General features: G+C 44.4%; 1 protein-coding gene across 1 annotated transcript; it reads right to left on the minus strand.

The window, feature by feature from the left end:
* Positions 1-110538: 110538 nt before the first annotated feature.
* Positions 110539-238315, minus strand: ncf1 (neutrophil cytosolic factor 1). The gene is made up of 12 exons (XM_059972903.1): positions 238030-238315; positions 230774-230854; positions 209223-209298; positions 202856-203021; positions 164101-164159; positions 148605-148727; positions 142080-142187; positions 135748-135865; positions 123388-123495; positions 121568-121752; positions 111243-111391; positions 110539-110836 (listed from the first exon to the last, which is right to left on the minus strand). Exons 1-11 carry the CDS (start codon positions 238099-238101, stop codon positions 111276-111278), a joined length of 1212 nt encoding a protein of 403 aa, XP_059828886.1. The 5' UTR covers positions 238102-238315; the 3' UTR covers positions 110539-110836; positions 111243-111275.
* Between the last annotated feature and the right edge of the window lie 37526 nt (positions 238316-275841).

Below are 275841 nucleotides of genomic sequence, written 5' to 3' on the forward strand. Positions count from 1 at the left end.
TCTTACTTCAGTCATTGGTAAGTTGATGGAGAAGATCCTGAGAGGATTTATGAACATTAGGAGAGGCATAATATGATTAGGAATAGTCAGTATGGCTTTGTGAAAGACAGGTTATGCCTTACGAGCCAGGTTGAATTTTTTAAAGATGTGACTAAACACATTAAAGGATGGATAGAGCAGTAGATATAGTGTGAAGAGCTGTCAGAGGTTACAGTGGGACACTAATAGAATGCAAAACTAGGCTGAGAAGTGGCAGATGGAGTCCAACCCCAGATAAGTGTCAAGTGGTTTGTTTTGGTAGGTCAAATATGATGGCAGAATATAGTATTAATGGCAGCGTGGAGGATCAGAGGGATCTTGGGGTCTGAGTCCATAGGATCCTCAAAGCTGTTGTACAGGTTGACTCTGTGGTTAAGAGGGCATATGGTGTATTGGGCTTCATCAACTGTGGGATTGAGTTTAAGAGCTGAGAGATAATATTGCAGCTATATAGGACCCTGGTCAGACCCCACTTGGAATATTGTGTTCAGTTCTGGTTGCCTCACTGTAGGAAGGATGTGGGAACTATAGAAAGGGTGTAGAGGAGGTTTACAAGGATGTTGCCTGGATTGAGGAGCATGCCTTGTGAGAATAGGTTGAGTGAACTTTTCTTCTTGGAGCAACAGAGGATAAGGGGTAACCTGATCGAGGTGTATAAGATGATGAGAGACATTGATTGTGTGGATAGTCAGAGGCTTTTTCCCAGGGCTGAAATGGCTATCATGAGAGGGCACAGTTTTAAGGTGCTTGGAAGTAGGTTTAAAGGAGATGTCAGGAGTAACTTTTTTGCGCAGAGAGTGGTGATTGTGTGGAATCACAGGTTCGATATTGTCATTTTAAAAAAAATGGACTAGGTATATGGACAGGAAAGGAATGGACGGTTATGGGCTAAGTGCAGGTTGGTGGGACTAGGTGAGAGTAAGCATTCAACGTGGACTAGAAGGGCTGAGATGGCCTGTTTCTGTGCTGCAATTGTTATATGGAATGGGCTGTTGGCAATAGTGGTGGAGTTGGATGAAATAGGGTCCTTTAAGAGACTCCTCGATAGGTACATGAAGTTTAGAAAAATAGAGGGCTATGGGTAACCCTAGGTAATTTCTAAAGTAAGTACATGTTTGGCACAGCGTTGTGGGCTGAAGGGCCAGTATTGTGCTGTAGTTTTTCTATGTTTTTAAGATGTTTCCTATGTTGGGGGAGTCTAAGACCAGAGGACACATTCTCAGAATTAATAGGTATCCCTTTAGAACAGAGGTGAGGAGGAATTTCTTTAGCCTGGGAGTGGTAATATGTGGAATACTTTGCCACAGGTGACTGGAGGCCAAATCACTGGGTATATTTAAGGCAGAGGTTGATAGGTTCTTGATTAGTCAGGGCATGAAGGGATGCAGGAAGAAGGCAGGAGATTGGGGCTGAGAGGGAAAATGGGTCAGCCATGATTAAATGGCAGAGTAGACTTGTTGGGCCAAATAGCTTAAACCTGCTCCTGTATCTTTTGGTCTTGTGGTTTAAAGTATAGTTGAGAGTAAAGAAGGTGACCAAATAGTACACACCTAACCCTAATGACTAGCTGAGTAAGTGGACTAAGGAATGGCAAATGGAGGTTAATTTGGATAATTGTGTGGTGTTACCTAACCCTAATGACTAGCTGAGTAAGTGGACTAAGGAATGGCAAATGGAGGTTAATTTGGATAATTGTGTGGTGTTACCTAACCCTAATGACTAGCTGAGTAAGTGGACTAAGGAATGGCAAATGGAGGTTAATTTGGATAATTGTGTGGTGTTACCTAACCCTAATGACTAGCTGAGTAAGTGGACTAAGGAATGGCAAATGGAGGTTAATTTGGATAATTGTGTGGTGTTACCTAACCCTAATGACTAGCTGAGTAAGTGGACTAAGGAATGGCAAATGGAGGTTAATTTGGATAATTGTGTGGTGTTACCTAACCCTAATGACTAGCTGAGTAAGTGGACTAAGGAATGGCAAATGGAGGTTAATTTGGATAATTGTGTGGTGTTACCTTTTGGGAATTCATTTCCAGGTCGGACTTTGCTAGGTAGGGCCCTGGGGAGAGTTGTAGAACAGAGGGACCTTGGGGTATAAGTACGCTCTGAAAATGGTGACTCAGGTGGATGGGGTTGTGACAAAGGCTTTTAGCCCGCTAACCTTCGCAAGTTGAGGCATTGAGTATAAAAACTGAGATTGTGTTGCAGTTCTACAGGATGCTGGTGAGGCCATACCATTTGGTTACTCCACTGGTTACTCAGATGTTTTTTGAACTGGAAGAAGTGCAGAAAAGATTTGCAAGGATTTTACCAGAAATTAAGGGACTGAGTTGTAGGGAGGGTTGAAAATGCTAGGACTTTATTCCTTATGGTATCAGAAACGGAGGGGTGATGTTAGAGAGCTGTATTAAATCACAAGTGGTTTTATAGAGGGTGAATCAGCAGTCTTTTTCCTGGTCTTGGGGTTCAAGAACTACAAGATGTATGATGAGAGGGGAAAGATTTAAGAAGGACTCGAGAAACAACTGTTTGTGGGATGTGCTACCAGATGAAGCCAGTAAAGTTAAAATGCTAACTGTTAAAAAGCAATACACACAAAATGCTGTAGGTACTCGGCAGGCCAGGCAGAATCTATGGAAAAGAGTAAACAATCAATGTTTTGGGCCAAGACTCTTTCCTCTGGCATTTTGTGTGTATTACTTTGATTTTCAGCACCTGTAGATTCTCTCAACTGTTTAAAAAGCAGTTGGACAGGTGCAAAAATAGAAGAGGTATAAAAAGCTATGAGCCAAACAGTGACATTATGATCAATGTGGGCTGAAGGGATAGTTTCTGAATTGTATAACTCTGACTTTGTAACAATGTTCCTGTTTGCCTGGGCTCTTGTACTCATTTAAATCTGCAAGTTGGCTCTTTGAGCTTACACAAGAGGGCTCCCAAATAATAGTCCAGAACTGAACAAAGCAGAAACTGGAGATTCGGTGATATCTCCAAACTTACTTCAATCTTTTTGACGATAGTTCCTTTTATCATTGGCGATATTGTCCCGTACATTCCTTCTGTTTGTTTGAGTAATTTCCTGCACACAGCAAGGTCAATCTTATTTTGAGGACAAGGAGCTTGGTGTTTTCTATTTCCTGTCATTTGACATCTACAAGTTTACAGAAATGTTTTGTCTCCATTTCCTTTGCAACTGTGAAGATTGAGTACAGCCATTCACTTCACTAACGCTGTGTTCACCAGGATTTTGGATCACTTTCTACTCTGCCTGCAATTTATCTCAGCACAGACCCAAATTATTTCATAATATCCTTGATTTCAGTGGTTATACTGTGAGTAACTTTTTTTTTGCAGGGTCTGGGGTAGATAATTGTTTATTTCAAAGATAATTATTTCAACTGAAAAAATGTTGTTGTGCTTTCAGTCTTTGAGAAAGGGGCTGCCTTTCAGTAGCAAAGACATTAAGAATGTTTGCTGGTCTGATGACTGAGATCAGTGCTTTCACTGGAGTATGTGGCACTCAGCACGGAACTCCTGCTGCAGCAAGACAAAGCTTATTCTAGGAAAGAACTGGCATTGTTAAGAAATGCAACAACTTTCAGGAAATTGGTCTTGTAATGTGTGAAATGGCTTTATTAAGATGCCAGGTTGAAGAAAGGATCATTTCCTTTAGGCACTGGGGGGATTAGAGATTTTTTTTATATATAGACTCAATGAAACAGAAAGATTTTGCCTGCACTGGTACGTAAACCAGTCATTCTGAGACTGGCAGCCTGATGTGAAGGTTCTATGAAATGCATCTGGAAGTATGATTTATCCTCTGATTTATAGGTAGGGAATAAAGTAGGAAGAATTTCACTGGAATCCATCTTTTGGTAAGATATTCCAGTCGTACATCCAGCCTCATTACTTCCATTTGTGAGTGGCAGACCAAAGTCCAAGTATAACCTCAATAGATAATCATGACTGATTTAGGATGGAGATGTATGTTTGTCACAGCATAGGCAACATTCAGGGCCAGCTTCTTGAGTCAGTGGCACATCCACTACTTGCACAGGCAGCTTGTTCCATGTTCACCACAAAGACGTTCCTCCTCAGGTTCCCCTTAAATAGTTCACGATTCACTCTTGACCTATGGCCTCTCTTCCTAATGTCACTCAATTTCAGTGGGGGGGAAGAAACCTTGTATTTACCCTGTTTGTACCCCTCATATCTGTTTAAATCGCCCCTCAGTCACTCGCACTCCAGAAATAAACCTATTCAACCTTTCCTAAACTCAGGTAATCAAGTTCTTGCAAAATCTTTGTAAATTTTCCATATACTCTTCCAATCTTATTGATGTCTTGTAGATGGGTGATCTGAACTGTATATAGTACTCCAAATTTGATCACCCCAACATATTATACAACCTCAACATAATGTTCTAATTCCTGTACTCAATACTGTGATTTTTGAAAGCTAATGTAACAAACTGTCTTTACAATTGTATCTACATGTGATTTCTTTCAAGGAAATATCTGTTCTCCAATATGTCTCTGTTCTATCACACATCTCAGTGTCCTTTCATTCACTCTGTAATTCTTACCTGGTTTATCCTCCCAGTGTACAACACCTCACGCTTGTCAGCAATAAATTCAATCTACCATTTTCCAGTCCATTTTTCCAGCTGGCCAAGCTACTGTTGCAAGCTTCCCTCGTGGTCCCAATCTTGATGGCATGCATAAATTTTCAGTTCCAGTTCTTTGGGCAATGGTGTACTTGGTGAGTGGGAGGCCTTCAAAAATGAAATTTGAGTATACAAAGCTTGCATATGCTTGTCAAGGAAAAAACGATAAAGATAACAAGTGCAGGGAGACTTGGTTTTCAAGAGATAGAGGCCCTAGTTAAGAGAAAGAAGGTGCATGACAAGTAGGAACAAATGAGGTTCTTATAAGAAATAGGAGCAGAATTAGGCCATTTGGCCCATTGAGTCTGCTCCACCATTTCATCATGGCTGATCCAATTTTCCTCTTAGCCCCAGGAATATAAAAAATGCAACAAATACTTAAGAAATAAATCAAGGGACTCATAATAGTTTCCATATTTTAAAAGAATATAAACTAGAGAGAGCTATTGTAATTCTTAAATGGTGTGCATATGACTTGGATTTTATGCTGAATAAACTGGATGCTTGGTTTAAGAACTGGACAGCTAAAGGAATAACAACAGTTCTATGCAACATAATGAAAGAAGGAACACTATTCAGTTTTGAAATGCTTAAAGAGTAACACCTATTAGAAAAACAAGATTTTTATTGGTATTTACATTATGTTAATAGGAAGGCTAAAAATGTAACCAAGGCAAGTACATGTTTGATAGAACTGTTTAGAAAATTACATAATTCAGATAATGGTGGTAGAATCATTTCAAACATGTATAAGGGTCTATCAAATCTTAAACCACACTTGACTTCATACATTAAAACAAAATGGGAGAAGGAAGGAGGGTTAATTATATCTGAGGAAGAATGGACAATAATATGGAGGTATCAATGGAAGTGTATCAGTTCACAGAAATGGAGGGAGTTTGGATGGAAAAACTTGATAAGATATTTTATTACACCCTCTCAGGAAATTCCACTTTGATAGTAACCTCCCTGTTTGCTGGAAAAATTGTGGAAATCAAAATCCAAACCACTACCATATTTTCTGGGATTGCTCCATTATCAAAGAGTGGCCTACAAGACATTTTTAAATGTGAAATACCCTTAGAGCGTAAGACCATATATTTTGGGTATATACCTCAAGAATGGTTGAAGAGAGATAAATATTTAATGAATATATTGTTGGTGGCTGGTAAAAAGACTCTTACTAGGTAATGGTTATCACAGGAGAGCCCAGCTTTAAACGTGTGGATGGAAATTGCGATGGACATTTACAAAATGGAGAAAATAACAGCATCTGTTAATCATAAGCTGGAACAATTTGATTCATACTGTGAAAAATGGTTTAAACTACATAACACATAGGCTGGATTTTATTCTCACAAATTAATGAATCTGTTGTAAAAAAAAATCACTCCCTACTTGTACATGGTTTTCTCCTTTCACTTGTTCTTTCTTTCCTCCCTCACTTTTCTAAGTGTATACCTCAGATAAATACTTTGTGGAGATGTGTGGCAAACATGAATATATGATATATGCATACAGTATCTGAAATACATCTTAGTGGAAATGTTTGTATGATGCTGAATTTCAATAAAAAATAAATTACAAAAAAATGAAGGAAATCAGGAAGGCTAAAAACAGGCATAAAGTTGCCCCAGCACAAGGAAAATCCTAAGGGATTGTACGGATCTGTTAAGAGCAAAAGGATTGCGAGGGACAAAATTGTTCCTCTGGTAAACCAGAATGGTAAACCTTGTGTGCAGTCAAAACAGATGGGGAGAGATCTTAAATTAATTACTTGCATCTGTGTTTACTCAGAAGATGAAAAGAGCAGCAAAGTGGCATCAACTTCATGGACTCTGTACAGATTGCGGAGGAAATCATGGTGAAATCAGATCTAATTTATGGGCCCTTCAAACAACACACACAAAATGCTGGTGGAACACAGCAGGCCGGGCAGCATCTATAGGGAGAAGCACTGTTGACGTTTCAGGCCGAGACCCTTCGTCAGGACTAACTGAAAGAAAAGATAGTAAGAGATAGAAATCAGATAGTAAATCTCCGGTGCCTGACACGGTGTACCCAAAAACACTACAGGAGGCAAGTACAGAAATTGTGAGGGCCCTAGCAGAGATATCTAAATTATCCTTGGTGACAAGGGAGGTACCAAGAGAAAGCCAATATTGTTCTACTGTTTAAAAAAGGCTCTAAATATAAATCAGGAAATTATAGGCTGTGAGTCTGACATCAATTGCAGGAAAGTTATTGGAAGGTATTCTAGGGACTAGATATCTAAGTATTTGGATAGACATGGACTGATTAACAATTAACACATGGATTTGTGTGTATAAGGTCACATCTAACCAATTTTACAGAATTTTTCAAAGTTACCAAGAAAGTGATGAGGACAAAGCAGTGGATGTTGCCTACATGGACTTTACCAAATCCGACATGGGAGGCTTGTCAAGAAGATTCAGTTGCTTGACATTCAGGATGAGGTAGTAAATTGGATTAGACATAGGCTTTGTGGAAGAAGTTGCCTCTTTGGAAACCTGTGACTAGTGGTGTGCTGCAGAGATAGGTGTTGGGTCTTTCAAGCAACACACACAAAATGCAGGTGGAACGAAACAGGCCAGGCAGCATCAAAAGGAAGAAGCACTGTCGATGTTTTGGGCCGAGGCCCTTCATCAGGACTAACTAAAAGAAAAGATAAGTGATTTGAAAGTAGGAGGGGAGGGGGAATTCTGAAACGATAGGAGAAGACCAGAGGGGGTGAGGTGAAGCTAAGAGCTGGAAAGGTGATTGGCAAAAGGGATACAGAGCTGGAGAAGGGAAAGGATCATGGGATGGGAGGCCTTGGGAGAAAGAAAGGGGAAGGGGAGCACCAGAGGGAGATGGAGAACAGGCAGAGTGTTGGGCAGATGAGAGAACAAAAAAGGTAGTGGGGCAAAAATAAATAAATCAGGGATGGGGTAAGAAGAGGAGGGGCAATAATGGAAGTTAGAGAGGTCAATGTTCGTGCCATCAGGTTGGAGTATACCCAGATGAAATATAAAGTGTTGTTCCTCCAACCTGAATGTGGCTTCATCTTGACAGCAGAGGAGGCCATGGATAGGCATATCAGAATGGGAATGGGATGTGTAATTTAAACGTGTGGCCACTGGGAGATCGTGCTTTTTCTGGCGGACCGAGCGTAGGTGTTCAGCGAAACGATCTCCCAGTCTGCGTTGGGTCTCACCAATATATAAAAGGCCACACCAGAAGCACCGGACACAGTATACCACACCAGCCGACTCACAGGTAAAGTGTCGCCTCACCTGGAAGGACTGTCTTGGGTCCTGAATGGTAGTGAGGGAGGAAGTGTAAGGGCAGGTGTAGCACTTGTTCCTCTCTCCCATGTCTGGAGTGATCAAACACCTTTCTCATCTCCTTAGAAAAAAAACTATTACAAAAGGGGATCCTGCCTTCCAGACGGCTGTTCCCCATTCTCTCACCCGACTAGACAGTTGGGTGATGACATGGGCTATCTCAGAGATTATAAGGCTAGCAGGAAGGAGCTTAAGAATGAAATTAGGAGAACCAGAAGGGGCCATGAGAAGGCCTTGGCAGACAGGATTAAGGAAAACCCCAAGGCATTCTACAAGTATGTGAAGAGCAAGTAGATAAGATGTGAGAGAATAGAACCAATCAAGTGTGATAATGGAATGTATGTATGGAACTGGAAGAAATAGCAGAGGTACTTAATGAATACTTTGCTTCAATATTCACTGCGGAGAAGGACCTTGGTGATCGTAGGGATGATGTGCAGCAGACTGAAAAGCTTGAGCATGTAGATATTAAGGAAAAGGATGTGCTGGAGCTCTTGGAAAACAACAAGTTGGATAAGTCACTGGGAAGGTGTTCCGTCACCCTGCAGGAGCCAGCTGAGTCTTGGGCCATCTAATGAAGATTCGATGGTGCGGACAGTCAGCAGCTGGTGAGTTTCAAACCTTGGCTCAAGAGAATGGCTGGAACAGGGAGGCCTTGACCACTCTACACCTCCATGGACTCCAAGACAAAGTGAAGGATGCCCCCACCTTGGGAGAGCAAGTTGAGTACCTAGAGGTTCTGATTGACCAATTCAATCACTTCTATTTGTCTGGCAGAGTGTAAGTGGAACTACATCAAGAGGTCGAAGAGGGCTAGCCAGAGCCCTGTCTATAGTTCCAACCCCCAATCTTGGGCTATAATCAGCCCATCTCCTGTTAAGGATTCTGTCAAGCCCGTGCAAATCAGCCACTTGAGAATCTTTATCGATGAGAGGTTCTGGTGTCAGAGTAGAGGTTGCTTCTATTACTGTGGGGAAATGGGTCATCTACAGGCTGGATGTCCAAAGCTGCAGCTGTTGGGAGAAGTGTTTGGACTGTCCGATGTCGGGAGGACTGTGACAGTGGCAGCCACTATCCCCAACCTTACAGACTTTAGTGTCACACTGAGGTCATGGGTTAAGAGTGAAAGGTGAGAAGAGGAAGATGAGGGGAAACTTCACTCAGAGGGTGGTGAGAGCGTGGAATGAGCTGCCAGCACAAGTGATGCATGCGAGCTCGATTTCAATGCTTAAGAGAAGTTTGGATAGGTATGTGGATTGTAGGGTTGTGGAGGGCTATGGTCCTAGTGCAGGTCAAAGGGCTTGTTTCTGTCTGTAATTCTCTTTGATTCTATGTCTCTATGACATCATTGAGGCAGGGAAAGGAGGAGGAATGATGCATCTGTGCCTGGTTGAATGTAGACTATCAACCATTTTAGCAAGCTCCCAATTGCCCTTTTAGTGAGAGCAATCTAAACTTTATTTGCTGCATAAAGAGTTCTTTAAATATAAAACAAGATGGGAATTTCCCAGGAGGGACAACATGTGGTCCATTAGCTCCAATGCTGTAGCATCCCTGAGACTGGGCGTGGTGAGCAACTGTTTGGCGCGCTCCAGCTCTATAGTCCACCAGTCTGTGAAAGGTGAGTTTACACAGGGCGGTATTTTTCATGTTCAGGCGGGTGTTCCAGCAATCTCACCACTGATACACCTGTGGAGTTGCTGAGTGACACTACCACATAGTAAAATCTGGTGTTGTTGGCAGAGATTTCTCGCAGCACACACTAGGTCTTGGCTTGAACAAATCAAGATATAGCATTTGCTCCAGAACTCTGGTAGTTTCAAAGTGACTGAGTTGGCTGGCATATTCAAAATATATTTTGCATAATGCACTTGAATTTTGCCTTCCTCCAATATAAGACTCTCCCGCAAGGACTCATGCCTAACTTATCTATAGCTATCCCAAAAGTTAAGGAGTTGTAGTCACTGTTCCCTAAATGGTCACCCACTGAAAAGTCAGTCACCTAACCAGGTTCATTATCCAAAACCAAGTCCAGTATGGCCCCTCCTCTCATTGAACCATCTACATATTGACTTAATAAACCCTCCTGGATGTACTTAAATTCTGCCCTATCTAAACTCTTGCCATTATATATGCCCCAGCTTATATTGGGGAATTTGAAACTCCCCCATGACAACAGCACTATTATTTTTACACATTTCCCTAATCTGTTTACATATCTGTTCCTCAATGTCCCAGTGGTTAGGAGTAACATCTATTGCAGTGCATCATTGCCCAAATCGGTAACCCATGTGCATGTTGTGACACCATGAATAGAAACACACTGGGGGACCTGTGAAGAGAAAAGTGGAGAAACCAGCAGCTCTGTGGGACATGGGCTCTAGCCCTTGTCCTCACTCATCTCTTCAGTGAAAGCTGTTTCCTTTATCACTTACCCTTTAATCAAATCCTCTTCAAAGAGGTGATTCTCAATATCGATGGCACTCAAAACCAAGTTTTCACTGTAGCTCCATGGGATAATGATAAATCAATTGACATAGAACTCACGCCATGAGGGTGGTATGGTAGTGTAGTGGTTAGCATAATGCTTTGCAGCACCAGTAATCATGATTCTGGTTCAATTCTCACCACTGCCTGCAAGGAGTTTCTCCCTGTGATCACGTCAGTTTCCTCTGGGTGCCTGGGTTTCCTCCCACATTCCAAAGATATACGGGTTATGGTTAGTAAGTTACGGGCACTCTATGTTTGCGCTGGTAGCTGGGAGACATTTGTGAACTGCCCCCACAAAACGACATATTTTATTATGTTTCAATGTAATGTGACAAATAAATCAAATCTGATCTCATCTTTACATGAAGCAATATTCAGCCTATTTCAGTCTGAATTATGGAGCCCAAGTCTAGCAGCTGGAAACGGATTTAGGTGGTTCTCTGTTAAGCTGAGCCCTCACTGAATATTCTTTGGCCTGCAAGCATCAATTACAAACCCCATCCTTCCTATTAGATATGCCCCTCACCACCTTCTAGATCTTCCTAAATTCCATGCATTACTCTTGAAACCAATCCACAAACTCCCTGCTATTCTCTGCCTACTTGATAATAAAAATAGCCAGCAGCAAAAATGCCTTTACTACACACAGTCCAAAGCACTCAAAATGTTTGTTGTGGAAGTCTTTAAAGAGAACACGATCACTTTGCCTCATCACATCTATTTATCACATGACACTGAGAAATTTACTCTTGCCTTGAAATTATACCTCTCTTCAATTTATGCATGCCTTCAATTCCCTTGAAATCCTTTGTCACTGGATGATTATTTAGTGGGAACATTAATGCTATGGCCCAATCCTTCGTCTGGTCAACTTCATTGCCAGTTTTGCCCTGTGAATGATGAGTCCAGTGGAATGAATTTCCACTCATTTCACAATTCCCAGCTCTGTAAGACAAGTGTGATTGACTCCGAGGACTCTCAGAAGGGAACTAGACTTTACAATGGTCAGCCACAGAAGGAAGCCCATTTAATCTGCTTAGCGGTCTTCTAAATAATTTATGACTTCCACTTTCTGCTCATTCTCTGTAGCTTTACAACTTCTTCTTCACCATGTATTTGTCCAGTTATCTCTTGAGGCCACAGTGGAACCTATTCCCATAACATAACTTCAGGCAGTACTTTCCACTTTCTAAACACATCCCATGTGAAATCAGGTTTTCTCAGGTTACTCTTTGAAACTAATCAGGTGATTCAAAGTTCAAAGTAAAATATATTATCAGAGTATATCCATGTCATCACATACAATCCTGAGATTCTTTTCAGCAGGCATACTTAGCTATTAAATGGAGTCACTTAGCTGTCACCGTTAAATGGAGACCCAATTATTCCATGTGTTTCAACTTTGTCAATGACATCTTACCAGAAACTTCTGAATCTTATTAACTGAATTCACTTCATCATTATTTTTCAACTTAATCAAAAAATTCTGTTACATTAGTTAAATGTAATTTGCCTTCAACAGATATGTGCTGGCTTGTTTTATTTAATCAATTTCCCTCAATCTGACTCTTAATTTGACCTGGATTTGCTGGGTTTATTGTTAAATCTATTGTTTTTGAATTACTTCTATGACCTCTGGTCCTATGCCACTGCCCCAACCTGAATAAACTCTTCCAAGAAAAGGACAAGAGGCTGAACTAATGTGCAGCTGAAACTATTTCCCAAAACAACTATGCCTCTGTAGCTGAGAGAGAGAGGAAGGAGGACCCAGGAAAGCCAGAGTTGTCATTGCATTGGAACAGTTTGGAAAGCCCCATGTCACAACTCTAAAACAGTTCCTCTTTCTGGAACACCCACAAGAATACTATTCTAGGTAAGGCTGAGCAAGATTTTATCCACAGTCAATTTTTTAAAATGTTGATGTTTGAAATCTGAAACTAAACCTATCCTTGTTGGCTATCAGTTTAATTCCCTATTTCATTACCACTTTCAAACACAAATTTTTCCATTAAAGTCTGAGGGAGACGTGGGACAGCAGGCCCTCTTTTGTGAGCTCAGCAGTGGCGCGCATACCCATTAAATCCGCTCACAGGAACATGGGAAGATCATAGCAAGAGTAGGGTACTCAGCCCCTTAAATCCATCCACGGCTGATACATAAACTACTCTGCTGTGTCGATCCACAATCTTCCTCCCTTGGAGCAGAGAGTTCCTGAGGTCACTGTCCACTGAGATGACATTTCTACCCACCAGTAACACAAAATACTGAAAGAATTTGGCAGATTAGGGAACATTTATAGAGTGAAATAACATAAAACACTGAAAGAACTTAGCAGATTAGGGAACATTTATGGAGTGAAATAACACAAAACACTGAAATAATTTAGCAGATTAGAGAACATTTATGGAGTGAAATAATACAAAATACTGAAAGAATTTAGCAGATTGGGGAACATTTATAGAGTGAAATAAACAGCTGAAGTTTTGGGCTGAGAGCCTTTGTCAGGACTGTGTGTTGCTCCAGATTTCCACCATCTGTCTTTGTACCCACATATATTTTGTAACTTTACTCCCTTGTTGATGACTCTCCCTTACGTTCTCAGCAATTATTAAGTTTTTGTTTAGGACTTCTTTGTAAAATCCTTGCCTTTCCTACACCTGAACAAGATATACTGAAGGACTAATCATCTCCTCAGAGATTACTCCTTTGATTTTAGTTGGAGTCATTGAGTAATACAGCATGGATGTAGGCACTTTGTCCAACCGGAATGTGCCAGCCTCAGTGCCAAGTCAGCTAATCCCAATTCCTTCTTCCAGCCATATCCACTATAAGCTCCGCCCCTGTATTAAGGGAAGTTGGGAAGAAAGGGTCAGATGGAAAATGGGTTCTCAGGAGAAAATGACTGGTGGAGTATGGAGATGAAAATGAGAATGGAAGCTTTTGAAGAGACGTCATGGGAGCCTGTGGAGAGAAATCTGGCATATGCCTGTCAACTCTTCCCCTCTGCCATCTGATTTCTAAATGGACACTCACCCATGAACGTTACCTGACTAATCTGTTATTTATTTGTTTTTTGCTCTACTTATTTTAGCTTAACTGTTTATATACATACTGTATATATATAATTACTGTAATTTAGTTTTTTCCTATATTTACATGTACTGCTGCTGCTATGTTAACAAATGTCAAAACATATGCCAGTGATAATAAACCTGATTCTGATTCCAAGTCTTAACAATTTTTATCTATGCACTATATTCTGTCTGGGTGCAGAATGGTTTGCTAAGGCGGCTGCCCTGAATTATGAAAGGAAGCTTGCCACTAATATCAAAGAAGATACTAAAACCTTTTTAAGTATATAAAGTTGAGGGTAGATATAGATTCTGACATTTAAGAAGGGTGGAAGACATCAGAAAGGAAATTATAGACCTGTTAATCTGACATCAGTGGTTGGGAAGTTATTAGAATCGATTGTCAGGGATGAGATTACAGAGTACCTGGAAGCACATGACAAGATAGGCCAAAGCCAACATAGTTTCCTGAAAGGAAAATCCTGCTTGACCAACCTACTTCAATTTTTTAAGGAAATTACAAATGGGGTAGACAAAGGAGATGTAGTTTACTTGGATTTCCAGAAGGCCTTTGTGTAGCTGCCGCCGTGAGAGCCCATGGAATTACAGGGAAGATACTAGCACGATTGGAGCATTGGCTATTCAACAGAAAACACAGAGTGAGAATAAATGGATCCTATTCTGGCTGGTGGTCAGTGTTGGGACTGCTGCTCTTTACAATGTATGTCAATGACTGGTATTAATGAATTTGTGGCTAAATTTGCCGATGATACAAAGATTGGTGGAGCAGCGGGTAGTGTTGAGGAAGCGGAGAGCCTGCAGAGAGACTTAGATAGTTTAGGGGAATGGGCAAAGAAAGTGGCAAATGAAGTACAATGTTAGAAAGTATACGGTCATGCGCTTTGGTGGAAGAAATAAACAGGCAATCTATTATTTAGATGGGGAGAGAATTCAAAATGCAGAGATGCAAAAGGACTTAGGAGTCTTTGTGCAGGATACCCTAAAGGTTAAACTCTAGGTTGAGTCAGTGGTGCAGAAGGCGAATGCAATGTTGGCATTCATTTCTAGAGGTATAGAATATGAGAGCAGGGATGTGAGGTTGAGGCTCAAAAAGGCACTCGCAAGACTACACGGAGTATGTGAGCAGTTTGGGGCTCCTTATTTTAGAAAGAATATACTGACGTTGGAGCGGGTTCAGAGAAGATTCACAAGAATGATTCCAGGAATGAAAGGGTTACTATATGAGGAACGTCTGGCAGCTCTTGGGCTGTATTCCTTGGAGTTCAGGAGAATGAGGGAGGATTTGAAACATTCCAAATGTTAAAAGGCCTGAACAGATTAAATATGGCAAAGTTATTTCCCATGGTAGGGCAAGTATTAGGGTTGAAGGACATCTATTTAGAACAAAGATGCAGAGAAATTGCTTTGGTCAGAGGGTGGTAAATCTGTGGAATTTGTTGCCACGAGCAGCTGTGGAGACCAAGCCATTGGGTGCATTTAAGGCAGAGATAGATAGGTTCTCGATTAGCTAGGGCATCAAAGGGTATGGGGAGAAAGCAGGGGAGTGGGGATGACTGGAAGAATTGGATCAGCCCATGATTGAATGGTGGAGCAGACTCAATGGGTTGGATGGCCTACTTCTGCTCTCTATCTTACGGTCTTATGTGACTGCAATGAACTGTAGAGAGTTGGGTGCATGGCATGGCAGTATAGTATTAGCACCACGCTTTAAAGTACCAGCACCCTATGTTCAATTCCCACTGCTACCTGTATGGAGCTTGTACATTCTCCCCGTGACCATGTGAGTTTCCTCCAGGTTATCCAGTTTCCTCCCACAATCCAAAGACGTACTGGTTGGTAGGTTAATTGGTCATTGGAAATTGTCCCATGATTAGTCTAGGGTTTAATCAGAGGTTGTTGAACAGTGTGGCTCGAAGGTTTTGAAGGCCTAACTCTGTGCTCTATCTCAATTTTAAAAAAGAGTTGTGGATACAGTCCAGCCCACCACATCATGAAAACTAACTTGTTTTCACAGGCTGTCTATATTTTTTACTGCCTCAGTAAAGCAGCTAGCATAATCAAGGAACCCTGATATTCTTTCTTCTCCCCTCCTCCATTGGACCGAGGATACAAAAGCCTGAAAACACATCCCACCAGGCCAAAGACTGGCTTCAGTCCCGTTATTATCAGACTCCTGAATAAACCTCTTGAATAATGAGATTGACTCTTAACCTTACAACTTAGCTCATGTTAACCAAACACTTTGTTGTTTACCTGCGCTGAAGTTTTTCTATAGCTTTTACTCTTTATTTGGCGTTGTTATTGTTTCACCTCTAGATGGATGCACTGTATAATGACTTGATCTGTATAAACCATATGCAAGAAAACCTTTTCACTCTATCTTGGTACACATGACAATAATAAACCATGCTGATGCACTGGGAAAGAGGACTGGGTCTGATACCTGTGGGTAGAGCTGGGATGATAGAGGAAGACATTGACATCAGGTGTTTCAAAAGATGACACAGAGCTCAGTAATGGGCAGCTCCTACAATATTTTGGTTACCCTGCTATGGGAAAGGTGCCATTAGGCACTAAAGAGTGCAGAGAAGGTTTACGCAGTTCTGCCAGAACTCAAGGAACTGAATTATGGAGTGATGTTGAGCACATTGGGACTTCATTCATTGGAGTGCAGAATGATCATTAGGAGTGTATAAAATCATGAAAGGCATAGAGAAGCAGTCTTTTTCCCAAGATTGGGGAACCAAAAACTAGAGAGGATAGTGTTAAGGTGAGAGGGTAACGATAGGAAACTGAGCGACAATGTTTTCACCCTGAGGTGATCGGAATATTGAATGAGTTCCCAGAGGAAATAGTTGAGTTAGGTACATTAACAACATTTAAAAGGTACTTGGACAGGGACATGGATAGATTAGGTTTAGAAGGATATGGGCCAAACAGAGGTTTATAAGACTAGAATATAAAATTCTGTTATGGTTTTAAAGCATTGGTCATCCCACACTAGGAATACTGTGAGTAGTTTTTTCCCCTAAATATGCTGTCCCTGGTGAGAGTCCTGGGGAGCTTCATAAACACAATCCTGGGTCTTTAGCCTGGTGGTATGTGCTTTCAGGCTTTTGTCTCACCTGTCCAATGGGGAAGCGGAGAAGAAAGAATTTCTTGGCTATGCTGGCTGTTTTACTTAATGAGGGAGAAGTTTACAAGAAACATTTGATGTTTCTGGCCTGTACTTGATGACATTGATATGGATGAGGGGGATTTCATTGAAACCCGCCAAACATGGAAAGGCCTTGATAGAGTGATGTATAGAGGTTGTTCCCCTCAGCAGCAGAGTCTAGGATCCAGGGAGGAAGTCACCCAACTGGAACCCAGTCTGGCATCAGTACAATCAGAGGTTCCCATTGCATCATACGGTAATTTGAGATATGGGTGTAGTCATCCTCTGTATGGTTCTGAGGCCCATCAACCCACAGTACTCCCATCAATCAAACTCCAGCCAAACATTTAATGGAACATTATTTGCTTGGGGACCTTAAGTGAGGTACCATTGTCCCTCCGGTAGAGAGGAATATGAAGGGATTTAAATGAGGTGTTTAAAATAATTAAAGAAATCCCTGTGCAAGATTCTCTAAATGTAAATTTGCAGGTTTAGCCGATGGTGGAGGAGGGAAATGCAATATTTTAAAATTGATATACAACACAGAGTAGACCCTTCTGGCCCTTTGCGTTGTGCTGTCAAGCAATCTCCAGTCATGATCCGAGCCTAACCACGGGACAATTGACAATGACCAATTAACCTACCAAGCGGTACATCTGTGGACTGTGGGAGGAAACTGGAGGAAACCCACATGGTCACAGGGAGAACATTCAAATTCCTAACAGATGGCAGTTGGAACTGAACTCCACTCACTTGTACTGTAAAGCCATTGATGGATTCTAGTTTAGTCAGGCCATGAAGGGATATAGGGAGAAGATTGGGCTGAGAGGGAAAATGGATCAGCCTTGATAAAATAGTGGAGCAGACTCGATGGGTCAAACGGCATAGTTCTGTTCCGATATCTTACGGTAAGATGTAAGGTTGGAAGAGAGTGTGGGCACAAAGAGCATTACATCAGTACTGAGTTACTGAGAGGTGATATTGCAGAAGGTGGTGGAAATTTTGAACTCTGTCCTGGTAAATAAAGACTATCGAGTCTCTAAAGAGCTTAAATTATATCAAATTTCAAAACTAAGCTGAGTGCTATTTGGTGTTGAAGGGCAACAGAGCCGAGGTTTATGAATGGGATTACAGTAATTGGTTTATTCTGCTTTTCTATGTTGCATGTCTATAAAGTAACTGTAGCTACTTCTATAGTAGAAAATGGAGTTGAAACACACATCTATTTCAAGCTGTGTCATCTGACAGCCAGTAAGACCTTGTGCTCTTTCAGCAACTCGCAGAAAAATGACTCCATGGGCTGTTTGACCTGTAAAATATAACGTGACTACTCAGCTTCAGGCCTTCATGAGGTCAAGGCACAAATATGCTACTTCCTCATCTAAAAATAAGCTTAGATACCACCAAGGTTAACAAAAGTTCTCATGTCTCTTATTTCCTTACAACACAAAGTCACAGTTTACACAGCATGGAAAACAGGCCCTTCCGCTCAACTCATCCATACTGACCAAATGTTATTCTGAAGCTAGTGTACTGAGTTTGGCTCATATCCCTCTGAACCTTTCCTATCTATGAACCCATCTAAATTCTTTTAAATTTTGTAATTGTACCCAAAATTGTTATTTTGGTAGTGCATAACACATTCCCTTCAACCTCTGCGTGTAAAATTACTCCTTAGATCCTTTTAAAATCATTCACCTCACTTTAAACCTATGCCCTATAGTTTTGGAATACCCTGGGCACCAGTTCTATCCCCCTGAAGTTTCTATAAATGTCTATAATGTTACCCCCTGCCTCCAAAGCGCCAGAGAGAAAAGCCCTAACCTATCCTAATAAGTCCTAGTCTCTCCTTTTAACTCAAGGCCAATAGTCCTGGTAACATCTTCAGTTTAATGGCACAATGATCAAAACTGCAAAAGTGTCCTTACCAATGTCTTGTACGACTGTAATATGACAGTTTAACTCCTATACTCAGTGCCTGATCAATGCAACACCAGCATACCAAATGTCTTCTTCACAACCTTCTCTATCTATGTTGCTACTTTCAATGAAAGATGTACGCATGTCACAGGGTCTCTGTTCTATAATGCTCCCCAGAGCCCTTGTATTTTTATAATGTACATAGAAGAGAATTCAGTAAAATTGAGTCTCTTGTGGCATTCAGAACAATTACATCAATCATGTGCCTCACTTTTTCCCTCCAATTCCTCAAACTACCCCTACACCCCTACCCCATCTCCGACTTTTCAACCACTTTCCTAAGCTAAGGGATAGCTTGTTAACCTCTGGCACATCTTTTGGAAGTGCAAGAAAATTGGAACACTTGGGGAAAAACATGCAAACTCCACACAGATAGCAAGATTGAACCAAGATTTATGGAGCTGTGAAGTAGAGGCTCACTAACTGTGCCACTGTGCTAGAGTCATACAGATGGATGAAAGCTCTTTGGCCCACCAAGTCCAGATTCCTTTTGAGCTGCTTCTTAAATGATACTATTGTACATGCCTCAACCACTTCTTCTGGAAGATCTTTCCATGTACTTATCACCCTCTGCATGAAAGAGTTGCCCCTTATATATAATTATATACAGGCCTCCCAACAGAAGCTGGGAGGTGGACCACAGATAACAACAGGAAATAAAAAAGGTGTGTCAAAAGGGGCAATGTTATAATAGTTATGGGAGGTTTCAACGTGCAGATCGATTGGAGAAAATCAGGTTGGTAATGGATCTCAAGAGAGTGAATTCATTGAATGCCTACAAGATGGCGTTTTAGAGCAGTTTGTCATTCAGCTTACTAGGGGATCAGCTATACTGAATTGGGTGTTAAGTAATGAACCGGAGGCAATTAGAGAGGTTATGTAAAAGAATGCTTAGGAGCCAGTGATCACAATATGACTGATTACAACTTGAAATTTGACAGGGAGAAAGTAAAATCTGATATAGCAGTATTTCAGTGGAGTAAGGGAAATTATAGTGGTATAGGAAAATACTTGGCTAAAGTAAATTGGAGGGAGCTGCTGGCAGTGTCACAGTCCTGTCGGTTGACTCCTTGTTTCTGTTGATTTCCTTTCCCCTGAGTTCCACTGGGCTCCTTGATCCGGGCACCTGATCCTCATTTGAACTGGCAGCATAAAAACTCTGACTTTCATCTGCTCGCTGCTGGTTTGTCACCTCAGCAGTGCAGCGACGCTCGTTCCGAGCTGCAGTTCCTGCGTCGAATCGAGAGCCTGTCATCCACTGTTCCTGCGTCGAGTTGAGAGCCTGTCATCCACTGTTCCTGCGTCGAGTTGAGAGCCTGTCATCCACTGTTCCTGCGTTGAGTCGAGAGCCTGTCATCCACTGTTCCTGGGTCAAGTCAAGAGCCTGACGACCACTGTTCCTGGGTCGAGACAAGAGCCTGTCATCCACTGTTCCTGGGTCGATTCGAGAGCCTGACGACCACTGTCCCTGGGTCGAGTTGAGAGCCTGTCATCCACTGTCCCTGGGTCGAGTCAAGAGCCTGTCGTCCACTGTCCCTGGGTCGAGTTGAGAGCCTGTCATCCACTGTTCCTGCGTTGAGTCGAGAGTCTGTCATCCACTGTTCCTGCGTTGAGTCGAGAGCCTGTCATCCACTGTTCCTGCATTGAGTCGAGAGCCTGTCATCCACTGTTCCTGCATTGAGTCGAGAGCCTGTCGTCCACTGTCCCTGGGTCGAGTCGAGAGCCTGTCATCCACTGTTCCTGCGTTGAGTCGAGAGCCTGTCATCCACTGTTCCTGCATTGAGTCGAGAGCCTGTCATCCACTGTTCCTGGGTCGAGTCGAGAGCCTGTCGTCCACTGTCCCTGGGTCGAGTCGAGAGCCTGTCATCCACTGTTCCTGGGTCGAGTCGAGAGCCTGTCATCCACTGTTCCTGGGTCCAGTCGAGAGTATTTCGTTCGTAGTTCCTGGGTTGAGTCAAGAGCCTGACGACCACTGTTCCTGTGTTGAGACGAGAACCTACTGCTTTATGTGCTATTCAGAGCTGCGATGCGTATTGTCTGCCATTGTTTGTTTCTGTCGTCTTGTGTCCGGCTGAGTAATTGCAGGCTGTTCGCCACTGCTCCGAGCCGCGATACAAATTGTCAGTCGTTGTTTGTTTTTGTCCTCTCATTTCCAGCTGAGTAGGTCCGGCCATTTTGCCGCTACTCTGAGTTGGGAATTCTGTCTCTTCATGTCTAGCTGGGGATTGCTGGCCGAGCCATTTGCCGCTCACCTGAGCAAGGTAGGAGTCACCTGTCTTTGTTTGATGTGATCGTCTCCATGTTCCAGTTCCAGGCCCCGAGTCTGAGTCTGATTCGAGTTCATGTCCATCTCCGTGCCTGTGTCCTGCACTTGGGTCTGCTCCCTACACTCCATTGTAACAGGCAAGGATGACAGCAGAGCAGCAAAGGTGTGAATTTCTAGGAAATTGAGGAAGGTGCAGGATTGATGTATTCCAAATATGAAGAAATTGTAGCGGTGTGCTACAAGCAGTGCTAAAATAACGACACGGAGTTGGTAAACTGCAGTCAAAGATAACTTTTTTCGAACTACACTGCCTTGCTTTTAAGCCTCCCTCAACCCGCCCCCGTGGGCGCAGATGCTCCAAAAGACACGTACTCACAAACCCCCGTAGGCTATCTCCCTTAGCCGGAATGCTGGCTAATTATGAGCCGGTTCAGATGTGCCAGGAAATGGGTCGCCACAAAATACTCAAATGACAACATAGTACAACCGTGGCTAACAAGGGAAGTCAAAGCTAATGTAAAAGCAAAAGAGAGGGCATACAGCAATACAAAAATTAGTGGTAAGACAGAGGATTGAGATACTTTTAAAAACCTACAGTGGAGCAACTAAAAGAATCAAAGTGATAGAAAAAAGCTTTTTCAGGTATTTAAAAAGTAAAAGAGAGATGAGAGTGAATATAGGACAAGGAAATAATAACAGGGCCCAAAAAGATGGTAGATGAACTAAATGAGTATTTTGCATTAGTCTTCACTGTGGAAAACACTTGCAATGTGCCAGATATTGGAGAGATTGAGACAAGAGAAGTGAATGGTTAATATTATAAGGGAGAAGGTGCTCAAAAAACTGAAAGACATAAGGGTACATAAGTCACCCAGACCAGATGAAGAGCACCCTAAGGTTCTGAAAGAGGTACCAGTAGAGATTGTAGAGGTATTAATGATGATCTTTCAAACATCATTGGACTCTGTCATGGTGCCAGAGGACTGAAAAATTGCAAATGTCACTGCACTTTCTCAGAAAGGAGTAGGCTGCAGCAAGGAAATTATAGCCTGACCTCAGTGGTTGGGAAGATGTTGGAGTCAAAGGATGAGGTTACGGTGTTCTTGGTGACACAGGACAAGATAAGACAAAGTAAGCATAGTTTCCTCGAGGAAAATCTTGCCTGACAAAGCATTGGAATTCTTTGAGGAGATTATAAGCAGGATAGATAAAGAGGATGCAGTGGATGTTGTATATTTGGACTTCCATAAGGCCTTTGACAAGGTGCCACACAGGAGGCTGTTCACCAGGTTCAGAGCCTATGGTACTGCAGGAATGTTACTGGCGCAGTTAGACCATTGGCTGATCGGCAGGAGGCAGAGAGAGGGCATAAAAGGATCCTCTTTGGGTTGGCTCCCAGCAACTAGTGATGTTCCACAGGGGTTGTGTTGGGACTGCTTCTTTTTTATGCTGTGTATCAATTATGGGAAATGATGAGATGATGGGACAGATGGTTTTGTTGCCAAGTTTGCAGATGATACTAAGAATGGTGGAGGGGCAGGTAGTGTTGAGGAAACAGATAAGCTGCAGAAAGACTTACAGATTAGGAAGATTAGGCAAGGAAGTGGCAAATGAAATACAATGTTGGAAAATGTATGGTCATGTACTTTGGCATTAGAAATAAATGTGCAGGCTGTTTTCTAAATGGGGAGAAAATCCACAAATCTGAAAAGGATTTGGGAGTCCTTGGGCAGAATACTCTAAAGGTTATCTTGCAGGTTGAGTCGGTGGTGAGGAAGGCAAATGCAATGTTGGCATTCATTTCAAGAAGTCTAGAATGCAAGAGCAGGGATGTGATGCTGAGGCTTTATAAGGTACCGGTGGGACCTCACCTTGAGTATTGGAACAGTTTTTGGGCTCCTCATCAAAGAAAAGATGTACTGGCATTGGAGAGGGTTCAGAGGAGGTTCACAAAGATGATTCTGAGAATGAAAGGGTTATCATACAAGGAATGTTTGATGGCTCTGGGTCTGTACTCGCGGGAATTTAGAAAGATGAGGGGGGAATCTCATTGAATGTTGGAAGGCCTAGACAGAGTAGATTTGGAAAGGATGTTTCCAATGATGGGGGAGTCTAGAACAAGAGGACACAGTCTCAGGGGAATCCATTTAAAACAGAGATGCAGAGAAATTTCTTTAGCCAGAGGGTGGTGAATTTGTGGAAGTTGTTACCATAGGCAGCTGTGGAGGTCAGGTTGTTGGGCGTATTTAAAGCAGAGATTGATAGGTTCTTGATTGGACACAGCATCAAAGGTTACGGGGCGAAGGCCAGGGAGTGGGGCTGAGGAGGGGGATAAAAGATCAGCCATGATTGAATGGCGGAGCGGACTCGATGGGCTGAATAGTCTAATTTTTCTCCCATGTCTTATGGTCTTAAATCTTACCCTTCTCTCCCCTTGTACTTGACTCCCTTGTTCTTGGGAACAGATTATTACAATCCACCTTATTTAATCCCCTCATGATTTTATAACTTCTACAAGATCACTCCTTATTCTCCATCAATCTAAGGAATAAAAACCTAATCTCACCACGCTTTCCTTATAACTCAGGCCCTCTAGTCCTGACAAGTCTTTCCTGCACTCTCTCTAGCTTGACAATGTCTTTCCTATAATAGAGCGACCGAAACTTGTTAACAGTATTCCATGTTCAGCCTCACCAACTGCAACATAATGTCCCGACTCCTGTAATTGGTGCCTTGACTGATGAAGGCTAGCATACGGAACACCTTTTTTTTTATCAGCCTGTGAATTTGCTTTCAATGAGCCATGTACGTTCTCCTCAGTCCCTCTATTCTATACTTCCTTGTGCCCTACCAGTTGGAGTGTAAGTCCTATGTTAGTTTATGTTTTCAAAATGTATCCCCTCAAATTTATCTGTACAATCATCTTTTGTGGAAGTTTGTAAAGTTCTAACTTCCCCAGAACTGGTGCAATTATACACAGTATCCTCACATCAGCCATTGTTTTGGTACAAATTTTCTCTCACAATATATGAGAACTATAGTGAAATGTAGGATCATTGGCTGCAGTCAACCATCATTGTAGGTCTTATAGGTGTCCAGAACAAAGAAATAGGCAGGAAAAGTAATTGTAGACGTCACAAAGGAAACTGGCCTTTTCCAAAATCAGGAGAAAGAGAGTAAAAAAGGAAAAGTGTGCAGAAGTGCTAAGTGTTGGCATCAAAGGCCTACGGAAGGTCTGAGTGAGAATATAGAAGGAGCAGCTTTGGATAAATCTGATCTTTAGCCGGCTGTGCAGGCATGGTAAATGTCAGCATCGGAGGCCTACGGAAGGTCTGAGTGAGAATATAGAAGGAGCAGCTTTGGATAAATCTGATCTTTAGCCGGCTGTGCAGGCATGGTAAATGTCAGCATCGGAGGCCTAAGCTCAGCAGCAAATAAAAGGAAGTTGGGTACAAGTGGACCACCCATTGTTGGAATGGGAAGGCTTTAGCTCAACAGGCTTCAACAAGAACAGTCAGAGGCATATATAAAAAGAGGTAAACTTTTTTTCTATTGAGTGTAATGTTTTGCTTTTTAGTACAGTATAGTCAGAATGCAATGCTCCACCTATCAGATGTAGAAATTCTTGATACCTGACAATTTCCCTGGAAAATAGCAAATGTCACTCCACTTCAAGAAGGAAGAGAGGTAGAAGAAAGGAAACTATAGGCCAGTTAGACTGACCTCAGTGGTTGGGAAGATGTTGGAGTAGATTACTGGATTATGCTAGAGGAGACCTTGCTTTGTGGATCCAGAACTGGCTTGCCCACAGAAGGAAAAGAGTGGTTGTAGATGGTTCATTTTCTCCATGGAGGTCAGTGACCAGTGGTGTTCCACTGGGATCTGCTCTGGGACCCCTCCTCTTTGTGACTTTTATAAACGACCTGGATGAAGAAGTAGAAAGGTGGGTTAGTAAATTTGCAGGTGATACAAAGGTTTTGGGGTGCTGTAGATAGTCTGGAGGGTTGTCAGAGGTTACAGCAGGACATTGAAAGGATGCAGAACTTGGCTGATAAGTGTGAAGTGGTTCATTATGGTAGATCAAATTTAAAGGCAGAATATAGTATCAAATTTAAGAAACTTGGCAGAGGGGAGGATCAGAGAGATCTTGGGGTCAGTGTCCACAGGACACTAAAAGCTGCTGTGCAGATTGACAGAGTTGTTTAAGGCGTATGGTGTCTCGGCATTCATCAACCGTAGGACTGAGCTCAAGAACTGTTACAGCTAGAAAGACCTTGGCCAGACCTCATTTGGAATACTGTGTTCATTTCTGGTCACCACACAACAGGAAGGATGTGGATACTATAGAGAGAGTGCAGAGGAGATTTACAAGGATGTTACATAGAAACATAGAAAACCTACAGTGCAATACAGGCCTTTCGGCCCACAACGCTGTGTCGAACATGTCCTTACCTGAGAAATTTCCCAGGGTTACCCATAGCCCTCTATTCTTCTGAGTATACACCTGTCCAGGAGTCTCTTGAAAGACCCTATTGTATCTGCCTCCACCGGCAGCCAATTCCATGCACTCACCACTCTGAGTGTAAAAAAACTTACCCCTGATATCTCCTCTGTACCTACTTCTAAACACTTTAAAACTGCGCTGTCTCATGCTAGCCATTTCAGCCCAGGGAAAAAGCCTCTCACTATCCACATGATCAATGCCTCTTCGTCATCTTATACACCTCTATCAGGTCACCTCTCATCCTCCATCACTCCAAGGAAAAAAGGCCGAGTTCACTCAATCTATTCTCATAAGGCATGCTCCCCAATCCAGGCAACATCCTTGTAAATCTCCTCTGCACCCTTTCTATGATTTCTACATCCTTCCTGTAGTGAGGTGACCAGAAATGAGCACAGTACTCCAGGTGGGGTCTGACCAGGGTCCTATATAGCTGCAACATCACCTCTCGACTCCTAAACTCAATCCCACGATTGATGAAGGCCAATACACCATATGCTTTCTTAACCACATTGTCAACCTGTGCAACAGCCTTGAATGTCCTATGGACTCAGACCCCAAGGTCCCTCTGATCCTCCACACTGCCAAGTGTCTAACCATTAATACTATATTCTGTCATCATATTTGACCTACCAAAATAACAACACTTATCTGGGTTGAACTCCATCTGTCATTTCTCAGCCTAGTTTTGCATCCTATCAATGTCCTGCTGTAACCACTGACAGCCCTCTACACTATCCACAACACCCCCAACCTTTGTGTCATCAGCAAATTTACTAACCCAACCCTCCGTTTCTTCATTCAGGTCACTTATAAAAATCACGACGAGTAGGGGTCCCAGAACAGATTCCTGAGGCGCAACACTGGTCACCGAACTCCATGCAGAATATGACCTGTTTACAACCACTCTTTGCCTTCCATGAGCAAGCCAGTTCTGGATCCACAAAGCAATGTCCCCTTGGATCCCATTCCTCCTTACTTTCTCAATAAGCCTTGCATGGGGTACCTTGTCAAATGCCTTGCTGAAATCCATATACACTACATCTACTACTCTACCTTTATCTATGTGTTTAGTCACATCCTCAAAAAGTTCAATCAGCTCATAAGGCATGACCTGTCTTTCACAAACCCATGCTGACTATTCCTAATCTATTATGCCACTCCAAATGTTCATAAATTCTGCCTCTCAGGATCTTCTCCATCAACTTACCAACACTGCATTAAGACTCACTGGTCTATAATGTCTCTACTCCCTTTCTTGAATAATTGAACAACATCCGCAACCCTCCAATTCTCCGGAACCTCTCCTGTCCCATAAATGATGCAAAGATCAACACCAAAGGCTCAGCAATCCCTTCCCCCACCTACCACAGTAGCCTGGGGTACATCTCATCTGGTCCTACGTTGCTTGGATTGGAGAGCGTGTCTTATGAGAATAGGTTGAATGAATTTGGCCTTTTCTCCCTGAAATGACGGACAATGACAGATGACCTCTTAGTTATAAATATGAATGTGAATGTGAGAGGCATTAATCATGTGGATAGCCAGAGGCTTTTTCCCAGGGCTGAAATGGCTAACAGAAGGGGGGATAGTTTTAAGGTGCTTGGAAATAGGTACTGAGGGAATGTCAAAGGTAGGTTTTTCACACAGAGAGTGGTCGGTGCATGGAATACACTTTCGGTGATGTTGGTGGAGGTCTCAGGGTACTTGGAGACACATGATAAAATAGTCCATAGTCAGTGTCCATAATCTTCCTCAAGGGAAGATCTTACCTGATGAATCTGTTGGAATCCTTTGAAGAACAAGCAGGATTGACACAGGAGAATTGGTTGATGGTGTGTACTTGGATTTCAGAATGCATTTGACAAGGTGCCACACATGAGGAAGCTTAATAAGCTACAAGCCCATGGTATTACAAGAAAGATTCCAGCAGGGCTAAAGTAGAGGCTGATTTGCAGGAGGCAAAGAGTGGGAATAAAGGAGCCAATTCTGGTTGGCTGCTGGTAATTAGAGGTGTTCAACAAGGCCTGTGTTGGGACTAATTCGTTTTACATTATACATCAATGATTTGGATGGTGGAGTTGATGGTTTTGTTGTAAAGTTTGCAGACAACATGATAATAGGTGGAGTATAGAGGCTACAAAAGGACTTTGGAGAATGGGCAAAGAAATGGCAGATGGAATACAGTTTCAGGAAGTGTATGGTCAAGTACTTTGGTAAAAGAAATGAAAGGGTTGACTATTTTCTAAATGGAGAGAAAATACAAAAATCCAAGGAGCAAAGAAACTTGGGAGTCCTTGTGCAGGATTCCCTAAAGGTTTACTTGCAGGCTAAGTCTGTGGTGATGAAGGCAAATGCAATATTAGCATTCATTTCAAGTGGACTGAAATATAAAAGCAAGGATGTGATGTTTATAAAGCACTTGTAAGGCCTCACTTCAAGTATTGTGAGCAGTTTTGTGTCCCTTATCTTAGAAAGAATGTGAAAAAGATTCACAAAAATGATACCAGGCTTGTCATATGAAGACCATTTGATGGCTCTGGGCCTGTATTCACTGGAATTCAGAAGAATGAGCAGTGATCTCATTGAAACCTATCAAATGGTGAAACGCTTTGTTCGAGTGGATGTGGACGGGATGTTTCCTATGTTGGGAGAGTCTAAAAAATTGCTGGAGAAAATTCTTAGGGATAGGATATATCAGCATAGAACCATAGAACATTACAGCACAGAAACAGGCCTTTTGGCCCTTCTTGGCTATGCCAAACCATTTTTCTGCCTAGTCCCACTGACCTGCACCTGGACCATATTACTTCATACACCTCTCATCCATGTACCTGTCCAAGTTTTTCTTAAATGTTAAAAGTGAGCCCACATTTACCACTTCATCTGGCCGCTCGTTCCACACTCCCACCACTCTCTGCGTGAAGAACCCCCCCCCCCCCAATGTTCCCTTTAAACTTTTCCCCCTTCACCCTTAACCCATGTCCTCTGGTTTTTTTCTCCCCTAACCTCATGGAAAAAGCCAGCTTGCATTCACTCTATCGATACCAATCATAATTTTATATAACTATATCAAATTTCCCCTCATTCTTCTATGCTCCAGGGAATAAAGTCCTAACCTATTCAACCTTTCTCTGTAACTCAGTTTCTCAAGTCCCAGCAACGTCCTTGTAAACCTTCTCTGCACTCTTTCAACCTTATTATTATCCTTCCTGTAAGTCGGTGACTAAAACTGCATACAATACTCCAAATTTGGCCTCACCAATGCCTTATACAACCTCACCTTAACATTCCAACTCTTATACTCAATACTTGGATTTATAAAGGCCAATGTACCAAAAGCTCTCTTTACTACCCTATCTACCTGTGCCGCCACTTTCAGGGAATTGTGTATCTGTACTCCCAGATCCCTCTGTTCTACTGCATTCCTCAGTGCCCTACCATTTACCTTGTATGTTCTACCTTGGAAAGCGTACATTTTCCTGTGGAAAATGGCCAGTGATTGAGTGGGCCAGTGAAGGAGTGGAGATTTGAGGCTTTGACTCGAGAGGCTTTGACAAGAAGAGGCAGAGGACGAGTTTGTTCCCAGTTAGTCTTTACAATGCCTCCTGAGACGGTGATGTGCCTCTCCTGTGAGATGTGGCAGTCTTGGGGGACTCCCCTCTCCCGCAGAGTCACATCTGCCAGAAGTCCTTGCAGCTGAGCGATCTGGAAGACTGTGCGAGGAACCTGGAGCAGCAGCTGGATGACCTTCGACTCATAAGGGAGAATGAGGCAGTCATAGATGAGAGCTACAGGGAGGTAGTCACACCTAGGCTGCCAGAAGCAGGTCGTTGGGTGACAGTCCGAGGGGAGAAAGCGAAGGACAGTAGACAGGTAGTGCAGAGCACCCCTGTAGCCATTCCCCTGAATAAGTTTACCATCTTGGATATTGGTCCGAGGATGACCGGCCAGGTGTGAGCCACGGTGGCAGGGCCTCTGGCACTGAGTCTGTGGTGCAGAAGGATGGGACAGAGAAGAGGAGAGCTGTAGTCATTGGAGACTCTATAGATGGGGAGCAGACAGGAGATTTTGTGGACATGAGAAGGAAACCCGCATGGTTTGTTACCTCCCGGGTGCCAGGGTCCGAGATGTCTCTGACCGGGTGCATGTCATACTGTTATGAGAAGGAAAGCAACCAGAAGTTGCAATACATGTTGGGACCAACGACATAGGCAGGAAGAGGGATGAGGTCCTGAAGTGTGAGTTTCGGGAACTAGGCAGAAGACTGAAGAACAGGACCTCAAGGGTGGCATTCTCAGGATTGCTGCCAGTACTACGTGATAGTGATGGTAAGAATTGGAGGAGATGGTAGTTGACTGCGTGGCTGAGGAGTTGGTGCAGGGAGCAGGGTTTTAGATTTTTGGACCATTGGGATCTCTTCTGGGGAAGGTGGGACCTGTACAGATTGGATGGGTTGCACCTGAACTCGAGGGGGAGCAATATCCTTGCAGGTAGGTTTGCTAGCATGGTTCAGGAGGGTTTAGACTAATTTGCAAGGGGGATGGGACCCGGAGCGATAGAGCAGTGAAAGAAGTGCATGGAGTAAAGCCAGATCTAACATATAGAGAGGCTTTGAGGAAAGAGAAGCAGAATAAAGGGTGTAAAGGTAATAAGGTAGAAGGGCTAAAGTGTGAGTACTTCAATGCAAGAAGCATCAGGAACAAAGGTGATGAACTGAGAGCTTGGATACGTACATGGAATTATGATGTGGTGGCCATTACGGAGACTTGGCTGGCACCAGGGCTGGAATGGATTCTCAATATTCCTGGATTTCAGTGCTTTAAAAGGGATAGAGGGGGGGAAGGGGAGGAGGGATGGCATTACTGGTCAGGGATACTATTACAGCTGCAGAAAGGGTGGATAATGTAGCAGGATCCTCTTTTGAGTCAGTATGGGTAGAAGCTTTGAAAACCTTCCTCAGTGGCCACTACACCTCCAATCTTTGTATCATCAGCAAATTTGCTGATCCAATTTAACACATTATCATCCAGATCATTAATATAGATGACAAATAACAATAGACCCAGCACTGACCCCTGTGGCACACCACTAGTCACAGGCCTCCACTCAGAGAAGCAATCCTCCACTACCACTCTCTGGCTTCTCCCATTGAGCCAATGTCTAATCCAATTTACTACCTCTCCATGGACACCTAGCAACTGAATCTTCCTAACTAGCCTCCCATGTGGGACCTTGTCAAAGGCCTTACTGAAGTCCATGTAGACAACATCCACTGCCTTCCCTTCATCCACTTTTCTTGTAGCCTCCTTGAAAAACTCTAATAGATTTGTTAAACATGACCTACCATGCACAAAGCCGTGTTGACTCTCCTTAATAAGTCCCTGTCTATCTAAATACTTGTAGATCCTATCTCTTAGTACTCCTTCCAATAATTTACCTGTTACCGATGTCTAACTTACCAGCCTATAATTTCCTGGATTACTTTTAGAGCCTTTTTTTAAACAACGGAACAACATGAGCTATCCTCCAACCCTCCGGCACCTCACCTGTAGATACCAACATTTTAAATATATCTGCCAGGGCCCCTGCAATTTCAACACTAGTCTCCTTCAAAGTCTGAGGGAATACCCTGTCAGGTCCTGGGGATTTATCTATTCTGATTTGCCTCAAGATAGCAAGCACCTCCTCCTCTTCAATCTGTATAGGTTCCATGACCTCACTATTTGTTTGCCTTATTTCCATTGACTCCATACCAGTTTCCTTAGTAAATACGGATGTAAAAAACCCATTTAATATCTCTCCCATTTCTTTTGGTTCCATACATAGCCGACCACTCTGATCTTCAAGAGGACTAATTTTATCCCTTATTATCCTTTTGCTCTTAATATACCTGTAGCAGCTCTTTGGATTATCCTTCACCTTGACTGCATCATGTCTCCTTGTAGCCCTCCTGATTTCTTTCTTAAGTTTTTTTTGCACTTTTTATACTCCTCAAGTTCCTTATTTGCTCCTTGTTTCCTATACATGTCATACATGTCTCTTCTTCTTTATCAGAGTTCCAATATCCCTCAAGAACCAAGGTTCCTTATCCTTACTCACTTTGCCTTTAATCCTGACAGGAACATACAAACTCTGCACTCTCAAAATTTCTCCTTTGAAGGCCTCCCACTTACCAATCACATCCTTGCCAGAGAACAACCTGTCCCAATCCACACTTTTTAGATCCTTTCTCATTTCTTCAAATTTGGCCTTTTTCCCATTTAGAACCTCAACCCAAGGACCAGATCTATCATTGCCTATGATCAAGTTGAAACTAATGATGTTGTGATCACTGGAACCAAAGTGTTCCCCTACACACACTTCCGTCACCCGTCCTAACTCGTTTCCTAATAGGAGATCTGATATTGCATTCTCTCTAGTCGGTAGCTCTATATATTAATTTAGAAAACTTTCCTAGACATATTTTACAAACTCTAACCCGTCTAGACCTTTAACAGTATGGGAGTCCCAATCAATATGTGGAAAATTAAAATCCCCTACTATCACAACTTTATGTTTCCTGCAGTTGTCTGTTATCTCTCTGCAGATTTGCTCCTTTAATTCTCGCTGACTATTGAGTTGTCTATAATACAACCCCATTAATGTGGTCATACCTTTCCTGTTTCTCAGCTCCACCCATATGGGCTTAGTAGACAAGCCCTCTAATCTGTCCTGCCTGAGCACTGCTGTAACATTCTCCCTGACCAGCAATGCCACCACCCCCCCACCCTTCATTCCTCTGCCTCAATCACGTCTGAAACATCGGAACCCTGGAACACTGAGCTGCCAGTCCTGCCCTTCCTGTAGCCAAGTTTCACTAATGGCTACAATGTCATAATTCCACGTGTCAATCCACACCCTCAGCTCATCAGCCTTCCCCACAATACACCTCACATTGAAATAGTCACACCTCAGAAGATTATTACCACCACACACAAACCTTCTATTTGTGACTTTGCATGAAACTTTAACATTATTTATTTTCACCCCTGCTCCACTATCTACTCTGTCACTCTGGTTCCCATCCCTCTGTAAATCTAGTTTAAACCCTCCTCCCCAATACCACTAACAAACCTCCCTGCAAGGATATTGGTCCCCCTGTAGTTCAGGTGTAATCCCTCTCTTGTACAGGTCCCACCAGCCCCAGAAGAGGTCCCAATGATCCTGAAATCTGAAACCCTGCCCCCTACACCAGTTCCTCAGCCACGTGTTCATCCTCCAGAGCATCCTACTCTTACCCTCACTGACACGTGGCACAGGCAGCAATCCTGAGATTACCACCCTCGAGGTCCTGCTTTTTAACTTCCTACCAAGCTCTCTATACTCACTCTTCAGGACCTCCTCACTCTTCCTTCCTACGTCATTGATACCGATGTGTACCATGACATCTGGCTGATCACCCTCCCACTTCAGAATGCTGTGTACGTGATCAGAGACATCCCTGACCCTGGCACCCAGGAGGAAACAAACCATCCGGGAGTCTCTGTCACGACCACAGAACCTCCTGTCTGTACCCCTGACTATGGAATCCCCTATCACTACCGCTCTCCTCTTCTTCCCCCCTCCCTTCTGCACTGCAGAACCAGACTCAGTGCCGGAGATCTGGCTTCCTCAGCTTGTCCCAGGTAAGTCATCTCCCCCCCAACAGTATCCAAATCGGTATTCTTGTTGTTGAGGGGAATGGCCACAGGGAGCCCTGCTCTGCCTGCCCTTTCCCCTTCCCTCGCCTGACGGTAACCCAATTACCTGTGCACTGGCGTAACTGCCTCCCTGTAGCTACTATCTATAAACTCCTCATTCTCCTGAATGATCTGGATGTCATCCAGCTCCTTCTCCAGTTCCCTAGAGCGGTTTGTTAGGAGCTGCAGCTGGATGCACTTCTTGCAGGTGTCGTTGTCAGGGACACCGGAGGTCTCACTGATTCCCACATCCTGCAAGAGGAGCATCCCAACATCCTGCCTGGCATTCTCTCTACTCTTAACGAACAGAAACAGAACTTACCGGAACCTCCCCTCACCTTTGCTTGTTCACGCTGAAGCCTGTTGAGCCAAAGCCGTCCCACTCTGACTCAGTCCACTCCGACGATGGCCGCTGTATATGGCGGTCTTTTTTTAAACCTTTGGCGCACTACGTCATGTGCCTGCGCATTCTAGCCTCTTTTCCCCGATCAGTTAAAAAAAATGGCTTTTCTCTGAGATGCCTTTACTTCTTCACTCTGCCTCTTGCTTTGATGTAAAAGCATTTGGAAATCAATGGTGAACTTAGGGAAAGCCAGCATGACTTTGTGTGGGGCAAGTTGTGTATTACCAACTTGACTGAGTGACAAGATGAGAGTGGGATTGATGAAGGGAGAGCAGCGGGTGTTGTTTAAATAGATTTTAGTAAGACTTTTGACAGATTTCCTGGTGGTGGCTGATGGAGTAGCAGAAATCTCCTGTTGCTCCAACTCTAATTATCTTACTATTTCCAACCTGTCTTGAAACTTCCTTTTTAAGTGTGATATTTTTTCATTATGGCTACATCAAGGAGTGGCAGAAGTACTAAAAAGGATGCTTCTTTGCCCTGATTCTATTATGGATTTGCTGCAAGTCATACACAAGAAGCCTCTGAGAAGTTTCAACAATTCTGCTCTGAATTTAAACAAGTAGATGGTAAATTGAATTCTATTCAGCAAACTCTTAATGAACACGATAAATGTGTAAAAATAATGAAGCAACATTGTCGTCTCTGGAATCAGAAGTGGGTGAACTGCAAAAGCTTTGTGAAAAGCAATCGAAGTCCAACGAAAAGACAGAAGATTATCAACACAGAAAATAGAAGTAGAAGGAACAACCTACGGGTTCTGGGTCTCAAAGAATTAATTGAAGTTAATCATCCTCTGGAATTCTTTGCAAACTTTCTGCAAGAATTATTTCTGGAAATTTTGGCGTCCTTGCCCATGATTGACGAGTGCATAGGTCTCCTGTCTTTAGACCTCCTGATAGAGATAGACCAAGATCGGTAATAATTTGTTTTCATGAATTTAAAACAAAGGAACTGTTAATACACAAATCTCATCGAAGAGGCATGATTGATTGTCGTGGCAGCAAGATTTGAATTGTTTAAGATTACTCGCCTGAGGTTATGCAGGAACATGCTAAGTTCAAAGAAGTTATGTCCGGGTTTTTTAACAAGTGTTTTAAACCCTCCCTTCACTATCCAGCTTGTCGCAGAATCACACATAAAAACAGTTCTTTCGAATGGTTTTGTTTGGCTGCTGAAGCACAAAGGTTTTTAAAATCTGAAGGCTAGCTGTTTAGTTTGTTTTCACATAAAGACACAAGATTAAATGAGAAACTTTTAATTCGCAAATCCCATCAAAGGGGCATGATTCGTTATAGGGTGGAATATTAGATTCTCAAAGACTATTCACTTGAGATTATACAGGAATGTGCTAAGTTTAAACAAGCTTTGTTGGAATTTTTTAATAAGGGTTTTAACATGTTCCTTGGCTACTCACTTTGACTGAGAATCTCATTAAAGATGGACCCTTTGAATGGTTTCGTTTGAATGCTGAAGCAAAGGATTTTTTTAAATTTGAAAGCTAACTGCTTAGCTTGTTTTTTCATGAAGATATAAGATTAAATGGTTAATGTCTTTCTGTATGAATAATGGTATATTTTACTTTTGCTAAACCTTTGTAACTGATTTCCTTTTGTATTTTTAATACTATATACGAGAATTGAATTTCTTGTCTGGAAATTGTTTAGTCTAGGTTGGAATATAAACAACCTTGAAACTAATTGGAGCAATCACCAGGTTTTTTGGGGGGTTGTCCGTAGTTGTAGATGCCGGCTTTCTATTGGTCAGTCTTCCTTCTTTGGGAGGTGGACGGGGAATGTTTTTTTTTCTCAGAAGCTGTTTTCGAATTTTTTTAGCCAACTTGTTGCTTGGTTACCATTTCTCAAGGTTTATGGATTGGTTTTAACTTACATTTTAATGCTTCCTTTAAATAAATTAAAAATGAACCAAACTATTAACTTACTCAGTTTTAATGTGAAAGGGTTAAATCACTCTGTTAAACGTAATAAGATTTTTGCTTATATTAAGAAATTTAAGGTCCCTATTTTTTAACAAGAAACTTACATATGAAAATGTGATAACCTACGTTTTTTTAGCCATTGGAATAGACTTTGTTTTCATTTGTCTTCGCAGGCCTAATCGAGAGTTTTGATTCTTATGGATAATACACTTTCCTTTGTCCAACATAAAGTAGTGTCTGATACTAATGGATGTTCCGTTATAGGTTCAGGAAAACTAGATAATAAATTAGTAGTATTTGCCAATGTGTATGCCCTAAATGTAGATGATCCAGGATTCTTTGAGCATTTTTTTAATGTTTTTACCAGATCTGAATCTTTATTCTTTGGTGATGGGAGGAGATTTTAATTGCTGGCTAGACCCAATTTTAGACCGATCATCTTTTAAACCAGCGTCTCTTAATAAATCAGCTTTGTTTATTCCATCTTTTTTATTGAAGTATGTTGATATTTGACATTTCTTACATCCTTTAGATAGGGGGTCCTGGAATATGTATGTTCATCATACATATTCCAGGATTCGTTGTGTTTTTATTGATAATCAAATGATTTAGAACCATAGAACACTACAACATAGAAACAGGCCTTTTGGCCCTTCGTGGCTGTGCTGAACCATTTTTCTGCCTAGTCCCACTGACCTGCACCTGAGCCATATCCCTCCAAACCCCTCTCATCCATATACCTGTCCAAGATTTTCTTAAATGTTAAAAGTGAGCCCACATTCACCACTTCATCTGGCAGCTCATTCCACACTTCCACCACTGTCTGTGGGACGAAGCCCCCCCCCCCTCCAATGTTCTCTTTAAACTTTTCCCCCTTCACCCTTAACCCATGACCTCTGGTCTTTTTCTCCCCTAGCCTCAGTGGGTACTGTGAGTGCTAAGAATAAAGCTAATAAAGAAAGAATTGAATTAGCCAATCAATTGAAATAATTAGATCAAAAATATGCTATAGCTCTAGATCCTGTTTTATATAAAAGATGTGTTGAAATTAAAAATAAATACGATCTTCTGTTAACATATCCAATTGAAACTTAACTTCTTAAAGATAAAACTCAATTTTACATTCACGGAGATAAATCAGGCAAAGTGTTGGCCAACCAATTAAAAACTTCTGTAGTTAAACGACAAATTAAAGAAATGTGCAAAACTAATGGTGTTAAGACAACTGATCACTCTGCAATAAATGATACCTTTACAGAATTCTATTCTAAACTTTATAGTTCTGATTTCCCTAAAGATAATACTGTAATGAATAATTTTCTAGATCAATTAAATATCCCTGCACTTTTTGCAGATAATTGTAAACAGATGGATCAACCCATTTCTTATGAGGAAATTGCCTAGGCTATACGTTCATTCCGTTCAGGGAAGGCTCTGGGTCCAGATGGATATTCTGGAGAATTTTATAAGGCTTTTTCTTCATTAATTATACCACAGTTACACTTAGCCTTTTTGGATTCTTTCAAATTGGGTAGCTTGCCTCAATCTTTCTATGAAGCTTCTATTCACTTATCCTAAAGAAGACCCAACTGAACACTCTTCATATAGGCCAATTTCATTACTCAACGTTGATACTAAAATCCTTTCTAAAGTTCTGGCTCGTAGGATTGAAAATATTCTACCTTCCATTATTTCTGATGATCAGACTGGATTTATTAAAAACAGACATTCCCGTTTTAATATATGTCATGTATTAAATGTTATTTATTCTCCCTCTAAGGAGATATCAGAATGTGTGATATCCTTAGATGCTGAGAAGGCCTTCGATTGGGTTGAATTGAATTATTTATTTAAGACCTTAGAAAATTTTAATTTTGGACCAGATTTTATTCAATGGATTAAGTTACTTTATCTATCTCCTTATGCTCGGGTTGTTATTAATTTTCAAAATTCCAAACCATTTAAACTTCATCGCGGAACTAGACAAGGCTGTCCTTTGCTCTTTGATCTAGCTTTAGAACCTCTTGCCATTGCTTTTTGAGAATCTAATGACATCTGTGGTATTTTAAGGAGAGGTATTTCTCACAAAATTTCGTTTTACGCTGATGATATATTGCTGTTTATCTCTAATGTTGAGACCTCGTTACCTTGCGTACTTCCTTTACTCTCCCATTTTAGCCAGTTTTCAGGATATAAATTGAACCTACATAAGAGTGAATTATTTCCTTTAAATAATTTGGTATCAATTAATATTAATCTCCCTTTTAAAGTTGTAGGAATCAATTTACTTATTTGTGTGTAACAGTCACTAAGAATTATAAAAACTTGTTTGAAGAAAATTTTCTTACTTTATTGAATCATGTAAAAAGGATATCATCAAATTAGTCACCTCTTTCAATTTCATTGATTGGACTAATTAATTCTATTAAATTGAATACTCTACCTAAATTTATATATCTTTTTCAGGCTTTACACATTTTTATTCCTAAATCCTATTTTGACTCTCTTGATTCTATTTTATCCTCTTACATATGGAAAAATAAATATCTTCATTTAAATAAAGTTCATCTTCAAAAATCTGAAAAGACTGGAGGTTTAGCCTTACCTAATTTTAGGTTATATTACTGGGCAGTTAATATATAATATCTTATGTTTTGGTTATATTATATTAATTGTGTAGATTGTCCAGTATGGGTTTCTTTAGAAGCTAACTCTTGTTAATAATTTTCCTATTATTTCTCTTCTTGGAACCTCACTTCCTTTATCTATAAGTAAACTAACTGATAATTTAATAGTTAAACATACTCTGAGGATCTCAATACAATTTAGAGAACACTTTGGTTTATTGAGATTTTCCAAGTCCCATTTATTCTATTTTTTTAAACCCTCCATGACTGATTTAGTTTTTAAAGAATGGGACAGATTGGGTATTAAATGTTTTTGGGATCTGTTTGTTGGAGGAAACCTTTTTTCATTTGAGCAATTATCAGCTAAATATAGCTTACTCAAAACTCACTTTTTTAGATATTTACAAATCAGAGACATTTTAAGATCTCAATTAAGTACATTTCCTATAAGCTCAGTTAAGAACTTCTAGATGTAATTTTTAGTTTGACACCTTTTAATAATGGTTCAATATCTAATATTTATGGTATGTTACTGCAGATGAGGAATGTTCCTTTAGACAAAATTAAGAATCTCTGGGAACAAGATTTATAGACATCAATATCTAGGAAACTTGGAATGAAATTTTTAAACTGGCTAATCGCTCTGTGCTCATCATTCCCTCGTACAATTTGAGGTGGTACATAGAGCTCATATGACTAAGGATAAGCTATCTTGCTTTTATTCAGATATATCTCCCTACTGTGTTCATTAATTTATATGTTTTGGACTTGTCTGAATCTTGAAAGGTATTGGAAGGAAGTTTTTCAAACTTTTTCCTTACTTTTTAAAGTCAATTTTAAGCCTAACCCTCTGACGGCCCTATTCGGTATTGTTGCAGGACAAGATATTAAGCTGAAGGCATCTGATTTACATATTTTGGCCTTTAGCTCTCTTATAGCTAGGAGGATGCTTTTGTTTAAATGGAAAGATGTTTTTCTTCCTACTCATGTTCAATGGTTATGAGACATTATGTCATGTTTAGATTTAAAGAAGATCCGTTGTTCAATTTCTGAATTTCGTCGAGACTTCCAAACATTGTGGGGACCTTTTCTGAATTATTTTCAAAACCTTCAATTAGTTTAAACTCAGATGTTGGCTATTATTAAGTTTTTATTATACGAGAAGGTAGTTTACCTTCTTTTCTCTTTCATGAACAGCTTCGGTCTTGGTATAGGGTTAGATTCTTTTTTTTTGTAATAAATTAGAATAGTTCAATATAACTCTTGATTAACTTAAATGAATACGGGGTAATGAGATTGTTATTATGAATAGATATAATGTAATCGGTAGGTTTTTTAAAATCTTTTTTGACCTTTTATATACACTTTCTTGTATTCTGTGTTCCTCAATGTAGAAACTAATAAAAATATTGGAAAAGAAAAAGACATTTGACAAAGTCCCTCATGGGAGGCTAATCCAGAAGTTTAGGATGCACAGTGTCTGCTGCAAATTAGCTGTTTGGAGTCAGAACTGGCTTGCACAAAGAAGGCAGAGGAATGGTCAAAGTGACTTTTTCGTGCTGGAGGACTTAGGATCACTAGCAAACTCAAGTGCAGGAATCACATAGGCTTCTGCAACTCAAGCAAAACTAAAGATTTATTACAGAAGTTAATCAGCAAAACTAACAGAATTCTGACAAACTTGAACCTTTCATGATACACAGAAGAATTCGGTTTGCGTTTCACCTGACAAGGAGGCACAATGATCGAGCAGAGGGGTTGGCATGCCCCCTTAAAATACTCCCTGGAGCATGTAGGAATACAATTCATTGAAAAAAATGTGCTAATTAAATTAACCCAAGCTGAGTTAAAGTCATAAATACAAACAGCGTGAAACTCATCATGATACCAAATGAGATATCTGTAAAACAAAGGGAAAAATCAGAGCTAGTCCAATGACAAACACAAGAACACAAAAGGTAAACAATCCAATGAATACTGCATACCCACAAAGTGACCCTGGGAAAATAGAGTCCACATACTAAATGACCAAAAAAATCTCTTATTTTTAAATGCCCCCTGCATGTAACAAGAGTTCTGTAATTAGTGATGTTCTGCAGGGATCTGTACTGTTTGTAATGTATATAAATGACCTAATGTAGGTCATATATATATAGAAAATATCTTTATATATATAGAAAATGTAGCTAATTGGGTCAGTAAGTTTGTGGATGACACAGAGACTGTTGGAGTTGTAGACAGAGCAGAAGACTGGCAAAGAATACAGCATGATATAGATCAGTTGCTGATATGGGCAGAGAAATGGCAGAAGAAAATTAACACAGATAACTGTGAGGTATCGCACCTTGGTAGGGTAACTCCAATGAGACAGTACACTGTTAAGGGCAAGACCCTTAAAGGTGAGCAGAAAGATATTGAGATCCAAGTTCTCAGTGCCTTGAAAGTGGCTACACAAGTTGATAGGGTGATTAAGAAGGCTTATAGAATAAGCTTTTATTAGTTGAGGCATTGAGCTTATGTTGCAACTTCATAAAACAGTGGTTATGCTACGTCTGGAGTATTGCATACAATTGAAAGGATGTTGAGACTTTGGAGAGAGTGAAAAAGAGATTTACCAGGAGGCTGCCTGGTTTAGAAGGCATACTGTATGCTATCATGAGAGGCTGGACAAACTTGGGTTGTTCTCTTTGGAACAGTGGAAGCTGAGGGGATATCTGATAGAGATTATGAGAGGGAGTACACTGTTAAGGACAAGACCCTTAATAGTGTTGCTGAGCAGACTGATCTTGGGGTCCAAGTTCATAGCACCTTGAAAATGGCTGCACAATTCAATAGGGGCAGGCCACAATAGATCATAAGATTATGAGAGGCATAGACAGGAAGTATCTTTTACCCAGTGTAGAAATGTCTATTATCAGAGGTCATGCATTGAATTTAAAAGAGGATGTGAGGGATACATTTTTTGCTCAGAGAATAGTGGGTGCCTGGAATGCGTGGTCTGGTATGGTGATTACATTAGAGGCTTTTAAGAGACATCTAGATGAGTACATGGAAATGAGAAAGATGGAGGGATATGGACATTGTGTCATGGACAAGGAGGAGCTACTTTTTGTTCTTTTATTTTCTTTTTAGCTGTTTTGGCACAACATTGTGGGCCGGAGTAGAAGTAGGCGTATCTTGGAGACCTCTTTCAGACCCATTTAACAATGAAGCTGAACCTTTGAGAGAGAATTCCTGCCCTTTGGTATAGCTGATTTTTGCCCTGGCCAGAAACAATTACAACTCTTGCTGAAAGTCACCCAACAAATGATCAGTTATCAAGGGAGAAAGTAGGTCCACCTAGAATCTCAGCAAGCTAGTGATGGAAGGTAGACAACTCTCATCAAAGAAATGCAGAAGATTTCCTTCATTGCAGTAACATCTCAGTTAGTCAGGACAGACCAGATGTAAGAAACGTGCTTCTTTTTCTTTTGTTACCTTTCCTTCAAATTAAATCTCCAAATTGGAGATTTGTAACAATTCTTCCTAAAGGTGCAGTTTGGGGTCAGACTTCTTAAGAACTGGGGAAAACTTCCGCCTGCCTACTGGAATAACTTGTCCAAACTATGATAAAGTAACTGCAGCAATGCAAAGCTCATTTTACAGGTGTGCCTGATTGGACTCATCTGACTTGTTTCCTTGCAGCTTCCACCATGGATTCACTTCGTCAGTATTTCTGGCTGTTGCTTGGGATTGCTATAGTCATTGCAGATTCTGCTATGGGCCTCACACTCTACCTGATGTTCAGAATAATATTTAAAGCAAGTAAGTTTGCTTTCTAAAATTATTTCAATGTAATTCATTCCTACATCCTAAACAATAAAGCCATAAGATATGGGACAACACACACAAAATGCTGCGTTCCACCAGTATTTTGTGTGTGTTGTTTGAATTTCCAGCATCTGCAGATTTCCTCATGTTTGCTCATAAGATATAGGAGTAGAGTTAGGCCAGATGGCCCATTGAGTCTGCACCACTATTTCATCATGGCTAATTTAATTCCCTCTCAGCCTCAATCTCCTTCATGCCTTCTCCAGTATACCTTCATGCCTTGATAAATCAAGAATCTATCAAGCTCTGCCTTAAATATACATGATGACTTGATTTCCACAGCTGCCTGTGGGAAATTCTGCAGATTCACTGCTCTCTGGCTGAAGAAAATGCTAGTCATCTCCATTCTAGATGGATGTCCCTCTATTCTGAAGCTACGTCCTCTGGTCATAGACTCCACCACCATAGGACACATCCTCTCCACATCCACTCTGCCAAGGCCTTTCAACATTTGGTAGATTTCAGTGAGATTCCCTCCCCTCCCCCACCATTCTTCTGAATTCCATTTTAGTTTAGGCCCAGAGCCATCGAACACTCCTTCCTTATATGATAAGCCTTTCAATCCTGGAATAACTGTTGTGAACCACCACTGAACCCTCCCCAATTGCAGCATGTTCCTTCTTAGATAAGGGGTACAAAACTGGAGACAATGCTCCAAGTAAGGCCTCACTAGTGCCTCATAAAGCCTCAACATTGCATCTTTTCTTTTATATTCTAGTCCTCTTGAAATGAGTACTAACATTGCATTTGCCTTCCTCACCATCAACTCAAACTGCCAATTAAACTCTAGGGTATCCTGTATGAGGACTTCCAAGTACCTTTGCACCTCAGATTTTTGAATTTCTTCTCCATTTAGAAAATATTCAACCATTTCATTCTTCTACCAAAGTGCACGACCATACACCTCCCGACACTGTATCCCACTTGTCACTCCTTTGCCCATTTTCCTAATCTAAGTCCTTCTGTAGCCTTTTTACTTGCTCAAAATGACCTGCACCTCGACCTCATATTGCCTGCAAACTTTGCTAGAAAAGAAATCAATCCATCATCCCAATTATTGGCATATAATGTAAAAATAAACGGTCCCAACACAGATCCCTGTGCAACACCACTAGTCACCACCAGCAACCCAGAAAAGGCTCCCTTTAATTCCATCTTTTCCCTCCTGCTAATTAGCCAATGATTTATCCACTCTAGTATCTTGCTTGTAGTACCATGGGCCCTTAGATTGTTAAGCAGCCTTATGTGTACCAAATTGTCAAAGAACTTCTGAAAATCCAGTACTCAACATCCACCAATTCTTCTTTAACTATGATGTTGATTTCTTCAAAGAATTCCAACAGATTTGACAGGCAAGAGTTTTCCTTAGGGAAACTAAATCTATTTTATTGTGTCACCAAGTATCCAAAACCACATCCTTAACAACTGAGTCCAACATCTTCCCAACCACTGAGGTTAGGCTAACTACCCTATGACTCTCTCCTTCTTGTAGAGTGGTGTGACATTTGCAATTTTCCAGTCCTCTGGAGCCTTACCATAATCTACTAATTCTTGAAAGATCATTATTAAAGGCTCTACAAACTCTTCGGCTACCTCTTTCAGAACTGGTCCAGGTAATTTATTTACCTTTAAACCTTCACTCCAGTAATGACAAAGACAGATGCAAAATATTTATTCAATTCATCCATCATTTCCTTATTCCCCCATTGCCATCTTTCCAGCATCATTTTCTAGCAGCGTGATAGCTATCTAATCTCGCCTCTATTTTACATTTTATATATATTGAAGAAACTTATGGTATCCTCTGTAAAACTATTGGCTAGTTTGACTTCTTGTTTCATCTTTTCCTTCTTTGACTTTTTTCAATTGCCTTCAGATTGTTTTTAAAAGCTTCCCCATCGTGTAACTTCCGGCTAATTTTTGCTGTATTATATGCCACTGTGTCTCCATGAGACCATAAGACTATAAGATATAGGAGCAGGAGTTGTCCATAAGATATGTCCATAAGCACAAGTCTGCTCTGTCATTCAATCATGGGCTGATCCAATTCTTCCAGTCATCCCCACTCCCCTGCTTTCACCCCATACCCTTTGATGCCCTGGCTAGTCAAGAACCTATATATCTCTGCCTTAAATTTTCCACACATAGACTGGGAAGCCCATACTGTAAGAGGGATGGATGGTTCGGTGTTTGTAAGATGTGTGCAGGATAGCAATTCATAGAGGTACTAACTGGAGAAGGGGCAGTGTCGGATCTTCTGTTAGGGAATGAGATAGGTCAGGTGACGGAGGTATGTGTTGGGGAGCACTTCGGGTACAGTGATCACAATGCCATTAGTTTCAATATAATTATGGAGAAGGATAGGACTGGACCCAGGGTTGAGATTTTTGATTGGAGAAAGGCTAACTTTGAGGAGATGCGAAAAGATTTAGAAGGAGTGAATTGGGACAATTTGTTTTATGGGAAAAATGTAATAGAGAAATGGAGGTCATTTAAAGGTGAAATTTTGAGGGTACAATGTTCATGTTACATTGAATGGAAAGGTTAAAAGTTTGAGAGAGCCATGGTTTTCAAGGGATATTGGAAACTTGGTTTGGAAAAAGAGAGATATCTACAATAAATATAGGCAGCATGGAGTAAGTGAGGTGCTCGAGGAATATAAAGAATGTAAAAAGAATCTTAAGAAAGAAATTAGAAAAGCTAAAAGAAGATATGAGGTTTCTTTGGCAAGTTAGGGGAAAATAAATCCAAAGGGTTTCTACAGTTATATTAAAAGCAAAAGGATAGTGAGGGATAAAATTGGTCCCTTAGAGAATCAGAGTGGACAGCTATGTGTGGAGCCAAAAGAGATGGGGGAGATTTTGAAAGATTTCTTTTCTTCGGTATTCACTAAGGAGAAGGATATTGAATTGTGTAAGGTAAGGGAAACAAGTAGGGAAGTTATGGAAGCTATGTTGATTAAAGAGGAGGAAGTGCTGGCACTTTTAAGGAATATAAAAGTGGATAAATCTCCAGATCCTGACATGATGTTCCCTAGGACCTTGAGAGAAGTTGGTGTAGAAATAGCAGGGGTTCTGACAGAAATATTTCAAATGTCATTAGAAACGGGGATGGCCAGAGGATTGGCATATTTCTCATGTTGTTCCATTGTTTAAAAAGGGTTCTAAGAGTAAACCTAGCAATTATCGGCCTGTCAGTTTGATGTCAGTGGTGGGTAAATTAATGGAAAGTATTCATAGAGATGATATATATAATTATCTGGATAGACAGGATCTGGTTAGGAACAGTCATCATGGATTTGTGCGTGGAAGGTCATGTTTGACAAATCTTACTGAATTTTTTGAAGAGATTACTAGGGAAGTTGACGAGGGTAAAGCAGTGGATGTTGTCTATATGGACTTCAGTAAGGCCTTTGACAAGGTTCCACATGGACGGTTAGTTAGGAAGGTTCAATCATTAGGTATTAATATTGAAGTAGTAAAATGGATTCAACAGTGGCTGGATGGGAGATGCCAGGGAGTAGTGGTGGGTAACTGTTTGTCAGGTTGGAGGCCGGTGACTAGTGGTGTGCCTCAGGGATCTGTACTGGGTTCAATGTTGTTTGTCATATACATTAATGATCTGGAAGATGGGGTGGTAAATTGGATTAGTAAGTATGCAGGTGATACTAAGATAGGTGGTGTTGTGGATAATGAGGTTGGTTTTCAAAGCTTGCAGAGAGATTTAGGCCAGTTAGAAGAGTGGGCTGAAAGTTGGCAGATGGAGTTTAATGCTGATAAGTGTGAGGTGCTACATTTTAGTAGGACTAATCAAAATAGGACATACATGGTAAATGGTAGGGCATTGAAGAATGTAGTAGAACAGATTGATCTAGGAATAATGGTGCATAGTTCCCTGAAGGTGGAATCTCATGTGGATAGGGTGGTTAATATGCTGGCCTTTATAAATCAGAGCATTGAATATAGGAGTTGGGAGTATTGTACAAGGCATTGGTAAGGTCAAATTTGGAGTATTGTGTACAGTTCTGGTCACTGAATTACAGGAAAGATTTCAACAGAATAGAGAGAGTACAGAGGAGATTTACTAGAACGTTACCTGGGTTTCAGCACCTAAGCTACAGAGAAAGGTTGAACAAGTTAGGTCTTTAGTCTTTGGAGCGTAGAAGTTTGAGGGGGGACTTGATAGAGTTATTTAAAATTATGGAGGGGGTAGATAAAGTTGACGTGGATAGGCTTTTTTTCATTGAGAGTAGGGGAGATTCAAACAAGATGACATGAGTTGAGAGTTAGGGGGAAGAAGTTTAGGGGTAACATGTGGGCAACTTCTTTACACAGAGAGTGGTAGCTGTGTGGAATGAGTTTCCAGTAGAAGTGGTAGAGGCAGGTTCGGTATTGTCATTTAAAGTAAAATTGGATAGGTATATGGACAGGAAAGGAATGGAATGGAGGGTTATGGGCTGAGTGCAGGTCAGTGGGACTAGGTGAGAGTAAGCATTCGGCACGGACTAGAAAGGCCGAGATGGCCTGTTTCCATGCTGTAATTGTTATATGGTTATGGTTACAAATGCATCCTACGATTTAGCCTCCACAGCCGTTCGTGGCAACAAGTTCCACAGTTCCTCACACGGTAACCCTTTCATTTCAGGGATCATTCTCGTGAATCTTCTCTGAACCCTCTCCAATGGTATATCCTTTCTAAAATAAGGAGACCAAAACTGCACACAATAAACACAAGTGCCTCATAGAGCCTCATAGTATACGAAATAAGGTGGATGATTTTGTTGCACTATTACAGATTGTCAGGAATGATGATGTGACCATCACTGAATCGTGGCTGAAGGATGGTTGTAGTTGGAAACTAGATGTTCAAGGTAACACACTGCATCGGATGGATAGGAAGGTAAGCAGAGGGGGTGGCATGGCTCTGCTAGTAAAGAATGGCATCAATTCAGCAGAATGAGGTGACATAGGATCAGAAGATGTTGAATCTTTTTGGGTTGAGTTCAGAAACTGCATGGGTAAAAGGATCCTGATGGCAGTTATAAATAGGCCTCCCATCAGCAGTGAGATGTGGATGACAGGAAATAGAAAAGGCTTGTCACAAGGGCAATGTTTTGATAGTCATGAAGAGTTCGAAATGCAGGTTGATTGGGAAAATTAGGCTGGAAATGGATCTCAAGAGAGTGAGTTTGTTGAATGCTTACAAAATGGCTTCTTAGAGCAGTTTGTCATTCCCTAGCTGATACTAGGGAATCAGCTATATTGGATTGGGTGTATTGTAATGTCCCAGAGCTGACTGGCGAGTTTATGGTAAAAGAACCATTGAGTGACAGTGATCACAATATGATCAAGTCGAAATTTGACAGGGAGAAAATGAAGTCTGATTTAACTGAGGGCTAAGGCACCGGTGACCCCTGTTTCCATCCAAGGGGTCAGTGTGGACATGGTGGAGGATTACAAATACCTGGGGATACAAATGGACAATAAACTGGATTGGTCAAAGAACACTGAGGCTGTCTACAAGAAGGGTCAGAGCCGTCTCTATTTCCTGAGGAGACTGAGGTCCTTTAACATCTGCCGGATGATGCTGAGAATGTTCTACGAGTCTGTGGTGGCCAGTGCTATCATGTTTGCTGTTGTGTGCTAGGGCAGCAGGCTGAGTGTAGCAGACACCAATAGAATCAACAAACTCATTCGTAAGGCCAGTGATGTTGTGGGGGTGAAACTGGACTCCCTGAAGGTGGTGTCTGAAAAGAGGATGCTGTCCAAGTTGCATGCCATCTTGGACAATGACTCCCATCCACTCCATAATGTACTGGTTAGGCACAGGAGTACATTCAGCCAGAGACTCATTCCACCGAGATGCAACGCTGAGCATCATAGGAGGTCATTCCTGCCTGTGGCCATCAAACTTTACAACTCCTCCCTCGGAGTGTCAGACACCCTGAGCCAATAGGCTGGTCCTGGACTTATTTCCAATTGGAATAATTTACCTATTATTATTTAATTATTTATGGTTTTATATTGCTATATTTCTACACTATTCTTGGTTGGTGCGACTGTAACAAAACCCAATTTCCCTCGGGATCAATAATGTATGTTTGTCTGTCTAACAGTATTTCAGTGTAAAGGAAATTACAGTGATATGACAGAGGGGTTGTCCAAAGTAAATTAGAAAGGGAAGCTGGCAGGGATGACAACTGAGCAGCAATGGTATTAGTTTCTGGGAAAATGAGGAAGTACAGGATAGATGTATTCCAAAAATGAAGAAATACTCAAATGGCAAAATAATACAATTATGTCAAAGCTGGGAAAAGCAAAAGAGAGGACATACAACAAGTAAAATTTTGCAGAAAGACAGAAGAATGGGAAGCTTTTAAAACCCTACAGAGAGCAACTAAAAGAAAAGATGAAGTATGAAAGCAAGCCATATCAAAATGGACAGTAAAAGCTTTTCACTGAATGTAAAAATATAAGAGAAATGAGAATGAATATAGAACTACTAGAAAATGAGGCTGGAGAAATAACAAAGAGTGGTAAGGAGGTGGCAGACAAACTAATTGAGTATTTTGTAAATACGAGGAATTCTGCAGATACTGGAAATTCAATCAAAATGCTGGTGGAACACAGCAGGCCAGGCAGCATCTATAGGGAGAAGCACTGTTGATGTTTTGGGCCGAGACCCTTCGTCAGGACTAACTGAAAGGAAAGGTAGTAAGAGATTTGAAAGTAGTGAGGGGAGGCAGAAATACGAAATGATAAGAGAAGACCTGAGGGGGTGGGCTGAAGCTGAGATCCGGAAAGGTGATTGGCAAAAGTGATACAGAGCTGGAGAAGGGAAAGGATCATGGGACGGGAGGCCTCGGGAGAAAGAAAGGGGGAGGGGGGAAGCACCAGAGGGAGATGGAGAACAGGCAGAGTGATGGGCAGAGAGAGAGATAAAAAAGAGGAGGGGGAAAATAAACTAAATATATCGGGGATGGGGTAAGAAGGGGAGGAGGGGCATTAATGGAAGTTAGAGAAGTCAATGTTCATGCCATCCGGTTGGAGGCTACCCAGCCGGTATATAAGGTGTTGTTCCTCCAACCTGAGTGTGGCTTCATCTTGACAGTAGAGGAGGCCATGGATAGACACATCAGAATGGAAATGGGATGTGGAATTAAAATGTGTGGCCACTGGGAGATCCTGCTTTCTCTGGCGGACCGAGCGTAGGTGTTCTGTGAAACGGTCTCCCAGTCTGCGTCTGGTCTCACCAATATATAAAAGGCCACACCAGGAGCACCGGACACAGTATACCACACCAGCCGACTCACAGGTGAAGTATCGCCTCACCTGGAAGGACTGTCTAGGGCCCTGAATGGTGGTGAGGTAGGAAGTGTAAGGGCAGGTGTAACACTTGTTCTGTTTACAAGGATAAGTGCCAGGAGGAAGATCGGTGGGACGGGATGGGGGGGGGGGGGGGAACGAGTGGACAAGGGAGTCACGTAGGGAGCGATCCCTGCGGATAGCAGAAAGAGGGGGGAGGGAAAGATGTGTTTGGTAGTGGGATCCCATTGGAGGTGACAGAAGTTACGGAGAATTATACGTTGGAACCGGAGGCTGGTGGGGTGGTATGTGAGGACAAGGGGAACACTTTTCTGAGTGGGGTGGCGGGCGGATGGGGTGAGGGCAGATGTGCCGGAAATGGGAGAGATGTGTTTGAGAGCAGAGTTGATGGTGGAAGAAGGGAAGCCCCTTTGTTTATTTTGCATCAGTCTTCACTGTGGACACACTAGCAGTGTGCCAGATGTTGAAGGGTGTGAGGAAAGATAAGTAAGTGAAGTTATTATTAATTTCAGCTCAAAAAGCAGAAAGACCTGAGGGTACATAAGTCAGGCAGAACAGATGAACTGCACACTAGGGTTCTGATAGAGGTGGTTGTAGAGATTGTGGAGGCATTTGTAATGACCTTTTCAAGAGTCATTTTTCAATTGTTAAGGATGAGGTTATGGAGTAGATTGGACAAGATAGGACAAAGTCAGCATGGTTCGCTTCGGGGAAAATCTTGCTTGATGAACTTGTAATTCTTTGAGGATTCCACATATGATAGATAAAGGGGATGCAGTGGATGTTGTATATTTGGACTTTCTGAAGGCCTTTGACAAGATACCACACATGAGGTTATTTACCAAGTTAAGAGCCCATGGTTACAGGAAAGTTACTAACATATTTAGAGCATTGGCTGATTGGTAGGAAGCAGTGAGTGGGAATAAAAGGATCCCTTTCTGGTTGGCTGCCAGTGACTAGTGGTGTTCCGCAGGGGTTGGTGTTGGGACCACTTCTTTTTATGCTGTTAACCAATGATTTAGATGATGGAATAGATGGCTTTGTTGCCAGGTTTGCAGATAATACAATGATTGGTGAAAGGGCAGGAAGTGTAGAGGAAACAGTTAGTCTGCAGAAACACCGTTTGAAAGGGCAAGAGAGAGGCAAATGAAATGCAATGTTGGAAATGCATGGTCATGCACTTTGGTAGTAGAAATAAATGTGCAGACTATTTTCTAAATGAGGTCAAAATCCAAAAATCTTAGATAGAAAAGGACTTGGGAGTCCTTGTGGTGAGGAAGGCATTTAATTCAATTCAAGAGGTCTAGAATACAAGAGTGAGAATGCGATGCTAAGGTTTTCCAAGGCAGTGGTGAGGCCTCACCTTCAGTATTGTGTACAATTTTGGGCTCCTCATCTAAGAAAAAATGTACTGGCATTAGAGAGTCTTCAGAGGAGATTCACAAGGATGATTCCAGGAATGAAAAGGTTACCATACAAGGAATGTTTAATAGCCCTGGGGCTGTACTCAGTGGAATTTGGAAGGATGAGGGGGGATCTCATTGAATCCTTTCAAACGTTGAAAGGCTTAGACAGAGTAGATGTGGAAAAGGTATTTCCCATGGTGGGGAATCTAAGATAAGAGGGCACAGCCTCAGGATAGAGGGGTGTCAATTTAAAACAGAGAGGCAGAGAAATTTCTTTAGCCAGATGGTGGTGAATTTGTGGAATGTATCACCACAGGCAGCTGTGGAGGCCAGGTCATTGGGTGTATTTAAAGCAAAACTGATAGGTTCTTGATTGGACATGGCATCAAAGGTTATGGGGAGAAGGCCAGGGAGCAGGGCTGAGGAGGGGAAAAAAGGATCAGCCACGATTCAATGGAGGAACAGACTGGTTGGGCCAAATGGCCTAATTCTTCTCCTAAGTCTCATTTAGTACATCTGCAATCTCCTTGTCCCTTGTTATTATTTCTCCAACCTCATTTTCTAGCGGTCCTATAGTCATTCTCATCTCTTTTATTTTTTACATATTTGAAAAAGTTTTTGCGATCCACTTTAATATGGTTTACTAGCTTGCTTTCATATTTTATCTTTTCTCTCCAAATAATTCTTTTAGTTGCTCTCTGTAAGCTTTGAAAAGTTTCCCAATCCTGTATCTTACCATTAATTTTTGCTTTGTTGTATGCCCTCTCTTTTGTTTTTACATTAGCTTTGACTTCCTTTGTCAGCCATCATTGTACTATTTTGCCATTTGAGTATTTCTTCACTTTTGGAATATATCTGTCCTGCATATTACTCATTCTTTCCAAAAATGCATGCTATTGCTGCTCTTTTGTCATCCCTGTCAGCAGCTCCCTAAAATTTACTTCAGCCAACTCCTTTCTCATACTACTGTAATTTCCTTTACTCCACTGAAATACTGTTACATCAAACTTTACTTTCTCCCTTTCAAATTTCAAGTTGATCTCAATCATACTGTGATCTCTGACTCCTGAGGGTTCTTTTGCCTTAAGCTCCCTAATCATCCCTGGTTTATTACCCAATCCAGTATAGCTGATCCCCCAGTAAACTCAATGACAAACTACTCCAAAAAGACATCTTGAAGGCATTCAACAAACTCACTCTCGAGATTCTCTTCCAACCTAATTTTCCAAATTATCCTGTATGTTAAAATCTCCCATCACTATCATAACATTGACCTTTTGGCACAACTTTTCTATGGCCTGTTGTAATTTGTGGTCCACATCCCAGCTACTGTTGCCATCAGGGTCCTTTTACCATTGTAGTTTCTTAACTCAATCCACAAGGATTCAACATCTTCCAATCCTATATCACATCTTTCTACTGATTTCATTCCACTTTTTACCAGCCACCCCCTCTGATACAAATGTAACCTTGGACAATCAGCTCCTAACTACAACCAACCTTTAGCCATGATTCATTGATGGCCACATGATACCTGGCAATGCAACAAGATCATCCACCTCATTTCTTACATTGGGATATAACACTTTGAGTACTGTATTTGCTACCCTTTTTGATTCTGCATCCCTAATGCACTGATACTCATCCTGCTGGTGAGGGGATAGAAACATAGAAACATAGAAAACCTACAGCACAATACAGGCCTTTTGGCCCACAAAGCTGTGACGAACATGTACTTTAGAAATTACCTAGGGTTACCCATCACCCTCTATTTTTCCAAGCTCCATGTACCTATCCAGACGTCTCTTAAAAGACCCTATTGTTTCCACCTCCACCACTGTTGCTGGCAGCCCATTCCATGCACTCATCACTCTCTGAGTTAAAACTTACCCATGACATCTCTGTACCTACCTCCAAGCACCTTAAAACTGTGCCCTTTCATGTTAGCCATTTTAGCCGTGGGGAAAAGCCTCTGACTATCCACATGATCAATGCTTCTCATTATCTTGTACACCTCTATCAGGTCACGTCTCATCCTCTGTTGCTCCAAGGATAAAAGGCCGAGTTCACTCAACCTATTCTCATAAGGCATGCTCCCCAATCCAGGCAACATCCTTGTAAATCTCCTCTGCACCCTTTCTATAGTTTCCACATCCTTCCTGTACTGAAGTGACTAGAACTGAGCACAGTACTCCAAGTGGGGTCTGATCAGGGTCCTATAAAACTGGAACAATGCCTCTCGACTCTTAAACTCAATCCCATGGTTGATGAAGGCCAATACACCGTATGCCTTCTTAACTACAGTTAACCTGCACAGCAGTTTTGAGTGTCCTATGGACTCAGACCCCAAGATCCCTCTGATCCTCCATACTGCCAACAACTTCACATCTATCTGGGTTGAACTTCATCTGCCATTTTTCAGCCCAGTTTTGCATCCTATTGGTGTCTCGCTGTAATCTCTGACAGCTCTCCATACTATCCACAACACCCCCAACCTTTGTGTCATCAGCAAATTTACTAACCCATCCCTCCACTTCCTCATCCAGGTCATTTATAAAAATCATGAAGAGTAGGGGTCCCAGAACAGATGCCTGAGACACAACACTGGTTACTGACCTCCATGCAGAACATGACCTGTCTACAACCACTCTTTGCCTTCTGTGGACAAGCCAATTCTGGATCCACAAAGCAATGTCCCCTTGGATCCCATGCCTCCTTACTTTCTCAATAAGCCTTGCATGGGGTACCTTGTCAACTGCCTTGTTGAAATCCATATACACTACATCTACTGCTCTACCTTTATCAATGTGTTTAGTCACATCCTCAAAAAATTCAGTCTCAATAGGCCTTTGACAAAGCCATGCTGTCTTTTCCTAATCATATTACGCCTCTCCAAATGGTCATGAGTCCTGCCTTTCATGATCTTTTCCATCAACTTAGCAACCACTGAAGTAAGACTCACTAGTCTATAATTTCCTGGGCTATCTCTACTCCCTATTCTTGAATAAAGAAACAACATCCATAACCCTCCAATCCTCCGGAACCTCTCCCATCCCCATTGATGATGCAAAGATCATTGCCAGAGGCTCAGCAATCTCCTCCCTTGCCTCCCACAGATGATAGTGTTGAATGCAGAGCGTTAGTCAGTGAAGATCATCCTGATGTATGAATCTACAGTTCTACAGTTGACTGAAGAGCCTATAAAGTAGCATCTGCTGTTGACCTGTTGTAACTAAAAGGAAATTAGAGCAGATCCAAGTCACTCCTCAGGCAGGAGTTACAGAGTCATAGAAAAATACAGCACAGAGACAGGCTCATTTTGCCCATCTAGTCTGTGCCCAACCAGTTAAGCTGCCCACACTCACTGAACTGCTACAGGATCATAGCCTCCATACCCCCACCATCCACATACTATCCAAACTTCTTTTAAGCATTGAAATTGAGGTTGCATACACTACTCGTGCTGTCAGCTAATTCCACATTCTCACAACCCCATTGAGTGAATATACTTCATTATCAACCTCTCAAAGCACTTCATCACAATGGATGTAAGTGCTACTGGATGATAGTCACTGAGGCATGTTGCCACATCCTTCTTGGGGACTGGTATAATTGAAGCCTGCTTGAAGAAGGTGGATATCTCAGACTGCTGAAGTGAGAGGTTAAAGATATCAATGAACACTACAGTAGTGAACACTATTTCTATTGGCAACACATTCTATACTTGCACCATCCTCTGAATAAAGAAGTTTCCCCTCAGATTCCCCTTAAACCTTTCATCTTTTACCCTTTAGTTCTAGTCTCACCCTCCCTGAGGAGGAGAATACTGCATGCTTTCACCCCATCTATACCCCTCATAATTTTGTATACGACTTTAAGGTCTGCCTCCATTCTCCTTCCAATGCTATGTTCTTGATAGCCAGTGGGATGAAAGAGACAGCAATAAGAATGATTTTGATTTTATTACAGATCAACATGATGGTGAGAACTACTGTGAAGGCCATATCACACTCAGGTAAATACAGTAATTGGGCTTTAATTTCATGCTAACTTTCTAACTTTCAGGTTTAGCAAGCAACGAGTTAGGAAGTATGCCTATTGTTTAAAGATGTATCAGAAAACCTCAGACCCTCTGCTAATGGAGTTTAGCAGCAGGCAAACAAGCCCTCCAGCCCTTGTGTCCATGCTGACCATCAAAACTCCATTCCATACTAATCTGATGTATTGGCATTTGGTACCTGACCTTAGAGATCTCTGTGCCGATGAGTGAGTTCCTGCCTCCACAAGGTGGAGGAGATCCCAACCACTTTCTGGCTGAAAGAGTCCTCTCCCTAAACCTTTACTTCAAATCAACATCCAACTTCCAGTGGAAAACTTGCTCTCTGTCCACCTGACCTATGCTCCTCGTTATCTGATATGTAGATTGTTCATCAGGATGCCTTTGGATATTGTGCACAGTTCTTGTTTCCACACTGTAGGATATGGTAGCATTATGAGAGCATGCAGAAGAGATGGAATAGAGGGTTGTAGTTATAAGGAGCGATTGGATAGGCTGGGGTAATTCTCACAAGAACAAAGAGGGCTCAGGCCATAATACCATAAGAAACAGGAGCAGAATTAAGTTGTTCAGCCCCTCAAATCTGCTCTGCCATTCTATCAGAGCTGATTTATTATCATTAGAGTCATAGAGCACAGAAAATGGTCCTATATCCCATCTAGTCCATGATGAACCATTTAAACTGCCCACTCCCATCAACCCGCACCAGGATCATAGCTTTCTATATCTCTACCATCCATTTACCTATACAAACTTCTCTTAAACGTTGAAATCAAGCTCACATGTATCACTTATGTTGCAACTCATTCCACAGTCTCACAACCCTCTGAGTGAAGATAGTTCTCCTCATGTTCCCCTTAAACTTTTCACCTTTCACCTTAAGCCATGATCTCTGGTTGTAGTCCCACACAACCTCAGTGGAAAAATCCTAGTTGTATTACCCTATCTATACCCCTCTATGAAATCTCCTCTTACTTTTCTAGGTTCCAAGGAATATAGTCCTAACTGTGAGGGGTATGTGAGCTTGATTTCAATGTTTAAGAGAAGTTATTCCCCATTCTTCTTTACAAAACTGCTCAAGGTGTGTTATATTGCATGGAAATCATGAGTGAACAGCCCTTTTCAAATCCAGCCACAAATTCTCAATTGGATTGAGGTGTGGACTCTGACTTGGCCATTAACTTTGTTGCTTTTAAGCCATTCCTGTGTAGCTTTGGCTTGATGCTTGAGGTCATTGTCATGCTGGAAAACAAATCTCCCAAGCTGCAGTTGTTTTGCAGACTGCATCAGGTTTTCCTCCAGGACTTCCCTGCATTTTGCTGCATTCATTTTACCCTCCACTGCTGGTAGTGGTGGTGGAAGTGGAAACACTAGGGTCTTTTAAGAGCCTCTTAGAAAGGTAGATGGAGCTTAGCAAAATAGAGGGCTTTGCGCTAGGGAAACCCTATACAGTTTCTAGAGTAGGTTACATGGTCGACACAACATCATGGGCTGAAGGGCCTGTAATCTGCTGTAGATTTATATGTTCTACGTTCTATGTTACCTCTACCTTCACAAACCTTCCAGGACCTGCTGCAGTGAATAATGCAGCTGCAAACATGCTTCAGGGTAGAGTTTTTGATGATGTGTAGTGTTTAGGCCAATGGCCTAAACATTACATTTCATGTACATATGATGTGTACATCTACATGTGTGATGTAGAGAACACATCAATGGCTCAGTTTTGGTTTCATCAGACCATAGAACCTTCTTCAAGCTGACTTCAGAGTCTCCCACATGCCTTCTTGCAAACTCTAGCTGAGCTTTCATGTGAGTTTTTTCAGCAGTGGCTTCTCTTTGCCACTCTCCTAAAAAGCTGTGACTGGGTGAAGCACCCAAGCAACAGTTTTTATATGCGCAGTCTCTCCCACCTCAGACACTGAAGCTTGTAATTCCTCTAGAGTTGTCACAGGTCTCACGGTGGCCTGCCTGACTAGTCTCTTTCTTGCACGGTCACACAGTTTTTGAGGACGGCCTGCTCTTGGCAGATTTACAGCTGTGCATATTCTTTCCACTTATTGATGATTGACTTAACTGTACTCCAAGGGATGTTCAATGGCTTGGAAATTTCCTTGTATCCACCTCCTGACCAGTGCTTTACAATAATCTATTTGCGGAGTCGCTGGGAGTGTTCTTTTGTCTTCAATGTGTAGTTTTTGCCAGGATACTGATTCGCCAGCAGTTGAACCTTCCAGATACAGGTATGTATTTACTACAATTGAAACACCTCGACTGTATACAGGTCTCCAAAAACAGATTTCCATTACGTAACTTCTAAAACCAACTGGCTGAACCAGTGATAATTTGTGTATCATATGAAAGGGGGTGAATTCTTATGCAATCAATCATTTTGTGCTTTATATTTGTAATTAATTTAGATCACTTTGTAGAGACCTGTTTTCACTTTGATAGGAAATAATCTTTTTCTGTTGATCAGTGTCAAAAAAGCCAAATTGAATCCACTGTGATTCAATGTTGTAAAACAAAAAACATGGAAACTTCCAAGGGGTGTGAATACCTTTAACAGGCACTGTATAAACAAAATAGCACTAAATAACGTGCATGAAGTAACAAGATAAAGAATCCTTAAAGTGAGATAATCAGTTATCGGAACAGCAGAATTAGAATGAGTGTAATTTTCCACTTTTGTTCAAGAGCCTGATGGTTGAGGGGTAGTAACTGTTCTTCAACCTGGTAATGCAAGATCTGAGGCTCTTGTACCTTCTACCTGATGGCAGCAGTGAGAAAAGAGTATGGCCAAAGTAGAGAAGATCTTTGATGATGGATGCTGCTTTCCTATAACTCTGTTTCATGTAGATGTGCTCGATGGTTGGGAGGGTTTGCCCATGATGTATTTAGCTGAATCCAATATCTTTTGTAGGATATTCAGCTCAGAGGCATTGGTGTTCCCATACCAGCTCACAACGCAGCCAGTCAGTCCACCCTCCCCCACATATCTAGAGAAGTTTACCAAGTTTTTTGGTCACCTGCCGTATTTCCGCAGATTCCTGAGGAAGTAGAGGTGATGTTGTGCTTTATTTGCAATTATATTTATATGCTGGGTCCAGGACAGGTCCTTTGAGATAGTAACACCCAGGAACTTGAAGTTACTGACCCTCTCCACCTCTGATCCTCCAAATATTACTGGATCATGGACTTCTGGTTTCCCTCTTCTGAAATCTACAATTAGTTCCTCAGTCTTATTGACATTGAGTGAGAGGTTGTTGTTAATATACCACTCAGCCAATTTTTCAATCTCCCTCTTTTATGCTGATTCATCATCGCTGTTGATACAGCCCACAACAGTGGTGTCATCAGCAGACTTGTACATGTTGTTGGAGCTGTACTTAGCCACACAGTCATAGGTGTAAAGCAAGTAGTGCAGGGGGCTGAGCACATATCCCTGTGCTGATGGAGATCGGAGGGGATGTTTTTGCCAATCCAAACTGACTGGGGTCTGCAGGTAAGGACATCCTGGATCCAGTTGAACAAAGGGGTATTGAGGCCAAGGTCTTGGAGTTTACTGATTAGTATTGAAGTGATTATGGTATTAAATGCTGTGTCCTAACCAACAAAGAGCATCCTGATGTATGTATCTTTGCTGTCCAGATGTTCCTGCTTGTGTAAAGGGCCGATGAGATGGCATCTGCTGTGAACCTGTCGCTTCAGTAGGTGAATAGAGCAGATCCAAGTTGCTACACAGACAGGAGCTGGTATGCTTCAACACCAGCCTCTTAAAACACTTCATCACTGTGGATGTTTGTGAAACTAGGTGATAGTCATTGAGACAGGTTAACACACTCTTCTGGGGCACCTGTATGATTGAACCCTGTTTGAAGCAGGGGGTCCCAGGGCGATAAAACACTCCTCATTTTACAAGCTTTTCAATCCTGGAAACTGAAATGTCTTGAGGTGGGTGTCACCTCGACCAGATATACTACATACCAGAGTCCTGAGAGAGGTTTCTGAAGAGATGACGGATGCATTGGTCATGATCTTTCAAGAATCACTTGATCCTGGCATGATCACAAAGGACTGGAGGATTGCAAATGTCACTCCAAACTTTAAGAACAGAGGAAGGCAAAAGAAAATCAGCATGGTTTCTGTAAAGGGAAATCTTGCCTGACAAACCTCTTAGAGTTCTTAGAGGGAAAAAAACAAGCAGGTGGACAAAAGAGAGGCAGTGGATCTCATTTACTTGGATTTTCAGAAGGCATTTGCTAAGGTGGCACACATGAGGCAGGAGGCAGGGAGTGGGAATAAAGGTTGGCTGTCAGTGAATAGTGGTGTTCCTCAGGGGTCAGTTTTGAATACGTTACTTTTCACATTGTTCATAAATGATTTGAATAATGGAGTTGATGGCTTTGTAGCAAAGTTTGCAGATGATACAAAGATAGGTGGAGGGGTAGTAGTGCTGAGAATGGGCAAAAAAGTGGCAGATGAAATGCAATTTTGGGAAATGTATGATTATGCATTTTGATTAAAGGAACAGTAGTGCAGACTATTACCTAAATGGGGAGAAGATTCAAACATCAGAGGTCCAGAGGGACTTCAGAGTCCTCATGCAAGGAGGTTAATTTACAGGTTGAATCTGTGGTAAACAATGCAATTGCAATGTGGGCATTTATTTCAAGGGGAATGGAATATAAAAGCAAGGAGATAATACTGAGGCTTTATAAATGAATAGTCAGACCGCAATTGGAGTATTGTTAACAGTTTTGGGACCCATATCTCAGAAAGGATGCATTGTCATTGGAGAGAATCCAGAGGAGGTTCATGAGGATGATTCCGGGAATGAAGAGAGTATGATTCCAGGAATGTGCATAGTATAAGAAATAAGGTGGATGATCTTGTTACACTATTACAGATTGCCAGGTTTGATGTTGTGGCTATCACTGAAGATGGTTGATAGGTAGGCAGAGGGGGTTGTGTGGCTCTAGTGGTAAAGAATAGCATCAAATCAGTAGAAGATGTAACAGAAGATTGGAAAATGTTGAATCCTTGTGGGTTGAGTTAAGAAACTGCAAGTGTAAAAGGACCCTGATCGCAATTATATACAGGGTTCCCAACAGTGGCTGGGAGGTGGACCACAAGTTACAACAGGAAATAGAAAAGGCATGTCAAAAGGGCTATGTTATGATAGTCATGGGAGATTTTAACAAGCAAGTTGATTGGGAAAATCAGTATGGTAATGGATCTCAAGAGAGTGAGTTTGTTGAATACCTAAGAGATGGTTTTTTAGAGCAGTTTGTTGTTGAGCCTACTAGGGGATCACCTGTACTGGATTGGGTGTTGTGTAATGAACCGGAGGTGATTAAGGAACTTAAATTTAAAGAGCCCTTAGGATCCAGTGATCACAATATGACTGAGTTCAACTTGAAATTTGATAGGGGGAAGTGAACTCTGACGTAGCAGTATTTCAGTGGAGTAAGGGAAATTACACTGGTAGCAGGGTCAAAGTAAACACAACCACAGCTGACAATCGAAGTCAAAGCTAATGTAAAAACAAAAGAAATGGCATACAACAAAGCAATAATTAGTAAGAAGATGGAGTATTGGGAAGCTTTTAAAAACCTACAGAGAATAACTAAAAGAATCATTTGAAGGGAATAAATGAAATATGAAAGCAAGCTAGCAAATAATATCAAAGTGGATAGTAAAAGCTTTTTCAAGTACGTTAAAAATAACAGAAATGAGAGTGGACATAGGACCGCTAGAAAATGGGGCAGGAAAAGTAATAATGGGGGACGAGGAGATGGCAAATGAACTAAATGAGTCTTGCAAAGGTCTTCACTGTGAAAGACACTAGCATTGCACCAGATGTTGTCGTGTTTTAAGGAAGAGAAGTGGGTGCAGTTACTGTTACAAGGTGCTCAAAAAGCTCAAAGACCTAAATGTACATCAGTCACCCACACCAAATGAACTGCACCCCAGGGTTCTGAAAGAGGTAGCGTTAGAAATTGTGGTGGCATTAGAAATGATCTTTCAAAAATCATTGGACTCTGGCATGTTGCCAGAGGAGTGGAAAATTGCAAGTGTCACTCCACTCTTGAAGAAAGGAGGAAAGCAGCAGAAAGGAAATTATACACCACTTGGCCTGACTGCACTGGTGGGGAAAATGTTACAGTCAATTGCTAAGGCTGAGGTGATGGAGTACTTGGTGACACAGGACAGGATAGGACCACATCAGCATGGTTTCCTTCAGGGAAAATCATGCCTGATGAAACTGTTGGAATTCTTTGAGGAGATTATAAGTAGGATAGTGACTAGTCGTGTTCTGCAGGTGTTGATTTTGGACCACTTCTTTTTATGGGGCTGTATATATGATGATGAAATAGATGGCTTTGTTGTCAAGTTTGCAGAACTTCTCACATCTAAACCTTTCAATATTCAGTAGGTTTCAATGAGATTCACCCATATTCTTCTAAATTTCAGTGACTACAGGCTCAAAGCTGCCAAACACTCCCCATATGTTATCCATAGGACCATAAGACATAGGAGCAGAATAAGCCATCTGGTCCATTGAGTCTGCTCCGCCATTCAATCATGGCTGATCCTTTTGTTTTCTCCTCCTCAACCCCAGATAACCTTTTCATTACTGGAATCATCCTTGTGAACTTCTGCTGAAACCTCTCCAATGCCAGCACATCTTTTCTAAGATGAGGGGCCCAAAACTGCTCACAATACTCAAGGTGAGGCCTCCCCAGTGCCTTATAAAGCATCAGCATCAAATTCTTGGTCTCGTATTCTAGACCTCTTGAAATAAATGCTAACATGGCATTTGCCTTCCTCACCACCAACTTGACCTGCAAGTTAACCTTCAGCGTGTTCTGCACAAGAACTCCCAAGTCCCTTTGCATCTCAGATTTTTGTATTTTCTCCCCATTTAGAAAATAGTCTGCACATTTATTTATACTACCAAAGTGTATGACCATACATTTTCCAACATTGTATTTCATTTGCCACTGTCTTGCCCTTTCACCTAATCTGTCTTTCTGCATTTTACCTGTTTCCTCAAAATTTCCTGCCCCTCCACCAATCTTCATATCATCTGAAAACCTGTCAAGAAAGCCATCTAAATCATTTATATACAGCATAAAAAGAAGTGGTCCCAACACCAACCCCTGCAGAACACCACTAGTCTTTGGCAGCCAACCAGAAAAGCATCATTTTATTCCTACTTGCTGCCTCCTATCAATCATCCAATGCTCTAACCATGTTAGTAACTTTCCTCTAATGCCAAGGGCTCTTAACTTGGTAAGTAGCCTCATGTGTGGCACCTTGTCAAAGACCTTCTGAAAGTCCAAATATACAACATACATTGCATCTGCTTTAGCTATCCTACATGTAATCTCCTCAAAGAATTCCAACAGGTTCGTCAGACAGGATTTTCCCTGAAGGAAACCATACTGACTTTGTACTATATTTCCTGTGTCACGAAGTACTCCATCACCTTATCCTTAACAGTTGGCTCTAACATCTTCCCAACCACTGAGGTCGGGCTAACAGGTCAATAATTTCCTTTCTGCCACCTTCCTCCTTTCTTAAAGAGTGGAGTGACATCTGCAATTTTCCAGTCCTCTGGCACCATGCCAGAGTCCAAAGATTTTTGAAAGATCATTTCTAATGCCACCATAATCTCTAGTGCTGCCTCTTTCAGAAGCCTAGCATGCTCTTCATCTGTTCTGGGTGACTTATGTATCTTCAGGTTTTTCAGCTAATTGGGCACCTTCTCTCCAGTAATAGTAACTGCATCCACTTCTCTTCCTTCACACAGTACAACATCGGGCATACTGCTAGTGTCTTCCACAGTGAAGACTGATGCAAAATAGTTAGTTAGTTCATCAGCCATCTCCTTGTACCCTGTTCTTATTTCTCCTGCCTCATTTTCTAGCAGTTCTATGTCCACTCTCATTTCTCTTTTATTTTTAACATACTTGAAAAAACTTTTTACGATCCACTTTGCAAGCTAGCTTGCAGTCATATTTCATTTTTTCTTTTCAAGTGATTTTTTTAGGTGCTCTCTGGAGGTTTTTAAAAATGTCCCAATCCTCTATCTTCCCACTTATTATTGCTTTGTTTTGTGGCCTTAATTTTACTTTTACAATAGCTTTGATTTCCCTTGTCAGCCACAGTTGTACTACTTTACCATTGAGTATTTCATCATTTCTGGAATACACATGTCCTACAGCTTCCTCATTCTTTCCATAAATACACACCATTGCTGCTCTGCTGACATCCCTGCCAGCATCTCCTTCCAATTTACATTGGCCAACTCCTTTCTCATACCAGTGTAATTTCCCTTACTCCACTGAAATACTGCTACATCAGACTTTACTTCCTCCCTATCAAATTTCAAGTTGAACTCAATCATACTGTGATCACTGGCTGCTGAGGGTTCTTTTAACTTAAGCTCCCTAAATGCCTCCGGTTCATTACATACACCCAATCCAGTATAGCTGATCCCCTAGTAGGCTCAACAACAAACTGCACTAAAAACACATTGATGAAGGTAGAGCCATAGATGTAGTGTATATGAATTTCAGCAAAGCATTTGATAAGTACCCATGCAAGGCTTATTGAGAAAGTAAGGAGGCATGGGATCCAAGAGGAGCATTGCTTTGTGGATCCAGAACTGGCTTGCCCACAGAAGGCAAAGAGTGGTTGTAGATGGGTCATATTCTTCATGGAGGTTGGTCACCAGTGATGTGCCTCAGGGATCTGTTCTGGGATCCCTACTCTCCGTATAAATGACCTGGATGAAGAAGTGGAGGGATGGGTTAGTAAATTTGCAGATGATACAAAGGCTGGGGGTGTAAGTCCTATCAATATGAGCAAACCCTGTCATTTCAGACAGCACCCTCACCATAAGTTTGTCACTGGCTGTGTATGGGAGGACTATCTCCGGGTCTCTCTGATCAGCAATGTGTTGCTGTTGTTTTACTTGGTCCTTAACATCCCCATGTAACCTTACTAAATAGGCAGTTGTAGTTTCTAACTGTACACTTGCAATTTCTGTTGCTTCTTTTCTCTGAATTTCCACATGCAACTTTCAGTGAGAGCAATTCTGACAAAATGTGCTGTTTCTTCCCGGGCGTGAAAGGCTTATGAATGATTGTAATCATGGTTGAGGTCTGGCTTGAGTCTCCAGGGTTCTCGACCTGATGTTACCGCAACAGGTGCTCTCCAAACAGATACATGTCTGTAAAACTTCTCACTGAAAAATCTCCTCTAATTCCCACAGAATGTAAAACATAAATGACGGATACAAGTTAAACAGTACACGTTTAAAACCGCAGAGTGCCTACTCCACAATCTGATACTTCTGTGCATCTATACTCAAGATGTCTGCTGTACTCCTTTGCCTGTAACTGTTACACTAAGGCACACACTCGCAAACATGTATCCTACATTACAGTTCTTGAATTGAACAATCACACGCCCACAAGCCTCTTGAACCTTCAATAACCACCCTTCGCAACCCGCCTTACCAAATTACCACAGTACGTTTAGTCTCTTACATTGACACACAAGCACACACTCAAACATAACCTTTATGTCTACAGTTCAGCTTCTTGTTGTGTTCATGACACCTAGCGATTCCATAACCACCGACCTGAACAGGTCCAAGTGTGAGTGCTAATTTTAAAAATACTCACCCACTTCAACTGCTGAGATTGCTGGCCCACATGATGGGTCGCAGGAAGATATCCCTCTCCTGACGTCAAATGTTGTTGTGTGAATCAAGTCACCAGTGGGAAATACTGGTAGGTATGAAGCAGTCACTTTATTTGACAAAATATCACAAATAAGCTGACAGCTTTTGGTGTCATGGGAGAGAGATGAGAGAAAGAGACCCTTTTGGAGGAAGAGGAAGGATGTGATTGTACTGGAGAAGGTGCAAAGGAGATTCATTGGGATATTGTCACACAGAATAGGCTAGGTTTGCTTTCTTAAGAGTGGTAATGGGTGGGCTGAAGGACTAGGTAGCTGGTATGGGTGTACAAAATTAAAAGAGTATAGTTCATTTGTAGAAATTTTAACCTTTGGAGTGGTGTGAGGTGTAAGAACAGGGATAACAGATTTGCAGAAGAACTCTTATTTACCTGAAATCTGGAACACTCTTCCTGAGGCGATGATAGAGGCAAGTACAATCAGAGCATACAAGAGGTATTTTGATAGGCACTTGCCACATCATGGCACTGAATGGCTGGATGCTTGGAAATGGGTTTACTAAAGATAGGAAGGCAATGTCTGGCATAGACATGATGAGTTCAGGGGATTATTTCCATGCTGTGCAGCTCTGTGAGGGTATATTGTCAAACACACTGCCCATTGTTAGCAAGTATATAGTTGATGTGGAAACTCTCATTTTTAATAATTTTAGAGACTTTAAAAATTCAACTGAAAGTGTGATTGGTTCAGGCGTTAAATGATGCTTGATCAGTTAACAGAAATCCCAAGAGTTCATATTGTGTTGGATTTGCCCATTTTTAAAATATCTTACTGTACATGAGCCCATGGGAACTAAGTGAATATTAGACATTGTAGCGAAAGATGGACTCTTCTTCTCAGTGGTCGTATAAATTATGATTTATTGTTTTCCAAATTTGATATATTTGAATGTATCTGGCAAACTAAACTATTTTTATTGTTATAAACTTTAGCTATTTTGTTATAACCACTCGCAATGGTATTATTTTGATTTAAATGGGTAATTTCCATAAGTTGATAGGCTTATCAACTGTGTGGATATTCCTCACATTTGCAAAAGAAGAGTCCAAATGATCTAACATAAATTAGAAATGGTGCTGTTAAGGGCAAGATCCTTAACAGTGTTGCTGAGCTTGGGATGCATGCTCATAGGTCCTTGAACTTGGCTACATGGGTCGGTAAGATGGTTATGAAGTCTCATAGAATGTTTCCATTTATTACTAGAGTAATTGAGTTGAAAAGTCATGAAGTTATGCTGTAACTTTATAAAACTCTGGTTAGGCCAAATCTGGAGAATTGCATACAGCTCTGGTCTCCCCACAATAGGAAAAATTTTGAGGCTTTAGAAAGGATATAGAAGAGGTTGACCAATGGAGCTGGATGACTCCGGACCTGCTGGAAGTGTACAATGTTATGTGTCTGACTGGCAGTTATCAGACCCCGTTACCGTCATTTACAAGCGGAAGGGGACAGGGATAGCATCAGGAATCAGAGACTCATCTTGTTGTTGAATTTAGTTTACAAGGTGCTGCTCAAGATCATCGTCAACAGGGTTAAGCCCATTGATTCCAGAGTACTGGAATTCATTTATTGTGGGATTGAGTTTAGGAGCAGAGAGGTAATGTTGCAGCTATATAAGAGCCTGGTCAGACCCCACTCGGAGTACTGTGCTCATTTCTGGTCACCTCACTACAGGAAGGATGTGGAAACCATAGAAAGGGTGCAGAGGAGATTTACAAGGATGTTGCCTGGATTGGGAAGCTTGCCTTATGAGGATAGGTTGAGTGAACCTGGCCTTTCCTCCTTGGAGCAGCGGAGGATGAGAGGTGATCTGAGAGAGGTGTATAAGTTGATGAGAGGCTTTAATCATGTGGATAGTCAGAGGCTTTTTCCCAGGGCTGGAATGGCTAGCACATGAGGACAGTTTTAAGAAATAACCGGGCAGACTATTTTTTAAATGGGGAGAGAATACAAAGTTCTGAGATGCAATGGGATTTGGGAGTCCTCGTGCAGGATACCCTTAAGGTTAACCTCCAGTGCAGTCTCACCAGAGATTTGTAGACTTGTAACATGACCTCTCTACTCTTGAACTCAATCCCCCTGTTAATGCCTAGCATCCCATAGGCCTTCTTAACTACCCTATCAACCTGTGCAGCAACCTTGTGTGATGTATGGATTTGAACCCCAAGGTCCCTTTGTTCTTCCACACTCTTAAGTAACCGACCATTAATTTTGTACTCTGTCTTCTGATTTGTCCTTCCAAAATGCATCACTTCACACTTATCTGGATTGAACTCCATCTGCCATTTTTCTGCCCAACTCTGCATCCTGTCTATGTCCTCTTGTAACCTTCAACCACCTACAGCTCCATCCACAACTCCTCCAACATTCATGTCATCTGCAAACTTACTCATTCATCCTCCTGCCTCTACATCCAGGTCATTTATAAAAATCACAAAGAGCAGGGGTCCCAGAACAGATCCCTACGGCACTCCACTAGTCACCAACCTCCAGGCAGAATATTTTCCTTCCACAACTACCCTCTGCTTTCTTCCTTTAAGCCAATTTTTAATCCAAACAGCCAAGGTTCCACTTATCCCATGCTTCATGACTTTCTGGATGAGTCTGTGATGAGGGACCTTGTCAAATGCTTTGCTAAAGTCCATGTAGACCACATCCACTGCCCTACCCTCATCAATTTCTTTTGTTACCTCTTCAAAAAACTCAATCAGGCTCGTGAGGCACGATCTTCCCTTCACAACGCCATGTTGACTATCCATGAGTAGACTGTACTTCTCCAAATGCTCATAGATCCTATCCTTAAGAATCCTTTCCAGTAGCTTTCAGACTAGTGATGTAAGACTCACCGGTCTATAGTTCCCAGGTTTCTCCCTATTACCTTTCTTAAACAAGGGAACTACATTTGCCATTCTCCAGTCCTCCAACACTTCCCCTGCAGCCAAAGAGGATTCAAAGATCATAGCTAATGTTCCAGCGATCTCTTCTCTCAATTCCCACAACAACCTGGGGTGTATCATATCTGGCTCTGGGGATTTATCAATCTTAATGTTTTTAAGAAGATCCAGCACTTCTTCCTTAATCTCCACATTGTCCAGCACTCAGGCCCATTCTATTTTGACGTCATCCTGATCAAGATCCTTTTCACTTGTGAATACTGAAGCAAAGTATTCATTTAGGACCTCCCCAACCTCCTCCGCCTCCAGGCACATGTTGCTCTCTTTATCCATTAGCGGTCCCACCTTCGTTCTCATCATCCTCCTATTGTTACATACGCATAGAATGCCTTGGGGTTCTTAATTCTACATGCCAAGGCCTTCTCATGCCCCCTTCGAGCTCTCCTAAGTCCTTTCTTTAGCTCCTTCCTGGCTACCCTATATTTCTCATAAGCCCCTCCTACTTCCTGCTTCCTATATAAAACATATGCCTCCTTTTTCCTCTTGACGAGTTGCCTCAAATGTTTCGTCAGCTACGGTTCCCTTTTCCTACCATTTTTTCCTTGTTTCAGTGGGACAAACCTATCCTGAACCCAGCTCAAGTGGTCCCTAAACTTCTCCCACAATTACTTCTGTGTTTTCCCCTTTGAACATCTGTTTCCAATTTACTCTCGCTAGTTTCTGCCTCATCCCTTCAAAGTTAACCCTTCCCCAGTTATGCACTTTACCATTTTGGCTGATTTTATCCCTTTCCATAGCTATGCTGAAGCTAAGGGAGTTGTGGTCACTCTCACCAAAATGCTCCCCCACCAAGAGGTCTGTCACCTGACCAGGTTCATTACCCAGAACTAGATCCAGCATAGCCTCTCCTCTCGTCGACCGGTCCACATACTGTGTCAGGAATCCTTCTCGAACACACCTGACAAATTCAGCCCCATCTATCCCCCTTGCACTCAGGAGGTGCCAATCAATATGAGGGAAGTTGAAATCACCATTAACTACTACCCTGTATTTCCTGCACCATTCTAAAATCTGCCTGCTTATCTGCTCCTCGGTGTCCCAAGGGCTATTTAGGTGCCTATAGACTACTCCCAGCACAGCGATTGATCCCTTCCTATTTCTGACTTCCACCCAGACTGACTCCGTGGACACTCCCTCTGCAGCGTCCTCCCTTTCTATAGCTGTGATACTATCTCTGACCAGCAATGACACTCCTTCCCCCCTTTTCTACCCCCATTCTATTCCTTTTAAAACACCTGAACCCCGGGACCTGCATCATCCAATCCTGCCCTTCCTCCAACCAAGTTTCAGTAACGGCCACAACATCATAGTTCCACATACTAATCCATGCTCTAAGTTCATCCTCCTTGTTTCTAATACTCCTAGCATTGAAATTGACACATTTCAGCCCCTTTAACTGGCTACAATTATGTTCTGTCCCCTGCCTGTCCTTCCTCATCAACTCAGAACTCTTAGCATCATGCCCTTGTCCTTCTACCTTAATCCCTGCACTCACATTCTGATTCCCACCCCCTTGCCAAACTAGTTTAAACCCTCCCCAACAGCTCTATCAAACCTGCCCACCAGGATGTTGGTCCCCCTGGGATTCAAGTGCAACCGGTCCTTTTTGTACAGGTCACACCCATTCCAAAAGAGGATCCAATGATCCAGAAATCTGAATCCCTGCCCCCACTCCAATCCCTCAGCCACGCATTTATCCTCCACCTCATTCTATTCCTATACTCACTGTCGCGTGGCACAGGCAGTAATCCCAAGATTACTACCTTTGAGGTCTTGCTTTTCAACTTCCTTCCTAACTCCCTGTAGTCTTCTTTCAGGACCTTTTCCCTTTTCCTACCTATGTCATTGGTACCAATATGTACCACGACCTCTGGCTGTTCTCCCTCCCACTTCAGGATATCTTGGACGTGATCAGAAACATCCCAGACCCTGGCACCTGGGAGGCAAACTACCATCTAAGTTTCTTTCCTGCGTCCACAGAATCACCTGTCTGAACCCCTGACTATACAGTCTCCTATCACTACTGCCTTCCTCTGCCTTTCTCTACCCTTCTGAGCCACAGGGCCAGACTCTGTGCCAGAGGTACGGCCACTGTCACATGCCCCAGGTAGGCTGTCCCCCCCAACGGTACTCAAACAGGAGTACTTATTGTCAAGGGGTACAGCCCACAGGGGTACTCTCTAGTACCTGACTCTTCCCCTTCCCTCTCCTGTCTGTGACCCATTTCTCTGTCCCCCGTGGCCCCGGGGTGACCACCTGTCTGTAACTCCATCACCTCCTCACTCTCCCTGACTAGACAAAGGTCATCAAGCTGCAGCTCCAGTTCCCTAACACGGTCCCTTAGGAGTTGCATCTTGATGCACCGGGTGCAGATGCGGCCGTCCGGGACGCCGGGAGACTCCAGGACCTCCCACATCTGACACCAACCACAGAAAACTGGCCTCACACACATATTACCTCCTTTAGCAATCAACAACTGCCTCACCTCGTCCCGTTACCGCCGAAGCCCGTGGAGCCAAAGCCCTCTCACTCCGCTGCCCGCTCCCGACGCTGCCTGCTGGATATGGCTGCCTTCTTTTTAAACTGTTCACGCTTAACTGGCTGACGTCACGCGCCTGCGCGGTCTGGCCTCTCTCTTCCCCCAAGAACTCAAAATGTCTTCCCGCTGGAAATCCGTAGGTGCTCTCCCGTTGCCTTCTTCTTCCAAATCAAAAACTTCTGCAGATTCTTGCCCTTTTTAAACCATTCACGCTCAACTGGCTAATGTCACGCGCCTGCACGGTCTGGCCTCTCTCTTCCACCGAGAAGTCAAAATGTCTTCCTGCTGGAAATCCAGCTTCTGTTCCTTTGTCTTATGGTCTTAAGGTGCTTGGAAGTAGCTACAGAGGAGATGTCAGGGGTAAGTTTTTTTACGCAGAGAGTGGTGAGTGCATGGAAAGAGCTGCCGGCGATGGTGGTGGAGGTGGATACAATAGGGTCTTTTAAGAGACTCCTGGACAGGTACATGGAGCTTAGAAAAATAGAGAGTTATGGGTAACCCTAGGTTATTTCTAAGGTAAGGACATGTTCGGCACAGCTTTGTGCTGTAGGTTTTCTACGTTTTTATGTTTCTAAAACTATCTCTTAGGCATTCAACAAACTCACTCTCACTTGATCCATTACCAACTTTAATCAACGTGCATGTTAAAATCTCATAACTGCTTCGATGTCCTTTTACCCTTGCAGTTTCTTAACTGGATTCAACATTTTCCGTCCTATGTCATATCTTTCTATTGATTTGATGCCAGTCTTTGCCAGTCGAGCCCCATCACCCCTTCTCCCTACCTTCCTATCTATCTGATACAACATGTTACCTTGGACGTTCATCTCCCAATTACAACCATCCTTCAGCCACGATTCAGTGATAGGTACAACATCATTCTGATCTCTCTTTTCCCTAACCTTCAGTAGGACTCTGACACCGACATTCACACCCCTGAATCGCCAAGAAAAGACCAATTTACCCAAATCTTCTCTTTGTCTTCTCACTCTGAAATGCAACACTATCTGTCGAGGGTTGGAAATTTGACTCCCTGAGTTCTAATTCTCACTGTGCCTTTTTGCCAAGGTAATCACTGTTTCCAATGTTATGAAGGGTCTTCGTCCAAAATGTCAACTGTTTAGCTTCCTCCATATGTGCTGCTTGATATGCTGAGTTGCTTCAGCATTTTCTGTGGGTTGCTAAAGTAATTACAAAATCCAGCTCACTAGTTGGCCAATGATCAACCTGGGGCTCCAGTTCAGTGAAACACCAAAACAACAACTGACAGAGCTTTTAAACTTACAATTTTTCTGAAATATTTCACATCTTGAATGGAAAATTCAGAGAAGTTTATATACAATCTTTTGATTAATCAGTCTAGACCAGGGGTCCCCCAACCTTTTTCATGCCATGGACCAATGCCATTAAGCGGGGAATCTGTGAACCCCTGGCTGGGATCACCTGATCAAGATAAATGGGAAATTATGCTGTAGTATGCTGCAGGGTCCTGCAGTTAAACAACATCCAGACCTGTCAAGCACTGCTCAAACAACAATGTCGATTTATGTGGCTCTTCCCAGGGTAATTGACAAAGCAGTTTCTCATTGGCTGCAAGGTTCCAATGGAGGAACCTCACCAGGGACTCACTCATTACAGGCCCGGTTACTATTCAGCTGAAAGGGCAGTTTGTTGTTACAACAAATCTCTGTTTTTTCTGTCACTGATCAGTAATTACTTGGATTAAGTCATGAAATACGTAATCCAGCCTCCTGGGTGGCCACATCTGCACCAGGTGCATCAAACTGCAGCTCCTTAGGGACCAGGTTAGGGTGATGGTGGTGGAGGCAGATTCGATAGGGTCTTTTAAGAGACTCCTGGATATGTACATGGAGCTTAGGAAAATAGAGGGCTATTGGTAACTCTATGTAATTTCTCAAGTACGTACATGTACAGCACAGCATCGTGGGTTGAAGGGCCTGTTTCTAAATACAAATGAAAAGGCTTCTCAGCTTCAGTACTTTGTCTGGGCCAATGAAATGTGGGCACATCTGTACCCAAGATGTGATGAGCAGCTGATCTGAAGAGTAATGGAGGATGAAAGGTTAGATCTGATTCTTTTAAACCTTCTAGGCACCATCCCACTCCTGGTTAGTTCCAGAATCATCAGTCAGATGGGTGAGATCCACACTTCATACACGCACTGTGACATGGGTATGAATCTGTGGCTGCTAATTTCCATTTTATTCTCCTTGTATTACAGTTGCTTCACAAGTGCGCCACTGAGCAGAACTTCTCAAGTCCACACAAGAAAGAACACATACCAGCTGGATAACGAGCATAATTATGGTACGTTCCTGGGTTTCTGTCATGGTGGTAAGGGCTGCAACCTCTGTGTTGGGATAGCGGCGTGGGTTCTCAGAACCAGTGATCAGAAAAGATGAGAAAGCTGTTGAGTGGATAATGAGGAAAGATGTGGAGGGAGCTGGCAGGTCTGGAGATAAATGCTCTCTCACCACGGTCAAGGTTAATGGGATCTTCCAATGCCACACAACAGCCAGTCAACCACTAAACACACATAGTCTCACAGCCACCTCAATCACCCAGTAACAGATTCACCAGTCAAGACAAGTAGTAACATTTGAGAATTAAGAGGATACAGATGCTGGAATATGGAGCAACAAAAAAGTTGCTGGAGGAATCAGTGGGCTGAGCATCTTCTTTTGGGGAAAGTATGTGTTGACATTTTGGGTTGAACCACTACATCCAGTGGGAGTGGAGAGGAGTAGAGGGTCTGGTGGGTGGTACGATAACAGAGGATGACGTGAAGGATAATGGGCAGGTGAGGAAGGGGAGAGATGGAGTTGGAAGACAGATGCAGATGGGTAAGAGATTGAAGCAGACAAGGAGCAAAACATGACCTTTTGGAGGAATTCAGTGGATCAAGCAACATCTGTGAAGGGAAATGAAGGCTTTGGTCAAGACCCTCCACCAGGACTAAAGGTCACGTGGAGGTGGAGTCAGAGGATTAAAATGGAAGACAGCTGCAAGAGGGAGATAAGCAGAAATGCAAAGGGAAACCTGATCAGTACAGAAGGTGGTAGTGAGAAGCATTAAGGGGAAGGTGAAAGGCAGGTGGAAGTAGACGGGGAATGAGGTACAGTGGATGAAACATCGGTTGATGGAATCAGGAGAGGGAAGAAAATGGATGGTGATGGGTAGGGTAGAGTGTGGTCTGGGAAAGGGACAACATTGGGAGGGCCATAGGAGCGTCGGTAAAGAGAGAGGGGAACATAGAGGCCCTTCCTCACCAGTGACAACAAAGTATCCAACCACCCATGTCACTCACTGACCCCTCCCTCTGCAAACAGAAGTGCAAAATATGTGCCTCAAACTGTGACAAGGCAGAAGGACACACAAATTAGAGAGGATGCCTGCAGCTGCTAGTGCACCACCCTGCTGGTACAGGAATGGCCAACTGCATAAACTGTGCTGGGCTGGAATACTCAGAGATGAAAATCATAAATGAGTCACCCAGACTGGAGCAGCCATTTGGACTCCCCAGCTGCTCCCCCGCACTCCTCAGATCCTTCAGGAAATTTGGTGACCAGTTCTCAGGAACGTGAGAGCACCTAGAGGGAGTATGTGCAAACTCCTCCCATACTGCTCCCAAGGATAGGATTGAGCCGGTACTGTTAGAGAGTAGCTCTTTCTTGTGTCTCCCCCTGGTGTGGGGGTGTGGCTGGCTCATCTTTCCACACAGTGATATCACTGGTCCAACTGCCTAAGGAATCTGTCTCTCCTGAGGTTCTCAGAGCCTCTGGGAAAATAAGCAGTCAGCAATTCCCAGGACTCTCTTGTGTGTCTTACCTTTACAGGGTGCATGTGGACTATTGCTTAATACGACCTAGCCATTGGAAGTAGCTCAAACTCAGAGCCTAATGCTACTGTGATGAATGTCCTACTTTGAACGGCCATTAACAACAAGAAGGCCCTAAGACAAAATTGTAACAATGTCAGTTCAAATCTCACTCCAGACACCAGTGAAAGAATGCTGCATGAATAAGATGTTAAATCAATGCACCATCAGTACTGTTTTTTGCAAAAATGTGAGGATCTCTCCATTATTACCCTTAAATCTCTGATCTTCATTCTGATACAGAGAATGCAGTGAGCAAGTCAGACACCCAAGACAATGCATCCCATGACTATGAGCAACCACCTGACTTTGAGCCAACTACCTCTGAGGATTACATCAACGTTGAGCCAGAAAATGAAGACAACTATGATGATGTGGTTGTTCCAGATTCGTTGAATGGAGATTATGAGAATGTTGAGTGTGTGCCAGCTTTCTAAAATAATCAGCCAATAAATCAACTGTATCCCTCACCATAGCTCTGTTGACCTTCCATCTCAATTGATATGGGCAATGGGTTCACCCAGTGCTTCTGGTTCTGTGCTGCTCACCTTAGGTCTTTGCCTTCCTGCTCTTGGGAAGGATTTGTTGGTAAACCACTGACAAATGGGCTTGTTCAGTAGGCTACCAACCTTTGCTCAGCAAGAGTGAATCCACCCTACCCTTATCTTGGGGAGAGGAAATCCAGCTTCTCCAATCTTCCAGCACAACCTTAGCCCCTCACTCCTTGGTCTAAACCAGTGAACTACTCACATATCTTTCTCATTGTTTGATATCATTGACAGTCAAATATAACAGCTGGGGCCCAAAATTGCTTTAATTCTCCCTGAAAAACATTCATCACCTTATTCAAAAGGAAACCAAATTACAATCTTTCTACTTTCATCTCATGAGCCATGGGAAACCTGTGCTGAACAGAGAACAGAGTGGACATTGGATTACTGACTTCACACTGGAAGAATTAAAACAATTAATTACCTGCTTTGCTCCTCTCATAGCCTCAACATTCCACAAAGCTGGTGGGAAGAATGACTTCAATATCTGAGCCATTGACCAGATGGTTTTCTACCTGGGAGATAGAACCAAAATGCTGAGGCGAAGCATTTACTCGAGAACAGACAAGTTGCAGAGTTGGGATGGGTGGCATCATCAGATCTTTCTATCTCTAAATTCATCATTTGAATCCCTCTTTGAGTTCCACAGTGCCCAATGGGTTGGAAGGGATGGGTTTCATACTCAGGGCTTTGTACTCTGGGCCCATCATACACAGACCATTGTGTTAGCTTGCATCTATACTAACCCTGAGTCCCAATGCCAGCACTCCATATTCTTCAATGTTGTGGGCTCCAGATTCTAAATGTCCCCCTGGCTGATAAAACAGCTCTACCTCAACTCCTTCCTAAGTCCCCTTACCCTAAACCTATCCCTCACCTTCACTCTGAGGAGAAGTTTCCTCCTGCTTGTGCTGCCTATGCTTCAGATAATTGTGCCAAGTCCCTCTCAGCTTCCTCCAAAGTCCCCTGGTACCTCACCTGTTACTAAAGATGATTTAAATATCTCTGCTAGGGCCTTAGCAATTTCTGCACTTGCCTCATAGGGTCCGAGGAAATATCTTGTCAGGCCCTGGGGATTTATCCCCTTTACTTGCCTCAGGGCAGCAAACGCCTCACTTCTGATGTTTTGCCTCACTTCTCTAGACTCCCTCTCTGTCTCCTGAGTAAATGCAGATACAAAAAATTCATTTAAGGCCTCCACCATCTCTTTTGGCTCCACACATGGATTACCATTTTGATCTTCCAGAGGACAAATTTATCATTTGAAATCTTTTTGCTCTTAACATACCTGTAGAATCCCTAAGGATCCTCCTTCACCTTGTCCACTAGGGCAGCTTCATGCCTATGCCTTCTTTTAGGCCTCCTGATTCCTTTCTTAATTAACTCTCTCTACTCAGAAGTGGAAGTAGCTCCTCCAAGTAACATCCTGGGGTGAGTTCAGTGCATCCCACATGAGAGTGAAAACAAGAACTGTGCAACTCAAGCTGCATTTCACGTTGCACAGAGTCCATCTATTCACCCAAAGCCCTACCATTCTTTGTGTTTGTCCTATCCTTATCAGTCCTCTCACCTCCCACTTTCAAGGATAAAGTTCTACCTGTATTGCTCCTAAATTATCAAAATCATATTCTGTTGCTAAGATTATCCTCTGCATATTTGTAATTTGAAAACATTAAAGTAATTCAAATAAAGATGCAGGAGTCCAAAAATGCATGTCTAACTTTGAGTTTACTTTTTGCAAGGCGTGCACATATCACGTGGTGGTGTGATGACATATGCAATTAAAATATTTTAATGTATAACTTATAATTAATTATTTAAATGAACAAGAATTCTTAATTAAGCTCTATATATATATACATACACAAGATAACTCAAATATTAGTGAAATATTAACTAAACAACACTCCTCCCTGCTTAGCTATAATCTCCAACACAATGTAAAATACATCTCAACGATATGTACAGTATGTTATATAATACAGCTACCACATACAGACATCCACAGCATAGTAAATATAAAAATGTGCCATTCAAGCTGAAAGATTTCATCACTGTGGAGGCTTTCTGATTCATGGAGGATAATGCTTTTCCTGATCAGCTTTTTGTCTCCTTCCTGAAGTTCATGCAATAATCTGAATACACACAGAGTAGATTCTGGTTCTTCATACCCACAAAGTCTGAATGCTTTCAACTTTCCTGAAGCTCCTTGAATTCTCTTCTAGCTTCAAACCAAGCCACTGCCTGATTAACATTCTCAGATATGTTACCTACAAAAACTGTTGTAGTCAGACCACTGCCTTCATCACTTTCGTGCTTCCTCTAAACAGCATTTTCCTTCCTTGGTCCAATAAGCATTCCAGCCAAAGGCACAGAGATTGGCCAGTTTGTCAGTGGTTCATGGAGTTCAGCACAGTTGTGAGATCATTCAGGAGCTAAGCCAATGATTGGATAGAAATACAGACAGAGCAAAGAGTAAATTGTACCACACAGGCACAAATCAAAAGGATGAAGAATGCAGGACTGAAGTTGTGGTATTTAAATGTGCGTAGCATTAAGAATAAGATGGATGAATGTGCGGTACAATTAGAGATTGGTTGGTATGATGTTGTGAGCATCACTAAGTCATGGCTGAAAGAGGACCATAGTTGGGAATTTAATATCAAAGGATATACTTTATATAAAAATGGACAGGCAGCAAGGCATAGGCAGTAGTGTGGCTCTGTTGGTAAGAGAAGGAATTACTTCTGTAGATAGAGGTGACATAGGATTACAGAATGTTGAATCTTTATAGGTGAGTTAAGGAACTGTAAGGTGGAAAAACTTTTTAGGGAATCACATATAGGCCAAGATTGTGGCCACAACGTGGGGTTGAGATTGCAAAGGGAGCTGGAAAAGGCATATGATGAGGGTAAAGACACAATGGAGGACTTCAATATGCAAGGGGATCGGGAAAATCAGGTCGGTGTCGAATCACAAGAGAGGGAGTTTGTTGAATGACTATGAGATGTTTTTTTTAGAGCAGCTGTGCTTGAGCCTACTTGGGGAAAGGCTGTCTTAGACTGGGTGTTGTGTAATAACCCAGATCTTATTAAGGAGCTTCATGTAAAGAAACCCCTAGAAGGCAGTGATCATACTATGATTGAATTCATACTGCAATTTGAGAGGGAGAAGCAGAACTCACATGTATCTGTATTAATAACGGGAATTACAGAGACATGAGAGAGGAGCTTGTCCAGGTGGATTGGAGGAGGATACTGTCGGGGATGACGGCAGAGCAGAGGTGGCTGAAGTTTCTGAGAATAGTTCACAAGGCGCAGGACAGATATGTCCCACAGAAGAAGACATTCTCAAGTATCAGGGGTGGGTAACTGTGACTGACCAAGGGAAGCTAATGATTGCATAAAAGCCAAGGAAAGGGCATATAAGGTAGAAAAAGTGAGTGGGAAGTTGGGTGATTGGGAAGCTTGTAAAATCCAACAAAAGGCAACTTGAAATCTATGAGAAGGGAAAAGATGAAATATGAGGGCAAACTAGCCAATAATATAAAGCAGGATACCAAAAGTTTTTCAGTTATATAAAGAGTGAAAAGGAGGTGAAAGTTGATATTGAACCACTAGAAAATGATGCTGGTGAGGTAGTGATGGGGGAGAAAGAAATGGCAGATGAATTTATTGGGTACTTTGCATCTGTCTTCACTGTGCCAGAGGTCTGTCATAGTCAGGGAGTAGGAGTGTGTGCCATTGCTATTATAAAGGAAAAAGTGGTAGGCAAACTGAAAGGTCATAAGGTTGACAAGTCACCTGGACCAGATAAGCTACATCCCAAAGTCCTGAGAGAGATTGCTAAAGAGATAAAAGATGCATTGGTCATGACCTTTCAAGAATCGCTTGACTCTACAATGGTCCCGGAGGACTGCAAGATTGCAAATGTCACGCCACTTTCAGGAGGCATTTGATGAGGTGCCATGCATGAGGCTGCTTAACAAGATAAAATCCCATGTTGTTACAGGAAACATACTGGCATAGATAGAGGAAAAGCTGACAAGCAGGAGGCAGTGAGTAGAAATAAATGAAGCTGGACACCAGTGGTGTTTCTCAGGGATCAGTACAGGGATTTCTATTTGTCACATAGTTTAACAATTATTGGATAGTGGAATTCACGGCTTTGTGGCAAGCTTTGCGGATGGTACAAAGATAGGTGGATGGGTAGGTGGTGCTGAGGAAGCAACACGGCTACAGCAGGACTTACACGCATTGGAAAATGAGCTAAAAAGTGGCAGATGGAATATAGTGTTGGGAAATGTACGATAATGTATTTTAAAAAAGGAACAATACTTAAGTCACTAGCTCCTCCGGAAAAATGCATATTAAGCCCTGTTAAACCATCAAATATAATATTTTTTGAAAAATATTTGAACTGAAAGGAGGGGCAAGAGTGGGGAAAAAGAATGGAAATTTAAAAAGCGAGCCTGCGTCCGAGAGGAGTGCAGCGAGCGGCTCTCCGACCCGACCCCGTGCGAGCGAGGCGGACGCCAGGCCTCGTTCAGTTGAGGCGGCGAATATGTTCGAAATCCTGAAAGAGATAATGGAGTTCCAGAAAGATATAAAGCAGCAGCTACATGATATTAAGTCAGAGCTCGCCAGTGTCAATCAAAAAATTGCGGTGGCAGAGACTCGAATTCAGAAGGTGGAAGATCACATTCAAAACGTGGAACGGATACTGAGTAAGACAATAAAAATAATACATCACCAAGAAAGTAAACTGCTTGACCTGGAGGGAAGATCACGGCGGAAAAATATCAGAAACTACAATGTTCCTGAAGGAACGGAGGGCTCGTCTATGACGGAGTTTGTCAGAAAGTTACTGCTGGATGCGCTGGATCTTTCCTTGGCTATGGAGCTGGAAGTCAAAAGAGCCCATCGTGTGCTTGTCCCAAAACCTACCCAGGATAGAAAGCCACGCTCAATAATAATAAAATTCTTTTGGTACAGCACCAAGGCGGAGATTCTACGAAGGGCCTGGGGTAAGAAGAGAGTGTTTTTAGATGATAAATTAATATATTTGACCAAGATTAACTCCCCCCACGGTCCTGCAGAAATGCAAAGTATACTCTGAAGTAAAGCGAGTACTAAAGCAAAAAAAGATTAGATTTCCAACTCCGTACCCTGCTAAACTGAGTGTTTTATGACAACGGGACGCGGTTGTACCAGACAGTGGAAGAGGCGACTACAGACATGAAGGCCAGAGGGTTGCCCGTCAGCGTGATCAAAACGAGGGAAGGCCTGGCTAAGGAATTATCCTGCTCCGCTTGGGAAATAGTGTGAGAATTGAGAAGACAAGAGATGGGAGGAGGCCGAGAGAAATATATCAGGAAGCGACCAGGAGTTTCCCAAAGACAGTCCTCACCCCCTTCAGAACAGCCATAAGGTTTGGCTAACTTTAAAAATGTTGAAAAGCTAAACGGAAGCAAAATTGACGGTGATATACCTATCTCAAGAAATACTTATTATAATGTGGATTTTATATTACTTAGTTGTTATTCTTTATTCGCTCACTTACTCCTTTTTTCCCACCAAAATGAGAATATATATATGTGTATATGTCAGTAATATATGTGTGTGTGTATATATATATAGTGTTCACAGGTGTAAAAGAACTCTGAACTAAACACCAAACATAAACCAGTCAATGAGGCGGTCCCAGTAAGATTAACCATTTACTGTTCACTCTTCCACATTAACGTATGGTGAAAACTGTTGATAAAACAATACAAAATATATACAGTATTTGTTTCCTTCTTGACATCACATTTACATCATAAATACTTGCAAAAGTAAAACTACAACAATTATATTACATTAAAGTACAACATACAGTCAGAATCTACCTACGCCATCGACTGGCTTTAAATACATCAACACAAACTATCCGCAACTCTTTAAATAACAAAAAACATAAACTTTATCAACTGTCATTGCTTTTAATAGAAACAGCGTTAACATTTTAAATTCAACACATCGATTATCTCATGAACTTACGGCGTTGCTTCACTAATGTTTCTAGTGCGTAAAAAGAAAACTTTTCTCACACTGATCCTGCACACATGAGCCCCCCCCCTTCCCGTTTCTCCACAAGAAGCAGCAAAACCGGGTGTGACATCATCACATGCCACGATATATCACAGACAACGAATGTACTTTAAACAATCTTAATTTTAACTAGAAAACGATAACAAATGAATTACTAAAGTGAAAATATAATAAACTAAACAAATGCCTTAAAGGCAACACAATATATATATATAGAGAGAGGAGGAGTACACAGGGATATCTTTTCTGTGTAATGGATTTGTTCACTGACTGTTATGAACACTGCAATGGGGGCCCTCAACTCACAAGTAGGAGGGGTTATCCCCCACAGCTAGACATTTCCTCTAGCTCAATGGAGGGTCATTTACTAGAGACCTCAGCCTTGGAATCACAAGTTCGTTGCCATTTGTGTTATTATTTGCGTCTCTTGGTTCTTATTTGTTCAGGGAGTAGATCGATTAAGTTTTATTCTAATTTCAATGATACATTGACAGATAAATATAGATGGCTAAGGACAAGGTAACATTCATTTCTTTTAATGTCAATGGGCTATTAAATCCAATCAAACATAAGAGAATTTTATCCAAACTGAAAAAAGATCAAGCCCATGTAGTATATTTACAGGAAACTCATTTAAGTGATAATGAGCATAAAAAACTAAAGAGAATGGGCTTCACTAATCTGTTTTTCACCTCATATAAATCAGGACATAGGAGAGGAGTTGCTATTCTTATCTCAAGTAAGCTGAATTTTGAAAAAGTATTCAAAATGGGAGATAAGGAGGGCAGATATATTCTGGTAAGGGGGAATATAGACGGAAATTCAGTTACTCTATTTAATATATATGCACCCCCAGGAAGCGATAATGGTTGCTTTCAGAAAATTACTAATATTATGATAACAGAAACAGAAGGTCTCCTGATATGTGGGGAAGACCTAAATTTACAATTACAACCAAACTTAGACTCTTCCAATAGAAAAACCTATGAAACAAAATCCTTATAAAGTTAATACACTTTTTGAGGATGTTGGTTTAATTGAGGGACCTTTTCCCTGACAGAAGGGATTACACTCATTATTCCACTCCCCATTCTGTATTTACAAAAATAGACTATTTCATAACATTTGGAAAAGACAAAGACAAAATAAATACCTGTGGAATTGGGACAATAGATGTAAGTGTCCATGCACCTATATATCCATCTGTTGATTTTGACCTACAACCAAAGAATACTATTTGGAAACTAAATTCAAGTCTACTCAATGATCTGTACTTTAAGGAACAAATTAAAAAAGAAATTGTTCTGTACTTAGAATTTAATGATAATGGAGAGGTTTCACCTCCCATTTTATGGGATACTCTGAAGGTGGTCTTAAGAGGGAAAATTATAGCAATATCATCATATAAGAAAAAATAAGGAATAAAACATTAAAGAAATTACAAAATAGGCTGAAGGAACTAGAGAAAAAACACAAATTGAATTTGGCACAGGATACATTAGGGGTAATTTAAAGAATTAGGAATGAAATAAATAGTTTGACTATGCAAGAAATCAGGAAAAACTTAATGTTTCTGAAACAGAGGCATTATGAAAGTGGATTGAAATCTATGAAAATACTGGCGTGGAAACTGAAAAAAAAGGATAGCAGAAAATACAATTCATAGAATTAGGGACCAAAGGTCGAAAATGTTAAAAAATGAGCTAAGTGAAATTCAAGAAGCTTTTAAAGTGTTTTACAAAACTCTATATTCCAAAGTTCCAGGGGGAAGCATAACCCAAATTGACACCTTCTTGAATTCTCTAGAGTTATCCATTTAAAGCGAAGAACAAAATAGAATGATGACAACTGACATAACTGAAGTTGAATTAAAAGCTGCAATTAGTAGGCTTAAATTAAGCAAGTCACCAGGATCAGATGACTATACAGCAGAGTGGTACCAAGAATTTAAAAATGAGTTAATTCCTGTTTTCCTCCCCACACTGAACTGGGCTCTAAAAAAGGCACAAATGCCACCCAATTGGAAGGAAGTGATAATCTCAGCTATACCGAAAGAAGACAAGGATAAAATGGAATGCGGGTCATTTAGACCAATATCCGTTCTTAATGTAGATTATAGATTATTTAGCTCCATCATGGCCAAATGATTAGAGGAGTTTCTACCCATACTGATACGTAACGATCAGACAGGTTTTATACAACAACGCCAGACACAAGACAATATACAAAGGACACTTCACATTATGGATAATATACAAAAAAATAAAATCAAAACAATAGTGATAAGCGTGGACGCTGAAAAAGCATTTGATTCAGTTAATTGGAATTTTCTTTACAGCGTTTTACATAGATTTGGTTTCCAAGACACAATTATTAAAACTTTACAGACATGATATGACAATCCTTCTGCTAGGATTAAAATCAATGGATATTTATCAAATAGTCTTACCCTAGAAAGGGGCACGAGACAGGGTTGTGCAGGGTCACCGCTACTCTTCACATTATATCTGGAACCATTAGCTCAATACATCAGACAAAATGAAGATATCGGGGGATTACTATTAAAGGGACAGAGCATAAATTGGCTTATGGTTATTATGGTAAATTGGTTATATGGATGGCATTTTGATCTATCTAGGGCAACCAACATACTCTTTACCTAAATTGATGCAATCCTTTGAACAATATGGTCAATTATCAGGATACAAGATCAACATAAATAAAACCCGATTACTTTCATATTACTATAGCCCACCAAGAGAAATTGAAAGTCGATACCCCTGGGCATGGCACACAGAGTCTTTCAAATATTTGGTCATCATTATGCCAAAAGATTTGGCAAAATTATCAGAATGCAATTATCAGCCTTTATATAAAAAATTAAGGAAGATGTGGCAAGATGGAGCCCGATTCCTTTTCTCAGTCTCAGTTCAAGGATTGAGTCTATTAAAATGAATGTACTGCCTAGACTCTTATATCTCTTTCAGACCCTACCAATAGAGATTAATCAAAATCAATTCAATGAATGGAACAAGATGCTATCAAGGTATATTTGGCAGGGTAAAAGGCCTAGATTTCATCTCAAAATTTTGCAATTAGCAAAGGAAAAGGGGGGATGGGGCCTACCTTCTCTTAGAGATTATTATTTTGCAGCACAGTTGAGAGCTGTGATATGTTGGTGCAACCCATCATATGACGCTCAATGGAAAATCATTGAGGAGCGGGTACTTCCCATCTCCTTATAAGCAATTTTGGCTGATAACAACCTGCAGAGGTACATAAATACTATTGATAACCCATGGGTGAAATTGACTCTTAAGATATGGAAAACTACTATAAAAGAATATAATCTGGAGGGAGATATTGCAATTCTTAAATGGTGTGCATATGACTCGGATTTTACACCAAATAAATTGGATGCTATATTTAAGGACTGGATAGCTAAAGGAATAACAGTTCTTTGCAACATAATGAAAGAAGGAACACTGTTCAGTTTTGAAATGCTTAAAGAGAAACACTTATTAGAAAAACAAGCTATTTAACGGTATTTACAAATGCGACAATATGTTAATAAGACACTTAAAAATGTAACCAAGGTAAGTACATACTGATAGAGCTCTTTAGAAAAGCGTATAATTCAGCTAATAATAGTAGAATCATTTCAAGCATGTATAAGAGGTTGTCAAATCTTAAAACACATTCAACTTCATACATTAAAACAAAATGGGAGAAGGAAGGAGGGATAATTATATCTGAGGAAGAATGGACAACAATATGGAGGCATCAATGGAAGTGTACCAGTTCACAGAAATGGGGGGAGTTTACATAGAAATATAGAAAATAGGTGCAGGAGTAAGGCATTTGGCCATTTGACCCTGCACCACCATTCAGTATGATCATGGCTGATCATCCAACTCAAAACCCTGTACCTGCTTTCTGTCCATACCTCCTGATCCCTTTAGCCACAAGGGCCATATCCAACTTCCTCTTAAATATAGCCAATGAACCAGTCTCAACTGTTTCCTGTGGCAGAGAATTCCACAGATTCACCACTCTCTGTGTGAAGAGGTTTTTCCTCATCTCGGTCCTAAAAGGCTTCCCCTTTATCCTTAAACTGTGACCCCTCATTCTGGACTTCCCCAACATCAGAAACAATCTTCCTCCATCTCACCTGTCCAATCCCTTTCGAATTTTACACGTTTCAATAAGATCCCCCCTCAATCTTCTAAATTCCAGTGAGCATAAGCTTGTCGATCCAGTCTTTCTTCATATGAATGTCCTGCCATCCCAGGAATCAATCTGGTGAACCTTCTCTGTACTCCCTCTATGGCAAGAATGTCTTTCCTCAGATTAGGGGACCAAAACTGCACACAATACTCTAGGTGCGGTCTCACCAAGGCCTTGTACAACTGCAGTAGAACCTCCCTGCTCCTGTACTCAAATCATTTTGCTATGAATGCCAACATACCATTTGCCTTTTTCACCGCCTGCTGTACCTGCATGCCCACCTTCAATGATTGGTGTACAATGACACCCAGGTCTCGTTGCATCTCCCCTTTTCCTAACCGGCCACTGTTCAGATAATAATCTGTTTTCCTGTTCTTGCAACCAAAGTGGATAACCTCACATTTACCCACATTAAATTGCATCTGCCATGAATTTGCCCACTCACCTAACCTATCCAAGTCACCCTGCATCCTCTTCACAGCCAACACCACCGCCCAGCTTCGTGTCATCCGCAAACTTGGAGATGCTGCATTTAATTCCCTCGTCTAACTCATTAATATATATTGTAAACAACTGGGGCCCCAGCACTGAGCCTTGCGGTACCCCACTAGTCACTGCCTGCCATTCTGAAAAGGTCCCATTTACTCCCACTCTTTGCTTCCTGTCTGCCAACCAATTCTCTATCCACATCAATACCATACCCCCAATACCGTGTGCTTTAAGTTTGCACTCTAATCTCCTATGTGGGACCTTGTCAAAAGCCTTTTGAAAATCTAAATATACCATATCCACTGGCTCTCCCCTATCCACTCTACTAGTTACATATTCAAAAAATTCTATAAGATTCATCAGACATGATTTTCCTTTCACAAATCCATGCTGACTTTGTCCGATGATTTCACCTCTTTCCAAATGTGCTGTTATCACATCTTTGATAACCGACTCCAGCATTTTCCCCACCACCGATGTCAGACTAACCAGTCTATAATTCCCCGGTTTCTCTCTCCCTCCTTTTTTAAAAAGTGGGGTTACATTAGCCACCCTCCAATCCTCAGGAACTAATCCAGAATCTAAGGAGTTTTGAAAAATTATCACTAATGCATCCACTATTTCTTGGGCTACTTCCTTAAGCACTCTGGGACGCAGATCATCTGGCTTTGGGGATTTATCTGCCTTTAATCCCTTCAATTTACCTAACACCACTTCCCTACTAACATGTATTTTCCTCAGTTCCTCCATCTCACTAGACACTCGGTCCCTTACTATTTCCAGAAGATTATTTATGTCCCCCTTAGTGAAGACAGAACCAAAGTAGTTATTCAATTGGTCTGCCATGTCTTTGTTCCCTATGATCAATTCACCTGTTTCTGACTGTAAAGGACCTACATTTGTCTTGATCAATCTTGTTCTTTTCACATATCTATTAAAACTTTTACAGTCAGTTTTTATGTTCCCTGCCAGCTTTCTCTCATAATCTTCTTTCGCTTTCCTAATTATGCCCTTTGTCCTCCTCTGCTGGTCTCTGAATTTCTCCCAGTCCTCAGGTGTGCCGCTTTTTTCTGCTAATTTATATGTTTCTTCTTTGGACTTGATACTATCCCTAATTTCCCTTGTCAGCCACGGATACACTACTTTCCCTGGTTTATTCTTTTGCCAAACTGGGATGAACAATTGTTGTAGTTCATCCATGCGATCGTTAAATGCTTGCCATTGCATATCCACCAGCAACCTTTTAAGTATCATTTGCCAGTCTATCTTAGCTAATTCACGTCTCATACCTTCAAAGTTACCGTTCTTTAAGTTCAGAACCTTTGTTTCTGAATTATCTATGTCACTCTCCATCTTAATGAAGAATTCCACCATATTATGGTCACTCTTACCCAAGGGGCCTCGCACGACAAGATTGCTAACTCTTCCTCATTGCTCAATACCCAATCTAGAATGGCCTGCTCTCTAGTTGGTTCCTCGACATGTTGGTTCAGAAAACCATCTCACATACATTCCAAGAAATCCTCTTCCTCAGCACCCTTACCAATTTGGTTCACCCAATCTATATGTAGATTGAAGTCACCCATTATAACTACTGTTCCTTTTTTGCACGCATTTCTAATTTCCTGTTTAATGCCATCCCCAACCTCACTACTACTGTTAGGTGGCCTGTACACAACTCCCACCAGCATTTTCTGCCCCTTAGTGTTATGCAGTTCTACCCATATCGATTCCACATCCTCCAGGCTAGACAATAGACAATAGGTGCAGAAGTAGACCATTCGGCCCCTCGAGTCTGCACCGCCATTCTGAGATCATGGCTGATCATTCACTATCAATACCCAGTCCCTGCCTTGTCCCCATATCCCTTGATTCCCCTATCCATCAGATATCTATCTAGTTCCTTCTTGAAAGCATCCAGAGAATTGGCCTCCACCGTCTTCCGAGGCAGTGCATTCCACACCTCCACAACTCTCTGGGAGAAGAAGTTTTTCCTCAACTCCGTTTTAAATAACTGACCTCTTATTCTCAATCCATGCCCTCTGGTACTGGACTTCTCCCAACATCTGGAACATATTTCCTGCCTCAATCCTATCAAATCCTTTAATTATCTTAAACGTTTCAATCAGATCCCCTCTCAATCTCCTCAATTCCAGTGTGTACAAGCCCAATCTCTCCAATCTCTCTGCGTAAGACAGCCCTGCCATCCCAGGAATCAACCTGGTGAATCTACGCTGCACTTCCTCAATTGCCAGAATGTCCTTCCTTAAACCTGGAGACCAAAACTGTACACAATATTCCAGGTGTGGTCTCACCAGGGCCCTGTACAAATGCAAAAGGATATCCTTGCTCTTGTACTCAATTCCCCTTGTAATAAAGGCCAACATTCCATTTGCCCTCTTCACTGCCTGTTGCACTTGCTCATTCACCTTCATTGACTGATGAACTTATGACCCTGGCCCATCCATACATCTGGGAGATTGCTTATGTCCTCCCTGGTGAAGACAGATCTAAAGTATGCATTAAATTCTGTTGCCATTTCCCTGTTTCCCATAACAATTTCCCCCAATTCATTCTTCAAGGGGCCAACATTGTTCTTAACTATCTTCTTTCTCTTCACATAGCTAAAAAAGCTTTTGCTATCCCCTTTTATATTCCTGGCTAGACTGAGCTCATACCTGATTTTTTCTCTCCGTATTGCTTTTTTAGTTAAGATCTGCTGTTCCTTAAAACTTTCCCAATCATCTGTATTCCCACTCATCTTAGCCCTGTTAATCTCCTCTCTAACCAGCAAAGCTACACCACCTCCTTTTCTTTCCTGTCTATCCCTCCTGAATATTGAATATCCCTGGATGTTGAGCTCCCATCCTTGGTCACCCTGGAGCCATGTCTCTGTGATCCCAACTATATCATATTCATTAATAACTATCTGCACATTCAATTCATCCACCTTGTTACGAATGCTCCTCGCATTGACACACAAAGCCTTCAGGCTTGTTTTTACAACACTCTTAGCCCTTATACAATTATGTTGAAAAGTGGCTCTTTTTGCTTTTTGCCCTGAATTTGCCTGCCTGCCACTTTTACTTTTCACCTTACTACTTTTTGCTTCTACCCTCATTTTACACCCCTCTGTCTCTCTGCACTTGTTCCCATTTGGATTTTTTGTTTGGATAGAAAAACTTGATAAGATATTTTATTACACCCTCTCAGAAATCCCATTATGATAGTAACCTCCCTGTTTGCTGGAGAAATTGTGGAAATCAAAATGCAAATCATTATCATATTTTTTGGGACTGCCCTGTTATCAAAAATCTATTGGAGTGGGATACACAATGCCCTACAAGACATCTTTAAATATGAAATACCCTTAGAGAGTAAGACCATATATTTTGGAAATATACCTCACGAATGGTTGAAAAGAGATAAGTATTTAATGAATATACTGTTGGTGGTTGGTAAAAAGACTCTTACTAGGAAATGGTTATCGCAGGAGAGCCCAACTTTAAATACATGGATGGAAATTACAATGGACATTTACAAAATGGAGAAGATAACAGCATCTGTTAATCATAAGCTGGAACAATTTGATTCATACTGAGAAAAATGGTTTAACTACATAATACCTCAAAGGCCTGATTTTATTCTCATGAATCAATGAATCTGTTGTAAAAAAAAAGATCACTCCCTACTTCTACATAGTTCTTTCCTTTTGCTTGTTTTTCTTTCCACTCTTTTCTATAAGTGTATACCTCAGATAAATACTTTGTGGAGATTTGTGATATATATGATTATATGTTTTGTCTTATGATATCTTATGGAAATGTTTGTTTGATGATGAACTTCAATTAAAAAAATTACAAAAAAAAGGAACAATAGTGCAGACTATTATCTAAATGGGGAAGGTTCAAACATCAGAGGTGCAGAGGGACTTAGGAGTCTTCGTGCAAGACTCCCAGCAGGTTAATTTACTGTTTGAGTCTGTGGTAAAAAAAAAGGCAAATGGAATGTTGGCGTTTATTTCAAGGGGAATAGAATACAAAAGCAAGGGGATAATGCAGAGGCTTTATAAGACACTAGACAAGCTGTATTGTCAGCAGTTCTGGGCTCCATATCTCAGAAAGGATGTGTTATCATTGGAAGGAGTCCAAAGGAGGTTCACAAGGATGATTCTGGGAATGAAAGGATTAACATATGAGGAGCATTTCGCAGCTTTAGGCCTGTACTCACTGGAATTTAGAAGAATGTGGGGGTACCTCATTGAAACCTACCAAATGTTGAAAGGACTAGATAGGGTTGATGTGGAGAGAATGTTTCCTATGCTAGGGGTATCCAGAACTAGAGGGCACAGCCTCAAAATTGAAAGGTGACTTTTTAGAACTGAGGTAAGGAGGAATTTTTTCACCAGAGAGTGGTGAATCTGTGGAATGCTCTGCCACAGGCTGTGGTGGAGGTCAAGTCCATGGGTATATTTAAGACAGAGTTTGATCGACTCCTGATCGGTCAGGATATGGTGAGAAGGCAGGTGTATGGAGTTGAATGGGATCCGCGATCAGCCATGATAGAATGGTGGAGCAGACTCGATGGGCTGAATGGCCTAATACTATTCCTATATGTTATGGTCTTCTGGACTTAATTTGCTTTCAATTGGATTCATTGTAGGAGATGTGGCATGCAAATGGTAAATGGATCAAGTTGTAGTTGTCTCAGCCAATCTCAGCCCCACAATGCTGGTCCTTCTCTTTTTACACATACCAGCTCAACGTGGCTTGCTGGTTGGTGTATTTCACTGTTATGTTCTTAGTTGGATATTTGCAGGCTTCCATTTGGTGTCTTTGAAATGTCATTCAAACTCATTTTGTGGAATGACTGAAACAGCCAAACTAGTGCCCAATTCCATGTTAATTAATTTGCCATTTACTTCTAGTCTAAGACATATTGCTTGTCCATTGTTAACTTTAACATTGTAGATCTCAAGTTTATGTAATCCTGTGTTACTCTCATCATCAGATTTTTCACAGCATACAGATAAGTTCTTTTTGAAACTGCAACCTGAATTTTTCAGTTCTCTGTGCATTCTATTTATTTTTGTCTGTCTGATGTGCTCTTTGTCTGTGTCCTACTTTGTTGCATTTTTGCAAGTTTCGCCTTTAAAACTGCATATGTTTGCTGCATGTGAGCCAGTGCCACAATGGTAACACAGTTTGTTTAGCCAGGCTGCAATTGTTTAACACTGCAATTTTATTCACATTCACTTTTGTTCCTGACTGCAACTTAATTGCACCTTTGAATGCGGTTTCCAAACAGCAATTTCCACTGCTCTTTTCAATGTAAGCCGTACTTCCGTTAGGAGGCATTTTGGAATGTTTTCTTGTAAAATCCCACAAACTAAATAAACTCTTAGTGTATCATTAAATCCATTAACAAGCTGACAATACTCAGAGTCTCTTCAATTCATTCTTTTCTTTTTCAATCTTTTTATTGAGTTTCATATAAATATAAAAAAATAACAAAATAATGAATAGGTTATGAATACAATAGACTTAAGATTACATTAATAATAGGATAATAATATCCTATTAAACATCAACAACAAAAAAGTACATTAATCAATCAAGTCTATATAATTATATATGAAAAAAAACAAAACTAATCATCAAAAGAAAAAGAAAAAAAAAATTTAAAATGTGTGAAAGAAAATATATATATGAAACAAGCACTAAACTAAAACTAACATGGGCAATAATAACAGTTTATAAGTATATGATAGTGTCAAAGAACTCCGGAACTCCATACCTGAACAAGAATAAACAAAGAGAAGGTCTGGGAAAGGCCAAGTTAATTCACATGAAAATGTCGGATGAACGGTCCCCAAGTTTCTTCAAATTTAATTGACGAGTCAAAAATTGTGCTCCTAATTTTTTCCAAACTCAGATAAGAAATAGTTTGAAAAAGCCACTGAGACGTGGTAGGAGGGTTTACTTCTTTCCAATTTTGTAATATAGACCTTCTGGCCATTAATGTTACAAAAGCAGTCATTCATCTGATTGAAGGAGAAAACTGATTACCATCCTCATTTGGTATACCAAAGATTGCAGTAATAAAGTTAGGTTGTAAATCAATGTTCCAAATTGAGGAAATGGTAACGAATATGTCCTTCCAATAATTATGTAAAGTAGGACATGACCAAAACATATGGGTCAGTGAAGCCACTTCTGAATGACATCTATCACATTGAGGGTTAATATGAGAATAAAATCGAGCAAGTTTATCTTTAGACATATAAGCTCTATGTACAATTTTAAATTGTATTAAAGCATGTTTAGCACATATAGAAGAAGAATTAACCATTTGTAAAATTTTTTCCCATTTATCTGTTGGTATATTGTAGCGAAGTTCTTTTTCCCATTGTTGTTTAATTCTATCAGACATTTCTGGTTGTATCTTCATAATCATGTTGTAAATAAAAGCAACTAATCCCTTCTGACAAGGATTTAAGGTAAAAATCAAATCTGAGAAATCCGTTGAAGTTGAGTTGGGAAAAGATGGTAAAACTTTATGTAAAAAATTTCTAATTTGTAAATATCTGAAGAAATTAGATTTAGGTAATTTAAATTTATTGGAAAGTTGGTCAAAAGACATCAAAGTACCTTCAAAAAAAAGGTCACGAAAACATTTTATACCTTTCCCTTTCCATATGCTAAAGGCTTGATCTGTCAAAGAAGGTTTAAAGAAAAAATTAAATAAAATAGGGCTATCAAGCACAAAGTTTTTCAAAGTAAAGAATTTCCGAAATTGAAACCAAATTCGTAATGTGTGTTTAATAACAGGATTAGATATCTGTTTATTAAATTTAACTAAATCAGCAGGAAGAGAAGAACCAAGAACAGAGAATAAAGAATATCCCTTTACTTCATTGCATTCCAAATTTACCCACTGCGGACACAATAATGAGTCCAAATCCAATTTCCAATACGTTAGATTACGAATATTATTCGCCCAATAATAAAATCTAAAATTAGGCAAAGCTAAACCACCATCTTTTTTAGATTTTTGTAATTGCCTTTTACTTAACCTAGGGTTTTTGTTTTGCCACACAAATGAGGAAATTTTTGAATCAATGTTGTCAAAAAAGGATTTAGGAATAAAAATTGGTAAGGCTTGAAATAAGTATAAAAATTTTGGTAAAATCATCATTTTAATAGCATTAATCCGACCAACTAATGATAAGAATAAGGGAGACCATCTTGTATTAAGATGTTGTATTTGAAGAAGCATAGGTAAAAAATTCAGTCTAAATAAATCTTTATATTTCTTGGTAATTTTTATACCTAAATAGGTAAAATTATCAGTAACAACTTTAAATGGAATCCTGTCATTCAATAAAGTTTGCGCATTTAAAGGGAATAATTCACTCTTATCTAAGTTTAATTTGTAACCAGAAAAACTACCAAATTGAGCCAACAAGGATAAAATAGTGGGAATAGATCTATCAAGATCAGAAATATATAACAGCAAATCATCAGCATAGAGTAATAATTTATATAATTTCTCATTACGAGTAATACCAAAAATATTAGGAGATTCACGAATAGCAATGGCTAAAGGTTCTAACGCAATATTAAATAATTAAGGACTTAAAGGACAACCTTGTCTCGTACCACGAGATAATTGAAAAAAGGAGGATCTATAATTATTTGTAAGAACAGAAGCAACAGGTTTATAGTATATTAGTTTAATCCATGATATAAAATTAGGACTAAAATTAAAATTTCTCAAAGCATTAAATAAATATGTCCATTCAACTCTATCAAAGGCTTTTTCAGCATCTAATGAGATAACACATTCTGGGACTGTGGGTGATGAAGTATGAATTATATTAATCAATTTTCTAACATTAAAAAAAGAATACCGATTCTTAATGAAACCAGTTTGATCTTCTGAAATAATCTGTGGTAATACCTTTTCTAATCTAGTGGCTAAAATTTTTGTAAGAATCTTAGAATCTACATTTAATAGTGATATAGGGCGATAAGATGTACATAGAGTAGGATCTTTATCTTTTTTAAGAATTAGAGAGATAGTAGCTTCATAAAAAGACTGAGGTAATCTCTTCTTAGCAAATGCATCGTTAAAGATTTCACATAACCAAGGGGAAAGCAAAGAAGAAAAAGTTTTGAAAAATTCTACAATATAACCATCAGGGCCAGGAGCTTTCCCTGAATTCATTGATGAGACAGCCTCACCTATTTCGGCCACAAAGATAGGAGCATCAAACAAGCTATGATCTTCACCAATCAGTTTAGGAATATTCAAATTGTTAAAAAAAATTATCCATCATGGACAGATCACCATCAAATTCTGATTGATATAAAGATTTATAAAAATCTTGAAAAGTATTATTGATTTCTTTATGATCAGTGGTTAAATTACCATCTTGTTTACGAATTTTAATAATTTGTCGCCTGGTCGAAATAGCTTTTAATTGATTAGCTAACAGTTTACCAGTTTGATCACTGTGAATATAGAATTGCGCTCTAGTCCTAATTAATTGATTTTCAATTGAAGAAGATAATAATAAACTATGTTCCATTTGAAGCTCAACTCTCTTCTTATAAAGTTCTATGGTAGGAGTCACGGAATAAATCTTATCAATTTCCTTAATTTTATCCACCAATAAAGCAATATCTAAATATCTTTGTTTCCTTTTACCAGCGGAATACGAAATAATTTGTCCACGGATAAAAGCCTTAAAAGAGTCCCAAAGTATTCCTCTGTCAATTTCTTCAGTATAGTTTGTTGAGAAAAACAAATCAATTTGCTGCTTTATATAGATGACAAATTCTGGGTCTTGAAGCAAAGTAGCATTAAGTCTCCAAGATCTAACATTATTGGAAAAGTCCGAAATCTTAATAGATAACTTCAAAGGTGCATGATCCGAAATAGTAATAGAATCATATTTACAATCAATAACATCCGTTAATAACGGATGATCAATAAGAAAGTAATCAATTCTAGAATAACTATGATATACATGTGAAAAAAATGAAAATTCTTTATCTTTAGGGTTCAAAAACCGCCATATTTCTGTAATTCCCGAATCAACCATAAAAGAATTAATAAGTAAGGCTGATCTATTCGGAAGAGTTCGAATAGGTTTAGATCTATCCATCAAAGGATTCAAACAACAATTAAAATCTCCACCCAATATCAACATATATTCATTCAGATTAGGAAGGGAAGTAAATAAACGTTTAAAAAATTCAGGGCAGTCAAAATTTGGGGCATAAATATTAACTAGAACCACTTTCCGATTGAAAAGTGAACCAGTTATCAACAAAAATCTGCCCTGCGGATCAGAAATAATTTCGTGATGTATAAACAAAATTGAGGGGTCTATAAAAATAGACACACCCCTAATTTTAAGCGGTACAATTCGAATGAAATTGTTGACCCTTCCAGAACCTAAAAAAACGTTGATTATCCTCCCTCCTAATATGGGTTTCCTGTGCAAAAATAATATTAGCATTCAATCTATGGAATACATTAAATATTTTTTTATGTTTAATCGGATGATTTAAACCATTAGTATTCCAAGAGATAAAATTAATAGATTTATCCATCATGCCAATATTAGTTGTGTGTATCATAAAAGGTTAAAAAGACACATAACCCATAATTTAGGAAAAAGGAAAATAGGTTCAGGAGCAACCGGAGAACATGACACCTCAACAATATTAATAATTTAAAGTTGGCCCATAAACTAAAAGCAGAAAAAAACGCAAAAGCGTGAAAAAAGATCCCCACCCCTCCCCCCACCCTTCGAAGAAAAGCCAAGCGGCAAGCGCATAATCTAACACTAACATTACCCCCATTTCAAGATGGCAACTCCATAAAAAGTTTTTTAAAGTAAAACTATGTAACACCCATATTTAAATATAGGGTTGCAAAAAGAAAATATATGTCAATCAGAATGAAAAAAACTAATATAATAAAACAAACAATCTTTAACAAAAAAAATAAACATCAAAATTTAAGTGTAATATACCTTTAAAAAAATTTCATATATAAATGCAAGAAAGATGACATTTCAAAAGCAAAGACTTATGGGAAGAAGAAACGACATTTTGAAAAAGCCATCTTACAAAATATAAATGTAGATTCAACAATCTATTAAAAAAGTTTAATAGTAAAAAAATACCAAAATAGGATCAAAAAAGATTCAATAAACACTACAATATATATATAAAAAAAACTAAAAAAAAATTCAAAACATTTGTCACATTTCTAAGTACAGGCAAACAAATAAATGTTTATAAAAAGCAGAGTCTTATGGGAAGAAGAAATGACATCTTGAAAAAAATAAATGATTATTACAAGATATAGATGTATATATCTGAAACAGAAAAAAGAGTTAAAAAATATTGTAAAAGTTAAAAAAGCATCCATAAGATAGTGATAATAATGAAAAATAAGAGCCAGACCCGTGGAACGGGATAGAAAGTTATAACCCAACTTCGTAGGTTACTTAAAATGAGATGGCACCCTCTCTCCGAGGAATCTTCAACATGCCACAAAGTTCAAGTTGCACTAGAAGATCTATATTCTTCAACAAATTTCTTCGCTTCTTCCGGTGTTTTGAAAAATTGCTGACTGTTGTCGTTTAACGTAATTCTAAGCTTCGCTGGATACATTAAAGCTTGTTTAAGGCCAATCGAATAAATCTCTGCCATCACTGGTTTAAAAGCGATTCTTGATTTCATTACATCAAAAGAATAATCTTCAACAATTCGAAATGAATTGGTGTTATAAGAAATCATACCTTTTTTACGAGCTAATCGAATTAAAAGCGCTTTCTCCCGAGGATAATGAAGGCGAACAATCACCGCTCGTGGTTTATCAGACAGAGCCGAAAATCTCGCAACTCTGTGAACACGATCGATAACAGGTTTAGCTTGCAAACCTTCAGCACTGAAAGTTTCCCATAGTAAATTAGAGAAAAATTCAGTTAAATCACCGGACGCAACTTTTTCGGGGAACCCGATGATACGCAAATTCTGTCTACGAGATCGATTTTCGAGATCAGTAATTTTAAACTTATACTGATCCATAGTTTTAGCATTTGACTCTACCTTCTTCTCCAACGCTTCCTTCAATTCATTCAATGAATTGAAATGATGAAATGATACCCCTTCTTTTAGATTCTGTTTATGAAACTTAAAGCATTCTGCATAGAAAAGTACAGCACAGAAACAGGTCCTTCAGCCTATTTACTTTATGCTGAAATCTTTCAAACTGCCTACTCCCATGAAGCTCACATGCACCATGTTCCACACTCTGATGACCCTCTGAGTAAAGAAATTTCTGCTCATGTTCCCCTTAAATTTTCAACCTTACACTCTTAACACATGAACTCCAGTTGTACTTGCACCCAATCTCGATTGCCCATGAAATCTGGTTGTAGTCGCACCCAACCTTGAACGCCCATGATGTTACATGAGCGTGGTGGTGGACAAACCCAAGTGCAGAACACGGGCGTGGAGGCAGAGTCAGCAGGCATTATTAACGTAGCGAGTGTGGAGTTGGTGTCCAGGAGCAATGCTAAACTTTGAACTGATAGTCCTAAGAACCATGAAACAAGGCTACTCACACCAGAGTCAACCAACGAACTGGCAGCTCCTTGTTGTGGTCACGAGGTTCTTATACTGCATGTGCTGATGGAAAGCAGTTGTTTGTAGTTAGTGGAACCTGGGAATGATTGGAAACTAAACGAGGTGATTGAGGCCCAATTCCTGAGGAAAATAACCAGGTGGGCAATTGCCAGAAGGGACCATGACAGTACCCCTCCCTCAATGGGAGCCTCCCGGCAATCCTCCAGGCCTGTCTGGATGGTCCCGATGAAAATCCTGGATGAGGGATGGGTCTAGGATGAAGGAGCAGGGGACCCAGGAATGCTCTTCTGGACCGTACCCTTCCCAGTCGACCAGGTATTGGAGACCCCTGCCACTACGGCGCACATTCAGCAGTCTTCAGATGGTGTATGTCGAATGGTCGTTGATGATTATGTTTTGCTGATCTGAGTAGGGCCGTGACTGTCTCCTCCCACACCTTAAGGCACCGATTGATATGGTCCTGAACCGATGATATCACAATCTCCTCTTCCTGCGTGGGGAACAGCGGGGGTTGGTACCCCAGGAAATACTCAAATGGAGACCTTCCAACGGCAGAGCTCACAAGGGAGTTGTGGGCGTACTCAACCCACAGGAGGTGGTCACTCCAGGTCGACGGGTTGTTCGCCGTTACACAACGTAGCGCCGCCTCCAGGTCTTGGTTGACCCGTTCCGTCTGCCCGTTCGACTGGGGGTGGAAGCCGGAAGACAGGCTGACCGGTGCACCGAAGGCTTGACAGAAGGCCTTTCATACCTGGTGAGACGAACTGAGGACCTCGATCGGAGACGATGTCCACAGGGATTCCATGGAGGCGGAAGACATGGCGAACAAGAAGATCTGCTGTTTCTTGACAGGAAGGGAGTTTAGGGAGGGCCACAAAGTGCACCGCCTTGGAGAACCGATCTAGCACGGTGAGTACAGTGGTGTTCCCATGTGAAGGGGGTAGGCCGGTGATGAACTCCAGGGTGATGTGTGACCAGGGATGACTGGGGACAAAGTAAACCCGCAGGTGGCCGATGAGAGGCTTTTCCCCGCCTCCATGGATGGCCACCAGAGGTGTTTTTTCAGGAGTGCTAGGGTCTGGTCACTCCCGGGGTGGCAGGCGAACCGAGACATATGCCGCCACTGAAGAACCTGGGACCTGACGGAAAAGGGCAGATACAGGCGATCGCCGGGGTTGGGGTCATCCCGTTGGGCTTCTTTTACTTTCGACTCGAACTCCCAAGTGAGGGTGGCGACCACGCAGGATGGTGGGAGGATGGTCCCTGGGCTGGAAGTGTCCTCCTTGGAGTCGTATTGGCAGGAGAGCGCGTCCGACTTCCCGTTCTTGACCCTGGATGGTAAGTGAGGGAAAACCTGAACCGTCTGAAAAATAATGCCCAACAGGCCTGGCGGGAGCTCAAACGTTTGGTGGTCTGAATATACTCCAGGTTTTTATGATCAGTCCATACCACAAAAGGTTGTTCTGCCCCCTCCAGACAGTGCCTCCATTCTTCCAATGCTAGTTTGACCGCCAGGAATTCCTGATTCCCCACGTTGTAATTCCGCTTGGCGGGGGACAGTCAGCGAGAATAGAAGGCACGGAGTGAAGTTTTTTGTCCAGACTTGATCGTTGGGACAAGACTGCTCCTGTCCTGGAGTCAGAGGTGTCCACCTCGACAATGAATTGACGGGTTGGGTACGGATGGACCAAGATGGGAGCAGTGGTGAACTGCCCCTTCAGGTCGGTGAATGATGAGTCAGCTTCAGAGTCTCAACAGAAGGGGGTAGTAGACGAGGTAAGCTGGGTAAGGGGGGCCGCCACTCGACTGTAGTCTCTGATAAATCAGCGGTAGAAATTTGCAAACCCCAGGAATCGTTGAAGTAGTTTGCGGGTCTTGGGCCTAGGCCATTCTTCCACTGCCCGGATCTTCTTCGGATCTGCTTTCCCCTGCCCATTCACAATGATATAACCCAGGACGCTAACCAAAAGAACATGGAACTCACATTTCTCCGCCTTCACAAATAATTGGTTTTCCCACAGTCTCTGGAGGACTTGACGGACATGGTGAACGTGTTCTTGGGGGTGGGTTTACCTCATATCATTGAGGTAAACGAATACTGACTGTTTAAGGAAGTCACTCAATATGTCATTAATGAGGGCTTGAAAAACGGCGGGAGCATTGGTGAGACAAAACGGCAAGACCAAATATTCTGAGAGGCCCAGAGGTGTATTAAAGGCCGTCTTCCATCTGTCCCCCTCCCTCACCCTGACTAAATGGTAGGCGTTGCAAAGGTCTAACTTTGAGGAAATGGTGGCTCCATGCAGGGGTTCAAAAGCCGAACTAATGAGGTGCAGAGGGTACTTATTCTTAACTGTTATACTGTTTAGGCCTCTGTAATCAATACAAGGATGAAGCGCCCCATCCTTTTCTACAAAGAAGAAACCGGTGCCTTCCAGGGAGGATGAAGGTCTGATAATGCCCGCTGCAAGGGACTCACAGATGTACTTCTCCATGGCCTCCCTCTCCGGTCGGGATAGGTTAAAAAGGCAATTGGTGGGTAGTGAGGCCCCAGGGAGAAGGTCGGTGGCACAATCATATGGGCGGTGCAGAGGCAGGGAAAGAGACCATTGTTTACTGAATACTGGTCCCAGGTTATTGTACTCTGTGGGAACTCGGGACAAATCAAGGGGTTCTGGGACAGGTGGGGTCACGGTAGCTTCCCTGGAAGTTGGGGCACAAGTTGGCATGGCAAGACTGGCTCCATTTGGCTATCCTCCCAGTAGACCATTTGATGTGGGGATTGTGTTAGGTCAGCCATGGGTACCCTAGAACTACCAGGGCTTGAGGTGAATGAACGAGACTGAACCGTACCTCCTCCCGACAGTTGCCGGATAGGATCAAGGTCAGGAGTGGCGTACCAAGCCAGCAGTTTTCCGTCCAGGGCCAGGGTCTCCAGGGGTGTAGTTAGTGGCTCACGAGGTATTCCAGCCTGGGAGGCCATGTCCTCGTCCAGCAGATTGTCCTCAGCACCGGAATCCACCAAAGCGGATCGGGACAGAGACTGTCATTGGTAATTCACGGGAGCTGGGATCTGCATCTGAGTCTGGGGGGCTGAAGGGAGTGTTGTCGGACTCACCAGAACCATAGAAGTGGGAACTCTGTGAAGAAAGGAAGGGGGAGAGAGGTTAGGGCTGACTGAAGAAGGTGAGGTGGACCGTGGGATGGCCCGAGGAACGGGGTAACCGGTCTTCTCTCTCAGACGATCTCGGAGTCGGTTGTCCAGCCTGGTAGCTAGAGAGATCACTGAATCCAGGAGGTTAGTGTCATCCCTAGCCGCCAACTCGTCCTTTACCTTGTCACAGAGGCCTTGCCGGAATACCTCCTGGGGTGCCTCATCATTCCAAACGAGCCGGCCGCTAGCATCCGGAACTCCACGGAGTATTCGGCAAAACTGCATGAGCCTTGACGGAGGGTGAGTAGACACTTAGCGGCATCTTTACCACGATCGGGATGGTTAAAAATCTTCCTTAGTTCTGAGATGAAGGTGGGGAAGGAAGAGCAGGTCTCTGGGTGATTATCCCAAATCGCGGTGTCCCAGGCTAAGGCATTTCCTCGCAACAACCCCATAATGTAAGCTATTCTCGATCTGTCCGTGACGTCCGTGTATGGCTGCTGCTCGAACACCAAGGAGCATTGCAGTAGAAAAGCCCAGCACTTCCCCAGATCTCCGGCGGAGGGTTCTGGTTCAGGTACGTGCGGCTCTCTTAGCGGACGTGTTGTTGACGGATCGGCCGTCGCCACTACAGGCTGTCCGGGCTGGTCAGACAGAGATTCCGGAGTCGACGGGGTAAGATGGGCAGATACGCGGTCACTGACCTTTCTTAGGTTCTCCATGATGTCCTGGAGCAGCTGATTGTGCGAGCCCAGTAGGGAGCCCTGGCTGGTGAGGGCTTGTTGCAGGGATTCGTATCCGCTGGGTTCATTATAGCCAGTTCGTTCATGTTACACGAGCGTGGTGGTGGACAAAACCAAGTGCAGAACACGGGCATGGAGGCAGAGTCGGAAGGCATTATTAACGTAGCGAGTGTGGAGTCAGTATCCAGGAGTGATGCTAGACCTAGAACTGGCAGTCCTAAGAACCATGAAACAAGGCTACTCACACCAGAGTCAACCAACGAACTGGCAGCTCCTTCTTGTAGTCATGGGGTTTGCTGATGGAAAGCAGGTGTTTGTAGTTAGTGGAACCTGGGAATGATTGGAAACTAAACGAGGTGATTGAGGCCCAATTACTGAGGAAAATAGCAGGGTGGGCAATTGCCAGAAGGGACCATGACACATGAACTCTGGTTGTAGTTGCACACAACCTCAGAAGCCCATGGACTCTGGTTGTAGTTGCACACAACCTCAATAGAACGTGGACTCTCGTTGTAGTCGCACCCAACTACAATAGCTCATGAACTCTGTTTGTAGTCGCACCCAACTACAATAGCTCATGAACTCTGTTTGTAGTCGCACCCAAACTTGATGGCACATGAACTCTGGTTTTAGTCACACAAACTTCAAAAGCCCATTGACTCTGTTTGTATTCACACCTAACCCCAATGGACCATAGACTTGAGTTGTAGCTGCACCCAACTTCAACAAATGATGAACTCAGCATGCAATTGCAACAAACCTCAACAGCCCAGGTTGCAGTCACACCTAACCCAATAGCCCATGAACACTGGTTGTGGTCGCACCTAACCCAATAGCCCATGAACACTGGTTGTAGTCACACCCAACTTCAATAGCCCATGGACACTGATTGTGGTCACACCCAACTTCAATAGCCCATGAACTCTGGGTATAGGGAGGTCATGGAACTTATACAAATTAAATGGGAGGAAGTACTTGCTGTCTTGAGGCAAATCAGAGCAGATAAATCCCCAGGACCTGACAGGATATTCCCTCGGACCTTGAAGGAGACTAGTGTTGAAATTGCAGGGGCCCTGGCTGAAATATTTAAAATGTCGATATATACAGGTCATGTGCTGGAGGATTGGAGGATAGCTCATGTAGTTCTGTTGTTTAGAAAAGGCTCAAAAAGTAAGCCAGGAAATTATAGGATGCTAAGTTTGACGTCAGTAGTAGGTAAATTATTGGAAGGAATACTAAGAGATTGGAACTACAAGTATTTGGATAGACAGGGACTTATTAGAAAAAGTCAGCATGGCTTTGTGCGTGGTAGGTCATGTTTAACCAATCTATTAGAGTTTTTTGAGGAAGTTACCAGGAAAGTGGATGAAGGGAAGGCAGTGGATGTTGTCTACATGGACTTCAGTAAGGCCTTTGACAAGGTCCCTCATGGGAGGTTAGTTAGGAATATTCAGTCGCTAGGTATACATGGAGAGGTAGTAAGTTGGATTAGACGTTGGCTCAATGGAAGAAGCCAGAGAGTGGTAGTGGAGGATTGCTACTCTGAGTGGAGGCCTGTGACTAGTGATGTGCCACAGGGGTCAGTGCTGGGTCCATTGTTATTTGTCATCTATATCAATGATCTGGGTGATAATGTGGCAACTTGGATCAGCATATTTACTGATGATACAAAGATTGGAGGTGTAGTGGACAGTGAGGAAGGTTTTCAAAGCTTGCAGAGGGATTTGGGCCAGTTGGAGGAATGGGCTGAAAAATGGCAGATGGAGTTTAATGCGGACAAGTGTAAGGTATTGTACGTTGGAAGGTCAAACCAAGGTAGAACATACAAGGTAAATGGTAGGACACTGAGGAGTTCAATAGAACAGAGGGATCTGGGAGTACAGATACACAATTCCCTAAAAGTGGTGTCACAAGTAGATAGGGTTGTAAAGAGATCTTTTGGTACACTGGCCTTTATAAATCAAAGTATTGAATATAAGAGTTGGAATATAATGGTGAGGTTGTATAAGACATTGATGAGACCTAATTTGGAGTATTGTGTGCAATTTTGGTTATCTAATTACAGGAAGGATATTAATAAGGTTGAAAGAGTGCAGAGAAGGTTTACAAGGACGTTGCCGGGACTTGAGAAACTGAATTACAGAGAGAGGTTGAATAGGTTAGGACTTTATTCACTGGAGCATAGGAGAATGAGGGGTGATTTGATAGAGGTGTATAAAATTATGATGGGTATGGATAGAGTGAATGCAAGCAGGCTTTTTCCACTGAGGCCAGGGGAGAAAAAAACCAGGGGTCGTGGGTTAAGGGGGAAGGGGGAAAAGTTTAAAGGGCACATGGGGGGGTCTTCTTCACGCAGAGTGTGGTGGGAGTGTGGAATGAGCTGCCAGATGAAGTGGTGAATGTGGGCTTACTTTTGACATTTAAGAAAAACTTGGACAGGTATATGGATGAGAGGGGTTTGCAGGGATATGACCAGGTGCAGGTCAGTGGGACTAGGCAGAAAAATGGTTCAGCACAGCCAAGAAGGGCCAAAAGGCCTGTTTCTGTGCTGTAGTGTTCTATGGTTCTATTGTCGCACCCAACTTCAATAGTCCAGGAACTCTGGCTGTAGTCTAACCCCAATAGACCATGGTTATAGTCACGACCAACTTCAATAGCCCATGGACACCAATTGTAATCGCATCAAATCCCAATAAACCATGGAGTCCCATTGTAATCGCATTCAACCCAATAGCCCATGGATTCTGGTTGTAGACATACCAAACTTCGATAGCCTATGAACACTGGTTGTAGTTGCACTCAACCGTGATGGCGCTTGAACTCTGGTTTTAATCACCCATAACTTCAATAAATGATGAACTCGGTTGTAGTCACACCCAACCTCAATAGCCCATGGACTCTGGTTGTTGTCACACCCAACCTCAATAGCCCATGGACTCTGGTTGTTGTCTCACCCAACCTCAATAGCCCATGGACTCTGGTTGTTGTCACACCCAACCTCAATAGCCCATGGACTCTGGTTGTTGTCTCACCCAACCTCAATAGCCCATGGACTCTGGTTGTAGTCACACCCAACCTCAATAGCCCATGGACTCTGGTTGTTGTCTCACCCAACCTCAATAGCCCATGGACTCTGGTTGTTGTCACACCCAACTTCAATAAATGATGAACTCTGGTTGTAGTCACACCCAACCTCAATAGCCCATGGACTCTGGTTGTTGTCTCACCCAACCTCAATAGCCCATGGACTCTGGTTGTTGTCACACCCAACCTCAATAGCCCATGGACTTTGGTTGTTGTCACACCCAACCTCAATAGCCCATGGACTCTGGTTGTTGTCACACCCAACTTCAATAAATGATGAACTCTGGTTGTAGTCACACCCAACCTCAATAGCCCGTGGACTCTGGTTGTAGTCACACCCAACCTTAATAGCCCATGGACTCTGGTTGTAGTCACACCCAACCTCAATAGCCCATGGACTCTGGTTGTTGTCTCACCCAACCTCAATAGCCCATGGACTCTGGTTGTAGTCACACCCAACCTCAATAGCCCATGGACTCTGGTTGTTGTCACACCCAACTTCAATAAATGATGAACTCTGGTTGTAGTCACACCCAACCTCAATAGCCCATGGACTCTGGTTGTTGTCTCACCCAACCTCAATAGCCCATGGACTCTGGTTGTTGTCACACCCAACCTCAATAGCCTATGGACTCTGGTTGTTGTCTCACCCAACCTCAATAGCCTATGGACTCTGGTTGTAGTCACACCCAACCTCAATAGCCCATGGACTCTGGTTGTTGTCTCACCCAACCTCAATAGCCCATGGACTCTGGTTGTTGTCACACCCAACCTCAATAGCCCATGGACTCTGGTTGTTGTCTCACCCAACCTCAATAGCCCATGGACTCTGGTTGTTGTCACACCCAATCTCAATAGCCTATGGACTCTGGTTGTTGTCTCACCCAACCTCAATAGCCCATGGACTCTGGTTGTTGTCACACCCAACTTCAATAAATGATGGACTCTGGTTGTTGTCTCACCCAACCTCAATAGCCCATGGACTCTGGTTGTTGTCACACCCAACCTCAATAGCCCATGGACTCTGGTTGTTGTCACACCCAACTTCAATAAATGATGAACTCTGGTTGTAGTCACACCCAACCTCAATAGCCCATGGACTCTGGTTGTTGTCACACCCAAACTCAATAGCCCATGGACTCTAGTTGTAGTCACACCCAACCTCAATAGCCCATGGACTCTGGTTGTTGTCACACCCAACTTCAATAAATGATGAACTCTGGTTGTAGTCACACCCAACCTCAATAGCCCATGGACTCTGGTTGTTGTCTCACCAAACCTCAATAGCCCATGGACTCTGGTTGTAGTCACACCAAACCTCAATAGCCCATGGACTCTGGTTGTTGTCTCACCAAACCTCAATAGCCCATGGACTCTGGAATAGTCGCAACCAACTTCAATTGATCATGAAACTGTTTACAGTCACACCCAACCTCTATAGACCACGAACTCTGGATTTAGTTGCATACAACTTCAAGAGCCCATGTTCTCTGGTTGTAGTCGCACCCAATTTCAATAGCCCATAGACTCTGGTTGTTGTCGCACACAAACTTGATGGCCCATGAACTCTGGTTTTAGTCACACATGACTTCAATAGCCCATTGACTCTGTTTGTAGTCACACCTAGGTTCAATAGCATATGAAATCTGGTTGCAGTAACATCCAACCTCAATAACCTATGGACTCTGGTTGCAGTCAAACCTAAAACCAATAGACGATGGACTCTGCTTCTAGTGACACCCAACTTCAATAGCCCATGGAATCTTGTTTGTAGTCACACCCAACCTTAATGCCCATGAACTCTGGTTTTAGACACACGGAACTTCAATTGCCCATGAACTCTGGTGGTAGTCACACACAATCTCAATTGCCCATGCAGTTTGGTTGTAGTCGCTCCCAAGTTAAATAGCCCATGATCACTGGTTGCAGTCGCACCCAACCTCAATAGACCATGGGCTCTGACTGTAGTCACACCCAACCCCAATAGACCACTGACTCTGGTTGTTGTCACACAAAACGTCAATAGCCCATGGACTCCGACTGCGGTCATACCCAACTTCAATAGCGCAAGGACTCTGGTTGTAGTCGCACCAGAGTTGATGGACCATGAACTCTGGTTGTGGATACACCCAACTTCAAAAGCCCATGGACTCTGGTTGTAGTCACACCTAACCCCAATAGCCTATGGACTCTGGTTGTTGTCTCACCCAACCTCAATAGCCCATGGACTCTGGTTGTAGTCACACCCAACCTCAATAGCCCATGGACTCTGGTTGTTGTCACACCCAACCTCAATAGCCCATGGACTCTGGTTGTTGTCTCACCCAACCTCAATAGCCCATGGACTCTGGTTGTTGTCACACACAACTTCAATAAATGATGAACTCTGGTTGTAGTCACACCCAACCTCAATAGCCCATGGACTCTGGTTGTTGTCTCACCCAACCCCAATAGCCTATGGACTCTGGTTGTTGTCTCACCCAACCTCAATAGCCCATGGACTCTGGTTGTAGTCACACCTAACCCCAATAGACCATGGATTCTGTTTTCTAGTCACACCCAACTTCCATAGCCCATGGGCACTGATTGTAGTCGCACACAAACTTGATGGCTCATGAACTCTGTTTGTAGTCACACCCAACTTCAGTAGCCCGTGCACATTGGTTGCTGTCACACCCAACTTCAATAGATCATGAAATCTGTTTGCAGTCACACTCAACCTTAATAGCCCATGAACTGTGGTTGTAGTCACACCCAACCCCAATAGTCCAAGGATCCTGGTTGTAGTCACACCCAACCCCAATAGTCCAAGGATCCTGGTTGTAGTCACACACAATTTCAATAGCCCATGGACTCTGGTTGTAGTCACACCCAACCTCAATAGCCCATGGACTCTGGTTGTTGTCACACCCAACTTCAATAAATGATGAACACTGGTTGTAGTCACACCCAACCCCAACAGTCCATGGACTCTGGTTGTAGTCGCACCCAAACTCAATAGCCCATGGACTGTGGTTGTATCACATCCAACCTCAATAACACATGCAGTTTGGTTGTAGTCACTCCCTAGTTCAATAGCCCATGATCTCTGGTTGCAATCACACCCAACATCGATAGCCAATGGGCACTGGTTGTAGTCACACCTAACCCCAATAGATCATGGACTCTGGTTGTTGTCACACCCAAATTCAATAGCCCATGGACTCTGGTTGTAGATGCTTCCAACCTGAATAGCCCACAGATTCTGGTTATAGTCACACCCAAGCTGAAAAACCCATGGACTTTTGTTGTAGTTGCACCCAACCTTGATGGCCAATGAACTCTGGTTTTAGTCACACATAACTTCAATAGCCAATGGACTCTGGTTTAAGTCACACCCAAGCTCAATGGCCCATGGATTTTGGTTGTAGTTGCCCTCTACCTCAATAGCCCAAGGACTCTGGTTGCAGTCACATCCAAATGCAATAGCCCTTGAAATCTGTTTGTAGTTGCACCCAACCTCAAAAACCCATGGACTCTGGTTGTAGTCACACCTAACCCCAATAGACCATGGATTCTGTATTCTAATCACACACAACTTCAATTGCCCATGGGCTCTGATTGTAGTCACACCCAACTTCCATAGCCCATGGGCTCTGATTGTAGTCGCACACAAACTTGATGGCTCATGAACTCTGTTTGTAGTCACACCCAACTTCAGTAGCCCATGCACACTGGTTGTAGTCGCACCGAAATTCAATAGATCATGAAATCTGTTTGCAGTCACACTCAACCTCAATAGCCCATGAACTGTGGTTGTAGTCACACCCAACCCCAATAGTCCAAGGATCCTGGTTGTAGTCACACCCAACCCCAATAATCCAAGGATCCTGGTTGTAGTCACACCCAGCCTCAATAGCCCATGGACTCTGGTTGTAGTCACACCCAACTCTAATAGCCCATGAACTCTGGATTTAGTCACACAGATCTTCAATTGCCCATGAACTGTGGTGGTAGTCACACCCAACTTCCATAGCCCATGAAATCTGGTTGCAGTTGCACCCAACCTCAATAGCCCATGAACTTTGGTTGTATCACATCCAACTTCAATAGCACTTACAGTTTGGTTTTAGTCACTCCTTATTTCAATAGCCCATGATCTCTGGTTGCAGCGCACCCAACATCGATAGTCAATGGGCACTGGTTGTAGTCACACCTAACCATAATAGCCCATGGACTTTGGTTGTAGTTGCACCCTAACTCACTATCCCAAGGACACTGGTTGTAGTCACAACCAAGTCCAATAGCCCATGAACTCTGTTTGCAGACGCACCCAATCTCAATAACCCATGGTGGTGGAGGCCAAGTCCATGGATGTATTTAAGGCAGAAGTTAATAGCTTCGTGATGCTTCAGAGCATCAAAGGATATGGTGAGAAGGCAGGTGTGTGGGGTTGAATGGGATCTGGGATCAGCTATGATGAGATGACAGAGCAGACTCAATGAGCTGACTGGCCAAATTCTGCTTCTATGTCTTATGGTCTATGTGGCAGGCAAGATTTCCCCTTTAGAAAACCATGCAGACTTTGGCATACTGTACTTCATCATATGTAACATGATGCAACATGATGACCCTGCTATAATACTCTTTGATTTGGCAAACATTACCTCATCCAGGTGGGACACCACTTACAGGCAGTTATGGACTTGCACATCAAGGTCTTTATATACTTCTGCTGCTAACATCCCTGTCAGAATGTGATTTACTGAAGTGCATTACCTCACACTCATTTGAAATTAATTCTACATCCAAGTGTTCTTTCCAGCCTCCCAGCTGTTCTGTGTCTCACTATATCACAAATTTATTCATCATCTGTGACTTTAATTTTCATATCATCTACAAGCTCACTACTCTGACCATCTACATTCTCAACCAAATCATTTAAATATATGACAAACAGTAGAGGCTCCAGCACTGCACTCCTGGTCACAGAGCCCGTCAGTTTGATGCCCCACTGCATTCTGCTTCCTATCACCATGCCAGTAACATCTTTCTCTGAGGGGTTCAGTGAGAGTCAAGATCAGAGCTTGTTCTGGTAATTCCTCTCAATTTTAGAGTCGACACAGCCAGCTTTTGGTAACAAATATTCATAAACAGCGTACAAAGTGCCTGCCTTTCTCTGCCTTGCCTGGGTTCCACCCAGGCCACACTTATCTTCTAGTCCCCGATATATGACACTGATCAGTAACTCCCACAAACCAGAGATCAGTTCTACCCACAAAAATCATTTTGTAATTATCAATGTAGCTATCTGTCATAACAGGATGATGCTTTGAAAGTAAATCTAGGCTAGGAGAGGGCACTGTGGAAATACACGACTGCTACAGAGCCTCCCATATACACAACTTCACAATCATGGAGCATGTTCCTCTTCAGTACAGGCTGGCTATAGTTAAACAAAGTATGCTTTAGCTGTCAAAATCTCAGCAGCTACAAGGAGTCAGCATTGAATTTGGTACAGGACAAAGTCAAAGTAACTTTATTATCAAAGTATATATATGTCACCATATAGAACTCTGAGATTCACTTTCTTGCAGGCATTTACAGGAAAAAATAATTTATGAAAATCTGTACATAACAAATGTCGTGTCTAATGTGCAAAAGAAAACAAATTACACAAATAAAATAAAATAAATAAATAATACTGAGAATGTGAGTTGCAAAGTTCTTGAAAGTGAGTCAAAATTGTGGAGTCAATTTTGTGTCGAGTGAGTCAAGTTATCCACACTGATACAGGAGCCTGATGGTTTTAGGGTAATAACTGTTGTTGAACTAGGTGGTGTGGGACCTTTTACCAGATGGCAGTCATGTGGTCTGGATAATGCAGTTCTTGATGATGCATGTTGATTTCTTGTGACAGTGCTCCTTGTAAATCTACCCGATGATGGAGAGGGCTTTACCTGTGATAGACCGGACTGCATCCAGCACTTTCTGAGGACATTGATGTTTCCATACCATGCCATGATGCAAATAGTCAGGATGCTCTCCACTGAGTATCATTCGAAGTTTGTCAAAGTTTTAGATTATATGGTGGATCTATGTGAACTTCTAAGAAAGTAGAAGAGCTGTCATGCTTTCTTTGTGATGGCACTTACTTGCTAGTCCCAGGACAGATCCTTTGATATGGTATTGCCAATGAATTTAAAGTTACTATAATGAGGGCTCACTCACTCATCCAGCTTCTTCTTCCTGTAATCAATAATCAGCTCTTTGATTTTACTGTTACTGTGTGAGAAGCTGTTGTGGCACCACTGAACCAAATATCCAACCTCCCTCCTATATGCCAATTTGTAACCATGAGGTTTAAGGGCAAAATTGCTTTTCAATTTACAAATAAATGTCGACATTCAGGATATGCTTCTGTTCTAATCTGACAATTTAGAGACATTGTAATCTTGGAATCAAGATCACAGTAGGAAAAACACAAACCAGATGAAGAAAGTAAGATTGTCTTTTATTGTTTTAACACATGTGTAAATCCTTGCAGGGGATTTGTTCCTGCTTGTTTTCTCTGACCCATTGTCTCAGCAACTCCTAAAACAAGCCTGGCCCAGGTTGGTTGCTGCAGAAAGATACAAGCTGGGGTCCAATACAAGCACAGGTGCATGCACAGTCAACTTCAGTCATGCTGCAGTCTGGGACCAGCAACTTCCTCAGATGAATTCAGAACTAAACTGCAGATGCTGGAAATAATAACAAAAATTGCTGGAATGACTCCAGTCAGGCAGCATCTGTGCAGAGAGAAACAAAGATTAAAGTTTTAGGCTTTATCATCAGATTTCAAATGAAATATGTAACTCTTTCCACAGCCAGTGCCTGACCTGTTGATTGTTGCAGGCAGCAGTGGGAGGGGCAGGAGAAGAGGAAATAATTAGCTCCTTGAACAATGAGCCTGGGATCAGGTTAGGGTGAGGTCACTTAGTTCATCAAATTTCCACACAGTGAATTCCAAAATCCAAAATCACTCAAGCAAGGTGGAACCCCAATAGCACAGCCACCCACCAGAACTGGACTTCAGACACGGCTAACTGCCACAGCTGGATACTGAACATGAAACCTAAGCACAGCAAGAGCCACGTTAACAAGACCACAGCTGGATTCACACCCACGAGCCACATGACCACCAGCTGGCCATACCTGCTGCCGATGGTTTCCTGCAAAGGCTCACACTCATTTTATTTTGCTCTTGGTTCTCTCAGTGCAGTGTGCCATGATCTCACTGAGGGTGGGCCGGGGGGGGATTTCTGGAGCCATCTTTTGAATTTCTTCCTCTTGATTTATGGCATCTGAGAGAGAAAAAAGAACTGATGATCACTCAACCGGACTGGCACATACCCAGACTTCCCACACAGACAACTCTTACAGTCAGGACACGTCCCTAAAAGAGCAACACAGGACCATGGAAGGAGAAAAGCAGAGAGTTCACACTGACACACATACCCACATAGCTATGTACAACCAACAACATGTACGGATAGCCCAGTATACATGTACACATACACACACACATTGAAACACCCAATGTCATGGAGCACAAAAGACACCATCAATAGCAAAGCACGTCTCCACAAATTCCATTGATCAGAACTCAGTCCATGGTGGGTCAAGTATTTGCTTGTTTGGATACTTTTTAAATGTATCTGCCTCTGCCTCTGCCTCCGTCACCTTCTCAAGCAGTGCATTCCAGAATGTAAACAACCTCTAGGTGAAAGACGTTCTTCCTCGTTAACCCTCTTAAAGCCTTACTCCTAAACTTAAGTCTATAGTCCTAGTTTTAGATGTCTCTGTTTTAAAACAAAGAACAGTACAGCTCAGGAACAGGCCCTTCAACCCACGATATTGTGCTGAGCTAATTAACTAGTCATTGAACACTTAACTAATCCCTTCTACCTACAAAAAATCCATAGCCCTCCAATCTCTTGACATTCATGTGCCTATTTCGAAGACCTGGCAGTACATTCCAGCTGTAATTCCAGCTGTACAATCCTTATTCCACTCATCTCCTTTGAACATACTCCTCTCATTTTAAATATACACCCTCCATTAAAAGTAATGGGGTGGCTAGGGAGAATGTGTAGGTCTCTTAAAGATAAGAAGCTCTGGCTATATCTTGAACTGTGGGAGATAGGTAGGATTTTTAATCACAATCTCACCTCTGAGTTTATGTATACACAGAAGGTAAGGGAAACCAGTGAAGATGTACTAGAAACTATTACCAAAAAGGTGCTATTTGCAATATTAAAAGATATTAAGGTAGAAAAATCCCCAGGAGTTAACTCAGTGCATCCTTGGACTTTGCGGAAGACTAGAAATGAAGTCATGGAGCCATGTACAGAGACAATGAAGCCCCCAAAAAATGTAAGGTGGCTAATGACTTCTGTTTCAATATAGGGAGCAAATAAGAGTCATGCAGCTACAGGCTGATCAGCCTGACATCAGTGGTGGGGATGTTACTGGAGGGAATTCTGAGGGACAGGATCTACCAACATTTGCACAGACAGAATCTGATTGGAAGTTGTCAGCATGGCATTGTGCATAGAAGGTGTGCTCAATTAACTTTTCAGAGTCTTTTTGAAATAACAACTAAAAAGATAGATGGAGTAGGACTGTAGATTTTGTCTATTTGGACTTTAGCAAGGCTTCCGACAAGGTCCTGCATGGTAGGTTGGTCTGGAAGGTTAGGTCTTATGGAATCCAGGAAGAGCTATTGTACTTTGATGGATTCAAAATTGGCTCCAAGGTAGGAAGGTGATTAAAGGCTGTTTCTTAGAATGGAGGCCAGACTAGAGGCGTGCTGCAGGGGCTGGTGCCACAACCCCTGTAATTGTTACCGATATAAATGACTTGGATGCAAATGCACAAGGCCTGATCAGTGAGGTTGCAGATGACACATTTGTGGTTCTAACATTTAACTGTCATTCATTCCTTGGAGCACTCCTCTGTTTTTGTGGATGTTTGCGAAGAAGAATTTCAGGATGTATATTGTATACATTTTTCTGACATTAAGTGTACCTATTGAATTACTAGGTGTTGTTGATAGTGAAGTAAGTCATCATAGATTACAGGGAGATCATGACCAGTTAGGGAAGTGGGCTAAGGTGTGCAAGTGGATTTCAATATAAAAAAGTGGAAAGTTAAGCCAGTATAGCACTTATATTATGAGTAGAGCATGAGGGAGTGCAGTGGAACAGAAGATCATTGAAAGTGGTGGCACAGGTAGACAGTGTCATGTAAAAGTTGTTTTGTACATTGGCCTACATCAAGCACAGCACTGGGTATAGGCGTTGGGTCTTTATGTTGCAGTTTTATAAGTCATTGGTGAGGCTACATTTTGAGCATTGTGTACAGTTCTGGTCTCTTTGTAATAGGAACAATATGGTTAAACTGGACAAAGTGCAGAGATTTATGAGGATGTTACCAAGATTAGAGGTCCTGAGATATAGCAAGAGGTTGGCCAGGTTAAGAACGTGGAGTGAAAGAAAGTGGTGAGAATGTGGAGTGAAAGAAAGTGGTAGCTATATAGAATGAGAAAAACTGGTGAGAATATGGATTAAGGGAAAGTGGTGACTATATGGAGGTGGTGAGAATATGGAGTGGGCAAACGTACTGACTATATGGAGTGAGAGAAGGTGGTGATGATACAGAGTGAGAGGAAGTGGTGTGAATGTGGAATGAGAGGGAATGGGGGGAATGTGGAGTGAGAGGAAGTGGTGTGAATGTGGAGTGAGAGGAAGTGGTGACTATATGGAGTGAGAGGAAGTGGTGTGTATGTGGAGTGAGAGGGAATGGGGGAATGTGGAGTGAGAGGAAGTGGTGTGAATGTGGAGTGAGAGGAAGTGGTGACTATTTGGAGTGAGAGGAAGTGGTGTGAATGTGGAGTGAGAGGTAATGGGGGAATGTGGAGTGAGAGGGAATGGGAGGAATGTGGAGAGAGAGGAAGTGGTGACTATATGGAATGACAGAAAGTGATGATAATATGGAGTGAGGGGGAGTGGTGACTATATGGAGTGAGAGGAAGTGGTTGAGGCTGTTACAATAATACAATTTAAGAAGTACCTTGATTGGCAGGGCTGAGATAAGGGCTGAACACATGAAATTTGGGCCAACTGGGTGGGCGCCCTGATTAACATGGACTGGTTGGACAAACTGCCTATATCCATGCTGTGCTGTTCTTTATGACTTGCCTTACAGTGCATCTCCTCTAACTGAGACAGCATTCTGGTAAAACCCTACTGCACGTTCTCCGGAACATCCACATTCCTGTGATTGAGCAATCAGATTGAATGCAATACTCTAGACATAGCTTTATGTTATAAAGCTACAACATAACTTCTTGACTGTTTGACTGTGTTTTGCCTAATAAACGGTAGCATGCCTTCTTTACCACTATACCAGCTTGTGCAGTCAGTATCAGCAAACTGATCGCTATCTTGATTTGGACTTCCCAATCTGGAGACTTGAGCCCCAAAATACATCTGTCCATCAACACTGTTCAGATTCCAGCCACTAAATGTGTGCTGCCTCATTTCATTAGATCTCACAAAGTGCAATACCTCACACTTACCAGAATTAAACTGCATTTGCCACTTCTCTGTCCATATCTACAAGTGATCAATATCCCATTGTATTCTTTGGCAATCCTCCATGCAATGGACAATGCCAGGAATCTTTGTGTCATCAGCAAATTTACTCACTCATCTTACCACATTTTCATTTTCTTCACTTATATACATATATAGCCAACAGCTGAGTTACCAGTACTGATCCCTGTGGAACACCACTAGTCATGGACCTCCATCCAGAATACAACTCATCCACCACTACTTTCTATTCTGTGGACAAGCCAATTTTGGGTCACTTAAGCCAAGGCACCATGGATTCATGCATCCTGATTTTCTGGATGAGTATCCCATGAGGAACCTTATCAAACACCTTATTAAAATCTTTGCATGTAACATCCACTGTTTTACCTTGATCAATCATTACATCTTGATTTTACATCTACATCTCAATCTGATTAGTCAAACATGAGCTGTCCCATACAAAGCCATGCAGACTGCCTCTAATTTGGACATAGTTTTCCAAACTTGTATAATTCTTATCACTAAGAATTTTCTCCAGCAGCTTTCCTACTATTGATGTGAGACCCAGGAGTCTATATTTTCCAGGATTATCTCTATTTCTCTTCCTGATCAAAGGAAGCTATAAGCTACTTAACAGTTCCCTGGACCTGTGGCTAGAGAAGATACAAAGGTCTGGTCAAAACTCCAGCAATAAGTGTTGCCTGGATTCGGGAGCAAGACTTATGAGAATAGGTTGAGTGAACTTGCCTTTTCTCCTTGGAGCGACGGAGGATGAGAGGTGACTTGATAGAGGTGTATAAGATGATGAGAGGCATTGATCGTGTGGATAGTCAGAGGCTTTTTCCCAGGGCTGAAATGGCTAGCATGAGAGGGCATAGTTTTAAGGTGCTTGGAAGTAGGGGATGTCAGAGGTAAATTTTTTACACAGAGAGTGATGAGTGCATGGAATGGGCTGCCAGTGAAGGTGGTGGAGGTGGATACGATAGGGTCTTTTAAGAGACTCCTGGATAGGTACATGGAGCTTAGAAAAATAGAGGGTATGAGTAACCCTAGGTAATTTTTAAAGTAAGTACATGTTCAGCACAGCAACTAGATCCTGGGGACTTAGCCATCTTAATGTTCTTCCAAGAATTAGTACACTACCTTGTCCACGAAATGTCCTTGTATCTTAGCATATTCCACATTGATCCCACTATCCTTGCCCTTCTCCTCAATAAATACTGATACAAAGTACTCATTTAGGACTTTGTCCACATCCTCTGTCTCCGAACACAAGGTCTTTTCTTCATCCTTAAGTGCTTCTACACCAGTAAGCCCCTTGATCAATGTATGTGTCGAATGACTTGAGATTCTCATTAATCCTATTTGCCAAGGTAATTTTGTGAGTACTCTTGGTTTTCCTAAGTCCCTTCTCGAGTTCCCATCTTGCTCCTTTATAGTCCTCAAGCAATCTGTTAGATTCCAGTTTCCTAGGCCTTACAAATGCTGCCTTCTTCTTGACAAAGTAACTACTCCTTTCATCATCCGAGGTTCCTGCGTCATGACATTCACTTCCTTTTCTCTTACTGGAGCAAACCAGTCCACAGTTCTTTGCAACTGGTTTTAAGAACAACCTTCACATGTTAGATATGAACTTGCATGAAAACAATTCTCTCCAGTTATATCACCCTGGGTCTTGTCTGATGCACTCATAATTTACATTCCCCAATTTAATATTTACCTGCAACGTTAACTTATTCACAGCATTTGAATTGTTCAAGCTCAAACAAATAAAAAGAGGGAGAGCTCTAGCGGAGTGGCCTGTCGGGAAGTGGCCTGGTCGAGGGAAGTGCCTGGTGCGAAAAGTGCTAGTCTTCGGCAAGGAGACTACGCCAGGCACAATTGCAGAGGGACCACTAAGCTGATTCAGTGTGCTACGTGCATGATGTGGGAGGTCAGGGACACTGATGGTGCCCCCGGCTGCTACAGCTGTGGAAAGTGTGTCCAGATTCAGCTTCTGAAGGAGCATGTTGCAGCACTGAAGAAAGAACTGGATGACCTCAGGTTTATCCGCGAAAATGAGGGTTTTCTGGACAGGACCTACAGTGAGGTCGTTACACCGAGGATACCGGAAGAGAGAAAGGGGGTGACGATGAGGAAGGAAAGGATGCTTGAAGTACAGGAGACCCCAGGGGATGTACCTCTCATAAACAGGTTCACCCTCTTGGAAGCTGTCAGGACAGAAGATACTGCCAGTCTGAGAGGCGGACAGGTCTGCGAGCCGAAAATTGGTGCAGAAGCAGAGGCTGAGGAGTCAGACATCAGGAAGAGCTGTGGTAGTAGGGACTCCATAGTAAGAGGTACGGAAAGGGGTTTCTGCAGCATCAGGCGAGACTTAAGGATGGTGTGTTGCCTCCCTGGTCCAGGACATCACGGACCGATTGCACGCATCCTCAAGGGTGAAGGTGAACAGCCGGAAGTGGTAGTGCATGTTGGCACAAATGACATCGGGAAGAAGAGGAAGGACATTCTGCAGCAGGACTTCAGAGAACTCAGAAGAAGGCTGAAAAGCAGGACTTCCAGGGTTGTTATCTCTGGTTTTCTCCCAGTTCCTCGTGCTGGAGAGGGCAGGAACAGGGAGATAATGGATCTGAATGTGTGGCTGAGGAACTGGTGCAGGAAGCAAGGATTTACATTCTTGGACCACTGAGATCTGTTTTGGGGTAGGGATGAAATGTACAAAAGGGACGGGTTGCACATTAATAGGCGGGGGACCAACATGCTGGCAGACAGGTTTGCCACTGCAACACGGATGTGTTTAAACTAAGTAGTGGGGGGGAGGGGATGAACTGGAAATATAAGGATGGAGTTAAAGGGAAAGTGAAAATAAGAGAAGTTAAAAAGGACAACAGAATCAATGGAGTAGAAAGCTCAAGAAGAGATCATACAGTATGGCCAAGTGAAATAGGAATTGATATGAAAGGAGAGGAGAGTACCTAATTAAAAGTATTATATACGAATGCACGAAATATAAGGAATAAAGTAGGTGAGCTTGAGGCTCATTTGGAAATTGGCAAGTACGATGTTGTGGGAATAACTGAGACATGGCTTCAAGCGGACAGGGCCTGGGAAATGAATATTCAAGGATATACATCTTATCGAAAGGACAGACTGACTGGCAGAGGGGGTGGGGTAGCTCTGTTGGTGAGGAATGATATTCAGTCCCTTGCGAGGGGGGATATAGAATCTGGGGATGTAGAGTCAGTATGAATAGAACTGAGAAATTCTAAGGGTAGAAAGACCCTAATGGGAGTTATCTACAGACCCCCAAACAGCAGTCTGGATGTAGGGTGTAAGTTGAATGAAGAGTTAAGTTGGCATGTGGCAAAGGTAATGATACAGTTGTCATGGGGGATTTCAACATGCAGGTAGACTGGGAGAATCAGAATGGTACTGGACCCCAAGAAAGGGAGTTTGTGGAGTGCCTCCGAAATAGATTCTTAGAACAGCTTGTACCGGAGCCTACCAGGGAGAAGGCAATTCTAGATTTAGTGTTGTGCAATGAACTGGATTTGGTCAGGGAACTCAAGGTAAAGGAACCATTAGGAGGTAGTGACCATAATATGATATGTTTTAGCCTACAATTTGAGAAGGAGAAGGGAAAATCGGATGTGTCAGTATTACAGTTAAAAAAAGGGAACTATGGAGCTATGAGGGAGGAACTGGCCAAAGTTCAATGGAACAATATTCTAGCAGGGAAGACAGTGGAACAAAAATGGCAGGTATTTCTGGGAATAATGCAGAAGGTGCAGGATCAGTTCATTCCAAAGAGGAAGAAAGATCCTAAGGGGAGTAAGGGGCAGCCATGGCTGACGAGGGAAGTAAAGGGCAGTATAAAAATAAAAGAGAAGAAGTATAACAGAGCAAAGATGAGTGGGAAACCGGAGGACTGAGAAGCTTTTAAAGAGCAACAGAAGATAACAAAAAAGGCAATACGCCAAGAAAAAATGAGGTACGAAGGTAAACTAGCCAAGAATATAAAGGAGGATAGTAAAAGCTTCTTTAGGTATGTGAATAGCAAAAAAATAGCTAAGACCAAAATTGGGCCATTGAAGACAGAAATGGGTGAATTTATTATGGGGAACAAGGAAATGGCAGATGAGTTGAACAGGTACTTTGGATCTGTCTTCACTAGGGAAGACACAAACAATCTCCCAGATGTAATAGTGGCCAAAGGAACTAGGGTAAAGGATGAACTGAAGGAAATTTATATTAGGCAAGAAACCGTGTTGGATAGACTGTTGAATCTGAAGGCTGATAAGTCCCCGGGACCTGATGGTCTGCATCCCAGGGTACTTAAAGAGGTGGCTCTAGAAATCGTGGACGCATTGGTAATCATTTTCCAATGTTCTATAGATTCAGGAACAGTTCCTGCTGATTGGAGGGTGGCTAATGTTGTCCCACTTTTCAAGAAAGGAGGGAGAGAGAAAACAGGGAATTATAGACCAGTTAGCCTGATGTCAGTGGTGGGAAAGATGCTGGAGTCAATTATAAAAGAGGAAATTACGACACATTTGGATAGCTGTAGAAGGATCAGTCCGAGTCAGCATGGATTTACGAAGGGAAAATCATGCTTGACTAATCTTCTGGAGTTTTTTGAGGATGTAACTATGAAAATGGACAAGGGAGAGCCTGGACTTCCAGAAAGCTTTTGATAAAGTCCCACATAGGAGATTAGTGGGCAAAATTAGGGCACATGGTATTGGGGGTAGAGTACTGACATGGAATGAAAATTGGCTGGCTGACAGGAAACAAAGAGTAGTGATTAACGGGTCCCTTTTGGAATGGCAGGCTGTGACCAGTGGGGTACCGCAACGTTCTGTGCTGAGACCGCAGCTGTTTACAATATACATTAATGATTTAGATGAAGGGATTAAAAGTAACATTAGCAAATTTGCTGATGACACAAAGCTGGGTGGAAGTGTGAAATGCCAGGAGGATGTTATGAGAATGCAGGGTGACTTGGACAGGTTGGGTGAGTGGGCAAATGTATGGCAGATGCAGTTTAATGTGGATAAATGTGAGGTTATCCACTTTGGTGGCAAGAACAGGAAGGCAGATTACTATCTAAATGGAGTCAAGTTAGGAAAAGGGGAAGTACAATGAGATCTAGGTGTTCTTGTACATCAGTCAATGAAAGCAAGCATGCAGGTACAGCAGGCAGTGAAGAAAGCTAATGGTATGCTGGCTTTTATAACAAGAGGAATTGAGGAAAAGAGGTCCTTCTGCAGCTGTACAGGGCCCTGGTGAGACCCCACCTGGAGTATTGTGTGCAGTTTTGGTCTCCAAATTTGAGGAAGGACATTCTTGCTATTGAGGGAGTGCAGCGTAGGTTCACAAGGTTAATGGTGGGACTGTCATATGTTGAAAGTTTGGAGTGACTGGGCTTGTATACACTGGAAATTAGAAAGATGAGAGGGGATCTGATTGAAACATATAAGATTATTAAGGGATTGGACACACTGGAGGCAGGAAGCATGTTCCCACTGATGGGTGAGTCCAGAACTAGAGGCCACAGTTTAGAATAAGGGGTAGGCCATTTAGAACAAAGATGCGGAAAAACTTTTTCACCCCGAGAGTGGTGGATATGTGGAATGCTCTGCCCCAGAAGGCAGTGGAGGCCAAGTCTCTGGATGCATTCAAGAGAGAGTTAGATAGAGCTCTTATAGATAGCAGGGTCAAGGGATATAGGGAGAGGGCAGGAACGGGGTACTGATTGTGTATGATCAGCCATGATCACAGTGAATGGCGGTGCTGGCTAGAAGGGCCGAATGGCCTACTCCTGCACCTACTGTCTATTGGCTATTGTCTATTGTTCCCTTATTAGCACTGTCTCAAAGCATAGGGATAATTGTTCACCTACTGAAAAGTCGCTCACCATGCCAGGCGCATTCCCCAGTACAACCTCCTCTCTGGTTGGACTTGTCCACATACTGCTTCAGGGAGCTCTTGGATTTTCAAGTGAAATCACCACAGGGGAATCCTGCACAATCTGTCTACTTTTCCTACCTTTCTTGAATAAAACTGTTAAATCCTTCCATGCCTGACCTTCACCAGCTAAAGCTCCCCTGTACATTTTGCCTGGAGTTAACACCCCACAATTTTGGTGTTCTGCTCAATCAGAACTGTACATTTCACTTCAAGCTCTTGCCCAGCTCCTGCAGTTTGACAGCCTGCTTAGGGTACAGTGGAAGGGGCCTCTTTCTACTGGTGTGGGATTGAGGCAGAGGGACAGGGAATACTGTGGTCATTTATCTCTTCCACCTATCACACAACTTCTCACTTCATCTTCCTGCCCCCACCTTCTCCTTCACCAGGTTTCACCTACCACCTGCCAGTTTGTGTTCCTTCCTCTCCCCCACAACTTCTTATTCAGGCTTCTTCCTTTCCAGATGAAGGTCTCTGTCTGAAATGTTGACTCTCCATACATGCTGCCTGACCTTCTGAGTTCCTCCAGCATTTTGTATGGGCTCCACAGCTTCAGAAAGGAGGTTTAGTTTTTTTTAGTGAGAGGCTGATGCCATATCTAACTTCATTGGTTATAAACAGCAGCCTTATAAACTTTAAACCAATGGCCCTCATTGAATTGGTGTTCCTGGGATGTGCTACCGAAATGAAGAAGAGTGTCCCAAACATTCCCAATTGACTCGGATCAGAATGTTTGAAGCAGTAACCTATTCTGGCCCCAGACCCAGGAAGAGGGATAGGGCATTGGCCAAGAGGACCTTGCCTGATGACCTCCTCGCACTCAAATTACAACACTGCCTGGTGGGTGGTGATAATATGAGAATGGCTGGTATTTGTGGAGCCTTCAAGAGGCGTCAGTGGAGCTGCTGGTACCTGCAGATGGAAGCTTCTTCTCTGTCCTTGGATCCTGCTTCTGCTTCCACACGTTCCTGTTGGTGGCTGCAGAACCTGTATTGGCCTTCTGCTGGAGATACCGTCTGCTGTTCCGCCTGTAGGTCTCCTGGCTTATCCGCTTCCGCTCTGCCCCATGGATGCTCTTTGCATTACGTATGGTTGATCTGAAAATGTGCAGTGAATTACTGAGGGAGTCATACAGCACAGGAACAGGCCCTTCAGCCTAATTCGCCCCTGCTGACCATCTAAGCTTGGCCCATTATATAACGATATAACAATTACAGCACGGAAACAGGCCATCTCGGCCCTTCTAGTCCGAGCCGACACTTACACTCACCTAGTCCCACTGGCCCGCACTCAGCCCATAACCCTCCATTCCTTTCCCGTCCATATACCTATCCAATTTTACTTTGAATGACAATACCGAACCTGCCTCTACCACTTCTACTGGAAGTTCATTCCACACAACTACCACTCTCTGAGTAAAGAAATTCCCCCTCGTGTTACCTTTAAATTTTTGCCCCCTAACTCTCAAATCATGTCCCCTTGTTTGAATCTCCCCTACTCTCAATGGAAAAAGCCTATCTATGTCAACTCGATCTATCCCCCTCATAATTTTAAATACCTCTATCAAGCCCCCCCTCAACCTCCTACGCTCCAAAGAATAAAGACCTAACTTGTTCAACCTTTCCCTGTAACTTAGGTGCTGAAACCCAGGTAACATTCTATTAAATCTTCTCTGTATTTTCTCTATTTTATTGATATCTTTCCTATAATTCAGTGACCCTACCTTTCTCCCTCCACCATTACATCATGCTGCCAGGCAACAGCAGGGTTGGGATATTTGTCCATATAAACCATAAGACATAAGAGCAGAATTAGGCCATATAGTCCATCAAGTCTGATCTGCCATTCAATCATGGCTGATTTATTTTGCCTCTCAACCCTATTCTTCTGCCTTCTTCCTATAACCATTGATGCCTTTACTAATCAATAATCTATAAACCTCTGCTTTAAAGGCACTCAAAGACACGGCCTCCACAGCCATTATGTGGCAATGAATGCCACAGGTTCCCCACCATCTACGCGTCTCTGTTCTAAAGGGACGTCCTTCTATCCTGAGGCTGTGAGATTGGACAGGTATGCATCAAGCTGTTCAGTAAGGGATCTGACACAGTCATAAACTCAGAAGAATTTATCGGAAGGACCATTGTATCAGCAGGAGAGTACAGCACCACTCTCAGTGTGTGTTGTGTCTGTGTGTGGCAGGGGTGCGTGTGTGTGTATTTTACAGCGCTTTCAGTCCGTGCTCAGTGATGTGGAGCAGTCATCAGTGTTTCACAGCAATGGGAGAGTCAGCAAATATCTGGCCTTAGTTTCGAGAAGTGATGGCCAGAACATCCTGTTATTTTCACAAACACTTCAGTCAGTGACCTCACATTCAGCCATGTTAACTGGAATTACAATCAGGACCATTTACAAAATTGCCATTCAGAACTCTGAAATATCTAATGAAAGACTGAATCTTACAACTCGAGCTTTTAGGCTCAAGGATGGGAATGAATTCTTATTCTGAACTTAATACCAAACTTAATACCAGTTTTGAGGCTTCTTTCTTAGAGTTGCCGTGCTTTGACAACACCTAGTATTGCCGACAAGAGTCTCGTTTCAGTTCCACAAATATTACAGAAGGGACAGGAAATTACAACATTCAAAGTCATTATTCTCTGACCGCTCTCTGATTAACTGAAAAGAGCAGAGCAAGGGGAAAAGTTTAACTCAGTGCGAGGCCGCCTCACCTGCGGGGGGGTGGGGAGTTCACTTTGTTCACGTTGAATCCAGAGTTGAGTGGGCAGCCTGACTTCTGGAGGTACATAGAGGGATAGTACCCAGTAGCCTCGTATTTCCTGTTTCAACAAGAACAACATGATTGTTCCTATAAAGTTCCTATAGGAACATGGAACATGGTTCCTATAAAGTAAAAGTAAAACTCCAGATGTTCAAAATCTGAAATAAGCTCAGCCCACTGAGTCCCCAACACACGCACACAGTCACACATTGCCTCCACACACACACACACACACACACACACCACTCCCTACACAGACACACACACTCCCCACACACACTGCCCCCACCCCCACCCACTGATCTCACTACCCCCCACACACACACACTCACTGCGCCACCACACACAGACACAACACACACACACTGACCCTACCAGCCCACACACAGACATTGACCACCATACACACAGACACACTCACACAAACACACACAGACACCCACATGCACTGACCCCACCCACCCAAGACTCCCCCAAACACACACACACCACGCACACACACACACACACACTCACACACACACACCACTCCCTACACAGACACACACACTCCCCACACACACTGCCCCCACCCCCACCCACTGATCTCACTACCCCCCCACACACACACTCACTGCGCCACCACACACAGACACAACACACACACACTGACCCTACCAGCCCACACACAGACATTGACCACCATACACACAGACACACTCACACAAACACACACAGACACCCACATGCACTGACCCCACCCACCCAAGACTCCCCCAAACACACACACACCACGCACACACACAGTCCGTGCTTGTGCGCGTAGACTGGACCCAGGAAAGCTGGCAACTGCGAAGATTGAGTTTGCCCACGTGGGAAGACTTGGAAATGTACGCCAGTTGAAATTGGGCTTTGCCCCTGAGTTTGGTGGTAGTTGCTGCCCATGTGGTGATACATTAATGAGGCCACCACCCCTGACCATAATCCAGTCACACACATCCAGCAAGTTTAGCCAAAAAGTTAATTATTTCCAAAGTCAGTTATAGTTAGGTGCCTGTGTGCTCGGAGGACATCCCCAAAACACCTGTGATAATCCCATTTGGCCTCTTTGAGTTTCTGTGCATGCTGTTTGGGCAGAGAAATGCAGCACAGACTTTCCAAAGGCTGACAAACTCTGTATTAAAAGACTTAGATTTTATTTTGTTTACCTGGATGACAGACTTGTTGACAGGTTTGATTATTAACCCCGCTAAATGCCAGTTTGAGTTGTCAAGGATTGGCTTCCTCAGCCATCACATCACCACAGAAGGTGTGAAACCCCTCCCATCATAAGTAACTGCTACTATGGATTTCCTGCCATCCCACACTAATAAAAAAATGAAAGGAGTTTGTAGGCATTGTGAATTTCCATCACTGCTTCATTCCACAAGCTGCTCCTGCTGTACAGTGTCAACTTTGGCAACTCCTTAAAGGAAATATGCCTGCTGGTCAGTTGCTTAGTTGGGGTCCCTAACTGGGGAAAGTGGCAGAAACAACTGGAGTGGAAAACAACGTTGAGAGATAGTAAGGGTTCAGTCATCATGTGACTGCAGGGGGAAAAACATAGATTATAAATTTAGTCTGGGAAAAGGCGGTACATGAAATGTCACTTGAGATTTCAAGGTGATGTTGGTGAAGCACAAGAAAAGAAATCAGACGGGCAAGATGGAAGTAACCTTGGCAAATCGGATTAATAAGAGTCCTGAAATGTAAGGATAAAAACAAGCAAGTCCAGGTCAGACAAATTCAGAATGAGAGGGCAGAGGTTCAGGGAGAAGGGGTGATACGTAAAGGGGATTTGAGGGGTAAACTTTCTCACACAGAGAATGGTGGCTATCTGTAACTATCTGCAATAGGACATGATACAGGCAGATACAACATGTAAAGAGCAATGGGACAAGTGTTTGAATAGGAACAGCCAAATGTGAGATATGAGATTAGCACAGGTTTATGTCACAGAGACTATGAATCAGGTGAATTGCCAGGCCTCTTCCTGTGTAGTAATGATCTTTAACCCACTGTAATTTATAGGCATTTCATCTTCCCAGAAAACCATCACCACAATTATACAAACCTTGCAACATCAGAAACCTGTGGATTCAAAATCCAGTGGCAGGAAGGAACACAACACTGCTGGTCCATGAAGTACGGAAACAAAGGCAATCGCCTCCTGTGATGATGCCGTTCAGCTGCCTCTTTGAGCTCATATACAGAAACAGCTTAATTTCCCTCTCTTTAATGTCTCTTTTTTCTTTTTTAGGGTGTTAGTTACAGAAAATGTTAGTTTCCCCTTTCACTGTGATATGAGTGACAACTCCCTGATGTGAGAGACCGTCTGCGGCATGTCAAGCTGTAGAGTAAACAACAGTTTTTGTTGATTGCAGATCATGATTTCTCTTTGGGTGCTTTGCTATGGCTTGCTGGGTGGTGGTGTTGACGGTTTTTACTGAAGTTGGTGGGGGAGGGGTTGGTTGACACATTGGTGGGTGGTGGTGCTGATGGTTTTTACTGAAGTTGGTGGGGGAGGGGTTGGTTGACACATTGGTGGGTGCTGGGGCTGACGGTTTTTACTGAAGTTGGTGGGGGAGGGGTTGGTTGACACATTGGTGGGTGCTGGGGCTGACGGTTTTTACTGAAGTTGGTGGGGGAGGGGTTGGTTGACACATTGGTGGGTGCTGGGGCTGACGGTTTTTACTGAAGTTGGTGGGGGAGGGGTTGGTTGACACATTGGTGGGTGCTGGGGCTGACGGTTTTTACTGAAGTTGGTGGGGGAGGGGTTGGTTGACACATTGGTGGGTGATGGTGTTGACGGTTTTTACTGAAGTTGGTAGGGGAGGGGTTGGTTGACACATTGGTGGGTGGTGGTGCTGATGGTTTTTACTGAAGTTGGTGGGGGAGGGGTTGGTTGACACATTGGTGGGTGCTGGGGCTGACGGTTTTTACTGAAGTTGGTGGGGGAGGGGTTGGTTGACACTTTGGTGGGTGGTGGTGTTGACGCTTTTTACTGAAGTTGGTAGGGGAGGGGTTGGTTGACACATTGGTGGGTGGTGGTGCTGATGGTTTTTACTGAAGTTGGTGGGGGAAGGGGTTGGTTGACACATTGGTGGGTGGTGGTGTTGACGGTTTTTACTGAAGTTGGTGGGGGGAGGAGTTGGTTGACACATTGGTGGGTGGTGGTGTTGATGGTTTTTACTGAAGTTGGTGGGGGAGGGGTTGGTTGACACATTGGTGGGTGGTGGTGTTGACGGTTTTTACTGAAGTTGGTGGGGGAGGGGTTGGTTGACACATTGGTGGGTGGTGGTGCTGATGGTTTTTACTGAAGTTGGTGGGGTAGGGGTTGGTTGACACATTGATGGGTGGTGGTGCTGATGGTTTTTACTGAAGTTGGTGGGGGAGGGGTTGGTTGACACATTGGTGGGTGGTGGTGTTGACGGTTTTTACTGAAGTTGGTGGGGGAGGGGTTGGTTGACGCATTGGTGGGTGGTGGTGTTGACGGTTTTTACTGAAGTTGGTGGGGGAGGGGTTGGTTGACACATTGGTGGGTGGTGGTGTTGACGGTTTTTACTGAAGTTGGTGGGGGAGGGGTTGGTTGACACATTGGTGGGCGGTGGTGTTGACGGTTTTTGCTGAAGTTGGTGGGGGAGGGGTTGGTTGACACATTGGTGGGTGGTGGTGTTGACGGTTTTTACTGAAGTTGGTGGGGGAGGGGTTGGTTGAAACACTGGTGGGTGGTGGTGCTGACGGTTTTTACTGAAGTTGGAGGGGGAGGGGTTGGTTGACACATTGGTGGGTGGTGGTGCTGATGGTTTTTACTGAAGTTGGTGGGGGAGGGGTTAGTTGACACATTGGTGGGTGGTGGTGTTGACGGTTTTTACTGAAGTTGGTGGGGGAGGGGTTGGTTGACACATTGGTGGGTGGTGGTGCTGATGGTTTTTACTGAAGTTGGTGGGGGAGGGGTTGGTTGACACATTGGTGGGTGGTGGTGTTGACGGTTTTTACTGAAGTTGGTGAGGGAGGGGTTGGTTGACACATTGGTGGGTGGTGGTGTTGACGGTTTTTACTGAAGTTGGTGGGGGAGGGGTTGGTTGACACACTGGTGGGTGGTGGTGCTGACGGTTTTTACTGAAGTTAGAGGGGGAGAGGTTGGTTGACACATTGGTGGGTGGTGGTGCTGACGGTTTTTACTGAAGTTGGTGGGGGAGGGGTTGGTTGACACATTGGTGGGTGGTGGTGCTGACGGTTTTTACTGAAGTTGGTGGGGGAGGGGTTGGTTGACACATTGGTGGGTGGTGGTGCTGACGGTTTTTACTGAAGTTGGAGGGGGAGGGGTTGGTTGACACATTGGTGGGTGGTGGTGCTGACGGTTTTTACTGAAGTTGGTGGGGGAGGGGTTGGTTGACACATTGGTGGGTGGTGGTGCTGACGGTTTTTACTGAAGTTGGTGGGGGAGGGGTTGGTTGACACATTGGTGGGTGGTGGTGTTGACGGTTTTTACTGAAGTTGGAGGGGGAGGGGTTGGTTGACACATTGGTGGGTGGTGGTGCTGACGGTTTTTACTGAAGTTGGAGGGGGAGGGGTTGGTTGACACACTGGTGGGTGGTGGTGCTGACGGTTTTTACTGAAGTTGGTGGGGGAGGGGTTGGTTGACACATTGGTGGGTGGTGGTGTTGACGGTTTTTACTGATGTTGGTGGGGCAGGGGTTGGTTGACACATTGGTGGGTGGTGGTGCTGATGGTTTTTACTGAAGTTGGAGGGGGAGGGGTTGGTTGACACATTGGTGGGTGGTGGTGCTGACGGTTTTTACTGAAGTTGGTGGGGGAGGGGTTGGTTGACACACTGGTGGGTGGTGGTGCTGACGGTTTTTACTGAAGTTGGTGGGGGAGGGGTTGGTTGACACACTGGTGGGTGGTGGTGCTGACGGTTTTTACTGAAGTTGGTGGGGGAGGGGTTGATTGACACACTGGTGGGTGGTGGTGCTGACGGTTTTTACTGAAGTTGGAGGGGGAGGGGTTGGTTGACACATTGGTGGGTGGTGGTGTTGACGGTTTTTACTGAAGTTGGTGGGGGAGGGGTTGGTTGACACATTGGTGGGTGGTGGTGCTGACGGTTTTTACTGAAGTTGGTGGGGGAGGGGTTGGTTGACACATTGGTGGGTGGTGGTGCTGACGGTTTTTATTGAAGTTTGTGGGGGGAGGGGTTGGTTGACACATTGGTGGGTGGTGGTGTTGACGATTTTTACTGAAGTTGGTGGGGGAGGGGTTGGTTGACACATTGGTGGGTGGTGGTGCTGACGGTTTTTACTGAAGTTGGTGGGGGAGGGGTTGGTTGACACACTGGTGGGTGGTGGTGTTGACGGTTTTTACTGAAGTTGGTGGGGGAGGGGTTGGTTGACACACTGGTGGGTGGTGGTGTTGACGGTTTTTACTGAAGTTGGTGAGGGAGGGGTTGGTTGACACACTGGTGGGTGGTGGTGTTGACGGTTTTTACTGAAGTTGGTGAGGGAGGGGTTGGTTGACACACTGGTGGGTGGTGGTGCTGACGGTTTTTACTGAAGTTGTTGGGGTAGGGGTTGTTTGACACATTGGTGGGTGGTGGTGCTGACGGTTTTTATTGAAGTTTGTGGGCGGAGGGGTTGGTTGACACATTGGTGGGTGGTGGTGTTGACGGTTTTTACTGAAGTTGGAGGGGGAGGGGTTGGTTGACACATTGGTCGGTGGTGGTGTTGACGGTTTTTACTGAAGTTGGTGGGGGAGGGGTTGGTTGACACACTGGTGGGTGGTGGGGCTGACGGTTTTTACTGAAGTTGGTGGGGGAGGGGCTGGTTGACACACTGGTGGGTGGTGGTGCTGACGGTTTTTACTGAAGTTGGTGGGGGAGGGGTTAGTTGACACATTGGTGGGTGGTGGTGCTGACGGTTTTTACTAAAGTTGGTGGGGGAGGGGTTGGTTGACACATTGGTGGGTGGTGGTGCTGATGGTTTTTACTGAAGTTGGTGGGGGAGGGGTTGGTTGACACATTGGTGGGTGGTGGTGTTGACGGTTTTTACTGAAGTTGGTGAGGGAGGGGTTGGTTGACACATTGGTGGGTGGTGGTGTTGACGGTTTTTACTGAAGTTGGTGGGGGAGGGGTTGGTTGACACATTGGTGGGTGGTGGTGCTGACGGTTTTTACTGAAGTTGGAGGGGGAGGGGTTGGTTGACACATTGGTGGGTGGTGGTGCTGACGGTTTTTACTGAAGTTGGTGGTGGAGGGGTTGGTTGACACATTGGTGGGTGGTGGTGCTGACGGTTTTTACTGAAGTTGGTGGGGGAGGGGTTGTTTGACACATTGGTGGGTGGTGGTGCTGACGGTTTTTACTGAAGTTGGAGGGGGAGGGGTTGGTTGACACATTGGTGGGTGGTGGTGCTGACGGTTTTTACTGAAGTTGGTGGGGGAGGGGCTGGTTGACACACTGGTGGGTGGTGGTGCTGACGGTTTTTACTGAAGTTGGTGGGGGAGGGGCTGGTTGACACACTGGTGGGTGGTGGTGCTGACGGTTTTTACTGAAGTTGGAGGGGGAGGGGTTGGTTGACACATTGGTCGGTGGTGGTGCTGACGGTTTTTACTGAAGTTGGAGGGGGAGGGGTTGGTTGACACATTGGTGGGTGGTGGTGTTGACGGTTTTTACTAAAGTTGGTGGGGGAGGGGTTGGTTGACACATTGGTGGGTGGTGGTGCTGACGGTTTTTACTAAAGTTGGTGGGGGAGGGGTTGGTTGACACATTGGTGGGTGGTGGTGCTGACGGTTTTTACTAAAGTTGGTGGGGGAGGGGTTGGTTGACACATTGGTGGGTGGTGGTGCTGATGGTTTTTACTGAAGTTGGTGGGGGAGGGGTTGGTTGACACATTGGTGGGTGGTGGTGTTGACAGTTTTTACTGAAGTTGGTGAGGGAGGGGTTGGTTGACACATTGGTGGGTGGTGGTGTTGACGGTTTTTACTGAAGTTGGAGGGGGAGGGGTTGGTTGACACATTGGTGGGTGGTGGTGCTGACGGTTTTTACTGAAGTTGGTGGGGGAGGGGTTGGTTGACACACTGGTGGGTGGTGGTGCTAACGGTTTTTACTGAAGTTGGTGGGGGAGGGGTTGGTTGACACATTGGTGGGTGGTGGTGTTGACGGTTTTTACTGATGTTGGTGGGGCAGGGGTTGGTTGACACATTGGTGGGTGGTGGTGCTGACGGTTTTTACTGAAGTTGGTGGGGGAGGGGTTGGTTGACACATTGGTGGGTGGTGGTGCTGACGGTTTTTACTGAAGTTGGAGGGGGAGGGGTTGGTTGACACACTGGTGGGTGGTGGTGCTGACGGTTTTTACTGAAGTTGGTGGGGGAGGGGTTGGTTGACACATTGGTGGGTGGTGGTGTTGACGGTTTTTACTGATGTTGGTGGGGCAGGGGTTGGTTGACACATTGGTGGGTGGTGGTGCTGATGGTTTTTACTGAAGTTGGAGGGGGAGGGGTTGGTTGACACATTGGTGGGTGGTGGTGCTGACGGTTTTTACTGAAGTTGGTGGGGGAGGGGTTGGTTGACACACTGGTGGGTGGTGGTGCTGACGGTTTTTACTGAAGTTGGTGGGGGAGGGGTTGGTTGACACACTGGTGGGTGGTGGTGCTGACGGTTTTTACTGAAGTTGGTGGGGGAGGGGTTGATTGACACACTGGTGGGTGGTGGTGCTGACGGTTTTTACTGAAGTTGGAGGGGGAGGGGTTGGTTGACACATTGGTGGGTGGTGGTGTTGACGGTTTTTACTGAAGTTGGTGGGGGAGGGGTTGGTTGACACATTGGTGGGTGGTGGTGCTGACGGTTTTTACTGAAGTTGGTGGGGGAGGGGTTGGTTGACACATTGGTGGGTGGTGGTGCTGACGGTTTTTATTGAAGTTTGTGGGGGGAGGGGTTGGTTGACACATTGGTGGGTGGTGGTGTTGACGATTTTTACTGAAGTTGGTGGGGGAGGGGTTGGTTGACACATTGGTGGGTGGTGGTGCTGACGGTTTTTACTGAAGTTGGTGGGGGAGGGGTTGGTTGACACACTGGTGGGTGGTGGTGTTGACGGTTTTTACTGAAGTTGGTGGGGGAGGGGTTGGTTGACACACTGGTGGGTGGTGGTGTTGACGGTTTTTACTGAAGTTGGTGGGGGAGGGGTTGGTTGACACACTGGTGGGTGGTGGTGCTGATGGTTTTTACTGAAGTTGGAGGGGGGAGCGGTTGGTTGGCACATTGGTGGGTGGTGGTGCTGACGGTGTTTACTGAAGTTGGAGGGGGAGGGGTTGGGTGACACATTGGTGGGTGGTGGTGCTGACGGTTTTTACTGAATTTGGTGGGGGAGGGGTTGGTTGACACATTGGTGGGTGGTGGTGTTGACGGTTTTTACTGAAGTTGGAGGGGGAGGGGTTGGTTGACACATTGGTGGGTGGTGGTGTTGACGGTTTTTACTGAAGTTGGAGGGGGAGGGTTTGGTTGACACACTGGTGGGTGGTGGTGTTGACGGTTTTTACTGATGCTGGTGGGGGAGGGGTTGGTTGACACATTGGTGGGTGGTGGTGTTGACGGTTTTTACTGAAGTTGGCGGGGGAGGGGTTGGTTGACACATTGGTGGTTGGTGGTGTTGACGGTTTTTACTGATGTTGGAGGGGGGAGGGGTTGGTTGTCACACTGGTGGGTGGTGGTGCTGACGGTTTTTACTGATGTTGGTGGGGGAGGGGTTGGTTGACACATTGGTGGGTGGTGGTGCTGATGGTTTTTACTGAAGTTGGTGGGGGAGGGGTTGGTTGACACATTGGTGGGTGGTGGTGCTGACGGTTTTTACTGAAGTTGGTGGGGGAGGGGTTGGTTGACACATTGGTGGGTGGTGGTGCTGCCGGTTTTTACTGAAGTTGGTGGGGGAGGGGTTGGTTGACACATTGGTGGGTGGTGGTGTTGACGGTTTTTACTGAAGTTGGTGGGGGAGGGGTTGGTTGACACATTGGTGGGTGGTGGTGCTGATGGTTTTTACTGAAGTTGGTGGGGGAGGGGTTGGTTGACACATTGGTGGGTGGTGGTGTTGACGGTTTTTACTGAAGTTTGTGGGGGAGGGGTTGGTTGACACATTGGTGGGTGGTGGTGTTGACGGTTTTTACTGAAGTTGGTGGGGGAGGGGTTGGTTGACACATTGGTGGGTGGTGGTGTTGACGGTTTTTACTGAAGTTGGTGGGGGGAGGGGTTGGTTGACACACTGGTGGGTGGTGTTGTTGACGGTTTTTACTGAAGTTGGAGGGGGAGGGGTTGGTTGACACATTGGTGGGTGGTGGTGTTGACGGTTTTTACTGAAGTTGGTGGGGGAGGGGTTGTTTGACACATTGGTGGGTGGTGGTGTTGACGGTTTTTACTGAAGTTGGTGGGGGAGGGGTTGGTTGACACATTGGTGGGTGGTGGTGTTGACGGTTTTTACTGAAGTTGGTGGGGGGAGGGGTTGGTTGACACACTGGTGGGTGGTGTTGTTGACGGTTTTTACTGAAGTTGGAGGGGGAGGGGTTGGTTGACACATTGGTGGGTGGTGGTGTTGACGGTTTTTACTGAAGTTGGTGGGGTTGGTTGACACTTTGGTGGGTCTTGGTGCTGATGGTTTTTACTGAAGTTGGTGGGGGAGGGGTTGGTTGACACATTGGTGGGTGGTGGTGTTGACGGTTTTTACTGAAGTTGGTGGGGGAGGGGTTGTTTGACACATTGGTGGGTGGTGGTGTTGACGGTTTTTACTGAAGTTGGTGGGGGAGGGGTTGGTTGACACATTGGTGGGTGGTGGTGTTGACGGTTTTTACTGAAGTTGGTGGGGGAGGGGTTGGTTGACACATTGGTGGGTGGTGGTGTTGACGGTTTTTACTGAAGTTGGTGGGGGAGGGGTTGGTTGACACATTGGTGGGTGGTGGTGTTGACGGTTTTTACTGAAGTTGGTGGGGGAGGGGTTGGTTGACACATTGGTGGGTGGTGGTGTTGACGGTTTTTACTGAAGTTGGTGGGGGGAGGGGTTGGTTGACACACTGGTTGGTGGTGGTGTTGACGGTTTTTACTGAAGTTGGTGGGGGAGGGGTTGGTTGACACATTGGTGGGTGGTGGGGCTGACGGTTTTTACTGAAGTTGGAGGGGGAGGGGTTGGTTGACACATTGGTGGGTGGTGGTGCTGACGATTTTTACTGAAGTTGGTGGGGGAGGGGTTGGTTGACACATTGGTGGGTGGTGGTGTTGACGGTTTTTACTGAAGTTGGTGAGGGAGGGGTTGGTTGACACATTGGTGGGTGGTGGTGTTGACGGTTTTTACTGAAGTTGGTGGGGGAGGGGTTGGTTGACACATTGGTGGGTGGTGGTGTTGACGGTTTTTACTGAAGTTGCTGAGGGAGGGATTGGTTGACACATTGGTGGGTGGTGGTGCTGACGGTTTTTACTGAAGTTGCTGAGGGAGGGGTTGGTTGACACATTGGTGGGTGGTGGTGTTGACGGTTTGTACTGAAGTTGGTGGGGGAGGGGTTGGTTGACACATTGGTGGGTGGTGGTGTTGACGGTTTTTACTGAAGTTGGTGGGGGAGGGGTTGGTTGACACATTGGTGGGTGGTGGTGCTGATGGTTTTTACTGAAGTTGGTGGGGGAGGGGTTGGTTGACACATTGGTGGGTGGTGGTGCTGAGGGTTTTTACTGAAGTTGGTGGGGGAGGGGTTGGTTGACACATTGGTGGGTGGTGGTGCTGACGGTTTTTACTGAAGTTGGTGGGGGAGGGGTTGGTTGACACATTGGTGGGTGGTGGTGCTGATGGTTTTTACTGAAGTTGGTGGGGGAGGGGTTGGTTGACACATTGGTGGGTGGTGGTGTTGACGGTTTTTACTGAAGTTGGTGGGGGAGGGGTTGGTTGACACACTGGTGGGTAGTGGTGCTGACGGTTTTTACTGAAGTTGGTGGGGGAGGGGTTGGTTGACACATTGGTGGGTGGTGGTGCTGACGGTTTTTACTGAAGTTGGTGGGGGAGGTGTTGGTTGACACTGGTGGGTGGTGGTGCTGACGGTTTTTACTGAAGTTGGTGGGGGAGGGGTTGGTTGACACATTGGTGGGTGGTGGTGTTGACGGTTTTTACTGAAGTTGGAGGGGGAGGGGTTGGTTGACACATTGGTGGGTGGTGGTGCTGACGGTTTTTACTGAAGTTGGTGGGGGAGGGGTTGGTTGACACATTGGTGGGTGGTGGTGTTTACGGTTTTTACTGAAGTTGGTGGGGGAGGGGTTGGTTGACACATTGGTGGGTGGTGGTGTTGACGGTTTTTACTGAAGTTGGTGGGGGAGGGGTTGGTTGACACATTGGTGGGTGGTGGGGCTGATGGTTTTTACTGAAGTTGGAGGGGGAGGGGTTGGTTGACACATTGGTGGGTGGTGGTGCTGATGGTTTTTACTGAAGTTGGTGGGGGAGGGGTTGGTTGACACATTGGTGGGTGGTGATGCTGACGGTTTTTACTGAAGTTGGAGGGGGAGGGGTTGGTTGACACATTGGTGGGTGGTGGTGCTGACGGTTTTTACTGAAGTTGGTGGGGGAGGAGTTGGTTGACACACTGGTGGGTGGTGATGCTGACGGTTTTTACTGAAGTTGGAGGGGGAGGGGTTGGTTGACACATTGGTGGGTGGTGGTGTTGACGGTTTTTACTGAAGTTGGTGGGGGAGGGGTTGGTTGACACATTGGTGGGTGGTGGTGCTGACGGTTTTTACTGAAGTTGGTGGGGGAGGGGTTAGTTGACACATTGGTGGGTGGTGGTGCTGACGGTTTTTACTGAAGTTGGTGGGGGAGGGGTTGGTTGACACACTGGTGGGTCAGCCCCACCACCCACCAATGTGTCAACCAATTGTTTGAATTTCCAGCATCTGCAAATTTGCTTGTGTTAGCTTTCCAGATGTGTTGGCTTGTTCCGCACCATGCAAAGAGAAAAATAAAAACTTGTCAGGGCTGCTGAAGAAGGAATGGGGGTATTTTTACTGTGTACACTTACACTTAAAGAAGGAATGGGGGTATTTTTAATGAGTACACTTACACTTAAAGAAGGAATGGGGGTATTTTTACTGTGTACACTTACCGGAATGGGGGTATTTTTACTGTGTACACTTACACTTAAAGAAGGAATGGGGTATTTTTACTGTGTACACTTACCGGAATGGGGGTATTTTTACTGTGTACACTTACACTTAAAGAAGGAATGGGGTATTTTTACTGTGTACACTTACCGGAATGGGGGTATTTTTACTGTGTACACTTACCGGACCACCCACCAGCCATCCAGCAGCTTGTGGATCACATCAACCACGTCGTTCTCCTTCAGGCTCATCTCATCCTCCTGCACTGCTGTATAGCTTCGAATGACTTTATAATGTTCACCTGCAACACCGCACAAGATCAAACCCAACAGTCTGCACAGTCTTATTCAGTCACTCAGTTCATCAAATCAACTGGAACCAAATAGAACTGCCCAAAAAATTTAGATAACAGGCATCCCAATGAGAACCCATGAGACCCTTTCTCAATCTCTCTGTCTCCATCTCTGGAGAGTCAATCTACTGATGTATTTTATAAACCCACTGAGTCCCACAGCTATCTGAACTATATTTCTTCCCTCCCTGTCACTTGTTAAAACGTCATCTCCATCTCTCAGTTCCTCCGTCTCCACCACATCTGCTCTCAGGATGAGGCTTTTCATTCCACAACAACTGAGGTCCTCTTTCTTCAAAGAAACGGGGTTCCCTTCCTCCACATTCAATGCTGCCCTCACCTACCTCTCTTCTATTTCGCACACATCAGCCCTCACCCCATCTGCTGCCACACTCGGGATACGTTCCTCTTGTCCTCACCTACCTCTTTGTCCAGAACATAATTCTCCACAACTTCTGCCATCTCCAATGGGATCCCACTATCTCCTTGTTTCTTTCTGGTTTCCACAGGGATAGCTTGCTACACAACCCTCCCATTCACTCATCCCTCCCCACTGATCTCCCTCCTGGTGCATATCCTTGCAAGTGGAACAAGTGCCACAGAGTGGAGCCCCTGAAGCTCCTCCCTCACTACCATTCAGGGTCCCAAACAGTCCTTCCAGGTGAGGCAACACTGTTTGGGTCATCTTTTGTATCTGGGGCTCAAAATATGGCCTCTGATATATCGGTGAGACCCAACGCTGTTGGACAACTACTTTGCCGAGCAATTTTGCTCCATCAGCTATAAAATGTGGGATCTCCCATGGGCCAGCCATTTAAATTCTACTTTCTATTCCCATTCCAACATGTCAGTCAGTCCTCTACTGCCAAGATGAGGCCACACTCGGGTTGGAGGAGCACACCTTATCTTCCATCTAGATAGCTTCCAACCTGATGGCATGAACATTGATTTCTTGAACTTGTGGTAATTGCCCCCTACTCCTCTGCTTCACTATTCCCCATTCCTGTTTGCCTGTCTCAACTTATCTCCTTAACAGCTCATCACCTCCCTCAGCTGCTCCTCCCTCTTCCCTTTCTTCCATGGTCTTCTGTCCTCTCCTATCAGATTCCCCCTTCTCCAGCCCTTTATCTCTTACACCTATCAACTTCCCTGCTCTTTACTTCACCCTCTCCTCTCTCCTGGTTTCACCTATCACCTGTCACCTTGTACTTCTTCCTCCCCTCCCCCCACCTTCTTACGCTGACTTTCCGGTCCTGATGAAGGGTCTCAGCCCAAGACATTGACTGTTTACTCTTTTCAATTGATGCTGCCTGGCCTGCTGAGTTCCTCCAGCATTTTGTGTATGTTGATCCCAAACCAATATATTTCACAGATCCACCCTACCGGGGTCCAAACCAATCTATTACATAGCATCATAATGAACATAGATGCAGTGATAGTATATATAGGGTACAGACCAAGCAAAAGTCCAGTTGGAAGAATGCATGGAATGTGGAAAGTGAAATAGTGAAATTGTTTGAATTTCAATGGTGGCTGCCTGACAAGTTAGCTAAGGAAATTAGACCATGCAAATATTATATGTATGGGCGTGCATGCGTGTGTATACACACATACACTCACATTTATTTATTTATTATGGTTGGAGAGGAGAAAGGAAGGACTGGCACCCAAGTGATTCATGGTATTGAAGTTTCAGATACAATAGGCAGATATGTCAAAGTACGGCCAAGAAAGTGCTGATTTTGGCAGCGCTCAGGTAGAATATCCTGGGTGACTCTTCAAATAGGAAGCAGCTCTATTTCCATCTTTAATATCTTCATTATTCCCTTTCAGGGTTCTTTTGGAGACCCTGGCCTGGAGTTACATACTGACTTTGGTTCCTTGTGGGTTTTCAGGACTGGCTTTCAGCACACCAAGGGTTCAGACTGAGAATACGGCTCAGATTTGGAAGCCTAAGATCTCGGGGCTCTGGAGGCGGGCAGATCGAGGATGGGTGTCACAGTGTGTCGTTGGGTGAGTCAGAAAATCTACTGCTCTGAGCCCGAAGACCCAGGATCTTCGCAAACTTCAGGTACAGAGCTCGAAAAAATGACATAACAGACTTTTAACATCATAAACCAGCGAGTTGTTTGTTATGTCCCGCTCGCTGGGAAAATGGTGACCCTCCTTCTCCCTTATGAGGGAGAGAGAGAACCTGTGGGATGTTGAATGCTGGGTGAAACGCGAAGTCTTTGGGGTAACTGCAAGTCTGTGTCTTTGCTGTTGCTTTGCTCACGCCTGAGTGCCCAAGCTGAGCCGATGCTTGCTTTCTTTTGCTGAAGGGGGGAAGGGGAGAAAGGGGATTTTTGCTTGCTGCCGCTTACACGCAGGAGGGGAGCTGGGGTTTACTTTGGGATTCTTACCTTTAACTATCTTCATGGATGTTTGGGAAGAAAAAGCATTTCAGGATGTATATTGTATGCATTTCTCTGATATTATATTGGACTTTTGAGCCTTTGAAATAAGGGCATATGTATGGGACAAAATTATAAAAAGTGATTAACTTGGGGCTTGTGGTTTTACTACTGGTTGTCAGCTAGAAACAGAGGAGCAGGTACAATGACAAATGGCAGAGATTCTGGTCATGGAGGATTTTAATTCCCTTGTGCCTTAACGCAAAGGGATTAGGTGGGATAACATTTATAAAGTGGACCCAGAAGTATTGTTTTTGAGTCAATATGTAGGTTGTCTTAGAAGAGAAGGGTCTCCACTGGATTTAATCTTGGGAAGTAAGCTGGGCAAGAGTGGGAATTTCAGCAAGGGAGCATCTTGGGAACAGTTATCAGAGTTCAGTAAGTTTTAAAGTTGTTATCGATGGTCCTCAAGCTTTCATCCTAAATTTGGGTAGGGCCTATTTCAATCACATAAGGTAGGGGGCAGGTAGAATTAGATTTGCAGAAGCTGGTTTATGGTTTCAACAGCATCCAATGAGCAGGAGCTTGTAAAAATGAGAATGCCAAGTTAAACTAAATCTCTTCTACCTGTAGATAATCTGTATCCCTCAATTCCCTGCATATTCACATGTTGATATAAAAGCTATCTAAACACCTCTATTACATCTGCCTCTACCACCACCCCTGGCAGCCTATTCCAGGCATCCACTAATCTGTGTAAAAACCTTGCCTCTTTTAAACTTCCCCCTCTCGATTTAAGTGCATAGCCTCTGACACTTTGATCTTGGTAAAAAGATCCTTCACAGTACCCTATCTTTTATAATTATCGGGTCTTCCCCAAATTTGTTCAATTTAATGCAGGCAGTAAAACCTCTTCTGTATCCTCTCTACTGTCTCCACATCCTTCCTGTAATGGAGTGGACAGAACTGCACACAATATTCCAAATTTCAACTAAGTTACAAGGACAACATCAATGCCTGATTCTTATACTCAATGCCATGACTAATGAAGGCAAGCATACCTTCTTTACCACACTATCTATTTACCTGGCCACTTTCAACAAGCTATCGACTTGAAACTCAAGATTCATCTGTGTAATAGTACTGTTAAGGGTCTTGCAATTTATCATATCCCTTTACATTTGACCTCTCTTATGCAACACTTTGCACTTGCTCGGAATAAACCTGATCACTATTTCACTGCATACACCTTTAAGATTCAAAGTACATTTTTTATCAAAGTATGGATAGAGAATACACCTCTGAGATTCGTTCTCCCACAGGCATCCTTGAAACAAAGAAACACCATGAAACCCATTTTAAAAAGCCATCAAATACCGAAAACACAACAAAAGAACAAATTGCACAAATGGCAAAAAGCCAGCAAACACATGACAAGTGGCAGTTAAATGCAATGTTGGAAAATACATGGTCATGCACTCTAGTAGTATAAATAAATGTGCAGATTATTTTCTAAATGGGGAGAAAATCCAAAAATCTGAGATGCAAAGGGACTTGGGAGACCTCGTGCGGAGCACCCTAAAGGTCAGCTTGCAGGTTGAATTGGTGGTGAGGAAGGCAAATGCCATGGTAGCATTCATTTCAAGAGTTCTTGAGTACAAGAGCAGGGATGTGATGCTGAGGCTTTACAAGGCACTGGGGAGGTTTCACCTTGAGTATTGTGAACAGTTTTGAAAAGATGTGCTGGCATTGGAGAGGTTCCAGAGAAAGTTCATGAGGATGATTCCAGAAATACAAGGATTATCATACAAGAAACATTTGACGGCTCTGGGTCTGTACTCAATGGAAGTTAGATGGATGAGGGGGTATTTCTTGAATGTTGAAAGGCCTAGACTGAATAGATGTGGACAGGTGAAAAACAGGATCAGCCATTATTGAATGGCAGAGCAGTCTCGCTGAGCCAAGACAGAATAGATGTGGACAGTATGTTTCCCATGGTGTAGGAAGTCCAGGACAAGAGGGCACAGTCGGACTGGACTAAGTGACTGAACAGCAACAACAACATCAGAAGTTACGGGGAGAAAGCCGGGTATGGGGGTTGAAGAGGTGAAAAACAGGATCAGCCATGATTGAATGGCAGAGCAGTCTCGCTGAGCCAAATGGCCTAATTCTGCTCCTATGGCTTTTGGTCTTATAACTGAGTGCAATTCTGGTCACTACACCATGGGGGGCGGGGGGGGGATGATATTATACTGGAGAAGGAGCAGAGGTGACAATATTTCTTGTCACAACAAGAGATTGGATTATCTTGGCTTATTTTCACTGACTGAAGAAGGCTGAAAGATATAACTTAAAGGGGGATAGACAGAGTATGGTGAAATATTCTTCCTGCAGTGTCTCAGACAATAGACATAGGTATAAGTTTAGAAGAATCAGAATGGGAAATTTCACTGAGAGTGGCTGCCTGAGAAGGTGGTGCAGGCAGAGAAATTCATTATATTTAAGCAGTGCTTTGTCTCTTTCTTCTTTTCTTTGTCAATCTTTTTATTGATTAAAAAAGGTGTGTATACAAGCAGGAAGAGAATATCTCTGGGATATATGTCAATGGCAGTTCATACAGAAAATAAACAATATCAGAATCACACAGTGCTGATCTACAAAGTATAAATTTGATACAGAATGTATAATTCTCCTCTTATCAATTTATGAAGAAAGGAAAGACTGTTAGAAATTTTTATATAAAAGAAAAGAGAAAAAAACACTATTCTAAACAGAAAAAAAAGAGACTGGACAGTACGTCCTGAGAGAAAAACCAAGAGAAGAGAGACTCTCTGATCAAATCCAAGGTTCTGAAAAAACAGCTGGAAGAGAATCAGTACAAAAATCAGATCACATGAAAATATTGAATAAAAGGTCACCAGATTTCTTCAAATTTAAAGGATTTATCCAATGTCCGACTTCTTATTTTCTCTAGACTTAAACAGGATGTGATGGAGGAAAGCCAATAAAAGGCGGTAGGAGGATCAGGGTCCTTCCATTTAAGTAAAATGGCTCTCCCAGCCAATAAGGCTGAGTATATCCTGCTTCCGAAGGAATAATCCCAAAAATAGCTGTAAATAAGTTTGGTTGTAAATCCAGATCCAGCACTTTTGATAAGGTTTTAAAAACATCTTTCCAAAAATTCTCCAGCTTTATACAAGAACAAAACATGTGAGTTAAAGCGGCCACCTGAGTATGACATCTACCACAAATAACCTTGTCTGTTGCAGACATGGAAGGCCATGGACCAAAGACCAATGGCTATGGGCAATTGAGACCAATGGAGAGGCTTATATGGACATGGTGAAGTGAAGGCCCTTTTTCCATACTGTATAACTCGAGGCCCCGCTCTACACAGACTCATGTTGATGTTTTACACAACCGTCTTATACAGCTCAGTTAATGTATTACATAGATCTATAATACACAGGCCATCACTGTATGGGCTTGAGCCAGTTTACCACATATGCTCAGGTTGATGTACACATAAGTCCTCTCCACACAACCTAAGGTGGTGCATAACAGCACATTCCTCTGCACAGGCTGCAGCTGGTCTTTTACAAACCCTTACCCTTGCCCTCTCGCAGGCCCAGTGTGGCCTAGGTGACGAGGGCTGTGGCCGATCAGGACATTGCCTCAGTTGTGGCTTGCCAAGGCTTGATGCTGAGGCTGCTGAGCCACACGGGCCTGCGCATCAGCTCATGTTATGCGCAAACCGATCGCACTCTCACCTTCATAGTTGGGCTCCTGCTCCTCAATCTCATCAGGTCCATCCAAGGGCTCAAGGAATGCTGCGGGCAGCCAGCCTCTGCGTCCTTCCATCTGACAGAACCACCAGCCTACAGCGGAGAACAGTTACAGGTTCAGCGACTCAGCAACAAGTGCACCCATGTGGATACTCCTGCAGCAACTAGGTTAGTGGCACCCTGACCAAACCTGAAGCTCAGCATGACAGGGAAATAGTGATAGGATACTTGATAGCTGGGGAGCTGACAAGAGTTTCTGTGGTCCTAAAATGTGATGGTGTGTTTCCTGCTAGGATGTCTCGAAGCAGTTGCAAGATATTCTTATGGGAGAGAGTGAGCAGCCAGAGGCCATTGTGCACATTGGCACCAACAACTAAGTAGTTTGGTAAGAGGCCAAAAAGCAGGATCTTGTCCCTGTGTTGTGCTGTATCAAATTTTGTGAAAATATTAGATGGAAGTCTGCATAGTGGTTGTATTCTTACACTAGAAAATCTGCAGATGTGGGAAATCACACACAAAATGCCAGAGGAACTCAGCAGGCCAGGCAGCAGCTACGGAAAACAGTACACTTCAGGCCAAGACCCTTCATGACTCCTGATAAAGGGTCTCGGTCTGAAATGTCAACTGTTTATTCTTTTCCATAGGAGTGGCCTGGCCTGCTGAGTTCCTCCACATTTTGTATATGTTGCTTGGATTATTACACTATAGATTTAAGTTTAAAAAGGAGAGGAATTTTTCAAAGGTCTTTTCTAAATCGGAGCAAGAGGACGAGAGTGAAGGAGTAAGGGATCTCGGAGAGAAGCCCTTTTTTTTCGCTGCTAGGGGAAAGGAGGCTGGACTGTGCAGGCGCGTGATGTCAGTCAGTAGAGCACCAAAGGTCTGAAAAGGTGACCACCATATCCAGTGGGCAGTGGAGTGAGAGGGAGCAGAGTGGGATGGCTTTGGCTCAACAGGCTTCGGCATGAACAGACAGAGGTGAGGGTAGGTTCCGGTAAGTTCTGTTTTGTTCATTTAGAGTAGAGAGAGTGCCTGGCAGGATGCTGGAATGCTCCTCTTGCAGGATGTCGGAGGTCAGGGAGACTCCGGCATCCCTGACAACGACACCAGTAAACTCCAGCTGCAGCTCCTAACCAACCGCATTAGGGAACTGAAGTGGGAGCTGGATGACCTCCGGATCATTCGGGAGAATGAGGAGTTTATAGATAGTAGCTACAGGGAGGCAGTTACTGCACAGGTAATTGGGTTACCGTCAGGCGAGGGAAGGGGAAAGGGCAGGCAGAGCAGGGCTCCCCTGTGGCCATTCCCCTCAACAACAAGTATACCGATTTGGATACTGTTGGGGGGGAGATGACTTACCTGGGACAAGCTGTGGCAGCCGGATCTCTGGCACTGAGTCTGGTTCTGCAGTGCAGAAGGGAGGGAGGAAGAAGAGGAGAGCGGTAGTGATAGGGGACTCCATAGTCAGGGGTACAGACAGGAGATTCTGTGGTCGTGACAGAGACTCCCGGATGGTTTGTTGCCTCCTGGGTGCCAGGGTCAGGGATGTCTCTGATCACGTACACAGCATTCTGAAGTGGGAGGGTGAGCAGCCAGATGTCATGGTACACATCGGTATCAATGACGTAGGAAGGAAGAGTGAGGAGGTCCTGAAGAGTGAGTATAGAGAGCTTGGTAGGAAGTTAAAAAGCAGGACCTCGAGGGTGGTAATCTCCAGATTGCTACCTGTGCCACGTGCCCGTGGGGGTAAGAGTAGGATGCTCTGGAGGATGAACACGTGGCTGAGGAACCACGGTAGTGGGGGCAGGGTTTCAGATTTCAGAATCATTGGGACCTCTTCTGGGGCAGGTGGGACCTGTACAAGAGAGACGGGTTACACCTGAACTACAGGGGGACCAATATCCTTGCAGGGAGGTTTGTTAGTGGTATTTTTTTTTGGGGGGGGGAGGTTTAAACAAGATTTGAAGGGGATTGGGAACCAGAGTGACAGAGCAGATTGTGCAGCAGGGATGAAAGTATATGATGCTAAAAGTTCATGCAAAGTCACAAATAGAAGGTTTGTGTGTGGTGGTAATAATCTTCTGAGGTGTGACTATTTCAATTCGAGGAGCATTGTGGGGAAGGCTGATGAGCTGAGGGCATATATTGACATATAGAATTATGACATTGTAGCCATTAGTGAAACTTGGCTACAGGAGGGGCAGGACTGGCAGCTCAATGTTCCGGGGTTCCGATGTTTCAGACGTGATTGAGGCAGAGGAATGAAGGGTGGGGGGGGTGTGGCAGGGCTAGTCAGGGAGAATGTTACAGCAGTGCTCAGGCAGGACAGATTAGAGGGCTTGTCTACCGAGGCCATATGGGTGGAGCTGAGAAACAGGAAAGGTATGACCACATTAATGTGGTTGTATTATAGACCACCCAATAGTCAACGAGAATTTGAGGAGCAAATCTGCAGAGAGATAGCAGACAACTGCAGGAAACATAAAGTTGTGATAGTAGGGGATTTTAATGTTCCACATATTGATTGGGACTCCCATACTGTTAAAGGTCTAGACGGGTTAGAGTTTGTAAAATGTGTCCAGGAAAGTTTTCTAAATGAATATATAGAGGTACAGATGAGAGAGGATGCAATATTAGATCTCCTATTAGGAAATGAGTTAGGGCAGGTGACGGAAGTGTGTGTAGGGGAACACTTTGGTTCCAGTGATCATAACATCATTAATTTCAACCTGATCATGGATAAAGATAGATCTGGTCCTCAGTTTGAAGTTCTAAACTGGAAAAAGGCCAAATTTGAAGAAATGAGAAAGGATATAAAAAGCATAGATTGGGACAGGTTGTTCTCTGGCAAGGATGTGATTGGTAAGTGGGAGGCCTTCAAAGGAGAAATTTTGAGAGCGCAGAGTCTGTATGTTCCTATCAGGATTAAAGGCAAAGTGAATCAGAATAAGGAACCTTGCTTCTCGAGGGATAATGAAACTCTGATAAAGAAGAAGAGAGAGATGTATAACACATATAGGCAACAGGAAGCAAATAAGGTACTTGAGGAGTATAAAAAGTGCAAAAAAATACTTAAAGATATCAGGAGGGCTAAAAGAAGACATGAGGTAGCTTTGTCAGTCAGGGTGAAGGATAATCCAAAGAGCTTCTACAAGTAAATTAAGAGCAAAGGGATAGTAAGGGATAAAATTGGTCCTCTTGAAGATCAGAGTGGTCGGCTATGTATGGAACCAAAAGAAATGGGGGAGATTTTAAGTGGGTTTTTTACATCTGCATTCACTATAGAAACTGGAATGGAGTTTATGGAAATAAGGCAGACAAGTAATGAGGTCATGAAACCTATTCAGATTGAAGAGGAGGAGGTGCTTGCTATCTTGAGGTAAATCAGAGTAGATAAATCCCCAGGACCTGACAGGGTATTCCCTCAGACTTTGAAGGAAACTAGTGTTGAAATTGCAGGGGCCCTGGCAGTTATATTTAAAATGTCTGTGTCTACAGGTGAGGTGTCGGAGGATTGGAGGATAGCTCATGTTGTTCCGTTGTTTAAAAGTAATCCGGGAAATTATAGGCTGGCAAGTTTGACATCAGTAGTTGGTAAATTATTGGAAGGAGTACTAAGAGACAGGATCTACAAGTATTTGGATAAACAGGGACTTATTAGGGAGAGTCAACATGGCTTTGTGCATGGTAGGTCATGTTTAACCAATCTATTAGAGTTTTTTGAGGAAGTTACCAGGAAAGTGGATGAAGGGAAGGCAGTGGATGTTGTCTACATGGACTTCAGTAAGGCCTTTGACAAGGTCCCGCATGGGAGGTTAAGTAGGAAGATTCAGTCGCTAGGTGTCCATGGAGAGGTAGTAAATTGGATTAGACCTTGGCTCAAAGGGTCAGAGAGTGGTAGTGGAAGATTGCTTCTCTGAGTGGAGGCCTGTGACTAGTGGTGTGCCACAGGGATCAGTGCTGGGTCTATTGTTATTTGTCATCTATATCAATGATCTGGATGATAATGTGTTAAATTGGATCAGCAAATTTGCTGATGATACAAAGATTAGAGGTTGAGTGGACAGTGAGGAAGGTTTTCAAAGCTTGCAGAGGGATTTCAACCAGCTGGAAAAATGGGTGGACAAATGGCAGATGGAGTTTACTGCAGACAAGTGTGAGGTATTGCACTTTGGAACGATAAACCAAGATAGAACATACAAGGTAAATGGTAGGACACTGCGGAGTTCAGTAGAACAGAAGGATCTGGGAATACAGATTCAAAATTCCCTAAGAGTGGTGTCACAGGTGGATAGGGTTGTAAAGCGAGCTTTTGGTACATTGGCCTTTATAAATCAAAGTATTGAGTATAAGAGTTGGAATGTTATGGTGAGGTTGTATAAGGCATTGGTGAGGCAGAATTTGAAGTATTGAAGTATTGAAGTTTTGGTCACCTAATTACAGGAAGGCTATTAATAAGATTGAAAGAGTGCAGAGAAAGTTTACAAGGATATTGCTGGGACTTGAGAAACCGAGTTGCAGAGAAAGGCTGAATAGGTTAGGACTTTATTGCATGGAGCGTAGAAGAATGAGGGGAGACTTGATAGAGGTATTTAAAATTATGAGGAGGATAGATAGATTTAATATGGATAGGCTTTTTCCATTGAGAATAGGGGAGATTCAAACAAGAGAACATGAGTTGAGAGTTTGGGGGCTAAAGTTTAGGGGTAACACGAGGGGGAATTTCTTTACTCAGAGAGTGGTAGCTGTGTGGAACAAGCTTCCAGTAGAAGTGGTAGAGACAGGTTCGGTATTGTCATTTAAAGTAAAATTGGATAGGTATATGGACAGGAAAGGAATGGAGGGTTATGGGCTGAGTGCGGGTCAGTGGGACTAGGTGAGAGTAAGCGTTCGGCATGGACTAGAAGGGCTGAGATGGCCTGTTTCCGTGCTGTAATTGTTATATGGTTATATGGTTAAGTCTGTCTTCAGTGGCGACTGTTGGATGTTACGGTGGGAACTGGGAATTCTCCATCTTCCTGCAGCTTCTGCAGAGTTACATCCTTCGACAGGAAGCCATACAAATCTTGGGGCAGTACAAAGACATCTCTGACTAAAGCTGAGTATTGTGACAAAAGGGGTAGAGATAAAAGCAGGGACAACAGTACACCGGCTAACACAAGAGAGACTAATAACCCTGGAAATCTGGAGCAATACACCAAAAGAATTCAGCATGTCAGGCAGCAGCTACAAAAGGAAATAAACAGTCAATGTTTCGAGCTAAACCCTTCACCAGGACTGGTCAGAGGCCAGAATAAATTGGTGGGGGAAGGGAGAGCATGAGCTGCCTGCTGGTAGATGTGTGAATCCTGATGAAGGGGGCAAAATAAATAAAGTGAGAAGCTGAGAGGTGATAGATGGAAGAGAAAAAGGACAAAAGAAGGAAGCTGATAGGAGAGGACTGTAGATCATGGAATAAAGGGAAGTGGGAGGGAAGCAGAAGGAGAAGGGTGTGGGTAATGGACAGGTTATGAGGGTGGGAGAGGGAAAGAGTGGGGTAATGGGGCCACAGGTATAAGGGAAAATAAAGGATATACTGAAGGGAGAGCTTACCAAAATCTGTTAATATTATTGTGTGAATATTATTTTATGTGCTATATGTGAGATGAAATGTGTTTTGAACCTTGGTTCCAGCAAAATAGTGATTCATTTAACTGTATACATGTATACAGTTGAATGATGATAAACTTGAACTTGAATTTGAAAAGTTAGCAAAATTAATGCTAATATCATCAGGTCTGAAACTACCAAGAATATGAAACATTGCTCCTCCAATCTGTATCTAGCTTCACTGTGCCAGTAAAGAAGGTCATGGGGAGACATGATGGTATGGGAATAGGAAGTACAATTAAAATGAATGGGAGATCCTGGCTGTTACAGCAGATGAAGCAAAGTGATTGATAAAGTGGTCCTCCAATCTGAGCTGGATCTCATTGAAGTAGAAGGGGCAATCCTGGGAACACCAGATGCAATAAATGCCACTGTGAAATGCTTCCTCACTTAGAAAGACTGTTTAGGTCTCCAAATGGTGGTAAGGGAGGAGACTCAGTTAGTAGTTATGTCTTACTGAGGATTCACAGGGAACCATAAGACCATAAGACAAAGGAGCAGAATTCTACCATTCGGCCCATCAAGTCTACTCCACCATTTTATCATGAGCTGAGCCACTCGCCCATTTAGTCCCACTCCCCTGCCTTCTCACCCTAACCTTTGATGCCCTGGCTACTCAGATACCTATCAAACTCTGCCTTCAATACACCCAATACTTGGCAACAAATTCCACAAATTCACCACACTCTGACTAAAAATTTATTCGCATCTCTGTTCTGAATGGGCGCCCTTCAATCCTTAAGTCATGCCCTCTCGTACTAGACTCCGCCCCCCCATGGGAAACAACGTTGCTACATCCACTGTCCATGCCTTTCAACATTCGAAGGAACATTTGTGTTTCTTTGAGGAAGAGGATCTTCTTACCATTTTCATGCTTTTCCACGATCTCTACAACATCCCCAGTCTGGATGCTCATTTCATACTTAGAATTCTTCTGATAATCTGCAATTGAACGGTATGTTTGCAGCAACATTGGTCCTGTGATTTCTAGTAAGAAAGAACAAGGTTAATATAGAACATTGGCCAAACCAAGAAAATAATTGGGTATATGTTAATTTACGTACAGGTTGCTTGGGTTTCATGTACACTCTGTCTAGTGTAGGTTCTAACAGCCTTACATGAATGGAAACACCTGTAGAAATCTGGAAACAGACAAGCAGGTGTGGGCCATTTAGTTTTGCATGAGCAGTACACTCAGTGTTTTAGTTACCCTGAAACCTTGTTGCATCTTGTGTGGGCTGTATGCCTTTTGCTGTTCCTATGTAGGGATTAAATAAAAATCACCATCCAGCATGTTGTTCTTTGACAGATGTGTTGCATTTTGGGAGATCAAACAAAGTAGGATTTTCACAATAGGACCTAGTGAGTGTTGTAGAACAAAGAAACGTAGGAATGCAAATGCAGGTTTCCCCAAAAGCGGCATTACAGGTAGACAGGATGGTGAATACAGCTTTAAGCTTTCATTGAGTATAAAAGTCAAAATGTTATGTTGCAGTTGTACAAGCTGTTGGTGAAGTCAAATTTGGAATATTCCATTCATTTTTAGTCACTCTGCTTAGGCAAGATGCTGTTAACTGAAAATAGTACAGAGGAGATAAACAAGGATGTTCCTAGGAATCAAAGATGACAGATTGAGCAGATTGGTATATCTTTCATTGGAATGAAGGAGAATGAGGGTTGATCTTATAGGGATGTATAAAATTATAAAGAGCATAGATAGGGTGAATGCAATCTTCTTCCCATAATTGGGGAATTGGGAAGAAGGCATACAATTGAAGCAATAGGGGAAGGATTTAAAAGGAATGTTGGCCTTTATTACAAAGGGAATTGAGTACAAGAGCAAGGAAATCCTTTTGTGTTTGTACAGGGCCCTGGTGAGACCACACCTGGAGTATTGTGTACAGTTTTGGTCTCCAGGCTTAAGGAACGACATCCTGGCTGTAGAGGAAGTGCAGCGTAGATTCACAAGGTTAATTCCTGGGATGTCCGGACTGTCTTACGCAGAGAGGTTGGAGAGACTGGGCTTGTACACACTGGAATTAAGGAGATTGAGAGGGGATCTGATTGCAACATATAAGATTATTAAGGGATTGGACAAGATAGAGGCAGGAAATATGTTCCAGATGCTGGGAGAGTCCAATACCAGAGGGCATGGTTTAAGAATAAGGGGTAGGTCATTTAGGACAGAGTTAAGGAAAAACTTCTTCTCCCAGAGAGTTGTGGGGGTCTGGAATGCACTGCCTCGGAAGGCAGTGGAGGCCAATTCTCTGGATGCTTTCAAGAAGGAGCTAGATAGGTATCTTATGGATAGGGGAATCAAGGGTTATGGGGACAAGGCAGGAACCGGGTATTGATAGTAGATGATCAGCCATGATCTCAGAATGGTAGTGCAGGCTCGAAGGGCCGAATGGTCTACTTCTGCACCTATTGTCTATTGTCTATTAAAAGGAACCTGGGAAGCCACGTTTTCACCCAGGGGATGGTTAGGTTATGGAAGGAACTGTCAGAGGAATATTGACAATAGTAGACCATAAGATATTGGAGTAGAATTAGGCCATTTGGCCCATTGAGTCTGCTCTGCCATTTTTCCTCTCAGCCCCAATCTCCCTTCTCTCCATATCCCTTCATGCCCTGACCAATCCTCTGCCTTAAATATACATAAAAACTTTGTCTCTACAGCTCCCTATAGTAAACAATTCCACAGATTCACTAATCTCTGGCTAAAGAAATTCCTCCTCATCTGTGTTCTAAAATGACTCTCTTATATTCTGAGGCTGTGTCCTCTGGTTTTAGACACTCCTGCCATAGGGAACATCCTCTCCACATCCACTCGTCTATTAAGGCCCTTCACCATTCGATAAGTTTCAATTAGGTCACTCCTCATTCTGTCACAAACACGGATTCAGCAGCATGGCAGATACAGCAATAGCTCTCATGGATATGCACATGTCAGCTAATTATTATTTCATTGTGATAGCATTCTGTCGTAGTATTTGTCAAGACTTATACATAGCTACGTTTCACCTTGCCCGAGAAATCAGACTGTTGAGTCTACTGACTCTGAAGACTAGTGGTATTCGTTTTATTCATAGCTGTTCTTTTCAGCCGCAGTGTCGGCTTCATTTTCCATTTGAGAGTTTTAGTTTTATGTGGCCTAGTGTTTATTGTTTTCTTTTTCCCTTTAACATTGTTCGCATTAAAGTCTGTGAAGCCTGCTGCCTGCTGCCTCCTTCAGTGCCTGCACTTGGGCTGCACAGATTGTCTCACTCCGCACTTGGGCCATGTCCGAACCTGGTGACAGTAGGTCTCGATCACACAAAGGTGGACCCAGCAGAGAGAGGGCAGCTGACCTTGGCCATGAGATTCATCTGTCAGAGTGATTTGTCGAGGCAATGATGTTCCAATGGAATTCCTATGTATAAACTCTTGTTTCCATCTCCATCCTGACAGAAGGATCCAGTGAAGTTTGAACAGTGACGTTTTGGCATTGGTGGCTTGAGGAGAGGGTGCCTTCATTCTCAGTGCATGTCCTGACTCTGCATTCCATGAGTCCCGAGCCTACATTCCCAGCTTCTCTAGTCTACATTGAGTTTCTCCGGTATCCATTCCAAGCTTTTCAACTTACAAGTACTAAGGTTCCCATCTTTGTGGTTCCTTTGTGGTGACTCAGATCTGCATAACAAATAAGCACTTCAAGCAAGCTTTTCAATTCATTCAACAAATCATTATTCAAGTCAACAGTGTAAATTCTGGAAGAGCCCTACTCCAAAAGTTGATCCCTGGCTGGAGTGTGCAAATACACAAGTAAAGTAACCCCATCGACCTCTTGATGAAAGTCATGGTACAGACTGGGAGAATTATAGCAGATCTACAGAGGACCAGCTAGCTTAGCGATGAAAGAAACCTGTCCAGGCTGTCTTCATCTTTAAAATTGAGACTATATCCTAATACCCTCTGGAAAACATTGCTAAGATAAAACATTGTAAGCAAGATTTGAAAAGGTTTCAAGTTTCATGTCATCAAGGTTTCCGAAGGACTTTTCTCTATGTTCCCAAGGTTTTAATTTTTCCAGTTGTTTCCAAGGTTTATTCAATGTGCTTAGGGTTTTTCAATGTCCTCCCCATTTTGGGGACTCCCAAGTCACCCTCTCGGCCCTACCAAGGTTTCTTGATCTCACTCGAGGTTCCCAGGGCTTTCAGTCCCTTGGGATTCCCTGGTCTCTCAGTCTCTCTGGATCCCCAAGTCTCCCTACCTCTCAAGGTCCCCATGCCTTCCTCTCAAGTTCCCCAGGTCCCTCAAGTTATCAGGTCTTCCAGGGCCATCAAGTGCCAGCTATAGGGAGGAGGGTCCTGTAGTGACTCCTTCAGGCCTGTGCAAGGCATCAGAACATTGGGCTCTGAGGTTTCTAGAGCACCTGAATTGGTTAATTGTTGCTTAACAACAGTTATTAATGGTGTAAGAGTTCCTTGTGTTTTTCTCGAGCGACTCGCTCTTTGTAATGCAGTTTCCTGGTGCTTCTGTTTAAGTTTATTTCGAGAGGCTCAGGGATTCTGTGTTGGTTTAATTGTTGAAGCAGATGCCTGATTAGCTCCAATGGAGGGTCCTCACTTTGAGAATGATCCGTCTCGCGGTGTCACTTGGTCGAGCTACCTCTGTAAAAGCTCGTTTCAGTCTCTACGTGGAAGTCTTTGGCTCTGATATTGGCAGTGCACACCCTGGCACTTCAGCATCACTGAAGGACATCTGACAAGTCCCTCATCCAGGATGTCCAGCAGACAAGGTCTGTGGCGCCTCAGGGGCTGCACCTAGAGAAGGGGGCCCTGTCACGACCACGGATTCGGCAGCGCAGCAGTTTCGGCAATTGCGCTCATGAATATGCATGTGTCAGCTTATCATTATTTCATTGTGATAGTATTTAACTCCATTCATTCCATCGTGGTATTTGTGGAGACTTGGACATAGCTACGCTTTGTTATCTGTATTCGGCCTTGCCTGAGAAATTGGACTGTCCAGTCCACTGACTCTGAAGACTAGTGGTATTCGTTTTATTCTTAGCTGTTCTTTTCAGCCGCAGTGTCGGCTTCGTTTTCCATTTGAGAGTTTTAGTCAACGGCCCTGTTTGGCCTAGCATTTATTGTTTTCTTTTCCCTTTGACTCTAAGTGGGTACTTGGAGAACAATTAGGTTCCCTCCAGGACTAAAAAGGTAACTGTTATGGAGCCTGAGGATATGGCTTAGTCCTAAATGAATACTTGACCAAGGAGCAGAACATGAAAGACAGAGAAATACACACAAAATGCTGGAGGAACTCAGCAAATCAGGCAGCATCGATGGAACAGAGCAAACAGCTGATGAGACTCTTCATCAGGACAGAAATGTTGACTTATACTCTTTTCACACACAAGATGCTGGTGGAACACTTCTTCCTATAGATGCTGCCTGGCCTGCTGTGTTCCACCAGCATTTTGTGTGTGTTGCTTGGACCTACAGTATCTGCAGATTTTCTCTTGTTTATGCAAGACAGAGTTTGGGAAGGGGACACATTGATTGTCTGGAGCATAAGAAGATGGAATGGTGAGAAACCTTGAAGCACACTTCAACCTGTTAACAGGATAGGTCACCAGGGCTGTCAGATCTGTCCTAAAGTAGCATGAAAGGAAGGAAGGAGATAACTGGGGCTTTGTGGGAGAAGGTGCAGAGGATATTCACAAAGATGTTACCTGGATTGGAGGACTGTAGTTAAAAGGAGAGATTGTATAGGGTGAGTTTATTGACACTGGAGCCTAGAAATCTGAGGTGGGGTGCAGTTTTACCTGATCATATAAGATTGTTGGAGTCATTGATTGAATCTTTTTCCCATGGTAGGGATATCAAAAACATAAGGGCAAAGTTTTAAGGTAAGGTGGAAATTTAAAGGGGATCTCAGGGTGATTTTTTTTTTGCCTAGAAAGTAGTTGATAACAGAAATGTGGTACCAGAGGTAGTGATGGATCAGATACAATTACTCTGTTTAAAGAAGCACTTCAAAGTGCAGAGAAGGATGTGGTCCTAATGCAGGCAAATGGAATTAGTGCACAGTATAAGCAGCTCCATGACTTAGCATCTGTGCTAACTTAGATGACTTAGGTTGAACAAGTTAGGTCTTTATTCTTTGGAGCGTAGGAGGTTGAGGGGGGGCTTGATAGAGGTATTTAAAATTATGAGGGGGATGGATAAAGTTGATGTGGATAGGCTTTTTCCATTGAGAGTAGGGGAGATTCAAACAAGAGGACATAAGTTGAGAGTTAGGGGGCAAAAGTTTAAGGGTAACACGAGGGGGAATTTCTTTACTCAGAGAGTGGTAGCTGTGTGGAATGAGCTTCCAGTAGAAGTGGTAGAGGCAGGTTCGGTATTGTCATTTAAAGTAAAATTGGATAGGTATATGGACAGGAAAGGAATGGAGGGTTATGGGCTGAGTGCGGGTCAGTGGGACTAGGTGAGAGTAAGCGTTCGGCACGGACTAGAAGGGCCAAGATGGCCTGTTTTCGTGCTGTAATTGTTATATGGTTATATGGTTAATATTCACCAACAGCTCAGTCTGAATGATCATTAGACCTTAAGTCAAAAACTCAAGGACGGAGATAGATGAGGTTAAACTCAGCTCAACAAAAAGGATGATAGCAAGCTGTGCCTTAAAGACTGAAGGGGGAATTAGGGTCAGACTGGCAGACTCATCCATTCAAAGTCGGGTGCTTGGTTAGTGTGAGGTCATGAAGCTGAAATTTGATTCTTATGCTCCAAATGCAGCCATTATCAAGCTTACTTCTCTTCAAAAGTTGTTCTGCCTCAAAAGGTACTTGGACCATTGCATTTTCTCCTGGGACAGAGGCAACCTGTAGGAGGAGAACCAATATCCTGACAGGAAGATTTGTTAGTGCTACTCCGGAGGATTTGAACTAGGACAGCAGGGTGTGGTATCCTAAATAGTAGTGTGGCAAATCAGAAAGCCGAGGCAAAAATAAAAATGAAAGTGACCAGGAATATTACGCAGGACAGGAAGGGTCAGTACAGTGACTGGGGAAGTCTGATCGACTACATTGCATCTTATTAAGATAAAATAAAATAACACCTATTTTAATGTGAGATGCATGACAGGTAAAAGCTGAACTCAGGGCATCAATTCGAACATGGAACTAAGAAATTACAGCTGTTACAGAAATACAGTTCTGGGATGTCCGGACTGGCAGATCAATGTTCCAGAGCACAGATGTTACAGGCATGATAGAGGTGGAGGTAAGATCGGAGGGGTAGTTGCACTAGTGAACGTCACAGCAGTATTGAGAGATGACATCCCCAACGGGAACATGAGTCAAGTCAAATAGGTAGAAATTAAAAATAATAAAAAGGCAATCATTTTAATGGGATTCTACTATTGGACCCCAAAAGTGGGAATTATAGGAGTATATATGTTAGGATTTCAGGATGTTAAGATGTAAGACCATAAGACAAAGGAGCAGAAGTTGGCCAATCGGCCCATCGAGTCTGCTCCGCCATTTATCTTGAGCTGATCCATTCTCCCATTTAGTCCCACTACCCCACCTTCTCACCATAACCTTTGATGCCCTGACTACTCAGATACCTATCAATCTCTGCCTTCAATACACTCAATGACTTGACCTCCACTGCCGCCCGTGACAACAAATTCCACAGATTCACCACCCTCTGGCTAAAAAAAAATTTTCGCATCTCTGTTCTGAATGGGCGCCCTGCAATCCTCAAGTCATGTCCTCTCGTACTAGACTCCCCCACCATGGGAAACAACTTTGCCACATCCACTCTGTCCATGCCTTTCAACATTCGAAATGTTTCTATGAGTTCTTCCCTCATTCTTCTAAACTCCAAGGAGTACAGTCCAAGAGTGGTCAAACGTTCCTCATATGTTAACCCTCTCATTCCCAGAATCATTCTAGTGAATCTTCTCTGAACCCTCTCCAATGTCAGCACATCCTTTCTTAAATAAGGAGCCAAAAACTGCACACAGTATTCCAAGTGAGGTCTTACCAGTGCCTTATAGAACCTCAACATCACATCACTGCTCCTATACTCTAATCCTCTAGAAAAGAATGCCTACATTGCATTCACCTTCTTCATCACTGACTCAACCTGGAGTTTAACCTTAAGGGTATCCTGCACGAGGACTCCCAAGTCCCGTTGCATCTCAGAACTTTGAATTCTCTCCCCATTTAAATAATAGTCTGCCCGTTTATTTCTTCTACCAAAGTGCATGACCGTATACTTTCCAACATTGTATTTCATTTGCCACTTCTTTGCCCATTCTCCCAATCTACCCAAGTCTCTCTGCAGACTCTCTGTTTCCTCAGTACTACCAGCCCCTCCACCTATCTTTGTATCATCAGCAAACTTAGCCACAAAGTCATCTATTCCATAATCCAAATCGTTGATATACAATGTAAAAAGAAGCGTTCCCAACACGGACCCCTGTGGAAAACCACTCGTAACCGGCAGCCAACCAGAATGGGATCCCTTTATTCCCACTCTCTGTTTCCTGCCAATCAACCAACACTCTATCCATGTATGTAACTTTCCCATAATTCCATGGGCTCTTATCTTGTTTAGCAGCTTCATGTGTGGCATCTTGTCAAAGGCCTTCTGAAAGTCCAAGTACATCACATCTACTACATCTCCCTTGTCTAGCCTACTTGTAATTTCCTCAAAAAATTGCAATAGGTTTGTCAGGCAGGATTTCCCTTTAAGGAAACCATGCTGAGTTCTGCCTATTTTGTCATATGCCTCCAGGTACTCCGTAACCTCATCCTTGACTATCGACTCCAACAATTTCCCAACCACCAATGTCAAGCTAACAGGTCTATAATTTCCTTTTTGTTTCCTTGCCCCCTTCTTAAATAGCAGAGTGACATTTGCAATCTTCTAGTCCTCCGAAACCATGCCAGACTCTATTGACTTTCGAAAGATCATTGCTAATGCCTCCACAGTCTCCACAGCTACTTCCTTCAGACCACGAAGGTGCATTCCATCTGGTCCAGGAGATTTATCTACCCTTAGACTATTCAGCTTCCTGAGTACTTTCTCTGTCGTAATTGTGACTGTGCACACTTCACTTCCCCGACACCATTGAGTGTCCGGTGTACTGTTGATGCCTTCGTCAGTGAAGACTGATGCAAAATATTTGTTCATTTCCTCCGCCATCTCCTTATCTCCCATTACAATTTCTCCAGCATCATTTCCTATCAGTCCTATATCTATTCTCACCTGTCTTTTACTCTTTATATACTTGAAAAAGCTTTTAGTATCCTATTTGATATTATTTGCTAGCTTCCTTTCATAGTTCATCTTTTCCCTCTTAATGACCTTCTTAGTTTCCTTTTGTAAGTTATTAAAATCTTCCCAATCCACTAATTTTTGCTTCCTTGTATGCCCTCTCCTTTGCCTTTACTTTGGCTTTGACTTCTCTTGTCAGCCACTGTTACATGTTATTTCCATTCAAAAATTTCTTTTTTTTGAAATATATCCGTCTTGCACCTTCCTCACATCTCACGTAAACTCCAGCCACTGCTGCTCTGCCATCCTTCCCACTAGTGTCCCTTTCCAGTCAACCTTGGCCAGTTCCTCTCTCATGCCACTGTAATTTCCTTTACTCCACTGAAATACCAACACATCGGATTTTGGCTTCTCTTTCTCAAATTTCACAGTGAGCTCAATCATTTTATGATCGCTGTCTCCTAAGGGTTCCTTCACCTCAATCTCTCTAATCATCTCTGGGGTTCATTACATAACACCCAATCCAGTACAGCCGATCTCCTAGTGGGGTCAACAACAAGCTGTTCTAAAAAGTCATCGCTTAGACATTCTACAAATTCTCTTTCTTGAGATCCAGTGCCAACCTGATTTTCCCAATCCACTCCCATGTTAAAATCCCCCATAACAGTGCCCTTTTAGGATATGTTAGGGTTGTAACTGAAGGTGATATAAACCTCATTAATATTGATTGAGACTGCTGTAGTGATAATGGATTAGACAGGGCAGAATTGTTAAGTGTGTCCAGTGCAGTTGTCTATTGCAATATGTCACTGTAGAGAAGGAGCTACAACTGATCTCCTCACAGGAAATGATTTGGGGAAAGGGGCTGATGTCGTGGAGCACCTTGGGGGCCAGTGACCATAATTCCATAAGTTTCAAGTTATGGAAAGGATAGAACTGATCCTCAAGTGGCAGTCCTAAATTGGTGATATTGATATGACTTTCTCATTGAAGGCTAGTCTGGAAGGTGAGGTTACATGAGAGTGGATGATGATGGTAAAAAGCAGAGTTGATGGTATGAGTTTTTTATTGGAGAGTAGGCCCATGATCAGTAGCATTCCCCAAGAATCAGAGCTGAGCCCATTGTTGTTTGTTATTTATATAAGCAATTTGGATGAGAACATTCAAGGAACAGATAGTAAATTTGCAAATAACAGTAAAATGGGTGGTGTACACAGTGACGTGGAATATCAAGAACTACAGTAGGGTCTTGATTGGCTGGGTAGGAAGACTGAGGAATGGCAAAAAGAATTTAATTTAGAATTTAATGTGAAGTGTTACATTTTGGAAAGAAAGACAGGTGCATAGTTCCCTTAAGGTGGACTAGTCAGGGCAGTGAAGAAGGCTATTGGCATGCAGGCCTTCATCATTGGAGCATAGAAGGTTGAGGGGGAACTTGATAGAGGTATTTAAAATTATGATAGATAGAGTTGATGTGGATAGGCTTTTTCCATTGAGAGCAGGGGAGATTCAAACAAGAGGACATGAATTGAGAGTTAGGGGGCAAAAGTTTAGGGGTAACACAAGGGGGAACTTCTTTACTCAGAGAATGGTAGCTGTGTGGAATGAGCTTCCAGTAGAAGTGGTAGAGGCAGGTTCGATATTATCATTTAAAGTAAAATTGGATAGGTATATGGACAGGAAAGGAATGGAGGGTTTGGGCTGAGTGCGGGTCAGTGGGACTAGGTGAGAGTAAGTGTTCAGCATGGACTAGGACTGAGATGGCCTGTTTCCATGCTGTAATTGTTATACAGTTACCAGTTAGGCATTGAATATAGAAGTTGGGAGGTTATGTTGCAATTGTACATGACATTTGTGGGATCACACTTGGAGCATTTTGTTTCAGTTTTGGTCATTAAAGGAATAATTAAATTGGAAAGAGTACAGAAACAATTTATAAGTAAGTTATCAGGACTCAAGGAACTGAGATATGGGGAGAGGTTGGACAGATTGGGACGTGAAACTTGAGTAATCTCACAGAGGTATATACGATCACCAGGATCATGGATGGGATGAGCAGTCTTTTTCCAGGGTAGAGTGGAAACTAGAGGACATAGTTTTAAAGGTAGAGATGAAAGGTCTATTAAAAACCTGAGGGCAACTTTCTTTTTACACAGCAGAAGATAGATATATGAAACTAGCTACCAGAGGAAGTGATTAAGGCTTGTAATTTTGATTCATTAAGTATATAGACAGGTATATACTTAATTAAGACAGATATATAAGGTGCATAAGACAGGAATATGACAAGAGATTAGAAGGATATGGGACAAGTGCTGGGAAGTGCATTTTAGTCAGCATGGAAATGTTTGAGCTGAAGGGCTTTTATCGGAGCTGAACAACACTGACTCTAGGACCCTAAGTTTTAAGTATTTCATTTTGGGCAGTCAATATGACTTTCACAGTAAATAGTAGGAGTTCAAGGAATGTTGTACAATAAAGGAAGTACATAAGTTCACTGAAAGTGGGGTTACCAATGGAGAAGTTGGTGAGGAAGGTGTGCAACATGCTGGACTTCATCAGTCATGGCACTGAGTGTGGAAGTTGGAATGTTATGTTGCAAATCTACAAACTGTTGGTGAAGCTGCTCCTGGAGTAGTGTGTATTTTTTTGGTCACCCTGTTATAGCAAAGCTGTCACTCAGCTGGAGAGAGTGCAGTAAGACTGCATAGGATGGTGACTGAGGAGAAGCTGGGCAGGTTAGCGCTTTATTCCATGGAATGTCGAAGACTGCGGGGTAACCTTAAGGAGGTGTATATAATCATGAAGGCACTGATGATTACACATAAAAAACACAAAATGCTGGCAGAACTCAGCAGGCCAGACAGCATCTATGGGAGGAGGTAGTGACGACGTTTCAGGCCGAAACCCTTCATCAGGAGTGAAGTAACATGGGATGGTCGAGGGGGGATAAGAAGTGGGGGGAGGGATGAAGTGGAGAGCTGGGAAGTGATAGGCTGGAGGGAAATGGGCTAGGGCAGGGGTGGGCAAACTTTTTGACTTGAGGGCCACAAAGGGTTCTAAAATTTGACAGGGGGGCCGGACCAGGAGCAGATGGACGGAGTGTTTTGGTAATACACCTTATAAGAGAAAATAAAATATCATGGGATATGTAGAAAACATGTGCTTTAATTTCAATTGAAAATGAACAAATGCATTACAACAAAATATCTGTCTTTGAAGTCCCATGGTATTTAGCTATTTATTGAAATGACTTTTAAAACACTGAAAATTAAATGAATAAAATGCAGCTTTTTTTAATAGTAACAGTTATTATTTTAAAGCACTGAAAATTCTGTTATCCTTCAAGATATTATCATCATCACTCTCCTCCTGACTCTCTTTATTTCAAAAACGGTAGGAGATGCAGGTCTACTTGTCCTGCTCCTTCTTATTCAGTTGTCCCCTGTGCCAAAACTCAACAATGACCAGCACAAGGACAGAACAGTGACAGCACGCCAGTATGCGGAGCGCGTTATTTGATCTGGAGCGCATTTTTTATTTTGAGAACGTACGTGCACCTGCGCACTACTCATGTCCATCACTTAACAGAAATGACATGTAACATGTAAGGCTTATTGAAAAAAATATTTTCAAATGCATTTTTTACATAACACAACGAAGAAACTTATTTTTAATTTCAGTGGGAACAGTGTTGTTGGTCTCCCTTTTTAGCCAGCGCATCAAAGTCTGGATTTAGTTTTGTTGTGGCGATTCTCAGGATGGATCTGAGGTGTTGGTCAGTTAACTTGGATCTGTGGCTGGCTTTGTTGATGTTCATGACGCTGAACGCCTGTTCACACAAATAGGTCGAACCGAACAAAGAGTAAAGCGCAAATGTGGAGTAATACGCTGCACCTCAACAAAGGTCAATGTATATAGAGTGCGTCATCTATTGGGAAAACGCCAGAATTGTGGGGAAAAAACATTAACAAGGTTTATTAATATAATTTCATCAAGTTCTGCGGGCCGGATTAAAAAGCTTAACGGGCCGCATATGGCCCCCGGGCCGTAGTTTGCCCATGCCTGGGCTAGGGGAAGGTTGAGAATTATGGGAAATAAAAGAGAAAGAAAGGTAAGTCTGGGGGGAGATTGTAGTGAGGGGGGAAAAGGAGAGAGAAAGAGAACCAGACTAAAATTATAGCTAGGGATGGGTTAAGGGGAGGGGGCAGGGGTATCAACGGAGGTCTGAGAGTTGGATGTTCATGCCGGCAGGAAGGAGGCTACCTAGGCGGGAGATAAGGTATTGCTCCATCGACCTGCATGTGGCCTCATCTTGACGGTAGAGGAGGCCATGGACAGACATGTCGGAGTGGGAGTGGTCTGTGGAATTGAAGTGTGTGGCCACAGGGAGATCCCGCCACTGCTGGAGGACTGAGCGCCAGTGTTCGGCGAAACGGTCTCCCAGTCTGCGGCGAGTCTCCCCAATGTATAAGTGGCCACATCGGGAGCACCGGATACAGTATATCACCCCAGTTGACTCGCAGGTGAAGGGGTGCCTCACCTGAAAGGACTGTCTGGGGCCTAGGATGGTGGTGAGGGAAGAAGTGTGGGGGCAGGTGTAGCACTTCTTCCGTTTGCAGGGATAAGTGCCAGGAGGGAGGTCGGTGGGGAGGGATGGGGAGGATGATCGCGTAGGGAGTGATCCCTGCAGAAAGCCGAGAGTGGGAGGAAGGGGAAGATGTGGCTAGTGGTGGGATCCCGTAGGAGGTGGCAGAAGTTACGGAGGATTATACGTTGGATCTGTAGGCTGGTAGAGTGATAGGTGAGGACCAGGGGGATTCTATCCCTGGTGGGTTGGCGGGGGGGTGGGGTGAGGGCAGAGGTGTGTGAAATACGGGAGACGTGATGGAGGACAGAGTTGATAGTGGATGAAGGGAAACCTCTTTCTTTAATAAAGGAAGACATCTCCTTTGTCCGAGAATGAAAGGCCTCATCCTGAGAGCAGATGTGGCGGAGACGGAGGAATTGAGAGAAAAGAGAGAATTGAGATTACACATAGTTTTTTCCCAGGGAAAGGGAACCAAGAACTTGAGGACATTTGTTTAAGGTGAGAGGGGAGAGGTTTAAAATTTCTCACACAGAGGGTGGTGTGTATTTGGAATGAGGTGCCAGAGGAAATGGCAGTTATGACAACAACATTTGAAAGACATTTGGACAAGTACATGGACAGGAAAGGTTTTGATACAGGCAAATGGATCTAGGCTTCTTGATTGGTTTGGATAAATTGGGTCAAGGGCCTGTTTCTGTGCTGTATGACTCTGGGGAAAAGATTCAGACTATCTAGCCTCATGTTGTATTTGTTATATATATCCACCAGGTCTCCCCTCCAGCACTCAGAAAAATCATGCAGGTTTGGTGAACTTCTCCTTAGAATTAATAGTCTTTAAACAAGGCAATAACCTGGTGAACCTCTTCTGCATCTTCTCCAAAGCCTCCACATCCTTCCTGTATTGGGATGGCCAGCACTGCACACAATACTCCAAATGTGACCTGACCAAAATTTCATAAAACTGTCCTGTGTTCAATCTTTTGTTACGTCCCCATGGGTATCTTGTACTTGTCACGTGACAGGTGTTGAAGCTCTACTGGACCTAAGGTAATGGTCTTATGATTGTATAGTGACGTCATTTTCCTGCCAGTAGAGGTCATGTAACAGGTTTTTTTTACAGGGTATAAAAGGAGGACCCCTCCCTGTGAGGAGGGGCAGTTCGTGGCTGGATTTGCCATTTCGACTCCATGCTACTGCATGGTCCAATATTATGATGCAGTTTCGTTGGAAGGTGGAATTTTATTTTCTGCCTAAAGTTTTAAAAGGTCATTGCCAGCAGTTTCTTTACAATACTGCCAGTTAGAATCAGTGGAGAGTGAAGATCGGAGTTCGGGAGCTAAAAGACCGAGGAAAGTCGATTTCAATGGTGAAACAGGTTTGACCTTGTTTGATCCTCATTTGGAAGGAATTCGTTGGCTGTGCCCATGTTAACCCCTGCGAAATATAGCAGAAAGGGTTGGGTACAGTTTCATCAAGGAAAGATCAGCGCCTTTAAGCCGTTTCATTTTCATCTTCGTAAATTCTCCAGGAAAAGTATAGTTCGACTGGGAACCATAACAACACAACGTGAAAGAGAATTTAAATCGTCTAAAAAGTCTTTCTTTTAATGGACTGTAAGCATTTTGAACTTTCACAGTACTACTTTGAAGAACTGTTTTCGCTTTATCCTTTTAAGATCTGCTCAAGCAGCTGATTTCCGGTTGCGTTAGCTGTTTGTTTACTTTTGGGGTTTGTTTATCAGTGTTTAATAAATGTTTTATTTGTTATAAAAAAAACCCTGCCTCACATAGATTTATTGTTGCTGAATCCGTAACACTTTATACTCAACACCTTTACCAACAAATGGAAACGCTCCTACTATTGACTGTGAAGATCATGAAACATGAAGCAAACCTTTCTTTCTGCCCTGTACACTTGTGTGGCTTCTTTCAAGGAGCAAAGTTCAAAATAAATTTATTATCATAGTACATATATGTCACTGTATACGACCCTGAGATTAATTTTCTTTTGGGCATTCACAGTAAATACAAAAAACACAATACAGTCAATGAAAGATACACCCAACAAGACAACCAGTGTGCAAAAGGCAACAACTGTACAAATACAAAAATAAATAAATATAATAATAATTAATAAATAAACAATAAACACCAAGAACATAAGATGAAGAGTCCTTGACAGTGAGTTCATAGGTTGTGGAACAGTTCAGTTGTGGAAATCTCTCCCCTCTCTCCTTAAACAGAGGTCCTCTAGTTGATGATTCTGTTTCCCTAGGAAAACTAGGTTTGGACCCCAAGATTCCTCATACATAATTGCTCCTCAGAGTCCGCTCATTTACTGTAAATTTCCCTATTGCATTTGATCATTCAAAATGTGGCACACATAACATCCACTGTATATTACAAACAAATATTACAATTCTAACATCAGTGAAACTGCTGATCTAACCCAATCGTAAGCGGCCGTTTTCTTGGGTGGATTACTAACTTACCAGAGGAACTTGTCCTTGCTCTGCCTTTTGATATCAGATACGTTTCTGTCTTCTTTGTCCTGCAAATATGCATGTATTGTATAAGTGATGCACTATCAATAACTCTAGGAGACTGGATGTAGAGTAAATAACGATAGGCTTTTACTAACAGCGAAAACGGAGCACGACTATGTCGGACTGTGGTAGGAACAGTACCCCAATCACCTTTATACCAGGGTCTGTGGGAGGAGCCACAGGTGCAGTACGCAGAGAGGCGTGTCCAGACAGGTATACATGGTTTACCACAATGAGAATTTTGATCTGCAACTTACGATGATAACAAATGGTTGTTGGGGAATGTGAGCAGATGTGGAGAATGGGAGAAGAACAAAAAAATCCACCGCACATTTCCTCTCCTCTACAATTCTAGGCTCATATATCACTTTCCCCCTTTCCCTTTCTCACACTTCTCCAATCATTGAATGTCACAGTGGTCAGTGTTGGCACCTCTGTATCTAGTGTTGCATCACAAAGTTTGCTGCAGGAAGTTCTGTAACTAGTGATGTTTCACAGGGGCAGTGGTGGGACCTCTACAACTATTGATGTATTATAGAGACAACAGCGGTTGACACATTGGTCGGTGGTGGTGCTGACGGTTTTTACTGATGTTGGAGGGGGAGGGGTTGGTTGACACACTGGTGGGTGGTGGTGTTGATGGTTTTTACTGAAGTTGGTGGGGGAGGGGTTGGTTGACATTGGTGGGTGGTGGTGCTGATGGTTTTTACTGAAGTTGGAGGGGGAGGGTTTGGTTGACACATTGGTGGGTGGTGGTGTTGACGGTTTTTACTGATGTTGGTGGGGGAGGGGTTGGTTGACACATTGGTGGGTGGTGGTGCTGATGGTTTTTACTGAAGTTGGAGGGGGAGGGGTTGGTTGACACATTGGTGGGTGGTGGTGTTGACGGTTTTTACTGAAGTTGGTGGGGGAGGGGTTGGTTGACACATTGGTGGGTGGTGGTGTTGATGGTTTTTACTGAAGTTGGTGGGGGAGGGGTTGGTTGACACACTGGTGGGTGCTGGTGTTGACGGTTTTTACTGAAGTTGGAGGGGAGGGGTTGGTTGACACATTGGTGGGTGGTGGTGTTGACGGTTTTTACTGAAGTTGGTGGGGGAGGGGTTGGTTGACACATTGGTGGGTGGTGGTGCTGATGGTTTTTACTGATGTTGGAGGGGGAGGGGTTGGTTGACACATTGGTGGGTGGTGCGGCTGATGGTTTTTACTGAAGTTGGAGGGGGAGGGGTTGGTTGACACACTGGTGGGTGGTGGTGCTGACGGTTTTTACTGAAGTTGGAGGGGGAGGGGTTGGTTGACACACTGGTGGGTGGTGGTGTTGACGGTTTTTACTGAAGTTGGTGGGGGGAGGGGTTGGTTGACACATTGGTGGGTGGTGGTGCTGACGGTTTTTACTGAAGTTGGTGGGGGAGGGGTTGGTTGACACATTGGTGGGTGGTGGTGCTGACGGTTTTTACAGAAGTTGGAGGGGGGAGGGGTTGGTTGACACATTGGTGGGTGGAGGTGCTGACGGTTTTTACTGAAGTTGGAGGGGGAGGGGTTGGTTGACACATTGGTGGGTGGTGGTGTTGACCGTTTTTACTGAATTTGGAGGGGGAGGGGTTGGTTGACACACTGGTGGGTGGTGGTGTTGATGGTTTTTACTGAAGTTGGTGGGGGAGGGGTTGGTTGACACATTGGTGGGTGGTGGTGCTGATGGTTTTTACTGAAGTTGGTGGGGGAGGGGTTGGTTGACACATTGGTGGGTGGTGGTGTTGACGGTTTTTACTGAAGTTGGAGGGGGAGGGGTTGGTTGACACATTGGTGGGTGGTGGTGTTGATGGTTTTTACTGAAGTTGGTGGGGGAGGGGTTGGTTGACACACTGGTGGGTGGTAGTGTTGACGGTTTTTACTGAAGTTGGAGGGGGAGGGGTTGGTTGACACATTGATGGGTGTTGGTGTTGACGGTTTTTACTGAAGTTGGAGGGGGAGGGGTTGGTTGACACATTGGTGGGTGGTGGTGCTGATGGTTTTTACTGAAGTTGGTGGGGGAGGGGTTGGTTGACACATTGGTGGGTGGTGGTGTTGATGGTTTTTACTGAAGTTGGTGGGGGAGGGGTTGGTTGACACACTGGTGGGTGGTAGTGTTGAGGGTTTTTACTGAAGTTGGTGGGAGAGGGGTTGGTTGACACATTGATGGGTGGTGGTGTTGACGGTTTTTACTGAAGTTGGTGGGGGAGGGGTTGGTTGACACATTGGTGGGTGGTGGTGTTGACGGTTTTTACTGAAGTTGGTGGGGGAGGGGTTGGTTGACACATTGGTGGGTGGTGGTGTTGACGGTTTTTACTGAAGTTGGTGAGGGAGGGGTTGGTTGACACACTGGTGGGTGGTGGTGTTGATGGTTTTTACTGAAGTTGGTGGGGGGAGGGGGTTGGTTGACACACTGGTGGGTGGTGGTGTTGATGGTTTTTACTGAAGTTGGTGGGGGGAGGGGGTTGGTTGACACATTGGTGGGTGGTGGTGTTGACGGTTTTTACTGAAGTTGGTGGGGGAGGGGTTGGTTGACACATTGGTGGGTGGTGGTGTTGACGGTTTTTACTGAAGTTGGTGGGGGAGGGGTTGGTTGACACACTGGTGGGTGGTGGTGCTGATGGTTTTTACTGAAGTTGGTGGGGGAGGGGTTGGTTGACACATTGGTGGGTGGTGGTGCTGACGGTCTTTACTGAAGTTGGAGGGGGAGGGGTTGGTTTGACACATTGGTGGGTGGTGGTGTTGACGGTTTTTACTGAAGTTGGTGGGGGAGGGGTTGGTTGACACATTGGTGGGTGGTGGTGTTGACGGTTTTTACTGAAGTTGGTGGGGGTGGGGTTGGTTGACACACTGGTGGGTGGTGGTGCTGATGGTTTTTACTGAAGTTGGAGGGGGAGGGGTTGGTTGACACACTGGTGGGTGGTGGTGTTGACGGTTTTTACTGAAGTTGGAGGGGGGAGGGGTTGGTTGACACATTAGTGGGTGGTGGTGCTGACGGTTTTTACTGAAGTTGGTGGGGGAGGGGTTGGTTGACACACTGGTGGGTGGTGGTGTTGATGGTTTTTACTGAAGTTGGTGGGGGAGGGGTTGGTTGACACATTGGTGGGTGGTGGTGCTGATGGTTTTTACTGAAGTTGGTGGGGGAGGGGTTGGTTGACACATTGGTGGGTGGTGGTGCTGATGGTTTTTACTGAAGTTGGAGGGGGAGGGGTTGGTTTGACACATTGGTGGGTGGTGGTGTTGACGGTTTTTACTGAAGTTGGTGGGGGAGGGGTTGGTTGACACATTGGTGGGTGGTGGTGTTGACGGTTTTTACTGAAGTTGGTGGGGGTGGGGTTGGTTGACACACTGGTGGGTGGTGGTGCTGACGGTTTTTACTGAAGTTGGAGGGGGAGGGGTTGGTTGACACATTAATGGGTGTTGGTGTTGACGGTTTTTACTGAAGTTGGAGGGGGAGGGGTTGGTTGACACATTGGTGGGTGGTGGTGCTGATGGTTTTTACTGAAGTTGGTGGGGGAAGGGTTGGTTGACACATTGGTGGGTGGTGGTGTTGATGGTTTTTACTGAAGTTGGTGGGGGAGGGGTTGGTTGACACACTGGTGGGTGGTAGTGTTGAGGGTTTTTACTGAAGTTGGTGGGGGAGGGGTTGGTTGACACATTGATGGGTGGTGGTGTTGACGGTTTTTACTGAAGTTGGTGGGGGAGGGGTTGGTTGACACATTGGTGGGTGGTGGTGTTGACGGTTTTTACTGAAGTTGGTGGGGGAGGGGTTGGTTGACACATTGGTGGGTGGTGGTGTTGACGGTTTTTACTGAAGTTGGTGGGGGTGGGGTTGGTTGACACACTGGTGGGTGGTGGTGCTGACGGTTTTTACTGAAGTTGGAGGGGGAGGGGTTGGTTGACACATTAATGGGTGTTGGTGTTGACGGTTTTTACTGAAGTTGGAGGGGGAGGGGTTGGTTGACACATTGGTGGGTGGTGGTGCTGATGGTTTTTACTGAAGTTGGTGGGGGAAGGGTTGGTTGACACATTGGTGGGTGGTGGTGTTGATGGTTTTTACTGAAGTTGGTGGGGGAGGGGTTGGTTGACACACTGGTGGGTGGTAGTGTTGAGGGTTTTTACTGAAGTTGGTGGGGGAGGGGTTGGTTGACACATTGATGGGTGGTGGTGTTGACGGTTTTTACTGAAGTTGGTGGGGGAGGGGTTGGTTGACACATTGGTGGGTGGTGGTGTTGACGGTTTTTACTGAAGTTGGTGGGGGAGGGGTTGGTTGACACATTGGTGGGTGGTGGTGTTGACGGTTTTTACTGAAGTTGGTGAGGGAGGGGTTGGTTGACACACTGGTGGGTGGTGGTGTTGATGGTTTTTACTGAAGTTGGTGGGGGGAGGGGGTTGGTTGACACACTGGTGGGTGGTGGTGTTGATGGTTTTTACTGAAGTTGGTGGGGGGAGGGGGTTGGTTGACACATTGGTGGGTGGTGGTGTTGACGGTTTTTACTGAAGTTGGTGGGGGAGGGGTTGGTTGACACATTGGTGGGTGGTGGTGTTGACGGTTTTTACTGAAGTTGGTGGGGGAGGGGTTGGTTGACACACTGGTGGGTGGTGGTGCTGATGGTTTTTACTGAAGTTGGTGGGGGAGGGGTTGGTTGACACATTGGTGGGTGGTGGTGCTGACGGTCTTTACTGAAGTTGGAGGGGGAGGGGTTGGTTTGACACATTGGTGGGTGGTGGTGTTGACGGTTTTTACTGAAGTTGGTGGGGGAGGGGTTGGTTGACACATTGGTGGGTGATGGTGTTGACGGTTTTTACTGAAGTTGGTGGGGGTGGGGTTGGTTGACACACTGGTGGGTGGTGGTGCTGATGGTTTTTACTGAAGTTGGAGGGGGAGGGGTTGGTTGACACACTGGTGGGTGGTGGTGTTGACGGTTTTTACTGAAGTTGGAGGGGGGAGGGGTTGGTTGACACATTAGTGGGTGGTGGTGCTGACGGTTTTTACTGAAGTTGGTGGGGGAGGGGTTGGTTGACACACTGGTGGGTGGTGGTGTTGATGGTTTTTACTGAAGTTGGTGGGGGGAGGGGGTTGGTTGACACACTGGTGGGTGGTGGTGTTGATGGTTTTTACTGAAGTTGGTGGGGGGAGGGGGTTGGTTGACACATTGGTGGGTGGTGGTGTTGACGGTTTTTACTGAAGTTGGTGGGGGAGGGGTTGGTTGACACATTGGTGGGTGGTGGTGTTGACGGTTTTTACTGAAGTTGGTGGGGGAGGGGTTGGTTGACACACTGGTGGGTGGTGGTGCTGATGGTTTTTACTGAAGTTGGTGGGGGAGGGGTTGGTTGACACATTGGTGGGTGGTGGTGCTGACTGTCTTTACTGAAGTTGGAGGGGGAGGGGTTGGTTTGACACATTGGTGGGTGGTGGTGTTGACGGTTTTTACTGAAGTTGGTGGGGGAGGGGTTGGTTGACACATTGGTGGGTGGTGGTGTTGACGGTTTTTACTGAAGTTGGTGGGGGTGGGGTTGGTTGACACACTGGTGGGTGGTGGTGCTGATGGTTTTTACTGAAGTTGGAGGGGGAGGGGTTGGTTGACACACTGGTGGGTGGTGGTGTTGACGGTTTTTACTGAAGTTGGAGGGGGGAGGGGTTGGTTGACACATTAGTGGGTGGTGGTGCTGACGGTTTTTACTGAAGTTGGTGGGGGAGGGGTTGGTTGACACACTGGTGGGTGGTGGTGTTGATGGTTTTTACTGAAGTTGGTGCGGGAGGGGTTGGTTGACACATTGGTGGGTGGTGGTGCTGATGGTTTTTACTGAAGTTGGTGGGGGAGGGGTTGGTTGACACATTGGTGGGTGGTGGTGCTGATGGTTTTTACTGAAGTTGGAGGGGGAGGGGTTGGTTTGACACATTGGTGGGTGGTGGTGTTGACGGTTTTTACTGAAGTTGGTGGGGGAGGGGTTGGTTGACACATTGGTGGGTGGTGGTGTTGACGGTTTTTACTGAAGTTGGTGGGGGTGGGGTTGGTTAACACACTGGTGGGTGGTGGTGCTGACGGTTTTTACTGAAGTTGGAGGGGGAGGGGTTGGTTGACACACTGGTGGGTGGTGGTGCTGACGGTTTTTACTGAAGTTGGTGGGGGTGGGGTTGGTTGACACATTGGTGGGTGGTGGGGCTGATGGTTTTTACTGAAGTTGGTGGAGGAGGGGTTGGTTGACACGTTGGTGGGTGGTGGAGTTGACGGTTTTTACTGAAGTTGGTGGGGGAGGGGTTGGTTGACACATTGGTGGGTGGTGGTGTTGACGGTTTTTACTGAAGTTGGAGGGGGAGGGGTTGGTTGACACATTGATGGGTGTTGGTGTTGACGGTTTTTACTGAAGTTGGAGGGGGAGGGGTTGGTTGACACATTGGTGGGTGGTGGTGCTGATGGTTTTTACTGAAGTTGGTGGGGGAGGGGTTGGTTGACACATTGGTGGGTGGTGGTGTTGATTGTTTTTACTGAAGTTGGTGGGGGAGGGGTTGGTTGACACACTGGTGGGTGGTGGTGCTGACGGTTTTTACTGAAGTTGGTGGGGGAGGGGTTGGTTGACACATTGATGGGTGGTGGTGTTGACGGTTTTTACTGAAGTTGGTGGGGGAGGGGTTGGTTGACACATTGGTGGGTGGTGGTGTTGACGGTTTTTACTGAAGTTGGTGGGGGAGGGGTTGGTTGACACACTGGTGGGTGGTGGTGCTGACGGTTTTTACTGAAGTTGGAGGGGGAGGGGTTGGTTGACACATTGGTGGGTGGTGGTGCTGACGGTTTTTACTGAAGTTGGTGGGGGAGGGTTTGGTTGACACATTGGTGGGTGGTGGTGTTGACGGTTTTTACTGAAGTTGGTGGGGGAGGGGTTGGTTGACACATTGGTGGGTGGTGGTGTTGACGGTTTTTACTGAAGTTGGTGGGGGAGGGGTTGGTTGACACATTGGTGGGTGGTGGTGTTGACGGTTTTTACTGAAGTTGGAGGGGGGAGGGGGTTGGTTGACACATTGGTGGGTGTTGGTGTTGACGGTTTTTACTGAAGTTGGAGGGGGGAGGGGGTTGGTTGACACATTGGTGGGTGGTGGTGCTGATGGTTTTTACTGAAGTTGGTGGGGGAGGGGTTGGTTGACACATTGGTGGGTGGTGGTGTTGATGGTTTTTACTGAAGTTGGAGGGGGGAGGGGTTGGTTGACACACTGGTGGGTGGTGGTGTTGACGGTTTTTACTGAAGTTGGTGGGGGAGGGGTTGGTTGACACATTGGTGGGTGGTGGTGTTGACGGTTTTTACTGAAGTTTGTGGGGGAGGGGTTGGTTGACACACTGGTGGGTGGTGGTGTTGACGGTTTTTACTGAAGTTGGAGGGGGGAGGGGTTGGTTGACACATTGGTGGGTGGTGGTGCTGACGGTTTTTACTGAAGTTGGTGGGGGAGGGGTTGGTTGACACATTGGTGGGTGGTGGTGCTGACGGTTTTTACTGAAGTTGGAGGGGGGAGGGGTTGGTTGACACATTGGTGGGGGGAGGTGCTGACGGTTTTTACTGAAGTTGGAGGGGGAGGGGTTGGTTGACACATTGGTGGGTGGTGGTGTTGACCGTTTTTACTGAAGTTGGAGGGGGAGGGGTTGGTTGACACACTGGTGGGTGGTGGTGTTGATGGTTTTTACTGAAGTTGGTGGGGGAGGGGTTGGTTGACACATTGGTGGGTGGTGGTGCTGATGGTTTTTACTGAAGTTGGTGGTGGAGGGGTTGGTTGACACATTGGTGGGTGGTGGTGCTGATGGTTTTTACTGAAGTTGGAGGGGGAGGGGTTGGTTTGACACATTGGTGGGTGGTGGTGTTGACGGTTTTTACTGAAGTTGGTGGGGGAGGGGTTGGTTGACACATTGGTGGGTGGTGGTGTTGACGGTTTTTACTGAAGTTGGTGGGGGTGGGGTTGGTTGACACACTGGTGGGTGGTGGTGCTGACGGTTTTTACTGAAGTTGGAGGGGGAGGGGTTGGTTGACACACTGGTGGGTGGTGGTGCTGACGGTTTTTACTGAAGTTGGTGGGGGTGGGGTTGGTTGACACATTGGTGGGTGGTGGGGCTGATGGTTTTTACTGAAGTTGGTGGAGGAGGGGTTGGTTGACACGTTGGTGGGTGGTGGTGTTGACGGTTTTTACTGAAGTTGGTGGGGGAGGGGTTGGTTGACACATTGGTGGGTGGTGGTGTTGACGGTTTTTACTGAAGTTGGAGGGGGAGGGGTTGGTTGACACATTGATGGGTGTTGGTGTTGACGGTTTTTACTGAAGTTGGAGGGGGAGGGGTTGGTTGACACATTGGTGGGTGGTGGTGCTGATGGTTTTTACTGAAGTTGGTGGGGGAGGGGTTGGTTGACACATTGGTGGGTGGTGGTGTTGACGGTTTTTACTGAAGTTGGTGGGGGAGGGGTTGGTTGACACATTGGTGGGTGGTGGTGTTGACGGTTTTTACTGAAGTTGGTGAGGGAGGGGTTGGTTGACACACTGGTGGGTGGTGGTGTTGATGGTTTTTACTGAAGTTGGTGGGGGGAGGGGGTTGGTTGACACATTGGTGGGTGGTGGTGTTGACGGTTTTTACTGAAGTTGGAGGGGGGAGGGGGTTGGTTGACACATTGGTGGGTGTTGGTGTTGACGGTTTTTACTGAAGTTGGAGGGGGGAGGGGGTTGGTTGACACATTGGTGGGTGGTGGTGCTGATGGTTTTTACTGAAGTTGGTGGGGGAGGGGTTGGTTGACACATTGGTGGGTGGTGGTGTTGATGGTTTTTACTGAAGTTGGAGGGGGGAGGGGTTGGTTGACACACTGGTGGGTGGTGGTGTTGACGGTTTTTACTGAAGTTGGTGGGGGGGGGTTGGTTGACACATTGGTGGGTGGTGGTGTTGACGGTTTTTACTGAAGTTGGTGGGGGAGGGGTTGGTTGACACACTGGTGGGTGGTGGTGTTGACGGTTTTTACTGAAGTTGCTGAGGGAGGGGTTGGTTGACACATTGGTGGGTGGTGGTGCTGACGGTTTTTACTGAAGTTGGTGGGGGAGGGGTTGGTTGACACACTGGTGGGTGGTGGTGTTGACGGTTTTTACTGAAGTTGGTGGGGGAGGGGTTGGTTGACACATTGGTGGGTGGTGGGGCTGATGGTTTTTACTGAAGTTGGTGGGGGAGGGGTTGGTTGACACATTGGTGGGTGGTGGTGCTGACGGTTTTTACTGAAGTTGGTGGGGGAGGGGTTGGTTGACACACTGGTGGGTGGTGGTGTTGACGGTTTTTACTGAAGTTGGAGGGGGAGGGGTTGGTTGACACATTGGTGGGTGGTGGTGTTGACGGTTTTTACTGAAGTTGGAGGGGGAGGGGTTGGTTGACACATTGGTGGGTGGTAGTGTTGACGGTTTTTACTGAAGTTGGTGGGGGAGGGGTTGGTTGACACATTGGTGGGTGGTGGTGTTGACGGTTTTTACTGAAGTTGGTGGGGGAGGGGTTGGTTGACACACTGTTGGGTGGTGGTGCTGACGGTTTTTACTGAAGTTGGTGGGGGAGGGGTTGGTTGACACATCGGTGGGTGGTGGCGTTGACGGTTTTTACTGAAGTTGGTGGGGGAGGGGTTGGTTGACACATTGGTGGGTGGTGGGGCTGATGGTTTTTACTGAAGTTGGTGGGGGAGGGGTTGGTTGACACATTGGTGGGTGGTGGCGTTGACGGTTTTTACTGAAGTTGGTGGTGGAGGGGTTGGTTGACACACTGGTGGGTGGTGGTGCTGACGGTTTTTACTGAAGTTGGTGGGGGAGGGGTTGGTTGACACATTGGTGGGTGGTGGTGCTGACGGTTTTTACTGAAGTTGGTGGGGGAGGGGTTGGTTGACACATTGGTGGGTGGTGGTGCTGACGGTTTTTACTGAAGTTGGAGGGGGAGGGGTTGGTTGACACACTGATTCTTTGCTGCAGCCTGCATGGAGGATGGGGGGAGGGGGCTTTGGGGTTCTAACATTATTCTTTCATTCATTCTTTTGCAGTTCTTCTGTTTTTCATGGCTGCCTGGTTGTATACTGTATTCTTTATTTGATAATAGATGGAATTATCTGGAAAGATGTCAATGAAGAAGAGTAGAGAGGTGTTTCTGAGGACTGAGCTGCTGTTCCTCCACACTCATCTGCTACTCCGGGAGGGCTACAGACCAACAGCAGTGATAGTTCGCACCGTATAATAGTGACAAACTACACCACCTATTAGTGCTGCAGCAGCTTTCTAGATGTGCTGTCTTGTTCAGCACCATACAGAGTGAAAAATAAAAGCTTTTCAGGGCTGCTTAAGAAGGAATTGAGGTATTTTTAATGAGTACACTTACCAGACCACCCACCAGCCATCTAACAGCCCACTCTCTTACCATGGTGGACCATACCCCCGGTGGCTGAGGTAGTTCCTCTAGCATTGGCAATGGCTTGGGTGTGCATCAGCACCTGGGTTTCCCAGTTGGACACCCATCTGATATTTCCTCTGACCACAGTTCCAAGTTCATATCAGATCTCGGGGCTGCGATGGCACAGAACCAGGCATGGCCTACATCACATTACAGTGTATCACATGCAGTCCAGTGACCTGGGTGAGCAGTTTCACCGCCCCTTAAAGACTACTATGTAGGCTTCCCTGATGGGTAAATGTTGACATAATCATCGCTTGTGGATCCTGCTAAGGCTCAGAACATCTCCAAAGGAGGACCTGCGGTTGTCTGCGGCTGAGTTGGTATATGGACAGTTGTTATAAGTGCCAGGCGATTTTATTCCTGATGCCATGATCGCCTGGTCCGCCTCTCAACAGCGTTCTGCCTTCCTCAGTGAACTCGGGATTCAACATATTTAATTCAAAGTAAATTATACAACCTTGAGATTTGTTTGTTTATAGGCAGCCACAAAGCATGAAACCCAAGATAATCCAGTTAAAAAGCCAACTCCCAGCCCTCGTTGTGCACAGAGAAAGGGGGAAAAAAACACAAATGATGGAAGCAATAGAAGCAAGCAACAACAGCAGCATTCTGAACCAAACAGAGTTCCTAGATCCAAATGTTAGCACCCAAACAACAAGAACACATTTTTCTTTTGTTTAAACAACTTTACTTCCAATGTCTCCGTTCAATACCTGAGCACTGACACCTTTACATCCCACAATCGTCTCCCTCTACCCACACGCATGCGCATAACAGGGACAGTACGCATGTGTACTAAATACTTACATAAACCAAATGAACAGAACTCAACAAACTCCCATTCTTTTTATGTATGTATTAAAAAATTAAATTTGAAAACAATTTTAAGACAATTCAAACATCCACTAGGATATGGGATTTAGTTCTATCCCTAGAAATTAATACAATTCTTAAGGTACCAAATGCGTTCCCTAAGGGCCTTTAACAGCACAAGTGCTGGAGCTCCTTTCTTTGTCAGACAGTCAGCTGGTTGCTCATTTGTAGTTGACCATAACGTGATGAATTTTCTGTGCTTGGACAAGTTCTTTGATGCTATTTATCTCTAGATGAAGCCTCTTCTCTGTAACTGACTTGGCGATTTGATGGCGTCAACCAAAGAGTAGTTGTCTGTGATATAAGTTATATGTAGACCGTTCTTCTTTGGGTCACCATGGAAAAGCTCAGAATATAGCATAACCAGAAAAACAACATTGTCAATACCTTCAGACATTGCAAGGCTTTCTCCAGCCAGCATACTCTGGACAACTCTACAGATTGTTTTTTGATTGGCAATAGAGAGGTGAAAATCTTCCCTCGTCTCCCTTCAGTACTATAAAATGTCCCCCTTGAATAACTTCATCAGGAAGATTTCCAAGTGGGGCATCAGTGAAGACAACGAGACTCAGTGAGCTGTTGAAACTTCACAACTACCTTTTCAGATTGAATTCTACAGGCTGTCTTGTCTGCCTCAGTAAAGTTTGTACTGTGGCACTTCTTGTGCTGGATGCCAAGTTGCAGGCATCAAACATGATGTCAGATCTGCTCTGCCTTGTCACCCATAGAATCTGACCTACCTTTGATCTAAGTTGCTCCGCTCCAGCTTCACACAACATCCTGTCAGTGGCATGTGAAGATTCCATGTGGATTTCCTGAAGATTCCTGATGTAGCTTTCTTTGTGCAGTTGTACCGTCCCGTCAACAACAAGGATGTCTATCCCTACATAGCAGAATCTGTTGTGTTCCTCCTGAAAGCTGACTTTAGCTGAGGGATAGCTGTTGTGAGCCTCCCCGTATGAAGTCATCTACATGACAGGCAAGTATTCCAATCACAGGATATCCTGAATCGTGCCAGTAAAAAAACGTTGGGTCCACTTGTGATAGCTTTCCATCTGTTTTCAACATTATTTCCTTGACCTTTTTGTACTACCCTAGTGATGCATCTGCTGGACTGTACACACACTTACTGAGTTTCCACTCTGTTCCTTTGCTTCTAGCTTCAGGAGGGGGTTTAATATAAATGTCACTTGACAGCTCCATTCCCTGTAAGAATAAGGATTTTGTATCCATGCAATGGGGTTGCCAATCCTTTTGACATATCACTGAGAAAAGTAGTCAGAGGGGCTCGGATGCACCTGTTGATAAGTCTTTCGGAGTTCTATCTTCAGTTCCTCAAAACTTCCAGCCACCAGGCATGTTTTTGGTATAATTCCTGTCAGAGTTTCTTTCAGGGTACATACCCATCTTGTAGACTCTGTCTTCTGGCCAATCTCTCTAGCTACCTCAAACACTCCTTTATTTTCTCCAGCTTCTGATTTCATCCTGATTTTGCAGATTCAAACATCAACTCTTTAGTTACTAGGACCTCGTCACCTTGAAATTTCTCAGATGGTCCAGCCTGATTCAATATGTAGTCTGTTTGCAGTGCCAGTGACCGTGACTGGTTCTAGGTAATCCAAGTTGTACCAACTTCTGTTTCTCCCAGTGCCTTTGCCTACTAATCCTAAGACTTCAGCTTCATATGAAATAGAATAGGTTATGAGAATAGGTTGTGTGAACTCGGCCTTTTCTCCATGGAGCGAAGGAGGATGAGAGGTGACCTGATAGAGGTGTATAAGATGATGAGAGGCATTGATTGTGTGGATAGAAGCTTTTTCCCAGGGCTGAAATGGTTGCCATAAGAGGACACAGGTTTAAGGTGCTGGGGAGCAGGTACAGAGGAGATGTCAGGGGTAAGTTTTTTACTCAGAGAGTGGTGAGTGTGTGGAATGGGCTGCTGGCAATGGTGGTGGAGGTGGATACAATAGAGTCTTTTAAGAAGCTTTTGGATAGGTACATGGAGCTTAGTAAAATAGAGGGCTATAGTAATTTCTAGGGTAGGGACATGTTCAGCACAACTTTGTGAGCCCAAGGGCCTATATTGTGCTGTAGGTTTTCTATGTTTCTATGAAATACCAGTGTTTTGGTCTACAAATCTCACAGTTTGTCCTGTTTCAAGACTGAAACTTCCATGCTGTCTTTGCACTTGTGATAATTTCTATTCAAGCAATTCCATTGATTTCTCAACTGCACTCTCTCTTCAGCACCGTCTGTGCCACTGTAGACCAACTTGTTGGGCCCTTAACTACAATCTCCTCATCCCTGTCTGTGCTCCATGACAGTGTGCCAGGTAAGTGCTTTGCATTTTTTGTGTCATTCCCTATGGAGTTCTGATGGTCTTCTGTCTGTGCTTTACGTAGTCTGGAATGATGCTCTTTCACATAATAACCTCCAGGTCTCACAAATACCAAAACTCCATCCTGACCAACGACAACTCCAGGACCTTTCCATTCTGTACAGTCTGCTCATTTGTAATGCATTTTGACCCCTCTGTCATATTTGCCATTTGTGGGATGGACCTGTTCTCTCTGAATACTCTGCTGCAGTGAAAGCCTTCCTTGATGCATGCAATGCTGAAATGTGTTCCCCTCCCCACTCACTCCTTGTAGTACCCTCTAGAGCAGATAGTCTATTATCCAGTACAGTGGGAAGGTTTGGATTCTGGCCAGATACCAACTGATACGAGCTATAGCCATGTACATTATGCATGGTATTCTTCGTCATAAATGCCCAGTCCAGGGCTGTGTTCCAATCACAGCCATTGCTTTTCTTTACCTTCAGCATTATGTTAGAAAGCATTTGATTGTGTCGCTCCGGAAGTCCATTACTCCAAGGACTATATGTCACTGTTGTCTTTGTTTCAATGTTAAAGTTCTCTGCAATATCTCTGAATTCATCATTATTAAACTCACCACCATTATCACTGTATACTTTACGAGATGGGCCATGCACACAACCAAGACTAGATGGAGTTCTTTACTATCTCTGAGCATCTCTTTGTATTTCTGATACACTGAAACGTGTGACCTCATCAATGACGTTGGGAGTGGTTCAAACTAATATGACAGGGGGATGGGAACTGGTATGATAGAGTTGAGGATGAGCCAGCAGGTTTACAAGTAGATGATGGGTGTAACATAGAAACATAGAAAACTTACAACACAATTCAGGCCCTTCGGCCCACAAAGTTGTGCCGAACATGTCCTTACCTTAGAAATTACTAGGCTTACCTATAGCCCTCCATTTTGCTAAGCTCCATGTACCTAGCTAAAAGACTCTTAAAAGACCCTATCGTATCCGCCTCCACCACCACTGCCAGCAGCCCATTCCACACACTCACCACTCTCTGAGTAAAAAACTTATCCCTGACATCTCCTCTGTACCTACACCCAGCACCTTAAACCTGTGACCTCTTGTGGCAACCATTTCAGCCCTGGGAAAAAGCCTCTCACTATCCACACAATCAATGCCTCTCATCATCTTACACACCTCTATCAGGTCACCTCTCATTCTCCTTCCCTCCAAGGAGAAAAGGCCAAGTTCACTCAACCTATTCTCATAAGGCATGCTCCCCAATCCTTGTAAATCTCCTCTTCACCCTTCCACATCCTTCCTGTAATGAGGTGACCAGAACTGAGCACAGTACTCCAAGTGGGGTCTGACCAGGGTCCAATATAGCTACAACATTACCTCTCGGCTCCTAAATTCAATTCCACAATTATTGAAGGCCAATACACCATACGCTTTCTTAACCACAGAGTCAATCTGTGCAGTTGCTTTGAGTGTCCTATGGATTCGGACTCCAAGATCCCTCTGATCCTCCACACTGCCAAGAGTCTTACCATTAATGCTATATTCTGCCATCACATTTAACATGAATGCAAAGAAAGACAAGCTAATGATTGGGTACAAATACAGACAGCAAGAGTTAAATTGTACCACAGAGCCAAGATTCAAAAGGGCCGATAATGCAGAACTGAAGGTGCTGTATTTAAATGCATTAATATTCGGAATAAGGTGGAGAAACTGGTAGTGCAATTAGAAATTTATTGGTATGACATTGTGGACATCACTGAATTGTGGCTTAAAGAGGGCCATAGTTGGGAGATTAACATTAAAGGATATACTTGGTATTGAAAGGTCAGGCAAGAAGACATAGGGAATGGTCTGGCACTGCTGGTAAGAGCTGAAATTACATCATTAGAAAGAGGTGACATAGGGTGAGAAAATGTTGAACTTTTGTGGGTGGAATTAAGAAACTGCAAGAGTAAAACACCATTCTGAGAATCATATATAGGCCTTGAAATAGTAGCCGAGATGTGGGGTTGAGATTGCAAAGGGAGCTAGAAAGGGCGTGTAATAAGCGGAATGTCACAATTTTAATAGAGGACTTCAATATGCAAGGGAACTGGGAAAATCAGTTTGGTGTTGAATTGCAAGAGAGGAAATTTGTTGAATACCTATGACTTTTTAGAGCAGCTTGTGCCTGAGCCTACTCAGGGAAAGGCTGTCTTAGATTGTAATAACACAGATCTTACTAGTCAGCTGAACGTAAAGGAACTCTTGGAAGGCAGTGACATAATTTGATTGAATTCATACTGCAACTTGAGAGGGAGAAGCACAGTCACATGTATCAGTATCGCGATGGAATAAAGGGAACGACAGAGGTATGAGAGAGGAGCTTGTCCACTTGGGTTGGAGAAAGATACTGGCAGGGATGACAGCAGAGCAGAGATGGCTGAAGTTTCTGGGAAAAGTTCATAAGGCGCAGGATAAATATGTCCCACACTAGTAGAAGTTCTCAAATGATAGGGGTAGGGAACCATGGCAGACAAAGGAAGCTAAGGACTACATAAAAGCCAAGAAAAGGGCCTATAAGGTAGCAAAAGAAGGGAGGAAGGTAAAAGAAAGAAAATTATTGGCCAGTTAGGCTAACCTCAGTGGTTGGGAAATTGTTAGAGCCTATTATTAAGGATGACGTTTTGCAGTACTTGGTGATTAATGATAAAATAAGTCCAAGTCAGCATGGTTTATGTAAAGGGAAATCTTGCCTGACAAATCTGTTAGAGTTCTTGAGGACTTAACTTGGATTTTCAAAAAGCCCTTGATAAGGTGCCGTACATCAGATAAAATCCTATGGTATTACTGGCATGGATAGGGCAATGGCTGGGGCAGTGAGTGGCAATAAAAGGGTTTGTTCTGGTTGACTGCCAGTGACTAGTGTTGATCCTTAGGTGTCAGTTTTGGGACTGTTACTTTTCACATTGTTGACAATGACTTGGATAATGGAATTGATGGATTTGTGGCAAAGTTTGTGGATGATATGAAAATAGGTGGAGGAGTAGGTAGTGCTGAGTAAACAATGTGTTTGCAGCAGGACATAGATTGCAGAATGCACAAAAAAGTGGCAGATGGAATACAGTGTTGGGAAATGTATGATAATGCATTTTGCTAGAAAGAATAATAGAGCGGACTAATTTCAAAACGTAGAGAATGTTCAAACATCAGACTTTGGAATCCTCATGCAAGACTCTCAGAAGTGTAATTTACAGATTGAGTCTATTGGAAAGAAGGCAGGTGCAATGTTGGCATTTATTTCAAAGCAAATAGAATATAAAAGCAAGGAGATAATGCTGAGGCTTTATAAGACTGGTCAGGCTGCACTTGGAGTATTGTCAACAGTTTTGGGCCCCATATCCCAGAAAGGGTGTGCAGTCATTGAAGAAAGGCCAGAGGAGGTTCACGAGGATGATTCCAGGAATGAAGGGGTTAACATAAGAGGAACTTTTGGGCCTGTACTCACTGGAATTTTGAAGAGTGCATGGGGATCTCATTGAAACCTGGTGAATGTTGAAAGGACGAGATAGGGTGGATGTGAGGAGGATGTTTCCTATGGCGGAGTATCCAGAACCAGAGGGCACAGCCTCATAATTGAAGGGCGACCTTTTAGAACAGGGGCAAGGAGAATTTTTTTTAGCCAGAGTAGTGAATCTGTGGAATGCTCTGCCACAGACTGTGCTGGAGGCCAAGTCCGTGGTATATTTAAGATGGAAGTTGATCATTTCCTGATCGGTTAGGGCTTCGAAGGATATGGTGAGAAGGCATCATGTGCAAAGGTGTATGGGGTTGACTGTGATAAGGGATCAGCCATGATGAAATTGTCAGAGCAGACTCAATGGGCTGAATGGCGTTATTTTTCTCCTGTGTCTTATGGTCTTATGTGGAGATACCACACTCCTTACTCCAGTTCATGTAGGTCTATGGTTCCTGTCTCATTGTATTCAGATACTAGTGGCAGATAAACTGCAGGCTTCGGCTTTCCAAACTTTTGGCACATCTCACAGCTGTCAATTATCTGCTATAGGGTGGAAAAATAATCTGCATCTTTGTTTCCAAGACATCTGCAGTATACCAGCCATTTAAGTGTGTTTGTGCAGTGAAAATTACAACTGAGAAGCTTAAAGGTCTGAGGGTGGATAAATCTCGTGGACCTGATGGAATGCACCCTTGGGTTCTGAAGGAAGTAGCTGGAGAGATTGCAGAGGCATTAACAATGATCTTTCAAGGATCGATAGATTCTGACATTGTACCAGATAACTGGAAAATTGCAAATTTTACTCTGTTATTTAAGAAGGGTGGGAGGCAGCAGAAAGGAAACTATAGACCTGTTAGCCTGACATCAGTGGCTGGGAAGTTGTTGGAATCGATTGTTAGGAATGAGATTACAGTGTACCTGGAGGCACATGACAAGATAGGCCAAAGCCAGCATGGTTTCCTGAAAAGAAAATTCTGCCTGACAAACTTACTTCAATTCTTTGAGGAAATTATAAGCAGGGTAGACAAAGAAGATGCAGTAGACGTGGGGTACTTGGATTTTCAGAAGGCCTTTCACAAGGTGCCGCACATGAGGATGCTTAGCAGGATAAGAACCCATTGAATTACAGGGAAGCTATCACTGTAGGTGGAGCATTGGCTTGTCATCAGAAAGCAGAGAGTGGGAATTAAGGGATCCTACTCTGGCTGGCTGCCGGTTACCGGAGGAGTTCCACAGGGGTCGGTGTTGGGACCGCTGCTTTTTACGATGTATGCCAATGATTTGGACTATGGTATTAATGGTTTTGTGGCTAAATTTGCTGATGATACAAAGATAGGTGGAGGAGCAGGTAGTGTTGAGGAAACAGAGAGCCTGCAGAGAGACTTAGATAGTTTAGGGGAATGGGCAAATGAAATATAATGTTGGAAAGTGTATGGTCATGTATTTTGGTGGAAGAAATAAATGGGCAGACTATTATTTGGATGGGGAGAGAACTCAAAATGCAGAGATGCAAAGGGACTTGGGAGCCCTTGTGCAGGATACCCTAAAGGTTAACCTCCAGGTAGAGTCAATTGTGAAGAAGGCAAATGTAATGTTGGCATTCATTTTTCAAGGTATAGAATATAAGAGCAGGTTTATGATATTAAGGCCCGATAAGGCACTCATGAGACCACATTTGGAGTACTGTGTACAGTTTGGAGCTCCTTATTTTAGAAAGGATATACTGACATTGGAGAGGGTTCAGAGAAGATTCACGAGAATGATTCCAGGAATGAAAGGGTTACCGTATGAGGAACATCTGGCAGCTCTTGAGCTGTATTCCCTGGAGTTCAGGAGAATGAGGGGGATCTCATAGAAACATTCCGAATGTTAAAAGGCCTCAGCAGATTTGATATGGCAAAGTTATTTCCCATGGTAGCGGATTCGAGGACAAGAGGGCACAAATTCAGAATTGAAGGACATCCTTTTAGAACTGAGGTGCGGAGAAATTATTTTAGTTAGAGGGTGGTAAATCTGTGGAATTTGTTGCCACAAGCATCTGTGGTGGCCAAATCATTGGGTGAGTTTAAGGCAGAGATAGATAGGTTCTTGATTAGCCAGGGCATCAAAGGGTATGTGGAGAAAGCAGGGAATGGGGATGAAAGGAAGAATTGGATCAGCCCATGTTGAATGACAGAGCAGACTCAATGGGCTGAATGGCCTACTTCTGCTCCTATATCTTATGGTCTTATGGTCGTATGATCAAAATCTCTGTCTCAGGTGTCTTTGAATTAGTAATTGATTCCTTTGTAAACAGTGTGACATGGCACACTTCTACATCTTCAGCTTTGCTATTTTCTTCAGTTAGTCTAACTTGTTCGTTTCTGTGCAGTTTCTTGCCCAGTGGTAAATACTTTGACATATCACACATTTTGATCTCCTACCATACTTGTTTCTTGGATTTGTGCCAGGTAATGGTGGCCTTGTCTAGTCCATCTGGGATCTATGCTTGCTAAACTTTTGTTTTTGCTCAGTGAAGTATGCCAATTCCTGACTCAAACTAATTCCGACTGTTGTCTTAGTGGCCTTTTCTCCAAAAATCCTCTTCATCGGTGATTTCATAGGTGCAAATGTAAGTTCTGAGCATGCAGTTAACACTAGATAATACAGAGGCTGGTACCCGTGATGGAGCTGACTCAGTTTACAACCCTTTGCAACTTATTTCAATCCTGTGCAGTAGTTTCCCCCCACCTCCCATCCTAAACAACCAATCAGAATGCTCTCCATGGTACATCTGTAGAACTTTGTGAGTGTTTTAAGTGACATACCAAATATTGAGTGCAAGGTTGTTGCTGCAACACCACTCAACTAGTTAATATATCTCACTCCAGTACACCCTCTCATCACCATCTGAAGCTGTGCCAACAATCATCAGCAAATTTATAGATGGCATTTGAGCTACATCTAGCCACACAGTCACGGCTGTAGAGAGAGTAGAGCAGTGGGCTAAGCACGCACCCCTGAGGTGCATCAGTGTTGATTACCAGTGAGGAGGAGATAGTATTTCTAATGCACACGGATTGTGGTCTTCTGGCTAGGAAGTTGAGGATCCAGATGCAGAGGGAAGTACAGGGGTCCAGGTTCTGTAGCTTTTTCTATCAGGACTGTAGAAATGATAGTTGGAACAGAGAGAAAAGATGCTTATCATAGATAGGAGGAGTAAACTTGAATGTATTTCAGTAGATCACCTTAAACCAGCCCACTAAGAGCTGGGGATTCTGCTATGCTGCCCCTGGCATCACAAAATGATCATGAGCACGTAAACACATCTTTGGATGAGCCAGAGGCACCTGCTGTTACCCCACCAATGGAATACAGGACCCCACTTCACAAAAAAACAAAATCAAAGCAAAAGTGTTAAGTGTAGACACTGAAAAGGCATTTGATTTGGTTCATTGGAATTTTCTTTTCAGAGTTTTACATTGATTTGGTTTCCAAGACACAATTATTAAAACTATACAGACACTATATGACAATCCTACTGCTAGGATTAAAATCAATGGATATTTATCAGATAGTCTTACCCTAGAAAGGGGCACGAGACAGGGTTGTGCATGGTCACCACTAGTCTTCGCGTTATATCTGGAACCATTAGCTCAATACATCAGACAAAATGAAGATATCAGGGGAATTACTATTAAAGGGACAGAGCATAAATTGGCTTGTTATGCGGATGACATTTTGATCTATCTAGGGCAACCAACATACTCTTTACCTAAATTGAACAATATGGTCAATTATCAGGATACAAGATCAACATAGATAAAATGCAATTACTTTCATATTACTATAGCCCACCAAGAGAAATTGAAAGTCGATACCCCTGGGCATGGCAAACAGAGTCTTGGGCATCATTTGGGCATCATTATGCCAAAAGTTTTGGCAAAATTATCAGAATGTAATTATCAGCCTTTACATAAAAAATTAAGGAAGATATGGCAAGATGGAACACGATTCCTTTTTTCAGTCTCAGTTCAAGGATTGAGTCTATTAAAATGAATGTACTGCCCAGTCTGTTATATCTCTTTCAGACCCTACCAATAGAGATTAATCAAAATCAATTCAATTAATGGAACAAGATGCTATCAAGGTATATTTGGGAGGGTAAAAGGCCTAGAGTTCGTCTCAAAACTTTGCAATTAGCAAAGGAAAAGGGGGGATGGGGCCTACCTTCTCTTAGAGATTATTATTTTGCAGCACAGTTGAGAGCTGTGATATGTTGGTGCAACTCATCATATGACGCTCAATGGAAAAACATTGAGGAGCAGGTACTTCCCATCTCCTTATAAGCAATTTTGGCTGATAACAACCTGCAAAGGTACATTAATACTATTGATAACCCATGGGTGAAAATGACTCTTAAAATATGAAAAACTACTATAAAAGAATATAATCTGGAGGGAGATATTGCAATTCTTAAATGGTGTGCATATGACTCGGATTTTACACCAAATAAATTGGATGTTAGATTTAAGAACTGGACAGCTAAAGGAATAACAGTTCTTTGCAACATAATGAAAGAAGGAACACTGTTCAGTTTTGAAATGCTTAAAGAGAAACACTTATTAGAAAAACAAGATTTTTATTGGTATTTACAGATGCGACAATATGTTAATAAGACGCTTAAAAATGTAACTAAGGCAAATACATGTTTGATAGAGCTCTTTAGAAAAGCATATAATTCAGATAATGGTAGTAGAATCATTTCAAGCATGTATAAGGAGTTGTCAAATCTTAAAACACATTTGACTTCATACATTAAAACAAAATGGGAGAAGGAATGAGGGATAATTACATCTGAGGAAGAATGGACAACAATATGGAGGTATCAATGGAAGTGTACCAGTTCACAGAAATGGAGGGAGTTCGGATGGAAAAACTTGATAAGATATTTTGTTACACCCTCTCAAAAATCCCATTATGATAGTAACCTCCCTGTTTGTGGAAATTGTGGAAATCAAAATGCAAATCATTATCATATTTTTTGGGGGCTGCCCTGTTACCAAAGACTGTTGGAGGGGGATACACAATGCCCTACAAGACATCTTTAAATGTGAAATACCCTTGGAGAGTAAGACCATATATTTTGGATATATACCTCAAGAAAGGTTGAAAAGAGATAAATATTTAATGAATATACTGTTGGTGGCTGGTAAAAAGACTCTTACTAGGAAATGGTTATCACAGGAGAGCCCAACTTTAAATACACGGATGGAAATTAGAATGGACATTTACAAAATGGAGAAGATAACAGCATCTGTTAATCATAAGCTGGAACAATTTGATTCATACTGGGAAAAATGGTTTAACTCCATAATGCCTCATAGGCCTGATTTTATTCTCACAAATCAATGAATATGTTGTAAAAAAGATCACTCCCTACTTGTACGTAGTTTTTTCCTTTTGCTTGTTTTTTCTTTCCGCTCTTTTCTATAAGTGTATACCCCAGATAAATACTTTGTGGAGGTTTGTGACATATATGATTATATGATATATATGTACAATGTCTGAAATACATCTTATGGAAATGTTTGTTTGATGATGAACTTCAACAAAAAAAATAAATTACAAAAAAACGGAATATAGGACCCAAGCTGGACAGCCCCTCCGAGCTGCAGATAGGCTCACATTGCCGGTTTTGTGCCTGTATAGGTAATGTAATTGGTGAAAACATATGCATAATTCACAACCACCAACATTGAGTTAGAGTTCACTTAGGAGTCTGGTCTGACGTGATAACATAATGACGTGAAATTCTTGTTTTGTGTTTGGTTGATAATAAAAGTGAGTTGTTACAGTTTTTCTTAAAATTAAAATGCCTCTGCTATTTTATTTATGAAAACCTGCAGTATTAGAAACATAGAATAGAAACATAGAAAACCTACTACACAATACAGGCCCTTCGGCCCACAAAGCTGTGCCAAACATGTCCTTACCCTAGAAATTACCTAGGGTAACTCATGGCCCTCTATTTTATCATTTCCACCTTCACCACCAATGCTGGCATCCCATTCCATGCACGCACCACTCTCTGCATAAAAATCTTACCCTGACATCTCCTCTGTAACTACTTCCAAGCACCTTAAAATATGCCCTCTCCTGCTAGCCATTTCATCCCTGGGAAAAAGCCTCTGACTATCCAATCCACACCATCTTTGCCTCTCATTATCTTGTACATCTCTATCAGGTCAATGCTCATCCTCCATCACTCCAAGCAGAAAAGGCTATTCTCATAAGGCAAGCTCCCCAATCCAGGCGACATCCTTGTAAATCTCCTCTGCACCATTTCTATGGTTTCCACATCCTTCCTGTAGTGAGGCAACCAGAACTGAGCACAGTACTCCAAGTGGGGTCTGACCAGGGTCCTATATAGCCTCAACATTACCTCTCGGCTCTTAAACTCAATCCCACAATTGATGAAGGCCAACATGCATTCTTAACCACAGAGTCAACCTGCATAACAGCTTTGAGTGTCCTATTATAGAAAAGATACTAGAATGGATAGAAGATTAGCTGACTGACAGGAGGCAGGAGTAGGATTAAAGGGAGCCTTTTCTAGTTGCCTGGTGGTGACTAACGATGTTCCACAGGGGTCAATGTTTGGACCACTTTTTTCACATTGTAACTCAATGATTTGGCTGATGGAATTAATGGCTTTGTGGTCAAGCTTGCAGATGATACATAGATAGCTGGAGCAGCCGGGAGTGCTGAGGAAGCAGGGAGTCTGCAGAAGGACTTGGACAGATTGGGAGAATGGGCAAAGAGATGTCGGATGAAGAATAGGGCGGGGAAGTCCTCCTGCAAGATTCTCTGAAGGTTAACTTCCAGGATGAGTCATTAGTTAGACTGCACCTGCAGTACTGTGAGCATCTGTGAGTCCAGAGAAGGTTTCACAAGAATGATTCTGGTAATAAAATGATTAACATATGAGGAGCGTTTGATGGCTCTGTGTCTGTACTTGCTGGAGTTTAGAAGAATAAGAGGGAATCTCATTCAAACTTATTGTATGTTGAAAAGGCCTTGATACAGTGGGTGTGGAGAAAATATTTCCTGAAGTGGGGAAGTGTAGGACCAGAGGGCGTAGCCTCAAGACAGAGGGAAATTCATTCAGAATAGAGATGATGAGGAATTTCTTTAGCCAGAGGGTAAGGATTCTGTGGAATCCATTGCCACACACAGCTGTGGAGGCCGTCAATGAATATATTTTAAATGGATGTTGATAGGTTATTGATTAGTCAGGGCATCAAAGGTTACAGAAAGAATGCAGGAGAATGGGGTTGAGAGGGATAGTACATCAGTCATGATGGAATGGTGGAGCTGACTCAATGGACCGAATAGTCTGGTTCCACTCCTACTGTATGTCTTATGTCTTATGGACAGTGCATCAGTCTTAACCTGCTTACGCTTCAGTCCTTGTCGATAATTCTCTCCCAGGATGTTAGTCTTAGAGTCCCAGCCAGTGCATCAATCCCTACACTATCAATCCGTTAGTCCTTGCCAGTGCATCACTCCCAACACTGTCAATCCACCAGTCCCTGCCTGTGCTTCACTCCCAACACTGTCAATCCACCAGTACCTGCCTGTGCTTCACGCCCAACACTGTCAATCCACCAGTCCCTGCCTGTGCTTCACTCCCAACACTGTCAATCCACCAGTCCCTGCCTGTGCTTCACTCCCAACACTGTCAATCCACCAGTCCCTGCCTGTGCTTCACTCCCAACACTGTCAATCCACCAGTCCCTGCCAGTGCTTCACTCCCAACACTCAATCCACCAGTCCCTGCCTGTGCTTCACTCCCAACACTGTCAATCCACCAGTCCCTGCCTGTGCTTCACTCCCAACACTGTCAATCCACCAGTACCTGCCTGTGCTTCACTCCCAACACTGTCAATCCACCAGTCCCTGCCTGTGCTTCACTCCCAACACTGTCAATCCACCAGTCCCTGCCTGTGCTTCACTCCCAACACTGTCAATCCACCAGTCCCTGCCTGTGCTTCACTCCCAACACTGTCAATCCACCAGTCCCTGCCAGTGCTTCACTCCCAACACTCAATCCACCAGTCCCTGCCTGTGCTTCACTCCCAACACTGTCAATCCACCAGTCCCTGCCTGTGCTTCACTCCCAACACTGTCAATCCACCAGTCCCTGCCTGTGCTTCACTCCCAACACTCAATCCACCAGTCCCTGCCTGTGCTTCACTCCCAACACTGTCAATCCACCAGTCCCTGCCTGTGCTTCACTCCCAACACTCAATCCACCAGTCCCTGCCTGTGCTTCACTCCCAACACTCAATCCACCAGTCCCTGCCTGTGCTTCACTCCCAACACTGTCAATCCACCAGTCCCTGCCTGTGCTTCACTCCCAACACTGTCAATCCACCAGTCCCTGCCTGTGCTTCACTCCCAACACTGTCAATCCACCAGTCCCTGCCTGTGCTTCACTCCCAACACTCAATCCACCAGTCCCTGCCTTTGCTTCACTCCCAACACTCAATCCACCAGTCCCTGCCTGTGCTTCACTCCCAACACTGTCAATCCACCAGTCCCTGCCAGTGCTTCACTCCCAACACTGTCAATCCACCAGTCCCTGCCAGTGCAACACTCCCAACACTGTCAATCCACCAGTCCCTGCCTGTGCTTCACTCCCAACACTGTCAATCCACCAGTCCCTGCCAGAGCTTCACACCCAACACTGTCAATCCACCAGTCCCTGCCTGTGCTTCACTCCCAACACTGTCAATCCCCCCGTCCCTGCCAGTGCTTCACTCCCAACAATGTCAATCCACCAGTCCCTGCCAGTGCTTCACTCCCAACACTGTCAATCCACCAGTCCCTGCCAGTGCAACACTCCCAACACTGTCAATCCACCAGTCCCTTCCTGTGCTTCACTCCCAACACTGTCAATCCACCAGTCCCTGCCAGTGCTTCACTCCCAACACTGTCAATCCACCAGTCCCTGCCAGTGCTTCACTCCCAACACTGTCAATCCACCAGTCCCTGCCAGTGCTTCACTCCCAACACTGTCAATCCACCAGTCCCTGCCTGTTCTTCACTCCCAACACTGTCAATCCACCAGTCCCTGCCTGTGCTTCACTCCCAACACTCAATCCACCAGTCCCTGCCTGTGCTTCACTCCCAACACTGTCAATCCACCAGTCCCTGCCTGTGCTTCACTCCCAAAACTGTCAATCCACCAGTCCCTGCCTGTGCTTCACTTCCAACACTCAATCCACCAGTCCCTGCCTGTGCTTCACTCCCAACACTCAATCCACCAGTCCCTGCCTGTGCTTCACTCCCAACACTGTCAATCCACCAGTCCCTGCCTGTGCTTCACTCCCAACACTGTCAATCCACCAGTCCCTGCCTGTGCTTCACTCCCAACACTGTCAATCCACCAGTCCCTGCCAGTGCTTCACTCCCAACACTGTCAATCCACCAGTCCCTGCCTGTGCTTCACTCCCAACACTGTCAATCCACCAGTCCCTGCCAGTGCTTCACTCCCAACACTGTCAATCCACCAGTCCCTGCCTGTGCTTCACTCCCAACACTGTCAATCCCCCCGTCCCTGCCAGTGCTTCACTCCCAACAATGTCAATCCACCAGTCCCTGCCTGTGCTTCACTCCCAACACTGTCAATCCACCAGTCCCTGCCTGTGCTTCACTCCCAACACTCAATCCACCAGTCCCTGCCTGTGCTTCACTCCCAACACTCAATCCACCAGTCCCTGCCTGTGCTTCACTCCCAACACTGTCAATCCACCAGTCCCTGCCTGTGCTTCACTCCCAACACTGTCAATCCATCAGTCCCTGCCTGTGCTTCACTCCCAACACTGTCAATCCACCAGTCCCTGCCTGTGCTTCACTCCCAACACTCAATCCACCAGTCCCTGCCTGTGCTTCACTCCCAACACTCAATCCACCAGTCCCTGCCTGTGCTTCACTCCCAACACTGTCAATCCACCAGTCCCTGCCAGTGCTTCACTCCCAACACTGTCAATCCACCAGTCCCTGCCAGTGCAACACTCCCAACACTGTCAATCCACCAGTCCCTGCCTGTGCTTCACTCCCAACACTGTCAATCCACCAGTCCCTGCCAGAGCTTCACTCCCAACACTGTCAATCCACCAGTCCCTGCCTGTGCTTCACTCCCAACACTGTCAATCCCCCCGTCCCTGCCAGTGCTTCACTCCCAACAATGTCAATCCACCAGTCCCTGCCAGTGCTTCACTCCCAACACTGTCAATCCACCAGTCCCTGCCAGTGCAACACTCCCAACACTGTCAATCCACCAGTCCCTGCCTGTGCTTCACTCCCAACACTGTCAATCCACCAGTCCCTGCCAGTGCTTCACTCCCAACACTGTCAATCCACCAGTCCCTGCCAGTGCTTCACTCCCAACACTGTCAATCCACCAGTCCCTGCCAGTGCTTCACTCCCAACACTGTCAATCCACCAGTCCCTGCCTGTTCTTCACTCCCAACACTGTCAATCCACCAGTCCCTGCCTGTGCTTCACTCCCAACACTCAATCCACCAGTCCCTGCCTGTGCTTCACTCCCAACACTGTCAATCCACCAGTCCCTGCCTGTGCTTCACTCCCAACACTGTCAATCCACCAGTCCCTGCCTGTGCTTCACTTCCAACACTCAATCCACCAGTCCCTGCCTGTGCTTCACTCCCAACACTCAATCCACCAGTCCCTGCCTGTGCTTCACTCCCAACACTGTCAATCCACCAGTCCCTGCCTGTGCTTCACTCCCAACACTGTCAATCCACCAGTCCCTGCCTGTGCTTCACTCCCAACACTGTCAATCCACCAGTCCCTGCCAGTGCTTCACTCCCAACACTGTCAATCCACCAGTCCCTGCCAGTGCAACACTCCCAACACTGTCAATCCACCAGTCCCTGCCTGTGCTTCACTCCCAACACTGTCAATCCACCAGTCCCTGCCAGTGCTTCACTCCCAACACTGTCAATCCACCAGTCCCTGCCTGTGCTTCACTCCCAACACTGTCAATCCCCCCGTCCCTGCCAGTGCTTCACTCCCAACAATGTCAATCCACCAGTCCCTGCCAGTGTTTCACTCCCAACACTGTCAATCCACCAGTCCCTGCCTCTGCTTCACTCCCAACACTCAATCCACCAGTCTCTGCCTGTGCTTCACTCCCAACACTGTCAATCCACCAGTCCCTGCCAGTGCAACACTCCCAACACTGTCAATCCACCAGTCCCTGCCAGTGCTTCACTCCCAACACTGTCAATCCACCAGTCCCTGCCAGTGCAACACTCCCAACACTGTCAATCCACCAGTCCCTGCCTGTGCTTCACTCCCAACACTGTCAATCCACCAGTCCCTGCCAGTGCTTCACTCCCAACACTGTCAATCCACCAGTCCCTGCCAGTGCTTCACTCCCAACACTGTCAATCCACCAGTCCCTGCCAGTGCTTCACTCCCAACACTGTCAATCCACCAGTCCCTGCCTGTGCTTCACTCCCAACACTCAATCCACCAGTCCCTGCCAGTGCTTCACTCCCAACACTGTCAATCCACCAGTCCCTGCCTGTTCTTCACTCCCAACACTGTCAATCCACCAGTCCCTGCCTGTGCTTCACTCCCAACACTCAATCCACCAGTCCCTGCCTGTGCTTCACTCCCAACACTGTCAATCCACCAGTCCCTGCCTGTGCTTCACTCCCAACACTGTCAATCCACCAGTCCCTGCCTGTGCTTCACTTCCAACACTCAATCCACCAGTCCCTGCCTGTGCTTCACTCCCAACACTCAATCCACCAGTCCCTGCCTGTGCTTCACTCCCAACACTGTCAATCCACCAGTCCCTGCCTGTGCTTCACTCCCAACACTGTCAATCCACCAGTCCCTGCCTGTGCTTCACTCCCAACACTGTCAATCCACCAGTCCCTGCCAGTGCTTCACTCCCAACACTGTCAATCCACCAGTCCCTGCCAGTGCAACACTCCCAACACTGTCAATCCACCAGTCCCTGCCTGTGCTTCACTCCCAACACTGTCAATCCACCAGTCCCTGCCAGTGCTTCACTCCCAACACTGTCAATCCACCAGTCCCTGCCTGTGCTTCACTCCCAACACTGTCAATCCCCCCGTCCCTGCCAGTGCTTCACTCCCAACAATGTCAATCCACCAGTCCCTGCCAGTGTTTCACTCCCAACACTGTCAATCCACCAGTCCCTGCCTCTGCTTCACTCCCAACACTCAATCCACCAGTCTCTGCCTGTGCTTCACTCCCAACACTGTCAATCCACCAGTCCCTGCCTGTGCTTCACTCCCAACACTGTCAATCCACCAGTCCCTGTCTGTGCTTCACTCCCAACACTGTCAATCCACCAGTCCCTGCCAGTGCTTCACTCCCAACACTGTCAATCCCCCCGTCCCTGCCAGTGCTTCACTCCCAACAATGTCAATCCACCAGTCCCTGCCAGTGTTTCACTCCCAACACTGTCAATCCACCAGTCCCTGCCTCTGCTTCACTCCCAACACTCAATCCACCAGTCTCTGCCTGTGCTTCACTCCCAACACTGTCAATCCACCAGTCCCTGCCAGTGCTTCACTCCCAACACTGTCAATCCACCAGTCCCTGCCAGTGCAACACTCCCAACACTGTCAATCCACCAGTCCCTGCCTGTGCTTCACTCCCAACACTGTCAATCCACCAGTCCCTGCCAGTGCTTCACTCCCAGCACTGTCAATCCACCAGTCCCTGCCTGTGCTTCACTCCCAACACTGTCAATCCCCCCGTCCCTGCCAGTGCTTCACTCCCAACAATGTCAATCCACCAGTCCCTGCCAGTGTTTCACTCCCAACACTGTCAATCCACCAGTCCCTGCCAGTGCTTCACTCCCAACACTGTCAATCCACCAGTCCCTGCCAGTGCAACACTCCCAACACTGTCAATCCACCAGTCCCTGCCTGTGCTTCACTCCCAACACTGTCAATCCACCAGTCCCTGCCAGTGCTTCACTCCCAACACTGTCAATCCACCAGTCCCTGCCAGTGCTTCACTCCCAACACTGTCAATCCACCAGTCCCTGCCAGTGCTTCACTCCCAACACTGTCAATCCACCAGTCCCTGCCAGTGCTTCACTCCCAACACTGTCAATCCACCAGTCCCTGCCTGTGCTTCACTCCCAACACTGTCAATCCACCAGTCCCTGCCTGTGCTTCACTCCCAACACTGTCAATCCACCAGTCCCTGCCAGTGCTTCACTTCCAACACTGTCAATCCACCAGTCCCTGCCTGTGCTTCACTCCCAACACTCAATCCACCAGTCCCTGCCAGTGCAACACTCCCAACACTGTCAATCCACCAGTCCCTGCCTGTGCTTCACTCCCAACACTGTCAATCCACCAGTCCCTGCCAGTGCTTCACTCCCAACACTGTCAATCCACCAGTCCCTGCCAGTGCAACACTCCCAACACTGTCAATCCACCAGTCCCTGCCTGTGCTTCACTCCCAACACTGTCAATCCACCAGTCCCTGCCAGTGCTTCACTCCCAACACTGTCAATCCACCAGTCCCTGCCTGTGCTTCACTCCCAACACTGTCAATCCCCCCGTCCCTGCCAGTGCTTCACTCCCAACAATGTCAATCCACCAGTCCCTGCCAGTGTTTCACTCCCAACACTGTCAATCCACCAGTCCCTGCCAGTGCAACACTCCCAACACTGTCAATCCACCAGTCCCTGCCTGTGCTTCACTCCCAACACTGTCAATCCACCAGTCCCTGCCTGTGCTTCACTCCCAACACTGTCAATCCACCAGTCCCTGCCAGTGCTTCACTCCCAACACTGTCAATCCACCAGTCCCTGCCAGTGCAACACTCCCAACACTGTCAATCCACCTGTCCCTGCCTGTGCTTCACTCCCAACACTGTCAATCCACCAGTCCCTGCCAGTGCTTCACTCCCAACACTGTCAATCCACCAGTCCCTGCCAGTGCTTCACTCCCAACACTGTCAATCCACCAGTCCCTGCCAGTGCTTCACTCCCAACACTGTCAATCCACCAGTCCCTGCCAGTGCTTCACTCCCAACACTGTCAATCCACCAGTCCCTGCCTGTGCTTCACTCCCAACACTGTCAGTCCCCCCGTCCCTGCCAGTGCTTCACTCCCAACAATGTCAATCCACCAGTCCCTGCCAGTGTTTCACTCCCAACACTGTCAATCCACCAGTCCCTGCCAGTGCAACACTCCCAACACTGTCAATCCACCAGTCCCTGCCTGTGCTTCACTCCCCACACTGTCAATCCACCAGTCCCTGCCAGTGCTTCACTCCCAACACTGTCAATCCACCAGTCCCTGCCAGTGCTTCACTCCCAACACTGTCAATCCACCAGTCCCTGCCAGTGCTTCACTCCCAACACTGTCAATCCACCAGTCCCTGCCAGTGCTTCACTCGCAACACTGTCAATCCACCAGTCCCTGCCAGTGCTTCACTCCCAACACTGTCAATCCACCAGTCCCTGCCAGTGCAACACTCCCAGCACTGTCAATCCACCAGTCCCTGCCAGTGCTTCACTCCCAACACTGTCAATCCACCAGTCCCTGCCAGTGCAACACTCCCAACACTGTCAATCCACCAGTCCCTGCCAGTGCTTCACTCCCAACACTGTCAATCCACCAGTCCCTGCCAGTGCAACACTCCCAACACTGTCAATCCACCAGTCCCTGCCTGTGCTTCACTCCCAACACTGTCAATCCACCAGTCCCTGCCAGTGCTTCACTCCCAACACTGTCAATCCACCAGTCCCTGCCAGTGCTTCACTCCCAACACTGTCAATCCACCAGTCCCTGCCAGTGCTTCACTCCCAACACTGTCAATCCACCAGTCCCTGCCTGTGCTTCACTCCCAACACTGTCAATCCACCAGTCCCTGCCTGTGCTTCACTCCCAACACTGTCAATCCACCAGTCCCTGCCAGTGCTTCACTTCCAACACTGTCAATCCACCAGTCCCTGCCTGTGCTTCACTCCCAACACTCAATCCACCAGTCCCTGCCTGTGCTTCACTCCCAACACTCAATCCACCAGTCCCTGCCTGTGCTTCACTCCCAGCACTGTCAATCCACCAGTCCCTGCCTGTGCTTCACTCCCAACACTGTCAATCCACCAGTCCCTGCCAGTGCTTCACTCCCAACACTGTCAATCCACCAGTCCCTGCCAGTGCTTCACTCCCAACACTGTCAATCCACCAGTCCCTGCCAGTGCAACACTCCCAGCACTGTCAATCCACCAGTCCCTGCCAGTGCTTCACTCCCAACACTGTCAATCCACCAGTCCCTGCCAGTGCAACACTCCCAACACTGTCAATCCACCAGTCCCTGCCTGTGCTTCACTCCCAACACTGTCAATCCACCAGTCCCTGCCTGTGCTTCACTCCCAACACTGTCAATCCACCAGTCCCTGCCAGTGCTTCACTTCCAACACTGTCAATCCACCAGTCCCTGCCTGTGCTTCACTCCCAACACTGTCAATCCACCAGTCCCTGCCTGCTTCACTCCCAACACTGTCAATCCACCAGTCCCTGCCAGTGCTTCACTCCCAACACTGTCAATCCACCAGTCCCCGCCAGTGCTTCACTCCCAACACTGTCAATCCACCAGTCCCCGCCAGTGCTTCACTCCCAACACTGTCAATCCACCAGTCCCTGCCAGTGCTTCACTCCCAACACTGTCAATCCACCAGTCCCCGCCAGTGCTTCACTCCCAACACTGTCAATCCACCAGTCCCTGCCAGTGCTTCACTCCCAACACTGTCAATGCACCAGTCCCCGCCAGTGCTTCACTCCCAACACTGTCAATCCACCAGTCCCCGCCAGTGCTTCACTCCCAACACTGTCAATCCACCAGTCCCTGCCAGTGCTTCACTCCCAACACTGTCAATCCACCAGTCCCTGCCTCTGCTTCACTCCCAACACTCAATCCACCAGTCTCTGCCTGTGCTTCACTCCCAACACTGTCAATCCACCAGTCCCTGCCAGTGCAACACTCCCAACACTGTCAATCCACCAGTCCCTGCCAGTGCTTCACTCCCAACACTGTCAATCCACCAGTCCCTGCCAGTGCAACACTCCCAACACTGTCAATCCACCAGTCCCTGCCTGTGCTTCACTCCCAACACTGTCAATCCACCAGTCCCTGCCAGTGCTTCACTCCCAACACTGTCAATCCACCAGTCCCTGCCAGTGCTTCACTCCCAACACTGTCAATCCACCAGTCCCTGCCAGTGCTTCACTCCCAACACTGTCAATCCACCAGTCCCTGCCTGTGCTTCACTCCCAACACTCAATCCACCAGTCCCTGCCAGTGCTTCACTCCCAACACTGTCAATCCACCAGTCCCTGCCTGTTCTTCACTCCCAACACTGTCAATCCACCAGTCCCTGCCTGTGCTTCACTCCCAACACTCAATCCACCAGTCCCTGCCTGTGCTTCACTCCCAACACTGTCAATCCACCAGTCCCTGCCTGTGCTTCACTCCCAACACTGTCAATCCACCAGTCCCTGCCTGTGCTTCACTTCCAACACTCAATCCACCAGTCCCTGCCTGTGCTTCACTCCCAACACTCAATCCACCAGTCCCTGCCTGTGCTTCACTCCCAACACTGTCAATCCACCAGTCCCTGCCTGTGCTTCACTCCCAACACTGTCAATCCACCAGTCCCTGCCTGTGCTTCACTCCCAACACTGTCAATCCACCAGTCCCTGCCAGTGCTTCACTCCCAACACTGTCAATCCACCAGTCCCTGCCAGTGCAACACTCCCAACACTGTCAATCCACCAGTCCCTGCCTGTGCTTCACTCCCAACACTGTCAATCCACCAGTCCCTGCCAGTGCTTCACTCCCAACACTGTCAATCCACCAGTCCCTGCCTGTGCTTCACTCCCAACACTGTCAATCCCCCCGTCCCTGCCAGTGCTTCACTCCCAACAATGTCAATCCACCAGTCCCTGCCAGTGTTTCACTCCCAACACTGTCAATCCACCAGTCCCTGCCTCTGCTTCACTCCCAACACTCAATCCACCAGTCTCTGCCTGTGCTTCACTCCCAACACTGTCAATCCACCAGTCCCTGCCTGTGCTTCACTCCCAACACTGTCAATCCACCAGTCCCTGTCTGTGCTTCACTCCCAACACTGTCAATCCACCAGTCCCTGCCAGTGCTTCACTCCCAACACTGTCAATCCACCAGTCCCTGCCAGTGCAACACTCCCAACACTGTCAATCCACCAGTCCCTGCCTGTGCTTCACTCCCAACACTGTCAATCCACCAGTCCCTGCCAGTGCTTCACTCCCAACACTGTCAATCCACCAGTCCCTGCCAGTGCAACACTCCCAACACTGTCAATCCACCAGTCCCTGCCTGTGCTTCACTCCCAACACTGTCAATCCACCAGTCCCTGCCAGTGCTTCACTCCCAGCACTGTCAATCCACCAGTCCCTGCCTGTGCTTCACTCCCAACACTGTCAATCCCCCCGTCCCTGCCAGTGCTTCACTCCCAACAATGTCAATCCACCAGTCCCTGCCAGTGTTTCACTCCCAACACTGTCAATCCACCAGTCCCTGCCAGTGCTTCACTCCCAACACTGTCAATCCACCAGTCCCTGCCAGTGCAACACTCCCAACACTGTCAATCCACCAGTCCCTGCCTGTGCTTCACTCCCAACACTGTCAATCCACCAGTCCCTGCCAGTGCTTCACTCCCAACACTGTCAATCCACCAGTCCCTGCCAGTGCTTCACTCCCAACACTGTCAATCCACCAGTCCCTGCCAGTGCTTCACTCCCAACACTGTCAATCCACCAGTCCCTGCCAGTGCTTCACTCCCAACACTGTCAATCCACCAGTCCCTGCCTGTGCTTCACTCCCAACACTGTCAATCCACCAGTCCCTGCCTGTGCTTCACTCCCAACACTGTCAATCCACCAGTCCCTGCCAGTGCTTCACTTCCAACACTGTCAATCCACCAGTCCCTGCCTGTGCTTCACTCCCAACACTCAATCCACCAGTCCCTGCCTGTGCTTCACTCCCAACACTCAATCCACCAGTCCCTGCCTGTGCTTCACTCCCAGCACTGTCAATCCACCAGTCCTTGCCTGTGCTTCACTCCCAACACTGTCAATCCACCAGTCCCTGCCTGTGCTTCACTCCCAACACTGTCAATCCACCAGTCCCTGCCAGTGCTTCACTCCCAACACTGTCAATCCACCAGTCCCTGCCAGTGCAACACTCCCAACACTGTCAATCCACCAGTCCCTGCCTGTGCTTCACTCCCAACACTGTCAATCCACCAGTCCCTGCCAGTGCTTCACTCCCAACACTGTCAATCCACCAGTCCCTGCCAGTGCAACACTCCCAACACTGTCAATCCACCAGTCCCTGCCTGTGCTTCACTCCCAACACTGTCAATCCACCAGTCCCTGCCAGTGCTTCACTCCCAACACTGTCAATCCACCAGTCCCTGCCTGTGCTTCACTCCCAACACTGTCAATCCCCCCGTCCCTGCCAGTGCTTCACTCCCAACAATGTCAATCCACCAGTCCCTGCCAGTGTTTCACTCCCAACACTGTCAATCCACCAGTCCCTGCCAGTGCAACACTCCCAACACTGTCAATCCACCAGTCCCTGCCTGTGCTTCACTCCCAACACTGTCAATCCACCAGTCCCTGCCTGTGCTTCACTCCCAACACTGTCAATCCACCAGTCCCTGCCAGTGCTTCACTCCCAACACTGTCAATCCACCAGTCCCTGCCAGTGCAACACTCCCAACACTGTCAATCCACCTGTCCCTGCCTGTGCTTCACTCCCAACACTGTCAATCCACCAGTCCCTGCCAGTGCTTCACTCCCAACACTGTCAATCCACCAGTCCCTGCCAGTGCTTCACTCCCAACACTGTCAATCCACCAGTCCCTGCCAGTGCTTCACTCCCAACACTGTCAATCCACCAGTCCCTGCCAGTGCTTCACTCCCAACACTGTCAATCCACCAGTCCCTGCCTGTGCTTCACTCCCAACACTGTCAGTCCCCCCGTCCCTGCCAGTGCTTCACTCCCAACAATGTCAATCCACCAGTCCCTGCCAGTGTTTCACTCCCAACACTGTCAATCCACCAGTCCCTGCCAGTGCAACACTCCCAACACTGTCAATCCACCAGTCCCTGCCTGTGCTTCACTCCCAACACTGTCAATCCACCAGTCCCTGCCAGTGCTTCACTCCCAACACTGTCAATCCACCAGTCCCTGCCAGTGCTTCACTCCCAACACTGTCAATCCACCAGTCCCTGCCAGTGCTTCACTCCCAACACTGTCAATCCACCAGTCCCTGCCAGTGCTTCACTCCCAACACTGTCAATCCACCAGTCCCTGCCAGTGCTTCACTCCCAACACTGTCAATCCACCAGTCCCTGCCAGTGCAACACTCCCAGCACTGTCAATCCACCAGTCCCTGCCAGTGCTTCACTCCCAACACTGTCAATCCACCAGTCCCTGCCAGTGCAACACTCCCAACACTGTCAATCCACCAGTCCCTGCCAGTGCTTCACTCCCAACACTGTCAATCCACCAGTCCCTGCCAGTGCAACACTCCCAACACTGTCAATCCACCAGTCCCTGCCTGTGCTTCACTCCCAACACTGTCAATCCACCAGTCCCTGCCAGTGCTTCACTCCCAACACTGTCAATCCACCAGTCCCTGCCAGTGCTTCACTCCCAACACTGTCAATCCACCAGTCCCTGCCAGTGCTTCACTCCCAACACTGTCAATCCACCAGTCCCTGCCTGTGCTTCACTCCCAACACTGTCAATCCACCAGTCCCTGCCTGTGCTTCACTCCCAACACTGTCAATCCACCAGTCCCTGCCAGTGCTTCACTTCCAACACTGTCAATCCACCAGTCCCTGCCTGTGCTTCACTCCCAACACTCAATCCACCAGTCCCTGCCTGTGCTTCACTCCCAACACTCAATCCACCAGTCCCTGCCTGTGCTTCACTCCCAGCACTGTCAATCCACCAGTCCCTGCCTGTGCTTCACTCCCAACACTGTCAATCCACCAGTCCCTGCCAGTGCTTCACTCCCAACACTGTCAATCCACCAGTCCCTGCCAGTGCTTCACTCCCAACACTGTCAATCCACCAGTCCCTGCCAGTGCAACACTCCCAGCACTGTCAATCCACCAGTCCCTGCCAGTGCTTCACTCCCAACACTGTCAATCCACCAGTCCCTGCCAGTGCAACACTCCCAACACTGTCAATCCACCAGTCCCTGCCTGTGCTTCACTCCCAACACTGTCAATCCACCAGTCCCTGCCTGTGCTTCACTCCCAACACTGTCAATCCACCAGTCCCTGCCAGTGCTTCACTTCCAACACTGTCAATCCACCAGTCCCTGCCTGTGCTTCACTCCCAACACTGTCAATCCACCAGTCCCTGCCTGCTTCACTCCCAACACTGTCAATCCACCAGTCCCTGCCAGTGCTTCACTCCCAACACTGTCAATCCACCAGTCCCCGCCAGTGCTTCACTCCCAACACTGTCAATCCACCAGTCCCCGCCAGTGCTTCACTCCCAACACTGTCAATCCACCAGTCCCTGCCAGTGCTTCACTCCCAACACTGTCAATGCACCAGTCCCCGCCAGTGCTTCACTCCCAACACTGTCAATCCACCAGTCCCCGCCAGTGCTTCACTCCCAACACTGTCAATCCACCAGTCCCTGCCAGTGCTTCACTCCCAACACTGTCAATGCACCAGTCCCCGCCAGTGCTTCACTCCCAACACTGTCAATACACCAGTCCCTGCCTGTGCTTCACTCCCAACACTGTCAATACACCAGTCCCTGCCTGTGCTTCACTCCCAAATCCTATTGTGCCCTGTGTCCTTTTGTATTAGAACCACTGGTTTCCCCATTGCCAACATTTTCACATCCTCAAAGAAACCCAGAGATTTATCAAACATAATTTCCTTTTCATAAAACCAGATGACTTCTACTTGACTGACAATATTTTCCAAATCCTCTTCTTCTTCAGGAAAGAATTCCCACTTTTGCCAATAGTTGAAGCTAAGCTAACTGTCCATGAGAAATTTCTTTAGCCAGAGGATAGGGATTCTGTGGAGTTTATCCTTTCTTCAATAGTATGATTATTTGTGCAGTACTTTGAATTGTCTGGGATCTCTCCAAAATGAAAAGAGCTGATTACAGAAATAAATCTTCAGCCCACCCTGTCCAAGCCGAAAATCTTCCATGCTAATCCCATTTACCAGTGCATGAACATTCCCTAAAGCCCTATCATTCTTGGTGTGTGTTCTACTCTCATTACTCCTGGTAAAGTGCACCACCACCACCTTACACTTATCAGTCATTGCCATTGCTCCCTCCATCTTATCAACATCCTCTTTCTGTCCTGGCCCCTGACTGTCTACATGAAGCAGAAGGGTGATGATTGGATGGATCATACTCACGGGTGAGGATTAGGCACAGCAACATCATCAGGGCGAACCTGAAGGAAGTTTATAATCCACTGACAGCGTGAGATCTTGGGAGGCTGGCTGAGCAGCATTTGTAAGTAGTCAGCTAGGGTGCTCTGTCTGTTCTCTGTGGTTTTGTGACCTTCCAACCATCTGGGAGCTGTGAAGGGTAAAGACCATTAGAAAACAAGACATAGGAGTGTGATTAGGCCACCTGATCCATAGAGGCTACTCCACAATTTCATGGCCCTTACTAGTCAAGTACCTATCAGCCTCTGCTTTACATATACCCAATAATGTGGCCTCCACAGAGACTGTGACAATAAATTCCACAGATTCACCAGCTTCTGCCTAAAGAAATTCCTCCTCACCTCTGTTTTAAATGTACACTCTCGTATTCTGAGGCTATACTCTCTAGTCCTAGATTCCCCGCCTATTGGAAACATTCTCTCAAAGTCCACTCTGTAAGGCCTAACAATTGCCAATAGGTTTCACAGAGATTCCCCCACTCATTCTTATAAACTCCAGTGAGTACAGGTCCAGAGCAATCAAATGCTCCACACATTTAACCCTTTCATTCCTGGGTTCATTCTCATAAACCTCCTCTGGACTCTCTTCAACACTAGCACATCCTTTATTCAATAAAAGCACTCACAACATTCCAAATGTGGTCTGGCCAATATTTTATAAAGCCTCAGCTTCTGTCTTTGCTTTTATACTTTAGTCTGATCAAAATGAATGCAAGCATTGCTTTCCTGACAACTGCCTTGACCTTCAAGTTCACCTTTAGTGAATCCTACACTTGGATCCCAAGTTCCTCTGCACCTCTGATTTCTGGGTTTGCTCCCTGTCTAGAAAATCATCTACGCTTTGTTTTCTTCTACCAAAACACAAGACCATACATTTACCTACGCTGTTTTCCATCTGCTACTTCTTGCACATTCTTCTAATTTGTCCTCCTGTAGGCTCCTCGTTGCCTCAATGCTGCATGTCACCTATCTTTTTATCATTTGCACGCTTGGCTACAAAGCCAGCATGGATTCCATCATACAGGTCAATGACATATTATGTGAGAGACACCTCATAACTTAGAAACATAGAAAACCTACAGCACAATACAGGCCCTTCAGACCATGAAGTTGTGCCAAACATGTCTCTACCTTAGAAATTACTAGCCTTACCCATAGCCCTCTATTTTACTGAGCTCCATGTACCTATCTAAAAGTCTCTTAAAAGACCCTATCGTATCTGCCTCCACCACCATTGCCGACAGCCCATTCCACATGCTCACCACTCTCTGAGTACAAAACTTACCCCTGACCCCTCCTCTGTATCTACTCCCCAGCACCTTAAACCTGTATCCTCTTGTGGCAATTATTTCAGCCCTGGGAAAAAGCCTCTGACTATCCACACGATCAATGCCTCTCAACATCTTATACACCTCTATCAGGTCACCTCTCATCCTCCGTCACTCCAAGGAGAAAAGGCCGAGTTCACTCAACCTATCCTCATAAGGCATGCTCCCCAATCCAGGCAACATCCTTGTAAATCTGCTCTGCACCCTTTCTATGGTTTCCACATCCTTCCTGTAGTGAGGTGACCAGAACTGAGCACAGTACTCCAAGTGGGATCTGACCAGGGTCCTATATAGCTGCAACATTACCTCTTGGCTCATAAACTCAATCCCACAATCGATGAAGGTCAATACACCGTATTCCTTCTTAACCACAGAGTCACCCTGTGCAGCAGCTTTGAGTGTCCTGTGGACCCCCAAGACCCTTCTGATCCTCCACATTGCCAAGAGTCTTACCATTACTATTATATTCTGCCATTTTATTTGACCTAACAGAATGAACCACTTTTCACTTTTCTGGGTTGAACTCCATCTACCAATTCTCAACCCAGTTTTGCATCCTATCAATGTCCCATTGTAACCTTCCTGAACACGGGTAACAAACTCCACCCCATCTAAACCCTTTGCACTAGGGAGATGCCAATTGATACTTAGCAAATTGACTTTTCTGCTGGCTGTGGATGGAATAACAGCTTTTTGCAGCTGCTCCTGGTTTACTTTACATTTCTTACTTCCCAACCTGATTTGAAACCTTACTTTTGAATGTGACATTGTCTTACCATGGCTACAAGAACTGCTAAAGGTACTAAAAAAGAAGATCCCTCTACATCTTTGGATTCTATTATGGAGTTGCTGCAAAAACACAGAAAAGAAGCAGAAGAAATAACTTATGAATTCTTGGCCTCGAAGAGTTAACTGAAGGTGATCACCCTACGGAATTCTTTGCAAACTTTGCAGATATTCCCTAATATTTTTAAAGTTGACACCAATGATTCACCGAGCTCACAGAGTGGCTGGAAACAGACCTTGTTCAGTAATTATCTGTTTTCATGAATTTCAAACAAAGGACCTTATCATTTGTGAATCCTGTCGGAAAGATATGATCGATTACAATGGCAAGAAGATTAGGATTGTCAAGGATTTCTCAGCAGAGATCATGAGGGAGCGTGTTAAGTTTAAAAGTGTCATGTCAGAGCTGTTCAACAAAAATTCTAAACCTTCTTTACAGTATCCAGCTCGGCTCAGAGTTACACAGTGGGTTATGGTTCCGTTTCAGTTCAGAGGCTCAGAGATTTTTGGAGTCAGAAAATTGACTGTTTATTATTTTTTTACGTGACTAACTGCGTATTTTACCTTTAGTAAACCTTATAGTCAACTCTCTTTTTGATCCTTTTAAGGCTTTATTTTGAGAATAAGACTTTAACGAGCTAATACTTTGTGTGTTCATATTATTTCATATTATACTTCTTTCTCTAGAGTTCTTGATATCAGAATTAAGTGTTTCTTTTTTATCTGCTGTTTTGACTAGGTTGGAATACTTCTAACCTTGAAATTAATTTGGAGCTAAGCCAGTAGGTTCTCGGGGGGAGGGGGGGGGTGTTATCATTAGGTGTAGGTGTCGACTTTCTTTCCTTGGGAGGGAGTGGGGGAGGAGGGTTGAGTTTTTTTCCCTGGAAGCTGTTTTGGATTCTTAGCCATATCTGTTGCTTGGTTACCTTATTTCAAAGGTCATTGTTTAGCTTTATTAATCATTTCAGGGATTATCTCTCTAACTTTTGAATAATATTAAAATGGTTTATACTACTTAACTTACTTAGTCTTAAAGTGAAAGGGTTAAATCACCCTGCGAAACGAAATAAGATTTTTGCCTATATTAAAAAAATTAAGGTCCCAATTATTTTTTTACAATAAACTCACGTATGTAACCCTAATAATTCACACCTTTTTAGTCGATGGAAAGAATTAATCTTTTACTGTTGTTTTCAGGCCAAGTCTAGGGGAGTTTCAATTTTTATAGATAACACAGTTCCTTTTGTTTAACACAGTGTCGTCTCTGATACTAATGGGTATCAGGGAAATTAGAGAATAAATTAATGGTATTTGCAACACACACAAAATGCTGGTGGAACGCAGCAGGCCAGGTAGCATCTATAAGGAGAAGCACTGTCGATGTTTTGGGCTGAGACCCTTCGTCAGGACTAACTGAAAGGAAAGATAGTATGAGGTTTGAAAGTAGGATGGGGAGGGGAAAATGAGAAATGATAGGAGGAGACCGGAGGGGGTGGGGTGAAGCTGAGAGCCGGAAAGGTGATTGGCAAAAGGGATACAGAACTGGAGAAGGGAAAGGATCATGGGATGGGAGGCCTAGGGAGAAAGAAAGGGGGAGGTGAAGAACAGGCAGAGTGATGGGCAGAGAGAGAAAGAAAAAAAAGGAGGGGAAAAAAAACCTGAATATGTCAGGGATGAGGTAAGAAGGGGAGGAGGGACATTAACGGAAGTTAGAGAAGTCAATGTTCATGCCATCAGGTTGGAGGCTACCCAGCCGGTATATAAGGTGTTGTTCCTCCAACTTGAGTGTGGCTTCATCTTGACAGTAGAGGAGGCCATGGATAGACATATCAGAATGGGAATGGGACGTGGAATTAAAATGTGTGGCCACTGGGAGACACTGCTTTCTCTGGCGGACCGAGCGTAGGTGTTCAGCGAAACGGTCTCCCAGTCTGCGTCGGGTATCACCAATATATAAAAGGCCACACAGGGAGCACTGGAAACAGTATACCACACCAGCCAACTCACAGGTGAAGTGTTGCCTCACCTGGAAGAACTGTCTGGGGCCCTGAATGGTGGTGAGGGAGGAAGTGTAAGGGCAGGTGTAACACTTGTTCCGCTTACAAGGATAAGTGCCAAGAGGGAGATCGGTGGGAAGGGATGGGGGGGACGAGTGGACAAGGGAGTCGCGTAGGGAGCGATCCCTGTGGAAAGCAGAAGGGGGGGGAGGGAAAGATGTGCTTGGTAGTGGGATCCCGTTGGAGGTGGAGGAACTTACAGAGAATTATACATTGGATCTGGAGGCTGGTGGGGTGGTAAGTGAGGACAAAGGGGATCCTATCCCGAGTGGGGCATTGGGCAGTTGGAGTGAGGGCAGATGTGCGGGAAATGGGAGAGATGCGTTTGAGAGCAGAGTTGATGGTGGAAGAAGGGAAGCCCCTTTGTTTAAAAAAGTAAGACATCTCCTTCGTCCTGGAATGAAAAGCCGCATCCTGAGAGCAGATGCGGCGGAGACGGAGGAATTGTGAGAAGGGGATAGCATTTTTGCAAGAGACGGTGGGAAGAGGAATAGTCCAGGTAGCTGGAGAGCCTGTAGGCTTATAGTAGATATCAGTAGATAGGCCGTCTCCAGAGATGGAGACAGAAAGATCAAGAAAGGGGAGGGAGGAGTCGGAAATGGACCAGATAAATTTGAGGGCAGGGTGAAAGTTGGAGGCAAAGTTAATGAAGTCATTTTAATGAAGTAATTTTTCCTCATCTCTGTTCTAAGTGGAGGTGCTTCAATCTTGAAGTCTTGCCTAGACACCTCTACCAGGGGAAATAACTTTGCCATATCTAATCTGTTCAGGCCTTTTAACATTCAGAATGTTTCTATGAGATCCCCCCTCATTCTCCTGAACTCCAGGGAATACAGCCCAAGAGCTGCCAGACGTTCCTCATACGGTAATCCTTTTATTCCTATTTTGTATACCTCCATAAAATCTCCCTTCATTCTTCTACACTCCAGGGGATAAAATCACTCCAGAAAAGGTGAGGCTGATCCAAGGGTCAAGGCGTGTGGGTACAAGATAGAGTCAGAATGTGCTTGAGACATGTTTGAGATGAAGTTGGAGTTGGAGTGAGTGAAATCAGAGTGGAGGAGTTTCAGAGCCCATCTACCTAAATTGAGAGTGAGGTTGGATTGATCTAAGCGCCAGGCTGATTTGGAAAGTTCAGGTATGGGCTGGAACTCGGCAGACACTGAATACACTGCTTGGGTCTGAGTGCAAGGTCTTTGTACAATTTAAATGCCTGGCTAGATGGATTGAAAAGGCTGGGTGTTGGGGACCACAGGTGTGGGTCAGGCTGCTTGCTGCTCTACAATGGCAAGCCATGGCACTGAGGCTGTGTCCTACTACAGCTGCTCTGGGCTTCGTGTCTGTGAGCTTCATGATGATTTTCCCCACTGCCTGATGAACTGAGGCTGCGGCTTTGGGCCTGCTCCGGGCTTCGTGTCTATGTCTTTGTATTCATCATCCTGAATGATGTCACTTGCTTTTATTGTTTGCATGATTTATGTTTGTTTTTCTCTCTCTGCACATTGGCCTTTTATTAAATTGAGTTCTTTGTTTTGTGGCTGCCTGTAAGCAGACAAATTTCAAGGCTGTATAACTTAGACATATTCTGATAACAAATGTACTTTGAACCTGAAACATGGATTAATCCTGTCCCTCAGAATTGTTTCCAGTAACTGCTTGTGTTATTAGAGTCACAGAGTCACAGACTTTATTTTCCTGGCCTATCTTTACCGCCATTTCTCAAATAAAGGAACATTTATAGAAAAATACAGCACAAAAACAGGCCTTTTGGCCATCTAGTCCATGCCAAATCATTTAAGTTGCCTAGTCCCATTGACTTGCACTGGGACCATATTCCTACCATCCATGTACCTATCCAAGCCTCTCTTAAACTTTGAAATCGACCTTGCATGCACCACTTCTGCTAGCAGCTCATTCCACACATTTGTGACCCGCTGAATGAAGAGGTTTCCCTTCATGTCCCCCTTAAACTTTTTATCTTTCCCTCTTAACCCATGTCCTCTGGTTGTAGTCCCATTCAACCTCAGTGGAAAAAGCCTGCTTGCATTTACCCTATCTATACCCCTCATAATTTTCTACATCAAATCTTCTCTCAATCTTCTACATTCCAAGCATAAAGTCATTTGACACTCTTCTAGAATTATCACTGTTTCTGACCAACCTGGTAAATGTGGAAGTGTCCTGGCTTTGGGATCTATTTCTCCAGCTTCAATAGGAAACAGTTCCTTCAGCATTTTCTGATATAAAAGAACAAAATTGTTAGTGCAAAACTGCAACACATATTGTACCTATACAGCATTCCTGACTCAGAAACACCGAACCCCTGCTCAAGAAAGAGTTCTAGAAAAAAGTAACTAATTGAAAGGTAGATGCTGGAAATCTGCATTGGGAACAGAAAATGTTGAAAACATTCAGCAGGTCAATCTGGAGAGACAGCTCTTTACTGGCTATGGGCTCCTGCTGAAAAAGCGGAGGCCAGAGCACCACCTCAGCTCACTTCCGCAGTAGACCTGCCCTCTGACAGGCACTATACACAACGAACATTTTGAGAGCCATCAGCTCAACAAAGTTGAGAAGAAACTATGACAGCGTGTGGCCTGCAGGCTAGGTGTAATAAGCTCACAAATGCTATCATGGTGGACCAAGTGTTTCAGCAATTCTACCATGGTGAGGAAAGCAAAACCCAAGGGTGGCACAGCTGCAGCTGTGGAGCGACAGCCCCAGTCAGCACTGTGCATGAGACGGGCAAAGCAGATGCTGGATTGTGAAGCCAGATGGGAGGATCAGGGACCATAACCAGTCAATGGGAAGTTGTCCCTATGTTGTTGACTGTCTCCTGTACCTCTTCCCTGATGGTAGTAATGAGAAGAGGGCATCTCCTGGAATGTGGAGGTGCTTAGTGATCCATGCCAGCTTTTTGTGGCATTACCTCTTGAAGATGCCCTCGATAGTAGGGTTTTTGTCCATGATGGAACTGGCTGAGTCCACAATCCTCTGCAGCCTCCATACATGCTGTGATACATCTGTAGGCATTTGCAAGAGTCTTTGGTGACATACTAAATCTTCTCAAGCTCTTAAAGATTTAAAACCACTGGCACTCCATCTTTTATGATTGCATCTATATGTTTCACCCAGGATAGATGGGTTTACGAACATTTGGAGAGGTATAATATGATTAGGAATGTCGAGGGTAGGTTGTGCCTTACGAGCCTGATTGAATATTTTGAGGATGTAACTAAATACATTGACGAAGGTAGAGCAGTTAGATGTAGTGTACATGGATTTCAGCAAGGCATTTGATAAGGTTCCTCATGCAAGACATTGAGTAAGTAAGGAGGCATGGGATCCAAGAGGAACATTGCTTTGTGGATCCAGAACTGGCTTGCCCACAGAAGGCAAAGAGTGGTTGTAGACGGGTCATATTCTGCATGGAGGTCTGTGACCTGTGGTGTGTCACAGGGATCTGTTCTGGGACCCTTTCTCTTCATGATTTTTATAAATGACCTGGATGAGGAAGTGGAGGGATGGGTTAGTAAGTTTGCTGATTACACAAAGGTTGGATTTGTTGTGGATAGTGTGGAGGGCTATCGGTGTCATGGTCTGGACCGTGAAGACCACATTCCGGTTCACAGTCTGGTCCGTGAAGACCACATTCCGGTTCAGAGTCTGGACCGTGAAGACCACATTCCGGTTCACAGTCTGGACCGTGAAGACCACATTCCGGTTCACAGTCTGGTCCGTGAAGACCACATTCCGGTTCACAGTCTGGTCCGTGAAGACCACATTCCGGTTCACAGTCTGGACCGTGAAGACCACATTCCGGTTCACAGTCTGGACCGTGAAGACCACATTCCGGTTCACAGTCTGGTCCGTGAAGACCACATTCCGATTCACAGTCTGGTCCGTGAAGAGTACATTCCGGTTCACAGTCTGGTCCATGAAGACCACATTCCAGTTCACAGTCTGGTCCGTGAAGAGTACATTCCGGTTCACAGTCTGGTCCGTGAAGTCCACATTCCGGTTCACAGTCTGGACCGTGAAGACCACATTCCGGTTCACAGTCTGGTCCGTGAAGACCACATTCTGGTTCACAGTCTGGACCGTGAAGACCACATTCCGGTTCACAGTCTGGTCCGTGAAGACCACATTCCGGTTCACAGTCTGGTCCGTGAAGACCACAATCCGATTCACAGTCTGGACCGTGAAGAGTACATTCCGGTTCACAGTCTGGTCCGTGAAGACCACATTCCGGTTCACAGTCTGGTCCGTGAAGACCACATTCCGATTCACAGTCTGGACCGTGAAGACCACATTCCGGTTCACAGTCTGGTCCGTGAAGACCACTTCCGGTTCAGAGTCTGGTCCGTGAAGACCACATTCCGGTTCACAGTCTGGTCCGTGAAGACCACATTCCGGTTCACAGTCTGGTCCGTGAAGACCACATTCCGGTTCACAGTCTGGACCGTGAAGACCACATTCCGGTTCACAGTCTGGACCGTGAAGACCACATTCCGGTTCACAGTCTGGTCCGTGAAGACCGCATTCCGGTTCACAGTGTGGTCGTGAAGACCACATTCTGGTTCACAGTCTGGACCGTGAAGACCACATTCCGGTTCACAGTCTGGTCCGTGAAGACCACATTCCAGTTCACAGTCTGGTCCGTGAAGAGTACATTCCGGTTCACAGTCTGGTCCGTGAAGACCACATTCTGGTTCACAGTCTGGTCCGTGAAGACCACAATCCGATTCACAGTCTGGACCGTGAAGAGTACATTCCGGTTCACAGTCTGGTCCGTGAAGACCACATTCCGGTTCACAGTCTGGACCGTGAAGACCACATTCCGGTTCACAGTCTGGTCCGTGAAGACCACATTCAGGTTCACAGTCTGGTCCGTGAAGACCACATTCCGGTTCACAGTCTGGTCCGTGAAGACCACATTCCGGTTCACAGTCTGGTCCGTGAAGTCCACATTCCGGTTCACAGTCTGGTCCGTGAAGTCCACATTCCGGTTCACAGTCTGGACCGTGAAGACCACATTCCGGTTCACAGTCTGGTCCGTGAAGACCACATTCCGATTCACAGTCTGGTCCGTGAAGAGTACATTCCGGTTCACAGTCTGGTCCGTGAAGACCACATTCCGGTTCACAGACTGGTGCGTGAAGACCACAATCCGATTCACAGTCTGGACCGTGAAGAGTACATTCCGGTTCACAGTCTGGTCCGTGAAGACCACATTCCGGTTCACAGTCTGGACCGTGAAGACCACATTCCGGTTCACAGTCTGGTCCGTGAAGACCACATTCCAGTTCACAGTCTGGACCGTGAAGACCACATTCCGGTTCACAGTCTGGTCCTTGAAGACCGCATTCCGGTTCACAGTCTGGTCCGTGAAGCCCACATTCCGGTTCACAGTCTGGACCGTGAAGACCACATTCCGGTTCACAGTCTGGTCCGTGAAGACCACATTCCGATTCACAGTCTGGACCGTGAAGAGTACATTCCGGTTCACAGTCTGGTCCGTGAAGACCACATTCCAGTTCACAGTCTGGTCCATGAAGACCACATTCCGATTCACAGTCTGGACCGTGAAGACCACATTCCGGTTCACAGTCTGGTCCGTGAAGAGCACATTCCGGTTCACAGTCTGGTCCGTGAAGACCACATTCCGGTTCACAGTCTGGTCCATGAAGATCACATTCCGGTTCACAGTCTGGACCGTGAAGAGCACATTCCGGTTCACAGTCTGGTCCGTGAAGACCACATTCCGATTCACAGTCTGGACCGTGAAGACCACATTCCGGTTCACAGTCTGGTCCTTGAAGACCACATTCCGGTTCACAGTCTGGTCCGTGAAAACCCCATTCCGGTTCACAGTCTGGTCCGTGAAGACCACATTCCGGTTCACAGTCTGGTCCGTGAAAACCACATTCCGGTTAACAGTCTGGACCATGAAGACCGCATTCCGGTTCACAGTCTGGACCGTGAAGACCGCATTCCGGTTCACAGTCTGGTCCGTGAAGACCACATTCCGGTTTACAGTCTGGTCCGTGAAGACCACATTCCGGTTCACAGTCTGGACCGTGAAGACCACATTCCGGTTCACAGTCTGGTCCGTGAAGACCACATTCCAGTTCACAGTCTGGACCATGATGACCGCATTCCGGTTCACAGTCTGGACCATGAAGACCGCATTCCGGTTCACAGTCTGGTCCGTGAAGAGCACATTCCGGTTCACAGTCTGGACCGTGAAGTCCTGGTCCGTGAAGACCACATTCCGGTTCACGGTCTGGTCCGTGAAAACCGCATTCCGGTTCACAGTCTGGACCGTGAAGACCACATTCTGGTTCACGGTCTGGTCCACTATTCCTTATTCCTGGTTTTCCAGTTTTTCCTTGTTCTGTTGGGTGCTCTAATTGAGGCACCTGATTCTCATTTTGTGCTGGCTGCATAAATAGCTCCTGTGTTCAGCTTCATTTGCTGGACTGTTCCTTTCCTTCCCCCCTGAAGCCCTTGCCTGTAATGATGTCAGGTTCTGCTTGTGGAACAAGATTGTTCGGAACTGTCTGTGTCCATGCCTTCACTAGATAGATCTGGCTGTTTGCTGCTACCTTGTGTTGAGAACCATCTCTGTTCTGTGTATGGGTCCTGGCTCTCTGTCGTGCTCCCTAGGAGGTGTCCTGACTCTTTGTAGAGCCCTGGCCCCAATTCCTGTTCCTAAGGCGGGGTCCTGGCTTGGTGTTCCATCCTCTGTGTTCCTGTTCTCTCTCGAGACCAAGGCTCTGTGTTCCTGTGTCCCGAGATTGAATCAAGGCTTTTGGTACTTGTCCTGTCCATGTACCTCGTCCTCTGCAGGAGTTCCATGTCTAGTTCTACAGCCAAGCTTCAAAGAACCCAAGCCACATCCAGTCCTGTAGCCATGTCATGTCCTCACCTAGTTCCAGGGTCTGAGCCTGAGTCAAGACCCAGTTTCTGGGTCCTTGTCCAGTCTCTGGCTCGGAGTCCAAGCCCAGGCTCCTGGTTCCCAGTTCCTTGACCTGGTCCTGCTTTCCTGGCCAAAGTCTGTGTTCCTGTCCCAGCTCCTAGTCTGTGTCCTGCCCCGTCCCCAACTCTAGTCCAGTTCCCAGTACTTCAGCATCTGTGTCTTGCATTTGGGTCCGCTCCCAGTGCCCACCTTATGACACTCAGTTACAGCGGGACATTGATAGGATTCAAAACTGGGCTGAGAGGTGGCAGAAGCAGTTCAACCCAGATAAGCGTGATGTGGTTCATTTTGGTAGGTCAAATATGATGGCAGAATATAGTATTAATGGTAAGACTCTGGACAGTGTGGAGGATCAGAGGGATCTTGGGGTCCAAGTCCACAGGACACACAAAGCAGCTGCATAGGTTGACTCTGTGGTTAAGAAGGTGAATGGTGTATTGGCCTTCATCAATCGTGGAAATGAATTTAGGAGCTGAGAGGTAATGTTGCAGCTATATAGGACCCTGGTCAGATCCCACTTGGAGTACTGTGCTCAGTTCTGGTCGCCTCATTACAGGAAGGATGTGCCTTATGGAGAGCATGCCTTATGAAAACACGTTGAGTGACATCGGCCTCTTCTCCTTGGAGAGACGGAGGATGAGAGGTGACCTGATCGAGGTGTATAAGATGATGGGAGGCATTGATCATGTGGATAGTCAGAGGCTTTTTCCCAGGGCTGAAATGGTTGCCACAAGAGGACACAGGTTTAAGGTGCCGGGGAGTAGGTCCAGAGGAGATGTCAGGGGTAAGTTTTTTACTCCAAGTGGTGAATGTGTGGAATGGGCTGCCGGAAACGGTGGTGGCGGTGGATATGATAGGGTCTTTTAAGAGACTTTTGGGTAGGTACATGGAGCTTAGAAAAATAGAGGGCTATAGGTAAGCCTAGTAATTTCTAAGGCAGGGACATGTTTGGCAGAACTTTGTGGGCCAAAGGGCCTGTATTGTGTTGTAGGTTTTCTATGTTGCTAATATTGGGTCAATGTGAGGTGAGTTACCCATGAGGAATAGAAACAGTAAGTAAACACAAAGTACACTGCAGATGCCGGGGTCAAAGCAACACATACAACACACTGGAGGAACTCAGCAGGTCCGGCAGCATCCATGGAAACGAGCAGTCAACGTTTCGGGCTGAGACCCTTCATCAGGACTGAAGAGGGAGGGGGCAGGGGCCCTATAAAGAAGGTGGGGGGAGGGTGGGAAGGAGAAGGCTGGTAGGTGTCAGGAGAAAAACCAATCAGAGGAAAGATCAAAGGGTGGGGGAGGGGAAGCAGGGAGGGGATAGGCAGGAAAGGTGAAGAAGGAATGTAAGGGGAAAGCACTGGGTAGAAGAAGGCAAAATCATGAGAGAGGTGATAGGCAGCTGGAAGAGGAGGCAGAGTGAAACTGGGATGGGGGAAAGGGAGGGGGAGGGAATTACCAGAAGTTAGAGAATTTGATGTTCATGCCAGGGGGCTGGAGGCTACCCAGACGGTATATGAAGTGTTGCTCCTCCAACCTGAGTTTGGCCTCATCATGGCTGTAGAGGAGGCCGTGTATGGACATATCTGAGTGGGAATGTGAAGCAGAGTTGAAGTGAGTGGCAACCGGGAGATCCTGTCTGTTGTGGCGGATCGAGCGGAGGTGCTCGATGAAGCTGTCCCCCAATCTGCATCTGGTCTCGCCGATGTAGAGGAGTCCACACCGGGAGTACCAGATGCAATAGATGACCCCAACAGACTCACAAGTGAAGTGTTGCCTCACCTGGAAGGACTGTCTGGAGCCCGGAATGGTGGTAAGGGGGGAGGTGTAGGGACAGGTGTAGCACTTACGCTTGCAGGGATAAGTACCTGGTGGGAGATCTGTGGGGAGGGACATGTGGACCAGGCAGTCACGGAGGGAATGATCCCTGTGAAAAGCAGAGAGGGGTAGAGAGGGAAAAATGTGCTTAGTGGTGGGGTCCTGTTGAAGGTGGCAGAAATTGCGGAGGATAATATGCTGGATCCGGAGGCTGATGGAGTGATAGGTGAAGACAATGGGAACAACGTCCCCGTTTGGTGATGGGAGGATGGGGTGAGGGCCGAAGTGTGGGAAATGGAGGAGATGCGGGTGAGGGCATCATTGATGACAGTAGAAGGGAAACCACGATCCTGAAAGAAAGAGGACATTTGAGATGTCCTGGAATGGAAAGCCTCATCCAGGGAGCAGATGCGGCGGAGAAAGAGGAACTGGGATTAGGGAATAGCATTTTTGCATTTGGCAGGGTGGGAAGAGGTACAGTCGAGGTAGTTATGAGAATCAGTGGGTTTATAGGAGATGTCAGTGGGCAGTCTGTCTCCAGAGATGGAGACCGGGAGATCAAGAAAGGGGAGAGAAGTGTCCGAGATGGACCAAGTGAATTTGAGGGCTGGGTGGAATTTAGAGGCAAAGTTGATGAAATTGACGAGCTCAGCATGGGTACAGGAAGCAGCACCAATGTAGTCATCAATATAGCAAAGGAAAAGTTGAGGAGCAGTACCAGTATAGATTTGGAGCATAGACTATTCCTCATAAAGAGACAGGAATAGCTGGGGTCCATGTGAATGCCCATACCTACCCCTTTGGTCTGAAGACAGTGGGAAGACCCAAAAGAGAAGTAATTAAGTGTGAGTACCAGTTCCAGTACCAGTCAACTGGAGGAGTGTGGTGGTGTTGGGGAACTGGTGAGGTCGATTGTCCAGAAAGTAGCGGAGGGCTTTGTGGCCTTCTTCATGGGGAATGGAAGTGTATAAGGATTGGACATCCATCGTGAAAATGAGGTGGAACTGGAAGTTATTGAAGAGGTGGAGGGCATGGGATGTATCCCAGATGTAGGTGGGTGGGAAGGGACTGAACTATGGGTGACAAAATGGAGTCCAGGTAGGCAGATACAAGTTCAGTGGGGCAGGAGCAGACTGAAACTATGGGTCTACCGGGACAGTCAGGCTTGTGGATCTTGGGGAGGAGGTAAAATCGAGCAGTGCGGGGTGTGGGAATTGAGAGTTTTTTGGCTGAGGATGGAAGGTCTCCGGGGTTGATAAGGGCGGTGATGGTACGGGAGACAATGGTTTGATGTTTTTTGGGGGGGTCCTGTTCCAGGGGTAAGTAAGAGGAGGTGTCGGAGAGCTGCTGTTTGGCCTCAGTGAGGTAGAGGTCCGTCCGCCAGACTACTACGGCACCTCCTTTGTCTGCAGGTCTGATGGTGAGGTTAGGATTAGTGTGGAGAGAGTGGAGGGCAGTGCGTTCAGAGGGAGTGAGGTTGGAACAGGAGAGAGGAGTGGTGAAGTTGAGACGGTTGATGTCTCGGCAACAGTTGGAGATGAAAAGATCGAGTGAAGGTAGAAGGCTCGGTGGGGGTGTCCAGGAGGAGGAGGGTTGAAGACGGGAGAAGGGATCATCAATGGGGGAGGGGAATACTTGTTAATGTAGTAGGCTTGGAGACGTAGGCGATGGAAGAAGAGTTCAGCAGTATGGCGGGCACGGATCTGACTGAGGTGTGGATGGAGGGGGACAAAAGTGAGGCCCTTGCTAAGGACAATGTTCTGCCTCAGAGGGGACAGTCAGAGGGGGTGGTGAAGACACGGCAAGGGTTGGGGCTGGGGTCAGAGGAGGGTAAAGAGTGGGAGGTCTCAGGAGGGAGAGGGATGTTGGGATATTCAGGGAGAGCGGGCTGAGGGGAGGATGAGGGATCAGAGGAATGGAGGGGGATGAGTGGTGGAGGGAAGGTTGGGAGTCGCGGGGAGGATAGGGGGTAGTAGAAGAATAAGACAAGTGGTAGGACCCAGCGGCAGCAATAACGGTCCTGGTCTGGAAAGGGTCAGGATCTTGGTCCGAGCTGGATCTAGAGCTGGGGGTGTTGGAGCCTGTGGCCTGCAGGGCACCAGAATTGAGGTCCGAGTCAGAAGCGAGCGAGTCCATGGCCTGCCGGGGGCTGATGCCCATGTCCGGGAGGCCGTGGTTCCGGCCAGAGTCAGAGGTGGATGGGTCTTCAGCCTGCTGAAGGCCTGAGAAGTCGAAGTCCGAGGGATTGGGGTCCGGGGTGGAGGTTGTCATCGTCATGGGCTGCAGGTGGGCAAGCTTGTGTTCCTTCTTGGACGTGAGGAAGGAGAAGAGAAGGCGGCTGGAGGCTTCACATTCCCATTCGGATAAGTCCATACACGGCCTCCTCTACTGCCATGATGAGGCCAAACTCAGGTTAGAGGAGCAACACCTCATCTACTGTCTGGGGAGTCTCCAGCCCCTTGGTATGAACATTGAATTTTTAAACTTCCGGTAATTCCCTCCCTCTCCCTTCCCCCATCCCAGTTTCACTCTGCCTCCTCTTCCAGCTGCCTATCACCTCTCATGATTCTGCCTTCTTCTACTACCCATAGGGCTCCTGCCCCCTCCCTCTTCAGTCCTGACGAAGGGTCTGGGCCGGAAACGTTGACTGCTCGTTTCCATGGATGCTGCCCGACCTGCTGAGTTCCTCCAGCGTGTTGTACGTGTTGCATAGAAACATGAAGTATGTTTGTGAGGCTGGTGTTCTGTACTGGGTGTCAGATGTGGAAAGTCCCGGAGACACCCAGCCTCCTGGACGGCCACACCTGCACCAGGTGTGTTGGGCTGCAGCTCCTTAGGGACCACGTTAGGGAACTGGAGATGCAGCTCGATGACCTTCATCTGGTCAGGGAGAGTGAGGAGGTGATAGAGAGGAGCTATAGGCAAGAAGTCACATCAGGGCTTCGGGAGACAGCTAAGTTGGTAACGGTCAGGAGAGGGAAGGGCAAGAGGCAGATACTAGAGTACCCCTGTGGCTGTCCCTCTTAACAATAAGTATTCCTGTTTGGGGAGGGGCGGACTACCTGAGGGAAGCAACAGAGGAAAGGAAGAAGGCAGAAGTAATGGGGACTCTATAGCTACAGGGAGTTGGGAAGGAAGTTGAGAAGCAGGATCTCATTGCCTGAGCCACGTGACAGTGAGTACAGGAATAGGATGAGGTGGAGGGTAAATGTGTGGCTGAGGGATTGGAGCAGGGGGCAGGGATTCAGATTTCTGGATTGTTTGTACCTTCTTTGGGGTAGGTGAGACCTGTACGAAAAGGACGGGTTGCACTTGAATCCAAGGGGGACCAATATCCTGGCAGGGAGGTTTGCTAAGACTATTGGGAAGAGCTTAAACTAGAATTGCTGGGGGTTGGGAACCGAACTGAAGAAATGGAGGAAGGGACGGTTCACTCACAAATAGAGAAAGCTTGGAGACAGTGCAAGAGGGAGGATAGGCAGGTGATAGAGAAGGGATACGCTCAGACCGATGGTTTGAGATGTGTCTATTTCAATCCAAGAAGTATTATGAACAAAATGGATGAGCTTAGTGCATGGAACAGTACTTAGAGCTATGATGTTGTGGCCATTACAGAGACTTGGATGGTGCAGGGGCAGGAATGGTTACTTAGAGTGCCAGGCTTTAGATGTTTCAGAAAGGACAGGGAGGGAGGCAAAAGAGGTGAGGGGCGTGGCATTGCTAGTCAGAGATAGTCTCACAGCTGCAGAGAAGGAGAAAGTGATGGAGGGTTTGTCTGAGTCTCTGGGGGTGGAAGTTAGGAACAGGAAGGGGTCAATGACTCTACTGGGTGTTTTTTAATCGACCACCCAATAGTAACAGGGATATCGAGGAGCAGATGGAGACACAGATTCTGGAAAGGTGTAATAATCACAGGTTTCTCATGGTGGGACATTTTATTTTCCCAAATATTGATTGGCATCTCCCTCGAGCCAAGGGATTTAGATGAGGTGGAGTTTGTTAGGTGTGTTCAGGAAGGTATCTTGACACAATATGTAGATAAGCCTACAAGAGGAGAGACTGTACTTGATCTGGTATTAGAAAATGAACCTGGTTAGGTGTCAGGTCTCTCAGTAGGAGAGCATTTTGGAGATAGTAATCACAATTCTATCTCCTTTAGCATAGCATTGGAGAGGGATAGGAACTGACAAGTTAGGAAAGTGTTTAATTGGAGTAAGGGGAAATATGAAGCTATCAGGCAGGAACTTGGATGCATAAATTGGAAACAGATGTTCTCAGGTATTCTTCATAGGTACGTTCCAATGAGACAGAATGGTAGGGTACAGGAACCGTGGTGTACAAAGGCTATTGAAAATCTTGTCAAGAAGGAAAGGAAAGCTTACGAAAGGTTCAAAAAACTAGGTAATGATAGAGATCTAGATTATAAGGCTAACAGGAAGGAGCTTAAGAATGAAATCAGGAAACCCAGAAGGGGCCATTAGAAGGCCTTGGCAGACAGGATTAAAGGAAACCCCAAGGCCTTCTGCAAGTACGTGAAAAGCAAGAGGATAAGATGTGAGAGAATAGGACCAATCAAGTGTGACAGTGGAAAAGTGTGTATGGAACCGGTGGAGATAGCTGAGGTACTTAATGAAAACTTTGTTTCAGTATTCACTACGGAAAAAGATCTTGGCAATTGTAGGGATGACTTACAGAGGATTAAAAAGCTTGAGTATATAGACATTAAGAAAGAGAATGTGCTAGAGCTTTTGGAAAGCATCAAGTTGGATAAGTCTCTGGGACCAGATGAGATGTACCCCAGGCTACTGTGGGAGGGAAGGGAGGAGATTGCTGAGTCTCTGGTGATGATCTTTGTATCATCATTGGGAATGGAGGAGGTTCCAGAGGATTGGAGGGTTGCAGATGTTCTTACCTTATTCAAGAAAAGGTGTGGTAGAAATAGTTAAAACTAGTGTATAATAGGATACTTGACCATTCTGGAAAAGCTGGGCTTAAGACTGCTGATGCATGTCGAGAATAACCTTGGATGATAAGCACAGTACCAGGAACTCCAGTTAATAAGATACTAGGCCTCTGGAACCTCTGGGCATAAATTATGAGTCTTGATAACAGAAAGCAGGAAGAATTGTTAGACTCGTGCTGAGAGATAATTGAAGTCTTTTAAACGATTGATCATCATGACCGTGGGATGCCAAACAAGGTTATGTGAAGATGTCTGTCTTGCTGTATAAGTATGAGCTCTGTCCAACTTAAAATCAGAGTTCTGGTGGCAGTGGAGACTGCTGCAGACACTCCATGTAATCATGTTAATAAACTCTTAAAATAATACTCCAAGTCACTGGTGTTCTTAGTGCAAACACGAGGAAATCTGCAGATGCTGGAAATTCAAACAACAACACACACAAAATGCTGGTGGAACACAGCAGACCAGACAGCATCTAGAAGGAAAAGGACTGTTGATGTTTTGGGCCGAGACCCTTCGTCGGGACTAACCAATAGGAAAGATAGTAAGAGATTTGAAAGTAGTGGGGGGAGGGGGAAATGCGAAATGATAGGAGGAGACCGGAGGGGGTGGGGTGAAGCTGAGAGCCGGAAAGGTGATTGATGAAAGTGATACACAGCTGGAGAAGGGAAAGGATCATGGGATGGGAGGCCTAGCAAGAAAGAAAGGGGGAGGGGGGAGCACCAGAGGGAGATGGAGAACAGGCAGAGTGATGGACAGAGAGAGTGAGAAAAAGAGGGGGGAAAACTGTATTTATCAGGGATGGGGTAAGAAGGGGAGGAGGGGCATTAATGGAAGTTAGACAGTCAATGTTCATGCCATTGGGTTGGAGGCTACCCAGCCGGTATATAAGGTGTTGTTCCTCCAATCTGAGTGTGGCTTCATCTTGATAGTAGAGGAGGCCATGGATAGACATATCAGAATGGGAATGGGACGTGGAATTCAAATGTGTGGCCATTGAGAGATCCTGCTTTCTCTGGCGGACCGAGAAACCCACCCCCTCCAGTCTTCTCCTATCATTTTGCATTTCCCCCTCCCCCCACTACTTTCAAATCTCTTAGTATCTTTCCTTTCAGTTAGTCCTGACGAAGGGTTTCAGCCCGAAACGTCGACAGCATTTCTCCTTATAGATGCTGCCTGGCCTGTTGTGTTCCACCAGCATTTTGTGTGTGTGGTGTTCTTAGTGATTCCACAACACCAGGAAATTATAGACGAGTGAGTCTTACTTCAATGGTTGGTAAGGTGATCCTGAGAGGCAGGATTTATGAATATTTGGAGAGGCACTATATGAGGGGTGATTGATAAGTTTGTGGCCTAAGGTAAAAGGAGTCAATTTTAGAAAACCTAGCACACTTATGTTTCAACATTGTCCGCTCTTACATTTACACACTTAGTCCAGTAGTCGTTGAGCATACGGATCTTGGACCTGCAGAAGTGGTCCACAGCAGGGGTGATTGATAAGTTCATGGCCTAAGGTGGAAGGAGGTGAGTTATTAACTTCTAATTTTCTGCTTAATCACTCAGAGTTAAACTGCACGTGCATGTAACGAGAGCTGTATAACTCGTCTCCTTCTACTTTATATAACCATATAACAATTACAACATGGAAACAGGCCATCTCAGCCCTTCTAGTCCGTGCTGAACGCTTACTCTCACCTGGTCCCACCAACCTGCACTCAGCCCATAACCCTCCATTCCTTTCCTGTCCATATACCTATCCAATTTTACTTTAAATGACAGTATCAAACCTGCCTCTACCACTTCTACTGGAAGCTCGTTCCACACAGCTACCACTCTGAGTAAAGAAATTCCCCCTTGTGTTACCCCTAAACGTTTGCCCCCCAAACTTTAGGTCGTAAACTTATCAATCACCTCTGCTGTGAACACTTCCTGGCGGTCCTAGATGCTGACTTCTACAAAGAAGGGATCTGTATGCTCCATGACGCTGGACTGTGTATAAATGTAAGAGAGAGTAAATTGACTCCTTCTACCTTAGGCCACAAACTTATCAATCACTCCTCATATGATTAGGAATAGTCAGCATGGCTTTGGCAAAAGCAGGTTGTGCCTTACCAGCCTGATTGAATTTTTTGAGGATGTGACTAAGCACATTGATGAAGGAAGAGCAGTAGATGTAGAGTGTATGGATTTCAGGTACAAGGACAAGGTACCCCATGCAAGGCTTATGGGATCCAAGGGGACATTGCTTTGTGGATCCAGAACTGGCTTGCCCACAGAAGGCAAAGAGTGGTTGTAGGTGGTTCATATTCTGCATGGAGGTCGGTGACCAGTAACATGCCTCAGGGACCTGTTCTGGGACCCTTTCTCTATGATTTTCTTTAATGACCTGGATGAGGAAGTGAAGGGATGGGTTAGTAAATTTACTGACAACACGAAGGATAATGGTGTTGTGGATTCTGTGGAGGGCTGTCAGAGGTTACAGTGGGACATCAATAGGATGTAAAACTGGGCTGAGAGGTGGCAGATGGAGTTCAACCCAGATAAGTATGAGGTGGTTCATTTTGGTAGGTCAAATATGATGGCAGAATATAGTATTAATGGTAAGACTCTCGGCAGTGTAGAGGATCAGAGGGATCTTGGGGTCCGAGTCCATAGGATGATCAAAGCTGTTGCGCATATTGACTCAGTGGTTAAGAACATTGGCCTTCATCAACTGTGGGATGGAGTTCAAGAGTCGAGAGGTAATGTTATGGTTGTATAGGACTCTGTTCAGAACCCACTTGGAGTACTGTACTCAGATCTGGTCACTTCACTACAAGAAAGATGTGGAAACTATAGAAAGGGTGCAGAGGAGATTTACAAGGATGTTGCCTGGATTGGGGAGCATGCCTTATGAGTATAGGTTGAGTGAACTTAGCCTTTTCTCCTTGGAGCAATGGACAATGAGAGGTGACCTGATAGAGGTGTATAAGATGATGAGATGCATTGATCATGTGGATCGTCAGAGGCTTTTTCCCAGGGCTGAAAAGGCTAACAAGAGAGGGTACAGTTTTAAGGTGCTTGGAAGTAAGTACAGAGGAGATGTCGGGTAAGTTTTTACACAGAATGGTGAGTGTGTGGAATGGGCTGCTAGCAATGGTGGCAAAGGCGGATCCGACAGGGTCTTTTCAGAGACTATGGGTAACCCTAGGTAATTTCTAAAGTAAGTGTATGTTCAGCACAGCATTGTGGGCCAAAGGGCCTGTATTGTGCTGTAGTTATTCTGTGTTTCTAATTTTTACTTTGTTGTATGCCCTCTCTTTTGCTTTTACTTTAGCTTTGACTTCCCTTGTCAGCCATCATTGTACTATTTTACCGTTAGAGTATTTCTTCATTTTTGGAATATTAGTGTCCTGTACCTTACTTATTTTTCCATTGCTGCTCTGCTGTCATGCTTGCCAGCAGCTCCTTCCAATTTACTTTGGCCAACTTCTCTCTCGTACCACTGTAATTTCCCTTACTCCACCGAAATACTGAAGTGTCAGACCTTACTTTCTCCCTATCAGATTTCAAGTTAATCTCAAGCATATTGTGATCACTGGTTCCTCAGGGTTCTTTTACTTTAAGCTTCCTAATTGCCTCTGGTTCATTACATACACCCAATCCAGTATAGCCGATCCCCTAGTAGGCTCAACAACAAACTGCACTAAAAAGCCATCTCTTAGGCATTCAACACACTCACTCTCCTGAGATCCATTACCAACCTGTTTTTTCCAATCGACCTGCATGTTAAATCTCCTATGACTACCATAACATTGCCCTTTTAACCATATAACCATATAACAATTACAACACGGAAACAGGCCATCTCGGCCCTTCTAGTCCGTGCCGACGCTTACTCTCACCTAGTCCCACTGGCCCGCACTCAGCCCATAACCCTCCATTCCTTTCCTGTCCCTATACCTATCCAATTTTACTTTAAATAACAATACTGAACCTGCCTCTACCACTTCTACTGGAAGCTCATTCCACACAACTACCACTCCCTGAGTAAAGAAATTCCCCCTCGTGTTACCCTTAAGCTTTTGCCCCCTAACTCTCAACTCATGTTCTCTTGTTTGAATTTCCCTTACCCTCAAAGGAAAAAGCCTATCCACGTCAACTCAATCTATCCCCCTCATAATTTTAAATACCTGTATCAAGTCCCCCCCAACCTTCTACGCTCCAAAGAATAAAGACCTAATTTGTTCAGCCTTTCCCTGTAACTTAGGCGCTGAAACCCAGGTAACATTCTAGTAAATCTTCTCTGTACTCTCTCTATTTTGCTGATATCTTTCCTATAATTTGGTGACCAGAACTGTACACAATACTCCAAATTTGGCCTTACCAATGCCTTGTACAATTCTAACATTACATCCCAACTCCTATACTCAATGCTCTGATTTATAAAGGCCAGCATACCAAAAGCTTTCTTCACCACCCTATCCACATGAGATTCCACCTTCAGGGAAATATGCACCATTATTCCTAGATCACTCTGTTCTACTGCATTCTTCAATTTACCATGTATGTCCTATTTGGATTATTCCTACCAAAATGTAGCACCTTACACTTATCAGCATTAAACTCTATCTGCCATCGTTCAGCCCACTCTTCTAACTGGCCTAAATCTCTCTGCAAGCTTTGAAAACTTACTTCATTATCCACAACGCCACCTACCTCAGTATCATCTGCATACTTACTAATCCAATTTATCACCCCATCATCCAGATCATTAATGTATATGACAAACAACACCGGACCCAGTACAGATCCCTGAGGCACACCACTAGTCACCAGCCTCCAACCTGACAAACAGTTATCCACCACTACTCTCTGACATCTCCCATCCAGCCACTGTTGAATCCATTTTACTACTTCAATATTAATACCTAACGATTGAACCTTCCTAACTAACCTTCCATGCGGAACCTTGTCAAAGGCATTACTGAAGTCCATATAGACAACATCCACTGCTTTACCTTCGTCAACTTTCCTTGTAATCTCTTCAAAAATTTAAATAAGATTTGTCAAACATGACCTTCCATGCACAAATCCATGTTGACTGTTCCTAATTAGACCCTGTCTATCCAGATAATTATATATACCATCTCTAAGAATACTTTCCATTAATTTACCCACCACTGACGTCAAACTGACAGGCCTATAATTGCTTGGTTTACTCTTAGAACCCTTTTTAAACAATGGAACAACATGAGCAATACGCCAATCCTCTGGCACCATCCCTGTTTCTAATGACATTTGAAATATTTCTGTCAGATCCCTTGCTATTTCTACACCAACTTCCCTCAAGGTCCTAGGGAACATCTTGTCAGGATCCGGAGATTTATCCACTTTTATATTCCTTAAAAGTGCCAGTACTTCCTCCTCTTTAATCGTCATAGTTTCCATAACTTCCCTACTTGTTTCCCTTATCTTACACAATTCAATATCCTTCTCCTTAGTGAATACCGCAGAAAAGAAATTGTTCAAAATCTCCCCCATCTCTTTCGGCTCCACACATAGCTGTCCACTCTGATTCTCTAAGGGACCAATTTTATCCCTCACTATCCCTTTGCTATTAATATAACTGTAATCCTTTGGATTTATTTTCACCTTACTTGCCAAAGCAACCTCATATCTTCTTTTAGCTTTTCTAATTTCTTTCTTAAGATTCTTCTTACATTCTTTATATTCCTCGAGCACCTCATTTACTCCATGCTGCCTATATTTATTATAGATCTCCCTCTTTTTCCTAACCAAGTTTCCAATATCCCTTGAAAACCATGGCTCTCTCAAACTTTTAACCTTTCCTTTCAACCTAACAGGAACATAAAGATTCTGTACCCTCAAAATTTCACCTTTAAATGACCTCCATTTCTCTATTACATCCTTCCCATGAAACAAATTGTCCCAATCCACTCCTTCTGAATTCTTTCGCATCTCCTTAAAGTTAGCCTTTCTCCAATCAAAAATCTCAACCCTGGGTCCAGTCCTATCCTTCTCCAGAATTATATTGAAACTAATGGCATTGTGATCACTGGACTCAAATTGCTCCCCAACACATACATCTGTCACCTGACCTATTTCATTCCCTAACAGAAGATCCACCACTGCCCCTTCTCTAGTCGGTACTTCTATGTCTTGCTGCAAAAAACTATCCTGCACACATTTTACAAACTCCAAACCATCCATCCCTTTTACAGTATGTGCTTCCCAGTCTATGTGTGGAAAATTAAAATCTCCTACATCACAACCTTGTGCTTACTACAAATATCTGCCATCTCCTTACAAGGCGATTTTTACTTTTCCTTTTGACTTGCCTTTTCTATTTCTGGTTGTAGTTGTGGACTGTTGGGACTGTTGGGAGGCCTGTATATAACAGTCATTAACGTCCTTTTACCCTTGCAGTTCCTTAACTCAACCCACAAGGATTCAACATCTCCCGATCCTATGTCACATCTTTCTACTGATTTGATGCCATTCTTTACCAGTAGAGCCACATCACCCCCTCTGCCTACCTTCCTATCTCTCCGATATAACGTGTAACCTTGGACATTCAGCTCTCAACTACAACCATTCTTTAGCCACAATTCAGTGATGGCTACAACATACCAGGCAATCTGTAATAGTGCAACAAGGTCATCCACTTTATTTTTTATACTACGCACATTTAGGTACAACACCTTGAGTACCGATCCTTTCGGATTCTGCATCCCTAATGTTTTGGTACTCAGCCTGTCGGCTGCAACTAAGACCCATCACTTGCCTGTCCTTCCTGATAGTCTGACTGCACACTATCTTTACGTTTTTATTGTCCGTCCTATCCTGAGTCCCTTCCAGTTCCCAACCTCTCCCCTCCACCAAATTAGTTCCCCAGCAGCTCTAACAAACCTGCCCACAAGAATATAGCCCCTCGGGTTCAGGTGCAATCCATCCTTTTTGGATGGGTCTTACCCCCCCCCCCCCGAAGAGATCTCAGTGGTCTGAAGCCCTGCCCCCTGCACCAGCTTCTCAGCCACACATCCTGCTCCTACCTGTGGCATAGGCAGCAATCCAGAAAATACTTCCTGGGAGGTCAGGACCTCTTTGCTTTTCCTTCCTATGTCATTGGTACCGATAAGTACCAAGACATTTGGCTGCTCTCCCTCCCTCTCCAAAATGTATGGACATGATCTGAGATGTCCCTGGCCCTGGCACCTGGGAGACAACATACCATCTGGGAGTCTCATTCACATCCACAGATTCTCCTTCCTGTTCCCCTCACCATTGAGTCCCCTGTCACTACTCCCTTTTTCTCTTCTGCACCACGGACCAATGCTCAGTGCCTATAACACTGCCGCCGTGGCATTTTCCTAGGAGCTCATCCCCCGCAGAACTATCCAAAGCGGTATACTTATTTTTGAGGGGAGTAGACACAGGTGTGCTCTGCTGTACCTGCCTCTTTCTGTTTCTCCTGCCAGTCACCAGCTACTCGCCTCCTGTAACTGGGGTGACTGCTTAGCTGTAGTTTTGATCAGTTAACTCCTCACTCTCCCGTGCAAGCTGAAGATCATCCAGTTGCTGCTCCCGATCCATAACACGGTCTTCAAGGAGCTGCAGCTGGATGCACTTCACACAAATGTAGTTCCCCAGAAGACTGGGACTCCCAGTTCTCCAACATCCAGCACAAAGAGCACACCACAGCCATTTAAATGGTAGAGTACAAGATTAAAAAGACAAAAAGGAAATCTTAACAGACAAATAACACAGAGCTAACACCCCGAAACCTCTTTTAAGCAAAGCCTGTCACTTCTACTCTTGACGCTGGCCTACTGCCAATAATGGCCACTCTGCTTATCCTTTCTGTACTTTTATTTAGTTTGCAGAGCTCTGATGCCACTGATGGGCCCCACACAATGAACAAACACTCACAAAGCTCTCTTTTTAAATAATCGCTGCCAACCTGCGAGAAACACCTCTTTGTAGAGCTCTGTTGATGCTGCTGATAGGCCCCGTACAATAGATATATTCTATTTGGTTTGCCTCAACATGATGACCTGAACATCGAGTTCTCTAACTCCCAGTGACTTTCCCCTCCCCCTTCACTCTTCAAAGTCAAGTTCAAAGTTCAGCAAGGCATTTGATAAGGTACCCCAAGCAAGGCTAATTGAAAAAGTAAGGAGGCATGGGATCCAAGGGAACATTGCTTTGTGGATCCAGAACGGCTTGCCCACAGAAAGCAAAGAGTGTTTGTAGACAGGTCACATTCTGCATGGGGGTCAGTGATCAGTGGTGTGGCTCGGGGATCTGTTCTGGGACCCATTTGTGCCATTTTTCCATTCATGATTTTCTTTTTTCTTGGAATATGTTTTTCCTGCACTCTCCTTATTTCTTGTAGGAATTTCATCCAATTCTGCTCTATTGTCCCTCCATCGAGCTTACTTTTCCAATCAGCTTGGGCCAGTTCCTCTCTCATACCACCGTAATTTCCTTTGTTCCACTGAACTATCCACTATCGATGTTCCACTATCGATACACCTGATACTAGCTTCTCCTTTTCAAATTTGAAACTGAACTCAATCATATTATGATCACTACTTCCAAGGGTTCCCATTACCTCTAGCTCCCTAATCGCCTCAGATTCATCACACAGCACCCAGTCCAAAACAGCCGATCCCCTGGTGGGTTATGGACAAGCTGCTCCAAAAAGCCATCCTGTAGGCATTCTACAACTCCCTCTCCTGAGATCCAGTATCTTCCTGACTTTCCCAATCCACTTTCATATTAAAATCCCCCACAATTATCTTGACATTATCCTTCTGACACACTTTTTCTATTTCCAGCTGTAACTTGTAGTCCACATCCCGGCTGCTGTTTGGAGGCCTGTATATAACTGCTATTAGTGTCTTTTTACCCTTGTCATTTCTTAACTCAACCCATCAGGATTCTACATCTTCTGATCCTATGCCCCATTCTTTCTAGTGATTTGATATCGTTGCTTACCATCAGGGCCACTCCACCCCCTTTACCTATCCTCCTGTCTTTCCTATACACTGTGTATCCTTGGACATTCAGCTCCCAATCACATCCATCATTTAGCCATGACTCGGTGATGTCTACAGTGTCTCACCTTTTAACCTGTAGCTGTACAACAAGGTCATCCACTTTAATGTTGCGTGCATTTAAATACAGTACATTTAGATCAGTATCTGTTACCGATTTTGCTATATTTCTATCTCACAGCAAATTATCCTGTCAGTTCACCTGCCTGTCCTTCTTGCCATCTTTGCTGCACAGTATCTTTGACTTATTTCTATTTTCCTCTTCCTCGACCCTAACACCCTGGTTTCCTTCCCCCTGCCAACTTAGTTTAAACCCTCCCTAACAGCTATATTAAGCAATCCTGCCAGGATATTAGTACCCCTTGAGTTCAGGTGTAACCCATCGTTCTTGTATAAATCATACCTCCCCCAAAATAGATCCCAATGATCCAAGATTATGCATAACTATCCATCAACTTAAGGCATTGTGATCATTATTTCCTAAATGTTCCCCCACTCTGTCACCAAACATCTGGTCCAATATGACCTCTCCTCTTGTTGAAGTATCCACAGACTGTGTAAAGAAACTCTCTTGGATGTACTAAACTTTGCCCCATCTAATGCTCTTGCACTAAGGAGGTCTCAGTTGAAGTCACTCATAATGATTGTTTTTATCCCTTTCTCTAACCTAACTGCATCTCTGTTCCTCAGTGTCCTGTTGGCTTTGGGGCGGAGGAGTGGTGTCTCGTAGCTCTCCCCAGTAACGCAGCATGACCAGACATGGCTCTATTGGTACCTGCTGTGGCAGGTTCTTCAGCTTGGGTTGTGTGCCCGGGAGCCTGACAGACAGTTCTGCAGCACCCAGGCTATAGTTTCATTTCTTGAGTGGACAGTGAAAGTGAACTACTTACATGGAAGTCATAGATTTCGGAGAACTTTCGGTAGATGAGTTTTTCCGACAAGTCGCTCCACTTCACCATGAGCATATAAACCTGCAAATAAAACACTGAAAAGTTTACTCCCCAAAACTGCACCAGTGTGCTGTCCTGACCCACTTCACGTTTCCTCTTGTCTGGTTCTCCTCACTAAACCTGCTAACTAACACCCAATTTGAGTTTCTGATTATTTACTTTACAGAAGCCCTGGTCATCCTGGTCAGGAGTGCTTGACCCCAGCCAGACCTGGTATCAAAAAGTTTGGTGTCTGCACAGGAAGGGACAGGTCAGTGTAGTGGGGTCAGGCAAAAAGGGAACCTGTTCCTCACTACCCTCTCATCCACTGGCACTGGTGGGCTGTGCTCAGGCTAATGCCCTGGCAGTGAATGCTCTGGCCCCACATGGGGCACTGTAGACAGTGGGCAGCTTTCAGCGCTAGCTCGGAGTTTGTACTGCAAACTTTCCTGGCGAGGTAGTGGGAACCAGGGTAGGGTTCCTGATGCGAGTTACTGAGGAAGGGGCACCATGACCTTTTGACCTCAGTGGTGGCAATGTGACCCTTAACCCTGGTGGAGGGGTGTAGTAAATCCATTGGAGCTCCTGATTAAACCTCGGTCTCTGGAGTCAGGAATCAGCAGCTTTAACCACTGCTGCCCATGCCACAGTTCCACTGCTCTTGGCCTTCTTGGAGGCCTGGCACTGGGTCTCATTCAGCTCACTCAAAGCTCCTGCTCTTTGCTGCACCCCCAGTCCCACTTTTACTTCCTTGGCTTCCCAGACTCACTCTCACTCTCACTCTCTGCCCCACTTTTGTTGCCTCCATCTTCCGCAGCCGCCTGTGAGCCCTGAGTCTACCCCACTATATTCTGCCTTTATACACCAAACTATTGCTTAGTCATGGAGAATTTCTGCGGATGACGTGACTCAGTGTTGTATCTAAAGTCTGAGGTATACAAGGTAAAAATGAAGGGATCTGCTTCAGTCCCCATGAGGCTCTAGGTCTGCTTATAGCCATGTCTGACACACAACACTGAAGCCAGACCCCAGGTTATTGAGAAGGACAAGAAAAGAGATTGCTGTGGCCTTGACTAACATATTCATGTTCTTTCTTGCTACAGGTGAGGTCCTGGAGGACTAGTGAATCGTTAATGTTTACCATTATTCCAGAAGGGAATCAGGGATAATCCTGGAAACTATAAACCAGCAAGTCTCATGTCAGTGGTAGGAAAGTTACTGGGGACAACTCTTGGGGACAGGATTTATGAGCACTTGCAAAACTGGCCTAATTAGGGAGAGCCAACATGGCTTTGAGTGGGGTAAGTTGTGACTTACTAACTTGATTGAGTTGTTTGACAAGGTGACGAGGGTGGTTTCTTCTACTTCTGCTTGGTACTGCACAAGCACAGCCAGATGGTTGATGAAGATAGAGCTGTGGATGTTCCATACATAGATTTTAGTAAGGTGTGTGACAAGTTCCTTTATGGGAGGCTCATCCAGAAGCCTTAGATGCATGGGATCCATGGTAAATTGGCTGTTTGGATTCAGAACTGCCTCTTCCATAGAAGACAGAGGGTGGTGGTTAAAGGGACTTATTCTAACTGGAGGTCTAAGATTAGTAGTGTTCTGTAGGTATCTGTACAGGGAACTCCCTGGCTTGTGATGTACATAAATGACCTTGTTTGAAAATGATATGAAGATTGGTGGTGTTATGAATAGCACAGAAGTTTGGCAAAGTTTACAACAGGATATAAATCAGGGTATATGGGTGAAGAATATCAGGTATGACTTGCAGAGGGCTATTTCAAGAGTGAAGAAACAGTTCTAAGCAAGACTGGAGGTGACACTGGATGCATGTCAACTCTGGCAAGGTTTACAGGACAAAGTACCTGATAGAGTGTATAAGATGATAAGAGGCATTGATCGTGTGGATAGTCAGAGGCTTTTTCCCAGGGCTGAAATGGCTGCCACAAGGGCACAGGTGTTAGGTGCTGGGGAGCAGGTACAGAGGAGATGTCAGGGGTAAGTTTTTTGTGCAGAGAGTGGTGAGTGTGTGGAATGGGCTGCTGGCAACGGTGGTGGAGGCAGATACGATGGGGTCTTTTAAGAGACTTTTGGATAGGTACATGGAACTTAGAAAAATAGAGGGCTATGGGTAAGCCTAGTAATTTCTAAGGTAGGGACATGTTCAGCACAACTTTGTGAGCTGTAGGTTTTCTATGTTTCTAATACTTTCTACAAAGCGAAACCCAACATCAAGAATGGCAGTGATGCTTCACTACCAGATGAGCTCAACACCTTTTATGCCACTTTGAAAGGGAAAATATAGCCACAACTGTGAGGATCCCTGCAGCACCCAGTAACCCTGTGTCTTGGAGGCCAACGTCAGGCTGTCTTTCAGAAGGGTGAACCCTCACAAGGCAGTAGGCCCAGATGGAGTACTTGGTAAGGCTCTGAAAACTTGTGCCGACTCACAGGGAGCTTATGATTTTCTGAATTAATGATCAAGGATTAAAAATGTCAAAAATGTTCTGTAGTAAGATCATTACTGTAAGATTAAGATAAGTAATTAATGGTTAAGGAGGATTTTGGAAAGGGGTGCAGGAAGGTGAGTGCTTACAGCTGTCAGGGGTGTCAGTATTACAATGGAGTGAATGAATTACAGAAGCATGAAAGAGGAGCTGGCCAAAATTGATTGGAAAAGAACACTGGCAGGTTTGACTGCAGAGCAGCAGTGGCTGGAATTTCTGGAAACAATTCAGAAAGCACAGGATATATACATCCCAAAAATGAAGGAAAAGATGTAATATGAAGATAAGCGAGCTGGTAATATTGTGAAGGTAAATGAGCCAATAATATCATTGGGAGAATCTTAGACCAGAGAATACAGCTTCAGAAAGGAGGGGCTTCCTTTTAGAACGGAGATGAGGAGGAATTTCTTTAGCCAGATGGTGGTGAATCTGTGGAATTTGTTGCTACAGACAGCTTCCCATTTAAGATGGCACTACCGAAGACATGCAACAGCATATTTGTGGTTGGAAAGCAAAGGAATTTGATTAAAAACATTACTAATAATACTGTTTATGAAGTAAATTATGGTAAACTATTTCTACAAACAACGAAGAGGTGAGTCGGGGCAAAGTGAACTCGAGACGTGCCCTGCTGGTGCACTGCAAAATCAACACACTTGGAGTTGGAACCTGCTAGTTGAAGTGGATGATTTGGAGTGAAGAAAATGGAATGGAGGAATTCTGATGCCCATTCTGCTTGCCTGGGTGCAATGGTGGATTACTCCAAGTGCTGAACTGATTTGGTGAGGTTGAGAGTGGCTTCTTTGGCTGCAAGATCTGAAGCAAGTCACTGGGTGGCATGATCTAGACCCAGATGGACTGGAAAGGCAGGGTTTCGAGAGTCAGGTGAGGTTGGACTAATTGAAGTGCCAGACTGATTTGGAGAGGTTGAGAACAGCTTCTCCAGCAGCATAACCTAGGCCTGGAGCAATTTGCCATGGTAAGAGAGTGGGAGGTTCAGACAATTTAAACACTTGCTCAGATAGTCTGGGGGCTCCTCTCTCCATGATGTTAAGGCTGTGAGACCACACCCGGCTGCTGTGCTTCATGTCTGTGAACTTTGTGGTGACTTGCCCCACTAATATGATGAACTGAAAACTGAGGCTTTGGGCCTGTTCTGGGCTGCTCCAGGGATTTGGACCTAAGGACTCAGTTTGGTTCAGAATGCTGTTGTTGCTCACTTCTATTGGTTGCTTGATTTGTTTTGGTTTATTTTTCTCTTTCTCTGTGGGCACTGGGAGTTGGTCTTAATTTTTTTAATTGGGTTATTTTGGTTCCTACCTTTGTGACTGCCTATTAAGCAAACAAATCTCAAGGTTGTATAATTTATACATTTGATGATAATAAATCTTTGAATCTGTGGAGGCCAGGTCATTGGGTATATTTATGGCAGAAGATGGTTGATTTTCAATTAGTCAGGACATGATGGGATACAGGGAGAAACTAGGAGATTGGGGCAAGAGGGAAAATGGATCAGCTATGATGAAAGAGTGGAACAGACTTGATGGGCCAAATGGCCCAATACTACTACCATATCTCATGGTCTTAAAATGTGATGCAAAATGGAAATGCAAGAGATTCTGCTGGAAACTTATAGCAACACACACAGAATGCTGGAGGAACTCAGCAGGCCAGGTAGCATCAATGGTAGGAAACAGGCAGGTGACGTTTGGGGTTAAGACCTTTTATCTGCATACCTTGCAACACAGAATGCTGGAGGAACTCAGCAGGCCAGGCAGCATCTACAGAAAAATGTACAGTCAACGTTTCCGCAGGACTGGAGAAAAAATGCTGAGGAGTAGATTTGAAAGGTGCGGGGGAGGGGAGTGAGAAACGCCAAGCGATAGGTGAAGCAAAGAGCTAGGAAGTTGATTGGTGAAAGAGACAGAAGGCCATGGAAGAAAGAAGGGGGAGAAGGAGCACCAGAGGGAGGTGTTGGGCGGGTAACGAGATAATATGAGGGAAGGACAAGGGAATAAGATATGGTGAAAGGGTGGTGGAGGCATTAAGACACCATCCCTTCTCCCTATTCCTCTGTGTCCACCGCATCTGCTCTCAGGATGAGGCTTTTCATTCTAGAATGAAGGAGATGCCCTCCTTTTTCAAAGAAAGGGGCTTCCCTTCATCCACCATCAATGCTGCCCTCAACCGCATCTCTTCCATTTCGCTCACGTCTGCTCTTAGCCTGACTTCCCGTCACACTACCAAAGATCGGGTTCCTCTTATCCTCACCTATCACCCCAACACCCTCTGCATCCAGCACATAATTCTCTCCAACTGGATCTCACAACACATCTTTCTCCCCCCACACTTTCTGCTTTCTACAGGGATCACTCCCTACTGTGTTTGGTGCTCCCAGTGTGGCACCAAACTTCGAGCAACAGAGGATGAGAGGTGACCTGTTAGAAGTGTATAAGATGTTGAGAGGTGTTGATTGTGTGGATAGTCAGAGGCTTTTTCCAAGGGCTGAAATGGTTGCCATAAGAGAACACAAGTTTAGGGTGCTGGGGAGTAGATACAGAGAAGATGTCAGGGGTAAGATTTTTACTCAGAAAGTGAGTGCGTGGAATGGGCTGCCGGCGACGGTGGTGGAGGCGGATACGATGGGGTCTTTTAAGTGACTTTTGGATAGGTACATGGAACTTAGAAAAATAGAGGGCTATGGGTAAGCCTAGTAATTTCTCAGGTAGGGCCGAAGGACTTGTACTGTGCTGTAGGTTTTCTATGTCGGTGAGACCTGACGGAGATTAGGAGTCTGCTTCGCCAGAGCAAGCAGAATCTCTCAATGGCCACCCGTTTTAATTCCACTTCCCATTCCCTTTCCAATATGTCCATCCATGGCCTCCTCCACTGTCAGGATAAGGCCACACTTAGGTTGGAGGAACAACACCTTGTCTTCTGTTTGGGTAGCAGCTAACATAATGCCATGTACACCAATTTCTCAAACTTCCAATAATGCTTCCATCCTCCCTTTCACCATTTCCCATCTCCTTGTCCCTCTTCATGTTATCTCCTTGCCTGCCCACTGCCTCCCTCTGGTGCTCCTTCCCTCCCCCTTTCTTCTTTCTTCCATGGCTTTCTATCTCATTCACCAATCATCTTCCTAGACCTTTGCTTCAACCCTCCCCCTCCAAGTTTTGCCTATCAGCCAGTGTTTCTCTCTCACATCCCCACACCTTTCAAATCTACTCCTCAGCATTGTTTCTCCAGTCCTGCCAAAGGGTTTCAGTCTGAAACGTCACTGTACCCTGTTCCATCGATGCGGCCTGGCCTGCTGAGTTCCTCCAGCATTCTGTGTGTGTTGTGCATGGAAAACTGTCTTATGGGTCTGATCTGAGTATATTTGAGTAGGTTACAAATGACTGATATATCAGGATGGCAGATATTGCACAACACCCCTCCTCACCCATTGTAGGCATAGTCAAAAGCTAGATCACATGGAATTCAAGTGGTATGCTGCAGGGATTGGTGCTGAGTCCACTGTTGCTTGTCATCTTTTAATGATTTGGATGATGTGTATTTAATATTTCCGGTGTATTTAATTATTTTGTAATATTTGAGTAATATTGTAAATGTACTGCTTGATTAAGCATTCTTTGTTTGCTTAAATAATTCATTATGGGTTATGTGTCACCCTGGATTGGTCCTATTCCCTCACGTCTTATCCTTTTGCTCTTCACATACTTGCAGAAGACCTTGGGGTTATCTTTAATCCTGTTCACCAAGGCCTTCTGAGGGCCCCTTCTGGATCTCCTAATTTCATTCTTAAGCTCCTTCCTGCTAACCTTATAATCTTCTAAATCTCTATCATTACCTAGTGTTTTGAACCTCTTGTAAGCTTTTCTTTTCTTCTTGACTAGATTTTCAACAGACTTTTATACACCATGGTTCCTGTACCCTACCATCCTTTCCCTGTCTTATTGGAATGCACCTATGCAGAACTCCACACAAATATCCCCTGAACATTTGCCACATTTCTGCCGTACGTTTTCCTGAGAATATCTGTTCCCAATTTATGCATCCAAGTTCCTGCCTGATAACTAGATATTTCCCCTTACACCAATTAAATGCTTTTCTAACTTGTCTGTTCCTATCCCTCTCCAATGCTACAATAAAGAAGATAGAATTGTGATCACTATCTCAAAGTGCTCTCCCACTGAGAGACCTGACACCTGACCAGGTTCATTTCCCAATACCAGATCAAGTACAGCCTCTCCTCTTGTAGGCTTATCTACATGTTGTGTCAAGAAACCTTCCTGAACACACCTAACAAACTCCACCCCATCTAAACCCCTTGCTGTAGGGAGATGCCAATTGATATTTGGGAAATTAAAATCTCCCACCACAACAACCCTGTTATTATTACACCTTTCCAAATTCTGTCTCCCTATCTGCTCCTCAATGTCCCTGTTACTACTGGGTGGTCTAAAAATAACACCCTGTAGAGTTATTGACCCCTTCCTGTTTCTAACTTCCACCCACAGACTCAGTAAACAATCCCTCCATGTTCTCCTTTTCTGCAGCCGTGACACTATTTCAGATCAGCATTGCCAAAGCCTTCACCTCTTTTGCCTCCCTCCCTCTGAGTAAGAAGAGAAACACAGATTCACTTGTCATAATGAAAGAATAGTGATATCGAAATATCCATTTCCTACTTGTACTCACATAATGCTGACTTGGGACAAATCTCTTCTCAAATCCCAGCACCTCGACATGTCTGACGTGTGGCTCCTCCATTCTAGATGTCAATAAATCTCAAAGCTGTTGCAGCCCGTAAACACTTCACCCCAACACCAGACTGCTGCTGCTTGGCTTGTGTCCTGGAGCGGATAAATCAGTTAATTCCCTCCACACCTCTTATCGCTTTCAAAGTACAATTTGGACTTGCAGCTTGTACTAACAGGCTGAGACAAATCTTGTACTCCTGTGCAAACTGAGATTCAGTTTTTGTGACTTGTCTCAAAGTCCTGGGGACTTTCCTCTCCCTCTCAAAATAGAGAAGTGAAAGCACCTAATGAAACTGCAATTTCATTTTGTGACCATCTGTTATTTTTACTGAAATAATCGTCTGGTTTGGAAAGCAGAAACTGTATTGGATCCTTGCTCCATCCAGCAAGCATGTCAGCCCCCCTGAGGCTGCTGGCATTCCTACCTCTGTCCAAACGATCTGAATTCCAGAGGCAAGCATCTGATATTGTGTGAGATCCTCACAGGGGATCAGACAGGATGTTCTGTCAGCCTGATAGAGATACCCCGCATGGTGTGTTGTCTCTCAGGTGCCGGGGTATGGGATGTCTCCGATCGGGTGCAGAGTATTCTGAAGGGAGAGGGTGATCACCCAGAAGTCTTGGTACCAATGGCATAAGTAGAAAAGGGAGGAGGTCCTGAAGGGAGAATTCAGGGAGAGGAAGCTGACAGGCAGGACCTCTAGGGCAATAATTTCAGGATTGCTGCCTGTGCCACGTGCTAGTGAGTGCAAGAATAGCATGATCGGGTATATTTATGCATGGCTGAGACTGGTGTGGGGGGCAGGGCTTCAGATTCCTGGATCACTGGGGCCTCTTCTGAGGGAGGTACAACATGTACAAAAAGGACGGGTTACACCTGAACCCAAAGGGGTCCAATATCCTAGGGGGCACATTGAATAGAGCTGTTAGGGAGGGTTTAAACTAACTTGACAGGTGGATGGGAGCCAGAATGATCGGGTTGAGGAAGGGGAAAACAAAATAAATCAAAGATAGCGTGCAACAGGGATTATAGAAAGATTTTGATGAGGCTTAATCAAAGCCAGTGGCATGAGTTACAGGGCAGTAGAGGCATGGGACAGTTAAAACAGAAAGCAGCAAGTGCTGGACTGAGGGTGTCGTATTTGAATGCACACAACACAGGGAATAAAATGGATGATCTTGAAATTCAGCTACACATTAGTAAATAGGACGTTGTGGCCATCTCTGAAACTTGGCTAAAGGATGCCTGCCATTGGGAGCTGAACGTCCAAGGATATACGGTGTATCAGAAAGATAGATTAGTAGCAGAGGGGCGGTGTGGATCTGTGTATAAGAAATAATATTAGAACATACACCATAGAAAACCTACAGCACAACACAGACCCTTCGGCCCACAAGGTTGTGCGGAACATATCCCTACCTTAGAAATTACTAGGCTTACCTATAGCCCTCTAATTTTCTAAGCTCCATGTACCTGTCCAAAAATCTCTTAAAAGACCCTATCGGATCCACCTCCGCCACCGTTTCCGGCAGCCCATTCCACACACTCACCACTTGGAGTAAAAAACTTACCCCTGACATCTCCCCTGTACCTACTCCCCAGCACCTTAAATCTGTGACCTCTTGTGGCAACCATTCCAGCCCTGGGAAAAAGCCTCTGACTATCCACATGATCAATGCCTCTCATCATCTTATACACCTCTATCAGGTCACCTCTCATCCTCCATTGCTCCCAGGAGAAAGGGCCAAGTTCACTCAACCTATTCTCATAAGACATGCTCCCCAATCCAGGCAACATCCTTGTAAATCTCCTCTGCACCCTTTCTATAGTGTCCACATTCTTCCTGTAGTGAGGTGACCAGAATTCCAAGTGGGGTCTGACCAGGGTCCTACATAGCTGCAACATTACCTCTCGGCTCCTAAATACAATTCCACAACTGATGAAGGCCAATACAGCTTACGCCTTCTTAACCACAGAGTCAACCTGCATAGCAGTTTTGTGTGTCCTATGGACTCGGACCCCAAGATCACTCTGATCTTCCACACTGCTGAGTCTTACCATTAATAATATATTCTGCCATCATATTTGACCTACCAAAATGAACCACTTCACACTTATCTGTGTTGAACTCCATCTGCCACTTCTCAGCCCAGTTTTACATCCTATCAATGTCCCACTATAACCTCTGACAGCCCTCCACACTATCCACAACACCTCCAACCTTTGTGTCATCAGCAAACTTACTAACCCATCCCTCCAGTTCCTCATCCAGGTCATTTATAACAATCATGAAGAGTAAGAGTTCCAGAACAGATCACTGAGGCGCTCCACTAGTGACCAACCTTCATGCAGAATATGACTCGTCTACAACCACTTTTTGCCTTCTGTGGACAAGCTTTTCTGCCTACTTACTTTCTCAATAAGCCTTGCATGGATTACCTTATCAAATGCCTTGCTGAAATCCATATCCACTACATCTACTGCTCTTTCATCATTAATATGTTTAGTCACATCCTCAAAAAATTCAATCAGGCTTGTAAGGCATGACCTGCTCTTGACAAAGCCATGATGACTATTTCTAATCATATTGTACCTCTTCAAATGTTCAAAAATCCTGCCTCTCAGGATCTTCTCCATCAGCTTACAAACCACTGAGGTAAGACTCACTGGTCTATAATTTCCTGGTCTGTCTCTACTCCCTTACTTGAATAAAGGAACAATATTCTCAACCCTCCAATCCTCTGGAACCTCTCCCATCCCTATTGATGATGAAAAGATCATCGCCAGAGGCTCAGCAATCTCCTCCCTCGCCTACCACAGTAGCCTGGGGTACATCTCATCCGGGCCCGGCAACTTATGCATTGAACATAGAGCAATAGAGCTCAGTACAAGCACATTGGCCAACAATGTTGTGCTGACCCTTAAACCCTGCCTCCCATATAACTCCCCACCTTAAATTCCTCCATATACTTGTCTAGTAGTCTCTTAAATTTCCCTAGTGTATCTGCCTCCACCACTGACTCAGGCAGTGCATTCCACGCACCAACCACTCTCTGAGTGAAAAACCTTCCTCTAATATCCCCCTTGAACTTCCCTCCCCTTACCTTAAAGCCATGTCCTCTTGTACTGAGCAGTGGTGCCCTGGGGAAGAGGCGCTGGCTGTCCACTCTGTCTATTCCTCTTAATATCTTGTATACTCCTATCATGTCTCCTCTCATCCCCCTTCTCTCCAGAGAGTAAAGCCCTAGCTCTCTTAACCTCTGATCATAATGTATACTCTCTAAATCAGGCAGCATCTGAATAAATCTCCTCTGTACCCTTTCCAATGCTTCCACATCCTTCCTATAGTGAGGCGACCAGAACTGGACACAGTACTCCAAGTGTGGCCTAACCAGAGTTTTATAGAGCTGCAGCATTACCCCATGACTCTTAAATTGTATCCCTCGACTTATGAAAGCTAACATTCTATAAGCTTTCTTAACTATCCTATCTACCTGTGAGGCAACTTTCAGGGATCTGTGGACATGTACCCCCAGATCCCTCTGCTCCTCCACACTGCCAAGTATCCTGTCATTTAGTTTGTCCTCTGCCTTGGAACTTGTCCTTTCAAAGTGTACCACCTCACACGTCTCCAGGTTGAACTCCATCTGCCACTTCTCAGCCCACTTCTTCATCCTATCAATGTCTCTCTGCAATCTTCGACAATCCTCTACACATCTACAACACCACCAACATTTGTGTCGACTGCAAACTTGCCAACACACTCTTCTACCCCCACATCCAGGTCACTAATGAAAATCACAAAAAGTAGAGGTAGCAGAACCAATCCTTGTGGGACACCACTAGTCACAACCCTCCATTCCGAATGTACTCCTCTACAACAACCATCTGTTTTCTGCAGTCAAGCCAATTCTGAAGCCACCTGGCCAAACTTCCCTGGATCCCATGCCTTCTGACTTTCTGAATAAGTCTACCTTGTGGAACCTTGTCAAATGCCTTACTAAAATCCATGTAGATCACATTCACTGCACTACCCTCATTTATATGGCTGTCACCTCCTCAAAGAACTCTATCAGGCTTGTTAGACACGATCTGACCTTCACAAAGCCATGTTGACTGTCCCTGATCAGACCATGATTCTCTAAATGCCCATAGATCCTATCTCTAAGAATCTTTTCCAACAGCTTTCCCACCACAGACGTAAGGCTCACTGGTCCATAATTACATGGACTATCCCTACTATCTTTTTTGAACAAGGGGACAACATTCGCCTCCCTCCAATCCTCCGGTACCATTCCCGTGGACAACGAGGACATAAAGATCCTAGCCAGAGGCTCAGCAATCTCTTCCCTCGCCTCGTGGAGCAGCCTGGGGAATATTCCATCAGGCCCTGGGGACTTATCCGTCAGAGTATATTTTAACAACTCCAGCACTTCCTCTCCCTTAATATCAACATGCTCCAGAACATCAACCTCACTCATATTGTCCTCACCGTCATCAAGTTCCCTCTCATTGCTGAATACCGAAGAGAAGTATTCATTGAGGACCTCGTTCACTTCCACAGCCTCCAGGCACATCTTCCCACTTTTATCTCTAATCGGTCCTACCTTCACTCCTGTCATCCTTTTGTTCTTCACATAATTGAAGAATGCCTTGGGGTTTTCCTTTACCCTACTCCCCTTCTCATGCCCCCTTCTTGCTCTCCTCAGCCCCTTCTTAAGCTCCTTTCTCCCTATGTTCCTCAATAGACCCATCTGATCCTTGGTTCCTAAACCTCATGTATCCTGCCTTCTTCCACCTGACTAGATTTTCCACCTCACTTGTCACCCATGGTTCCTTCACCCTACCATTCTTTATCTTCCTCACCGGGAAAAATTTATCCCTACATCCTGCAAGAGATCCCTAAACATCGACCACATGTCCACAGTACATTTCCCTGCAAAAACATCATCCCAATTCACACCTGCAAGTTCTAGCCTTATAGCCTCATAATTTGCCCTTCCCCAATTAAAAATTTTCCTGTCCCCTCTGATTCTATCTTTTTCCATGATAATGCTAAAGGTCAGGGAGCGGTGATCACTGTCCCCTAGATACTCACCCACTGACAGATCTGTGACCTGACCCGGATCGTTACCTAATACTAGATCTCGTATGGCATTCCCCCTAGTCAGCCTGTCAACATACTGTGACAGGAATCCATCCTGGATGCACTTAACAAACTCTGCCCCATCTAAACCCTTGGAACTAATCAAGTGCCAATCAATATTAGGGAAGTTAAAGTCACCCATGATAACAACCCTGTTATTGTTGCACCTTTCCGATATCTGCCTCCCAATTTGCTCCTTGGTATCTCTGCTGCTACCAGGGGGCCTATAGAATACCCCCAGTAGAGTAACTGCTCCCTTCCTATTCCTGACTTCTACCCATACTGACTCAAAAGAGGATCCTGCTACATTACCCACCCTTTCTGCAGCTGAAATAGTATCCCTGACCAGTAATGCAACCCCTCCTCCCTTTCCCCCTTCTCTATCCTTTTTAAAACACTGAAATCCAGGAATATTGAGAATCCATTCCTGCCCTGGTGACAACCAAGTCTCCGTAATGGCCACTACATCGTAATTCCATGTATGTATCCAAGCTCTCAGTTCATCACCTTTGCTCCTGATGCTTCTTGCATTGAAGTACACACACTTTAGCCCTTCTGCCTTACTACCCTTATGCCCTTTATTCTGCTTCTCTTTCCTCAAAGCCTCTTTATACGTTACAGCTGGCTTTACTCCGTGCACTATATTTGCAGCTTTCAAATGACCTTTATCCTCCTCCACCTCAGTATTTGCTCTAACACTCTGGTTCCCCTCCCCCTGCAAATCTATTTTAAAGCCCCAGAGCAGCACTAGCAAACCTTCCTGCAAGGATGTTAGTCCCCCTCCAGTTCAGGTGCAACCCATCCCTTCGGAACAGGTCCCACCTTCCCTGGAACAAGGTCCAATTGTCCAGAAACATGAAGCCCTCCCTCCTTAGCCATGTATTTAGCTGTATTATCTTCCTATTTCTGACATCACTAGCACGTGGAACAGGTAGCAATCCTGAGATTGCAACCCTGGAGGTCCTGTCCTTCAACTTTGCACCTAATTCCCTAAACTCTCTTTGCAGGACCTCCTCTTTCTTCCTACCCATGTCATTGGTCCCTACATGGACCACGACTTCTGGCTGCTCACCCTCCCTTTTGAGAATACTGAGAAGTCGATCTGAGATATCTCGGACCCTGGCACCAGGGAGGCAACAGACCATCCAGGATTCTCGATCTCTCCCACAGAACCTCCTATCTGTCCCCTAACTATCGAATCCCCTATCACTACTGCTCTCCTCTTTTCCCTCCTTCTCTTCTGAGCTGAGGGTCCAGTCTCGGTACCAGAGACGCAACCACTGCTACTTGTCCCTGGTAGGTCGTCCCCACCAACAGTATCCAAAACGGTATACTTATTGTTGATGGGAACGGCCACAGGGGTGCTCTGCTCTTCCTGTCTATTCCCCTTCCCTCTCCTGACAGTCACCCAACTACCTGTCTCCTGACTCCTAGGGGTGACTATCTCCCTGAAACTCCTGTCTATTTCTGCCTCTGCCTCCCGAATGATCTGAAGTTCATCCAGCTCCAGTTCCAGTTCCCTAACTCGGTTTGTCAGGAGCTGCAGCTGGATGCACCTTTTGCAGGTGTAGTCATCAGGGACAGCTGTGCTCCAACTTGATGCTTTCCAAAAGCTCCAGCACATAGTTTCTTTTTAAATCTTTTTATTAATTTTCATACAAGCATAATAAGAAAAATATCGAGTACAGAGAGCTTGTGAGTACATAATTAATAGGTTAGAATACAAATACAAACAGTTAATAATCCAAATATAATAGCCTCCCGAACTCATAGTAGGTTACAAAAAAATGGAAAAATTTAAAACAAAAAAAAGCAACTTATCTGCCCAACGTGGGCTATTGTATTATATCAAGTATACACAGTAGTGTCAATAACTCTGCACCTCTATCCAAATAATTAAAGATAATAAGAATAAGGTCTGGGAAAGGTCAGTTTAACTCATGAAAATGTTGGATAAATGGTCTCCAGGTTTCTTCAAATTTGACTGAAGGGTCAAAAATGACACTTCTGATTTTTTCTAAACTCAAGCAGGAAATAGTTTGAGAGAACCACTGAAATGTAACTGGAGGATTAATTTCTTTCCAATTCAATAGGATAGATTTCGAGCCATGAATGTGACAAATGCAATCATCCGCCGGACTGAGGGGGATAAACGACTATTATCCATCATTGGTAAACCGAAAATTGCAGTAATAGAATGAGGTTGCAACTTAATATTCAAAACTGTTGAAATAATACCAAAAATATCTTTCCAGTAATTTTGCAAACAGGGACAAGACCAAAACATGAGAGTCAATGAGGCAACTTCAGACTGACATCTGTCGCAGACTGGATTAACATAAGAATAAAACTGAGCAAGTTTGTCCTGGGACATGTGAGCCCTACGTACAACCTTAAATTGTATTAGGGCATGTTTAGCGCAAATGAAGAGGAGTTAACTAACTATAAAATTTTCTCCCACTGCTCTGTGGGTAAAAGACAATGAAGTTCTTTTTCCCATTCCTTCTTAATTTTATCTGATATCCCTGGTTGTATTTTCATAATCATATTTTAAATGATGGCTACTAAACCCTTCTGACAAGGATTCAAAGCTAGAATTTTTTCCGTAATATCCATTGGACATAAATTCAGAAAGGACTGTAACATATTATTCAAAAAATTTCTAATTTGTAAGTATCTAAAAAAATGGGTTTTAGGCAAATAATATTAATTGGACAACTGTTCAAAGGACATAAAGCTATTATCTAAAATTAAATCACGAAAACATGTTATACCTTTTGTTTTTCATAACACAAAGCCTTGGTCCATAAAAGAGGGCTGAAAATAAGTTAGATATAATTTTTTTAGATATAATATTAGTTAGATATAATATATTTTTCATACTCCTTAATATCTACATGCTCAAGCTTTTCAATCTGCTGCGAGTCATCACAATTATCACCAAGATCCTTTTCCATAGTGAATACTGAAGAAAAATATTGATTAAGTACCTCTGCTATTTCCTCTGGTTCCATACACACTTTCCCACTGTCACATTTGATTGGTCCTTTTCTCTCATGTCTTATCCTTTTGCTCTTCACATACTTGTAGAATGCCTTGGGGTTTTCCTTAATCCTGCCTGACAAGGCTTTCTCATGGCCCCTTCTAGCTCTCCTAATTCCCTTCTTAAAGCAGGAACTCCTTCCTGCTCTGGAATAGTACAGTACATTACAGGCCTTTCGGCCCACACAATTGTGCCGACCCTTAAACCCTACCTCCCATATAACCCCCCCACCTTAAATTCCTCCATATACCTGTCTAGTAGTCTCTTGAACTTCACTAATGTATCTGCCTCCACCACTGACTCACGCAGTGCATTCCACACAGCAACCACTCTCTAAAAACCTTCCTCTAATATCCCCCTTGAACTTCCCTCCCCTTAACTTAAAGCCATGTCCTCTTCTACTGAGCAGTGGTGCCCTGGGGAAGAGGCAAGCAAGCGAATTCTGAATCCACCCGGCCAAACTTCCCTGGATCCCATGCCTTCTGACTTTCTGAATAAGCCTACTGTGTGGAACCTTGTCAAATGCCTTACTAAAATCCATGTAGATCATATCCACTGCACTACCCTCCTCTATATGCCTGGTCATCTCCTCAAAGAACTCTATCAGGCTTGTTAGGCACAATCTGCCCTTCACAAAGCCATGCTTATTGTCCCTGATCAGACCATGATTCTCTAAATGCCCATAGATCCTATCTCCAAGAATCTTTTCCAACAGCTTTCCTACCACAGACGTAAGGCTTACTGGTCTATAATTACCTGGACTATCCCTACTACCTTTTTTGAACAAGGGGATAACAGTCTCCTCCCTCCAATCCTCCGGTACCATTCCTGTGGACAACGAGGACATAAAGATCCTAGCCAGAGGCTCGGCAATCTCTTCCCTCGCCTCGTGGAGCAGCCTGCGGAATATTCCCTCAGGCCCCAGAGACTTATCCATCCGAATATATTTTAACTCCAACACTTCCTCTCCCTTAATATCAACATGCTCCAGAACATCAACCTCACTCAAATTGCCCTCACCATCATCAAGTTCCCTCTCAGTGGTGAATACCGAAGAGAAGTATTCATTGAGGACCTCCCTCACTTCCATGACCTCCAGGTACGTCTTCTCACTTTTATCTCTAATCGGTCCTATTTTCACTCCTGTCATCCTTTTGTTCTTCACATAATTGAAGAATGCCTTGGGGTTTTCCTTTACCCTACTCACCAAGGCCTTTTCATGCCCCCTTCTTGCTCTTCTCAGCCCCTTCTTAAGCTCCTTTATTGCTACCTTATATTCCTCAATAGACCCATCTGATCCTTGCTTCCTAAACCTCATATATACTGCCTTCTTCCACCTGACTAGATTTTCCACCTCACTTGTCACCCATGGTTCCTTCATCCTACCATTCTTTATCTTCCTCACTGGGACAAATTTATCCCTAATATCCTGCAAAAGATCCTTAAACATCAACCACATGTACATAGTACATTTCCCTGTGAAAACATAATCCCAATTCACACCCGCAAGTTCTAGCCTTATAGCCTCATAATTTGCCCTTCCCCAATTAAAAATTTTCCTGTCCTCTCTGATTCTATCCTTTTCCATGATAATGCTAAAGGCCAGGGAGCGGTGATAACTGTCCCCCCACATGCCCACCCACTGACAGATCTGTGACCTGACCCGGTTCGTTACCTAATACTAGATCTAGTATGGCATTCCCCCTAGTCAGCCTGTCAACATACTGTGACAGGAATCCATCCTGGACACACTTAACAAACTCTGCCCCATCTAAACCCTTGGAACTAATCAAGTGCCAATCAATATTAGGGAAGTTAAAGTCACCCATGATAACAACCCTGTTATTGTTGCACCTTTCCAAAATCTGCCTCCCAATCTGCTCCTCAGTATCTCTGCTGCTACCAGGGGGCCTATAGGATACCCCAAAAGAGTAACTGCTCACTTCCTGTTCCTGACTTTCACCCTACTGACTCAAAAGAGGATCCTGCTACATTATCCACCCTTTCTGCAGCTGTAATAGTATCCCTGACCAGTAATCCCACCCCTCCTCCCCTTTCCCCCCCTCTCTATCCCTTTTAAAGCACTGAAATCCAGGAGTATTGAGAATCCATTCCAGCCCTGGTGCCAGCCAAGTCTCCGTAATGGCCACTGCATGATAATTCCATGTATGTATCCAATTATATTATATTATCCTTATAATCTTCTAGATCTCTAACATTACCTTGCTCTCTGAACCTTTTGTAAGCTTTGCTTTTCTTCTTGACCAGATTTATTACAGCCTTTGTACATCACAGTTCCTGCACCCCACTGTAACTTCCCTGTCTCATTGGAACATACCTATGCAGAACCTCACACAAATATTCCCTGAATATTTGCCACATTTCTTCCGTACTTTTCCTTGAGAATATCTGTTTCCAATTTAAGCTTCCAATTTCCTGCCTGATAGCTTCATAATTTCCCTTACTCCAATTAAATGCTTTTCTAACTTGTCTGTTCCTATCTCTCTCCAATGCTATGGTAAAGGAGATAGAATTGGAATTGTGATCACTATTTCCAAAATGCTCTCCCACTGAGAGATCTGACACCTGACCAGGATCATTTCCCAATACCAGATCAAGTACAGCCTCTCCTCTTGTAGGCTTATCTACATGTTGTGTCAAGAAACCTTCCTGAACACACCTAACAAACTCCACCCATCTAAACATAAATTACACTGCAGATGCTGTGGTCAAAGCAACACATACAACACGCTGGAGGAACTCAGCAGGTTGGGCAGCATCCGTGGAAACGAGCAGTCAACGTTTTGGGCTGAGACCCTTCATTAGGACTGAAAAGAGAAGGGGCAGGAGCCCTATAAAGAAGGTGGGTGGATGGAGGGAGGGGGAAGGCTGGTAGGTGCCAGGTGAAAAACCAGTAAGGGGAAAGATCAAGGGGTGGGGGAGGGGAAGCAGGGAGGGGATAGGCAGGAAAGGTCAAGAAGGAATGTAAGGGAAAGCACTATGGGTAGTAGAAGAAGGAAGAATCATGAGAGAGGTGATAGGCAGCTGGAGGAGGAGGCAGAGTGAAGTTAGGATGGGGGAAGGGAGAGGGAGGGAATTACCGGAAGTTGGAGAACTCAATGTTCATACCAAGGGGCTGGAGGCTACCCAGACGGTAGATGAGGTGTTGCTCCTCTAACCTGAGTTTGGCCTCATCATGGCAGTAGAGGAGGCCATCTATTGACATGTCTGAATGGGAATGTGAAGCAGGGTTGAAATGGGTGGCAACCAGGAGATCCTGTCTGTTGTGGCAGACGGAGCGGAGGTGCTCAATGAAGAGGTCTCCCATTCTGCATTGGGTCTCGCCAATGTAGAGGAGGCCACACCGGAAGCAATAGATGACCCCAACAGACTCACAAGTGAAGTGTTGCCTCACCTGGAAGGACTGTTTGGTGCCCTGAATGGTGGTAAGAGAGGAGGTGTGGGGACAGGTGTAGCACTTATGTTTGCAGGGATAAATGCCAGGTGGGAGATCTGTGGGGAGGAACGTATGGACCAGGAAGCTCTTGGGCTGTATTCCTGGAGTTCTGGAGAATGAGGGGGGATCTCACAGAAACATTCCGAATGATAAAAGGCCTGAACAGATTTGTTATGGCAGTTATTACCCATGGTGGGGGATTCTAGGACAAGATGGCATGATTTCAGGATTGAAGGATGTCCTTTCAGAACTGAGATGAAGAGAAACTTCTTTAGTCAGAGAATGGTAAATTTGTGAAATTTGTTGCCACAAGTGGCTGTGGAGGCCAGGTCATTTAAGGCAAAGATTGATAGGTTCTTGATTAGCCAGGGCATCAAAGGGAATGGGGTGAAAGCAGGGGAATGGGGATGATTGTAATAATTGGATCAGCCCATGATTGAATGGTGGAGCAGACTCAATGGGCTGAATGGCCTACTTCTGCTCTAAGTCTTATGGTCTCATGGAGACACAGTAGCACAGCTGATAGAGAAGCTGCTTTAGAGTGCTGGACAGTGGAGTTCAATCCTGATCTCAGGTGCTGAGTGTGCATAGTGTGTAAGTCCATGGGGATTTTCTAAAGGCACCTTACATTTATAAAATATGCAGGTTAGTAATTTGCAACTGTACATTGTAAATAGGTGCAAGGTAGTGTTGGCCAAAAAGAACTACAGTCTACAAATCAATTAATTTGAATGAATCAGATTGCCTTTCCTCCTCATATGTACTTGGGAATGAAGGATGCTATTTTGTGAGCTTATTGCTTAGTTTGATCTGTGTTTCTTTTAAAGTAGATACATTGGTGTTTCATGTAATCTGCTGGACTAGGAATCATTTCCAAATAGGAAGTTATTTGTGAGGTGTTCTTTGGTTGGATATTACATACAGTTTGTGACTGTTGGGGTCTGTGTTTACCCTGCATGATTCAAGCTGGTTGCTGTTTGAAAGCAAAGAGCCATAAATTACCAATTGTCACTTGCTAGGAAGAATGCAAAAAATGGATGCTGGCTTGGAGCAGAGCCAATAAAAAGGCATTAAAGAGCAGACACATGACCTTTAGCCAATAAAACTTGAACGTAACACTTCAACTGGTCAAGATGCAAAACAGCGATGACCCTGTAGGAGATTCACCATTGTAGACGTGAGGTGCCCCAGAGATATGAGGATTTGAAATGGGACTACAAGGAGCATGTGGCCAGCAGCAAAAATTCCTTCTTAGCTGGTATCATCTTTACTATTCTTTGACTGTTTGTGGAAGGTCAGGAAAACCTAGCTGGTGCGTACACAGTTATTCAGTTGTGTAAATTCTCATGATTTTCCATTGAGACAATAAAGTTACTTGGCGGTAATTACAGGTTCTCTCCATGCCTCCCTGATCACTATTACTAGTGGTGATTCTTGTAATAGTCGGATCTTGGGGGAGCTGACAGAAATATAGAGATTAAACATAGAAGGTAAGCTAGCCAATAGTATGACTATTGCCAATAATAATACCAAAAGGGTACCAAAAGTTTCTGGAGATACATAATGTGTAAGAGAGAGTCAAAAGTGGATAGCAGACAGCTGGAAAATGATGCTGGAGAGGTAGTAATAGGGGACAAGGAAATGTCAGATGAACTATTTCACCATGGAAGACACCAACACTATGCCTAATGTTTAAAAGTGTCAGGAATTGGAAGTGTACAAATTTGCCATTACTAAGGAAAAGTTTCTTGGGAAACAGAAAGGTCAGAAGGTAGGTAGACCCTGCAGCGGATAGTGAAGTCAGCTGAGAAGATCATCAGGGTCTCTCTTCCCGCCATCACGGACATTTACACTACACGCTGCATCCGCAAAGGAAATAGCATTATGAAGGCCCCCATGCACCCCTCATACAATCTCTTCTCCCTCCTGCTGTCTGGGAAAAGGCTCCAAAGCGTTCGGGCTCTCACGGCCAGACTATGTAACAGTTTCTTCCCCCGAGCTATCAGACTCCTCAATACCCGAAGCCTGGACTGACACCTTGCCCTATCGTCCTGTTTATTATTTATTGTAATGCCGGTACTGTTTTTGTACACTTTATGTAATCCTGTGTAGTCTGGTGTAGCTTTCTCTGTGTTGTTTTTTTACATAGTTCAGTCTAGTTTTTGTACTGTGTCATGTAACACCATGGTCCTGAAAAACGTTGTCTCATTTTTACTATTCACTGTACCAGCAGTTATCGTCAAAATGACAATAAAAGTGACTTGACTTGACTTGAAATCACCTGTACCAGAAAGACTACACTCCAGGGTTCTGAAAGAGGTGGCTGAAGAAATTATGGGAGGCATTAGTAATGATCTTTCAAGAATCAATTGATTCTGGCATGGTTGCCAAGGAATGGAAAATTGCAAATGTCACATCACTCTTCAAGAAGGGAGAGAGGTAGTAAAAAGAAACTTATAGTCCAGGTAATCTGACCTCAATGGTTGGGAAGTTGTTGAGAATTGATTGTTAAGGACATGGTTCTGGACTATTTGGAGGCACATGATAGTTATCATGGTTTTCATGCCTGACATATCTGTAGGCATTCCTTGAAAAAATAATGAACAAGATAAACAAAAGAGAATAGTGGATGTTGTGTACTTGTATTTCCAGAAGGCCTTTGACAAGATGTCGCACATGAAGCTGCCTAATAAGTTAAGAGTCCATGGTATTATAGGAAAGAAACTAGCATGGATGAAGCAGTGGTTGATTGGCAGGAGGCAAAGAGTGAAAATAAAGGGCGCCTTTTCTAGTTGGCTGCCGGTGACTCGTGGTGTTCCATAGGAGTCTCTACTGGGACTGCTTCTCCTTACGTCGTATATCAATGCCTTGGATGATGGAACTGATGGCTTTGTGGCAAAGTTTGTGGATGATACAAAGATAGGTGGAGAAGCAGGTAGATTTGTGGTAGTAGAGAGGCTACAGAGGGACTTAGACTGAACAGGAGAATAGGCAAAGAAGTAGCAAATGAAATACAGTGTCGGAAAGTGTATGGTCATGCAATTTGGTACAAAAAATAAAAGGACAGACTATTTTCTAAATAGAGAGAAAATTCAAAAATCTGAGCTGCAAAGAGACTTGGAAGTCCTTGTGCGGGATTCCCTAAAAGTTCATTTGCAGGTGGAAGAAAAATGTTATGTTAGCATTCATTTCAAGAGGACTAGAATATAAAAACAAGTATGTAATATTAAGGTTTTATAAAGCACTGGTGAGGCCTCACCCAGAATTGTAAGCCGTTTGGGGCCCCTTATCTAAGAAAGGATGTGCTGACATTGTAAAGCTTCATGAAAGTGATTCCAGCTTTGAATAGCTTGTCATAAGAAGAATGCTTTATGGCTCTGGGCATGTATTCACTAGAATTCAGAAGAATGAGCAAGTGCAACAGGCAGTGAAGAGGGCAAATGGAATGTTGGCCTTTATTACAAGGGGAATTGAGTACAAGAGCAAGGATGTCCTTTTGCATTTGTACAGGGCCCTGGTGAGACCACACCTGGAATATTGTGTACAGTTTTGGTCTCCAGGTTTAAGGAAGGACATTCTGGCAATTGAGGAAGTGCAGCATAGATTCACTAGGTTGATTCCTGGGATGGCAGGGCTGTCTTACGCAGAGAGATTGGAGAGATTGGGCTTGTACACGCTGGAATTGAGGAGATTGAGAGGGGATCTGATTGAAACGTTTAAGATAATTAAAGGATTTGATAGGATTGAGGCAGGAAATATGTTCCAGATGTTGGGAGAGTCCAGTACCAGAGGGCATGGATTGAGAATAAGAGGTCAGTTATTTAAAACAGAGTTGAGGAAGAGCTTCTTCTCCCAGAGAGTTGTGGAGGTGTGGAATGCACTGCCTCGGAAGACGGTGGAGGCCAATTCTCTGGATGCTTTCAAGAAGGAGCTGGATAGATATCTGATGGATAGGGGAATCAAGGGATATGGGGACAAGGCAGGGACTGGGTATTGATAGTGAATGATCAGCCATGATCTCAGAATGGTGGTGCAGACTCGAGGGGCCGAATGGTCTACTTCTGCACCTATTGTCTATTGACCTCATTGAAACCTATCAAATGGTGAAGGGCCTTAATCGAGTGGATGTGGAGAGGATGTTTCCTATGGTAGGGAAGTCTAAGACCAGAGGACACAGCCTCAGGTTACAGGGACATCCTTTTAGAATGGAGATAAGGAATTTGTTCAGCCAGAGATTGGTGCATCTGTGGAATTTGTTGCCGTAGGCTGCTGTAGAAGTCAAGTTATTGGGTGCATTTAAGGAAAAAGTTGATAGAATCTTGAATAAGACCATAAGACATATGAGCAGAGTTAAACCATTTGGCCCATTGAGTTTGCTCTGCCATTCAATTATGTCTGATTCCTTTATCCCCTCCTCAACCCCACCACTCCAGCTTTCGCCCTATAACATTTGATGCCATGTCCAATCAAGAACCTGTCAAGCTCTTCCGTAAGTACACTCAACAACCTGGCCTCCACAGCTACCTGTGGTAACATATTCCACAAATTCACCACGCTCTGGCTAAAGAAATCTCTCCACATCTGTGTTTTAAATGGACGCCCCTCTATCCTGAAGCTGTGCCCTCTTTTGGGAAACCCTCTTGTGCCCCTTTCATGGGAAACATCCTTTCCACATCTACTCTGCCTAGGCCTTTCAACATTTGGAAGGTTTCAATTAGATCACGCCCTCAACCGTCTAAATTCCAGTGAGTACAGAACCAGAGCTATCAAACATTCCTCGTATGATAACCCTTTCATCCCTGGAATCATCCTTGTGAACCTCCTCTGAACTTTCTCCAATGCCAGCACATCTTTTCTTAGATGAGGAGAGCAAAACTGTTCACAATGGTGAGGCCTCACCAGTGTCTTATTAAGCCTTAGCATCACATCCCTGTTCTTGGATTCTAGACCTCTTGAAATGAATGGTAATATTGCATTTGCCTTCCTCATCACCGACTCAACCTGCAAGTTAACCTTCAGAATGTTCTGCACAAGGACTCCCAAGTTCCTTTGCATCTCAATTTTTTGCATTTTCACCTTGTTTAGAAAATAGTCCACACATTTATTTCTATACCAAAGTGCAAGACCATGCATTTTCTAGCACTGTATTTCATTTTCCACTGTCTTACCCATTCTCCTAATCTGTCCAAGTCTAAGGTCTACCTGTTTCCTCAGCACTTCCTGGCAATAAAGCCATCTGCTCCATCTAAATCATTGATAAACAGCATAAAAAAGAAATGGCCCCAACACCGGCCCTGCGGAACACAACTACTCACCTACTGCCAACCAGAAAAGGATCCTTTCATTCCCACTCACTGCCTCTTACCAGTCAGCAATGCTCTAATCATGCCATTAACTTTCCTGTAATATCATGAGCTCTTAACTTTGTAAGCAGCCCCATGTGTGGCACCTTGTCAAAGGCCTTCTGAAAGTCCAAATACACAACATCTACTACATCCCCTTTATCTATCCTACTTCTAATCTCAAGAATTCCCAACAGGTTTGTCCAGCAAGATTTTCACTTAAGGAAACAATGCTGACTTTGTCCTATCTTGTCCTGTGTTCTAAGTCTTTCTTAACCTCATCCTTAGTAATTGACTCCAACATCTTCCCAACCACTAAGGTCAGGCTGACTGATCTATAAATACCTTGCTGCGGCCTTCCTCCTTTCTTAAAGAGTGGAGTGATATTTTCAATTTTCCAGCCCTTTGGCACCATGCCAGAGACCAATAACCTATTGCCTCCACGATCTCTACCACTACCTCTTTCAGAACCCTAGGTTGTTGTTCATTTGACCCAGTGACTTATGTACCCTTATGTCTTTCAGTTTTTTGAGCACCTTCTCTTCCTTCAGACACTACAACATCTGGCACACTGCTAGTGTCTTCCACAGTGAAGGCTGATGCAAAATACTCTTTTAGTTCATCTGCCATCTCCTTGTCCCCCATTATTATTTCCAGTGGTTCCATATCCACTCTCATTTCTCTTTTATTTATTTGAGCATACTTGAAAAAGTTTTACAATCCGCTTTGCTAGCTTGCTAGCTTGCTTTCATATTTCATGTTTCCCCTGTTATGGCACGGCAACAATGAATATAAAATTGAGACATGTTTTTAATAAACAAATAAAGTATTTATTAAACACTGCCCAATAAAGAAACCAAAAGTAAACAAACGACTAACTTAACTTGGAAGTTAACGGCTCTACGGCAACTTGAACAGTTCTGAAAGCGATAAATGCAAACACAGTTCTTAAAGCAATAAATGCAGAAATCCAAATGATTTACACAGTCAGTAAGGAGAGACTTTCCTGAAGTAACGAATTCTTCGATGACATGACCTTACTGCTGATCCCAGCCGAAATATGCCTTGCCCGAAGAATTTACGATGAAGGAAATAAAATGGCTTAAAGGCACCGACCTTTCCTTGGCAAAATGCTGCATCCAGCTCTTTCTGCTTCCACAATGCAGGAGCTATCTCAGATGCAGGCCACTACCCTCTGAATGAGGATTCAATAAGTCGATCCTGTATTACCGATGATGACACCAACTTTCCATACTTCGGTAAATTCTTCACTCTCTGACTGGACTAAACTGGCAGTGTCATGCGTGATGGCCGACAATAACCTTTGAGACTTAAGATAGAAAGTAAAACTCCACTTTAAAACAAAACTGCATCATGAGACGAATACGCAGCATAACAGAATCACTGACGAATTAAACCATGAACAAACCTGCGTCACAGCAAGGCTTTCCTGTTTTATACCTGTTGAAACAGGCCACCACATGACCTCTCGCTGGCGGGAAATTACGTCATGTGACCTCACACTGGTGGGAAATTACATCACCCCACCATCACAAGACCATTACATCATGCTCACCAGACACTCAATTACATCATGGTCATGTGACAGTCACAAGATACCCATGGGGTATGTAACACCCCCCTGATTACTTTTGTTGCTCTCTTTTTAAAAGCTTCCCAGTCCTCTGTCTTCCCCCTAATGTTTGCTTTGTTATATGCCCTCTCTTTTGCTTTTATATTAGCTTTATACTAACTTTTTTTATACTGACTTGCCTTGTCAGTCATGGTTGTACTATTTTGCAATATTTTGACTATTAGTCAGGGCATGATTGCACACGGGGAGAAAGCAGGAGATAGGGGCAGAGAGGGAAAATTGGATTAGCCATGATAAAATGGCAGAGAAGTCTCACTGGGCCTAATTCTGCTCCTATCTCTTATGGTCCTACTCCTCTCTGTGTGGAAAATCTTGCTAATCACGTCTTTTTCAAATCTCACTTTAAGCCTTGCTCGCTAGTTCTAGACTCCCCTATCCCTACCTGAGAAAAAGGTAGAGCCACCTTGTCTCTGTCCCTCATTCTGATTGGCTGCCGGTTACCAGTGGTGTTCCACAGGGGTCCGTGTTGGGGCCACTTATTTTTATGTTGTATATCAATGATTTGGATTATGGAATAGATGGCTTTGTGGCTAAGTTTGCTGATGATACAAAGATAGGTGGAGGGGTTGGTAGTGCTGAGGAAACAGAGAGTCTGCAGAGAGACTTGGATAGATTGGGGGAATGGGCAAAGAAGTGGCAAATGAATTACAATGTCGGAAAGTATACGGTCATGCACTTTGGTAGAAGAAATAAACAGGCAGACTATTATTTAAATGGGGAGAGAATTCAAAGTTCTGAGATGCAATGGGACTTGGGAGTCCTCGTGCAGGATACCCTTAAGGTTAACCTCCAGATTGAGTTGGTGGTGAAGAAGGCGAATACAATGTTGGCATTTGCTTCTAGAGGAATGGAGTACAGGAGCAGGGATGTGATGTTGAAGCTCTATAAGGCACTGGTAAGACCTCACTTGGAATACTGTGTTTATTCACTTGGAATACTTATTTAAGAAAGGACGTGCTGACATTGGAGAGGGTTCAGAGAAGATTCACTAGAATGATTCCGGGATTCATATGAGGAACGTTTGACTGCTCTTGGACTGTACTCCTTGGAGTTTAGAAGAATGAGGGGGGACCTCATAGAAACAGTTTGAATGTTGAAAGGCATGGACAGAGTGGATGTGGCAAAGTTGTTTCCCATGGTGGGAGAGTCTAGTACGAGAGGACTTGGCTTGAGGATTGCAGGGCGCCCAGTCAGAACAGAGATGCAAAAAAAATTTTTAACCAGAGGGTGGTGAGTCTATGGAATTTGTTGTCACGGGCGGCAGTGGAGGCCAAGTCATTGAGTGTATTTAAGGCACAGATTGATAGGTATCTGAGTAGTCAGGGCATCAAAGGTTATGGTGAAAAGGCAGGGGAATGGGACTAAAGGGGAGATTGGATCAGCTCATGATGAAATGGCGGAGCAGACTCAACGGGCCAAATGGCCGACATCTGCTCCTTTGTCTTATGGTCTTATACATTCCTCTATCAGATCAACCCTTAACCTCCTACCCTCCAAGGAAAACAATCCCAGTCTAGTTCCATGTTGTTTATCATATATTTGGGTGAGAATGTTGTCATGGTTATTGGGGGTGTAATGTTCACCAAAGGTGACAACAGGAAATCAACTGGGAAAGTGGGGCACAGAACTGCAGGTAGAATTTAACTCAAACAAATCAGAAGTGATTCATTCTGGGAGGCTAATCCAGGGTAGGACAAGCAGAGAACAATGGAGTCCTGGTGAGTGTTGTTGAGCAGATGGGTCTGGCGGTACCAGTATATAGCTTCCTGAAAGCTGTAACACAGGTAGACATGGTGGTGCTTATTGCCTTTATCAGATAGGCAGTGAGTGCAAGTGTTGGGAAACCATGTTACAGTCATAGCTGAGATTGGACTTGGGATATTGTGTGCAGTTCAACTTTCCAGTCTATAGAAAGGATGTAAACAGAGATGCAGAAAAGGTTCATAAAAATATTACCAGCATTAGAGGTCCTGAGTTATAAAAAGAAATTAGGCAGTCTGTGGCTTTATTTCTTGAAACACTGGAGGCTGAGGGGCTGACCATATAGGTCTATAAAGTCAGAAAGGACATAGATAAGTGAGATGGTCACCATCTTTTTCCCAGTGCAGGGGAGTCTAAAACTATAAGACCATAAAACACAGGAGCAGAATTAGGCCATTTAGCCCATTGAGTCTACTCCACGATTCCATTATGGCTGATTTATTATCCCTCTCAACCCCATTCTCCTGACTTCTCCCCGTAACTAGAGTGCATAAGTTTAAGATGAAAGGGGAAAATTTTAAGAGGCACAGATTTTCAACTGGAGCATGATGGGTATATGGAATGAGCTGCCAGTGGAAATGGTAGAGGCAGGTGCATTTACTGTGCTTAAAAGACATTTGGATAGGTGCGTAGATAGGAAAGGTATAGAGGGAGATGGGCCAGATGTGGGGAAATGAGACTCTCAGGGAGAAACTTTAGTTGCCATTGATGAATTAGACTGAAGGCCCCATTTTTCAATTCTGTCCAGTCTGTACTTCAGTCTAGTGTCTCTTTATAACTCATGTCTTCCAGTCCTGTTAACATCTTCCTTTCTGCACTGCCCTGAATGGTATTTGATCTCTAATGCTGCCTCTTACAGTGCATTTCACATATCAATCACTCTGTGGGTTAAAACAACTTACTCTCCTTTCACCTTAAACCTATGCCTTCTTGTTCTTGGGTTATCATTGGAAAAAGATTGTGATCTCTTTCCCAAGGTCATACATTTAAAATAGTCATTCCATAGATTCAAGTACTCCTTGCCCAATGAGTGGAACAGTGTTCATTAGAATCTGATGCCATTCTCTCTCATCAGTCAGCTCAGAACTCACAGAACCAGAACTGAACAAGTCACTCTGAATGCTGAGGGACTGCCTCATTCCAGAGAGGGTCAATATTAATGTAAAGACATGAGAAGATGCATTTGAAATTAGGGCATATTTCTCTATTTCCGCTGAAAATCTATTTCCAAGAAATATTGGTCAATAGTTAACTTGTGTATAGCAGGAATTGATGCAATCTTACCACATCTTCCCCTCTCACTTTAAATGGTTTTTTACAAGTGCAAGGCATTGAATTTATTAGCAGCTTGAAACTCCTCTTTCTTGAGGCTCAACACACATCCAGTTCCCTTTATAGCTCAACAGTGCAGCCTCTGGAGTGGAGGAATGCACTTCAGCCTCTCTGCCTTATCAGGTCTTCGTCAGCTTCTTCCAGCAGTGTACCCAGAGGAATAGGACCACGTGACATGGACAGCAGTGTTATGTGTAATTCACCGGTTTATTAGACAATATACTGAGATAACCTTACACAAACCACATTAGCACAGGCAAGCAACGGCTGCTGGAGACCTCTGGTGTGGGCAGTGGAGCTGCTTCTTTACAGTGCTGATCTCATTGCCTGCACCATCCAAGGTCACACTCGAGTTCTGCACACATTACTGGAATCCTTATACAAAGCTTAATCCTCTGTAGGAACCAAGGGAGCGTCATACTATAGTGGACAGAGCTTTGTGTCAAAAGCAAGAGCTTGCCACCCCTTAGCAAAATAAGATCCCTAGACACTACATGAACAGGATTAAAGCTTTTCCACTTGTAGCTCAGCCAAAATTTATTGCTCAACCATCCTCAACAAAGCCAATCACTGTTCTGTTCATCACATCACTGCTTAGGAAGCAAAACTTGCATGCTGTCATAGTCTTAGAACCCTTCAGCCCAACCAGTCATCACCCACCACCCTATGTGTGGAAGAAGTTGCACTCAGGGTACCAATAAATCCCTCCCTCCTCACCCTAAACCTATGCCCCTACCTTGGGAAAAGGTGGGTTCCTTTCACCCCTTCATGCCCCTCACGATTTCATACACCTCTATAAGATCACTCCTCATTCTCCTACACACTAATGAAAAATGGTGCAATCTACTCTCCATAACTCAGCCTCTCAGTTCTGGCAACATCCTCATAAATCTCACTAACACTCTTAATTTTAAGTCACCTTTCCTATACCAGGGTGCTCAAAATGTTCAGTGTGGACATGGTCTGCAGGGCCTTTCCCATATGACACTTCCAGCACACCAAGGGAGAGGGTGATGAGGAAAGCAATTGGTATTCCTGCCTTCGTAGGCTCAAGCATTTAGTGTAAGAATTTGGACATGTTGCAGATGTATAAAACACTGGATGACTGGATAGGAATGGTCAGAGGGGTACTGAGGACAAATGAGATGAGAATGATCAGACAGAGATGAAGTGGGCAGAAAAGAGTTGTTACTGTGTTATATTTTTCTGTAATTTTGTACTGTATCTCTAATGAGACTAGTGTTAATGTAGTCTGCACACACTTCACAATGACTTTTTCACAAAATTCCATGTTGAAAAATTACCCAAAAAACTAGAGTACATTGGATCCATGACAACCCTGCAATTAGATTCAAAACTGAGAACAAAGAATCAACACTTGGCCCCTTATTGTTATCATCACATATGATGGAATTGGCAAATGTCGTCTCAGAGCAGCTACTTGCAGGTAAATGTACAGTAAGTTTTGTAGAACAGAGAGACTCAGGAATTCAGGTGCATAGTTACCTGAAAGTGGCAACTCTGGCAGAGAGTGGAGAACGTTTGGCACGTTGGCATTCAATGTTCCGATTCTTTCAATACAAAAGTAGGGATGGCATGTTACAACTGGACCAGCCATTGATGAGATGGAACTTGATTTTATTTAGAGATACAATGTGGCACAGGCACTTTTGGCCCAGCAACCCCCGATAACCCCAATTTAACCCTAATGTAACCGTAGCCAATTTATAATGACCAATGAACCTACCTAATACGCCTTTGAACTGTGCAAAGAAAATGAAGGACCTGAAGAAAACTCATACATTTCACAGCAAGGATGTACAGACTCCTTACAGATCAGAAATGAACGCCAAACTCCAATGTCCTGAGTTCTAGCTGCTCTGTTTTAGAAAGTTGGCAAGGGTGCAGAAAAGTTTCATGAGAATGTTACCAGGACTGGAGTACATGAATTGTAAAAAGAAGCTATACAGTTTCTATACAGTTTTTCCTGGAATGTATGAGGTTGAGGGGTGACCTGGTAGAGATTCGTAAAATTATAAAGGGCATGAATAAGGTGAATACATAGAATGTAGAAATCTACAGCACATTAGACAGACAGACAGACAGACATACTTTATTGATCCCGAGGGAAATTGGGTTTCGTTACAACCGCACCAACCAGGAATAGTGTAGAAATATAGCAATATAAAGCCATAAATAATTAAATAATAATAAGTAGATTTTTCCAAGTGGAAAAAAGTCCAGGACCAGCCTATTGGCTCTAGGTGTCTAACACTCTGAGGGAGGAGTTGTAAAGTTTGATAGCCACAGGCAGGAATGACTTCCTATGACGCTCAGTGTTACATCTCGGTGGAATGAGTCTCTGGCTGAATGTACTCCTGTGCCTAACCAGTACATTATGGAGTGGATGGGAGACATTGTCCAAGATGGCATGCAACTTGGACAGCATCCTCTTTTCAGACACCACCGTCAGAGAGGCCCATTGGCCCACAATATTGTGCTGACCATGTAACCTACTCTAGAGACTGCCTAGAAATTCCCTAGCACATAGCCCTCTGCTTTTCTAAGCTCTGTGTACCTATCTAAGAGGCTCTTAAAAGGCCCTATTATATGGTCTACATGGAGCTTAGAAAAACAGAGGGCTATGGGTAAAGCCTAGGTAGTTCTAAGGTAGGGACATGTACGGCACAGCTTTGTGGGCCAAAGGGCCTGTATTGTGCTGCATGTTTTCTATGTTTCTATATATCTGTTTCCACCACCACCGCCGGCAGTGCCTTCTATGTACCCAACACCCTCTGTGAGAAAAACTTACCCCGACAACTCCTCGGTACCTATTTCCTTAAAACTATGCCCTCTCATGTTAGCCATTTCAGTCCTGGCTATCCATATGATCAAAGCCCCTCATCATCTTATATCCCTCTATCAGGTCAGCTCTCATCCTCCGTCACTCCAAGGAGAAAAAGCCAAGTACATTCAACCTATTCTCATAAGGTACACCCTCCAATTGAGGCAACATCCTAGTAAATCTCCTCGGCACTCTCTTTATAGTATCCACATCCTCCTTGTAGTGAGGAACTGAATGCAGTACTCCAAGTGGGTTCGACTATAGAGCTGTAACATTACCTCATACTCTTGAACTCAATCCCAAGGTTGATGAATGCCAACACACCATACGCCTTCTTAACGACACTGTCAACCTGCACAGCAGCTTTGAGTGTCCTATTGACACAGACCCCAAGGTCTCTCAGATTATCCACAAGAGTCTTACCATTTATATTAGATTCTATCTTCAAATCAGACCTACCAAATGAACCACTTTACATTTATCTGGGTTAAAGTCCATCCGCCATTTCTCAGCCCAGTTCTGCATCCTATCGATGTCCTGCTGTAAGCTCTGATAACCCTCCAGTCTATCCACAACATCTCCAACCTTTGAGTCATCAGCAATCCCAGGAGATTTAAACTAGAGAGTATAGGTTTAACAAGAGAGGGAAAAGAATTAAAACAGATCAAAGTAGCAACTCTTTCCACAGAGGGTGGTGAGTACAGTGAACAAGCCACCAAAGGGAGAGGTAGAAACAGGTACATTAGCAACATTTAAAAGACATTTAGACAGGCACAGGGACAGAAAAGGAGATATAGGCCAAAGGGAGGGGAATGAGACCTACTTGAATTGCTGCCTTGATTGGCATGATTCAATTGAGCCAAAGGGCCCCTTTCCCATCTGTCTAACCCTATGGCACTATGACTAAATATTTTTAGAGTGAAACAGTGAGCGTTCAAGGCCAATATGTGCCTTCAAGAGTAAATGGTAACTTTGACAAGTCAATGCAACCCTTGATGCTCAGTGATATTGAGAATTAAAGGAATCCAATACAGCATTGAATTACACAGCACAGAACCATGTCCGTGCTGACCTGAGCTGTTGCCATTTGCCTCCAGTTGGCACATTTCATTCTAAACCTTTCCTCTCCAAGTACCTGTCCAAATGTGTTTCAAATGTTGTTACAGTGATAGCCGATGATGGGACTTATTCTGGCTAGAAGTCCGTGACTAGTTGAATTCTGTGGAAGTCTGTGCTGGGACCTCTACTGTGTGAGACACTGTAGATATAAATAACCTCGATGAAAATGTGAATGAGTTGATTAGTAAGTATGCAGTTACTCAAAGGTGTTGTGGATAGTGTTGATAGTGTGGATAGTATTACACAAAGCTGTTGTGGATAGTGTTGATAGTGTGGATAGTATTACACAAAGGTGTTGTGGATAGTGTTGATAGTGTGGATAGTATTACACAAAGCTGTTGTGGATAGTGTTGATAGTGTGGATAGTATTACACAAAGGTGTTGTGGATAGTGTTGATATTGTGGATAGTATTACACAAAGCTGTTGTGGATAGCGTTGATAGTGTGGATAGTATTACACAAAGGTGTTGTGGATAGTGTTGATAGTGTGGATAGTATTACACAAAGCTGTTGTGGATAGTGTTGATATTGTGGATAGTATTATACAAAGGTATTGTGGATAGTGTTGAAGATTGCCAAAGGAAACAATGGGATATAGATCATTTGCAGAGAAATGTCAGGTGAGGCTTAGTTAGGGCAAATGTGAGGTATTACACATTAGGATATCAAATGTAAATAAAAACGGGAGCCTTATCAGTGTTGCTTACAAAGGGATCTTGGGGTCCAAGACAATTGTGCCATGAAAGTGGCTATATGGGTTGATAGAATGGTAAAGAAGGTGAAGTTTGAGATCACAGGAACAGCTATTTGTGGAAAATAAGCATCAGATTTTAAAAGTAGGTGGGGCCTAGCAGGACTTTCTACGAAGCTTGAGGCACTTAGCAGGGGCCAATAAAAATAAGTTGAGCGACCGTTGTTGGAATGGGACAGCGTTAGAGTGGAGAATTGTGGCTTTGGTGAGAAGAGGCAGGATCTAGGTTGAGCTTTCTCTTTCTTTATATATATTAATGCCCAACTAGATCAGTGAGAATCAAACGCAGGTCAGTGGTGTGATAGTTAGCAAGTGTCCCTGATTGCTACATTTGCAATAAATGGATTTTGGTGCAGTACCTTATAGATCATGTAGGTGAACTGGAGCTGGATCTGGATGGCCGACAGCTCATTCAGGAAAAAGATATAATGGGTAGGAACTACAGGGAGGTAGTAACTCCTAAGTTGCAAGAAAAAGAAAGGGAATGGGCAGATAGTCCAGAGTATGCCATTGGCCATTCCCATCAATACCACTTTGGATACTGTTGGGGGTAAGGGGTTGACCTACCAGGGTAAAGCTACAGCAACCAGGTCTCTGACAATGAGTCTACCTTTGTAGCTCAGAAGGGAAGGAGGGAGGAGTGCAGTAGTGATAGGGGATTCAATAGTTAAGGGAACAGACTGGAGATTCTATGTATGTGAAAGGGAATCTTGGATGGTACATTGCCTCCCAGGTGCCAGGGTCAGGGATGTATCATATCAGGTTCACAGCATTCCAAACAGAAAGTTCAAGCAGCCAGACGTTATAGTACATATTGGTTAGTATTTATGGAATACGTAAGATAGGCATGAAGTCCTGAAGGGAGAATTAGGCAGCTAGGCAGGACCTCAAGGATAGTAACCTCTGGATTGCTGCCTGTGTCACACACCAGTGAGGGTAAGAATATGATGATATGACAGTTGAAGGGTGCAGGGAACTGGGTTTCAGATTTGTGGATCATTGGGATCTCTTCTAGTGAAGATACGAGCTATACAACTCAATGGGATCAATGTTCTTGTGTGCAAGTTTACTACAACTATTGCGGAGGGTTTAAACTAGTTTGGGTGGGGGATGCCTACCAGAGTGATGGTTCAGAGAATGGAGCAGTAGGTGTAAATGCAGTAAATAGTGAAACTTTAAGGAAGGATAGTCAGTGGATAAGGCATAATTGCTGTTGGATGGGTTGAAATGTACCTATTTTAATGTGCAGTAAAAAATTTCAAGAACAAGGGTAAACGTAAAATCTATAACCATATAACAATTACAGCACGGAAACAGGCCATCTCGGCCCTTCTAGTCCGTGCCGAGTGCTTACTCTCACCTAGTCCCACTGACCCGCACTCAACCCATAACCCTCCATTCTTTTCCGATCCATATACCTATCCAATTTTACTTTAAATGACAATACCGAACCTGCCTCTACCACTTCTACTGGAAGTTCATTCCACACAACTACCACTCTCTGAGTAAAGAAATTCCCCCTCGTGTTACCTTTAAAATTTTGCCCCCTAACTCTCAAATCATGTCCCCTTGTTTGAATCTCCCCTACTCTCAATGGAAAAAGCCACGTCAACTCTATCTATCCACCACATAATTTTAAATACCTCTATCAAGCCCCCCCTCAACCTCCTACGCTCCAAAGAATAAAGACCTAACTTGTTCAACCTTTCTCTGTAACTTAGGTGCTGAAACCCAGGTAACATTCTAGTAAATCTTCTCTGTATTTTCTCTATTTTATTGATATCTTTCCTATAATTCAGTGACCCTACCTTTCTCCCTCCACCATTACATCATGCTGCCAGGCAACAGCAGGGTTGGGATATTTGTCCATATAAACCATAAGACATAAGAGCAGAATTAGGCCATATAGTCCATCAAGTCTGATCTGCCATTCAATCATGGCTGATTTATTTTGCCTCTCAACCCTATTCTTCTGCCTTCTTCCTATAACCATTGATGCCTTTACTAATCAATAATCTATAAACCTCTGCTTTAAAAGCACTCAAAGACACGGCCTCCACAGCCATTATGTGGCAATGAGTGCCACAGGTTCCCCACCGTCTACGCGTCTCTGTTCTAAAGGGACGTCCTTCTATCCTGAGGCTGTGAGATTGGACAGGTATGCATCAAGCTGTTCAGTAAGGGATCTGACACAGTCATAAACTCAGAAGAATTTATCGGAAGGACCATTGTATCAGCAGGAGAGTACAGCACCACTCTCAGTGTGTGTTGTGTCTGTGTGTGGCAGGGGTGCATGTGTGTGTATTTTACAGCGCTTTCAGTCCGTGCTCAGTGATGTGGAGCAGTCATCAGTGTTTCACAACAATGGGAGAGTCAGCAAATATCTGGCCTTAGTTTCGAGAAGTGATGGCCAGAACATCCTGTTATTTTCACAAACACTTCAGTCAGTGACCTCACATTCAGCCATGTTAACTGGAATTACAATCAGGACCATTTACAAAATTGCCATTCAGAACTCTGAAATATCTAATGAAAGACTGAATCTTACAACTCGAGCTTTTAGGCTCAAGGATGGGAATGAATTCTTATTCTGAACTTAATACCAAACTTAATACCAGTTTTGAGGCTTCTTTCTTAGAGTTGCCGTGCTTTGACAACACCTAGTATTGCCGACAAGAGTCTCGTTTCAGTTCCACAAATATTACAGAAGGGACAGGAAATTACAACATTCAAAGTCATTATTCTCTGACCGCTCTCTGATTAACTGAAAAGAGCAGAGCAAGGGGAAAAGTTTAACTCAGTGCGAGGCCGCCTCACCTGCGGGGGGGTGGGGAGTTCACTTTGTTCACGTTGAATCCAGAGTTGAGTGGGCAGCCTGACTTCTGGAGGTACATAGAGGGATAGTACCCAGTAGCCTCGTATTTCCTGTTTCAACAAGAACAACATGATTCCTATAAAGTTCCTATAGGAACATGGAACATGGTTCCTATAAAGTAAAAGTAAAACTCCAGATGTTCAAAATCTGAAATAAGCTCAGCCCACTGAGTCCCCAACACACGCACACAGTCACACATTGCCTCCACACACACACACTCACACACACACACCACTCCCTACACAGACACACACACTCCCCACACACACTGCCCCCACCCCCACCCACTGATCTCACTACCCCCCACACACACACACACTCACTGCGCCACCACACACAGACACAACACACACACACTAACCCTACCAGCCCACACACAGACATTGACCACCATACACACAGACACACTCACACAAACACACACAGACACCCACATGCACTGACCCCACCCACCCAAGACTCCCCCAAACACACACACACCACGCACACACACACACACACACACACACACACACACCACTCCCTACACAGACACACACACTCCCCACACACACTGCCCCCACCCCCACCCACTGATCTCACTACCCCGCAACACACAGATGCAACTGTTCCACTCTACACTCAATACCCTGACTGATGAAGACCAGCATACTAAATACCGTTTTCATGACCATGTCTACTTGTGACATCAATTCCAATGAACTATACACTTGTACTCCTAGCTCTCTTTGTGTCATTCCCTTGTCCTCTGCTTCAGAGCAGAAACCTACGCTAGTTGGACTTTCCAAAATAAGACTATAAGACAAGAAAGAATTAAGTCATTTGGCCCATTCCATCATGACAGATTTATTGTCCCTCTAAACTCCATTCTCCTGCTTCTCTCTGTAACTTTTGACACTCTTGCTAATCAAAAACCTATCAACCTCAGCTTCATCTCTGAAGCTTGGCTAAAGGATGGCTGCCATTGGGAGTGGAATGTCCAAGGACATATGGCATAGCGAAAAGAGTGGTTATTTAATAGGCGGGGTGGTGTGGCCCTGTGGATAAGAAATAATATTAAATCATTAGAAAAAGAATGACATAGGATCAGAAGGTGCAGAATCTCTATGGGTTGAGTTAAGAAATGGCAAGGGTAAAAGGACCCTAGTGGCAGTTGTATACAAGCCTCCAAACAGCAGCCGGGATGTGGATTACAAATTACAGCAGGAGATAGAAAAGTCGTGTCAGAAGGGCAATGACATGAAAATTGTTGGGGATTTTAACATGAAAGTGGATTGGGAAAACCAGGTCAGTACTGGACGTCGAGAGAGAGAATTTGTAGAATGTCCAAGGGATGGCTTTTTAGAACAGCTTGTTGTTGATCCCACTTGGGGATCGGCTGTGCTGGATTGGGTGTTGTGCAATGATCCAGAAGTGATAAGAGAGCTTAAGGTTAAGGAACCCTTAGGGAACAGTGATCACAAAGTTCACTTTGAAATGTGAGAAAGAGAAATTAAGTTCCAATATGTTGGTATCTCAGTGGAATAAAGGAAATTACAATGGCATGAGAGGGGAACTGGCCAAGGTTGACTGGAAAGGGTCACTAGCAGGAAGGACAGCAGAGCAGCAATGGCTGGAGTTGCTGTGAAAAATGAGGGAAGTGCAAGACAGATATATTCCAAATAAAAAATTTTTGAATGGAAGAAGGACACCACCATGGCTGACATATGAAGTCAAAGCCAAAGTAAAAGCAAAAGAGATGGCATACAAAGAAGCCAAAGCTAGTGGGAAGATAGAGGATTGGAAACCTCTTAGAAACTTACAGAAGGAAACTAAGGTCATTGGGAAGGAAAAGCTAGATTACGAAAAGAAGCTGGTGACTAATATCAAATAAGATACTAAAAGCTTTTTTAAGTGTATAAAGGATAAAAGAGAGTCGAGGGTAGATATAGGACTAATAGAAAATGATAATGGAGATATTGTAATGAGAGACACAGAGATGGCAGAGAAACTGAATGCATACTTTGCATCAGTCTTCACAGTGGGAGACATCTGCAGTATACAGGACATTCAAGAGTGTCAGGAAAGTGGAGTACGGGCAGTGAAAATTACGACTGAGAAGGTGCTGAGGAAGGTTAATGGTCTGAGGGTGGATAAATCTCCTGCACCTGATGGAATGCACCTTTGGGCTCTAAAGGAAGTAGCTGGAGAGATTGCGGAGGCATTAACAATGATCTTTCAAGAATCGATAGATTCAGGCATTGTATCAGGTGACTGGAAAATTGCAAATGTTACTCCACTATTTAAGGGGGGTCGGAGGCAGCAGAAGAGAAGCTATAGACCAGTTGGCCTGACATCAGTGGTTGGAATCGATAGTGAGGGATGAGATTACAGAGTACCTGGAGGCATATGACAAGATAGGCCAAACCAGCATGGTTTCCTGAAAGGAAAATCCTTCCTGACTAACCTGCTGCAATTTTTTAAGGAAATTGCTAGCAGGGTAGACAAAGGAGATGTAGTAGATGTGATGTACTTGGATTTTCAGAAGGCCTTTGACAAGATGCCACACATGAGGCTGCTTAGCAAGATAAGAGCCCATTGAATTATAGGGAAGTTACCAGCATGGGTGGAGCATTGGTTGATCGGCAGAAAGCAGAGAGTGGGAATAAAGGGACCCTCTTCTGGCCGGCTGCCGGTTACCGGAGGAGTTCCACAGGGGTCGGTGTTGGGACCGCTGCTTTTTATGATGTATGCCAATGATTTGGACTATGGGACTAATGGGTTTGTGGCTAAATTTGCCAATGATAAAAAAGATAGGTGGAGGAGCGGGTAGTGGTGAGGAAACAGGGAGACTGCAGAGAGACTTAGATAGTTTAGGGGAATGGGCAAAGAAGTGGCAAATGAAATATAATGTTGGAAAGTGTATGGTCATGCACTTTGGTGGAAGAAATAAATGGGCAGACTATTATTTAGATGGAGAGAGAATTCAAAAAGCAGAGATGCAAAGGGACTTGGGAGTCATTGTGCAGGATACCCTAAAGGTTAACCTCCAGGCTGAGTAGGTGGTGAAGAAAGCATATAAAATGTTGGCATTCATTTCTACTATAGAACATTACAGCACAGAAACAGACCTTTTGGCCTTTCTTGGCTGTGCCGAACCATTTTTCTGCCTAGACCCACTGACCTGCACCTGAACCATATCCCTCCATACTCCTCTCATCCATGTATCTGTCCAAGTTTTTCTTAAATGTTAAAAGTGAGCCCGCATTCACCACTTCATCTGGCAGCTAATTCCACAATCCCAACACTCTCTGTGAGAAGAAGCCCCCCACTAATGTTCCCTTTAAACTTTTCCCCCTTCACCCTTAACACATGTCCTCTGGTTTTTTTCTCCCCTGGCCTCAGTGGAAAAAGCTTGCTTGCATTCACTCTATCTATACCCAACATAATTTTATATACCTCTATCAAATCTTCTACGCTCCAGGGAATAAAGTCCTAACCTATTCAACCTTTCCCTGTAACTCAGTTTCTCAAGTCCCAGCAACATCCTTGTAAATCTTCTCTGCACCCTTTCAACCTTATTAATATCCTTCCTGTAATTCGGTGACCAAAACTGCTCACAATACTCCGAATTCGGTCTCACCAATGCCTTATACAACCTCACCATAACATTCCAACTCTTATACTCAATACTTTGATTTATAAAGGCCAATGTACCAAAAGCTCTTTTTACAACCCTATCTACCTGTGACGCCACTTTTAGGGAATTTTGTATCTGTATTCCCAGATCCCTCTGCTCTACTGCACTCCTCAGTGTCCTACCATTTACCTAGTATGTTCTACCTTGGTTTGACCTTCCAAAGTGCAATAACCACACACTTGTCTGTATTAAACTCCATCTGCCATTTTTCAGCCCATTTTTCCAGCTGGTCCAAATCCCTCTACAAGCTTTGAAAACCTTCCTCAATGTCCATTACACCTCCAATCTTTGTAACATCAGCAAATTTGCTGATCCAATTTGCCACACTATCATCCAGATCATTGATATATATGACAAATAACACTGGATCCCTGTGGCACACCACTAGTCACAGGCCTCCACTCAGAGAAGCAATCCTCCACTACCACTCTCTGGCTTTTCCCATTGAGCCAATGTCTAATCCAATTTACTACCTCTCCATGGACACCTAGCAACTGAATCTTCCTAACTAACCTCCCATGCGGGACCTTGTCAAAGGCCTTACTGAAGTCCATGTAGACAACATCCACTGCCTTCCCTTCATCCACTTTCCTGGTAACCTCCTCGAAAAACTCTAATAGATTGGTTAAACATGACCTACCACGCACAAAGCCATGTTGACTCTCCCTAATAAGTCCCTGTTTATCCAAATACTTGTAGATCCTATCTCTTAGTACTCCTTCCAATAATTTATCTACTACTGATGTCAAACTTACCAGCCTATAATTTCCCAGATTACATTTAGAGCCTTTTTTAAACAACGGAACAACATGAGCTATCCTCCAATCCTCCAGCACCTCACCTGTAGTCACAGACATTTAAAATATATCTGCCAGGGCCCCTGCAATTTCAACACTAGTCTCCTTCAAGGTTCGAGGGAATACCCTGTCAGGTCCTGGGGATTTATCTACTCTGATTTGCCTCAAGATAGCAAGCACCTCCTCCTCTTCAATCTGTATAGGTTCCATGACCTCACTAACTGTTTGCCTAATTTCCATTAACTCCATGCTAGTGTCCTTAGTAAATACAGATGCAAAAAAAAAATTTAAGAACTCCTCCATTTCTTTTGGTTACATACATAGCTGACCACTCTGATCTTCAAGAGGACCAATTTTATCCCTTACTATCCTTGTGCTCTTAATATACTTGTAGAAGCTCCTTCATCTTGACTGCCAAAGCAACTTCATGTCATCTTTTAGCCCGCCTGATTTCCTTCTTAAGTTTTTTTTGCACTTTTTATACTCCCCAAGCACCTTATTTGCTCCGTTTCCTTTTCATGTCATACATCTCTCTCTTCTTCTTTATCAGAATTCCAATATCCCTTCCAATATCATCTCTGTCCTAAAGGGATGTTTTTCTATTCTGAAGCTGTGGTTCTAGACTTTTCCAGTATAGGAAACGTCCTCTCCATTTCCACACTACATGGGCCTTCATATGTTTCAAAGGTAGATTTACTGTCAGAAATGTACGCAATGTACATCCTGAAATACTCTTTCTCCACAACCATCCATGAAAACAGAAGTGCCCACAAAGAATGAACAATTAAATGTTAGGAGCCCAAAGCTCCCCCCAGCTCCCACCAAGTGTAAGCATGCAGCAAAGCATCAATAAATACACAGACTTGCAGTACCCCAAAGATTACTCATTCACCCTGTATTCAACCTTCTCCCCAATAAGGGAGAAAGGGGTGTCTTCGTTTCACAGCAAGAGGGGAGACATAACAGACAACTCGCAGATTATAAGTCTGTTGCATCACTTTTTCTGAGCTCTGTGCCCAAGGAACTCAGGTCTCTGGACACGCAGCCAAAGGTCTTCCGTCTCCCACGACACCCTGTGTTCCTGTAGAGTCCACCCATCTCCAGAGCCACGAGATCCCAGCTGAGCTGATCTCTTAGGCTGCATCCTTGGCATATCAAATAACAGCCAGTGGTGAAACTCCGAGAGGGGATCCCATTCTCGCAAAGAGCCGGAGTCAGTGTGTAACTCCAGGTCAGGATCTTCAAAAGAATCCTGAACAGGTTTCTGAAGATGCCAGCAAAGGAATCACTGTTAGATGCCATTGTCTCCTCCATATATTCAATCTTGCTACAGATTGGCAAGTATGACTTTGTGGCCATCTCTGAAACTTGGCTAAAGGATGGCTGCCATTAGGAGCTGAATGTTCAAGGATATACGGTGTATCAGAAAGATAGGTTAGTAGGCAGAGGGGGTGTATAAGAAATAATATTAAATCATTAGAAAGGAATGACATAGGATCAGAAGGTGCAGAGTCTCTATGGGTTGAGTTAAGAAATGGCAAAGGTAAAAGGACCCTAGTGTCAGTTGTATACAAGCCTCCAAACAGCAGCCGGGATGTGGATTATAAATTACAGCAGGAGATAGAAAAGGCATGTCAGAAGGGCAAGGTTGTTCTGACCAATCGGCCTCCATGCTGCAGGACTGCTTCAATGATGTCAACTGGAATGTCTTCCACGATGACAATGCCTGCAAGTTCATTGAAGGAGTCATGTGCTTCATCCGGAAGTGCACCGACAATGCTGTCCCCCAGAAGTTGGTCAGGATCTTCCCGAACCAGAAACCCTGGATCAATAGTACTGTGCAAGTAGCACTTACAGCACGGCATTGAGCTTACATCGTTGGCAATCAAGAAAAGCAGCTATGATCTGCACCAAGCTATCCAGGCTGCAAAACAATATAGGGAGAAGATTGTGTCAAGATTCACAATGGATAGCACACCTGACTTATAGCAGAAGCTGCATATCATCGCAAACTTCATAGGCAAACATTATGGTGCCACCAACATCTCAGCCTCTCTCCCAGATGAGAATCGCTTTTCTGTTTGGTTCGATGTTGCTCATTCTGAGCCTCCGAGAAAAGCAACCTCTACAACCTGAAACCTGGTCATCTCTGAGGTTGAGGTACTGTTACGATCCAGCAACAATGAATGTATAAATGACAGTTTTTTTTAAAACAAATAAAACATTTATTAAACACTGCTAAATAAAAACCAAAAGTAAACAAACAACTAACTTAACCAGAAGTCGGCTGTGATACAGCAGCTCGAATAGTTCTTAAAGCGATAATTCAAAAACAGTTCTTTGAAGTAGTAATGTGAAAGTCCAAATGTTTTACAGTCACTTAGGAGAGACTTTCCTTTGAAGTAATTAAATTCTCTTTCGTGATGTTACTGCTGATCGCAGCCGAAGTATGCTTTGCCGAGGGATTTACGATTGAAGGAAGTAAAATGGTTTAAAGGCACTGACCTTTCCTTGGCAAAACTCTGCATCTAACTCTCTGTTCTTTTGGCAAAGCAGGAGTTATCATGGACACAAGTTACTAATTCCCCGTATGAAGATTAAATAAAGGTCAAATCTGTTTCACCGTTGACATTAACTTTCCTCGATTCTCGAGTTTCTCAAACTTCGATAAATCTTCACTCTCCAACTGGACTATACTGACAGTATTGTAGCAAAACTGCCGCCAATAACCTTTGAGACTTAAGACAGAAAGTAAAACTCCACTTTAAAACAAAACTGCGTCATAACGTCAAATACGCAGCAGAACAGAGTCACTGAACGAATTCAACCACGAACTTCCCCACATCACAGGGAGGGGTTCTCCTTTTATACCCTGTTGAAAACACTATCACATGACATCTCACTGGTGGGAAAATTATGTCACTCCATCATCACAAGACCATTACATCATGCCCAGCATAGCCTCAACTACATTATGGTCATGTCACAGGCACGAGATACCCAGGGGTATGTAACAGTATGCAGATGTTTCCAACAAGTGGACAGTTGCAAGACTGTGGGACCTCAGGGTGGGTACTCAGGATGTGCACAGCACAACTGGCAGGTGTGCTTACAGACATTTTTAATCTCTCTCTCTCTCAGTGTAGAGTGCCCTCCTGCTTCAAAACCTTCACCATTGTTCCTGTACATAAAAGGACCAAGGTAACATGTCTGGACAACTGGCATCCTGTCACACTCACCTCAACAATAAGCAAATGCTTTGACGGGCTAAATCTGCAGCATGCTACCACCAACGCTGGACCCCTACAATTCGCCTACCGACACAGCCGATGACAGATGACACAATAGCCACTGCTCTACATACCACCCTTACACATCTGGAGAAGAAGGATGCTCATGTGAGAATACTGTTCTCGGACTACAGTTCAGCATTCAATACCATAGTTCCATCCAGACTCGACAAGAAGCTCAGAGACCTCGGCCTTGACCCTGCCTTGTGCAGCTGAAGCCTGGACTTCCTGTCCGATCGCCAGCAGGTGTTAAGAGTGGGTCCCCTCACCTCCAACCCTCTGACTCTCAATACAGGAGCCCCTCAGGGCTGTGTACTGAGTCCCCTCCTTTACTCCCTGCATACCAGTGACTGTGTCACCATCCACAGCCCAATCTGCTCATTAAATTTGCCGACAATGCTACATTGATTGGCCTTACAGGGAAGAAGTCACCTCTCTGACACAGTAGTGTCAAGTAAACAACCTCTCCCTCAATGTCACAAAAACAAAGGAGCTGGTTGTGGATTACAGGAGAAATGGAGATGGGCTAACCCCTATTGACACCAATGGATCTGGGGTTGAGAGGGTTAACAGCTTTAAGTTTCTCAGCATCCACATCACCGAGTACCTCACGTGGTCTGTACACACCAGCTGTGAGGTGAAAAAGGCACAAAAGCAC

Source organism: Hypanus sabinus, chromosome 6 (genome assembly GCF_030144855.1).
Source record: "Hypanus sabinus isolate sHypSab1 chromosome 6, sHypSab1.hap1, whole genome shotgun sequence".
Taxonomy (NCBI): Eukaryota; Metazoa; Chordata; class Chondrichthyes; order Myliobatiformes; family Dasyatidae; genus Hypanus; species Hypanus sabinus.

Bases quoted from the DNA above. Each gene is read 5' to 3' on its own strand.
- ncf1 (XM_059972903.1), bottom strand. From the start codon at position 238,101: ATGGAGGAGCCACACGTCAGACATGTCGAGGTGCTGGGATTTGAGAAG. The intron at 203,022-209,222 runs GTTGGTCAGAAA...TACCCTTCACAG, and splicing joins GACACTTCCACATTTACCAG to CTCCCAGATGGTTGGAAGGT. The intron at 111,392-121,567 runs GTACCAGCAGCT...TTTCTCTCTCAG, and splicing joins GAAGAAGCTTCCATCTGCAG to ATGCCATAAATCAAGAGGAA.